The sequence below is a fragment of the Camarhynchus parvulus genome, chromosome 8 (genome assembly GCF_901933205.1).
Source record: "Camarhynchus parvulus chromosome 8, STF_HiC, whole genome shotgun sequence".
Taxonomy (NCBI): Eukaryota; Metazoa; Chordata; class Aves; order Passeriformes; family Thraupidae; genus Camarhynchus; species Camarhynchus parvulus.
In genome coordinates, this window is record NC_044578.1 from 29125819 (window position 1) to 29410420 (window position 284602).

At 44.5% G+C, this 284602-nt stretch overlaps 6 protein-coding genes across 11 annotated transcripts; 5 read left to right on the forward strand and 1 right to left on the reverse strand.

The window, feature by feature from the left end:
* Positions 1–1781: 1781 nt before the first annotated feature.
* On the forward strand, positions 1782–5917 carry ITPA (inosine triphosphatase). Its single transcript, XM_030953293.1, has 8 exons — positions 1782–1933; positions 2014–2071; positions 2263–2327; positions 2834–2907; positions 3499–3530; positions 4124–4239; positions 5292–5368; positions 5632–5917. The coding sequence occupies exons 1-8, from the start codon at positions 1871–1873 to the stop codon at positions 5750–5752; spliced, it is 606 nt and encodes a 201-aa protein (XP_030809153.1). The 5' UTR covers positions 1782–1870; the 3' UTR covers positions 5753–5917.
* A 319-nt stretch (positions 5918–6236) lies between these two features.
* Positions 6237–13261, forward strand: EEF1AKNMT (eEF1A lysine and N-terminal methyltransferase). The gene is made up of 8 exons (XM_030953440.1): positions 6237–6432; positions 7245–7992; positions 8669–8868; positions 9384–9579; positions 10185–10328; positions 10902–11111; positions 11447–11578; positions 12881–13261. Exons 1-8 carry the CDS (start codon positions 6280–6282, stop codon positions 13153–13155), a joined length of 2058 nt encoding a protein of 685 aa, XP_030809300.1. The 5' UTR covers positions 6237–6279; the 3' UTR covers positions 13156–13261.
* A 9914-nt stretch (positions 13262–23175) lies between these two features.
* Positions 23176–192653, forward strand: DNM3 (dynamin 3). Of its 3 annotated transcripts, XM_030953087.1 has the most exons (22): positions 23176–23321; positions 39803–39876; positions 48887–49036; positions 50426–50629; positions 51193–51291; positions 52146–52306; positions 53988–54130; positions 55901–56036; positions 56946–57013; positions 57833–57971; positions 58966–59052; positions 60927–60997; positions 64387–64435; positions 67295–67312; positions 72733–72846; positions 127555–127664; positions 139361–139472; positions 143148–143159; positions 169706–169870; positions 174506–174732; positions 176844–177077; positions 190543–192653. In XM_030953087.1, exons 1-22 carry the CDS (start codon positions 23176–23178, stop codon positions 190610–190612), a joined length of 2589 nt encoding a protein of 862 aa, XP_030808947.1. In that variant the 3' UTR covers positions 190613–192653. The 3 variants fall into 3 exon arrangements, with proteins under 3 accessions (XP_030808947.1, XP_030808948.1, XP_030808950.1); XM_030953088.1 differs by lacking the exon at positions 67295–67312; XM_030953090.1 differs by lacking the exons at positions 67295–67312; positions 143148–143159.
* An 8498-nt stretch (positions 192654–201151) lies between these two features.
* PIGC (phosphatidylinositol glycan anchor biosynthesis class C) lies at positions 201152–202216 on the reverse strand. The gene is given in 2 exon segments (XM_030953472.1): positions 201152–201519; positions 201522–202216. Coding segments are annotated over 2 exon segments (879 nt in total). The 5' UTR covers positions 202170–202216; the 3' UTR covers positions 201152–201288.
* Positions 202217–211718: 9502 nt separating this feature from the next.
* Positions 211719–251774, forward strand: SUCO (SUN domain containing ossification factor). Of its 4 annotated transcripts, none has more exons than XM_030953269.1 (24): positions 211719–211909; positions 222933–223041; positions 225672–225767; positions 227012–227157; positions 230767–230907; positions 231081–231231; positions 232185–232305; positions 232538–232662; positions 233109–233176; positions 233737–233844; positions 234774–234879; positions 236799–236819; positions 237052–237107; positions 238047–238138; positions 238614–238679; positions 240911–240985; positions 241503–241599; positions 242520–243674; positions 245255–245342; positions 246556–246660; positions 247560–247714; positions 248064–248155; positions 249259–249314; positions 249871–251774. In XM_030953269.1, exons 1-24 carry the CDS (start codon positions 211845–211847, stop codon positions 250315–250317), a joined length of 3741 nt encoding a protein of 1246 aa, XP_030809129.1. In that variant the 5' UTR covers positions 211719–211844; the 3' UTR covers positions 250318–251774. The 4 variants fall into 4 exon arrangements, with proteins under 4 accessions (XP_030809129.1, XP_030809130.1, XP_030809131.1 ...); XM_030953270.1 differs by having other exon boundaries at positions 248064–248146; XM_030953271.1 differs by lacking the exon at positions 236799–236819.
* A 6852-nt stretch (positions 251775–258626) lies between these two features.
* On the forward strand, positions 258627–262144 carry FASLG (Fas ligand). Its single transcript, XM_030952974.1, has 5 exons — positions 258627–258989; positions 259278–259327; positions 259900–259915; positions 260222–260255; positions 261314–262144. The coding sequence occupies exons 1-5, from the start codon at positions 258627–258629 to the stop codon at positions 261706–261708; spliced, it is 858 nt and encodes a 285-aa protein (XP_030808834.1). The 3' UTR covers positions 261709–262144.
* The last annotated feature ends 22458 nt before the right edge of the window (positions 262145–284602 follow it).

Genomic DNA, 284602 nt, shown 5'->3' on the forward strand with positions numbered 1-284602 from the left:
TCTGGGGAGGGGAAATGGTGCCCCAGAGAGTTCCCAGTGCCATGTCCCTGCTTCCTTCTCTGAGCCTGCCCCCAGGACCTTACACAGTTTCCACCTGAGTGCTGCCCCATGCAGAGGAGGGGATTAGGAGTGAGCAGGGCAGCCTGGAGGGCTGGATGGGATTCAACATCAGCCTTGCCCAGCTGGAATACAAACAGGGCTTTTCCCCTCTGTGAGAGCTGATCTCTGCAGGTGGGAAGCAGCAGGCCAAGCTGGGTTTTTCCTCCTGAAGTATAGGCTGGTTATATCATACATTCAGTGGAAGGGACAAAAGTCATCCTGCCTATGCCTTTGGCTACTCTCTGCCTGCAGGGTGTTTGAGGATGGACTGTGTCTGTCTCCAGGGGGACTGCAGATCTCACTGAGCTGTTTGGTACCATGTCCTGCCAGCTGGAAAGTGAGTTAATTCACTCCTGCTGCTGCTGCAGAGCCCTGCCAGGGTCTCTGCCTTTCTCCCACAGCCCAGCCTTGCCTTTTGCTGCTGCTGCTGCTGCCACCCACAGCAGGACCTTGGTGCCACAGGAGTCCTGGTCAGAAACAGCGCAGGAATACAATTTGCTAAGCAAGTTTTATAGATTGTTTTTTCCCCCACAAGGCTGGAAAGACCATTAGAAATGTCTGCTCTTGGGGTGGTACAGACGTTGGTGTTGTGGTTTTATATTGCAGCCTGTGCTGTCCCACCCTGGGCTGGTGGCAGAGAGAACTGCAGTCAGCAGAAAGGGAAGGGGTGTTGTTTCCAGCAGTGTCTGCATGCTTGGGGATTGGTTTTCACTTAGGAGATGTTATGAAGGAGATTCTACAACAAAAACAACTCCTTCACCCAAACTTTGGGTCTGTTTTACCCATTCCTGCATCGTGCAGAGGACAGACCATCAGCTGCTGTTTTCCACATGATTTCTTTTGTACAGGGAATGGCATCTTCTGGCAAAAGCAGTGCATTCCTCTTCTGAGGATTGCTGTGTGAGGCTGTGGTGTGACCCTAGGTCGCTGTGCTTGAGGGGAAGGGGGATGGACAGGGACAGGGATGGACACAGGTGCAGAGAGGCCTCCTGGCTGTGGCAGCCGGGCAGCCCAGAGGGAAAGAAATCCCTCCAGAGGAGTCCCCTGGCACAGCAGGAGCTTTGGCAGGGTCTGGCAGTGAGGAGGGGCCTGGGTACCCGCTGGGAGAGCTGGGACTCTGCTGCTGCTCCTTCCCAGGGCCTGCTGCCCACCCGCACTGCCCCATTCCTGCCGGGCTCCACAGCGGCCCCACCGACAGAACTGAGCCTGGAGGCTTTGCTGCAGGGCAGGGAGAGCTGCCACAAGGCAACCATCAGTGCACTGCCCCAGCTGCTAGAATTGGCTGTTGATCAGTTTTAGGTTCAAGTCGCTCAGTGCTGGGGTTGTCCTGGGCCAGACAGACGTTCCCAAGGGACAGCTCTGGCTGTGAGAGGCGCCGCCAACAGCAAACCAACAACGACGGAACTTAATGGCTCCGACACAGGAAACTCGATGACAGAGACGCGCCTGAGGTGGGAGGCTGAGCAGCAACAGAGCTTGGAGCACAATGCCCTTACTGATTCCCCGACTCCAGCTGATTTTACCTCAGGAAGAGCAGCGCGGGCTCCGAAGGCGGGGGCCGTGAGGGGCCGGTTACCATGGCGACCGCCCCGCCCTCCGCGCGCCTCCCGCGGGCCGGCAGTTCCCGCCTCTCTGGCGTGGGCGGACGCCTTTCCCATTGGCTGAACGCTGCGGGGCGGGCGCGCTCCCCATTGGCCGAGCGCTGCAGGGCGCGGCACGCCGTGGGCACTGATTGGCGGCCGGGTGCGCAGGGGCCGAGCGCGCGGTCAGCATGGCGGCGCCGGCGCGGCGGAGCGTCGTGTTCGTGACAGGCAACGCCAAGAAACTGGAGGAGGTGAGGGCGGCGGGAGCGGGCCGGGCCTGCGGGTTTGCCTCCGTCCCTCCCTGCCCTGTCACTCCCTTCTCCCTGCGCAGGTCACGCAGATCCTCGGGGAGTCCTCTCCCTACACGCTGGTGGCGAAGAAAATTGACCGTAAGTTGCTGGCAGGGCCTGGCGGGGTGTGAGGGCTCAGCCCGGCCCCGCCGTGTGCTCAGCACCGCTCCGGCCCTGCCCCGCCGTGTGCTCAGCACCGCTCTGGCCCTGCCCGGCCCCGCCGTGTGCTCAGCACCGCTCCGGCCCTGCCCCGCCGTGTGCTCAGCACCGCTCCGTCCCCGTGTCCGCAGTGCCCGAGTACCAGGGGGAGCCAGACGAGATCTCGGTGCAGAAGTGCCGCGAAGCCGCCCGGCAGGTCACTCGCTCCTTCTCCTTTTCCGGCGGGATGGGTGTGGAGGGACCCCAGGCAGGGACACTGAAGGATCCAAGCCGTTCCCGCTGCTCTCCCGTCACCCGGCTGTGCTGGTTTATGCTGTGTCCCTCCAGCAGCGGGAGGTCACAGAAGCTCCTTCAGGCCCGGTGGCTGCAGGACAGAGTTTGATGTCTGCTGAACATTCCAGAGCCGGCTCTGGGCTGGGTGTCCTGCGGCCATGCCTCTGGAACGCAGGCTTTCCCTTTCCTTGTCCTCCAGGATGGCAGGGAGCGTTCAGCTCTGCCTGTTTTTGTCCATGTGAAGCCTTCCCTGCTGTTGTTCAGCCTCTCTGGCCTGCCTGGGGGCAGTTTGGGTTTCATTGTGTCTGTCTGGTGTGCGTTGCCTTTGATATCAAGTGGAAACATGAGGATGGGCGGGAGCAAGGGAATGGGTTTGGGGGCAGTGCCTTCCTTTAGGTCTGATGTTCTTCTCTTGGGCTGTCACTGTAGGTTCAGGGACCTGTTATAGTAGAGGACACCTGCTTGTGCTTCAATGCCCTGGGGGGCCTCCCAGGACCCTACATGTAAGTGGCTGTTTCCCCTTTCCTGTGCCAGGGTTAGGGCCCAGGCTGCCAGGGTGGGCTCCACACTGCAGGAGCACTGGGGTCAGGGAGGTGATTGCTGTGCCCTGCCCTTCATCCTGCACCCCAGGGGCTGCACTGAGCTCCCTGAGCCCTGTGGTAAATCACAGAGCAGGGATGGACAGACAGAGCTGGGCTCTTGGCACTGATTTTAATCTGTGCTGCCTGCTCTGGCAGCTTGGGAAGCTGTCCAAAGAGCTGTAAAGGCACCAAAGCCTTTCAGCTGGACTCTGCCATGAGTGCCCCATAGGTTCTCCTAGGGACAGCTTTAATCCAGAAGATAACAAAGTTATAATGTATTTATATACATAATAACTAGGATACAGGAAATACCCCACTGCTGGTTCACTGTGTCCCCTTCAGCTTAGCAGGTAAGTCTGTCCTTCCTGGTAAATAGTCCAGATTGAGTGATTTTACAGCACACTGAGAGGGATTCAAAGGCCTGTGAACATGTAAGCAATAATGTCACAAGGATGCCTTTATATCTGAGAGATAATTGCAAAAATTGATCTTCCCTCTTTCCTTCCTTTTCAGAAAATGGTTCCTGGAGAAACTCAAGCCAGAAGGTACTGCCCCCATGTCACTGCTCTGTGTGTCACCCACTCCTGTGCCCCTGAAGTGGCTCCCTGCCCATGCTGGGGGAAGCAGCAGGTTCCTCCAGCCTGCTCTGTGCCCTCCTTGCCGGGATGTTGTTTTTCTCAGTAGTCCATCCCTGGATTCCCAGACTCCTGCCTCTGCAGGCTGGTGGCAGGGTTCATGGGAGCATCTTGTTTGTCCTCAGTGTGGCCTGGAAGATCTCCTGCTCCCTGTGGCTTCAGGGCAAGCCCTTCTCCACCAACGCTCCCCTCCCCTGCTGTGCCTTGAGCCCACAGCTCAGAGTGTGACTGCAAATCCTGTGCTGGTCTCATTAACATGAGCACTGATCACTTTCAAGCACCAGGGGCTTTAGTTGTGCTGGGTTAGTTCCTCTGCCACATTCATGGCAGGGCTCAGGAGATGAGATCTGAGCTCTGGCCTCAGTCACAGCAGCGGAGAACACGCTGGTGCCTGAGCTCTGTCACCTCCCGGGGGCGTTGGGGATGCCATGTGGAGCACGGGGTGGCTGTGCTGTGCTCCCAGGGAGCAGCAGGCACTGCAGGCTCCCTTCTGTGTCCCCCAGGGCTGTACAAGCTGCTGGCTGGCTTTGAGGACAAGTCTGCCTACGCGCTCTGCACCTTCGCCTTCAGCAGCGGCAACCCCGAGGAGCCCGTGCGGCTCTTCAAAGGGCAGACCCACGTAGGTGCTGTGTGCTGGGAGGGGGGTTCTGCTGCCCCCATCCCTGTGCCCCTGCTGGGGACACTGGGGTGGCCTCTGGGTCATTGGGGAGGGCGCAGCTGGTGGCAGGTGGGTGCTGGCGCGCAGCCTTTGTTCAGGGGTGCTCGCTGAGCGTTTCCTCAGCCTGCTCAGCCCCATCTCCCTCTGTGTTCAGTTCTTAGGGAATTGTGTGGAGCATGGATACTTGCATGTGTGTACCTAGCAAAAACTAACAGTGAGGTTAGGACTCTTTTGTCCTTGGGTGTGTGGGGCAGCCATCTTGACATCTTCAGTGTCATGCTTTCTATAAGTTACAAGAACAGAAAATTTGGTGGGTGATTGGTTGATGATTTATGATCATGGTTTGTATTTTTGTTTGGTTTCCTAGGGGGGTGGGTTAGTTCTTGGTTGATGATTTATGATCATGGTTTGTATTTTTGTTTGGTTTCCTAGGGGGGTGGGTTAGTTCTGGGGTTAATTCTGTGTTTGTTTGGGGCTGGTTATGGAGTGGTGATGATTGTTGGTTGTTGTTTTTGAGACTAGGAAATGCAGAGGAAGGTTAATTGAAAGTGTATTGATGACAAATGATTTGGATAATGTAGGGATATATGGTTTAATTATTTGATTTTTTAAAAAGTCAAGATAAAAGAATGAATGTGTAAAATGGAATTTAAATATTAATTCCTAGTAAATGCATTCATTTAAATATTAGTTCCTAGTAAATGCATTCATTTAAATATTAGTTCCTAGTAAATTTAAATATTAGTTCCTAGCAAATTCTCCCTCTGTATAACAGTTCTTAGCCCTGCTATTTGGAGAGGTCAAAGCACTGCCACCATAGGGCAGTGTGAGTTTGGAGCTGCTGACTTTGGTCACGTCCCAGCCCCTGCAGGGCCTGTGGTGGCTGCACTGTGAGCTGTGGCTGCGTGTCTCTGTCTGTGTTTAAAATGTAACTGCAAGGGTGTGCAGTCTTTAAGGGGGTTTTTGTGCTTTTTTGTGTTCTTTTAATGTTTTTCTGTGCTTTCTCATGGCAGGGAGTGATAGTGGAGCCCAGGGGCCCCCGGGATTTTGGCTGGGATCCCTGCTTTCAGCCAAATGGCTACAACCAGACGTAAGTGGTGCTTTACCTACAGCTCTTGGTGTAAGGCAAACCTTGGTCAGGGGTGTCCAGGGGAACTTGCTCATGAGGAAGGGCATCAGGGGGACATGTTCTCCTGGATCAGAACACGGTGGGTGATGGGAAACCCCCGGATCAGGGGTTCTGTCACTACAGATGCCTCCCTGAGCCAAGCAGGGAGGCAGAGGGGAGCTCTCGGTGCTTCAGCGATGTGCTGTAGTGTCCTTCCTACTGACACTTGTTTGTGTCCCCCGCAGCTACGCCGAAATGCCCAAGGCAGTGAAGAACTCCATCTCACACCGGTACCGGGCGCTGAGCGAGCTCTCCGCCTTCTTTCTTCAGAGCGACTCTCCAGAGCCCCGCCCCGCTCCCAGCTAGCGCCGAGGGAGCTCACACAGCCACACAGGATTCCTGGGCTGGGAAAGGAGCTCCGGAGATCCCCGTGTCCGAGCCCTGCCCGGGCAGGCGGGGTGCATGTCACACGGAGCCCCGCAGAGACTCCCTCTGCTGCGGCTGCCATTAAAGCTGCTCCTCTGAACCCACCGCTGCCTCGCTCTCCTTTGTATTGCTCCAGCAGAGCCGAGCGGTGTGCGCTGTTAAAGCTGCGCCGTGCTGATTCGGGGGCGGCTTCGGAACGGGAACGGGAACGGGAACGCGACCGGGCGGGGGCGCGCCGGGGCCGCTGCAGGAGCGCGGAGCCGCCGGGCCGGAGGCAGCCAATGGGGAGCGGCCGGGGCGGAGACAGCCAATGGGCGGTGGCCGGGGCGGAGGCGCCAGCCAATGGGGAGCGGCCGGGGCGGAGGCAGCCAATGGGCGGCGGGCGCGCCGTGCCGCGCAGCCGGAAGCGGTCAGCGCGGCGCACACGTGGGGCCGCGGCGGCGGCGGGAGCGGGGCCCGGCCCGGCCATGGAGCTGCTGCCCCGCAGCCCCGCCGAGTTCGGCTCCGCACGCTACTGGGATCGCTTCTTCCGCCAGCGCGGGCAGCGGCCCTTCGAGTGGTACGGGGCCTTCCCGGAGCTCTGCCCCGTTCTGCACAAGTATGTGCGGCCCCGCGACAAGGTGAGCCCCGCTGGCAGCCAGCGCTGTGTCCCCTCCGCGCCCGTCCCGTCCCCTCCGCTGGCAGCCAGCGCTGTGTCCCCCAGAGCTCCTCTGCCGCCAGCTCTGAGGTGGTTTTGCCTGCAGAAGAGGAGGTCAGGTCTGACCTTATCGCTCTCTACAACTCCCTGAACGGACCTTGTAGCCAGCTGGGGGTCGGCTTCTTCTGCCAGGCAACCAGCAACAGGATAAAAGAACAGAGCCTTGAGCTGCGCCAGGGAAGGTTTAGGGTGGACATTCAGAGGATGAATTTCTTCTTCATTCCACTGTCTTTCTTAGACATTGGAATGGACTGTCTAAAGGGAGGTGGTGGAGTCACCGTCCCTGGAGATGTTTAAGGAGAAATGGAATGTGGCACTCAGTGCCGTGGTCTGGTTGCCATGGTAGTGTCTGGTCATCACTTGGACTCCCCATTCTCAGAGGTCTTTTCCAGTCTAGTTGGTGCTGTGTGTGAGGACTGACACAGATGATGTGAAACCCTCAGTGTGCCTTAGCAAAAGGACAGGAGAGATCCCTGAGTGGCCCCGGTCTGGGCAGCTCTGGGCGTTAAAACTCCGGGGTCATTCTCAAAAAAACATGCAGCAGACACATCACTTCTTTGCCGTGGGACTGTTCCCTGTGGACAGTTATGTTGGGCCATGCAGAGTGAGTTTGCAGGCCCCAAGGGTGTGGTTTCCACAGAGGGCTCCCACACACATCTGGCATTTGCTCCTAAAATTGGGGGGGGGTATTTCCATGGTGTTGTCACCATCTCCCTGCTCTGTGCTGCTGCCCAGGTTCTCGTGGTGGGCTGTGGGAACTCGGAGCTGAGCGAGCAGATGTACGACGTGGGCATGTGCCAGGACATCGTCAACATCGACGTCAGCGACGCCGCCGTGCGCCAGATGCGGGAGCGCAGCGCCGGCACCCGGCCCAGCATGAGCTACCTGCTGATGGACATGCTCCACATGGACTTCCCTGATGCCCACTTCCAAGTGGTCCTGGACAAAGGCACGCTGGATGCCCTGCTGACCGATGAGGAGGAGGCCACTTTAGCCAAGGTGGAGCAGATGTTTGCTGAGATCAGCCGGGTGCTGCAGGTGGGAGGGCGCTACCTCTGCGTCTCCTTGGCTCAAGCCCACGTGCTGAAGAAAGCTGTGGAGTACTTCTCCCAGGAAGGCTGGGTGGTACGTGTGCACCAGGTGGCCAGCAGTGGGGACAAGCAGCAGTTTGTGCTGCCAGTCTTTGTGTATGTGATGACCAAGTTCAGGAAGGTGCCTGGCTCAGCAGCACGGATCCTGGAGATCTGCCCCGAGGAGCAGGACAGGCCGCTGCGGGTGGAGAGCGCGGAGCGGCTGCTGGCAGCGGTGAGGGACAGGCAGCACTATGCCCTGCTCTGCAGCCAGATCAGCAAAACCCCCTGCAGGGAACAGGTTTCCTTGGATCTGTGTGACAGAGAGAGCGGGAAGCCTCGCTACACGCTGCACGTGGTGGACAGCCCCTCGGTGAAACCTTCCCGGGACAATCACTTTGCCATCTTCATCGGTGAGTACAGCCTGGGCAGGCTGCAGCCAGGTGCTTGCCCTGGCCAGGAGCTGCAAAGCAGCCAGCCCTTCAGGGCCTGTTGAATTTGGGGGCTGGAGAGGGAAATAACCCACCTGTGTGGGGTTGGGCTGATGTTTTAGGCCTGGCTTTGTGATGGGGTATGTGCTTTGCAGTTGGGGTGTTGTTTTAGTCCTGGCTTTGCAGTGGGGTGGTGCAAGCAGAGATGTGGCACAGAGGAGCTTGTTGGGCAGAGGGACACTGCCTGCCCTGTCTCCAAGGTGGTGATTCCTGCCTGGATGCTGGTGGCAGCCAAGTTAGCACCTTGCAGCTGGGAAGGCATCGCTGCTCTGTGTGGATGTCCTGGCTTGCAGGGCCAGACTGCTGGGGCTGCACTCACAGAGATGTGTCAGCCTCTGCCAGCAGCAGTTCCCTCCCTGCATGCCTGCAAAGCCAGGGCTTAACATAGCCTGGAGACAGCTCAGGGGCCTGTTGGACCCCCCCCTTCTAATGAGATGTGGCTTTTCCAGCTTCTTGCATGAGCCTGCCCAAAGCAGGGGAGATCCTGGCTCTAGCCAAGCAGTGCTACCTCCCTTAAACGTCTTGCCATTCCCTGCGGCTCCTCCCCTGGAGGCTCCAGGCCAGGAGCAGCCCAGGTTGATGGCAGCCCCTTCTGCAGTCCCGCAGGGCAGGGAGACCGAGTGGCTCTTTGGGACGGAGGAGGGGCGGCGGCAGCTGGCGGCCAGCGCGGGCTTCGGGCGCCTGCTGACGGTGGCGCTGCACAGGGAGCAGCTCTACGAGGGCATGGCCGCCATCCAGGCTGAGCTCTCGGGGAAGGTGATGGAGCTGGCCCCGCCGGGCCTCCCTGCCCGGCAGCAGGTGAGCCCCCACTGCCCAGCTGGGCTTCCCCAAACAGGGCCAGGCTGGCTCTGCCCACAGGGAAACCCTCTTCTCCAAGGGACACCGAGCTGGGTGCCTTGGTGGGCAGGCAATGGGCCTCAGGTGCAGCTCCTCTTGGCTTTCCCTCCAGCTGTCTGTCTGTGCTTGGAGGCAGGATTTGAGGTGCTTGTGTGGTAGGATTCAGTAGAAAGTCCTTGCCCTCCAAAATCCAACATCACAAGAAAAGCAGAGATCCAGAAATCCTAAAAGGATCCAGCTCCCTGTCTTAATCCTGGCTTTAACTTCTGTTCCTTCTGTCTTCTTCCTACCCCAACTCCACACATCTGAGCTCTTGCAAAAAATCTTGCTGTGTTTGCTCCGTGTGTTGGGAGTGAATCCAGTGCAGATCCCCAGCTCTCCTGTGGCATCCCACTCCTCCTCTCTTGTGTCTGCTTCGTCCTGGCTCAGTCAGGACAGTGGGAAAGCCAAGCCCAGCAGCCCTGTCCTCCCTGCAGGTGCCCTTCCTGTCCGTGGGAGGGGACATCGGGGTGCGGGCGGTGCGGCACCGTGGCAGCAGCGCCCTGAGCGGGGACTTCGTGGTGGAGGACGTGAAGGGAGATGGCAGCTGCTACTTCCGCCGCCTCATCTTCCTCCAGAACAGGAACGTGGTGCAGTCTGAGGCTCGGCTCTTGGCCCCCACACCTCTCCCAGGTACACGGGGCAGGGGCCAAGGCTGATTTTTTAGGGTGACAGAGAGTGAGAGCAGTACAGGAGGAAGGCAGAAGTCCTGCAGGGACCTGCCTGTCGTGCCCTAGAGCAGCCTTGGGTGTGACGGCGTTCACAGGGGTCTGAGGGGAGAGACGAGGATCTGACTCCATGTTCCAGAAGGCTGATTTATTATTTTATGATATATATTATATTAAAACTATACTAAAAGAATAGAAGAAAGGATTTCATCAGAAGGCTAGCTAAGAATAGAATAGTAAGGAATGATAACAAAGGTTTGTGGCTCGGACTCTGTGTCTGAGCCAGCTGGGCTGTGATTGGCCATTAATTAGAAACAACCAACATGGGCCAATCAAAGATGCACTTGTTGCATTCCACAGCAGCAGATAACCATTTTTTACATTTTGTTCCTGAGGCCTCTCAGCTTCTCAGGAGGAAAAATCCTAAGGAAAGGATTTTTCATAAAAGATGTCTGTGACACGTTGGAGTGTTCTTACACCGTGGGTGGGACAGGGCTGGACGTGGCTTGTTCCCAGAAAACACCTCCATCTCCCTCCTTGCCTTACTGACTGGTGTCTTCTGTTACTCAGGCCAGAAGAAGAGGAGGAAGGACAAGAAGAAGCCCAGCCCCACAGAGCCCCCTGGAGCCATTGACAAGAGCTACCTGTGCTGTGAGCACCACAAGGCCATGGTTGCGGGGCTCTGCCTGCTGGGGGGCCCCGACGCCCTCCCAGGTGACAAGGCCAGCAGTGGGAGGCTGTGCTGGGGCAGTGTCCCCACGCCACAGCCCCTTGGGGAAAGGCTCTATTGGCCAAGGTGCCCTGTGCACCCTTCCCGAAGTGGTTTGGGGATGGTGGGTGGGATGAGTGTGGTTGTGTTTGCAGGGGTCCAGGATGAGGGAAGAGATGAGAATCTTGATTCCATGTTTCAGAAGGCTGATTTATTATTTTATGATCTATATTATGTTAAAAGAAAATTATATACTAAACTATACTAAAGAATAGGAGAAAGGATTTCATCAGAAGGCTTGAAAGGAATGATAATAAAATCTTGTGACCGACCAGAGAGTCCGAGACAGCTGGACTTTGCTTGGCCGTTAATTAAAAACAACCACATGAGACCAATCAAAGATGCACCTATTGCATTCCACAGCAGCAGATAATTATTATTTGCATTTCATTTCTGAGACCTCTCAGCTTCTCAGGAGAAAAATCCTAGCAAACAGATTTTTCATAAACTATGTCCATGACAGACGAGCAGTGGGATTATGGCATCCTGGAGGCTCACTGGGTGCTCTTGGTTGGCAGGAGAGCCGGCAGTGCTGGTGGTGGGGCTCGGCGGGGGCAGCCTGCCCCTCTTTGTCCATGATTACTTCTCTCAGGCCCGCGTGGCCGTGGTGGAGATCGACCCCTCCATGCTGGAAGTGGCCACGCGCTGGTTCGGGTTCTGCCAGGGTGAGCGCATGCAGGTGCACGTCTCCGATGGCCTGGACTACGTGGCCAAGCTGGCAGCTGAAGGTACCATCAGCAGAGCATCTCAGGAGCCCCATCGAGCCCAGTGGGTGCCATGCTGGGTAGCAGAGTTGTTGTCACCACCTGCTTCCCCTTCCTGCCCATCTCCTGCCGTGTGTCACAATCTCACCAGGTCTCTGCAGCTCACAGCCTGTCCTTGCCAACCTGTGTAAAGGTTGTTGCCTCCCCCAGCACCAAGGGCTTGTAAAGAGAAACCCCAGCAGAGAAGTCACCCATAACATGGCAGGAGGGGTATCTTGACCATCCCATCTTTGGTCTTCCCACGTGTGTAGCTCATCTCTGTCCCAGATGATAACAGTTGTCTGTGCTTTGTCCTGCAGCACCAGCTCAGTATGATGCCATCATGTTTGATGTGGACAGCAAAGACCTCACGGTGGGGATGAGCTGCCCGCCCCCAGCCTTTGTGGAGAAGCCCTTTCTGCAGAAAGTTAAAACCATCCTCAAGCCAGAAGGTAGGAGGGGAGATGTGGCCATGTCCCCGTGCCCAGGCTGGTCGGTTCTGTGTGGAGCTGGGGCTGTGCCACTGTTCCTCATCTTGGAGAATACTGGCTACAGCCAGGACTGCTGCATGGCATCCCCTTCTCCTGGGGGTCCTGCATCTGGGTGTTTCAGTGGGCACTGTGACAGCAGGATGGCCTGAGACAGGCTGAGACATCCCAGGGTGGCCAGCAGAGTTTTCTGGAAGCAGAAGGTGTGGGCAATACCTGAGAACAGATCTCGTGGCCACCCAGCACCCGTGTGGCAGCAGGGATGTGGAATGGGGCCAAGGGGATTCCAGTGAGGGAGACATTTTCAGCAGGGTGGCACAGGGTGGCAGGGTGGGGTGTGATCACCAATTATTGCAGTGTAGTGAGGGTCCCCAGGATGAGGTGAGAGATGAGAATCTGACTCCAAGTTCTCAGAAGGCTGATATGATATGACTTATATTATATTATATTATATTATATTATATTATATTATATTATATTATATTATATTATATCATATTATATTATATTATATTATATTATAATATAATATATTATATTATATTATATATATATATTATATCATATTATATCATATCATATTATATCATATCATATCATATCATATCATATCATATCATATCATATTATATTATATCATATTATATTATATCATATCATATCATATCATATCATATCATATCATATCATATCATATCATATTATATATCATATTATATCATATCATATCACATTATATCATATCATATTATATTATATCATATTATATTATATCATATTATATCATATCATATCATATCATATCATATTATATTATATTATATCATATTATATTATATCATATTATATCATATATATCATATTATATTATATTATATTATATTATATCATATCATATCATATCATATCATATCATATCATATTATATTATATTGAATTATATACCAAAACCATACTAAAGAAAGAGAAAGGAGACATCAGAAGGCTAGACAAGAATGATAATCAAAACTTGTGACAGACTCAGAGTCCGGCACAGCTGGCTGGGGTTGGTCATTAATTAAAAACAATTCACATGGAACCAATCAAAGATGCACCTGTTGGTAAGCAACCTCCAGAGCACATTCCAAGCAATCACATAATTATTGTTTGCATTTCTTTTCTGAGGTTTCTCGTAGAAAAAGCTTGGCAAAGGGATTTTTCATAAATGTCACAGTGACAGTGGGGTGCACAGGCTGCTCTGAGCTCCCTCCTTTCTCCCTGCTGCAGGAGTCTTCGTGCTCAACCTGGTGTGCCGGGATGCGCAGCTGAAGGAGTCGGTGCTGGGCGCCCTCAGGGCCGTGTTCCCGCTGCTCTACGCGCGCCGCATCCAGGGCGAGGTGAACGAGATCCTGCTGTGCCAGGCGGGCCCCGCGGGCCGGCGCAGCCCCGCAGAGCTGGGGGCACGGGCACGGGCACTGGAGGGGGCCCTGCGCCAGCCGGGCCGGCCCTGGGACAGCTCCTACGCGCTGGCAGACATGCTGCAGGCCGTGCTGGTCCTCTGAGGGGGCTGCTGCAGGCTGTGCTCATCCTCTCAGGGGGCTGCTGCAGGCCATGCTGCTCCTCTCAGGGGGCTGCTGCAGGCTATGCTGCTCCTCTGAGGGGGCTGCTGCAGGCCGTGCTGCTCCTCTGAGGGGGCTGCTGCAGGCTATGCTGCTCCTCTGAGGGGGCTGCTGCAGGCCGTGCTGCTCCTCTGACGGGCCGGCGGTGCTGTCCTTTAGGGGCTGCTGCGGCGTGCTCCTCTGAGGGCTGCTGCAGGCTGCTCTTCTGAGGGGCTGCTGCAGGCCATGCTCTCTGACGGGGCTGCTGCAGGCCGTGCTCGTCCTCTGAGGGGGCTGCTGCAGGCCATGCTCATCCTCTGAGGGGCTGCTGCAGGCCATGCTCATCCTCTGAGGGGGCTGCTGCATCCTCTGACCGTGCTCGTCCTCTGAGGGGGCTGCTGCTCTGCTCGGGCACCACAGGCCTCCTGTGGGCCACAGCAGGGTAACCATGGCTGGCACTGCTGCCTGATGCCAGCCTGGGCCTGCTGGAAGGGAGGGCCCTTCCTGAGGAATGGCTCCAGCACGGTGCGGGGCTGTGCAGCCCGAGAGGCAGCTGTGGCATGAGGAAGGTGCTTGGCACTGGCAGAGCTGTGGGTTTGGGTCTGTCCTCGTTGTTTTCCCACCCTCTGCCTCTCCTTGCCCTTCAGCACAGCTCCTGTTGTTCTGTGGGTGCCTCTCCCTGCGTCTCCAGCACTCCTGGTGTCTCTGCAGAGCCCCGGGCCTGCTCCAAGGCTGCTTGTGGGTGTGTGTGGGTGGGCTGCGAGCTGTGAGAATAAAGTGCTCAGGGGTGCTCTGAGGCCTGCAGTGCTTTGTTATTTCAGGCTTATTTCTGAAGCACACACACCCCTGAGAAAACTACAGTCACCTCTGTACTTCAAAGGCATGTCCTGGGAGCAGGCAGCTGCCCCTTGAACCCCACTGCCCCCTCATCACTCAGCATCCCAGTACATTTCCCCCTTCTGAATCTCTCCAGCCATCACCACTGAACTGAGACCCCCAAGCTTGAAACCCTTCTGCCCCAGGGCCAGCAGGGACCCAGCCCTGGGCTCAGGCTCCTGGCCACACCATCCCACTCACCCAGCTGGTGCAGGTCAGCCTTTCTGCAGAATGAAAGGACAGCCAGAAAACACCATTGGGGTGTTCCCACAGCACCCCAATCCTGCCCAGGCAGCTCAGTCAGGAGTTGGCCTGTGTGATGCCTTGTGCAGGCTGAATAGGACAGAGACTGGACAGAGCTAAAGAATAAAGTAGGGATTTATTAGGAAGCCTCAATGGATCCACCTTGGGTAGTACAAGAGCCCACCCAGGGCTGCACCCCAGATGAACTCAAAATGGTCACAAAATGGACAACCACTCACGGGGTCTCACACTTATCAGTTCTGCTCCATTTGCATATTGGAATTAATTGTCCAGTTACAGCTTTAGCCCATGCAGTCCCATCCTGCTTGTTTTTCTCTCTCCAGCCCACGGTGTTTGTGCTCTTGGGCCTGAGATTTGGATCATTTGTCCTTGGTCCCCAGCTAGAGAAGGAATTGTTTTGTCTCCCTGCAGAGAGCTCACCATCCCCTAATATGAAGCCCAGCCCCATACACTAAAGCAGAACAGAACCTGAAAAATATAAAAGCTCAAACCTGAGGCATCATGTGTGTCCTGGCTGGTCATGGACCTGCAGGTTCTCATTCATTCATCAGAAGCCATTTTTTGGGGCTTGTCTTTCTCCCTTGCAACAGCTGATGCCAAAATGAGCCTGAGACACGGTACCAAAGTGACCAGCTTGCAAACAGCAAGGTGACAAACTGCTGCTCTGCCACTGATCCTGCACCCTCACTCCATGCTCCCTTCTGCCACTGGCAGCCTGAGAGGACACCTGTGGAGCTGCCTTTCTGAGAGCTGCTTCCCAAAGCAAACCCTCCCCACAGCCCAGGGAGCCAACAGCACACCAGAACAGCTCCAGGAGGGATGTGTGGCTCAGCATCCCTGCTGAGGCCATCTCCCAGCCCTGCAGCTCACACCCCCTGTCCCAGCAGGGTTTGGGCTGCCCCTTCCTTGCTTGGAAGGAGCCAGCTCTCCTCCATCTGTGGGAGAAACTTTGCCACTTCCAAAGCAGAGGGGGAGGCTGTGTGAGCTGAGAGTTTGCAGTTCCCCAGCTCATGGGGCCATGGAAAGGACACCCCAAAAGGCTCTTGTCAGATTTTACCCATTTCTGACCCAGAGATGGGGCAACTGAGAGGCATTTTAAAAACTTTTATTTCATTTTCAGTCTCAAGTGAAGGGGTGAGACAATACAGATGTTACAATTCATGCCATCACAATCAGAAACCAATTACTTCTTAATTACAATACATTATAAGTATTTCTTGGCCTATCAGCTTTTCCCACACCATGCTGTGAATGCCTTAAAGCCAATTATCTAAAATTATCCCTCGTGGGTCCTACTACAATGCATCTTTCATAGTTCTATGTTCATAGTTTCATAGTTTCTCCAAAGTATCCAGTCTTTTTTGCAAGGCCATCTTTTGAAACTTATTTCTCATTCCATTTCTCTCTCAACAATATGTTATATTCCATGGCATTTCTAAGTCAGCATTTGTTATCTCAAGGTTTGCATACAGATGCACACTGTGTGAGCCTTCTGTCAGGCTTTGAGAATTCTCTCCAAATCCATTTCCCACAGGCTGTCACCCCCTGCAGCAGTGGGGAGATGTGGGCACTGCCCCGGTGCAGGAGATGGGGCTGTTGGTGCCCAGGATGCCCCATGGCAGCTGGGCTGCCAGCAAGAACCTCCCTCTGGGGGTGTGTTTCCATTTCAATTTGCCAGCAGGTTCTGCTTTGGGAGCTGCTCTGCTCAGATCCCTTCTCTGATGCTTCCTCCTTGTTCGCCTTCCCACAGAGGGACAGATGGGTGCCCTGCTTTCTCCCTGGGCTAACCTGCAAGTACACAAAGGAGTAGGTGCTGTTTTAATAAATGCTTTTGATGGTTCCCAGGCCCAGGAGAGCAGGGCTGGCCTGCTCCCTGCCTCAGATAAAGGCTGGCAGCCTGGCTGGGTGCCCTGTGTCACCACCCAGTCACTCCTCCAGTGATTCTCCTCCTTCTGTGCTGAGCTCAGCTCAGCACGGGGGAGAAACAAGGCTGGAGCTGGAGCTGGAGCTGAAGCTGGAGCTGAAGTGTGCCTGCCCCCATGCAGTTTCTAAAGCTCCTCTGTGACGAGCACTGTTGTGAAAGATATCTATTATCCACCTAGCTTAGCAATGGCAAATTTCTCAACTAGATCAGCAGTGCTGCCTTTACTCTATTTTTAACTTAGTTTGCAATTTTCCACATAATCTTAACCACATAGGTTTGTGTGTGTGTGCCCTTTTTTTTACCGAAACCATCTCCTTTCCTCCCCAGGAGCTCATACAAAGGCTGCCTTCATCCCTCCCTTGTCCAGTCCTGCCTTTCTGTTGTGCTTCCAAAATGCTGCATAACGCCACATCCTGGTGGAAAAACAAAAGCCATCTATTAGAAACAATGTAAGGATGAAATCTCAGTTCATTGCAGCTGTTCTTGCAGCTACTGGCAGCCTGGCAACTTTGGTCTGGAAATTAATTTCAGCTGGAAAATGGCAAATTCATGAGTGCTGCAAATCCTCCTCTGCAGGTAAAATGCTCCAAGGCTGGAGTAATTGACACATAGTAAATATTTCTCTGCTGGCAGCCAAAACACGCAGCTAATGTATATGTTTGGCAAGGGTGATTCTGTGAGAGTTTTGGCAATGTGCTCGTGTTTACATCCCTGACTCCTCACTTCCTTCCCTTGCAGCGTGGGCACGCTGTCAGTGGCGGGATAGAAACAAGCTCTGCCGTCACTTAGCAACCCCCACCGGCACGGAGATGTTGACTTTTTCCTCTCTGGCTTTCCCAGCACAAAAAGAGCCGGGTGTGGAACTCACCTCACGGCTCAGGGGTGAGCCTGGAGCCAGCTGGGGATGCTTTGGGCTGTCCTGGTCCCTTCTCAGAGCATCGCATCCATGTCCTGCTGCTGCTGCAAGGGATGAGACACTGGGAGTTGGTGGGGCAGCCCTGAGCTTCCTGAGCTTGGGCAGAAGGATGCAGAGAGGTTTTTGGCCCAGGATGGCTGTCAGCAGGCAGCTGTGGGGACAGTGACACTTTGAGGCAGGCACTGATGGGGTGCCACATGTTCACCCCATATGGTGTCACAGCCCAGGTCCCTGTTCTGGAGAAGAGAATGACACTCCAATTCTCTCAGGAGCAGGGTGGAGGTGGATGAGGGACATACTGTCATCAGCTCAAAGTACAGCAAGCAGCTGGGAGAGGTTTTGCAGCAGCAAAAGCTGCAGGGACTGAGCCCTGGGCTGATTCCCTTCAGCTGGGCAGAGCCTTGGCCCCCTTGCCTGGGGATGCTGCATGGCATGGACTAGCACAACAAGGGCTGCAGCAGCCACTCCCAGAGTCTGGAAGCACGTGGGAAGTGTTTTGTCCATGCAATCTTCCCTTGGGGAAGCACTTGGCTTGTCTGGCTTTGTGGCCAAGGAAGCAGGCGTGCTGCCAGGCTGCAGGGAGGGAGTGCAGCTCTTCCCCAGGGTGCTGAGGGCTGCAGAGAAGCATCTCTGCAGGCTGCAATGCAGCACAGTGCCCTTTTTCTACCCTGCAACGGGATGCACCCGACTAAAGAATGCAGCTGGAGGCCACAGGGCAGGAGAGAGGAGAGATGGGACAGGGACTGTGCTCTCCTGCCATCAGTGAGTCAGCAGTGCCCTGGGCTGTGGGGGAAGGCAGAAAGCACATCCTCTTTTCACGGAGAAATGCTGCAGCCACTACTCTAATCACAGCCCTGTAGCCACTCTGGCTTTCTTTCACGGGCTGGAGTTCCATCTTTTGCAGCTTCAGGCTCTGAGCTCTCGTCCTGGCAGATGCACAGGGATGATGCTGACTGGCACCACTGCAGAGCCGAGCGCTGCTGAGAGCCTGGAGCTGCCCCTTGCCCACCTCCTCCTGCCCTGTGCCCATCCACTGCCTGAAAAGATCTGCCAAAACTCTTGTCTGAGGCAAGAAGGAGGTGAGGAAGGTCCCTGGAGAGACGAGCAGGTGTGGAGGAAGTGTCTGTTCTTAGGGAGAGGAGCAGCCTCTGCTGTGCTCTGCTGCCCCGGGCAGGGCAGCGTGCCTGGCTCTTCACTGCAGCCATCTGCAAGTCCCCACTCGGCTGCTTTTTACAGAACTCATTTCTCCTGAAGGGAATTGCTCTGCTGTGTGCTTGGGAAGCAGCCTGGAGACCTGGTCCAAATGTCCTCAGTGCTAACATCACTGCCTGGTTAGGGAGAAGTGTCTGTGTGTGGGTTTGTGGGTTCAGCTGCACCCTGAAGCCAGGCTATTTTTGCCATGTATTTCTCTGAAAGTCGTGGCAGGACAAGCTTGCTGTCTGTAGCCTTGATCTGAAATGCACTGGAGGCTGTGACTGGGGGCCCCAGGCAGGCTGTGCTGGAGCTGGTGACGTGTGACATCAGACCCCACTGTTGGTGTCACCCTGGGGATCAGGGCACTCACCCTTCCTGCCGTGCCAGGAACGTGTTTGGCAGAGGTTTTCTCTCCTTGCTGAGGCTGGCACACAGCAAAAGGAAATGATAAATATTGTATTTTATTGTATTGTATTATTAGGGGCACAAGTGAGCACAGCAGGGTAAAACCAGATTGTGTTTAGCTGGTTAACCAGTGAGCAGCACAGCTCTCTGCTCCTGGGGGTTACCCCTACTGCTCCCCCAGAGAACAATTTCTTGCATGGCCCCCTGACACTGATTTGGGTCTTGTATTTCAGGGTTGTTACAGGAAGCTTTGCAGTGGTCTATTAGCACCCCTGTTTCCTTTAATTCAGCCACTCTGAATCTTGGCAAATTCAGAAAGCCAGGCTGGGCTCTGCATGGGGGTTTGGAACAAGCTGCCCAGAGAAGTCAGTCAGGAAAAGCAGAGACCTAAAGATATGCTCAGGTGCCTCTCCTTCCCTGGTCTCCTGGAGGTGTTGGAAAAATGAGAAAAACCTCTCATGATAACACAAGCATCCATCATGAAATTGTTTGTGCTTTTTCCAGAAGGTGGGGAATCTATACTTGGCTGCTTGTGGCTTTTTTTTTGGCGTGGGGAAAGTGGATTTTTGTAAGTGATAGAGTTGCAGGGTGAATGTGGGCACTTAATGGCTTTAACTCTGCTTCACCAGACAGAAAAATTGGTTTGGAAAGTTCCCAGACTTGGGGGAATAACTCAGACTTGTCCTAATCTTAGTTGTTTTCCTAATTTATTTGATTTTAATCGTGGAAGCAGACAAAGCTGTTATTTACAGCCCTCACAGAACGGACAGTTCCCTGGATGATCAGTTTGAAGGTGTGCATGGTGCTGCTCCCCAGGCATCGTGCCTTTCTCAATCTTCATTTGTCTCCTGTGGAGATGCAATCCTAGGGCCAGGCTGCTCTTCTACGGATCTTAATTATTTCATGGGGGCAGCACAAAGTGCTCTGGACACTCATAATGCCCTTCCCAACTTCCAGCCTCCATAGAAACCCACGAGCTGGAGGAAGGCCAGGCAGCTACTCCAGTGCCTCCTGGCACAGCTCACTCACTCAGGAGTGGGAAAGAAATAATCATGCTGCTAATTGGCATAATTATGTCAATAATTCCCAGGCTCCCAAGCAGACAGAAATGATGGCAAGGCTTTTCCCAGAGGCTGTGATCTGATTGCAGCAGCGAGGAGAAGCCATCTCCGCCTCGTGCCGATTCAAATCCGTCTGTGCCGATTCAAATCCCTTACTTGTTTCCAGAGTTAGAGGTCTGTCTGCTGTAGGGTAATTTTTCACACTTACTGAGAGCTCTGGCCAAGAAGTTTTGATAATCCTCCAGATCGTTAGTCCCCGTCAGCCTGCGGGATGTTCCCAGCTCCCTTTGTTTTGCTTGTCCCGCTGAGCGGGGCCAGTGTCTGCTCCAATAGAGAGGGGAACTTTTATCCCTGCACGGCTCCAAAGCCTGCATTTGGATATTTTCATGATGCGACTGCTGCCAGTAATCGCAGCTAAATCTCATCTCTGTTGTGTGCCTGAGCTTTTAGCTCAGCCTCGGCGTGCATTGTGAATTGAACCCGCTGCAGTGACACGGCTGGCACCTCGATGTCCCTGCCCAGCTGCTCCTGAGCATCACCTGCTGCCCGCCCTGCCGGCTCCAGCTCCTCCTCCTCCTCGGAACGTGCCCGAGCCTGGCAGAGCTCCTGCCTGTGCCTGGGCATCGCTCAGCCCTTCCCAGCGGTCAGCTGGGGCTGCCAGGGGAGAGGGGCAGCGTGCTGCTCTCATGGGCAGCACACATCTCGGGGTTTAGCTGCTCAGAGAGACCCCAAGATGGGTTAGAAAGTCTCTTTTCCCAGCCTGGCGCTTGAAGAAGGAGTCAGAACTCTTCAGTTCTCAGTCTCAAGGCTGTTTATTGTGTCTTATCTATAAAATTGTTATCTATAAAAATTCTTATCTATAAAATTATTTCTCCTGTCCAGCCGAGGTCCACTCAGCAGGACAGTCCCAGGCATTCTGCCTGCCCCAGGGGCACTGTTATCTTTTTATACTAAAAATTACGTGTGCAATATTTACAATGACTTTCCAACACCTATCACCTATGTTAGACAGTGAGCTTCTACTCTAAGCCAATCTAAAAGTGCCACCATCACAGCAGAAGATGGAGGCCAAGAAGAAGAAGGAGAAAGGCTGGACACACCGAGATTCCTCCGTCTTGCCCCCTGAACCCCCATTCTAAAAACCCCAAAAATCTATTTTTCAATCCGTGACAAACTAATTATTATTTTACTTAGACTTTCGTGCCTTGCAGATCCTCATGTAAGGTTGGTAATTTGCTCCATGGGTCATAATCAAAGTCACAGGTGTCTTGGGCTCTGTGCCAGGGTCTCTGAGCCCCCTGGGAAGGGTCCTGGCAATCCAGGGTGGGATGGCCTGAATTCCAACACACACAGACCTGGCTGAACCGTGCTCCTGGTGCCCAAGTGTCCCAGCACCGGGGTGGCCTTGTCCTCAGGCAGGAGCATGTGATATGTGTTATACAAGAATTCGTGCTAAAGGAAATTACAAGCACAGCACCTTGTGTACCAAGCCAGCGTCGGACAAATAGAGAATGGAGATTCAAACACCAGGGGAACACTGTCTCTTGGGGTGTGTATTTCAAGGGATTTCTTTCTGTCTGACAAGACCCCAGCAGGAGGCATTTGATAGGCATCCTCAGAAGTTTATGCCCGGAAGTTTTCACCTGACAGAATTGTCCCAGATATATTTTATGAAAAATCCTTTTGTTAGGATTTTTTTCCTGAGAAGCTGAGAGGCCTCAGAGGAAAAGAAAAACAATAATTATCTGCTGCTGTGGAATGCAACAGGTGCACCTTTGATTGGTCTCATGTGGTTGTTGTTAACTAATGGCCAATCACAGTCCAGCTGTTTCAGACTCTCTGGTCAGATTTTATCATTCCATTCCTTTCTATTCCTTTCAAGCCTTTCGTCTGTTAGTATAGTTTTAATATATCATTTTATTTTAATATAATATAGATCATAAAATAATAAATCAGCCTTCTGAAACATGGAGTCAACAAAGATTCTCGTCTCTTCCCTCATCCTGGGACCCCTGTGAACACCACCACACAGGATTTCAGGAATTATCCACTGATTCCAGGAAACACAGCAGCAAGAAAGAAAAATGACAATAAATAAAATATGCTAAAGAAGAGCCCCCTTCCAGAGCCCAAAGGACTGTATAAAACAGATCCCTTTAAAATGACATTTTAAAGACCCACAGGGACTTTGGTGCAATAGAGGCCAAATCCTGAGTCTCTCCGACACTGATCACCTGGCTCAGAGTCGAATTGCTTGTGGGTTTTTCCAAATTTATACTTTGATAATTTAATAAATGTCCTTAATTATTAAATTGGAGTATTAATTTATAACAAACAGAATCCCAGAATGGGTCAGGTTGTCAGGGAGCACAGTGGGGCAGCTGGTCCAATGTCCCAGCTCAGGCAGGGTCATCCCAGAGCACAGGCACAGGATTGTGTCTGGTTGCCTCTGGGATATCTCCAGTGAGGGAGCCTCCACAGCCTCTCCGGGCAATCTGTGAAAAAGCAATCCCTAACAAACAAGCTCTAAGTGATGTCCAGATGGTAAAAAGACAAATTGCTTGTCGGATTGTGGAATTGCCTTGTTAAGGTTTAGGGCTTGACATGTTTCAGTGATCTCAGACCTAGGGGGAGGTTACCAAAAGGGAGAAGGGTGTACCACTCTTAGCTGACACAAAGAATGCAGAATTTCGGGGCTACAAGGCTTTTTGGCAGAACACCCAAGATAAGGAAGAAACTAATTAAAACAACTGAGCAACTGTGCTACAATCAGCTCTGGCTGGGTAAGAGGTAATTCTGGCAGGGGCAAATTGTCACCACTGACTCACAGACCAAAACCCCACTAATTTAAGAGAAAGACTGAGCATGCAGACTAATTAGCAAGAGGATCATTAACCAACAGAAGACAGAACGCTAATTAATAAGCGAACTAGATAACTTGTAGCCAATAAACATCAACGCCTTGGTTTGATAAAATCCACAAAAAGGGAAAACTTCTGACAGCTGTCGTGCCGGCTTTGTGGAATTGCCATCCAGCCATCTTTCTGCGCAGAACTACAAAGAAATCCAACCCCTTGACTCTGAGCGTGGATGGGCCTTTGGCACAACGGTGGGGGGGAACGGATTTTGGGAGAATTGCGGGACAATCGCGGGATAATTGCGGGACAATCGTGGGACAATCGCGGGACAACCGCGGGACAATCGCGGGACCCGCACCGGAGGGGGCGTGGCCGCACCGCGGAGGCCCCGCCCCCGGGCCCGCGGAGGGAGGGGCGCATGCGCAGTGCGCCGGCCGTTACCTGTCAGCGGCGGCAGGCGGAGGAGGAGGCGGTGGCGGCGGCGGGATGGAGGGGCTCATCCCGCTCGTTAACCGGCTGCAGGATGCCTTCGCGGCGCTGGGCCAGAACTGCCTGCTCGACCTGCCGCAGATCGCGGTGGTGGGCGGGCAGAGCGCCGGCAAGAGCTCCGTGCTGGAGAACTGCGTCTCCAGGTGAGGGGCGGCGGGCACGGCACCCCCGCGCCCCCCCCCCCCACACGGCCCGCGGCGCGCGCTGCTCCCAACGGCCGCGGCGCGCGCCCCCCCTCAGAGCGGCCAGGGCCGGGGGGCGGTGTCGGGCGGGGATGGACCAGGAGGGGTTTTGGGGGAACAGTTCGCGGCTCCGAGCCCGCCGTGGGTGCTCGTCCCCACCGAGGATGCTCGGCGTCCCTCCCCCCGTGGTGCCTCGGGGGTGGCGAGGCGGGCCCTGGCCCGGCAGCGCCCGTGATGCGATGTGCGCGATGCGGGGACAGCCGCCGCGGCTCCGGTGCGAGCGCGTTCGTGTGCCCGCTCCGTGTGTGCGTGTGTGTGTGGAGGGGTGACCGCTGCCTGAGAGGAACGAGGTGTTTAAAGCCCAAAACGCTGATTTCGGTGGGGTGCTGGCTCTGGGCGCCTCATTCCTCCCATCCCATCGCGTATAAATTCGCACCGTCCCGACGCGCCCGTGGGTATTCGAATCGCGGCGTCATTAAGGTTGGAAAAGACCTCCAAGATCGTCAAGTGCAACATGCGCATCGTTTCTACCAAATCACTGACAGGAAAAGGGGGAGCCTGGCGATTCAGGCGGTGCTTTCTGACGGCCAGGCTGTGCCTCTGGAGACATCCCGAGGTAAACATGGGCTTCACGTGCTGTTTGATGAGGTTCCTGCTGCGTTTGCCTCAAATAGCTGCGGGCTCCCGGAGGGAGCTGGTGCTCCCGCAGCCGAGCTGCGATCCTAGCCCGGATTATGGGGTCGAAATACTGTTGTGTGTCGGTGACTGGGGGACTTTGATGTGCGGAGATCTTCACCGAAGGTAATATTAAATGCTGTGACACTCCACAACCTGGCTGTGTGCCAGGCTGCAATAGCTCTTGATACCCAGTATAAAAATATTGTATAATGGTTCTTATCTCTCCTTCAGAACGGACTGTGTTAAATGTCAGTTCTTCCTCTTCTTTCTCCTTGAAGACTGTAGCTAGTTACTGGTGTTGACAGTACTGGCAAGTCTGTCGAATCTGGAAAACATAAATGAGATCCTCAGAAAGCACAATTGGCTATCAAATTATTACTGTTCTCTTCAAACAAGTCCTTAAAAAGTATTTTGGTAACCTTTTGACTTTTTGAGCTACGTGTCCACAAAGCTGTGCAAAGCACATGTGCTGAGGGGAAAAAGCACCTTCATTTTTCTTGTCAGTGAGGCTATTTTGGTCCCTGGGCTCGGGGCTGAGTTAGGTGGGCTGATGTCGGTCTCTGGATCCAGCTGTGCCGATGGAAAATCATACTGCTCCCAGATGCTCGTCACTGCTCAGCTGCCCGAGGGATCTGCTCCATCTAATGCGCAGGTGGAGCTGTTCTTTTGAGCCGCTTGGATGTGCCTGGCTGGAGCAAAAAGTGAAAACGAGCAGTTTGTGCTGATCTGGTCTGTTTGGCCAGGAGGCTGGAACCAGCTGCACGGGTGAGGTGTGGGCACTTCTAGGAGGAATTGGGAAGGAGAGCTAAGGGCAGTAACTTTTTTACTCGTGTAGTTATTCACTGTGCAGCCTGCAGACACTTCTGTCTCTTCAGAGAAGAGATTACAGGCTGCTGTGAAACACCAGAATGTCTCTGTCACATGGGATTTGGAATTTGGATTCTTTCACCCTGGTTTCAGAGTTCCACATCATTATTTTATGCAGTAACTTACTGAGATTCAGAATGAACTGATCTGTAGTAGCTCTTTACTTGCTACCTTAGAGCCTGTTGCAAAAATGACCTTAAACTGCATTGTTTCAAACCTATTCCACAAGTCTTGAGTGAGGATATTTTGCTTGTGCCTTTCCTCCAGGCTGAGTATGTGTGGTCAGCAGATGTGCCCTGGCTAAGCTGTGAAAACTTAGTTGTGAACCCTCAGAACCAGATTAATAAATATCCATGAGCTCAGAAGAGGATTTTGCTTGTTAGATCAGCAGACAAATGGCCTGTGTCTCTTTTTAGTAAGCCATAGGATATTCCTGTTTTTATGGGATAATGCAGCTGCTCTCTGCACACAAGTTTGTTTCATCCACATCTGTCTTAATATGGCTTGTAGAGGTAGAAAATCTCCCTGTAGAGCCATGCTACCCTCATTTCTCTTTGTTACTGGTATATTGCATGACCTCTGGCAACCACAGAGCCAACTTTAACTAATGGTAACAGCTTTGAAATTGACATGAAAATAAAACAATCCTTGCATTGCTCTGAAGTTTGACCATTCATTTTCATGGCTTTTGTTTAGTTTTTTTGGTTTGGGTTGTTTTGTGGTTGTGGTTTTTTTTTGTTGTGTTGTTTTGTTTTGTTGGTTTGGTTTTTTTTACCACATGAATCATTATCATTAGTAGATTTTGAACTCAGCCTTCAGAGAGATGTTGAAGATCTCTTTTCTTCAGGAGTAGCTGTAATTGGTGTGAGGAAGGCAGGATATCCTCCATGGGTGTTGCTACAGCCATGCTGCACATTGTTAATGTGTATTGTCAGTGGAGCTGTGGTGAGGCAAGGCAGTTTTAACTCTAGGATCAGGTTGTCATTCCCTGCTCTCTGTAACCACTACAGCACTGTGAGGGTTTCAGTCTTCCACAAGACCCCTGGTTGTGCAAGGATTACTTTTTTTTTGCACTTGGACAGTAGAAACTATTTTCTGACTTGCAGGTGGTATAATGAGTTAGAGTTTCTTTATGGCTCCTAGGAAACGTGTTGGGCTGTGCAGGGCTATCCACCACCTCGTTTATGCACTGCCATCACTTTTCAGAAGGGTTGTGAGGAATCTGGTGTGGCACAGGGGTGGGGCCTGGCAGGTGGCCTGGGACCTGCAGAATGAATGACACACATCCATCACTGCCTCCAGGGCAGCAGCAAAGCCTGTTCAGGTGCACACAGGATCCTTAATGACTAGCAGCAGGCAGGGAATATGTTTGGATCAGCTCACATGTGTTTTGCATAGATGGAGGTGTTGAGTGAGGATGGATTCTGCAGGAGTTGTGAGACACCCAGAACTACTTGTCTTCTTGTAGCTAAGCTGGAAGCAACGTGTCAAATCTCCCCAAGTGTCCATTGTTGTTGCTATTTGGATTAGCATCCCCTGAGGAATGTGGAGAGTTTCCTCTTTGCGTACCGCTCCTCTGTGTGGAGGGAGACAGTTTCTTTTGGTAGTCAAGGGCTGTGTGTGAAGGTTTTTCTCTCAGGATTCTGGTTACATTTAGATGCAAACAGAGGTTCTGGAGAGCACCTGAGGACAGCAGTCATTTCCATTTATGGGTAAGCCCTTCATGTGTTCATAACTGGAGCTCATGGTGTGTGTTTGAGGAAATGAAGTTGTCTGAAGAGCAAATGTTCTTCCTACCTCCTTCTGCTTCTCTTTGTAACAGGAGTAAGTGTGCCCAGAAAATGTTGAGGCAGCATTGAAGCAAAGGATCTAATGCAGCCTTCTGGTAGGGGTTGGTTGGAGAGCGATTCAAAAGCACAAAGGAGAGTCAAACAACAAATGCCAGAGAATTGCCGGTGGGAGAAGGCACTCGGCCTCTCTTAGTGCTGTGCTCCTGAGCAGTGCAGGGCCAGGAGCCTGGACGTTGTTTGTGCTTTTCAAACGGGCTTTTGATAATAATTAGGTTACTTAACAGAAAACTACTGGCAGGAAGCAATCCCTGTAAACTGTATTTGGAGAGAAAGCACTTTCTATTATTTCATCTGTAGCCAAATGGGTTTTTCAGATAACTGAAGGCCCAGACAGCAAGCTACCTTGTCAGGGCCTCCTTCTTCAGAAATCAGAACCTTGTTTTACTCTTAAAAATAGCAAGAAATTAATAATTAGCTTGAAAGCTCTTCGCTTCCCTTCCTGCTTAATATAATACAAACTGCATGAGGCCAAATAATTGTTTTATAGGAGATGTGAACTCTTGACTGTAAGCCTGTCAGTCATCATCAAACAGGCAGTTTCGTTTTAAGAGCCCCGGGTCTGATTGTGTAATTCAGCTTTACAGCTTTTTGATCTGAGATGCTTTTGACAATCTTAAGGCCACTGCATGTAAGTAGAGCTATTTATTATGACATATGTAGTGATTATTTATTTTTGAAATTACTGTTCCTCGTGTGCTCAGCTCATTCTGTTCTGCTTGAGATGGCGGTTGTGAAAAGACTGCGTTGAGTCATTAGGAGAAGAGAAGGGACTTTAACTCTGGCTGCTAGAGCAGAAAATTTCTCTGAAGAATGTACACACATATTTAGATTGATGCTTCCTGAGGGAGATGTATTCAATTTGGTGCAGGTATTTTATTCTTTTAGTTACTAGGCATTGACAGAAAAACTTTTTGACAGAAAATCTCCTCTTTTGTGAAACAGACAGGAAAAAGCTAACCCATCAAGCTGAATACAAACTGAGATGTGGTGCTGTGTACTCTTTTTTAATCTTAAGGATCTTCTGGAAATGAGAGTCAGCCACTCCTTTTCCTGACTAATTAAGACATAGTACAGCTTGGAGTACACTATTGAGTAGATTAGCCTAGTTATCAAAATACTCTGGTGCAACGAAAGCAGGGATGTTCTGGATATTTCATTAGAAACAGCAGCAAATGAGACAGGGGCTCATCTGGGTTTCTTCCCTGAATAAGGTTTTGCTTTTATGCATTGAAGAACAAACTGGCTGTTTAGATGGGATACAGATGGCCTGGTTTTGTCCTTAAATGTAACTCCATTGTTGACCTAAAGCTCTTTTTTTTTTCCTTCAAGTCTTGAGAATTGATATATAGAAAGTAAAGGAAATGTGTGTTAAAAAACACACATGCAAACAAATATGCTGTTTTTTCAGCACCACCCTGCATGTAATATTTTTCCTCTAAAACTACTTTGAGGATTTGTCTCTTCTTTTTTAGGCATGTAAATTTTGCCAATTAAGAAAAGCTGTAGTCTGTCATGAGGCAGGCATAGTGTAGGGAGCTCTGACCTTTACTGTGGCATTGAAGTTCAGCATATCAGGCAGTTCAGAGATGCTAAATCAATAAGTAACACCTCACTTTTGTAAAATGTACCTGTGAGAATATCTTACTATAACTTCAGCATGCTGTGTACGACCAGGGTATTGTAGCATTTAGTGAACACAAGTGTAGTATTTGAAGTCTGTGCTCTAGACTTCAGAAAAACTTCAAAACCCTGCAAAAAGCCATGTTCAAAAAACCCCAGTCTGGTCTCGAGTGCCTTGTGAGGAATCAGTGCTGCAGATTCAGTGGCAGTTGTTAGTGGGAGCTCAATCCATCAAGGTACTGCAGGTGACTGCACTCCTCTGATAGTTTTTAGAGGAGAGCAGTCATCTCAGGAGAGATGTGTGCGTTGGGTTTTTTCCTTTTTTCAGACCATAGGTGTCACTGCAGGCTCCCAGCCAGGTAATAATTAGCATTAACTCCATGATTGCTGAATGCTGATCAATTGTTTTATTCTCTATATCATATATTATACTATACTAATTAAGAAGCTCATAACCCTTACAGACTGTCTGGCCTAGCTTTGGCCTAATTGGTCAATCCATCCAAAACACCATCCAGTGTCCAGTTAAGAAATCACCCTTTGGTAAACAAATCTCCATAACACATTCCACATGTGCACAACAACAGGTGCAGCAAGTGGAGATAAGAATTGTTTCTCATTCTTTTCTCTGAGCTTCTCACTGCCTTCCCCAGGAAAATGTCTGGGAAAGTCTGTGCCTGCTCTCTGTGGCCAGAGAGCTGTTGCCACACATAGGAATCTACTTCACTTTATCCAGGCTTCCCTGCTTTTAATACAGAGGCACTTCTGAAAGTTTCACAGGTTGTCTGACTCTCTAAACTCTTGTTTAGAGAGTCTGTTCTAAATCCTGTACTCACTGCCTTCAGGAAGGAGCCCACACTTGGGATTTTGTAGTGTTGAAATCAACAAATAACCAACACCGTTGTTGTCTTGCTGTTTCTTGATGGGCATTGCTGCTGATGTTTCCAGCTTATGTCACTTTCCTGTGTAGATGAAATAGCAAACAAGGATTTCCAGTTTAGATAAATAGGTGCTAGCAATGGGATTGTTTGGACATTCACCAGTAAACACTGGGAGTGATGCTGCCATGGATTGCAGCACAGACGTGGAAGTGTGGACACTGCTCTCTGCCACTCTTTACTGTGTGACCTCAAACAGCTTTTTAAATATTACCTGTATGTGTGTCTACACATGCCTTACCTGTATGTAGAATATAGATTTTTATTCCTTTATTTTTGCCTTGCTTCCTGTAAAGGAACATGATAACATATAATCTTAAAATTAGTGTGAAGTAACATTGTTGTCTAAAACTTGCTGTTATGCATTCTCTTTTTTTGAGTGATGGCTGGTTTAGATTTCTGTGTGGAACCAAAACTGACCCTTGGATTCTGCTTTGCACAGCTGAGATGTGCCGGTGTTTGCTCATCCCAAAAAGGCACCAGCAATAGCTTAGTCATTGAGAGAGAGATCATGTTTGTGGTTTGCCTTCCCTCAGTTGATCACTGAGCAAATTGATGATGCTCCTCCAAGTATTTATGGGTTTCTCAACAGTGCCTAGATTGCAGGCTTAAGGGGGAGAGACTTTTCAGCTTTTTCTGGTGTTTAGCTTTTTCTTACTGTTTTGGTGGGGGTTTAAACATAAACAGTAAATACAGAAGTCTGTGAATTCCCCATTTGCTGTGCTCATGTGTAACAGGCTACTGAGAATCCCTTTACTGCTGTGTGTGTGCAGTGTAAACCTGTGGTGTAAATATGCTGAGAAGAGGAAATGAGCATTATTTAACTGTAACCTTGCATCCTTTTCTTCAGCAAGTTGTGTGGAGATGAACAAGGCAGCGTTATTGAACTAGAGAGGAGCAAAATCCCATTTAACTGGGTGCTGGGCTTTGATGTGCTGCCAAGCACTGTTGTCTGTGATAGCCTCTGGGATGTAAAGGAGACTGTAGCTGGAGATAAGAGAGGTTTTCAACCCAAGTGCCTGCTGACAATGTCAGCTTTTATCATTTGTGTGTGGGAGTGACGCTTTTAATTCAGTACCTGATTCCTTTGTTCAGGTGCGCAGGGGATGCACTCTGTGCTGTAATACAGATTGCAGCCCTCACAGATGAGATCATCAAAGCCAGAGAAACTTGGGCACTTGGCCCCTTGTTTACTCTGTGCACTGCAGTGCCTAAACCATGCACACCCATTCAGCATGCTCAGCTCTAGAGGATGCTCTGAAGCTGCCTGTGTGTAACTCACCTGCAGACAGCAGACAGGACTCTGCCTGGCCAGGGTGAGAACCACTGGGAGACATCTCTGCTGCATGAGAGGGGGAAATGGGCTCTCTTCCCACCCTGCTCATCAGCCAAGCTGGAAGCTGCTGAAGAAATTTTGTCATAATCCATCAGAGGCAATATTGTACCCTTGTGTGCTCACCTGTTTATTTGTTCAGGTGCTAAACAAATGTTGGCAGAAGATCCTCAGTGTCTGTCAGATCTGGGAAAGAGGCTGAGAAGCTCAGGAGTCTGGACTGAGACCTGCAGCCTAATGACTTTGGTAGTGTTCTGGGAAGTAGAAGCACAAAACACTTCTAATATAAATTTTTCTTGGGGTAATAATTCAGTTTCTGGTGAGCAGAGAGATGGGAGATCATGGCTGATATTAAATTTCACTGTTGAGCAAACAGACTTTACATTGTCCTGGACAATATATTAATCTGTACATACCACAGGGTCAGAGAAGGATAAATGGGCTGATAGAAAAGGATAGAATGGCTCGAGAAGAGAAACTGTTAGAGAAACTTGGATCACTTGTTTTGGAAACAATCTCCTTTCCTCCTTCCTTCTGTAGTTGCCTTCCTGTCGATAAATTCATGCTCTTTATACTGCAGTTCCCACTGTGTATATATTCCAGAGGGAGTCTAGGAATTGAATCCAGATACATTCCTGCTCTGCAAAATGATCTGAAATGGCTTGTACTGTACCAAAAAATATATCAAAAATGTATCAAAAACAGTAATTGTACAGTTTGACACCTTGTCTGCTACAAAAGAGAAATGTATTTTCACAATGCTTCTGAAAAGTCCTTCAATTTTGTATCACAGCTGACTGTATACTGTGCTACTGTTTAAAGTCTGTATTGATGGATCCCAGCTCAGGACAGTGGGATTTGGGAGGAAGAGCAGCAGATTGTTTTTTCTGGGATTTTGGAATTCACGATATCTAAAAGATTTGTTCTGACAGAGTATCAAGAGGTGAATTATTTGATAAATGCAAGTATTTCTGTAGTAATTAGCTTCATGTAGCTAATATGCCTGGTTTGTTGGGACATGTTGTTTTCTTTCTGATCCTTGCAGTCATATTTTTATCTCTGATTGTATTATGGAGGAAAACTTCTTACTCAAATCTTTCTGAAGAAACATTTTTAATTGCATTTGGCAGCTGGAAGTGATTGAAAAAAAAAAAAACCTAAACAGCCAAGGTCTATTTAGAGCACTGACAACAATTTAAAGTGAGTAAAGAATTTTTGTTGTTTCTTGTGTTGAGATACAGAATCTTGCTGCATTAGTATTCATCCTGAGAATGGATGGGCTTTTATGCACCAACATCCTATGCAAATGAGTCCTTTCCTAAAAGCAAACATATCTGATTAAGGAGAATAAGTTGTTCTGCAAAGTCCCCTTTATTCTTTTGGACACCAAAGTTCTGGGAATTGTTGGGCTTTCTTTGTGTTTTGTGCTTCCTTTCTCCCCCTTCCACCACCGCTTGGAAATGACAGAGAGCACCGTTGGGCAGGAAATAGCAGAAGCTTTTGTAAAATCTTAAAAGGGACAGAGGAAAAAGGGCATTTTCACCCATGGAAGGAGGATGATGCAGCAGAGGGCTGGCTGGCTGCCAGGGAGGACAGATGCACCGTGCATACCGTGCCTTGCCCACGAGCCTGCACATTGGCAGCTTCCCCCTCTGCTCAGCCAGCCAGCCCAGCGCAGCACAGGCACTGCACACAGAGCACTCTTCATCTCACACCCTGGCCTTTGGCCTGGCAGGTTCTCATGCCTGTGTACAGCGAGTCTGCAGTCCTGTAAGCATTGCTAAGATTTAAAAACTTTGTATGATACGAAAGACATTTTCTTGTAAGTGCATTTTCTTTCCTTTGGCCAGTGAACAGTCTCGTCTTTTTCTGTGTGGAAATGTGGGGTACTGTCACTGCTGTCAAAATGCAGCATTAGATTGCTCTGAGAAGGTCTGTGCCTTCCTAGACTTGAGTTCAGATGTCCCCTACTTTGGAGAACCTGTTGATTCCAATTTTGTTTAATGGAAAACTTCACCACTGGGACCAGAGTAATTTCTGGCACTGATTTTCTTATAGCCCTATGATTTCTAATGGGGGAGGTGTAATAACTTCTGTCATCTTGTTGGGCAGAAATACTGCTGCTACTTACAGAAAGCATCTTCCAGATCCAAGAGAAGTACAGTGGCAGGGATTTCTGGGCCTGCTCTCTCCCCAGTCTTCTGCATGAGGAGGAATCTCAAGCTTTGCTTTCTCACCTGAGTGCTGCCTAAGCACTGGCATTGGGCATACTTGTTATGGAGGTCCCCAGTTAGTGTGACTGGAATCCCTTGCCAATTTTTCAAGGGCTTTTCAAAAATACCTTTTTTGTCACATTTAGAATCAACACTCTCATATTCCCACAGCTGGGTCTTTTTGAGTAGACTTTTTTTTAAACATTACCTTCTGGGTTTTTTATAGTTGGTCTCAATTCCATAAAGGAGTGGAGGGAAAAGGGACCCAAAGAGACATTTTAGGCTGCTAGCTGTAGTGCTGTGTAAGATTTTCAACACTTTATTTTTTATTTTTCTTAATTCAACCTGTGTTCTTACTTGAAAGTGATGGATAGGATAATTGGGGTGTCTCTGCTTTGCTGTTGAGGTCCAATAGTTCAGCAGTGGTGGTGAAGGACAGTGATGGATTGGAAAATGGCTTCTCAAAACCACCAAGTTTATGTACCCTGCTTGAGAGGAGGAGGAGTTGACAGCCCTAAGGTGTCTGGATACTCTGTTTATTTGCCCCCAAAGCCCTGCACACACTGCATGGGCTGAAAGTGTGGTTACTGTGCTTGATTGAGCAGGTTAGTTAAAATGATCCATCAGTCGAAGGAAGATTTACCTTGAAAGAATGGTTGCTGCAAACTGAGACCAAACATGAACTAAGCACCAGCCATCTCTGCTGTGTGGTTTCCAAAAAAACCACTGGAAAGATCAGTACAAAGCTTCAGGAGCTGATACATCTGAGATCACTAAAAATCCACAGCCTCTAAAATGCATTTAACATGCCTGGTAGGCCTAATTAAGATCGGTATCATGGTCTTCAATAAAGCAGATTAATTGTCTGGTACATCTTCCTGTAAGGCCCATTATGTTAGGCCATTGAACAAAGCTCTGGGAGACCCTTGATTGACAGACATTGTGCCAAACAAAAAACCAGTTACTCTTCTGTAACTAATGAAAGGAGGTGAGGGATCAAGTGGTGACTGACAATGAGAACTGGTCCCTGCACTTGGAGCTGAGGAGGAACGACCTACATGGCCAAATTTCAGTGTCCTGTAGAAACACTCCTGTGTAGCTGAATTAAAAAGGCACATGAGTGAGAACATCAAAGCACAACTGAGGCAGCGCCTTTTGAGACTTCTTGAGAACGTATCCTAGGGTTATCTTGGTACTGGCACTTGAAGGGCAGTATGTCTTGTGCTGGTGATGACAAATCTCATGGACTTAATTCCTAAGGCCTCTGCATAAATGCAAAATACATTTCCCATCTCTTGGACATACCTTGCTTTGTAATGAATGAAAAGTGAGTGAAGGATCTGCTGCTGGATCCTCTGTGGGGTTGGTGAGCACAGGAGCAGGTGAGATTGAATGAGCACATCTGCAGATGTATATATTTAGCATTAAGAGTTCTCTAGTTGCAAGTTACATGGGTGTGGTTTATGGGTTTTTAAAACCTGATGAAAGAAGTTAGAAATGTTTCATGCCTCCCATTCTCAGGCTTACGCTGGAACATGCTTTTTCCTGTTTCTGGAGCTTTCAGCACTTTGCTTTGAGGCTAACTATGAGAAATGGAAAAAAAATGAAAGCTTTTTGAGTACTTCTGTGTGTTTTGCACAGCACTTGGAGATGCTGTACGGACATGTGTCAGTGTTCCTGTGGAACTGTGTGGTCTCCTGCACAAGGCATGGTCATTCAGCTGCTAATGTGGGCCACAAGTGCTCCTGGTGCGCCAGGCTGGAGTTGTGTAAAACAATAAACACTGCTGGAAAAAGGCCCAGGAAAACTTTTGACTTTGGGCACAATTGCTTCCTATTGCAATTAAAGCCGTGTTGCATTCCTTGGCAAAACTTGGGAATAAAAGCCTGTGGGGAGTGCTACCAGTGCACTGTTGTTTTTTTAGCTGCTGCTGGATCAGGGCCTTTCTGCATTTGGGGGTGGTTTGGTGTCTTGGGATGGACTTTGTGTTAGTGGGAGAACTCTTGTGCCATTGCTGATGTTGCCTGGCACAATGAAAGGGATGGGTCATTTCTGCTTCTTGTAAGAGAACTCTGGCTTTTGTCCTGAGCCTGGCACATTTCTGTGCTTTGTGAGAAATGTGGAGCCTTTTTCTTTGGAGGCAATTCTGATTTTTTTAACAATTCATCACTATCAATTAGAATTGTTCGTAGCTCTTTAATTAATGCAGTTACTGTGTAATCATTGACTTTTTTCTCAGTTATTTGATTTTCTGGATTCCCTCTATGTTTTGTATGAATTAATTATATTGGTATTGATGTAAATTAGTTGCCATTTATCCTGTGTGATACTGACCATGTAACTGATCTAAGCACAGGACATTTCTCAGCCCTATACTGGCAAAGAAAAGCAAATGTAAGTTATTCTTTTGAAACTACAATAAGTTTTAAACAGTGACGCATCATTACTTTTCACACAAACTGGGGATTCTTCTGTTTAATTTCATATTTTCTTTTTTTTAACATAATAAATACTGTTAGTGTGCTCAAGATCTCCTAAATGGAGACTCTCCCTGGAATTCCTCTGAAACAAGTTATGTTTATTTGTTTATGTGTTTTCCTGTATAAGCTGCAGTCCTGCGTTATGCTGAGACCGCCTCACTGAGGAGCCCCTGTCTAGTTTGCTTTTCAGTATTTCCCTACAGTTTCTGCCCTTCCTGAAATTTCCATCTCTTCCATGAGGCTCCTCAATGAATGAGTATTCTAATTACTTTTTCACCTTAAAGCCCAAACTGGCTTGTTATTATAAACTGCTGAAGTGTTGCTATGGCCAACTTGTTTACCCATCCTGTGGCATAAGTTTGAGACCTGGCTTTTAGCAAGTCAAATTCAAACTACTGTATGTTCCTTTATGCATTAAACAAACAGTAGACACCAAACTTAGTAAATACACTTGTCCAGATCTCTGATACTGGAAATGAGCAGTGCTAGAGAAGAAAACACAGCTTATGTTATGCAGTAATATATAATATGATAAATAATATTAAATTAAATAAAGAATAATTAAATTAATAAATATAAAGACATGAGTAATTTTATAGAATAAAATTTTTTTAGCCCTGAAAATATTTTCCTCTTGAAAGTATTTAACAATATTCTAACAGCTGAGTGCATTCTAAGACTGACAAGTTCTTGAAGGGCTGTCCTGGCAGATCTGGCTGTTTGCCTCCTCTTTGCATTTGATAAATTCAGCCCTGGCCAGGCCTTGCTGATGGGCTGTCCTGTCACTGCCGAGCTGGTACAGCTGCTGTCAGCTCAGTGCTTTGTGCTGAGAATGCTCTGAGAGTGAAGATGGAAAGGTAGTTGGAATCTTAATGCAGGATGAACGTCTCTTAAAGGAGCAGGGCTTTCATTCCCAGTATGTTTCTTCTTTCCTGCACTCCTCACTGTTAAGTGGCCCTGCAGTTGTGCACACAGGTGCTCCCAGGCTCGCTGCCCCCTCCACAGAAAACAGCCTTTTCTCCCCTTGTTGGTGTCTTTGAGCACAAATTCTCAGGCATGAATATTTTCCTAGATGGATTTCTTTGCAGCTGCTTCAACTCCAATGTGAATTTTTTACCCCAGCTTTCACTGAACAGATGTGTGTGTGCTAACCAAAAGGTGTGATAGCAGCTGTCTCAAGTCTGTCCTTACAAAAATGTTAGGGTGTGCCATCAGGGCCTGGAGGGGCATTGTCCTTTTGGTCAGAAGGAGCCTTTGAGACTTGTCTCTGTTCATTCCTGTTGTATTTCTTGCTGCTGTTACTTGTGTAAGTTGTGGGACCATTTCTGATACAGACCTGTTTTGTTCAGCACCACTTACAAACCCTTTAGACAATGCTTTCTGTGCCAAGGGGAGGGAAAGAGGAGCTGCCTCCTGTCCTGTGGATGTCAGAGTAGGCATTTCTGCAGAAGCAGTTGTGCAGCATTTAACCTGATTCCCTGCTGTGTGGTACTAGGTTGCTTTTCCTAAAATGTGCAAGCTATCTTTCAGATTTGACTTACATTTGTGTGTTTTTAAAAAATTGCTTTTTCTTCCCTGTAAGTAGAGTTTATGTATTTATTTGTAACATCTGATTTGAGCTGTACAGAGAATGTACAGAACGTGTAGAGAGCTGTACAGAGGGCTGTACAGAAACTGTACACAGGTGCCGCTGCCTTGTAGCTGAAATTTCAAATGTTAAAAAAAACAATCCCTATCCCTGTGGGCACATTGATGTCAGTGTCTGTTTTAGAGAGGTAAAACACCCATTCAGTGGTTAAATGGTGGGGGAGAATTTTCTCCTGAACTCTCTCTGTGAAGCCCATTACCCTCATTCTTTGACTTCTTCCCTTTTAAAAATGTGCATTTGTAGCAGAAGTTTTATGTCCTGTTGTGTTGGTTATGTGATGAGCACAGCTCTCCCTCTCACCAAGCAGGAACTTCTCTCTGCTGATGTTTGCTTGAACAGAAAACAGTTCAGCTCATTGGACAGAGGTGAATGCCATCACTTTTGAGCATATTAAGAGCATGTTCTGAAGGAGAATTGTTGTCTTAACCTTTCTTTGTAATTTTGCTGTTGAAAGGTGAGCATTGTGTACACAGGGAGCTGCATTAATGCAGTGTTTTTACTGCTGAATGTGCTTAGTCTGAAGCACAAAATCAATAAATCTTTTCAGCCTTTGACTCCCCAAAGGATTCTCTTGTCTCTTGTGGTGCTGTAGAGGACACTGGTGTAGGTGACCACTTTGTCCTGAGTGGCAATGCATTTTAGCTTCTTGATGGGAAAATATACATATATATTAAAAACAGATATTAAATGCTTGAAAACCAATGTATGAAACTGTAATCTTAATCTTAATTTGGTACTCCTGGGCTGTGTTCATTTCAGTGCACACAGAAGTATGACCATGTTCCCATTACTATTTTCTGTTTCCCCATGAGAAAATAGCAGGAGGTGTTCATTGAGGGGCAGCTTTCTCTCCATTAGCAGATACTGAAATTATGACAGAGACCTATCTGAAGGCCTTTGGCATCTCTTTAAGCTAATTCCTCTGTGCTGTTGCTGTCTCAGCTGTTATAAAGCATCACAGCAGATTTAAATCAGTGCACCTGATGGTTTTGCAGTATCTTTGCTTTAGAGGTTACTTGAATTCCTAATTAGTTGTACTTCTGCCTGCCGGTCTTAGTTTGAGTAGGGAAGTTAATGAGTGAGTTTGTGTTTGAACAGCCTCCCCTTTATGGTGTGCTTTGGTTTGCAGAGTAATCCCGCAGTAAGCACTCATTAACAGGTGCTGAGAAAGGGAAACACAATTTGGCTACAAACTAACACTGTTTCATTCAAAAAGCTGGGGAGTTCTAAAGTGGTGTGGGGCACAGGACGGGTGGTCTTGTTCCTCAGAGCCTTAGAACTGCTTGCATATGTTATTTTTATTTTTTTATGTCTAGATGTTAGGAAGAAAACCTTCAGTACTCCTATCACAGCTAGAGTTGCTGTGTTTCTTCTCTGCTGAAGCTTTGTCACCTTGTTGGTGCTTGTGGAAAGAGGTTCACTTTTGTGTTCCTGAGCCTGTCCTTGCCTGGGACTGCTCAGACCTGACATCCTCCGGTTTGCACAAATAATATCCTGGATATTTGTGTGGTTTACTTTTCATAGATGTACCCTCAAGGCCTGTTTTAAACCACACAGGTTTGAGTGCAGCCTTTAAAGGAGCTGTGAAAGTCAGGCTTCCATTAAGTAGTGCAGGGTCAGTGTGAAGATCCTCAGTGGTTGTTCCAGGCAGGAGGTGATTGCCCAAGTGGCTGGAGCAGTCCTGTCTGAGCAGTTGTGTCTAAAGGGCTGCCAGGGCCGTGCTTTGTTCCTTTGGCTCTTGTCCTTCTCCCCATCCCTCCCAAAGACCCTGCACATTCCTGCCTCACCTCTGTACAGGCACTCAGGTGTATAACAGCAGTGACCCAGATCAGCTCTGCCCTTGGACTGAGAATTCCTGCCCTAAGCCTTTGCTGCACTGCTTTTCATCTGAGCCAGAGAGGTAAGCTAGCAGTGCTGCTAGGGCAGGCAGAAAAGTGATTCAGCATCCCTTGTGAGGCAGGAAAAACGAGGGGATTTTGATGAGTTTACACTGATTGTGAAACTCTGTTTACCCCTAAATTTTGTTCCTCTGAAGATACTTATTTGAAGGAAACACTTTTCAAAGCCTCTCACTGAACCTCATCTCATAGTTTTAAAATGTTTAATAGATCTGGCAACTGGGGAAGACACTGAGAAAAATGTGTTATTTTGCTTTGGATTTCTTTCTTTCCAGTTGCATAAGGAGTCTCCCTGTCTTTAGAGGCATGGAAAAGCCCATGGGGATGCATAATGATATGGCAGAGCTGGTGGGTTTGTTTTCTTGCTTCCTTTCTGGTCCAAGGACACTCTCCCTCTATCCCACAGGACCTCTAGTGTTCTGCTTTCACTGAGAAACTTTTGGGCAGATGTGTTGGTGGAAAGTTATTTGGGGATTTGAACTGGCAGAAGTTGAGTATGTGAAGGAGGAGTGCAGAGTGCTGCCAGTTTGGTTTGTCCAGAGTTCTGGTGTGATGTGTATTCCTGTGTCCAGATCCTCTTCAGAATGAATGTGCAGTGATGCCAGAATCATTTGGGCAAATCTGGCCATGGCTTCAGGTAGTGTTACTGTGCAAGGTGAGATGCTGTACGTGATGGTCTTGAGGAGGCCTGGGAATGCCCTGAGACAGTAATTCAGCTTTAATACACATTTGTCTCCTATGTAATGACCAACTACTATATTGAACCAAAATTAACAGCCCTCCTTTATAGGAGTATTTGCTATAAATCTATCCACACCACCTTTCCATTTCCATGCAGAGGAGGTTCCAAATTAGTCCAACATCTTATGTAACTGCACATTACTTCTGGCTAGTAACTATTTTTTCAATGTTTCTAGGGATTTTCTTCCACGAGGTTCTGGAATTGTGACAAGACGACCGTTGGTCCTGCAGCTCATCACTGCCAAAACAGGTAATCTCTTCCTCTTTTTGGGTCAATGCCTGGACACAGGGCTGATGTACTTCAGCAGGAGAAAAACTTCTCTGAGAAGACATGAGCAATGTGAAGGAAGATGCCACCAGCCTGTCTGGAACGAAGGGCTGCTGCTCCAAAATTTTGTGCTCAGGACTAACTCATCACATTTCCCATTGTGGGAAAATGATAATGTCTAAATCCTGGAGCACATGGTGAATTGAACCCACATCATTACATGCAATATGCTTTGGAAATTAGCTTTGATTTATTCATTTCTTGATGAGCTTTGCTGTTGTATTAGTTAACACACCCAAATTGCTGCATTTCTACCTTTAGCTCTTGCTCCAGTGCACACAGATTTGATTCCACTCAGGCTGTTTTCAGAACTTGTCTTTTTTGGTTGGGCTCATTGCACTAAGTAGAGCAGAAGGTGGATTGGGGGAAAACAAGGGTTCTGTGTATTTGTCTGGTCAAAAATAGAAATATTTTTGGGTGTACCATTAAGCTATGGGACATATTGAGATCTTTCATGAGAATTCACTCTGTACTCTTCCACAGGGCACTTGATGTGCTGTGGTGTAGCTCAGTTCCCTGGCATAGCTAAAAGAAGTTATGGTTCACCATCATTCCAGTTTTTGGTGTTGTTACTTCTAAATCAATATCACAAGCAACAAAAATCACTGGTTTGCTATTTACTTCTGCTCAAAATATTAAAAAAAGAAACAAAATAACATCCAAACCAGCCCTGAAACCAAACAGTTTCAGTGTTTGGTCTTTGAATTATGTACCATGGTGAAACTGGGGAAAAAACCAAAATTATAGCTGCCTGTAAAACTTTAGTCTGTCCCTGTGTGAGAGATGTAATTAAGTTTTTCTGTGTATTTCTTTCCTGAAGGTCCTCACAGTGTTCGGCAGAAAGGTAGACTGCAGTCTGCCTGGGCTTCAGGGTGTTTCCTGAATTATTGCTTTTAAAATGCCATCATAATTTCAGTGCCTCTATAAAATTTTCCATGGTGTTTTCACTGTGGAAGAGAAAGGAAAAACAGTGGAATTCAGGATTTCTGCATGCTCAGCTTAGAAACTTTAGGATTGTCAAGTGTCATATACTTATAGTGCTTTATATGTGGTATATATTAACATTTGTTTTAGCTGGAGGAACAAACACTTGCCATTTCTGCAGCTCTGGCTTTTGGCCTCTGACTGATGATGCAGAAATGCCTGAATGAGGCTTAGCTGTGGAGAGTCTTCATCTGACTTTTCCAGCACCATGGCACAATGCAAGAGCAGAAGAAACAAAAGCTTTGAGCTTTCTGAATCCTTTCAAAAAGACTGAACTGAGGGGACCTGTCTGATATCTGCCCTCAAGTGGTTAAATATTTATTAATTGACACCCATCCTAAACTTACCCTGACTGCTCTGTGTTGACCTCTTTTATAAAATCATCACTGTCCCTTGGTTTAGGGTTTTTCTCTATCTGCTTTTCCTCATTACTACATTCCCAAAGTATTACTGCCTTTAGGTAGGCCTCTAGGTTTTGTACAAGTACCCTCTCTGCTGAAAATTAGTTCTTCATTATAGCTTAAAGAGCAAAACAAAAAACTTTTAAAATTCAGGAGAACTGAGTTTCAGCCTAATTTTGTGTTTCCTGGATGTCAAGGTTTATTTCTCCCTTTGGGAAATGCTGTGAAGTTCTTGTTAGGGATTAAATGCCAAGACCTTTAAAATGCAAGCTTTAATTATTTTGTTACTTTCTTTAAACTTTGTTCCACTGTTGTTGTTTTTGATGGTGAAATTCCAAGTAACATTATCTTTTAAGTCACCTTTATCTTTGTGAACTAATTTTAAGAAAAGAAAATAAAGAAAACTGCTTAGAGAAGCACAGTGTTCTTTTACAGGAAGCAGATGCTGGGCTGATTTCTATGAAGCCCATAATTATCCAAAATGTTACAGAATAATTAGAGGGCTGTATCAGCTTTTTGTTGCTGTAGTAAACAAAACTAATTTTTAATCCTAGGATTTTTTTCTTGAGTCTTAAAAGTAATTGTTTTTAATTTTGGAGTATTCCTTGGGAGAGAGGGGGCACTTTCTATGCAGGCATGCAAGATACTTCAGCAACATTTTGGAAGTGGCTGAGAATAGTTTTGGAATGTGAATTTGATTGACAAAGGAGGTTAAAGCTTCATTTGAGTCACTGCACTAAGAGATAAAAATTAGCAGAGGAGGCATTTGTGCACATCAGAGTCAGAGAAAGCTTTGCCCATCCATTATTAGGTCAGGCATGGCATGGAAGGATGCAGCAGGAGTTGGTTGGGAGGGGTTCCCAGGGATCCTCCAGCATCTGAGAGATCTGGGTAAAGAACTGTTAACCCTGCAGGGGTCACATTGAACAATCCATAGTAAGAAATGCAGCTCATGAGAGATGTGGAGTATATGGGGTATTTTTTAGAATTTTTGAGTTTTTTAGTATGGGGTGTTGTTTTTTGTAGAATTTTGTTGACCCATTTTAAAAGCTCTGTGTAGTTTGTACAAAGCTGTTTTGCAGTGACCTGTTGGCCTCCTTGAGTCACTGCCATGTTTTGGTGGTATCAGTACAATTCCTAAATGACTTTATGGCATTTGCACTCCACATTCATGCAAGTTTGTACTCTGCTGAAATACTGAAGGCAAATACAAAGTTTTAAATTAAATATTGCAAGTAACAAGTTAGTCTTTAATAGTTTTGGGTATTTTTCTCTGAGTTTGATAATGTGAGAAATTGTCTTTAAGATGCAAGTATTGGTGCACAGATGACCTGGGATGAGAATTTTGAGTGTGCTTCTGAGCTGGTGGGTTTTTCTTCCTTTGAGTTAGTTCCTTAATTTTTACATTAAAACTTATTTCTTCAACATTCTAAGCTTTTATTTCACAACTTTGAGTATAGTTCTTAGCTTGGTGGTTTTTTATCTAATACAGCAGTAAGATTAAATAGTTTTTGTTGGAGTGAATAGATATTTTAAGTGGTGCTGCTGAGTAAGCTTTAGAAGGTAATGACTTGAAATTTCTGAGATCTTGAGAGATGAGTTGGTGTTTTTGTTGGTTTTTTTGTTTATTGTGGGTTTTGTTTGTGGTTTATTCTTTTCTTTCTGCTGCCACACATTCTGTATAACCTTAGGCAATCTGTTCTTCTTGCTGTGCTTTCTTCTGCCTCTGCAGGTGAGATAATGACTAGAGTTTGAGAGATTAGCTAGTACATTGTTTTTGAACAACAGTGCCAACAAAAAATATGTGAAGCCTTTGTAGTAGATCTTCTCTTTGTTAAAAATCCATTGCCTGCTGTATAAATCCTGGTATTTGTTATTTACATCTGAAATATCCTGGCTCTAGGAGAGTTATTTTCCTTATTTTGATAACTGTTTTTGGAGCAATTTCAGATTTTCTTCTTGCTTTGGCAGATTAACAGATTTTGAAACACTTTGCTGAGGTGGACATTTGTTAGAGAAATGAGTCGTATTTACAATACCCACATTTGAGTTCTGTTAATTAGAATACTAGGTGGAAATTAGATCATGAGGTTCAAAAGACATTCTCATTTTTTCTGAAGTCTTGCAGATGCTCTTTTCTGTTGAGGTTGTAGAGCTTTAAAACAAATTTTGTGTATTGCAAGCCTACTCCTCACACACAGCCATCTTCTGTTGCCATCTGGTGGCAAAAACAATCCTTGAACAGAAAAAGAAATATAAAAAGAATTTAGACTGGTTATTTCAGCTAACACAAATGATCTTAGAGACTTCATCAGATGGCAGGCATTTGGAGGTATTCAGGGACAAACACTGGAAAAATGCCACAGTGCCAATGGCAGGAAAGAGAACAGGCACTTTACAGGGAGGAAAGGCAGACAGTGGCTGCATTTCCTGCATCCCACTCTCATTCAGATGATGAACAGGGATGCTGGAGAGATCAGTAAAATTACTGAGTTGTGTACCCCAAAAGCTAAAAAGTGCCACCAGCAGGAGGAAAAGATGGTAAAAAAAGATGGTGATGCCTTTTTGAGCTAAGGAAAGGCTCATCCCCCAAACAGTACTGGCATCCTGGAAGAGAGACAGTGCTGCTGCTCTGAAACCTGAATTTAAGTTTGTGTAAGGTCAGAGAGACTGCACATGTTCCTTCCACCTCCAAATCTCCCAGTTGTTGCTGTCTGTAGGGGTGATCTGAGCTCATCCTGTGACTGCTGACGTCTGGCAGGATGGTTTGCTGGCTCAGCCACTTTTCTCATCAGGACCCTCAAAATGGGATTTGAACTTCAGCTCATGTTGGGACAAATTAGTGGTACCCACAAATACTTGGCTTTACATGTGGGTTTGCCTGGAAGCTTTTGTTTCCTTGATCCCAGGTTGGTGCTCAGTGGCATTAGGAAAGATAGATTCCCCTCATTAAGATCGAAAAATGTCTCTGTGTATGCTCATTTTTATAAAGATGATAAAGGAAAGGGACAGAAGAATCAGTCAAAGTTCACTTTTAAGAGAAAGAAATCTATAAGTAGTTATTAACTATCGATTTGAAAGGTATTTGAGATGAACAGCAGCCAACACAAACTCATCAAGGGAAATAACCCTGTCATATCAGTGCAATAAATTTTTTTTATTACAAGGTAGCAGGCTTGTAAATTGAGGTGAGGTGGTATCTTAGCTTGGCTACAGTAAAGGTTTTTAAATGACTCATTTTTTTGAAAATATCTTGGAAAACATGGTTTAGCAAGGACTCCTGTGAGATGGATGCACAGCTGTTTAGAGTGGGACACCCCTCCAGGTCATGTTCAGTATTTTGTATTACTGGTAGGTTGACAGAATGGAGTGTGTTTATTAGGTTGGTGTTTGACAAATACAACCAAGAATATGAAAGATGCTGGTGGGCAGAATTGGAATTCAAATTGCTTGCAAATGAAGAAAAATATCCCCAAAGTAAGAAGCAATTCATCTGGGATGTGTTTTTTTTCTGTACTGAAAGGCTGGTATTTGAGAAAAAGGTTGGTTTTCAGAAAAGGACCTGGTGCTCACTGTGAATCTCTGACAGAGCAAAACTCACTGATGTGATGCTGTTGTGAAATACAGAAGTAAACTTTGTACAAGATGCAGCACAGAAATGCAGTCCTACAAGGTTCTGCTTTTCCTCAGTCCTGGGAAGGAGAGAGCTCTGGTGAGAGCTCTGCCTCTGTAAAATTAGGGAAAAATGCCTGGAGGAGTGCTGTGTGAGGGCTTGGAACTATAGAAAGCATCATCCATAGGAAATGGCTGAAAGAACAGAGGGAAATTCCTTCTGCAAACAAAAAATTCCAAGGTTGTATAAGATTATTGTATCCAAAAGAATGCTTTTCCTCCTCTGGTACAGGTGTCTACCCTTCCAATGAAGCATTTCACTGGCTCCTGAGTGTGACCTGCTATCTTTGGTAGTTACTTTATCAGATCTGCACTGTTTTCCATGTTTAACATCTTCTGCTATGGTATTCTTGTCATTCTCTGCATTGCCAGGATTTTTTGTTTTAGCTTCAGGAAATGCCAGGGTACTTCTATTTCTTATAGCCTTTCTGCTTGAAGGTTAGCAGTGGAATAACTCAGTTTTGAGTATTTCATCTTCAGCTTGTTAGAAAAGCTCCAGAAATGGCAAAGCAGAAGAGGGATTTTAGATTGGATAGGACAAGGGCTTTTTATACTTCCTCTGTTTTCAAGGCAGCCCCATTGAATGATTTGCTATGGTTCAGATTCACTTAACTGCATTTACTTTGTTCAGAAAAAGCTGTCCATCATCAAAGAAAAGGTGAAGTACTTTGGCTGCTGATGTTTATTTGCATGTTTTTCAAACATCCTCTTGAAATCACTGTTTTGGAAAGAGTTCTGAGGCTTTGGGAGATTCTTTATTGAAGGTAAAAAGTGTTGTTGCTCGAGTGATATCTCCCCAAAGGGCAGAGAGAAGGTGCAGTAATAGTAGATACTCCTCCTGTGCTGCCTACATTTAAAATGTTTGCTACAGGCCTACAATTTAATGAACCACTTTTTGGAACACTTTCAATCCCTTTTGAGTACTTTGCACTGGATACTGCCAGGAACTTGGAGCAGCTCTGCTTGAAATCAGTTTGGGAGCAGCTCTGAATCCAGGTCTCTGATCCTGGCAAATTCCTGACCTTGAGTAACAGATTATTCTGCACAGAGTAAAATCTTTGGGCTTTGTGAGCTCTTGGGCTCAGCCTGATGTGGATCAAGGATGTTTTCCAAAACATCCCTTATGTACTCCTAAGGGCTGATCCTTGTAATTTGGCTCTCTTTAGCTTAGAGACAAATTTATGAAATATCTCAAGTGTTCATATAATTTAAATAGTTTGAGAATAGCAATGGCTGTTTAGTGCTCATAACAATATATCATTGTGCTAGATTAAATCATAAAGGCTAACAGAGATATAACTGTCAGGAAAAATAAGGAACATTTGAAAATATGTGATCCCATATCACTAGTTCGTATGATTTGTCTAATTTAATCAAAACAGAAGAGATAATTCATCACTTGTGGATGCACTGAAGGAACTATGCTCTGGTAGACTTTTAATTTTATGTTATCCAAAGGTGCTTTTCATGAATCTGGGGAAAAAAAGAGTTATTCTTTTACAGGAGTTATTTCTCTATACATGCAAGGACTGTTTTTAATTTTGTATCTAATTGTTCATTCTCTTAATGTAACTTCAGTTTCATACAAAAATCCATGTCTGAATGCTAGATGTCAGGCAGGATCACTTCTTCTTGCCTAGCTTTCTGTCCATTCCCACAAAAACATAAATAAAACATTTTCCTAATGTTCTTCTGTGCATGAAAGCTGGAAAGTGAAGATTGCATTAAAGCATGTGCTTCTCCAGCCTGGCTGAAGGCATCACTGCCAAGGGCAGGCTCAGGGCTGAAAGGAGCAGAACAAAGCTCTGCTTGTCCCTTGGAATTCTTATTCCGTAGGCTGCGAGTGGCACCACAGGTTAGGAACCACCCTGGAGTTCATTCCTTCAGCCCTGCTGGCACCACAGATGGCACCAGGAGCAAGGAGATTTGATAAACATGAACCCAGATAAAAAGTAGCAAACATTTTTGTTTGGATTGCTTTGAAGCCTTGTCAGGTAGTGAATTTATTACTGAGTGTAGAGTGGGAAAAAGAGAAAAACTTTCCTTGGCTACTGAGTCAACTGATTACAGCTGGGCACCAACTATTAATTACTGGATTTAGAAATAATTTCCTGAGAAAATCTGATGATCCTCTGAGAGAAAAAAATAACTAAGAAGAATATGTATGTTTTATGCCAGGAGTTGTGCATGAAGAGGTGGGATAATATATGAACCACTTGTCAGCTCTTTTTTTCATTAGGTATCTATTTGCCAGCCTTGAGATGACAAATTTTAAAAATGTAAATTCTCAACTGAGATATTTTATTTTGTGCACCATGTAATTTTTCTTTTTGAAATATTTCAATATACCCTGGTATTTTTTTAATAAACAGTAGATAATGAAACAAAACTCCCATTCATTATCATTTTGCTGCTAGAACTGGAAAAAGGATATAAAATAAGGTGCTTATTTTTTGGTGCTCTCTTGTTTTTAAAATAAAGGATGTATTTTTGTCTGAACAAGGGTGAGTTTCCCTGTTCCTCACACACTGAATCTGGAGGGATTATGATATTGTAGCATAGACAGGTGGGTATTTGATATTTTCCCCTCCAGTCTGTCCTTTTTTTCTGTCAGTTTGCTTTAACTATTTTTTGTAGTTTTGACTATTTGTTACTTTTTTAACAGCTCTGTCAGTATTAGTAACAAAGTGACTTCTGGAGAACAGGCTTCAGTACTGACGCATAAAGTCCTCTTTTAATCCATATTCTCACATTTGGTGTTCTCAGCTCTGTTCTTTGAGTACCAAGCAAGCTCTTTGCTCTGGCTATCTGGGCTTGTTACCAAGTAACATTTTCTGGGGAAGAAACTTCTGTAGGGAGCTTTGGGATCAGGCCTCCAATGCAGGATGAAATGAACTGGAATGTGCACAAATCTTTTCAGCCTTTCCCCGGTCCTGCGCTCTGACCTGCTGGGGACAGGACGTGAGCTGGTGTCTGGAATTGCTGTTTATGTCATCATTTCTGATGGCAGCCTCACTATGTACATAAATCTTTGTGTTCTGCTTTGAAGGAAGAAAATCCAGTTCTAAAATCCTGGGATGTGCTTTTGGTTATGCAGGCAACCAAAAAGGTTGCAATGATTAATATCAGTATTTGGATTCAAAAGTCAAAACAGGGACTAAGTGTCAAGTTTGGATTTAACAAATTATCTGTCTCTGATTCCTGGTCAATGCTTTTCTAAGGTAAAATAGCAACTGATATGAAATTAAAGGCTTGGGAATTATTTGTGTCGTCCCACTTCAGCAAAATCACAGCTATTTCTGTAGACACTTTTGCAAACTTGTAAACATGATTCATATTTATACTACAGGGCACTTTTAGCAAAAGAGGAAGCTGTGTTAAAAACATTACAGTGTTTTGAAGTGATCTTATTTTCATTTTGAACTTGCAAAAATTTACAGAATTCCTTTACTAAATTCGTATGTAACATGGGATGTAAATGTTTGAAGCAAATCCTAAAAATCTTTCCTGGTACAGAATTTGAATTCCTTTTCCATTTAGGATGTATTACAGGCAAATAAGATCAGATGAAAACTCAATCTCAATCTGTTCCCTATTCTATTACTGTAAATGGCATCTAATTGAAAGATTCAATTGTTCCAGAAGATGATGTGCTAAAGGTAGGAGCAGTAAATTATATCCAGTCAACTTGACTTTTAACTGAGCCTTTCTTGTTGAGGGCTGGTTTTCATTTGTGCAGTCATAATAATGTTTTTCTGATAGCCATGGTGACCAACTTTTGTGCCTACACATCTGAATGACACTGGGGGCTTGAAAGTGAGTGTGCAAGTCAACGAGCCTGTGAAATACAGAGTTGTTATTGATATTCTTGACAGAGTATGCTGAATTTCTACACTGCAAAGGGAAGAAATTCACTGATTTTGATGAAGTTCGTCAGGAAATTGAAGTTGAAACAGATAGAGTAACAGGAATGAACAAAGGCATTTCTTCAGTTCCTATTAATTTAAGAATATATTCTCCACATGGTAGGTAAAATCATTCAACTTTACATTTATGTCATATAAACATATTATGTAGCTCTGTCTGTGTTGCCATCTCCTTTTGTATCTGTTCTTATTGTCTGATCTGGGCTGGAAAAGGTTTGAGGCTGAGTTAGTAAAGACCAGTAATGGGACTTAGTAACAAAACTTCTTTTTGCCGCTCTCCAGAGGAATTCCCTGATCTAGAAAGTGTCTGTGTCTGCCTGCCTTACTGAAAATTTATTGTTTGCTGTCACTAAAAATATATTCAGACAGTAACAGTGTTTGAAGTTGCTTTCTGGTGACGACCCCCTGTATATATCAAAGTGGGTTCCTCTGGTTGCCATCTGCCCAGTTTAATGAAGACAATCTAGAGAAAATGTTTTTCATTGAATTTGTCTTTGATATGGTACAAAAGTGGTGTGTTTGACTGAAGCATGTTTCTTCTAGCTGCAGAGAAGCTCAACTAAATCCCCTTCCTCAAAGCTTGTTTGTTGAACATGCTGACTCCAGGAGAAAGTGAAAATTTCCTACCTATTGCTCTTGCTTTGTTTTGTTAGGATCAATCTTTTAGTTCAGCCATGGTTGTCTATATTAACCAGACTCCAACTATACTTCTGGTATTTCCTTCCTAGGAGTTGCATTTTTCTCATTTATCTAAAGGATGCCCTGTTACCCCAGTAGCAGGATGCTTACTCCAAGCCAGGATGCCTCTAGTTGTCACTGTGGCCCTTATTAGGGAAATCATACCAAAGCAAACCTGGTTTTCTTAATAGATTAATATTTTAATCTTTCTGATTTTTCTGAAGATGTTACAGATTTAAAAAAAAAAACAACAATAAACCTCCCAAACCAGCAATATATCCCCAAGCCCCTTAACAACAGTTTTGCTATATAAGTTAGGCTAACTATTGATTGTTTTTTGGGAATTTCTCAATTAGAAACATGATTGAAAATGTGGTCAGAGACACACTATATTTTAATAAATAATCCAAACAATTGTTTTGGTTTATTTGGAGGATGCAATGAGAGTGATCTGTTGTCCATGCTCCTGTTGTTGGACAAAGCTCAGAAAGCCATGTTAATTTGTCTTAGAGCCCTCAAAGATTTGTTATATAAGTATCATTTTATACCAGTTGCAATATTTCAGATATTAAATATTAATATTAAATAGTACTAATAAATCCAGAGAGGTAAGACCAATGGGGGAACAAGTCTTTGCAGATTGTCAGGCCTTTTGTTTGAACTGTTGACAACTGTTGACCTCTTAATCTGCCTGTGCAGGTAGTTCTGTGGGGTTTTATGTGACCAAAAGTTGTGTGCAGCCATAGCTGTGTTGACCTTTTGTCATGTGTGGTGCTCTAACCAGTTTTATGATCCATTTTGTCCATGTAGTCTTAAGCCTGACCCTTATTGACTTGCCGGGAATCACTAAAGTGCCAGTGGGGGATCAGCCTCCAGACATTGAGCAGCAGATCAGAGACATGATAATGCAGTTCATCTCCAGAGAGAACTGCCTGATCCTGGCTGTGACTCCAGCTAACACTGACCTTGCCAACTCAGATGCCCTGAAGCTGGCAAAGGAAGTGGACCCTCAGGGTAAGCAGGATTGAGTGTTACCACTTTTTGTTCTCAACTGTAATAACATAATTGAAAATAACTGACCAATTCTTGTGGGAAATTCCATAATTTATAATATGTAATATAGATGTCTAGTTACATTCTCACACGATCTTCAGCATCACAATGTTACTGTTTGTTAGCTCAGTATTGTTTGGGTAATGTTGCTGTAAATGAATTTTAAAGATGTTGTCACTATCTCTTATAAGCAAGTGCAGCAGTGGTTTTCTATGAATTTTTGTAGTAATGGGAAAAATAGGGGATGGTGCTGATGGGATTTCTGGATACTTACATCATAAATTGTATACAGTCATATTGTAGGGGTGCTGAGCCTTGTTAAGGAGTTTTGAGGAACACATTTCAGCACAAGCAATTATGTTCCTTACTTTTCCAGACGTATCATAACTTGAGTTGGAGCTGTTGTTGTGTGATAGCTTTGAGAAGGGCACAGATATGTTCTAACATAATTGTGAGGTGTAATTGTTCTTCTGACTCTAAATGATTCTTCAATAACTTCTTCCTCCTGCTTCCACTCTGGTCAGGCCTCAGAACCATCGGTGTGATCACAAAATTGGATCTGATGGATGAAGGAACAGATGCAAGAGAAGTTCTAGAAAACAAACTCCTCCCTCTTCGCAGAGGTGAGAATGTTCAGTTGCCTTTACTCTTTGCAGTCCAGAAAGTGCTTTGGATAAGGAAGGTGTTTGGGAGTCCTGGAGATGAATCAAAGGTTATGCTGGACTTGATGTGTTCCTTGCTTTTGCAGTTATCTATTCAGCAAACATAAAGGTGACTGTGCTAAAAATGTCCTTTCTGGACCTTGAAAATCCTTGCTTCCTCTGGAATATCCAGCGTAATACCAGCACATCTCATTAGCCAATATTTTTCTTTTCTGCCAGGTTCTTTGTAACAAAAAAAAATGGTTTTTTTCTTTGTATATGACAGAAGCAAGCACGAGAGCTTTGATAATCTCACTGTAAACCAGTTTTGATCCTTGCCAGAAGTTTTCAGTGTTCTAGCAGCTACTACCACATTTGCTCATTCTGTTAATAATATCAAGAATTTTGATTCTAATTATAATTTATTGACAATTTACTGTCTTCTCCTGTGGAGCAAGTTGGTCCAGCAAATGAGAAGAAATTGTTTTGTGTTTTGTTAATGTCATATCATTTATCTGCATAGACCTCTATGTGTTTTTCAATTTTATTTTGGATTTTTGTTTGCTTATTTTTGAAGTGGTTTCTTTGGTTTTCACCAGAGTTTCAGATATTTCTCTATTTGAATTGGTGATTTAAAAGGAAGTCTATTTGCTATATGTAAACAGAATGAACAATTTAGGCACTGTTAAGATTACTATTCTACTTGTAAACATGATCTGAAATGCCTGAATTGGAAAGTTTTGTTTGAGCTGAGACAGTCTGGTTCTATTTAAGATGAATTCAGTGGTTCAGGCAATAGCTGCATTGATTTACCCATTGGTTTTCTCTTGTTTTAGGTTATATTGGTGTTGTAAACAGAAGCCAGAAGGACATTGATGGGAAGAAGGACATAAAAGCAGCTCTTCTAGCAGAAAGGAAATTCTTTCTTTCCCACCCATCCTACAGGCACATGGCAGATCGGATGGGAACACCTTATCTCCAGAAAGTTCTAAACCAGGTAAGACCTGAAACCTTTGTGGTGAAAGGCAACTCTGTAATGATAGGGCCAATATAAAAACTGTGTTAAAATGGAGTTGGTCTCTGAACCTCACTCATCCTTTCCTGCTTTCAGTGTTTTTTAATTTGCACAAGGTAAAAACAAAGCTGTATATTGCATGTAGATACAAAAGCATGCTGTGAGTTGTAGTTTCTGACTCTTACTGGCAGTTCTGCACTCCCCTGTTCTTTAGAATACTGAACATGAACATTAAAACCAAGATTTGCTTCCCTCCCTGGAAGTATACCATCCTATTCCTCAATTGTTACATTTAACTTGTCAGTTGCCCAGTGTTTTTGGTATTCCTACAAGTCAAACTTCATACTGTGTTTTGCAGCTCACTGTCAAATTGTAGCTTTTCCTCTGGAATAGACAAAGACCAGGTCAGCCTGGCTTTGTCCATTTTGGACAGCAGCTGGAAACAGCTGGAATGCTCCTGGTTAAAGTAGAAAACTAAATGGCTGCTCTGCTTAATTTTTTGCTACAGTGACTTTGCAGCTGTAACTGCAAAACCAGGCTATGAAATGCTCTGGGCTTGCTCAAAAATACTGCTAATGCCATTTATTTGTGCTTCAGAGCCAAAGTCTTCATCTTGATGCAAGAAATTCTTTGTACCCTGAATTTTTTTCTGCGTTTAGAATGTTTTGTCTTGTTTTACATCTTGAAAGTTTAATCCATGTGTCTTAGTTTTGAGACTGAAACACAAGCTGCACATATACCTTTCAATTGTCTTGTCTGTCCTGACTCTTTCTATGCTATTAACTTTTTTGAGAGCTGTTTTCAATATTAACCTACTTCAGTAAGAACTGTTGATCATCTGTTGCTTTTACTGTGTGTAGAATGTTATATATGGGAAGATCTACATAAGTTCTGTCCTCAAGATATTGGGGAACTTTTGTGTTTCAGGTAGTATTTCAGTTTCTTTGTATCCACAAGGTGGTGCTCCAGGGAAACTCCAGCTTTTGATTTTGCGCTTGTCAGTCTGCTCAGCAACTTGAAACTTGAGTTTATATCTTTTGGTGTATGACAGTTTAAATGTATAGCTTGTCTGGTTGGGGTTGGGAGGAGGTTTGGGGCATAGTGGAAGAAGTCCAGTTTGCTTTTAATTAAGGAATGTGTACAATACCTGAGACATTTATGATACAGGTGAGTCATAAACAGTGCTGTCCTAACATATTAAAACACACACACACATGTATATATATATGTAAAAACATGCTGTGGGTGCTCAGAATATCTTTCTTTCCCACTTTTCCTTGTGGCTGTAGCAGTTGTTGTGCTGAATAAATATGTAGGGAATTGTGAAACACCCTTAAGAAAAGCAGCAAAATGGGAGTGTGGGATCAGCACAGAGAGATGAGAAGTAATTTTAAATTACCCATGTAATGTGTGTAACTTTTTCAGGTGTAACTAAACAGGTGTGTAGTAACAGGGCTCAGTGAGTGAGAGGATGAAGGAATTTTGTGTGCACCAGGAATATTGAATTGTTCTTTAAAAGTCTCCATTGCATCAGAGATCAAAAGGAGCAGCACTGCTAAACTAGCACAGGTCATGGCTGATATGGTTGGCAGTCAGAAGGAAATGATTGTGCTCTTGCTTTCATCTTTTTGACAGTATAAAAAGACTTTTATTTGCTTTTTAGCAACTTACCAATCATATCCGGGATACCCTGCCAGCTTTCAGAAGCAAACTCCAGAGCCAGCTGCTTTCTATAGAACATGAAGTAGAGGTGTACAAAAACTTCAGACCGGAAGATCCCACCAGAAAAACAAAAGCCCTGTTGCAGTGAGTGTCTTTTGTCTGCTTTTTCACTTCAAATGGGTTTGTTTTGCCTTTTTGCCCCTTCTTTCTGATTGGTTTAAATTTAAACATTAGGATATTGTTAAGGATTCTTTACACAAGCTCCGAAGATTTCTGTGTTTGATGCTCCAGAATACTTTATTTATTTTACAATTTCAACCGAATTTTCCCTAAATTAATTTTAGTAATCCTAGAAAAGGGAGAAAGCAGAACAAGGAAAAAGCATGAAGATGGGAAGCAGAGATGATAAAAAGGTAAAAAACTGCTTCTGATTGTGTAGACATATTCTTCTGTCTGCCAAAAAGATGACCTCAAGCAGGGAAGAGACATTGTGTTGGAAGTCTGTAAGATGAGGAGGTGGGAAGAAGAATAAAGAATGCTTCTTTTTCTAGTATAAAAACTTGTCTGTCCAAAAGAACTTAGAGATGACAAGATAAAATTAATCAAAGATGGTCGTCCTTCATGTTTTGTGCACCCAAGACCCAGAGATCTTTGCTGCAGGAGTTGCCAGTAAAAGTTTGTTGTGCTTTCAGAAAACAGCAAGGCAAATTCTTGGGGATTATCATCATCAGTTCTGAGCTGATTTTTCACTGCTGAAGTCACTGTCTGGTTTGGGTCTCATCCACAAGATAAGTCTGTCTGATGAGACTTTGATACCAGCCATGGAACAGAGATCTCTGTTCATCTGACTTGGAATCAAGTGCAGGTGGAATCCCAGCCCTGTCTTGATTGTGGATTTAGCACCAGGGAGAAAGGACAATGCTGATGTTGTGGATTGAACACCAGTTAGCAGCTGCTGCTTTGCTGCATCTGCTTCCTTCCTTCCTTGGCCTGTTTCCAGGGGTGCTGCATACTCAGTACTGCCTATCTTTTCACCTGGAAGAGCTGCCCTTTTGGGTCTCCCATTTTTTTTTCTTCAGTTGTAGCCCCCTGTGTTTATATGCAAATAAAATTTACCTCTTAGAGAGGAAGCCTGTGAAGGAAGAAGGAAAGGTGTAAAATGTACCTAGCTCTTCTCTCTTATGTGCCCGTTGTCACATTCCTGCTTTGACTGATTCCTGAGCTTTTCAGCATTCTAATGTCTCTGGGATAGATGGTGAGAGCACTGGATTGTGCTTATGTGTAACTTTGGGGCTGGATTCTTTTTCTAATTAAAACTTTGCAGTTCAGAGGGGAAAGTAATCAGCTGAACTAGAGAGGCTTTCTTGAGCCAGATGAAGACTCTGATTTACTCCTTATTTTTGTAACATCTGTGTCCAAAAGAGTAGACAGGTCCTTGGTACTTTACTGCAGATGTTTTGGTTGCAAAAACAGAGGGACATCACCTTTGACTTTTCCATGACTGGTAGAACTCTCCTGTAGGTTTTTCTGGATGCTGCTGCAGAAGTCAAAGCAGAGCCAAGTAAGCTGGAGCTTGTGGTACTGACACATCACCATGTTAGTACTGGTTCTTGGGCTTGCCTTTTGGGCATGGGGAAAAGAAGTTCCTTCCCAGTCTCTTCTGAATTTTGCAGCACTGGATTCACATCATGCTATTAGACTGTACTGCAAGACAGCAGGAATGCAGGGGGATGTGGGTAGGTAGGGATTCTATGGATTGGCAACTTGGCTCAATCAGTTGTACAGATACTTTTGGCAATTGCTTAAATATGTTTGAATAGGCCGTACTGAAATAAGAGTTGGTAGTTAATATGCTTAAATTGTTCCAGGTTTTGTTTGTTCTTTTTTCCTTTCCTCCCCTCCTTTGCCATTTAGGATGGTACAGCAGTTTTCAGTGGACTTTGAAAAAAGAATTGAAGGATCAGGAGATCAAGTTGATACGCTGGAACTTTCAGGAGGTGCCAAAATCAATCGTATTTTCCATGAACGCTTTCCCTTTGAACTTGTGAAGGTATTTATCCATCTTGCTGATGTGCTTTATTTTATTTGTGTTTCCTTATGTTCATACTGATAGTAGTGTAGCCAAGCAAAGATCTGTTTGAAAGAATATGCTTTTAACTGTGGAAGAAATTACGTGAAGTTATAATTGAGACATTTGGCTTAATTTCTAGGATTGGACACTGAGACATGCTAAAAATTCTAAAATACAAGAAAGAGAATATAATTATAATCAATTTCATACTATTTTCTGTGCTCTCCTATTGTTTTATCACAGATGGCATCTTTCTTTGGTTAAATGGGGCAGGCAAGCAGTTACAGTTGGTAAATTTGACTTGTGTTCAAGTAGCTGATATCTATTAAAATGAGAGTTATGGAAAATAGCCCTTTAGGTCCCTTCCAACCTAAATCATTCTATGATGGTTTGACCTAGGTAATGACCCTTTCATTTGTGACAACACTGACTTCTCTTCCAGCCAGCTGCCTTCCAAGAAACTTGAAGAAAAGCTTCATAACTGGGACAACTCCTCTCTTAAAATTAGTTGAAAACTGTAGAATGGGAAGGGGAGGATAAACAGATCATAATCACGGAAGTTGCACCACTTTAAGAAACCAGCTTTTAAAAAAAAAAAAGTGGAGTCTTCCAAATCCTGTTTCTGGCTTACTCTGTCAACTCTTCAAAATCATTCCAGCTGTTGATATATCTGGAATGGAAGAATATGTGATTTTCAACAATATTTACTGCTGCCTGTTGCCTTAGTTCTAAAACATTTTAAAATACTTATGCATTGTTTGGTGTAATTAGAAATTACTATTTTAACGGCTGAACTTGCTTGTCCTATGGTTATGGAGGGAGAGGGGATATTTTTTGTTTTGTTGAAACCTTCCCCTGATGTGCTGTTGTGTGCTGCTGTTCCTCTAGATGGAATTCAATGAGAAGGAGCTGAGGAGAGAGATAAGTTATGCCATCAAGAACATACATGGGATCAGGCAAGTGCTCCCATGTTTTCCTGCCTGGGCACATGGTACAGGTGCAATATCTTCCCAAAGCATTGCTTCCAAGCTTTGTTGTTCTCAGAGTTTTGGGAAATGTTTCTTGTGTTACTTGATTGGTAAATTCTCAGATGGTTGACCCTGGTAGCTGTGATGCAGGATTTGAACTTTGCTTGCCTGATTGCTGGGGAGGTCTTGATTTATCATAGTGAACTGATAGTTTTGGATGTGCTTTTATAGTTTGGTTTTTTATATCATTTATCTGGCAAGGTAGACCTTGGAAAAGAGTGTTTAAAAGAGAAGCAAGGCCCATTTGTTTAGGACTGGTTCTCTGGAGTAGCTGTTTATAGTTTCGTTTACTCTGTAGTGACCAACTGTGAAATTCTCCACGTTGGACTCTGAGTAACAAAACCTCATTTTCTGGTGTGAGGGAAAAGTGAAGCCATAGGATTCTTATGGATTTGCTGTGCAAGGGATTGTGCATGGGGTGCTTGCAGCTGCCACTCATCCCTAAGGTTTGATGCACTGCTGCTGAGGCTTTACTGCATTATAGCAGTACTCCTAAGAGTTCTTGCAGTCCTCTTGAAGGAGTTTCATCTTTCAAGCATGTTTCTACTTATATTCTTATATTCTGAGTATATTCTTACTTAGAATGATACTTCCTTTGAGAAAGAAGCAAATTTAATTCTGTGGAAGTCTGTTTGTGTAGGGATTATTACTCAGCTCTGAAAGTGAAGATTTGAGCAATTTAGTAAAAAAAAATCTTCCTTGCCTGATGTTTTTATTACTGTCTTACATATTCTTTTATGTCCACAGAACAGGTTTGTTCACTCCAGATATGGCGTTTGAAGCCATTGTTAAAAAACAGATCGTTAAGCTGAAAGGACCTTGCTTGAAAAGTGTGGATCTGGTGATGCAAGAGTTAATCAACACTGTCAAGAAGTGCACTAAAAAGGTAGCTTGCACATAGAGCTGGTAATGTAAGTAAAATGCAACGGTATAGTATATAATATAAAGGCTGTCTTGCATTTTATGGTGTTATAAGAGATTTCTGATTCAGTCACTTGTCAGACAGAGTAGGACTTCCTCAGGTAATTAATTACAACTTCTGCAAAGTGCTCAGAATAATGTAATCATGGAAAAGTTCATTTTTTGATTCCTTTTGTTTTCATTCTTATGGTGAGAGGTGTTTTTGAGTCAAGAGATGCCCTCAGTTTCCTCCTTAAAACCGTGTTTTCACTTCTTAGCTGACTGGCTGCTTTTGCAGTCTCACTTGTCCATCTGCCTGTCCCATCATCCCAGTGCAGGGTACCCCATAATAGCAGGGATTCTGGGATGTGAGCACAGCTATGATGAGGTTGTTGAGAAACATCCTCTTGCATTTTTTTCTGAAAAAAACCCCAATTTTTTATATCAAAGGAGATATTTCTTAAAACCCGAAAGACAAAGAACATAGAGAAGCAGATTCTCTGGTATGTTTTCAGCAGAGTTTCCAGGGTTTTTTTTCACTTTGTCAAAGTCTGTAAGACTTGTCACTTAAATTAACTGTACAACTGTATCTTGCTTTTTTCAGTATTGTTATGTAAAGATGTTGCCACAAGGTGGAGCCTTTAAAAACAAGAAATTTGGAACTCATTTAGAGCACCACTCTGGAATTAGGCCCAGTAGAAGAGAGAGAAACCTCACCCCAGATAGACTGTTTTTCATATGTCCAAAGTGTATTTTCCTCAGTGTTCCCTGGAGGAGAAGAACAACAACAGTCCAAAGGTTTAGGTCTCTCCTGTCCCTGAACAACAGCAAGTAATGCTTGCTTTGCAATGTGCTTAACTTTGAGTCCCAAGCATTTATAATATTTGCTTTCTTCCAGAGAGGAAGGCTGGAGGCTCCCCTGTTTGTGTTCCACTGAAGCCCCTCTGCAGGTGTAAATTTCTATTAATTTTCTGTTTCAGTTGGCAACATATCCAAGGTTGTGTGAGGAAACAGAAAGAATTGTTGCTGGCTACATTCGTGAAAGAGAAGAGAAGACCAAGGACCAGGTGAGAATAAATAGGAGATGTGACAGTTTGGGGAAGTGTGTGAGGGAGAAGAGCTCTTACATCCAAAGTGCAGTAGGACAGTGAAAGATTTAATTTTTTTTCAAATAGGCTGCACATTTTAGAGAGGAAGAAAAGTTGCTTCTTTACCACTGAGCTTTAACAAGCACCAGAATTGTTACAGAAAGGTTAAGTAGTGTTGGCTTGTTCCTGTGCCAGTGTGCCAACTTGTTGGCTGGGCCACTAGAGCTGTTTTGTGGGAAATCAGTATTGATTAAACAAATGCACACAGGAATAGCTTATTTCTGCTTTGTTTCCAGGTGTTTTTAACATACCCATCCCATGCACCCACCCCTCAGCTTAATTACAGTGAGGCTCACAAACAATTGTACTGGGACCCAAGAGGGAGTGAGAAGCTTTCCTTCAAGTTCAAAAAAAGCTAAAAACCAAATTAAAATTCAGAGAAATTTGGTTAAAGCATTCATCACTTAGCCAAACATTCCAAATCCAGGAAACTGCAAATCTAAGATGACATGGAAAGGATTTGGAATTATTGTCTGGAGAGTGCAGAGTGTGACAATAGAAATCTTTGGGGAAGAAGAGCTCAGCAGAACTCCTAAGCTGTTCTGGACTCCTGGCTCTCTAGGCCTGTCCCTGTGCAAGTTAGGGAGCTGTGCAGCACATCCTGCTGCTTTAATCTGTGCTGCAAATGTAGTCATAGAATAATTCAACAAAAAATTATTAGCTGGGCTTGTACTTGCAGGGAGTTCTAGTCAGAACACTGTTATCTCGAAATTTTGGAGAAAATACAAGTTGTTTAAAATAGAGTTTTATTTTCCTGTTCTTCATTGTATGCACATACCTGACTATTTATCAGAACAAGCAACAAAATATGGGCTTTCTGTAAATGCCAAAAATTGACCAAATAGGTTATTGTCACATTCACATCATTATTTATGATGTTAGCAGCTATCCTTTAGAGGTAAGAGATGGAGCACAAACATAGTGGGGATTGAGTCTAAATGAGGCCTCTAATATCTTCTGGAAATTGTGACGAATTTGGGAGTGATGCTGTATTTGAGGAACTGTGCAGAAATAAGGTTGAAGAGATGAAATGCCACCATTTGGTAACAATAGGTTCCTTCCTTGCTCCCTCTGGTAAATGGAAGTCTGAAAAGACAGGGGTGAAATGCAGTCTCCTTCATATTCCAGATCCTCTTGGAGGGTGGAAGGGAATTTTTTGCAGATATCTTACCAAGTTCTTTGCTGAGTTAGATTGTCAAGGTCGAATGAAATTCTCTGTGGGCTGCTGAAAGACTGACAAGTGATAAATACACAAATCATTTTGTTATTTTGTTGATAGCCCATCTCTCAATCCAGATATGCACATAGAATGGCTGGACTGGACATTTTCTAGGCCAGGACTGGATTATTTATCACTGCTTTGTGTGGTACATAAAGTGGAAGTATATGGATTTTAGGTTTAAGGTTTAGGTTCCTTGCTGGCTTGGCTGGAATGCTCCAGATAGGCAGAATTTGCTTAACTTGCAAAATGCAGAGCTGGAATCTATGTGTTCTCCCTGCCTGTGTATGATTGATCTTAATGGAATGGACAAGGGCCAAGAAGGTGAAAAATGTGGTCTGTTAGGAGAAAAAGTAGGAAGAAGGAATAGAACTTCTGTAGTCTAACTTATTAAATAAGCACAGAAACAGAAGCAGTGGAATTTAGAAAATATTGCTTTTGGCTGGAACAATTATGAAAACAATATTCAGTAATGCAGAGACTCAAGAGTTCTGGTTTTTTTCTTCCTTCCTTTTCTTCAATCTCTCTCTTCCACCTTACCCATCCTGTTTTGCTCTCCTGTCTCCCATAACAGATGCTGCTGCTCATTGATATCCAGGTTTCTTATATCAACACCAACCATGAAGACTTCATTGGCTTTGCAAAGTAAGTACATGGAAAATTTGTTATAAAGACTCTGCCAGGCTTTTTTGTTTATTTGCTTGGCATTTTTTATTATGCTCAGAACACAATTCCTGAAGTATGACAGTGAGGATCCAGGCTGCAGAGTCCCATACATGCAAGACCATGCTCATTCTCAATAGCCACAATGTTGAAGTCTGTCCCAGTTGCAGGGGAGTCTTCACCCAGTTCACAAGCCTGGTTTCACTGAAGCTGGAGCTTGTGTCTTAGTCTGGAGTCACACGCATTTCAGGACACAGAAATGGATATTGGTGGTCTTTCCACATTGTTATTAATGCATACTTTGGGAGCTGTGATTCTGTGTGAAGCAGTTTTGCTCAGAATAATGGATGTCACTGAATTCTAAGTGTGCCTGCTGTTTGGCTGCAGAGAATAATAGTAGCAGAATGCCCTGCAGGGCCTGGTTTGACGTTCTCCTTGCTTAATTGAAAAGGCTGTGAGAATATTTTCCAGAATGTTCTCCCTTAGTTTCCAGCAATTTATGCCTCAGGGACTTCATACCAACATTTTGACACTAGTAAAAACATAGAAGATGTCTTCACTCTTTGAAAAATTAATGTTCCTTCAGACACATTCATGCTGTATTTGCCATAATAGTGATTGGACTCACAACAGGTTTGGGTTGTGTGAGATGCTGGCAACAAATTTGGGCACCACAGTAGTATTTGACTGTGGCCAATTCTAGTTAGCTCTGTGAAGGAAGGTGCACATCTTTGGCAGTGTGCCTTGAAGGTTTAAAACATGGAGCTCAGTGAGCTGAGAGGGGAGAAAGCAAAGGCAGGCACTGTTTGTGTTTGGTTTGAGCAACTTTCTCTAGAATTGTTTGTGGGTCCTAGATATTGTTATCAGTTCTCTTGACAAATAACAGGATGTTGTAGGAGTGGTGGCTGGCCTTCTAGAGGTCAAGATAAAAACCTGCCTGCTATTTACTACTCTTCATCCTTTTCTGACAGGAAAAAGGCTGCTAAAAACACTCCATGTATATTCATGGTGTGTGTTGTGACCTTGGGAAGTCACATAGTCCCACCTCCCGCTCAGAGGAGGGTCCTGCTGAGTTCAGACCAGGCTTCTCAGGGTTTTGTCCAATCAGATCTGGAGGATTCCCAAAATTGGAGATTCTCCAGCCTTTCTATGCTAGCTTGTTCCAATGCTTGTCTCACCTCACTATGAAAAGACTTTTCCTTGTGTCAAGTTGAAACTTTCCATATTTTATAGTACTGGATTCTGGAGTTCCAGGTGTATCTGTACCTATTGCATTATGTTTCTCCCCTGGAAAAATTCCCCTCATGGGTGTTGCTCCTGCAGCCTCCATGGTCCTTGCTGCTGTGTCTTTACAATTCCCAAGTTCAATTTCTTGGGAAAGCTGCTTCCTCTTTTGCCAGCTGAGATCTGGAAATCCCCAAGTGCTGTGTATGGGGCATAAGCAGATGACAAGTGACTCTTGGCTTAAGTTCACTGGTAAGTTTAAGCAAGGGTTTCTCTAGGTTGGAACAGATGGGAAGGAAAGTAGCCTTGTTGACTTCTGCTCAATTAAAAGAGAAAAATTGGATAGCAAAGAAGAATTTAAAATATATTCACTAATGAGACAAATGGAGGAAAATACTAATTTGAAACTATAAGTGTATAATTGTTACAGCAGTTATGTTAGAGCTGGAAAATGAAACAAGTTGTGCAGCACAGGGGCTTCTGCAGTATCCAAACATCCTGGACTACAGATTCCCCAGATTCCCTGGTGTTTCCTTTCCCCTGCTGAGCCTTCTAGCCCTTTGTCTCATGCAGCTGCAGTAACAGTGTAAGTCCTGTGAACCATAAGAATGAGAGCACAAGATATTACAAACTACTCTGCAGCACTGCAGGACCTGAGGCAGGTACAGTGCAATGGAATTGTCTTGAGAGGGATTTAACAAGGACAGTGTATAGAACAAATTTACATAGTTATAAAATGGCAAAATCTTAGAATATTAATGTTTGTCTTGTTTGGCAGAACAAATGGCAAAATTCTGGGCTTGAGTTTGTTTCCAGCTGGTATAACTCAAGAACAGCTACATGCTTCAATCTGCATGAAAGGGTAATTTGTGTTTAGAACATTAAATAAAGGACCAATTGCTGGGCTATTTCTAAAAGGCATGGGTTTCTTAATATGATGTTAATGGTATAATTAACTTTTCTAAGATGATAAAATTAAGAAAAAAATAAAACTTAGAAGTTGCACCAAGGACATGCAGTGTTGTTTGGTCAAAAGGATCAGGATTGTCAAGCTAAACACAGTGAGTAGGCACAAAGAATCAATATCCTCGTGGATCTCCCAGACAGCATGTGGACTGCTGGTTTGATGGTGTGGTCCAAAGGACAGGATCAGAATTTGGACTAGGGTTGAGTTGGGTGCTTCATCAATTCTTGGAGCAGCAGGTGTGCACCAAACAGCAGGATTGGCCACAGACTCTGATGCAAGCACACCTCTGCCTTTCTCTGTCAGAGCAGCCTTTGGAGCTGCTGGCATGTGGATGCTTCTGTCCTCAGTGAATCAGTGCCTGGTGAAATGGTATAATCTAATCCAAACAAAACTTCCTGTCACCAGTGAAGGGCTGGTGGCTGAGTAGCCAAAGCCTGCTCTTGGAACGCTTTTCTCCTTCTTTGCAGCAATATTTTAATTTTGTGGCCTAACACAAGCTGCCACATAATGCAAATGCTTTTAGAATGAATGGCAACTTGTTTGGTTTTGAGACAGGAGTGTGTTTTGTTTCAGGAACTGGGATTACCAAAGTTAAAGAATTGAGCAAAATATTTTAAATATGGTTTAGTTTTAAATGTGCTCTATTCTTACAAGATTTCAACTTTGAACCAGCTTTATGAAGGCTTCATCCATTGGTTATATTTACGCCCTCAATAAATATTAGAATAATATCCAAAACAAACTGTCAAGACAAAGCTATTAAGGAGCCTCCAGCAGGGGAGGATTTTGTTGTACTGCTCTAAATAACAGAAATGGCTTGCTTTTTGTCTCTTCTGAATATTTATAGAGGCTAATGTTTCCAAAGTTACCCACATGAGCCATAATTTCTCTGTGCTTTTAGTAACCTTTACCAATGCAAGAAGGATGTTGTTGCAAAGGGGATGATTGGTAGGAGCTGACTGCTGTGCATGTCCCTTCTGTCCTTAGCAGGAAATATCATCAGGTAGAAATACAGTTGAAATATGCACATATATGCAACGATTTTCCTGTGTTTCTTTTGCTGTGTTAATCTAGCTTTCTCTGCTAGGATCAAAAGTAACTATTACTGCTAAAATGATTGCTCAGGAACTGGCTTAGTTCAAGTTTCCTCAGCATAACTCTTTTCCTCTGCTTCCCTTAGTGCCCAACAAAGAAGCAGTCAGGTTAACAAAAGTGCAGTGGGAAATCAGGTAGGCACCTAACAGAGAATGGATAATGGCATGTGCAAGTTAATCCAAGCTGTTTGGTTTTCTTGGCTGCATTTTCTGTTTTAAGTCTATCATTTACCTTTGTTTGCTTCAAACATACATAAATGTGTCCTCATTGCCTTGTTTTGCTGAACTTTTCAAAGCCACCTGACTTCCATTGTTATCATCATTTGCTGTTTAGCATTTCTGCTGCTGCTTGCACTGCTGGTGAGTGTCTTCCCTCCCATGCTGTTCAGTGCCTTGAATCCTCATGTTACACATCGGTGTTTTGTCATTAACTGCAAACTTGTGAATTTCAGAATCCCAAATGCTGGTGAGTACTTGCCTGCGTGTGCTTTGTGTGTTTTGCTACTCCTGATGTGTTCACAGCTGAACTGCAGTGAAGGGCAAGTCAGCAAGCAAATGTGGATTTGCCTTTACCTCTTCTGAAACCTTTCAGCTGCCTATGTACCATGGGCCTTTCTCAAAAGAAACAAAGAATAAGTGGTTGATGCTCTCAGATTAATTAGTGTCTACACTGAGATTCATTAATGAAATAGTTTGTTTCTTTTTGTCATGTAAGAATATGGGATTGATTCTGCAAGGTGCTTGGTGCTCCTGAGCCTGCCTTCCCTCTCTGCTTTTGTGTGGGTCAGGGGTTCTCAGTACTTGGCAGGATCAGTCCTCTTCTTAATATGAGATGAAAATAAGCAAAATGCTACCATTTGGAGAGTTTCTGCTCACTTTGAGGTTTTTGCAAAGTCTTAAACTGAAAAAAAATTGTTATGGAACTAGTACATACTTGAGAATGAAATAAAAAATAGTAGTAAAAATAAGACAATGAAATTTTGTTTAATTACCAGTATTGAATATTTTCCTGATGTTTTCACATGCAATTTGGTCAAACAATGCTCAGGAGGTTTCACCACCTGATCAAAGTTTTCAAATGTGACAGCTAAGTTTAGATCCAAGCGATGAACCTGAAATTTCAGAAAGTCTCCTATTCTGCTGCTGTTGTAGACAAGAGTTCTTGGCAAGAGTTCTAGTCATCTTTTTGGAGCTAGAAATTCCATCTCTTCCTCTCACCAAGAAATTGCTAGTTATTTTCAGGATATTTCTTAAAATAATCCAGCAACTTCTTGGATGCGATGGTTCCCCACAGCCTGACCAGCATGAGTGGCATTTTTGATATAATATATGGTTTGGATTAAAATGAAAAAAAAAACCCTGAAAGGTCTAAACACTGCAATGGCTTCAAAGAGCAGCCTCTCCCCTCTGAGGAGAGATTTCCTTCTTATCTAGCTGTGCTGGAACATGTGTCAAACACAAGGACTGTCATCACTTTGGAGTGTCCCATAAAAGGAAAAGCAACCAATTATCTGGCTCTTCAAAAATACACAAATAAAATGAATGATTTTTTAATTGAGTGAATGTTTTCTCTCTAAAGAAGTGAAGAAAAAGCTTGGCATTTTAAATTCAATGTTGAAACTTGGTTACTTGTTGTATTAAGGACTTTGCTGAACCTTTTATTGTAGAGATAATAAACAGATGTTTGTAAGTTGATTGTTTGGAGTTGAAAAGAATGAGAGAATGTTTCTGAAATAAAACTTCATTTTTGCAATTTGCTATTTCAGGGAACCAATCTACCGCCTTCAAGGCAAATTGTACGAGCTAAGTTCTGTAAGCTTTATTGTTGCTTTTTCATTTAGCTTCTCAGAGGGCAAAATTTGTCTCTAACTCATTGGTTTGTCAAATACTTGCTGCTGAACTATTTAATGTTAAGCTGTCTTGTCTGTAACTCTACCTCAACAAAGTGTAATTGCAGTTCATCACTTAACTGCTACTAACCTGCTGTTACCAGTCTGAGCTAGTATAACTTAAAATGTTGTAGAAGACTTTGCATCAAATTAATATTTTTGTACTTTAACAAGTTTCTCAAACTAAAATGACTAATTGGTGTTTATTTTATTATATAACTGGAAAGCAGTTTTTATCTGATGTGAGTGCCTCTATTCATAGTAAACCTCTCTTTGTAAGGTGGGCAAATAAGTTTCTGGTAACCCAAAGGAAACATTAGCTCTGGTGTAAATGAACATGCTGTTTATGGATACAGGTACTGTTCTTGGTGGTTTGTTTATGTCAAGGAATTACTTTGGATAGAAAAATGAGTTTTATGAATGAAAATATTTAAAACCTTTTTAACATTCTCTTTATAGCACCAGGAGGATCAATATATCACGGACAGACTCTTTTCTAACCCTTCCACTTCATGAGTAAATAAATATGTGAATGTCTTTAATATTACTAATTAGAATTAATTGTCTAAACTGCAGTTAATTTTATAACAAGTTACTATTGGTTCAGTGATGGTAAGGTGTGAGAAATAAATTTGTGTTGTGTGTATTCTTTGACAATATCTGTGATAAAAATGTACATTTTTTCAGTTTGTTGCCATCATCAAATTCTATTAGTTGTTGTTTTAAAGTAAATTTATGTTCAGTTATGGCAAAAGGCATCACTGACTTTAGCAGCAGTTGAATTGCACCCCTTGGGGAGATCAAGGTCACTGAATTTTCCCAAAATAGTGGGATGCTCATTTGCAATAATTTGCTGTTCTTTTTTAGTAGCTTGCCTTGGGCTGGAATGATGCAGATAACTATTAACTATTTCTGTGTATCTTGGAAATAAGATGAGCACAGCAACACCTTATTTTTGGACAATATTCCAAATGCAAATTCCTCTTAGCATGGTTTTCTCCTTTTTCCTCTACTACTAATTTATCCTCTCACACTTAATCTTTGGCCTTTTTTTTGTTTGTCTTTTCTTTGCTACCGCCTGAGGTTTTGACCTGACTCCACAAAGTTTCTTTTTAAGCCACAGGTTAGTCTGTCTTCTCATTTGCTTGGAGTACTCTGTGCAATGCTTGGTTTTACACAGCACACCAGCAAGGCTTGGCTCCTGAAAGCTGACCCACTCTTAATTGTGTGTGCTGTGTGCTCAGATTCGTTCTGGTGACTAAAATTCAATGTTTTAAGCTCCCTTCATGATAAAACTTTAAAGATGAAGGTGTCATTGCTATATGAGCCCAATTGGTGTGTTTGGGAATGCAAGACACTGAAATTATAGAGGATTATATATAATTTATATGAGATTCTGTCCTTCTGTGGCAAATTCTGCTGCTGTGCTTGAGGTAGCCCTGTAACTGGAGAAGGGGCTTCATGTGAACTCTGGGTTTCAAGGCACTGTCCATGTGATGTGGAGGTTTAGGTCTGAGGGGTTTGTTTGACCTGCCTCTCTTCAGTGTTACACCAACAATCTGATTAATTTTCTGATTAATTTCTTCTGGACACAAGTAGCATTCAGACCCTATCAGCTAGCTTGAGCTATAGTCCTAATAAGTAACTTTTCCCCTTGTAACCCCCTTTTTTTTTTCTTTTCTTTTAATCCTGCTTTGTAGCATACTTTGCTGTTTCTTTTCTTCAGATATACTTAAATCCTATTATCTTGCATGACCCAGGAAATAAATGCTTGTAGAATTTTTTTAATCAACCAGATGGAAATGGAGACTTGTGCCATAGTCAGTGAGGTGGTTATGAAAAATCATGGCAAAGCTGTTCTGTTAAGAAATGTCAGTATTTCTATGAAAGAGGTGGTGCCCATGAGCTAACACATTCAAAAACATTTAAAAATTCAGCAGCATGAAACCTGTTGGTTTGGAGTTTTCACTTTATCAAGTCTAGAGGAGTATTGCTGTTCTAAATGGCCTTTATTTATTTTTTAGGTTAATATCCCTTCATGTTTGACTTACCTCAATCTTTGTTTAACTATATTTGGAAGTATATTTCAGTTTTTTTACCCCTGACAGCTTTGCTCCAGTAAAGACTAAATTTTTCTTTAAAGCAGACATGTTTTTAGGACTTCAGCCTCTGTCACAAGTTTGAAGTTATGTAATACATTGTGCAGTGATTTGTAGGGAAGCAATGTCACAAGATCTTGGTTGTGTTCCGTATCAGAGCAGGTCTGAGCAGTTTATGCTGGGACATTTGGCAGATGACAGTGAAATACTGTAGCAGGTTTCCCCTCTTAATATGTTCCAGCTTCTGTAGTGTGAGGATCTTCATGACTGAATCCAAAGAACCAACAGCTTCTAAGGATGCCTCCCTGAGTAGTTTTTGTAGTTTTTATTCTCTCAATGTGCTTACTGTTCAGTAGCACATGTTGTAATGACAGTGGTTGGAAGATGGAGTGGTGCTGGGAGTTGTGTTCTGTGCTCACAATTATTTCAGTGGAGTTACACAACACAACTTTAATGGTGTTACATTAGCAATTACTGCTGCTTGTGTTCTTTTGGGAGTGTCCAGTCTCATGATTCTCACTCTTGTGTTTCTCTCTGCCCAATTTCATATATCTACACCTATAGTGAAGTCATCCTTCAAATACTTCTTTAGAGAATTGGAAAGTGTCCCATTTCTTTCAATATATTTCTTTTACAATTGCCTTATTTGATTTAATGCAATTAAAGTCATGCAGCAACACATAAAATGTGCTTATTGTGTCAAATCCTGCTTTCCTGTTTATCCACGAAGTGGTGGAGGGTAAGAACAACAAATATGATTTGGGTTTTGTGTAGCTGAACTATGAGAGTGATTTCCTTCTGGCTTGTTCGTGTGCATTCAGGGGCTCTGAGTTTCATTTTTCAGTCACCCAGATTAGGTATCAGGATCCTGAAGGAAGGAACTGTGTCATCTCTTGTTCATCCTGTGCATGGAGTCCAGCTGCCTCTCAGAATATTGTCTCCAGTAGCTTCTGGCTGTGCCCGTGTTTTTCACCTTCCTGAGGTTCATAACTTATGTCACTAACATCCGCTCTGCACAGAATGACATTTAGAAATAGGATAGAAAAGAGTGAAGTGGATCTCTCAGATACAACCCAATGAGAAAAAGAGCTATAATGAAACACAGTGCTTTCATTTTTCAAGCTGAAGTGCTATAAAACATAGCTAACAGAACAATTAAAAAAACTTCAAAATAATAACTCTCCTTCCTAGTTTTTTGAACTTCAAAAGTCTCTTTGAAAATCTTACCATATTATTGCCTGTGGAAGAACACTTCTAAAATATGGCTTGAGGGTTTGGTTTTTTTTTGTTTTTTGAGAATTTAGCCAGAGTCTAAGGTGTCATTCAGCTTCTCTGGAAAGTGAAACTATGGTTCCTTATCTCACTTTTTCTTGCATTACACCTTGATTCAACATCTCCCTCTCCTTTACATCCAACACTGATGCTGAGTCTTCTGTAAGAGTAGCTTTTTGGAGTTAACAGAATGTGCCTGGGGAATGGGAAAATTCAATGAAAAGGACATGAGGCTTAGCACACTAAGCTCATCTTCTCCCTCTTGGTGGCCCCTGGAACAGCTTCCTAGTATTTTAGATTGTTGTGACCTATTGTAGAGTCCAGGATATTTTAGAGAACACAAAACTCTGTTTCCCCAGAGAGGTATAGATAAGCAGGTCTAGAAATTTCACATGAAAAGCACACACCCAAATATTGCTGTAGGTTGATGTCCTGCTCTTCTGCAGAGTTGTGGGGGAATGACAGCTGGATCTAATCTTCAGCACACAGGATTTTTGAGGAAACTACTGGCAAATTCCTTCCTTTATGAACCAGTGACCAGAGATTGTCCTAGCAAGTCAGCTTGTTTCTGTCCACACCCCATGATGGTTGCACATTTGTGAGGAGATGTGTTGGACTGGACCATAACTCAATTCCTACCTTAGAAGTATTGAAACCTTCAGTGCTTCTTAAGTGGTTTGTATAGCTTAATTTTTAACATGTTGGCTTGATCTGTTCTGAGACCTCTACCACAAATGCCTTCTTGTGGAATTGAGAAAATGGGACTCCTATGAAGCTGTACAGAGCCTGTGGTAATGGTGAGGGAGAGGATGGAATAAGCAGAGAGTGCTCCTTCTCTTCCCTTTGAAGTGCTCATCACCTGTAAGGTTCTTGAACCTGCTGCTTAGGTGTTCCTGCCTGGTTAGCTTCTAGAAGCCACCTCTTTATCTTCACTGACATCTGTGTTCAAATCTTTTACCTTCCCTGAAATATTTCTCCAAAATATTTTTCTCCAAACCAGATGCTGGCCAGGCTGCCTGGGCTTCCTGTGTGTAGATATGAGCTTTACATGGAGCAAACATTTGCAATTGCAGACAATGTGGTTCAACAGCATCTTCTCTCCCAGGCTCTTTATAGCATGGGAACATGTGCACATGTGCTGTGAAGGATTTAGTCTGCTGCACAAATATAGCTCACCTTGCTGCAGAACTCAGTTCAAGTGAAATCAGAACCTTAATTTTGTTGATTTTCCCTATTTTTTTTCTTTAATTTTTTATAGTTCGGTGCAGAAAGAAAAAATAGAATTAGTTGGGTTCCACAACTTGTCCTGTGGCAGCTGCCTGAAGGCCAGTACACTGCCTGTGTATACATGTTACTTGTTTCCTGTTAAAAACTTAATTTGATAAACATTGCAAATAAAATGAGGATTTGATGGGTAATCAAGTTCTTATCAATGTTTCCCTTGCACTTAGGCAAGCATTCCATGTGTGTTTGCACTCACTGATGCCCCTCTCCACTTAAGTTTCCCCCTCAAACCCCACAAATATTAAAAGTCCTGACCCACTTTTGTAGAAACCTTTGTGGAACAGGTTATTCCATCCAACCTGCTTGTGCCATACCCTTGAGACTCTTTACAGTAATCATGTCCTGCTCTCTCATCCCTTACTGTGGCTTCAGAACAAAATCAATCTCTCTTAGAGATTTTCTTACAGGCTGAAAACTTGCAGCCTGTTTTTGGATCTTCAGGACATTTCTTACAATGCTGGCCTCGTTGGTAGTAAATAGGAAAACACATTTATCTTCCTTAAAATGAAACTGATACTCTTGGATTATGTGCATTTCCATACCATTTCCTGCTTTTCAGGTGCAACTTCTTTGGTTTAGTTATCAAATAGAATTCAGTCCCTTACCCTGTGCAAAACCAAAGCGGGTTTTTTTTAGGAGCTTGCATGAACATCCAGGCTAAATAGGAGTGAATTCTGATTCTGAAACTTCTATAGATGGCAAAGAATAGATGGTGAGCCATGTTCTTCTTTGGTGAGTTGTTGGTATTGGAGTTACAGGTCTTGTGAAGCCCTGTGAGAGGAATGTTGGTCTCATAGATTTCTTTAAATACGAGGGGAAACTCATGTTTGATCACACAAGTCAGTGCCTGGGGAGATTGTTGAGAGGTTCTGAAGGGCTTCTCTGAGCACTTTTTTGTCTCAGTATTCCATTGGCAAGTGAAGGGTGTTGCTGTGGGGAGAAAGAGAAGAGCTGAGGTTCCTTGCATCTGTGATTAGGAGAGTTCTGTGGTCTTGTTTCAGAGCATGATAGGAAGGAATGTTTGTTTTCTCATTTATATTGGAAAGCAGTGGCTGTTCCAATAAAATTGAAAGTTTCCATCTCAACTGTAAATGAGTTTTCATGGTTATACTGTTCTGCTGGGGAGTTGTCTCATTTCACTTTGGTTTCTGCTGTCCCCCTTTCTCTGTGCATGCTGTAGCCTCCTGATCTTAGTATTTATAGGTATGTTCACATCTGTTCTTTCATCTTTGGCTTGTATCTATGTTATAAAGTTTTGCTTTACCTTTTTTACCCCCTGATTTTTATTGCTGCTTAAGGTTTTTCCCCTTCTTTTATTTTCTCTTCTATCCTATGAGAAGAAAATGGCTCTCACATGCCTCTCCTTACAGCTTCTTGCCTTAAATTTAACTTAAATTTAGAAGACCTCTCCCCTTTGTCACTCCATACAACCACTTCTGAAAATCCTCAGTTTGTGTCAGAAGCTACTCACTTTACCAGAATTTAGGTGCTTTTCCTGGTATCCACCTTTAGAGATGACTTTAACAATTAGACCAGAACGGTGTAGTCAGAGATTAATTCTGTAGGCTTTCAGAATGAGTTCATATACAGCAAATAAATATCTTCAAGCTTACCTGATCCTTGTCACACTCACACTTGCTGTAAGTACAACATTCTCATAGTTTGGCTTCTCTCTTTCTCCAACCTTCAGACTGAAAATGTAATACTCACTTCATTACTATTGGTTTTTTTTGGAATGCTGCAAAAACTCTTGAATTTCCCAGAGACTGAAAAAATGCACCTGTTTGTGTTTCATTTAGCAAATCTTGATTTAAAAGAAAGAATGCAGCAGCAGAACTCTGTCAAGTAAGTAATGAACTAAACTTGTACCTGACTGCACCTTGCGTAGGTCATCCGGAAAGGCTGGCTCACCATCAACAACATTGGCATCATGAAAGGAGGATCCAAGGAATACTGGTTTGTCCTGACTGCAGAGAGCTTGTCCTGGTATAAAGATGATGAGGTAAGGAATGAAGAACTTTTTTTTTCTATTGGGGAAAACCCCAGTATTAATACAATGTTCTGATAACAACTTGAAATGTTTAATCAGTTTGTGTAAACTTGAACTGAGATTGTTTTAAGGTTTTAGCTTTAGTGTTCTTTAAATTTCTGGTTTGATTCATGGAGAATGCTGACTGCCTAAGACTTCTGTTGAAATGCTGATAATAAACACAGGGTGTGGTGTGGAGTATTTTTGTTTGTTTTACCTTTTTCTTCTCTTCCTGTGATTTCCACACATTTTTTTAAATAAGGAAAAAAATCTCAGGATGTTTTGAAATACTCTGCTTATTGTCCTATCCTTGCTTTGGTTGCTCTTGCACATCTACTGCAAGTTGATCATAAGTTGTCTGGGTAAATTTACTTCTGAAAGTAACTACAGCAGTTGATTTAATGAAAACAGCTGTTCTCTGGTGTTGTGTTCTGAGAGGATGAAAAGCCCATCTGCAGAGTTCTGTGGTTGGTGTGGATTTTCAAATTTGACAAAAAATGCACCTTCTTGGGTGATCAGTAAATCTGAGGTGAGTGATATGGAAATGAAGAGAAGGACATCCTCATTGCTCACTTGATTATATTGTTAGGCAGCTTGTCTGTTCTATTTAATGACTTTTTCAACTGTGTGTGTAGTGATACATTTTATCCAAGACTCCAGCAGTATTTTGAAGGTTAAAACAGGATTATGTGTGCCATCAGATTTATGGTAAAGCCTTTGTGAGTTTTTTTACAGTTTGTGTTGTTTTTTGTAGAAAAAATACAGCTACATTTAAAAAAACCCCTATTATTTCCTATTTGGGTTGTCCCCCCTCCAAAATTAAGTGTTTTTAGTAAGAAATTATTGATTTTTAGGGTGAACCAGTTTAATGGATGGAAGAAGCACAGGTAAAGAGAAAGCTTTAAATGAGCTCTAAAGCATCACTCAATCTTTTCATCTTATTCTAAGTAATAATCAAAACACTGGTTGATCCCAAAAAAACAGGTTGATGGGGACTGTGCACATTCATATTCTCTTTAAACTACCATGGTATTTCACTGCAGTGGATTCTCTGGAAGCCCTGGGGAGAGAGCCTGCAGTGCATAAGGCAGAGTGCTGCAAATCCAGCACGTGGAACTCCTTCAGTAATGCTGCTGGGGGGAGGGAAATGTGCTCAGAAATAAATTTTTTCCCCCATTCTGTAGCCATTTCAGGATACACCTTAAGGCAGAGGGACAAACTCGGTTAATCTTGAGGATTTTGCCCCTTGCCCTTTTATTTAAGTTTTAAAGGGATTCAAAATTAGTTTAACAGGAAAACCAGTGCATGTCAGGCAGAGGGGAGGAGCCAAGGGACAGGTGTCAAGAGGGGAAATTTTACTCTCAGATTGCTGAAATAGAATTTGAAAAAAATGCAAAAGTGACTTTATGAATTTGATAATTTGAAATTGTTGTTTTTGGTGATCTGCCTTGAAGTTACTAGAACCAGCTTTCTTAGGTAACATACAGGCAACTGTAACTAAAACAAGCAATGTGGCAAAATTAACACACCTGCTGTGTTTTGTCTCAAGCAGTTGGAGTTGCATCCAAGATGAGCTGTGGCAAATTTTTAGGTAATTTTGGTGTTGTTTTTTTAAATCTGATTTTTATTTAGTGGGAAATATAAAAATTCCTGAAAATCCTAATGGTCCATCTTGTGCTGTGCAACTTTAAAAAGAAATAGTTTTGAGGAGAGTCAACTGGGAAGCTCATGAATGTACTCAGAAAGAAATGGCCACTGTGTGATTTCCATATGCACATTTTAAGATAATGTCTCTTAATTGCCAAACAGTTTTGTTTTGAGAGTCATGAAAATGTCAGTAGTTAATTCTGGCCATGGGAGATCACTTAGGGATTTCTTAGAGTGGTAAGAAAATAATTGCACAGGATAATAGCAGAGTACTATTCCATGCTCTGCTGGTGAAAGAAGTTGCTCCTTAAATACAGATTAGCTGTATAATTTGATTATTCTGTCTTGGAAAAGAGTTTAAAAAGTTATGATTTTTTGTGGTTGGTTGGTTGGTTGGTTGGTTGGTTTTGGTTTGGTTTTGGGGGTTTTTTTGTTGGGTTTTTTTTTTTGTACTGGACCTTCTCAGTAGGACTGAAAAATCAGTCAGGCTCTTCAGCTGCTGGCTGGAGTGGCTGTGTGGGGGTGTTTTCCCCCAGTGAGATGTGCAGTCTGGTGATGTGAGAAGTGATCCCTGTGTTTGTGTGTCTGGCTGTGCCCTGCAAGGTCGTGGGGAGTTCAGAGCCCCCAGCCCTGCTCAGGCTGCCTTTCCCTGGTTCAGAGCCCCCAGCCCTGTTCAGGCTGCCTTTCCCTGGTTCAGAGCCCCCAGCACTTCCTCGGGCTGCCTTTCCCTGGTTCAGAGCCCCCAGCCCCTGCTCGGGCTGCCTTTCCCTGATTCAGAGCCCCCAGCCCCTGCTCAGGCTGCCTTTCCCTGGTTCAGAGCCCCCAGCCCTGCTCGGGCTGCCTTTCCCTGATTCAGAGCCCCCAGCCCCTGTTCAGGCTGCCTTTCCCTGGCCTGGAGCCTTTCCCTGGCAGCTGGGGAAGGTGCAGGGTCAGCTCTCACCTGGCCTCCCTTGCCATGCTCAGGAGTTTGTGCCCTCTGTGCCTGTAGCCAGTGATGCAGCAGCTGTGTACCAGAGAGCTCTGACAATGTGCTTTGCAAAGCTCAGTGCCTGCTGGGGCCTCCAGGGCTGTGAACCCCCTCTAGTGTAAGCTGAGCCTGGTTTTTAGTCTGGAATTTGCTCTGAGATCAAAATCACTAGTGGTGGCTCGCTAGTGCTGTTAGAAGGATGTAAATTCCTTTGTGAGGTGCAGCTTTATAAGTGATAAATCCACAGTTCAATGTATTTAGAAGCGAGTTGCTATGGCAAAAGATTTCAGATTTTCCTGTATGATATCAATATTAGAAAAGAAACTATTGGTTTCTTCACACAGTTTTTTTTTGTCAAACATACACCAGGATTTTATTCCTGATGAGATGGATTCTGTGCCTAAGAATGCATTTTTAGACCTGCAGTTCTGGAAATGCCAGGTTGGTGTTTGAACAGTGTGCTTAGAGCAGTTACAGTATTGGTTCTGGGAGAACTGTCATGGATTAGTTTCTGATCCTGCATGCAGTTGCTTCTGTTTGTAACTTTGCTGTGTGACCAGTACCATGACTTTGTGCTTTTCTACTTAAAAACCAAGCAAGGAAAGTGCTGTGTACTGGCTTTGAGGCTGCTGTAAACAAGTGCAAGATCAGCCACACTCTGTGACCTCACAAATACAGATTTATTTCATAGAGTATTCTGTGTAATCCTAGCCGAAGCATTACAAGGCACACCTACACACACCAATTATTAAATCTGAGCATTTTAGCTTTCTGTTGTTGCTGTATTGTTAAGTAGCAGCAACTAAGGTTCCTTTGAGAGTCAACCTGCAAATCTGAAGTTTGTGAATTAGCCACTCCTGCATTAGGATGAAATGGACTTTGGGAATGTGGAATGATATTCCAGCTTGTGAATAAAAAACCTCATCACTGTAAAGATATGGATGCCATTTGTGAAGTGGTGTAACATTGTTACAGCACACGGTCATGGAATGTGATTTTATTATTCTTTGTAAAGCATCCAGAGATTTCACTGGCATTACTGCTGTGCAAAGGATGCCAAGCTGGACTCTAGGATTAGAATTCCTAAAAATGTGAAATTTACTTTGATGGGGAAAAAAATCTCCCGTAGTCTTATTTCCAAAGAAAATGTTTCCATTCTGTTTCAATAGTAAATGGTATTATTGTCAACATCCAGTGATGGATGCGGTTTGTATTATAATTTCACAGTTTGTTCCCAGTTGTAAAATGATGTGAGATTTGAGAGCGATCTTAAAAAATCAGGGAGGAGGTGAGAGAGTGGAAAAGGGAGAAGTTCCTCTAAGGTCTGACATTGTGTGTGATTACAGAATGAGCTTGCCACACAGCAAGCTGCTCTTGGCTTCTGTCAGGGAGTTTTATACAGCAGGAATCGAGCGATGCATGGGAAGCAAACGGGAGGACAGAACATCCGGAGGTGCCGCAGGGCCGCGGGTAAATCCAACTTACTGTTAGCGAGCTCCTGAGAACAGCTAGGAAAAGAGTACTATAGGAAGCACAGTAAGAATTTCAGCAGTGGGTTTTATTGTACTTGACAGGCAGTGCTGCTTTGACTCTGGGCTTGGTGACTGAGCGGCCGTGTGAGGTCCAGAGGACTCCTGGCTGGAGCTGGTGCTGCAGACGCTCTGGGCTCTCAGAGCGGGGTCCCACTGGCGGCTGTCCCTCAGGCTGGGTTGTCATGCGACTGCCTGTCTGTGCCTGCTGTACAGGTGAGAGGATGTTCTGCACAGCAAGTGTAGACAGGCAGACACATGACAACTCCGTCCAGCCAGTCCCTTGGAGCCATCGCCGCTGCTGTGCAACACTTTGTGCCAGTCCACTTTGGGGGGCGTTTGGTGGGGGGAACACACATAACAGAATTCAACTTTAAAACATTGGCAGCTGCTGAACAAGAACAGAACTTGATTTTATTCAGAAAAGAAGCTTGGTACATGAGTTATCATTGTGCTGACACATATCAGGGATGCGATTTCAACAGACTGCTCACGCTGAACATTTGGAAAAGCAAAAAGAACCGAAGCCGTGGTTTATTTTATATGCGATTCGTGCAGGGTTTTTCCTGCACGTTGTACTCACACATAGTAATTTAACCAGATGTTTTTACTCTTCATGGAAGCACAGAAATACTGAAGTTCAAGATAAAGGATATGTTTATACAGTGCATATTTTCTAGGAGTAGATAAGTACAATAATCTGGGATGTTAAAAATAAAAATCCTTCTGTATAAATGGAGGCTGCAACTTGCACATTAACCCCATTATAGGGAATGTGCTGGAAAGAAAACTGATTGCATTTTGGATCGATTTTGCTAATATGTGATAGCTGTACATGTATTATATTCCTTTTAGTATTTTGGTTTGCATGTTATTTAAATTTTGCTTTGTCTCAAAATCTGTACTTTCTGACAAAATAAATTAACTTCTTAAAACTTCAGTAAGTTTTTTTCAGTCAAATACAGACTATAGTAGAAATCAAAAGCATGCAAATAGCATTATTTCACATCATGAGATGTGCTGCTTTGCTGAATTTTCTCTATACCCTGTCCCTACACACAGTGACTGTAATCCAACTTCACAGTGACATTTACAACATTTCTGGGGTTTTGTTTCAGAAGATATAAAACCCACTGGAACCTTAAAGGGGGAAAAGAATAATTGTATTAATTTTCTCTACAGATTAAATGTTTCTGGTTTGTAATGGTGTTCTTGAATCTCTGTTGCTCGCTAGTGCCACCATAGGTAAGCAACAAAGTTGTGTTTTCAAACCCTTCTCAAACATACCCCATTCAGAATACAATTTTAAATCCAGCCTGAAAACTGATTATAAATTACCAGAGATTAAAGGTGGGGATAGTGCTGAGGTTTTATATTAAACTAATAATAAGTCAATATGTAATTATTCAGGTGTTCTGTCTCTAATAATTTTGCTGTAAAGAATAATATGCGTTTCTGTTAATATACAAATTGACTATACAATTTAAGTTTATCAATTATATGAATGAAATTTTCCTTGAACTTAACAAGGTGGAATAAGATGTCTTAAATAAATGAATCAACCACAAAAAATGGCTAACTAATTCAGAGATGAAAAATTAATTTCAATGCATTAAATACTCTGTCTTTATAAAATGCTTACTTAATTTTTTATAGCTAAAAGTAAAATTTTAAGGGTATGCTTTAACTTGCCATTTCTTCCTGCCTGCTTTACCATTTTGAAGAAAAACAGAAGTGGAAAATAAGAAGAAGTATTTTTAAAATAGATATAATACACTGATTGTTTCATAGATTTAATCAGATTTAACTCCTGCATTTAGTTGCTAAAGAAATGAAAAATCTTTCATCTGGAAGAAAATTAGGTCTGACTTTGTGTTATGGATGCTTCTTGAAATAACAGAATTGTACAGTCAAAATTGTTGGCAACCTATAGTACAAAATATTGGAACAGCAGAAGTATGGATTTTTTAAAATAGGTCTTCAGTTAAAAACTGTCAGGGAGGTTGTACTGGGAGGAAAATCGTAAGTGGAAACTTTGTGCCGTCTTTCTAATAACTGTACACAAGGAGAATTCATCAAAGAATCAGCAAAAACTTTACATCTCGGCAGAGGCAAGTTTGTTTTCCCTTCAGTTAATTCACTGGGTGCTGCTAGACATGACTAGATGAATATCTGCACTTGATTTTTAGTTAAAACCTGAAATTCCTTGAAATTGTAGTTAACTTGCTTAAAGGGCTTAACATTTTTGTGTGCTGTGTCTGGTTGACCTACTAAGTCAGTAAAAAACTTGAGAATATTTTAGAATACTCATAACAACAAAAAAAAATTCATAATTTCATGATTGCCAATACTATATTTACAGAAACTTATGTTAAGGACCTGACTTTAAATATTGGTACCTTGGAAACTGAATTGAAATATGAATTCCCTCCAGTAGTAATCAGGACTCTTTATTTAAGGGAAGGTTGTTATTTTTAGATACTGCTTTGCAATGCTGTGTAAAATGCAGTACAGGACTACAGTAGAATAATTCAGGAAAGTTTCATTCTTAACTCTGGCATTTCCTGTCTTTTTGTAGGTTTAAACCTGACCCTTAATAGTATTTCAATTAAGATTTTTTTTTTCCCCTAAATAAAGTACAGTTCAGGAAACAAAGCCTTTTACAAGTAAAAGTAAAGTTGTGCTCTTGATTAAATATCTTATTTAAAAAACCCAACACATTAAAGTTTAGGGCTTTTCATTTTCGAATCTGCTTAACAGATTTTGATTGAAAGTTTATGATGAGCATTCTGTGTCGAAGCCTGGAATTTTTATGCAGGTATTTTGCTATTTTGGTTATAATATTTCCATCTAGAAATGATACTTGTGTGGTCTGGAGGCACAGTGATAGTACAGGAAGGGGGGCAAGGAGCGTGGGGCGGGTGGCAGTGTCTTCATGCTCTGAAAATACAGATGCACTAAATAGCACTGGCAAGGCTCATACAGGAGACAGCATGCAGCTTAATGACAAGGCAGAAAGATGGCAAATGACATGGGCTTTTAAAAAAGTAACTAGTTTTTTTCACATTTGGATACTTATTTGATCTATATTTATTGCTGTAAAGTTAGCTGTCTTTCCCCCACCCTTCTCTCTCTTTTCCTTTGATTTTTAACATTAAAGGAATAGTTAGAAAAGGTTTGAAATATTTTCTTCCTCTTCCCTATTTAATTTTTTTTTTAGTGCACTTAAATAAAATACGCTCCCTAAAGATGAAAGGAAGTCTATTGTATTGAAACACTCACCTATTTTAAATCCTCCTACTGGCTTCAATGTGCATTTTATGGTAATATGTATCAGTTCATACAACAGGCTTAAGCATTGGTATTGTCCTGGCTTTAGAGAACTCTCGCCATGATTAGTATGCATTGGGTCCTGCTAATTTCTTTTTTTTATTCATTACAAAAAGTAATATTTGGTGGTATTTTGTTTTTTGTTTTTTTTTTTCCTTTTGAAATATTTATATGCAGCCTGTTTGTGTTTGTTGACATGCCTGTTTAAAGCATCTTGTTTTATAACTATTGAAATCTCTTCTCTGTGACTATGATCAACTAGAAATTGTTTCAACTAAACCGGCAGTGTTTTAAGAACCGCAGAATCATTTAATTCACTTTGAAAATGTTTTGATTACTGAGCTGAGGTCGATATACTTCCTTATTCATTGCTAACAATACAGCCTTTCTTTCCATATCTGCTGCTTTGCACTCTGCATTTCCCTCCCGCCTCCTTTCCAAGCCCCATGCCAAGGGGGCCTCCTCGATCTCAGCCTTACAGTCTAAAAATGTAACTTTGAAGAGTCATGGGTGTATGGGAGGGGAATCACTTCCTAAACCCAGAAAGGTCATTTAAAATAAAGATTAATGCAAATAGTGGACTAGAGATAAGAGAAACACTCGTTCCATATGTTTCCATCGTCCTTGCTTATTTAGCAAAAGTTAACATAGGCTATCTGCAACTATTTTCATGGAGACCCTATTATTCCCTGGATAATAGTATTTCCTTCCTTAATTTCTAGATCAGAATTAAAAAACAAAAAATAGCTTTGCAAGTAAGCATTAGAGACAAAAAAAATTTGCAAATGATCATATTCCCCTTGAAAGCAAAACTGAGCGAGTTTCTTAACGAGATTTGGAAACATTTTTCTACTGCTTAAGCAAAGTCTAAGAAAAAGTTTTCAGATTTGTGATGCTTAAGACAGCAATCATACGTAAAGATTGAGAAATATTAATGCCAGTCTGACTCTAGTTCCATTCCTTTAATTTCTTCCTATTGCTTCAGATTTTCTCTTAATAACCACGATTATATGTGTGTTGTAACTCCACTTTAAAGCAGAATGAGAACAAAAATTCCATCTACTCATACTATAATGGATTAAACCCCACTAAGTTAATCCTAAAAATAATCTTCTGCAAAATGAACCGAAGAGAGGCTGAATAACTTACAAGTGTATATATACATTAAAAAAAGAGGTTTTTGGTCAAAAGAAAAGTTTTGCTGGGAGGCAGAGGGAAATGACAGTGTTAGTCCTTCCTCTGTAAGCTTTAAGGCAGCCAGTCCAGGCACCATTACACCAACACTACATGACCAGTCCTCCCCAAAAGCTCCTCTATTGATTATTGAAGGAGCAATGGAAAAGGTCAGCATAATATACAAATATACAGATTTTTTAAATAAAGAAAGTATAGCATGAAGGCTGTCTAAAATACAGCACACCTTCTGCAAAGTCGGCTGGTTGCAATACTAATGGCTGCATATTTATGCTAATTCTTTTTACAGTACAGCTATTCCAAGCCTTCCCGGCAATAAGGAGCACCATATAGGTGGGATTTTTTTCCGGTTGCAGTAGTTTGTTACTACTGTTAACTTTAGGGGAGCTCACTCTGGAGTTCGGCTGGTATCAAATTGCAGCCCAGACTTTTTGTATTATTTTGTCCGTGGGGATTTCATTCAGCCTCAGGGTTTTTTTCCCCTACCAGGACAGCTGGAAATTCACCAAAGCAAACTTCTGCATTGGTTTACAAATTCCATTTTTATCAGTGGGATTCAGGACTAAGTAACTTATCATTTTGAATGGTAGAAGAATTATCAGCAATTCAAAGTGCACATGAGAGCGGCAACAATCGATCGGTCCTGATCATTCCCATGCAAGATCCAGCCAGGTATCGGGTTGGAAAGCTCTTTCTTCCCTTTTATTTATTGAGTGATTTATTTTCCATCACATCCTGAACTTTAAAAGGTAATTTTTCCTGACAATCAAAGATATTATATTCTACAGGGCAGAAGTCTAGTATGGAGTAGTCAGTTTTTCTATGGTTTCCCTCCCAGTTTTCATTAGCACATCTAGCATAAGTTACTTGCAAAGAAGTTTCAACTGCATATAAAAAGCTAAGTACAGTTTTCCCAGAGGTGATATAATATATTTTACAATAATATATTATTCATGCATTCTTTTCTAGTATTTTATTACTTTAAGCAAAAATAATTTTAAAAAAATTGATCTTCAGATCATAGATCACAACAGGAGCTATTCAGAATACATACTTCTAGCAAGCCTAAGAAAAAAAAATATATACTTCTTAAATATTTATACTGAAAGCTTCTAGTAAAAAAAAATTAAATTTACCTTTTTAGTTTGTTGGGGAATAAAGCTTTATTTTAAATTAAAAAAAAATAGTAAAAAAGAAATGACCGACTTTAGCTTTACTGCTGTACACTTCTCTAGGCAGTGTACCTCTAGGCAATATACCTCTCTCATTTCTTGCATGGCTTTTAGTGCACCATCAGAGCTCCATCTTTCTTGCAGTGATGACTGGAGGAAGGGGGGAGGGGAGTCACCTAGGTTCGCCAGGTCATAGGCCAGGTGTTCTTCCAAAGCAGGCCTTACCAGAATGTCTTCCCCGCTTTATTCTGCAGTCCTCCTTTTTCACAGTGTCCCTTAGCGTTTCTTATTCCCTAGTGTGCAAAACCTGTGAAGAAAAATACTGGATATGAGATCTGAAAGGAGCAATGAGTGTCTTCTCCTTGGCAAGAGCAACTTGCGTCCCCAATAGTCCACGCCGCCGCTTTCCCTTGCCCAGTCTAACCAATGTGCAGACTACTGTACAACAGCATTGTCCTGAACAGGTAGTCTGAACACTGGGGCGACGGAGCAGGATCTCCGGACGCGTCTATTTATTTATTTTAAATCCTCTTTTAGTCTCGGGGAAAAACTGCCTTCCTGCATCACGGGTTGTGCTCGGCTCTCGCTCACACTCTGCAGCACTCACTGAAACACACTGAAGTGCTGTGATTTCCAGTCTTGACGTGGCACATTTGCAGCAGACTGGGGATCTGGCAATGAATTTAGGACCAGGAAAAGGGGGAGGGCTGGGCCTGAGAGTCCATATATGGGATGATGTCACCCTGGGGAGGTTTGGGTATGCACTGTGCCGCTGGTGAGACCGCTAGAATTGCCTGCTCTCAGACATGGGTCTGTGTATAAAATGGTACCAGATGTTTTAGTGTAATGTTAAGCAGTCATTTCATCTTCAGGCCAGATTTTTTTCTTCAACTGGGCAGGAAGTGGGCCCCAGTATGGAAAAGCTGTAAAAAGTCAAGATGTACAGTTTCACTGCAGCCAACAGAGAGCGAGTTAATGTAGATGCAGAATTTGCTCTTTTGTGAAGGCTGAAAAACAGAATTTATAAAAAGGATTCTGCTCAGGAAGCTAGTGTAATAAGCCAGTGCTTATTTTCTTTCTTTTTAATGACTCTAGTTGCGCTTTTCTATTTTGGCATTTCAGACCAAGAAAAGGGCAAATAGGTTCATTTTTTCTTGGAACTGTCAGCGGCATGCAGGCTGCCGAGACTTGAACAGTAATTAGAGTTACTTCCTGAAAGTGAAGCCCCCATGAAAAGTCTGGAGAAATGTTCTTTGTCATAGCCTCTACATGAGTAATTAGTTCCACATGTGGCCTTCCTATTTCCCTTCAGCTATTTTGGCTGGCTGGTTGAATACTTTGCTATAGCTCAAGACTTAAAGAAGCTTTAAAGTTTTCATTTCAAGCATCCACTGTGAAAATAGCTATTTCTGGTGTCATAATAAATTGCTTCTGGTAGATCAGTGCTATTAGGCCTGGCATTGTTTTTCACTGGTAACCCTGCTGGTCCCATTTTTCTTTTAATGGTGCTTGGTGGAATTATTCTGCTGAATTTTATCTTTGATGTTTACCAGATCTATTGAATTTTGCCAACTATGACTTTACCGTAGATTTTAAGATATTCTCCCCACAGGCAACCAGCCTTGCTCTCCGGTAAATTTTTTTTCTTTGTTACTCATTCTGCTGAATCGAAGTGTTGTACTTAGATTGATTTTGTTGTGTGGCTTTTTTTTCTTTTTTTTAAATCTGCCTTAGCCCATGGTCTAACGCAACATCTGACAGAACAAGTTAGCTCTTCTCAAGTCAAACTTGGAGGTGATTGCGTCTGGGTCTGGATATGCACTGGACGCAGTTGGTGCCAGCAGTTCTTTTTCTGCCTGGAATTCTGAGACAAATATCAGTGTCTTGAGAGGTAGATCTCCATCAGCTTCCTGCACAGGAATGTATGTAAATATAAATGTGTTCTGTGAGCTCTTGTGTCCTAAGTAAGTTCTGCAGGATTTGGTTCTTCCTAGGTGCCAGCAGATTCTCAGAGCCGTAGCTCCTAGAGGTGTGCACAGGGCAGGTTGCAGAGCTCTCACTTCAGGGAGAATGAATACAACAAACTTGGATGCTAGGGAATTGGAATTGGAGTCTGAGTCCAACAAAAAGGAAAAGTAAGCTTCAGGCTCCTTTGTGGTGGTGGCAGGCCAAGCACTGAGTGTCTGTTTCAGAATGTACATCCTCCAGCTCTCCCATTTGGGTCGCAGGGGACTAACATGTGTCCAAGCAGTGCTGGGGTTTCTTGTTTAGTTAGCAGAGGTAAAGGTTTGGAGAGGTTTAATGTGCTGTGTGCTTCGCTTTCTTATAACCAGCAATAAGTGTGTCAGAGAGAGTGAGTTGGTGGGCAAGGGCTTTTGAAAATAAAACTGTAATTAGGGAGAAAGAGCATGCCATGGGTAAACCAGGAGGGCTCCTTGTCTGTGTAGGGACTGGCTTTTTTATGGTATTCCCACTTGGCACTTGCCTTGTGGAAGAAGAATACAAGAATACATTTTGGAAAGACTGAGGAGTGATTTTTGTGAGTGGGACCCTCAGTAGAGCAGTCAGATTTTCCCCAGTGAGGAACTGTCAGAGATTAATTACTGCATGTGTCACCAAGAGCAAGAAATTATGTTGTCAAGGAAAGACAGCCTTCCAGGGATCTTCTTTCCATACCAGCAGAAAGGGACGTAGGTTGAATAACACAGAAGGCAAAACATTAATGAACCAAGCAGGTTTAGGGCTGAGGGAAGTGAAGTTTGGAATCTTGCTGCCAAGTGCAGCGGCTTTAGTCTGTGAGTTTTTCCCGAGATGGTTAAATAGAACCAGAATAGCTCCCCACACTGTGGCCTGGAAATTTGTTCCCTCTAAGTTTTGTTTCCTGGCAAAAGCAAAGCTTCAGAGGAATGAAGGAGAACAGGGGATTTGGGTTGTTTTGGGAGCCCAGGAAGATGCTAAAGCCTTGTTGGGGAGAGCGTCTAATACCATGCAAAGCCATTCAGACCTCTAATGCACTTTTTCTTTCCTTCCTAAGGGCTGCTCAGCTGCTTACATACATCTGTCTTAGATGTTTAGACCAAATCCCTCCTTTTTCACTTGATTTCTGTTGGGAAAGGAATAAGCCATTGACATTTCCATTCCTTCTGATACCAAGTTGAGACTAGACTTGAAATATTTGAAATCCTTTACTGAATAGCTCCTCATCTCTACAGTGGGATTTGAACTGCTTCCAGTCAGCTTCTGAGGCTGTGCTGTGCTTTCAGCCATCAGGGCAGCAGCATGGCAGGCTCCACTCAGACAGTCAGTATCAATAATAAACTGTTACCCATGGTTTATACTAAGTGCCTTCCAGAGGTAGTGATAAACCTTCATTTTTCATGAGTTTATCATCATGCTGATGTTCTGCTGTGCCTATGAACTCAGCCCCATGATCAAATTATTTTCCACAAGCTGACAGTATTATTTGATTTTTAACTTGGAGGAAACTAAGGATTTTGAGAAGTCGGATTTCTTCATTAATGCTAATTTGGAGGACCACTATGAAAAAGAAAATAGCTGTATTTCTGCTGGATTGTTTTCTTCTTCTGGCAGACAGCAATGTAGTGCCAGGCCATTTTTCACACTGAATGGGATGGACATCTTAGAAATGGTCATGAAGTGTGTGGGTAGCACAGGAGCTGTGTGCTCCTTGTTTGTAAAACATCCCAGACTGCATTTACGTGGTGAAGTGGCTGAACTGCCATTAGTGTGCGTTTTTTGCTTTAAAAAGTTACTGTAGAAAGTGTCTGGAGAATTGTAAATTTTGTATCTCTGCTTTGTTAAAGCACTAGATGTGATTCAGGGAACTCCAGAAGAGTAAGTGGGTGTCTGCAGCTGATAAATGAGTTGAAATAATAGCAGGCAATTGTACATAGCTATTTTGGAAATTCTCAAAGAGAAAGTCGTCTGCCATGATTTGCTGTAGCTTTTTTGCACATACAGCAGCAAAGGTTAACCCTTTTTGGTGCTCAATAAGCTAAATCATGATTTAAAAGGATTAAAAATAGGTAGGCATAGGATACAGGCAACAATATGAGCAGGCTGTCATTGCCATCAGAGCACAAAACCCCTGCAAAATTACTTCCAGGGTCGGTTTGGGAGCTGAGCTTTTGAACAAAGTGAGTAGAGAATTAAATGCCAGTGAGAGTGAACAAATGCAAACAGGCTCTATTGTGTTCCCTTTTATGCAGAATGCTTGGGGTATGGATGAAAGAAGGAAGGTGGGGAGAAAGCAGGGACAGAAGAGGTGAGGGTGGAAGAAGCAGCAGCACATGAGGCAAGACTATTTGATTTTTGTTTCTGTGGAGGTTGTGACCCTTATGAATATCACTTATGGTTGGGCAAGGCCTAATGCAGTCCTGCAATCCTGTTGTTTCTTGGTCTTCCACTGCAATCAGACTCATTTTTCTAATTTTAAATTTACAAAAAAGAAAATATGTCCCAAGCAATATTGTTCCTTCTGGCCAATGCATGTAGGCATGATTGGTGCTTTTAAGTAGCTGTGCCCATTGTTATGAGAACATGCTATTGAAGTGTGGTGCTCATTTTCAGCTTGTCCCATCATCCTCATGTGTTGTTTTTAGCATTATTCGTGGTGTCTGGAAAGATTGTGAGGCTGGCAGGAGTTTAACAGTGCTAACTGAAGCCCCCTTTGGTTGGGACCCCTCTGTGAAGGTTATAGGACTGCCCAGAGCCACATCTGTGTGCTGCACAGTTTTCCAGGCAGTCTGGTCTCAGTATTGCAGTCAGTGATTTGATCTTTTATAAATTAGTTTAGTACAGCTCTGGACAATGTTCCAGCCTAATGCCCCTCTGTTGTGTAGTTCCTGTAACACATAATGGACTGGTGAAAACCACAGTCTCCAAACACTCCATTCCCTGATCCCAGTCCTTTTTCCTTGCTCTATCCCTTATCACTTGTCCCCCTGTCCTCTCCCTTCTCACCAGACATGTAGTTTGGATGCTTTAGGATATTTACTCTTTCACCTTTTCTCTGCTCAATTCCACATTTCTGCTCTATGTACTTTGTCTCAAACTTTGTTCAGGTTTATGAGAGAGGCACAAATGGGGAGAAGGCAGAGCTGGAAGGGCTCAGTCCAGCTATTTTGGATATCTGAGATGAAATTCATAACAACCACGTTCAGGAGCCTGTGTTTCCTTTACCTTTGGTGTGCAGGGGACAATTCAGCACCTCTGAGGTGGACACCTATGGAGAGCCACTGCTGATTTCTGTCCTCCCAGCTGTGAGGAACCCAACTGCAGGTTCAATATCGATGCCACTTCTTTTTGCCTTTTCAGCAGCCTGGTTATATTCACTCTGGCTGTAATGTGTGCATCACCTTCTGGTCTGTATTGTTCAGTATTTTTTCTGCCTTTCTAGCCAATGGTCAAAGTTTATCAATGAACAATCTGAAACACTGGAAAAGAACCAGTGTAGTACAGAGCAGGTATTTTCATGTACAGCTGACTTTGTGCTCACTGTGCATTTTCAGCTTAAATTGTAGTTATGCACTCATGCTCATATTATATCTAATGCAGTATACATAAAATAACACATTATTAGATATTATATATATTTGAATATCTAAACTGATATTTGGATAGTAAATTGATTTGGAGGAGCCGTGTATGCTCAGCACAGTGGTCACAAGTGATTATAATGACTGGCAATGTTTAGATTCCATATAGGTTATTTCATTCCTGCTGAAAAAAAAAAAGAATCTGCCTTGTTGAATTGTTGTGGCCTTAATGGGAGGTATCCTCTCGGCCTGTCATGGTTTTCTTCAGGAAAAGGACAGGATATGGAATAGCTTTGACATTTCCTTAGTCATTGCTTACTCATACACAACACACAATTTGTGGAGATGCAAAATTAGCTGAGCTAAGTTAATTTTCAGAGCAGTGGTGAAGAGCACGATATGCCCTGGATTAACACTGTCCTCTTTCTTGACTGCTGTGATCTCCTCAACTGTGTTTTAGCCCTGCAGCATGTTAGCGTTAAGCTTTTGGACCCTTTATAAAACCCAGATGTGCAGCTGAATCGAGTGTTCCTTTTGCCCACTCAGGCTGAAATGTTTCAGTCAGGTTACCACATCACTGGAGTAGCATTGCCTCTCTCACAGGAGATGTCACTTCTGCTACAAAGTGATTGTAGCATTCAGTGAAGCAAAATAACTGCACAGTAAGGGGATGCATTTGAGGGAATGTAGGAGCCTGTTGTTTACTGCTTAACCAAAGCTGGGATATATAATGGATAAACTTGTAGTGGTTTATGTTTCTTTTTCCATTCTGTTCTAGAAAAAAAATTCTCTTTGAAAAGACAACTGCCCGGGTGACTGAAAAAAGTGTATACTTCTAGAAGTTTCTAGTTAAAAATCCTGTGTCTTGTTGGTTTAAACTGCTGGTTTTGTCTAATTAGACTTTGGGGTTTGATTTACCCCTCAGAAATATTTTTATGAACATTCTTTCTTCTGCCCAACTGAGAGACAGTTTGTTGTTACTTTTGTGGGTTTTTTTTCTGGCAAAACTTTGTGTTGCAGCTATTTCTATGTTTCAGTAACATAATACACTCTGGGGGCAGATCTTGGAGATCTTTGACTCTAATGAATACCAGTCACGTGAGAGCAAATACATGATTTATTACATGAGTATATTTTCGATAGTAATGCCTGGAGATTTTTTTAGTGGGGGGAAGGGAGATCACAAAAGAGAAGGATGCAGTTGAAAGAAATTAGTGGCAAAGTGATGTTAACTCTCACCTCAGTTCAAGCCTGTGGTTTGCAATTCCAACATTGTGAATGATCCCAAAACAAAAACATCCATCCTTTTCACATTTAAGAACAATCTTAAGGGAATTGTGTTGTAGAAGCAGATCTTAAAATGAACACCAGCAATATTGCTCAGGGCCTTTAAAACTGAAAGCCATTTCTTCTAGTATTTATTGTCTTTGGCAGGACTATTATCCTCTCTTTATATTAATTGCTGCGTGAAGTGTCATCTTTGTCTTGCCAAAACTTCTGTTCATAACATAATTTATTCATTGGTTTCTTGCTTTTGATAAAGATTTAACAATATGGAGCCAGGCTGTGGAATGTGAAACTGTGAGTTCCTTTCCTGAGGCTGGATGCAGCAATCTGTCATTTGTGCTATGCAGAGGTGTGAGCTCTGAGGAGAGGTGACTGTCAAAGCTGCATTGCTGCAGCTCCATGAAATCCATAACAAAATAACTCATCCTCTTTTATGAGATCTTATCTGGTTTCCAAAGATTAATAAGTGATATCCAAGGAGTAGTTATGTCTGACTTTTTCTGTAGGTATGAAGATTTAATCACCTACTCTTGCTGAGTTAATTATGTAGACATAAGTATTTAAATTAGAATTAAGGGCCAACTTAAAAGCCTTTTGATTGCTCAAAGATTTTGAAATCTGATTTTTGCAAAATTTTCATGTGAACTGGTGAATGATAGTGCTCTCAAGCACAGCTTACAGCTCCCTGAAACATTAAATATGTTTCCTGAAGATGTGGGAAACAAAGAGTTAACAGATCAACAGAATGTTACCATTTTTTTTACATTGTCCCTAGCATTTATAGTTGCATTTTTATCAATGAAGATGTGGGAAACAAAGAGTTAACAGATCAACAGAATGTTGCCATTTATAGTTGCTTTTTTTTTTATCAATGCTCCCTAGGAAGAGAGGTTTCAAACTTCCTCATTACCACTCTATGTATCTCTCAATTAAAAGAAACAGAAATTTTTGTCACTTGAGCTCCTGGAGCCAAAAGAGAGCTTGTGTCCTGCCTTTGTGGCAGTATGTGTTAGTTGTTCTTAGCTAAGCAAGGGATGATTTATCAGTTTAAAATTCTGATAAAGCTGAGCTACTAACAGACTTTCTCTGTTATTTACTTCACCTGTCTGCTTTACAAATAAAGTTTTAGTGCTTAGCCTTTGCTGTTGATTTACATGCAGTGCAGGAAGATGTGTGTTTACTGTGGCTTTGCTAATGTTCTCTCAGTTGAGGCAAGATGTGTTCTAAAAACCAGTGAGCCATCGTATTGGCCTGGTAGATATTTCTTACTGTTGACAATATCCAACGGCCTAAACTCACTGTAGCTAGTAACCAGTAGTTTAGTAAAACAGAAGTTCAGTCTTGTTATGTTCATAGTCATTTCCTTTTCTCAAATTACTAAGCATTTTCAAATGCCTGTGTAAGTTCCAGAAAAATTAAGCAATTTACTGAAAGTTTGAGAGATGTGAGAGAGACTATGGAGAGCTTTTGAAGAGTTGATTGAAGTTCCTTTCCTTGTGGATCATGTTAGACACAGGGGATGCTTTAAAAGTGTCAGTCATGACCAACACCTCCATTGATGCCTCTCTGTTCACACTCTTCAGAGATCAGAAAGTTCTTCCCTCTCCCTATAATTGTTTGAAATCACAGCAATAACTTCACCTTTGCAGTACAGAACCCCAAAAGGAGCAGTGTTCATTCTTTGAAGTCCCTGTTACTGTTTCAGTATGTTTTTCTGGGGGATGGTTCACGATTCTTCTCTCCTTTCATGTTGTTGCAATGCTGATCTGTGGTCTCTCACTGACAGCAGCCATCCCTGCATATTGATCTGTTCCTTTCATGTCAGTCTCCACAGCTTCATCCCAGGCCTTCCTTTTGCTGTTGGAATGGCTTTTCCTTGGATGTACAGAATTACCCCCTCTGCTGTCCAACTGGGTACTTCAACCCAAGATAGCAAATAGTTTACCCAAGTCTTTTGTGTGTAACACTTAACCTCTTGAGGCTCTGGTCTGGATTGAAAAGCAGAACCTCCAAAACAGCCAACAACCCACCCACAGCCCTTTCTGGCAACACCCAAGGGCAGCTTGTCCCATCACTGCTCACATCTCTGCAGTGGTTCCCTTTGTGATATGTCAATCTCAGTGTATTCTGAGGACTGCCTGAAGTTCAGGGATGAAGTGGACAGCTCTGTTCTTGATTCCCTAAGGGACTTCTGTCATCTTTTACTCCAACTGCAAGGGGTGTTTATTAAATGTGTCTTTTCCTAAAGCCTTACAACAGGATTTTTTGGTTGAGCGCTGCACCAAAACATTGCCTTGTGTTGGGTATCATGTGGGAAATGTGGAAAATACAAGAAGGAGGAGCAATTTTGTGCATTTTAATGTTGCTTGGCGAATCATTCACAAACACTATTCATGTAGAGTGAGACCTGAAAATGCAGTTAAAATGGTAAAATCAAGAGAGAGCCAGGAAAATGGTGGTTATATGCCTGAGATGCCTGAGTATGCCTCTGAAACTCTGCAACCAAGCAAGTTTCACAAGCCTGATGGAGCTGAACTTCTTTACAGCTAAAAGTTTACATACCTGGTGTATGTATTAAAAAAACCCAAAAAACTTTGTAGTACAGTATTATTTCCCAGTACCTCTCTCTGCTTTTTCTGGACTACTTCAACAAGTGTTCTAGTTGTAACTAGATGTGTTAGTCTCTAATGCACAGAGGAAGAAGGTTTCCAGATTTCATACTTGTACACCAGGACTGGCTGAAAACACCAGGGAGATGTCCTGGGTTATCCCACAGCTTCCCTCCACTTTTGGCATTTAACAAAGAAAATATTTTACTGTAGACTTCACAGTAAAAATTAGTAAACTGAGAAGGGTTGTCAGGTACCTGAGAATCTTCTGAAAGCTAATTCAGAGTTTGGAAGGGTGAAAACTTGGTAAAGCTGGGAAAAAGTAATTAGAAATAACTGTATGTAAATGGGAATAACCAACAGAAAGGTTTGTTCATGCAAGTTTGGCTTTGTTTGGACATGAATTTAATGGGAAGACTCTGGGATTAGAAGGTGTTGTTGTAAACCTTGAATACTCAGGTTTTTTCAACACCCTGACCTGGTTTTAGGGTCAGCACTCAAGGATGTGAAGGTCTGAAGTGCCAGGTGGAACTGAGCTAATGTGGGGATGCCAGTTCTGCTACATGATTTTAGAACACATGGTGCTGTACTGATAGTTTTCCATGTTAATAGGAGTCAAAAAAAAAAACAACGTAATTTCTTCTATATTCCTATGTTTCATTTTTTTGTTAGTTTTCTACTGACTCTTTCTTTCCCTGGGTAACATTTTTCATTTTCATATGTGCAAATTTAAGGAGGCAAAACTTCCTTTTCTTCTTTTAACATGTTAAAGAATTCTCAGCCCACAGTTCTCCATCAGAAACAGACCTACAAACCAGGTAACCTCTGTGCTCTGGATTTTTCTGAACAGGCACATCGTGTCTGTCAGGCAGGATGTGTTCATCCCATACTGCTGCACATTCTCTCAAAGGCAAAATACTGTCAGCTATTATTTTGCTAAGTTTTACCAAGCTTGGTCTTTGCTTCCATCTTGCAACTAAGCAGAGCTTTAGTGTCTTGTTTTTCCAGGGAGCAGTGCTGTGTGCTTCTGATGTGCTCACTAAGTCGTGCATTTGGGAACATATTTCTACACAAACATCCCTCCTACCTGGACTTTTACCTTGAGAAGGTACAGGAGAAGGTGTTCCAGATTTTCTGTTTCATTTTTGCATCCCACTCAATGCCCCACTTAAAGCCAATCTTTAAAAGGAGTGAAATCCAAACAGTTGTTAACTCATAGAAACAACAAAGGCATCTGAGAAACAGCAGCTCATCTTTCATTCTCATTCCCTGACATGGAAACCCCCAGAGTGGGAAAGAAGGAGCCTCCTGCTTTGTAAACCTCCTTTGGTGTCTGATAGAAACATGGCACGCTTGCCTTGGTGTTTGGATGTCACCAGGAACTGCTGAGAATGCAAGAGGAAAAAAAATAGTTCAGGCTATGAGGAATAGAAGGAAAAGATGAGTTTTATGTAAACAAAGTCAGAAAAACTTTGGAAATAATTACTTAAATCAGCTAGGAAAGCTGATGGAATGTCATAGTTATGGAGGCTTTTTGGCAGAAGTGGTATTTATTGGCTGGGTTTAGTTTAGCATGGAGAATGTCAACGAAGTATAAAGTTGTTAGTGCTGGAAAACCCTGCTGCAAAGAGGTGTAAAATGCAGCAAGCTGTGTGCTGCACACCAAACCTGGTATGCCTGAAACCAGCAGGTTCACACACACACAGCCAGCATCATTTGAATGTGCATATTTTCTAAACACTGATTTATTACCTAGATCCAGGGGTACTTTCTAGGAATGATTTACCCTAACAAGATAGAGCACAGGCAGCTTGCAGCATTTTCATGCACAGAGTTGTCTCCTAACTCCTGTGCTGACAAGATTCTGAAAGTGGACTTCAGATCTGGATTTGTGGGAGGGATTTCTTCGTTGACTCTCTATGAAACATTGCATGGAGGAAAATGCAAACCATATGCAATTCACTACACAGATCTGTTTTTCATTTAAATCTTTTCCTGTATTATATTTTCTGCTAGTAGAGGAGAGAGAAACAAACTGCTAGATGAATAGTATGGAGCTTTAAACGAAAGGAGTGTGGTTTCCTTTTTTTTTTAAGTGAAGAAAAAATTTGATCAGCAGTATAATTTCATGTAGGATTCTATACAGAAAGAAGATAATTTGTATAGAATATGTTGGAACATCTGTTAATTTAAGTCTTAGTGAATTGAATTGATGTCAAAGATCTGCGAAGCTGCTGAGTTGATAGAGCTGTAGCACAGGAGAGGCACCACAATGTAAAGGTCTTGATGAACACTGCACACAGAAATGAAGTCTACCCTAGTGTCTGATACTGTTCAAAATAGTAAAAAATCCTTAAGCTGCTGTGGAGTTGTGGAAAATTTCACCATGTCTGAAAACAGTGCAGTAGATTTTCTCGGAGTCTCAGGGTTTAGATTTTTTCACCTGGTTTTGAACAGAAGTTCGGTTTTTAAAAGTTCCCTGAGACTCTTCAGTGCTGAGGTAGTCCCTTGGTTTTTGCACAGATTCTGGGAAAAGGAGCACCACAGGACAAATAAAACAGAGTACACTTTGAACAGAGCTCAGCTTTTTCATGTTGTGGATATGTTGTACTTCAAGTTCAGGTCTGTGAGTGAAAGACTTCACTGGCTTGAAAGGGAAGTTGTGAAGATCTTCTCCCTCTCAGACTTTTTGGAAGCTGTAGAGAATGGAACTCTTCAGTGGTAATTACCAGAAACTCAGCAATATGTGTGTGCATGTGGGAAACACCCAGATTTGGCCAGTAATTTCGGGCTGTGTTATCCATCAGTGCAAACAGCATGGTAAGGAGTTTTATTTGGTCAGGGGAGTAGTGAAAATTAACCAAAAGACTTGAATTCCTAGGTCCAGTTTTCTTAGATTTCCAAGGAGAATATCTAAATCTGAAATCTTGAAAAATAACACCACTGTGTTAAGGGAACATTGCAGAAAGTCAGGAGTGTTCTTGCAATTTCAGCTTCACAGATTAACCAAGGCTGAAGGACCAGTTTCAGTTTCTTTAAAGTTTCAGATCTCTTGAAAGAGACTTGCAGTGTTTTCTCTAACTGTTACAAGAATGCTGAAGTAGCTTCTGAGCAGTAGAAGTGCCCAGATCAAGCGACAGTACACACTTTAAACAGTGAAGAACTGCACAAAGAGGCCCTGAGCTCACAAAAGCCATGGAGGGCCTTTCAGAGCCTGAGTGGATCACAGGCTGATGATGCCGCTGTTGTGCAGTTGGCTGAAATCTGTCTTGATTCAATTAACAGCCAAGACCTGAAGGCACATAAGGGCCTAACCAAAAAGCAAGTCAGAAAAGCCAGGGAATGTTTCTGCTGTTCTGTCAGTGTCACACAACTCAAATGTTCTCTCAGAGTATTTGAATTCTGAGCAGGAAAAAAAATGGAAATGATTCAGGGGAATGTAACTCTGAATTCCTACCTTCTGGACATCAAATACAGCAGAGAATTGTTTCTCCTCTCCTTCCTCTCCTTCCTCTCCTTCCTCTCCTTCCTCCTTCCTCTCCTTCTCCTTCCTCCTTCCTCTCCTTCCTCTCCTTCCTCTCCTTCCTCTCCTTCCTCTCCTTCCTCTCCTTCCTCTCCTTCCTCTCCTTCCTCTCCTTCCTCTCCTTCCTCTCCTTCCTCTCCTTCCTCTCCTTCCTCTCCTTCCTCTCCTTCTCCTCAAAAAGGTGTTAATTATAAATACCTGATTCCTGTATTGGCTCTTTTTTAAAAATGCACTTAGATTCCTTTCCTGTGAGAGAAACTACAGAGTGATTTGGGGTTGGTATGGTCAAAACCTTGCACTGAGAGGGAGGAAATAAGGATAGTTTAATTTATGTAATAGTGAAGTACTGAGTAGACAGGAGATGTAATCATTGTATCCTTGTATCTTATTGACAAAGCATGTAAGATCTTATTTTGATTACTACAGTAGAATATGTAAGCATATCTCACTCATCAAAATCCCAAAGAACTATAACAAAATTATGTTAATCCTTATAAAATATATTTGCCTGGTATAGTTCATTCCCATTTAATGTTTTCTGCTTTTGTCTTTAAACTGTAAGCACTTAAAAATATTGATTGCCTCTGTATGCATCCAAATCTCCATATAAAGATGTGACCCTAAGTTACAGCATTTAGATACTGCTATAACAAAAAGATTTACCATTGATGTTTGGCTTGCGCACTGTTTCATAGAATCTCATTTGGTTTTTAGTTTCTATTGGGTCCCTTAATTTTGGAGGGATGGGAAATATTTTGTTTTTCAGGTTTGATAAATCAAAATGCTGTCTTTAGTCTGAAGTTTTCCAGTTAGCTAGGGGGAAACATGTTTTTATGTGGAAAATGTTGCTGTTTGAATGTATTTGTATTATCTGAAATTTTATTTCTATGCTTTCCACCTGTTGAGAAATATTTGTGGTGTTTTTTTAGCTTTTGTTCATAATTCAAACTCCTGTTTTGAAACTGTATTTGGCATACTCTGAGGTATTGACAGACTGTTGCCTTGACTAGGAAAAACAATCACGAGCAGTTTAAAAAAAATATTATTGGTGCTGTCCTTCCCTTCTTGACTTTGAAGATCCACAAGGCATTATGAAAAGTCAATATGCTGCTATTTTGGGTCTCAGTTATGTTTAAATATACTGTGCATTCAATTCCAGAGCTGTTAGTGTTTTGTTCATTCTTAGAAGGGCTGATAGAAAATTTCCTGTACAAGAGGACAAGTTTGCATAAGTCTCCATGTAATGAGACTTTCTCTTCATGGCCGCAGTTCATTGTCTGTTTATTACACCAGCAGCTTTCTTTTTCTAGAAACTGCACATCTCTTGCAATTGGAATAGAATCATAACATAGGAGTTGAAATGAGGTGATCAGTGACAGGAGACAGAGAGATAGTAGAGCATAAAGGCAATATTGAATTCCTTGAGAAGGGATTCCCACACAGCCATGGATGGGATGGATTACTCAGTCTGCTCATTAACTCCAGTGCCACTCAAACCAACCTGTTCTTACAGCAAGCTGCAAAAATCAATGAAGAAATTGCAGATGATGCTCCATAGAGATACCTGTGTGAGGTCTGCACAAACCCCTGCTCCTGAGCTGAGACTACACCTGTGGATGTGCACAGTGCTTTGTACAGTGAGGAAACCGCTGGGGGGTTGGTTTGGTTGTTTTTAACAAAATGGTTATTTTTCATGACAGACTTGGAGACTTAGAGACACAGTGATGATGATTCCATCCAAAGGAGCGTATGCTGAAAACTCAGGGAAGAGAGAAGGCATGGGAGCTCCATAATACATCAGTGCTGGAAACATTCTGAAGAATTAAATGTATTTATTGATAACATGGTGAGAATAAGCAGTATAATTGAAGACTGAATCAAGATTTTTGCTCTTGTCTTTTCATATACTTATATGACCTTGAGCAAATTATTTCTACTTTGGGTTCTTTCTCTTTTCTGTAAAACCTTCAGAAGAACTTGTTGAAATGTAATTGAAAGTGTTTGTTTGGGGCTGTGATAAAATAGAAGCAAAAAAAACGGGTAGTAGGGAATGTCTGAAGTTAGGCAAGACACAGTAGGGAATTAAGGGGAGGTGGTTTATGTGTAAAGATATGTTGTATTGGGTATAAGATTGAATTCTGTCCTACAGAATCTCCCACAGTATTCCCCTTTATGGTAACTCTCAGAAGTCCTGCATTTGAACAGCTACAGGGGCAAAAAACCTTTTTATAGAATGTATTGCCTCCATCTCAGGACAAGAGGTTTACAGAGGTCATGCTTGGATCCAGCCTGACTAGAATATTATCTGCCAATTAGTGCTTCTAGATCTTTAACACCTGTAAAATTTGCCTAAGCTTACATTGAACTGGATTAAGTTTGGATGTTGAGTGAAGTCTCCTATGCCCTGTGGCCTGAAGGCTGTACTTTCCCATCTGTGTTCTCAAAACCACATCTCCTGTGTCACCTTTAATTCCTTGAACAGGTACTATCACCATTTATCAATCTCTGACTTAGGGGACCTTCAATTCTTTCCCCCAGTGACTTTCCCTCTTCCACTATTGTATCTGCAAGCCATGATCTCCAAAAAATTGCCTCTGGAAGATTTAATATTGCAATTCTTTCTGCACCCAATCCCTTTGCTCCCCAGAACCAGTCTAGTCCCACTTGACCATTTAGCCATTAATCCATGAATACTCTGATGGACATCTGGTTTTTATTTTTCCTTTTATTCTTCTGTTGTTTTGTTGCTTTGCACTCATCTGGTCACATAGAAGGAAAAAACCATTAGATTGTGGCCAATCTTTTGTAATCTCTGACCTTTCTATGCCCCGTGGGGTTGAGTTTGGAAAGAACATCCTCTGGAGAGGAACCTGTGGGAATCATGCCTGTGTTATTCACCTGCTGCAGTCTAAATCTCCCACAGAATTTTGCATAAAGGTTATATTTATCTTTACTACTGATCATAAATGTCAACATTTTAAAGTAATTACTAAATATGTCTGTTAAAGGCCAAAAAACTAATGGTAAATTCCTTTTACGTAGGGTATGTGCATATAATGAAAGAAAAACATACTCTAGAGCCAGGGAGTCAGAAATGAGGCCTTACTTTATAGTATCAGAAAATAACATCAGGAAGAGATATTAAATGTGTACCCAATTCAGTCTTCTGTGTAGAATTTGATATTTTACACCATGCTCCACTCCTGCTCTTTATCAAAGTGTTGGTGATTCATTCTTTCAATGGAGCTCTGCTACTATCAATGAATTTTGTTCTCTTGTGTTGTATATCAGAACATACTTATCTGACTGAGTCTGTGTTAAATATTTTTGGTGAGATTGAGCTTAATTCTTTTGCATAGGTGAATCATAACTGTGTTTCATTTGTTTACCCCTAATTAGCCTCTCCAAGATAATCTGTTACTTGTTTTGCAATGATAGTGATGTAGCTGATCTGAGGCAATTAAATTGTTCAGTATGTCTTGTGGGAGTAAATGTTACAGAAGTAGCCTCATCTTGTTAAGATTTGCTAAATTCTAAGTTCTTATTTATGTGAACCTTGAGATGTGTTTATGGAGAAAGTGGAGCCTGTGTCAGTAAAGGAAAAATAGCAGGAAAGATGCTGAGCAAATGCTATCAGATGGAAGGATGGAGAAGTGGGGAGGACAGCATAGAAGGGAGAGTTGGGGAGGAAGCAGGCTCTGGGGTGGAGATTGTCTCCTGAACAGGTGGCACTACAAGCTTTGTTAGACAATCCATAAGGAGCCTCAATAATATTGGCAGCCTCCCAGCAATCTTCATGTGATGGTTGTAAGTTTAATGATAAGAATTCAACTTGGCAATAGCAGCTAAATACTCCAAGGGTTTGTGGTGCAAGTGCAGGTGTCAGATGCCAAAAGAGCATCCAAAGGTGGGAGTAGGTGTGCTTGAAGACTTTGTTCACTAGTTAAAAAATGAAGATGTTGGTGTTTAGTTAACCCTTCAGTCACAGCTGGTGGCTGCTCAGGAAGGAATGTTAGTTCTGTCTTCTGCTGTGTGGAAACACAGATCATTAAATTTGGCACTTTGTGTCTGTTGTACCTGAGTATGTTCACCTTGAGCTGATCTGAGCAGGTGAAGGACATTGAACACTCCCACATGGCAGTTAAGGCTTAGTCTTAAAGGCTCTTTCTGTATATTCATTACTTGCTGTTCACAGAGGTTTGCTAATACTGTTCTGAACAATATTAATTTTGAAACAAAGTTGTTTCTCTAGTGTGCATGTGAGGAAAAATCCTGCTTTGCTGTCCTGTAATTATCCCTTATAACTTCTGAAAATGAATGACCCTGTTTGTGGCTTTCAGTGTAGATATTATGTATTGAGGGCATTGCTAAAGCATGGTTATGTGCATTAACAGGAACCTCTCCTTGCTTCCATACAGCTTTTGTTAATAAAGTCACATTTCACTGGAAAAGGCTGCAATCTGCTTTCCATCTCCATTAAGACTCACTGTAATCCATGCTATGAAAATTCCTGAATGAATGGCAGAATTGGAGACCTGCTTACCTGTTTCCAGTAGAAATGAGAAACCTAATTTAGCTGAAGTATTTATTCTGTGTAGTGAAAATCTTGAATTTGCTAAGGATATTTCCTTAAGACCTTTCTGCCAGTTTCTTCCCAATGTCAAAGGGAAAGTTTAAAAATGCTTTCAATCCTTGGACAGAATGGAAAGCAACCAGAAAAGGAGATGGATACTCAGGGAGATATCACACCTCAACTTGTAATCTTCTTAATGATGACTGTTTGGGGGCGAGATTTTAATTTTACTGCTTTCTAAGTAAGTAAGGCTCACTGCCTTACTTGCTCACACAGCTGTGAGAGAGTAAAGCACAAACAGTAGTTTGCAAAGTTCTGTTTGCTTCTCCTCTGTAAAAAATACCCCAGTGGTTAAAGGAGGTGAGTGAGCCAGATTTAGCCAAGTACCAGGAACTGCAGGATGTATGTGACTTTAGGAGGTGTGGCAGAGAGCCCTGGCTGAGTTGGCAAGAAGTTTTGCTCCATGAGCTCTCAAAGTAAAACCAATGAGACCTGATTATATGGGACCCTTCAATAGTATTTTTATGGGTGTTTTTTTTTAAACAGAACCAGCTTAATAAGCAGTGCTTTTGGACATCTGTTTAGGAGCTATGGAGTAAAAGTATCATGTGTGTATTTATCCAGTGCCACCTGCTGAGCCAGCAACTGCAGTGTGCACTGGGTCTCTTCCATCGTAGCAGTTGATGCTCTGATAGTCTAACTCAGGTATAAAGGCTACTTTATACTTCCTTGGAAGACATGATTCCAGAAATTTGTATGAGCTACTTTCTGTTTTTCTTTCGACTTGTGCTGGGTAAGATTTGTGGCCTCGCCTGTAGCTCAGAGCTTCTGCTTTACTAAAACAGCTCCAAGGGCTTTAAAGGGAAAATGGGGCTTATTTTATGTGTTACTATTTTACTTGTATTTTTTTGCAAGAGTGCAATTAAAATGCTATTTACTATAGGTTGCCCTGCAACCCCCACCCCCCACCCTTCTTAATTGTTACTTGGAGCTCAGAGAGCACAGTTCATTGTTAGGAAGAAAGAGAATAATTCAGACAACTTGGTCAATCAGTCTGCAGCTTGTTTTAATTTTTACACTGCCTCTATTGTGTGGAAAATATGACTTTTATAGGCTTGATAGTGCAACCATGAAATGAGAGTTTTTGCAAATGTTACATCCATAAAATGAGTAGGTTTCAAAAACTGATTCTGTACTCTTAAACAAGACTGTCGTCAGGTTGCTGCAATGTTTTTAGGTGTAGGCTGTACAAGTATTACAACCAGAAATCTACATGAAAGGAACATTGTTTGCAAAGTCAAGTACTCAGAAGCTAGGAAATAGTAGATTTATGGTTGTTTGTACAAATGTAATTCTCTCCTCTTGTATGTGCTTTCTGCAGAGTGAATGAGGCAGGAGTGCTGCAGAAAAGCAGGGCACAATCACGGAATCAGAGAGTTAATCACAATGCCTGCACACACAGGGCAGGACAGGGCTTCTGTGTGCAGCCATAAATCTGACCTTCCCTCACTCTCAGGTGCTTGATGTTGAAAGAATTTCATTCAAGTTGTAACATTGGTTGGTTTGGGGTATGATTTCCTAACTTTAAGAAGGAAGGAAGACTAAAAGAGTTTATTCAAATCTTGAGGTTGGATGCAATTCGGTGGATGGGGGTTTGGGGTGAGGGGCTGAGCTTCACAGCTGGTGCAGTTCTCAAGTGTCACAGTGCAAGCTGTGGGAGCACTGCAGTGCTGGGGAGATAGCTATGTTTGCCCCAGCAATAAACTTGCTGTAACCACTGTCTCTGCCTTTTAGACCTTCACCCTCCAGCATTCCCAGAGGAGTTGCAGGGATTAGCAGTGGTAGCTGGCAGGACGAGAAAATTGTCTCAGTGCAGTGGCAATTCACTGTCAGATTCAGGTAATGTGGTCATGACAAATGCCCAATGCAAGATGATTTCCTTCTGCACGAAGAAAAGTAAAGCAGAATTTCATGGGTTGGAGAAAAAATATTGTAAAATCTCCTGGCTTGAAGAGTTGTTCTGGTTTTGTTTTTTTTTTTCCCTTTCCTCTGCTGTGTCTTATCAAGAGCTACAGATTTGAGAGATCTTCAAGGATTAATCCACAAGATGGATTAGCTATGGGAAATGTGAGGGAGTTAATTTTAGATTAGTATCATCTGCTGAATTTGAAATGGTGTTATACCCAGACTGACTCTTGCACAGTTCATCAAGATTTTTGGAAAAGACTGGATGGCTGTAAGAAGGTTCAATTTATCTTCTGTAAAAATCCCATCAAATCTGATGGATAATTGTTCAAAAATACAACAGCCATCTTGCACAAAACCAGCCAAACCAAAACAGCTTATGGCTGTGCAGCTATTCCTAAGCTTCAGGAGCTGGGCACAGTTGGTCTCCCTTGTCACTCTGCCCTGACTCCTACATCACAGCCTGGGATTGCCTGTGCTCTTGGACCTCAAATGGGATTTGTGCATCCAGCCCTGTATTTGGGTCACAAATTTTGCAGTCAAGGGAGCAGATTCTTGGTCTTCCACCCCTGGCTTTTTAATACCTCACCTCAGTTGTGTAGCTCTCATGTGGAACTGCACTGATCAGAAGTGTAATGTGAAACTGATTTTGCAAAACAATAAATTGCAGAGAACTTGAGGAAACAGCTGGTTTTGGTTAGTAAATTGCACATAAAATACAAAACATCAGTAAATGGAAGGCTTGGCCCCAGGAGAGGAGAAGCAGGGCTTAGCCCCCTTGCTTTCCCTGTGCTGGTGATTGGGTTGAGCTCAGTTGCTTTTGGCCCCAAAGGGGGCTGTTCCAGCAGCCTGGAATAGCCAGAGCATTGCAGAAGCTCAGTCACAACCTTCATGTCTGCCTTTGCTGGAGATTGTAAATAGCAAGTTACAGCAGCAAGGAGTGGGAGCTTCCCACAGGAAAGCCTCTGACAGGGGCATTTCCCAGGTTTCTGGATTTGCCAGCTCTGTAGACCCTGGTGGTGGCCAGAGTGGCAGAATCCTCTGGGTTAGTTGGAGCCCAGGTTTAAAATGCTTCTGTCCTTGCAGTGGCTTATGATTCACAAATGCAAATAAAATCACACCAAGAAAAACTAAAAACTATTAAAAAAAATCCCCAACAAAACAAATCTTAAAAAAACTAAAAAAAAAATTCCTTCTTTTGTAGTTAACGCTGAGTAATTAAGTATTCATGAGGTTCACACTAACTATGGTAATAAAATGTAGTTGATATTGAATTAATCTTACCAATTTGATGCATGTGGTAAGGATGATGGCTGCTTCATTCCTTACTGTACCAGAGATGTATAAATGTAAATTGTGTTTTCTGAACTGGAGCTCTCTTTAATGTTGACTTCTAGCTGTGTTGCTGCTCAACCCGTGCCCAGATCCAAGACTGCAGACGCTCACACACAATTAATCTCACAAATTTATGAATGCCAGAGCATGGAGCAAAATGAAAACAACTGGAGGAATGTATAAGGGGAATAATTGGACTGTATCCAGATGTGCATGTGTAAAACATCACTGATTGACTCCTCCCCCATATCCTGCCTGAAGAAAGGATTTTTTTTCAAAAATAAACTGGGGTTATTTGAAAGAAGTTGTGGTGTCTGAATGAAATCTAATAGGCAGGATTAGTAGTAATTAGGTACATTCTTTGCTCATTGGTTTTTTGGTTTTGTTTTGGTTTTGGTTTGGTTTTTTCCAGCTCTATCACTGAATTTAGCAGATTCTTTGCAGTTTCAGTGTTACAGCTGGAGCTTTTGCCACGCCGATTTGAGCTGCAGGATAGTAGAGAGAATCACAAGGATTGCATGTGTGTTTGTGTGTTATGCATTGAAAATTTTATGACCACTACCTGGCATTTTTAAATTCTGTATCAGGAGATTTTTGTGGTGAAGGTTGGTTCAGGGGGAGAGGGACACTTGAAAGTTTTTATATAGAGAGAATTTACTAAACAGAAAGGGGAAAAAAAATAAGTGGCCCTTCCTTGTGTTGTATCTACAGACTGGAGTGGAAAGGAAGGTGGTAAACGTGCTGTTACCAGAATTGGTTAAATGTCAGGCTCAGGCAGGGCCAGCCTCGTTCCTCTGCCACCGCTGTTTGCTCTTACAACAGGCACGGGAAGGCAAGAAAAGGGGAAGGGAAAGGAAGGAAAAAAGCCTAGACTGGAGAAAAATCAACTTTTGCTTTGCTGCTTTGTTGATTTTAAAAGGAATAGATAAATCTGGCATTTCCATAATTATTTTGCTGCCCTTTTTCTATTCTTTCTCTTCAATAAATCGCATTGCCCACTTTTAAACTCGTTTGCTTTCTCAGCACAAACTTTTCCTAGACATTTTGTAACACTTATTTTTCTCCCCAAATTAAAGTAGCAGAAACTTTGGCTGAGTTTCACAAAGCAGCCTCACCAGCTTGCTCTACTGTCTTATGTTTACTTTGGTTCTGTACCCAAGTAGGTTGAGAAAAAAGAAAGAAATAGCACTGAATCTTCTTAAAAGCTGCAATCGATACTTACTGCGGGGAAGGCTCGTAATGTTCTGATTCTTTTTCTAGTCCTTGCTCACACAGCACTGTCCCTGAAGCCAAGGACGTGAAAATAAAAAAATTCTTTGGGGTTTGGACCATGAGACTGTAGCCACCTCCCTCCACTAAAGCCTTTATCACAGAAGGACTCTGTGCTGATTTCTTTGCACAGAATCTTGTTTTGGATTTCACCCTTTATTTTAGCTCTGCTTAAAATGGCGTTGAAGCAATATTACAGTTTGGCTCCTGTTGAAGGGATGGGTTAGAACTTAGGCTTTCTGTGCTTCAAGAAGTTTGACTTTTTTCCCTCCTCTAATGGAAAAGGACATGCTAAACTGTCCAGGCAGGCTTGTGGTATTGCCAGGGATGTAAAATTCTTGCACTTAAACTGAACAAGCACAGAGGCACGATGCTGGTTTCTACACCAGGTATAAAAGTGCCTGGCACAAATCTGATTTAATAGAATATGGAATATGCTTTTGAACTTAGTGTCACAGTGTTTCCACTAGAATACTGTGATGGATATTTTTGAAAAATAGTCATAGTCCTTGGATAAAGAGCTCCAGAAGTTCATCTGAAAATGCTTTATAGTTGGAAAGACTCTTTAGAAAAAAGTAAATTTCAGAGTTGCCACAGCTCGTCGTGTTGCTGCACTGAAGTTGCAGCAGCTGTCGAGGTGAGATGGAGTTGCCTTGGCAACAGCACATATTGTATAACAGTACCACACCACCATCAAACCAGTGAGGTGAGAAGTAGTTTAAAAGCATTACTAAATTTTTATGGTACGTCTGCTACATTTTCAACCTTGTGGTTGGCTGAGTTTACTCAGTGTAGCCTTCCTGGAGCCCAAAAAGCTCAACTGCTGAATCCTGTTCAGTGAAGAAAAGGGAGGGGGGAATCCCCAGTTTCTGTTCATTTTTTTTTCTTTAAATGCTGAAGTTAAGCTCTCTCTATATAACTTTTTTTTTTAATTATGCTTATGCTCATAAGGCAGTTAATGTTTTACCTAAACTCACTTTTCTCTCCTTCTTATACCTTCTATTCCAAGCTTTTTTCACTGTTTTGAGTAATGAAAGCAGGAAATATTTAGAAGAATCTATTAAAACTTAGCAGAGAAAGCCCCAAAGATGAAATTGGCCTGGTTTTATGGTTGCATTACAAATACAGGCATTCAAATGGAGATGTATTTTGTGATGACACACAGGTACTGTGCTTTCTTTCCAGTTTGTTGTTTTCCTGTCCTTTGTGCTTCTCACAGCTGTTTAATTTAATAAAATATAAAATCACTTCCCACCTCACTGTTCACAAGGAGTATCTGTTGCATGCCCCTCCCTCTGTATTATGGATTCAACCAGAGAACTTCAAATCTATTATTTTATGAGACCAATGGCACACAAAAGAACTTTAAGGCTCTTTTCTGAATTCATTTACTAACAAAGTATGTCTTGGTGGAGAGATTGGTCGTGTAAATTTTTCACCTACCTTCACAATTATTGCACTTCTTGGTCAATTTTGACAAAGATTCAGATCACCTTGTGTCTTTTTGGGTGGTGATATTTAATGGCATTAATTAGAAACCAGGCAAAAAATGGGGTATGTTGCTTCATGCTTTTAAACTTAAATCTGAAAACAAAACAAAAGACCCCTTGAAAAAAAACATGGTATGAACCTTAAGCTGAGGGAAAAAAGCAGCGAGAGGAGCAAGTGTTGTGAAAACCCTGCAAATCACAACCACCTGGTTAGAGTAGTGAGTCCCATGTAAACTAAAGAACTGACTTCAGTTGCAATGTTCAAAAAACAAGAGACGCTGCCCAAAGCTCTAGTTAATAATTATTGCAAACAGCTTGGAGCCAGCCCAAATTGTCCAGGACTGTTGGATCCTCTCAGGGGTTCATGCATACCACAGTGATTATTGCATGCTTTTCCAAGCTCCATTGTGTGCTCTTGCTCGTGGGATGTGGTGCCTCTAGTGCTGAGCTGTGGAACTCTGTGACTGAGCTGTCTCAGCGGGTGTGGTCACATTTCTGCTCCTTGTGATCTCTCAGTCGATGGCAGCTGGATTGGAGTGTGCTGGACAGACGTGAGAAATGGTTCCTTGTGCCTGGGAGCTGATGGAGCTGTAGAATATATTGCAGAAGTTACTCATAGTGTACCTAAGTGCTGTTGGAGATGCTGCTTCTGAGTTCTTCAGGATCAGAGGATATTCCAAAGCACCTCTCCTGCTCAGCTGTATTTCAGGCACCTGTGCTGATAACCTGATTAAAATTCAGGGCTCACTAACCTGGGTGTAGCCCTTTGGAACCAGATCTGTCCTGCTTCCAGTTCTTCATTCAGTTCAGAGTTGCCATGTGTAGAATGATAGCCTGGGGACAAAGAGCAGTGTAGCAGGGCAAACTCAATTCCTGCCTTGAGTTCTGTGTCCTTAGCACAGGTGGGGCTGGATTCTCTCTGCCAGTGTTGGTCAGTCTAGCAAAGGATCTTTGGTATTTGTGGATTTTGATATTTTTGTCCTTAGCACAGATTATGCTGGATTCACTCTGCCAGTGTTGGTCAGTCTAGCAAAGGATCTTTGGTATTTGTGGATTTTGATATTTTTGTCCTTAGCACAGATGATGCTGGATTCACTCTGCCAGTGTTGATCAGTCTAGCAAAGGATCTTTGATATTTGTGAATTTTGAAGACAAGGGAGAAGAATCTGAAGTAATAGTGGTGAGGGGAGGAATCTATCCTTTCAACAGCCTTTAAATCCTACTGAACTGTCTAGTCTGAGCACTCCTTTGTTACTAGCCCATGCAGTTTGTTGTGCAGTTGCACAGCTTTACACTTCATACTTATTTTGAGTGAGGTTGTGTGGAGGCAAATCTTACCAAGTAGTTATCAGTTTGTAAATAATCCTCATTTTCCTGCCATGACATGGTTTTGCAGCCTTTGAAATAGAGTCTAGCTCCAACATCTGGGATACTGCCAGATGGCCTCCAGACTTTTGCTTATGGTGACAAGGCGTGTCAGCCCTCAGGGCAGGAAATGTTCCAAGTATTTTTACAGTGCCAGTCTGGAATATTCCCTAGATGTTCCCACAGTGCAGGTGATGGTAACAGTCCTGTTACCAGTCCTGAGTTTAGCAGCAGGTTGACAGAATCTGCGTTTCTCAGACCTGCCCACCTTTTTCTGCTCCCATTGCATCACAGACCCACACATTTGAATGTTATTTTTACCAGTAATCAGAATAGGACTGGAGTTCTGCTGAGCCATCTCTCTCCATTAACCACAAGTAACCATAATAACTATAGCAGGTTTTTGACTGAAACATTTTGTTAATTGCTTATGTTAGTAGCTTGGATGAGTGAGCTGGCCTATTAAATATTCCAGTGGTTTTAAATAATGGTTTAATTTTTGAAAGGTATTTTCTATTAGCTGAGGAAACCAAATTATTGTCTTGGCAGTCAGAGTACAGCATATGTACTGGAGCAAAACCTAGGAGGAAGGGCATCAGAAAACTGGGTAGTATGTCAGGCTGGTAGTTGTCATGATCATTTCTGTGCTCTGTTCCAAAGATTTTGGGTTTTCCCCTGCACATATTTGAAAGTTATTTAAAAAAAAAGAGGCATCACTATTTTTGATTTGCTGATAGCATCCCACTGGGGAATTGTATGGTAGATGTGCTCCATTGTTCCTCTTTTTGAATCATTTGGGGGCTATGTTGCTCATAGATCAGATCCTTAAGGGATGGTGTTTGAATTCATTTTGTGTCTCTTTAGAATGGCAAATGAGAGAGGCTGATATTTGAACACACTCACTTTGGAAGAGTTCCCATGGTCCTTTCTTTTGCCTTAATGTCCTTTCTGTGCTGCTACTGAGGGGACAGACCAGCATCTGCTCATACCATAGGCAGAGTTGTGGAATTTTATCCTGAATTGTTCTTTCTATTTCAAGCTTGCGTCTGTCTGTGCCCATGGTTGCCATCACCACTGGAAGTGAAAAACATCCCCTATTCCTGTGCAATATTACAGTGAACAGCTCAGTGGATTGTCCTGATGGTCACCTTGGTGTGTCCAACTGGAGAGGAATGAGAATAGTCCTGAAGCCTCATGTCTTTGCAACTTGATGCAGGAATAGCAAAAACCTCTGAATGTCCTCACTGAAGCTCCCATAGGTGCCAGGCAGGTCATGAATGCCCAGTGGGTAACTCTGGTCCAACACTAAGCTCAGAGCACACGTGGGCTTGAAGCACTCTGTGCCCTGGGCATGGAGACTGCTGCAGCTGTGTCTGCAGGGGCTTTGATTTGGCTACCTGCCTTCTGGAAATCTTTAATAACTGACCAAAGTCCTCCTTTTCTACTTAGGAAAGGTGGCCAAGGGGTAAACAAGTCTTTCAGGCAGCGTTGGCATTCACTGGAGCACATCTGTTCTACTGACTGCTACAGTGTGGGGCCTCAGCAAGATCAACACACTGAAACAGGCATAGGAAGAAATCATTTGAGTATCAGTTGATGTACCCTTGTGTTCTGTTAAAGTGAAATTTGCTATTTTTCCCATTCATGGAGTCACTTAAAAAATGGGAGAGACTAGAGATGGTAAAAAGCATCAGTGTAAAAGATGGCAGTGACTCCAGTCTGAAAATAAGGAATGTTCTATTTAATTAATGTGGGATTAATCACTGCAAATGGGACTGGCTACAGGACTGGGTACAGAATGTCTTCTGTTATTTTTCTGTAATTTCTAGTCAATCTTAGGCTATCGATAAAGGTCATGAAAATGGACTGTAGCTTTCATTGGTGTGAGTATCTTTTATGTGATCCATCATCTGTTACCAGAGACATCCCATGTGCTCATGCATATTTCTGAGCATATCTAATGTGCTATCGGTTTATCTATTTTTTTTTTCATTTCCCATTTTTGCAATGCCCTTTTATTTTTATTGCCTGGCTAACAAGTGAGAAGTAAACTCTGGGTAGTGGTTTAAACATTTTGCAAGAAAGAATAGTCTTGTAACTAAAACATAAGATGAAAAGTTAAAAGCTATGATTGGGTTTCTGATTCTACTGTTTATCTTGTTGTTAAACTCACTGTAAAGAGATACTGTCAACATAAAATCAGACTTCAGTCTGCAATTTTCTTATCTCTTAGATGTAAATAAAACTTTACCATAATGAAAAAGCTAAGGAAAAAAAAACCCTGCAGTTTTGACATAGTGTATATGACAGCATTTTGAAAAGTAGCAATTCCTGCCCTGAATCAGATCAGTGTGTTGTCAAAGCAGCAAATGCCAGATGCTCAAGAGGAGCCAAATCTAATAGAGGGCTGCAGCCCCCAGAGCAGGCAGCTGGGCAGCGTTTGCCTCCCTCCCTGGCTTTGTGGAACTTTATTTTCCTTGCATGGGTTCCTTCTTCCTTTTCTAATGCAGCTGGGAACACCCATAGGAAAGGCTTCCTTGAGTCACACTGAATTCTTAGTCTCAAGGATGCTTGGCATAAGTGCAGATCATAGCTTAAGTATGTGCTTTGTTTAAAGAAACTTCTGTTTATCAGCTTTCACAGAGGAAATGCAACAGTCAGTGACTTGTTAGATTTCATCTTCTGTTTATATTGGAGAAAACAATATTCACAAACACAGAAAATTAAAGCTACAGAATGGTAGGTGGGTGCTTAGAGGAACAGGTAGAACCTTACACTGCTGAATACAGTATTGGGATTTTTTGTTTTAGATCAAAACATCAAATAAATATCTCTTTGATTGCAAACTCACTGATAATAAACTGTGCATCTTCCCTGTAAGACTTCCATTTAACAATTAATATTTGGAGAGAGTGCATAGCTCCATTACAAAATGCATAAAGTCAAAAACCAAATACTTCCGGAGCATTTAAATGCCAGTGGCCAACAATGGGTTAAAAATCCTGCGCATTTTTGGAAACCTTAGAAGCCCTGATGGGTGGAGTAGGCAATGGGCGTTGTAGTGTGGATGCTTTGCTAACCCTTTGCTGTGCAGCTGCAGGACAAGCACACTGAAGCCATGGCCAGCAGCAAAGTGGATTCTCAGGGAGCTCTCTTTCTAAAACCCTTCTCTGTGCAGGAGAGATGGAATGATTTCTGCTGCAGGAAGAGCAAGGATTTGAACTGCTTTCTAATCACTAGCTTTTCCTGGTAAATACTGTAGAAAAAGCATTGCAAGAGCAGCTTTAAAGAGTTTGGAAAGCTCGTTAGCAACCAGTTGCCAAAATATCTGTTTCTACGTACTCTACACAAGTTAGAATAATCAAATTAAATGAAAGGTGGTTTTTGCATCTGGTTTTGGATCTGGAAATAAGTTGATACAGACATTCACTGGACAGTTTAATTGCTATAATAAATTTGCAGTAAACCTCGTGAAGATAATCTTTTCTTTTTTCACTGTGAAGACAGATACATCCCTACATAAAGAGAAGTTTGCTTCCTCCTTTGTCTCGTTGTCGACAACTGTAAATTTTCAGTTAGATTTTTGTAATGGGCAACTACATAGAAGAAATCCCATCTGTATGAAATACTATGGAAAGTGTAGGCATCCAGAGAGGTGGTCAATAAGCTGTACTGCTAACAGCAGAAAGTCTAGCAAGAAATGTCTTTTTATTGTGCTTTGGGAAAATAGCCTCTGAAGATTCCACTCGGGTGCTTTGTGGGAGGGCATTCCACACTGTGGGAGCAGAGAACAAGTGCCTTTAGGCATCTGAGGTCAAAATGTGGACAAGGACTTCAGACATTTATAGTTGTGTTTCTCCCTGCTTATAAAAAAAATACTCAACATTTTAGGGACAGTTTGTATAGCAAGCTAAATTTGGGGATAAGCAACACTTTATTGGCACAAGTTATGTGAAACAAGGAATTCTAAGTTCTTCATTATTTCCATCATGATCTTCTTTGCTGTGTACAATGCACAAGTTCCTGTGGCCTTCATGTGACATGTGAATTGGTGCTTTTCTGTAAATTATTTGCCACTGAGGTGATGGACCAACACCCTACTCTACCAAATGGAAAAGATGAGTAGCTACTCCTGGGCTAGGCTGGTACCCAGCCAGGAGGGGATAAATTAAGGTGTGGTGCTTTATTTCCCAGGGCCTTGAGCCCTTTGCTTTTGGAGCAGACCCAGGTGTTGACCTCCTCAATGGAAGATGAAGGTGCCTCTGTGGATGGAGTCTCCTGCCCAGCTGGACTCGTGCCTGCTCCCTGGGTTTGCTTTGAACTCCCAGTTTATTCCTCAGACTGGGGGTGAGCACAGGGTGCTGGTGCCTTTCAGCTCCACACAAACAAGAAGTTGCATTATTCCTGATAAATTGAGTTTGTTTAGTTCTGTTGTTAGAGCCAATGTCTGATGTCCCTGTCTCAAGCACCTCTGCCAAGCTGTGTCTAACACACCCTGAGCACCTTCCTGAGGAGCATGGGATGGGAGCTGGGACTTGCAAAAGTTCTGGAGAGAAGGAGCTGGTGGATCTAGGCCTAGAGCCTGGAAAATTGTCTGCACCTGGATGGAGCAGAGGGGAAAAGAGAATGTGCTTGAAATATAAAAGCATTTGAGACTCTCAGGCTTTCCTTTTGGTCAAGTCTCTGTGTTGTCTTGAACAGCAGAGATGCTGCTTGCAGTGTAAATAGCAGAGTAAGAGCAGGGCGTAGTTCCAAGGAGATCTTGGGCATTTTAAGTCAGGTTTGCTGCTTTTTTCTCTCTCTGTAATTTAGATAAGAGGTTTACACATACCAGTTGCAGAGTTCTCTTATTACTTCAGGCTGTTGATTTAAAACTGGGCACTTGAGAGAGCTGAAGGAATGGGGTGGGGGCTTAACTGAACTTTGCAGTTTATACTAGTGCTTCATTTTCTTTAACTTAATTTTATTTTCCTAATATCTAGCCATAATAACTTTTACTGCTTTGTAGGCTTTTTAATGAAGAGTAATGTAAAAGAAGGATTGAACACTGGAGCTTTCTCAACATCTCAACATTGCCTATTAATGGGTTTACCTCTCTACCAAGCAGTAGGTCAGCTTTTCCCTTGGTGTGTGTTTTAGTTAAAATACCTCATTGAGATCTGTATGGTGATCACTGAAAGTCCTGGTGTTGGTGAGGCACACGTGCTTTGTTGTTTTATTGCCTTTGGGAATGTTCTCTGTCGTGCCAACCCCACGCCAGTCTGTGTGCTTTTGATATGAAAGATGATGCTTTTCCAGTGATTTTCTGTCCAGCTCTCTAAACAAGCATATAAAGATATGTCGGTTTTCCAGATTAATTATTCCACTAGATCTCTGTTAGATCAATTAAGTAGAAATTTTGGTTCTGTATTAAAAATGTCTAGCTTTTCCTGTTTGTGTGCCATTACTAAGTCAGTCTACAGATATTTTAGATAACTGTGCAGCAGTTTCTTCCATAACCTTTTCCTAACCTTATCTCCACCTCTACAGCCACTTCTCCAAGCCACCATGTGTTGTAGCTATCAACAGGTCTTTTTACCTTCTCTTTTCATCTTTTACCTTTTCATTTTCATCTTTTAAGTACTCTGAACTGCTTTTTTTAACTCCTTGCTAGATTCTGCTCCCTTCCAGCCCCAGCTCTCCTGTAGGACATGAACAGCAGAGAAAGGAGTGTCGTGATTCTGTAGTTAACAATTCTTTTTGAACAAGTGCAGAGGAGGCCATTGAGATGCTCAGGAGCCTGGAGAACCTTTGCCATGAGGACAGGCTGAGGGAGTTAGGGCTCTTCAGACTGGAGAAGAGAAGGCTCCAGGGGACCTTAGAGCAGCTAAAGTGTAACTTAAAGGAACTCCAAGAGAGCTGGAGAGATACTTTTGACAAGGGCTTGGAGTGATAGGACAAGGGGTGATGGCTTTAAATTGATTCAGAGTGGGTTTAGATCAATTATCAGAAAGAAATCCTTCCCTGGGGGGTGATGAGGCCCTGGCACAGGGTGCCCAGAGGAGCTGTGGCTGCTCCATCCCCGGAAGGGTCAAGGCCAGGCTGGACAGGGCTTGGAGCAGCCTGGGATAGTGGAAGGTGTCCCTGCCCATGGAAGGGGGTGGGATGAGATGAACTTTCACTCCCTTCCAACCCAAACCATTCTATGGTAGGATTTTTTCTTTTTGAAGCAGTGCTGTGTCTATGTGGATGTTTGTGTGAGGGCAGTGAGGACTTTCTTAAACTGCAGAGTAAGCTGAGAATTTGCAGCCTCTAATTCAAATCAATCAGAAATGTTTTCTTATGGAACTCAGTGCCTGACATCAGTCAACTTCTGCACTAAATGATCCAAATCATGAAATAATGAAGACTTTTTGGCTGTTTTGTTTAAGCTGAGAGAACTTAGTATCCAATGGTAACTAGAGTATAATTATTTTAGATTGAGGGCCATTCTTCTGTTATGGTATATAAAATTTTCCTCCTTTCAGTGAGCAGAAGAAAGATTCCATAATGTGCTTTTCTTCAAGGTGACCTTGTGTCTTAGTGTTCTGAAAGGGTCTGGGATTTTGTTTATGCCTGCAGAAAATATCAGAGGTCACTGATAAAAGAGTTTCCCATTTTAACTTCCCTTTTAGGAGGAGGTAGTGTCAGTTTTGTAAGAGTGCAGTGAACAGTTCCAGTGGCTTTACAAACAGTGCCCCTCTCTGCAGAAAGCACCTACAAGTGGTGGTCTTTGTCCACACACAAACTGGCCAGGGCTGTCTTTGCATTTCTGTACTTCCTAACTTGAAAACCACTTCTTGCACCAAACGTCTTTTGCAGGAGATGTGGGAGGTGAATGGAAAAAGGGAGTGCAAGAAAAACAAGGGGACTCAGCAGTCACCTGTAAAGGCTCTGTGCAGCTGCCAAGTGAATTTGATTTTAAACCATAGTTTTGTCTTCTTAGACTAAACTGTATTTTTCCCCTTCTGAATTAGGTTTTTCCCACCCACATTTCCAAAGTGCAATTTCAGGGCAGATTGAAATGTATTTTGAGGTCTTCTGTTTTCATTAGGGAATGTGAATTTCTTTTAAATGTAAATTTTCCAAGCTTATAACACTTGGTTTGGGGAAGATTTTTTTTTCCTTTTTGAGTAATGGCAATTAGTTCTGTAATGTATTTATGTAAATATACATGCATTTAGCCTTGTCTGTTATCATGTACTTTTTTCCTGGGAATTACTAGTAATTATATTTTGGTAATGTATTAGTATAAACCCCTCATTATTTCAAGCTATTTCAGTATAATGTATTATTAGACATTTAAAACAAATCTAAACTGCTGGACAATCTAGTTTTTGTAAGCTTGTAAATATCCTTAAAAGAGCACAGAATGTTATTTCAGCAAAAGTAAAGAATTGAGACAATAATTAAAATATACATTTAGTTTGAATAATATAAATGCAGAGAATGGATCATAGAAAATCAAATTGCTGAATAGGATGTTAAAATAGCACTTGGGCAGACATAGAACACTTTTAATGAACTTTTCATTTCAGTATTTTATTTCAATACTTTTGAGGCTTTTGAAGGCCAGAGGGGAACTAACTGAATTGTTTTATTTGTTTTATATTGTATTTTTAAAATTTTGTTGCATGCGTACCTTTGCAATAAGCTGTCCTTCCTGCTTTGTATCTTTGAGTGTCCTGAAAACAAAATGCTTGTCCTAAATATTCTTTACTGCTTTATAACATGTTTAAGGATGATCTCTGATAACAGAATTAACTGTATGTGAAAGGAGCTCATTGACAGCTAATAAGATGGTTTACACAAGTAAGGCTTAGTTGTATGAATTCAGTTTTCAGAACCAACTTCCTTGTGAAAAATTACAGACTTGGGAATTTGATAGTTTCATTATTCTAGATTCCTTACTGAAATTTGATTGTGTACCAATGGTTGTAAGTTAGCTATCTTGTTTTCACTTGGATATTTGTTGTGACCATGCTGCTTTCCCATGGAAACACTCCCAAAATGGCTTTTGGAGATGGATTTTTCCAGCAGCAGTTCCTCGTTGGTTGCAGTATCTGTAAAAGCTAACGACATTAAGGAGTAATGGAGTATATCTTTCAAAGCACTAGTAACGAGTAATAGGGGTGTTTTGACATAGTGTTTAAAGAAAAAAAACACCCATGGAATTTGGTTTCCTGCCCAGAAGTTTGACTGACTGTCTGGGAATTCAGTGCCGTATGTCAGCGTTGTGCAGAATTGGTGTACGTACGCTGCAGTGATTCTTTACAATTGTTACAGTGTCCTGCAAGTTTAGGGCCAGGGAACTGATAGTCTCCAATATTTTGACTCAGCATTGATAAGGACCTGCACTGTTGAGGAAGTGCAGCACAGTAAATAATTCCCTTTCTTCCAGAGAGGCAGTGGTGTTCATCTTCCTTGTCCGCGTACTGTAAAAATTCACCATTTTTGCAGGCGTGTTTCACCTTTTGGATTTCAATGCACCTTTTTTGTTGCCTTCTGTGTTTGCAATAATGTCCCTACCTCTTGCATTACCATTGTTTGTGTGGAATCACAAGCTCCTGGAGACTTCCAAAGACATCATTCTTTGAAACATCTGAGGTTTAAGCACATGTAGCCAGTGCTGCTGTAGCAAAACTTTACTCCTTGTTTGTCGAATCTTTTAAAATCTTATTTTCACAATATAATTTCAACAACAATAGCTATCTAAACTGCATGTTACAGATTTTTAGAGCATGATGAAGATAGTTCTTACAGCTATTGTGATGATTAGTTAGAGGTTTTTTCCTTAGGAAAGAGCTCTTTTCTAATTGTGCTCTTGGGGAAGCCAACTGACAGTATCTTAACAGAGATGATTAAGTAAATGCAGGTGTTTGTCATCTTAACACAACTTTCAGTCTACACAATGGTGCATTCAATCTGTATTTCCCTCCCTAAGCAAAAAGCATGGAATAAAAGAGGGTGTTAGGTATGAATCAGAGTAGTAGTTGATTGCAGGAATCCAGACATGGGAGAACTGGAATTCTTTAAAGATGATGTTATTTCATACAGAGGAGAAATGACATATTTTTAAATGTCACTGCAAGAAAAGACAAGGTTTGGCATTAGTCTGGATTGGAAGAGATATGGAGAAAAGTAGAAAAACAATTAAAAATACTTTTGAATTATTAGTAAGGTTTTTATTTTGGGATAGCCAAAGAATATGACTGTAAGATTCTTAAATCTGGCAGTTACTGAAGACTTCACCCCCCATGCAAAAGCAAGGGAAATGCCTCCTCCCAGGTGCTGATACTCTTGAGAGCTTCTCTCCTTGCCCAGCTTTTCGTGCTTGTCACTCACAGCAATGATGATGGAATCTCTGGTTGGCTGACAGTTTGTTGCTGCTGTGCTAAGAATGAATCTGGCAGCCAGAAGCATCACAGATGTTGTGTCCTGACTTCAGAACCCCACTTCTCCTGTGCCCCTCGCAGTGCTCAGTGGCAGTCCAGCTTTGTTGCCAGCTCTTGGCTGTGACAGTGCCTGATCTGCCTCGGCACAAACCTCTGCCTGTTGCCTCTGACATGGAGAAACTGATCCCACATGGCTGAGGATGTGCTGCTGATGCCTTGGAGAGGCTGGCTAGACAGTTAGAAAATAAAATAGGTATTTATGGAAAGGTTTTCAATAGACACACCTTGGGCAGTGCAGGAGCCTTGCAGGGGCTACACCCAGGATGGACGATGGTCACAAGTTTTTCAGGCAGATATAAGTTTGGTTTATTTGCATATCAGAGGTTAATTATTGAGTTACAGCTTCAGGTAATGAAGTCATTTACTCAAAGTTTTCCCCCGCAATTCAATGTTGTTTACATTTTTGGGGGCCTGAGACAGTAAGGTGTCCTTGAGTTTCAAGCCTAGAGAGAATTTGGTTTTTGTGTGAATAAAATAGGACAACAGTAGCTGACAAACTATGGAATTTTAGAGTTCTACACTAAAGCACTACTGATCTGAAAAATATAAAAGCTAAATTTTAAGGCATTACTGTGACTTTGTGCTTGCAGTGTTTGTCCACCTGTTTCTGCTCGAGCTGGCTGCAAAGGTGGCTTTGGATGATCTGCCCTGGATGTGGCACAGCCTGCTCTGGGCCTGCAGAGTGCCAAGGATGGCCAGGCTCTAAGGCTTTGCTGTTAGGGGTGTTATCCTTCACTGTGATTCAGCAAGGGCACAAGGGTGGGCTTGGATGAAGCTGACAAAGGTGATCTGTCAATAAATAACCCAAGGTCTGCCACCCCACGAAAGGCAGGGACAACACTTGAACAGTCTGTAGTTATTTCAGTGTGAGGATGTCTCTACCCTTCCAGGTGTTGCTGTGTGCTTCCCCAGAGTGTGCTGCCTCCTGCTGAGCTATCTGCCTGAGTTCAGCACTTCAAGGGAGCACCTGGCCAGGGCAGTGGAGTTTGTCCCTACTTCAGGTGTGTGTTTTGAAGGTGTGCTCTAGGGTTGACATACCTTTTCTTGGGGTGATGCTGCAACAGGCCCTCTGTTTTCTGTATCATGCTGCAAGGGAACAGCTGATCAGCACAATCAGAATGATTTGCAATGTGTCCAGTGTCCTTCATGGAACACCCTTCTGCCTGTGACAAACATACAGTTATCAGGAGGGAGCAACACTGGACATTGGCATTTAATCAGCGTATTGACAACCATCATATTTGGCAGCTCTCCTACACACACTTCCCTCTGCACACACTCCTGGTGGTAGGGGTCAGGAGGAGACCAGCACTGCCTGGCACCTTGCAATCAGTTTTTTTGATGGCAGTAACTTTGATGGAGCCAATCCAGAGAAGGACAACAAAGTTGGGGAAGGAGCACAAATCACAAGAGGCGAGGCTGGGGGATCTGGGGTGGCTCAGCCTGTAGAAAAGGAGGCTCAGAGATGACCTTGTTGCTCTCTGTAACTCTGTGAAAGGAGGCTGTAGGCACATGGGGTCAGTCTCTTCTCCCAGACAACCAACCTCCAAGACAAGAGGAAATGGACTGAAGTTGAACCAGAGGACCTTGACACTGAATGTTTGAAAAGTTTCTTGGATGTTCTACTAATCTTTTTTTCCACATTCCCGTGCCCGTGTTTATCAGGTTCCTTTTTTGAGTTGAGTCAATCCTCACTCACATTCCAGTACTTACTGGGATAGGTGATGGACATTCAGAGGTGGCTTCTGGCTGAGGACAGAGGAAACTTAAGGTCAGTTTGAGGAGCAGCTTTGGCTCCGAGCTTCAGGAGTGCTTCAGTCTGGGACGGCTTCATGGGAACATTCCTGATGAATGTTTCTAAGGAGATTTCAATCTAATATTGGTTTCCAAGGACAGCAGGTTTCACTGCACATCACTGTAATTATTTTAGGATATCTTCTGTCAAATTCTGAGACACATCTCAAAACCTTTCCTTGAAGATTTGATAGCATTATTTGGTGACTTACCATTTGAAGGTAATGTTTTTGCTATGAAGTAGAAATTGTGCTTGGTGGTTATGATGGTCTCAGTTTTCTTTGTTTATTAGTTATAGGAACATCCCCAGGGCTACTTAGTTTACAAAAAAACCCCAACCAAACAAATATGTTGTTGAGATATGACAGTCAGGTGATTTTTATCACTCATGTTATAATTCAACAGTTCTTCTTTGACAAAATTGATAAGCTAGAGTATATTTATACATATGATGTCGAGTGAGGAAGGAGATAGCTTCAGACAGTTGTCTCAGAAGTTAATGTTTTCCATGACCCAAGTATCTTGGCTCTATTTAAAAAAAAAGAGAAAAAGAAAAAAAAGGAAAAAGCTGAAATGTACCTTTCAAAAAGTGCTGCTATTAAAAAAAACAACTGAAGAGGAGGGGTGCTGAGGGAGAAGTCTTGACACCAGAAGCTCTGTCACAGCAGAGTTTCTCTCGGATGTCTGGAAAAAGTCTTATACTTCTGGGATGCTTTCCAAAATATTTTCAATGACCATTGCCACAGGCGTGAACTTCTTAATGCATTTTGCAGTAATCTCCACCGCAGTGAAATTGATTGCTGTCTGAAAGCTTTTCATGATAACAAGCAAGTGGAGCAGCATAAGTGCCATGAGCTAATTTGTGTGTGTGCATTATGTTGCATGTTTAGGAGTCCTGCAGAGACAGATGCATCACCTCAGGAAAATCCTGCTTAATGTTTTTTACAGAATTATGTAATTGCAGATTTATCATTTGACATCTTGCAGGAAAGATCTTTTTTCTGCATACGCAAAGGATGTGGGGTCTCTGGAGATACTTCTGTTGGTACCCAGGGAAAGGTCTCTGGTGGCTTTCTGAGTTTGAGCTTTTCTAGGGCTCACTTTAGAGAAGCTGAAATAGATAAAAAGCCAGAGGAGTTTTATGAAATGCCTTTCCAGCAGACAAAAAGGTACCTTATCAAAGGTGCATCTTCTTCATGTGCTTACCAGGGAATTTCGAGAGGCTTATAAACGAAAGATTCTCTTTCCATCTTCAAGTTAAGGGCACTGAGGAACCTGAAAATACAGTGCAAATTCCTGGTTTTTTTTCCATATTATCTTAGTATTCCTAATGCAAGAGATCATTAGAACTAGAGAGGTTCATCCACCAAGACCATCACCTTTCCAAGACTGAAATCTGAGCTGCACTTCAATTCAAGGAGGTTTCAAGAATTATGTTTTTTCTGTAAATAAAAAAACAATCCCACCATCAAAACACGTGTTTATACACACATATAATGAACCACGCTATTTTTATACACACACACATATGTGTGTGATAATGCAAATTGTCAGTGCAGATTGCCAGCTGAGAAGCCTGATCTCACAGACCCTGGTGTGTCACTGTCCCTCTGTGCCAGCACAGACGTGCTGCTCCTTCATCCTGCACTGCTGCTCCCACAAACCACTGTGGTTGTTGGATGGTCTGCAGAGGTGAGGAGTGAAAAACAAAACCTTGAGCACCAGCAGAGAAAAACAAGCTGTCCTGAGCAGGCTTCCTAGCAAGGGATAGAAAGGTCAGAGGATACATTTATCCATTTATCCCCCTCTACCTTGGAGCAGCCGCCTGGCGCATCCAGCAGAATTTTTCCAGACTGTCACTGGCTCATCAGTCGGGGCTTTCTCTCAGTTTTAAATGCCAACATCACTTCAGTTCAGAGGAATTGCTGGCTTCTTTCCCAGACAAGATTTCCCAAATTCAAAATGACCTTTCAAGATCCTAACTAATAGGAGCTAAACAGAGATTTCCTCTTCATCAGGCCCTTTCTCAGATTGATCCTTTTACTGACAGCACAGAGCAGTGAAAGACCAGCCCTTCACTTGTGATAATAAACACCTCTTTTGGAGAGGGGCAAACTTAACCTTGAATTTGTTATATACTCCAGAAACTATTGCCCTTGTGTTTGATGCACTGATTCTGTTAAGGCAGACTACCAGTGGAATTGCTAGATTTCCTTTTTTTTTAATTATTTTTTAATTTAATACAGCCATTCAGACTCTGCAATGGGATGCCTAGACAGCCCCCCTCATAGGTGTGTCAGCTCCCACCTCAAGGCCAGCTTGGCTGCTCAGCACAGCTCTCCCCAAGGATTCTGTGCCCATCCTCTCTTCCAGGCAAGGAGAAGGAGGAATCTGGGGCTGCCTAGCTCTGAGCAGGGGGGTTGTAAGGTTTTGCTCTGGGATATGCTGTGGGAATTCAAACTGCAGCTTCAGCTCCCTGGAAACCTGTCCTGCAAAATAGAGATGTAGAGACAGCCTATCCTGATGTCTTTCTGGGAGGTCTTGAAATGTGGCAGGGTAGAAAACTGCTTTCAAGGGAGAACCAGTGGCCATTGCTTCTTGAAGTACTTTGGATGCAGAGTTGTGAACTCTCATTTTTCTATACCTGAAAAAATTGGGCAACAAAAAGGTGCAGAAACAAATATAATGCTGGGTCTTACGAAAGAAAACCACTGTGGGAAGTGAGTGACACTGTAAAATTAAGAACAAGGCAGATTAAGGACTGATTTACCATTAGCATCAGGTTTAGTCCCATAACTGAAGGAACAGCAGAGATATAACAAGGTTCTTAAATTTTTTAAATTACATGTTGTGGGAAAAGGTACCAAAAGATTGGAAAAAAATTGCAATTGCCAGAAGTATGCATAATTGCCTGAAAAAAATAGTACAAATGCAAAATATAGAAAGATAATAACTGAAACGTGAAATAGCTAGGTTCTATCATGAGATCTTTCTTTCAGCTATGGTTTCAGGTTTGGCATTTTCACTTTGATTTATATAAGAAACTCAATATTTTGCGCATGGCAAAAGATAAAGAGTTGTAAGACTGAAGGAATATAAGATTTGGTGTTTGTGCTCTGTTCTTTTAACAGCCCAGCTTATCAGCCTGGGCCATTATCACATTTTTGTCATGAGATTTTCAATTTGGAGTTGACTCTAGAATACTGGAGGGGAGAAGTGCATAGATGGAAGAAACATATTCTCATCTGCAACTTATTAAGTATTCTTTTGCAGTGCTTTTCATAAAAATGTTAGAATATTTAGGTATGCATTGTTTTTCTGGTAAAGCAGCTCCTTCTTCGTTTTATAGACGTGTTAGAATTATGTTTTCTACATCTGTACCCAGGAGCATGCTCAGGCCTGAATCCCGCACTGCTAAGTAGTCTGTAATAAAATAACTTGCTTCATTTTTCTTCAGAATGTTGCAGTAGTGTCTGAGAATCTCATGCTTCATTTTTCAAAGTATGCTTTAAAGCCAAATGTGGTGAAGCAGAGACCATTGTGAAGATGTTGTGTGGCTTTGTCAACTGAGGGAGAAATATAAACTGAAACAGAAATACAGGAAAATTCTCTTGGGTATGTTTAAAGTCAGAATATGGTAAACTCTTGGATATTGATTTGAATACTATAAAGGTTTCTATGAGGCATCTTAGTAGTTTTCACTTTCATCAAATGCCACAGTGTAGGCTGTTGGCACTGGCAGCCGGAGCTCTGAGGTGTAAACAAGGCTGAGCCTTTCCTTTTTGGGAGTAAACAGGCACAGACCACCAGCAGTTCCTTACACTTCTATTATTTATCTTCTCCTTTCTTTAATAAGGATCACTCTGGCTCAGCAGGTTCACAAGCCACTGCTGCTTGTGTGTCTCTAGGATGTGGACACTGCTCTGGCCATATAAAATAGGACAGTACTGTACAATGGCTTTGCTTTGCGACTGTTTTCTGCCTCTGCTCCTTAACTGCTTTGCCAAGTGGTTGCTTGGCTTGGGTGTTCCACCTACATGTTTTAGAGCCCTGATTGCAGGATATTTAATGATACCCTGCCATCCCTGGCTCTGGCAGAAACAAGGTTGAGCACAATGCCTGAGTCAGGTAAGTGTTATCCCTGAATATGAATGCAGAAACAGATCCAGGGAGCAGCACAGTGCGGGTCTGGAAACCTAGTCCAGAGGCAGAAATGCTAAGTTTTTTGTCTGCTGTTCCCCAGCTTTATTTCAAAGCTGTTCTTCCTCAGTTTATGATTTTAAAGCAGTTCACTCTTTTGCCTAATCAATGCCTAATTAATACTTGTTAATGCCTCATAGTAATGGCAGAGGAATTTTGTGGATATCTACATTTGCTCTCAGTGCACGGTAAATACTCCTGAGATTTGTGCTCTCAGCTGATGCAGAGAATGAATCCTGCTGTAAACCAGCCTTTGTTCCAACCTTTCCAGTGTAACCTGTGCTTCCAGCTGGGAGCTTGATTTCTTTTAACTTGGGGTCCCCATATAGACAGGTTTTGGTTGGTGTCATGACCCTCCATGTCAAAGCTGGTGTTCTATAAGGCATTGGGAAGTGGTGAGCAAAGCAGCTCAATTCTCTTGGTGTAGCTGAAAGTGCAATTGGGCCAATGCTTGGCTCAGTCCTGCATTGCAGAACCTGAGCATTGTGTGCTTGAGGTGTGCTGCATAAAATTGAATTCTGTTCTCTTGTGGAAAAGAGCCTGTGCTGCTGCTGCATCTTAGCCTGAAGTGACAGAAGAACCACCTTTGATAGCTGGAAGAAGCTGAAGTCATTAAACAATCTCTGTCTTTGAAGCAAGGGACTTCTGTTCTCTTATCATCTGGTTTGCTGTCGTTGTGTCCAAGGTTTCTTTTGCTGTTTTGACTGAGCCTGAAAGTTCCAAAAGCACAGAACTCTTTCTGAAGCAGTTTTTGGCCCTGGCTGAAAATGCAGTGGAGTTCATTAGCCTGGAAGTGCTGGCTGAGACCCTGCTGGGGGAAGGGGAGCTGCTGTTGTATTTTTTGTATCCCTTGTGCCATTTTGGACTTGAGCAGTATTTATTTTTAGTACATTTAAACAGTGCAGAAGGAAGGGGCAGTTGTTATATGGCATATTTACATCATGCTGTCAGTTCCTGGCAGCTCCCTTGCCTGTCAGAGAACAGAACTGGTCCATTAAGGATGTGAGTGCTACTTATGCCCACGAGTGGTGAAACATTGGCTCCAGGGTGGGAAGGCCTCCCCAGGCCAGCAGGTTCGTTTGTTTTTCTAAGGTGGAGTATGGGGAATTTTTTTTCATGTCACAGGGACAGGAATGGGCCTTTCTACCTCCCACTTCTTCCTTCTTCTCCTCTACTCTGGAAAAAGAGAGGCAAAGTCTCTACGTGAGCTCAGCATGTGCTGGTTTTTCCCCTCATGTCACGCTGAAGTTCTCTGCCCCTTTATAAAAATAAAAATCTATAAATAAAAAAGAACAAATGCTGAGGGGGACAAACTGGACCCACAGTTATGTGCATGTAGTCACTCGTCGAAGGGTGCCTAGCCCCATTCCTCCCAGGCTTCATGCATTCCCTGTTTCTTATGCTGTCAGCTTCTCAGGATGGGGAACGTGCACAAACAGTCCTGGCTGCTGCTTTTTTAGCCCTACCATAACATAATATTAATTGAGCTTAGGCTGAAATGTTGGGCTAATCTGCTGTTGAATTAGCTTGTTCTCTATTTCTGTATATTCTCTCCCACTTTGGAGGGAAAATAAAATTGCAATGAGTTTTGCTGCCACACTTGAATGTCCCAGTAATACCTTTCTCCTGGAATTAAGCAGTATTTAGCTCTGATCTCTCCTGTGTGACTCTGTTTGCCTCAAGCACAGGCACCCTGTGATTTCCCTTTCTTGGAAACTGCCCTGTCTCAGCATGTGGGTAGGAGGCCATGTAAATAAATACCAACCACTTCTTAGCCTTCAGTAGGCATTTCCTTTTTCCTGGTGGTGCAGAAGAAACACTTTCTCACAGTTTGGCATCAAACATTTATATAACTTTCCCTCTTGTGGAATTTTTGTTTAGACAATCAGATTCTTGGTATAGTTTTTTCATCAGTTTCTATTTTTATTCATCTGTGGTTGCTTGGTTTGTCAGTAAATAGTGTCTGTCAGGAGAAACACCTCATCAGATACTTCTTAAATTTTCAGTAATTGAATAGTAAATCATGATAAGTCTATTCTGTAATACTGAAAGATGTTTTACAGAAAAAATTAAACTTATCTTGGAGTTTTTTCCTTAACTATGATGGAATATATCTGCCCAAATAGAGTATTTCTGCCCAAAAGATTTTTTTATATATAACCTGCCTGAAGTCTTTGAAATAGAATACAAAGTATCTTACATTGCCTTGCAGTCCAGCTTTCAGCTGAAAAAGACAATATTTGCTTTTGATACAAGGTTTAATATATGCTACAATATTTTTCAAGTGTGTGTCCCTTTGTTCTGGCAGCAGAGCTAATACATTGTTACTTTTATTTGCTATACTAGGTAGGACATAAATTTATAATAGCAAAAGAGATCATATCAATACAAATCAGTATTAGAGGATAGATACTTCTAATTTGCATATAGAAATATTTATAAGATCTTCATTTAGTGTTTACAATTATTTTTATTGATATGAATATTAATTCATATTAATAAAATTATGAATTTACATGGCTGAGTTCTATTTGTCTCAGTGGTAATTCTCACTGAGTGGGTGGTTGTACACAGTCCTTGCTGGGAGAGCCCCAGGGCTTCAGGGCATGCAGATTCCCTGGGAGTAGAATTTAGATCTGAGCTGTGCTAAACAGCTACAGAGTGGCACTGAACTAGACTCCTTCATGGGAGCAGGTGTTAGGTGAGGGAGTGAAGAGTACACCTATGTATCTTCTTTTGTGAGTGATAATTTCTAGGGTGGTTAAGATAGAGGCAGTTTCAAAATCCATCAGATGTTTTTTTATATAATACACAGAATTTGGTAACCCTTGTATTCAACAGCAAGAGCCCTTTTCCAGAAGGGCTTTTGAAATCTCCTTTTTCTTCTCCTGAGGCCTGCTAGGAGGCTGTCTAGGAAAGTGAGCCTTTGTTGGCCATGTCATGGTATTTTTATAGTTTCACTCTTAGAGCCTTTCTCATCCAGCTGCGTTTTGCAATCTGCTGAAGCTCAGCCAAGATGAATTGCATCTGCCCTCACAGAACACACGTTCAGCCCAGCCAGGACATCTTCCAGCTCCATGCACTGAGAGCTGCTTGGTGTATTCTGGGAAACACTCAGAGAGAAGACTGAGTCCTAGGTTGGTTTGTCCCTTTGTCCTGTTTCCTGGCATACAATAAACTGTTGTCCCATGCTTATTTCTTCCTGAGCCAACCCCCATGAGTGATGTTCCAGCCCAGAATACTTCAGGGAGTGCAGTGCTGCTGGGCTTCAGAGGCCAGTCAGCCTTGCTTCAAGCTGCCTCATAAGGGACTGTGAAGGAATCTGAGCTCCCCAACTTTGGTGATTTATTGGGGTTCTTTAGGGTCATTGGGTAGCCAGAGTCATGAAAACCCCATTTATATCCACTGGGAGAATTGCAGGGCATAAAACCTTTCTGCCATAGTGGCACCAGCCTTATCAGTACCTTGATGGCTTTTAGAAGCTGTTGAACTGTGCTGTGTTAATAACCCTGTGAGCAGTGCTGTCGTGATGGGCAAGCCCAGAATGAGGGCTTTGAGGATGGCCTCTTGTCTTTGGATCCTTTTATTGAACATCAGGTGTGTTTGCAAAGCAAACTGGAAAAGTCAGCTTCAGTTTATCCATCACTTAAAGAAGTTTAACACAATGGAAACAGCTAAGAATCTCGGGGTTCTTTTTGTTCTGACATAATAAATGACCTTGGGAATATTGCTAGTTCTTAATTGGAAGTGAAGGAAGAAACCTGGAAAAGGTGAAATTACAGTGATTGTGCTGTAAATGAGGGTTGTGGTGAAATTGCAAAGGAGTTGGCTACAGCAAGAAGGAATAACTCACTCCTCTTTGGAGAAATAAGCTGGTTAGATTAGAGTCTGATTTTGTTTGTACATGGTATTATTTTGATTGATTTGTATGGGTTTTGTATTTTTCACTGGCAGAATGAGAGTTTATGTGTGGGTTTAATGAATGCCATGCTTAAATAATTAACAATAGCAAAAAAGCAGAGATGAACTTATGTCACCAGTTACTTCTCTTGCTGTGCAGACATAGAAAAGTTCTTTTTTGATCAGACACTTTTATTTTAGTGAAGTCTGACCCTTGCCTTTTTAGAATTCAGAGGAATTAAAAATAACAAATGTAGATGTTTATGTGTTTGAGGTGAACTTTTTTTTATTAGGAAATGTTTTAAAAATGTCAGTGAAAAACAGAACTGAAACTGAGGTTTCATTTCTCTTGCAGGTAGGTCTATGAAAGATAAGCAGACATTTAAATTTCGGTATTTCCTTATGATAACAAATGTTCCAAGGTCATTACCAACTCAACAGATCTTGCTGACATCAGGCTTCTTCTCACACTGTGTTGTTTTAATCCTTTTTTTTTTCTAGGAAAAAGAGAAGAAGTACATGCTGCCTTTGGACAACTTGAAAGTGCGAGATGTGGAAAAGAGCTTCATGTCCAGCAAACACATCTTTGCATTGTTTAACACAGAGCAGAGGTAAGAAAATGTTCTCTTCTGCAGATACTTCTATCAGATAGTATCTAGCTGAGCATTTGAATAACTGTGAGTGCACTTCTGCTGTTTTCACCATGTTCAGTACAGAAGGTCTTCATATTCTTGATTTATCTGCTGCTTTGCTGTTGCATAACCATGAGATGAGAGGTTGGTGTCCTCTGAGCCACTCATGGGGTGAAACAGCTCCATGATGAGTCAGCCAGTCCTTCCTTATGGCTGAATAATCATCTCCTGATCGTATTTTTGTTTTATTTGGCAGTCACCTAGGCTTACCAAAACATTCATGACTTCTGTACCTTGTGACCAGATTCAACTGGCGTAAATCACAAAAGCGTCATTGCTTTTCACTTTCTCCAGTGGAAAATCTTGCCTGTCACTAATCTTGGGACTCATTTGATTGTTTGTTTGGGTTTAAACACTACTGAATGGAGAAAAATTAGATTCCTCTACTTCTTTAATTAATAAAATCTTTGCCTTTTAGTTTTTGTTCCACACTTTTCCTCTCAGACTCTTCTCTGTTTTAAGTGGTGTGGGTGCTCTGTGGAAGCCACTCTTGATGCACAGCCAGCTCAGTTTCCTTAAATGTTACAAAAGACATAAAAGTGATGTGTAATTTTAATTTTTTTTTAACTGAGGAGGAGAGTTGCATTTGTAGCTGTCTCAGGGGAATTGCATTTTAGCAGATAAGGAGCAATTTCTGTAAGTTTTTTTTCAGGCAAATGTAGCATGGATAGATATCCTTGTTCCCCTCTTCTGCTAAATTCCTTCACACCTCATTCTCCCTCACATCACTAAAGCTTGGCATTACCTTCAGATATTCAAGATGATGAGGGCTGGATGTGGCTCTCTGCAGAGGCAGCTGTCTTTGCTCCAGACACAGAGGCCAGAATTTCAGAAGCAAGGAGTGCTCCTCCCTCCTGCAAAGCAAAAGCAAATCATGGGATTTCTGGGCTGTCAGGTTTGTGCTGACCCCAGGAATGTGAGGCCACAATGTCAGGCTCAGTCTGAGCCAGGCCAGGAAGGCTCTGCCTGTGTCTGCTGCCACCTCAGCCAGCCTACAGATGCCCTTTGAAAGCATGTCACACACACACTGCCTGGGAATAACATTTCCAATGCTTGACCACTTGTGTTTCTGGAGCACAGAAAAAAATTTTGAAAAGCTTTTCATGTTCTTAAAAACAGAAATGATCTTTGGATGCTGGAGATGAATGTAATTCTGATGGTTCTGGCTGTAAGTATGTGTGGATCCATCAAGAAAGGTAACTTTGTTCTGGTGGCTTGATAGCAGCTGGACATATTAGGTTACTTCCATGAGAAATTTGTTCATTTAACTCATTGTTTCTCCTTTGGTTCAACTAATGGCTTTGAATATTATTATCATCATAAATATTAATCATTGAACTGCTGTGAAAATCCAAGAGAAGCATTTCCATTGGCAAGTTTGGGATTTATTTAGGTGGTATATAGCTGGACATTCACATTTTTCCTTGATCTTCATCCATAGTAGACATCAAGGATTTCAAAATCAGATGACTAAAATGTTTGCCATGTCTGTAATAGCCCTGCCTCTTTGGGCTCTGAGTAGACCCTGCAGCCTCTGCAAGCTGCTCTAAAAGCATCCTTACATCCACATGGGCATGTTAAGACATGATAGCACAGCAGTAAGACCACAAAATACCTTTGCCTTGGGAGAGGCAGATCATGGAGTCAGTCTTGCAGCTTTAAGGGAGGCAGAAGTTGTTTTGGAAGAAATATTTATTGAATTGTAATTAAAACAGCAGTTTCTCTGTTACTGTAAAACAGCTGATTTTTGATATTTCTAAAAATCTGCCTCCTGGCACAAATTGATCAAAACAAGATTAGTATCACTTTCCTCTGAATCCTGAATTGATAGATGTGTCAGCAAAAATAGGAATATTGGATCTCAAGTCGAGTGATCTGGCTGGGGACTGTCCCCTATTCCACATTCTTAAGGAAACTGAAAGAGGGAATTGATAAAGATACATTGAAATAAGAGTTCTTACTGTTGTTTTACTTTGTGATAATCTGCTGAATCTTGGTTTCTGATCTCTGTGTGTGTCAGTATGGCTTGCTTTTCAAAGATCATGTAAAAAATTAACTTAGTTTCTGGCTTTTTTTTCTTTTTGGTGGGGGGTGGGGTGGTGGAGTGGTTGCTTTTTTTAATTAAAAAAACCTTAGCAACTAAGAAAGAAATCAGCTTTCGAAGTCTGCCCACTGAGGGTTCTGGTTATGGAACCATTTTGCTATTTAAGATGTAGATCATTAAAGAACAAAGGCAAAATCATCTGTTCCAGCTTCCATGATAGCATGGAGATTATTCTGTATCTCTTTTTCCCTCCCCCCGTAATCTGCAGCATGTTTTTCCTTGACTATGAAATCTTTCTTAATGTTCAATTAAATTATTTTAATTTTCAAGCAAAAACCCTTTAGGAGAAGAATTTTAATAAGCTTGTTCTCTTTTTCATTCCCAGCCCCTCACTGCATAGGTATTTGCTCCAGCCATATGTTTCTGATACTGTACATTTCAATAGTTTCCTGGATTATGCACTGCATTTTTTCCATTTATGAAAACCTTTCCAGCTCTGAAATATAGTTACCAGGAAAATACTCATTTCACTGCATAGAAGGAAAAACCATCTTGAGTTAGCTGAGACTGGGGGTAGATGAAGAAGGAAACTAACAGTATCTGTCATTTTGATTTACTGCAGAAGTCAACAGTTCTCTGACAGGAATCAAATGTGACTTGGTAATGTAGAGTAAATGGAGACTGTGACGATTGATTTCACAGTGAAGATAAATTCTCATGAAATGAACATAATTGTGTGTTTATGAAAAGGCTCTGCTGTGAAATAATTAAATTATTTTCGTGTTACTTTCTAATTAAATCTTTAAAAAAACAGCAAAAAAAAAAGGTGAGGGTGGGAAAAGGAAAACTTTGCCTGAAATAGTTACAGTATTACTTAACTGAGAGGTTAGGTTTGTTTTTCTGCAAAGTAAGTCATACATTTAAAGTTTTTGAATGGGCCATCTACTTAACTTATAGACACTATGGAAGGCTTTTGCAATGGAGTCCTCTAGTTTCATTACCTTAGGAGCAGTAGATATTAAACCAAAGTAAATTTGAGTGCGTGCCCTGTGATTCCTGGATCATTTTGGCTGCATCCATCTGCACGAGCCTGCTTTAGTGACTGCAGTTGAGCTGTGGCTTCAGCAGTGTGTGTCTAACCTAAAGCTGTGAGTGAGTGCTATTCTGTGTTAACCATCTTCTCCACAGGAAACTCGTGGCAAGTCTGGCTTTTTTTAGACTGGAAAAAGAGATCAAATATATTGAGTATTTTAAAATAATTCCGCTATAGGGAAAGAAAGAATGTTTGCAGTACTGCTGTAGAGCTTACTGTGAAGTTGTGTAGATGTAGCCACTGACTTTCTAGGCAGAGCTGAGAATGGACAAGAGAGGATTTTGTCAGCATCTCAGCTCACATTCAGTAGATTAATCTGTTATGTTCTCATTGCTGAGTGGGTAAGACTCTTGTTCAGAGCTCAAGAACAAAGAAAGCAAATTCTGTCCATCCCAGAAAGTTTACAGGATTTAATTCCAAATACTTGATTTATTCTCCATGTAGTTCTTGTAAAAATTACTCACTTCTTGGTGCTTTTTCTGTTACCCAAGTACAGTAGGCTGAGACAAGAACTGTGGTCTTAAATATGTCTCCCTTAAGGATCTGTGCAAGTCCTACCTCTCCATCTGCCCTGAGAAGGGCAAGCAGTCATTGATCTTGTCCTTTTGATCCACATGGTACTGTTTTGACAGATTGTCTGTTGTTCTAAAGTAATCTCTTGCCTTTGCATTAGCCTAATTACACTTTTACCCTGATTTACTGGTCAATAAATTGTTGTATTATTGTATTCTACCTCAATTTATATACTACTTCCCTTTTAATTGAAGAAATTACGTTGAGTTTAAAAACCTGTCTTCATTTGCTAGAAGCACATAAAAAACTTCTTTCCACCTCTTCTCCAACTCTGGAGAGATGAATTCTCTTTTAGAGGAGTAGGGATTCTACTAGGTACAGGTTTGGGGGGTTATAAATGGGAGTAGGCTGAAGTGTCTGTTAATTTGGTGAATTTTCAAACTTTCTCTACCAATAGTGGGAGCAGCAACCACAGAGTGAGGAAGGGTTACCTGGTGGAGAGTCCCTGATCTGCAGCCTTCCTCTGCTCCTCTTCAGACTCACTGCTGTCCTTGGAGCCAGAGGAGCAGAACCAATGTGGGAAATTCTGCCTTCCTTGCAGAAGAAGATGCCACCAGTTCTTGTGTCTTTTCCTTTCTTGCCCAACCAGTGATGCATTGAGAAGGCTGACCTAGAACAGAGGCTGGACAGAGCTAAAGAATAAAGTAGGGATTTATTAAAGGCCTCAATGGATCCACCTTGGGCAGCACAAGAGCCCAGCTACACCCCAGATGAGCCCAAAATGGTCACAAAATGGATGACTGGTCATGGAGTCTGATTCTTTTATAAGTTCTGCTCCATTTGCATATTGGAGTTAATTGTCCAATTCCAGCTCCAGCCCATGCAGTCCCATCCTGCTTGTTTTTCTCTCTCCAGCCCACATTGTTTGTGCTCTTGGGCTGAGATTTGGATCATTTGTCCTTGGTCCCCAGCTGGAGCAGGAATTGTTTTGTCTCCCTGCTCTGTGCACAGAGCTCACCATCCCCTCATATGAAGCCCAGACCCAGCCACTAAAGCAGAACAGAATGTGAAAAATATAAAAGCTCAAACCTGAGGCATCACCAGGACCCAGATGAAGCTGAGTAATGCTGTTGCTTTCCTCACCTCTGTGGTCTGTGTGATAGAGAGGTGTGAGGAGCAGTGCAAAGCACAGAACTGTTCCTTTTGCTTCACAAGAGTGGGTTCCTGAGAGCAAAATGCCCCTCAGGAATCATGAAGCAGTGGGACAGAATCTGCCATCCCTGCTCCAGAGCTGCCTGTCTGTAAAAACAGCTCTTTAATGTGACAGACAGATGAATGTCCAGAGGAGGGCAAGCAAAAGGCCATTTGGAGGGCACACAATAGGACTGAAAATAGAACTGCCAGATGAGGAATTGTAGCTGCTGACTCCTGAGTACACTCTGTCTGTCAGGAATCATATTGCACAGGGAGCTGTGGTGTCTGGTAGGACCCAGGAAATGTCTCTGTGTCTGCTCAGTGAGAGGTAGCACTGCATCTTTTGCATAAATGTTGTTGGCTGTGGGTTGCTCTGGAAGGGGATGGAGCACAAATTGTTTCTGGGATTCCAAATGTACCAGAGCTGTAAGTACTGAATTTCTGGCCATGGGCAGCAACTGGTTAACTGCTATCCATATATAAGGGAAATTGGGCAAGAGCCAAAATAAAGGGAACTAGTGAAAGGAGACCGGGTCAGAGGAGGTGTTGGATAGAAGCCAGGCTAAAGGAGAAAGCCTAAAATGAGATGTATGTTTAGTTACTGTTTTTGAATTACTCAGAAAGCTAAGCCCCAGGAAGAGCTGGACTGTAAGCTATTCAGAGCCCTCTCTGTTCAAAATGGGAGAGAGAGAATCTGTTTAATTAAAAAGCCCTACAAATTTAATCCAGAAAATAAGCTGCTAACATTTCTAAACAAATTCCTAAAATGCTGGAGAGTACAATATTTTAGAACAGGAAAAATATACAAACCCAAGGAATAGCTAGCCTTTATTACCAACAGCTTTCCCTTATTAAAAAAAAAAAAAGAAAAAAAAAAGGTTGGGGTTTTTTTGGGAATATATTCTGTTTTGTCATTATTGACAAGTATTTTTTTACATGACAAATAAGAGAGAGTATGGTGCAGGTATTGACAGCTGGGGGCAGCTTTTGTGTCTGTGTGGCCCCGAGGCAGATTCCAGGCCAGGCTTCCATCCCTCACCACCAAAGGCATGAAACCTTCTCCTCCAGGGACTGCTGGAATATTTTAGTGGCAGTCCCTGTTACTACTGTGGATTTTGGCCTGTGTGCTGTTAGTTTTGGCTGCATTTCTGTTCTGGGTTACATATAGGACTCGAGATACTTCATTGCCAAGGCTGGCCTATGTACTGAGCAGCACATCTTCTGTTCATTTGCACCTGAAAGTTGACGGGGTTTCTGTGTGTTTTGGGTGTGTGTACTTGAAAAGATTCATATGCTTTTGGGAGAGCACTCACATGACACAGATGGCAAAATCCCTAAGTGTAATTATTTCATGACATTGTCTCAGAGATTGTCTTCTTGGCTTTTCTGGATATTAAGAAAAAAAAGAATCTTCAGAGTCATGTGTAATTAATTTTAATTAGCATTCATACTGGAGTGATCTGAAATGGTATGCCTTGATAGAAAATGTTAGTCACTGCTGTTAACTCAGAGCAGATGGCCATTTTTGTGTCTTCAAAATATATGATTTGCAGAGCTTCTGGTAGAGCTTTTGTATTTGAAAAAAAAAAAAAGGTGCATGTGCTCAGACCAGCCATTGTGCTATTACAGGTGTCCAAAATCACAGACTAAGACTAAATTTGAATAAGCAGAGTGTGCACAGTGTAGTTACAGGTTGAAGAGATAGAAAATGTACAATTTCATCCAAGATTACCTTTCCCAGTAGCTGGAGTGTCTGGATTCTTTTATTTTCTCCTCTTTTCATTTTAGGTGACTATCCATTAAACCCATATTCTGTGTGTTTTCAATTTCAATCAAGTGTGAAATACCTAAGAATTGAATCTTTTGTGTTTTTCATGGAATGAAATGGGACCAATTTGCATATAGTTCTAGATTTCTAATGTTCAGTTCTGTTTCCATCCTAATAGAGACAAGATGTTTACAAAAAAGTCACTTTGAAATCCCTGTAAAAGAAGGTATTCCTTTATCTTTCAGTCTGTGAGTAGCTTCCCTTGTGTCAATGTGTCTGCTGAAGCTAAATATGGGTTTGTGTTCTTTGGAGCATTTAAGTAGTTTATAGGTCCAGTTCTAAAAAATGTCACTATTCTTGCTGTGTAATGGTTGTTCTGTCTCCTCCCAAATTGGCAAGAGTAAATGCATTTTTAATTAATTTTAGTTTGTATTTTCTCTCTATGAAAATAAATTTTATGCATATCCAGTACAACTTTGGCTAGTGAAATCCAGATCCAGCTCAACCTAAAAACTCTCCATACACATGCTTATATGTGAGTATGCATTAATATATAATCACACATGTTAACTGGGCTTGGAATGTGGTTGTCCTTCCAAATTCTCTAGGCTTGCTGGAGATAAATATTTAACCTTATCTTAGTATTAAGAAATTGCAAGAGGTACAGTCCCTGTTGATGTGCAGCAGGGGATGTGCTCAGCACGTTCTGATGTGCAGCCACCATGGAGGGAACCCCCTGGTGTTGCAAGGGCTCTTCTTTCTGGGTGATTTCCAGGTGTGTTGTTCAGTCCCTGCCCCTGGACTGCAGAGATTTGGTTTATAGGTAGTCAAGCCTTCCCTAGGCAGTGCTGACAGCCCAGGCTTCAGGGTGGCTGGGAGGGAAATCTCAGTAACTCACACCTGGGTCAGTCTTCAAACTTGCCTGGCATCTCTCACTTTCCCCTTGGGCACTTTCAAATACCTTAATCCAGTCGTGTTAGGATTTTTTCTTGGTGGGAGGAGTTCAGGAAACACCTATGGACACTTCTGTATTAGGCCCTGAAATATACAGAGTAAAGGAATCAAGAAATCAAGGTGAAAATAAAGTGAAGAAGCTGTAGGGTAAGCAAAGTCACAGCTGGGTGGCTGCTGGACCTCAAGGTGATGGGCCTGGCCTAGAGAAGGCATGTCCTGAGTGTGGAACCTTCCAGAACTGGAAATGATGCTTTGAGTCCAATTGTCTGTTCATCCTCATGAGTAATTATGTATTGCAATGCTGTGATGGCCCCGTCAAGGGCAGAGAATGATGTATCTGACTCCATGGATATTAGAAGGTTAATTAATTACTTTATTATACTATATTATTCTATACATTTAAAACTGAATCTGCCAAGCTCTCACTCTGCACACAACTGCTCACACTGCACTCATCTGATGACTGTCACCCAACAGTCCTAACACACACACCTGGCCCTGAGAGGCCAAGGAAGCAAAACACCATCACTGTGGGTAAACCATCTCCATTATTGCATTCTGCTTTTGCACAAACACAGGCACAGCAAACGATAAGAATTGTGTTTTCTTTCTCTGAGGTTCAGAGAATGTGAAACCCAGAAATATTCTTGGGAAGGATTGTGCCCTACTTCTCTCTGTGAAGACAAATGTGGGGCTACAATTATGTTGTATTTTTAATAGAAATGCAGTTCCATGTTGAGGTTTATTTATCTAGAGTACAATAAAAATCTGCAGATAACAAATGGTAGCCTTTTGTATTTTTCACTCTGGGAAGGAAAGGCAGTGTTATCACTATTATGTTGATTTCCAGATATGCCACTATAGTTATATTTTCATGTATTATGCATGATATTTAAATTACAGTGATGAGACTCCAGGAGGAAATGGAGTAGATAGATGTGGTAGATGCACACAGCTTTGCTGTTTCCTCAATTATGTGTTCACATTTAAGAAATGTTAAATGTTCAAGGGAAATACTACTTGCAGATAGTACTTCTAGGCATGTTCCCATTTTCTGTATCTATCTTGTTTCTGTAGTCCCTTAGATTTACAGATACCTGAATATCAGCAGGATTGGTATTGTTGACAGTCCATCTTTCCTGGTATCCTTTATTCTGTCATAGTCTTTGATGTCCAACATCCCATTTAGCTGCTCTAGAGGTGAGGGTGAGAACATGACTTCACGGTATTCCATATGGAGAACCCAGGTGAGGCTTGAGTAGTAACTGGTGCTGTGCTGATGTCTTCAGCAATTTTAAGAAGTGGAAGAGAGAAGAAAACAGAAAATCTGAATTGTTTTCAAGAAGGTTTTTACAGCTTTCCACGAGACGCCAGTGCATTCCTAATGAGTAAAACATGTTAATGTGTTTTTGTAAGATTCCACTGGTAACAGGAAAAGGACACACTCTTTTCAGAAGTTACTGAAAGAAGTTACTTTGGCTTTTTTTTCCCTTTGAAAAGTTCCTTTGCTTGTCAGCCTTTCTGGGAGAAAGACAGGCAGGGGCAGTCTAGCAGCAAGGAATCCAGCTGGGGAACAAGCATCCCCTCAGCTGCCCTGCTGGGACAATGCTGGGAGCACTCAGGGTGTGCATCCTTCAGACCCTCACACGTGCTGCGTCTTTGGCAGTGGTGGTGGAATAGAATCAGCAGCACAAAAAAGAGCTCTCAGGTCCTACAGGGAGAAAGAAGGGCCTGGGAGATGTGGGGACATCAGCTGCTGGCCATGAGGTGTCCCCAGCCCCAGGAGAAGTCCTGGCACAGAGACAGAATGCAGGACTGTCAGCTCCCATGTGTTCAGAGTGCCTGGCTGAAATCCCTGCTCGCACAGCCACAAAATGCCAAAAAGTGTAATATATAACATGACAGGCCTGAAAAAATGTTTTCACAAGCTGGTGTCATGTTGTTTTGCTCTTGCAGATAAGTGTTTTTGGAACTTCCCTATCACTATGGTTTACAGCCTTTATTTGCTCCATTGTTATTTTTAGTCATCTTTGCTGAGAATACCCTTTTACCATTTCAGCTTCCTAGTTCTTCAAAGTTATAGCTGCTTCATTATCTTAGCCAGAAAAGCTTATCTCAGTAGAAGTTTCTCCTAACAATAAATTAAAACATTTTTTTTCCTCTGGCAATTTCATTATGCTTCTTTTTTTTTTTTTTTTTTTTTTTTAATTTTTTTTTTTTTTTTTTTTCTTCAGTAAATGCTGACTTGGGGTTCCACAATATTGCAAATTGAATAAAATTCAGGTGTTTGCTCAGTTTAAGGTAACAGCATCTGATAAGGTCATCCAGGCTATTATTTGCTTTAAGACAGGATTAGTATTTTTGGAGTCGGGGGAGAAAAAGGATTAATTTTAAATTTCTCAATCAATAAAAGAATCCACAGAACTTTCAGTTGTTTATCCTGTCAGTGGCTTTGGCTAAACTGTGCTATCAGGCCCATTAGTGCCTCTCTGTGACCTTTGGGGCTGGTTTCTGTGGAAAGGAAACGCCCTGGTGGCACCTCCAGTCTGGGTTTTTGAAGGGACCAGTGCAAGCCTGGTGCTCAGATTTACCCTTTGAATTTGGTGAGAATTGAATCACCAATGTAAGGACATAATTCTGAGTATGTCCTTTATTCTTTGCAGTTTTGAATTCAACCTATGAGCCTGCTAAAAAATATCTGAATTTGCTCTCTTCAGAGTGGGTGTGCTCTGGTTGCTGGGCTGTGGTTTCATAGGTGATAATTTAATGATTTGGTGTCATGGCTGCTTCATGCTCAGGTTCAATTACACTTTTTTTACCTTTTTTAAACCTGTGTCCTCCCCCTAAAAAGCAAGGCTGTGAGATGCCTGGTGACATTGATGGTTAAGAGAAAATCACTGCTGTGAGTGGGAATTACATCAAGTCAGTTGTGTTCCAGCAGTGTGGCAGTGAAATCCCACCAGTCCCTGAATGCTAAAGAAATTTGTCTAGGCAGTGACAATAATAGCTTTATTTCCTTGTTCTACAGTGAATTCAGGTTTTTTCTCTCTCAGAACATGTGGGAGAAATGACCTCTGTAGTTGCACAATGAAACCAAAAGGCCCCTTGTCATTGAGAGTGAAGCAATCTCCATCAACCCCTCTCCTCCACAGCTTGCTGAGGGAAGAAAACACTCTAGTTGGGATGGAAGATTGATCCTTGTGCAACTGTTGAGATCTAGCAAAATGTGCTTTCCTAACCCTTTTCAGCTGAGCTCATGGCCTTTCCTAAAAAGACTGTTGGCTGACAAATTTACAGTGATCTGCTCTGTGTATAGAATTGGAATTCAGAAACTAATGGCTAAACCGTGAGGGGAAAATCTGTTCTGTGTACTGAAGAATTTACAAGCACCACCTTCCTACAGATGTATTTTCCCTTCTTTCTCTTTTCTTCCATTAAGTGATTCCCTGTATTTATCTCATTACATGAACTACCTGTGAGAGGTTTGATTTAAACATGTCCCAGTTTTCTTACTATGATGAGAGACATCTGAGGTTTGTTTTGTTTGTTTAAAAATATCTTGATTATCATTGCTGGTTTTTTCCTCTTTTACTGATGATGTCTAAAAACTGGAAAGGGTATAAACTGGCCTGAAAGGACTTCACATGGGAAGAAGTTGCATCAGTGATGATTTTGGTATTTATTGCTTACAGCAGCAATCCATCACAAGCTGTGCTGTTATGTTGGCATGTCTTATGTGTTTGTCCTCTTCATCACAACACCCTTTTTTCCCTGAAAGTGCTCTGTTTTCAGCAAAAGCAAGAAAATTGATTTTAGGTAGTTTCACGGTGCTTTTAGGTGATTATTCTTTCCAGAGCTGTGCTGTAGCATTCAAAGATATTTTTAAGTACTCCATGTAATTATTAAACAAGCACCTGTCCCATAAAGTCGGTTGTGCACAACAATTACCGAGTAATTCCTGATCCCAAATGATTTTTAATTTTAAATGCTATGTGCATGATAGAGAGCAGTAAAATGTTAGTTTTACAATGTGGTGCTCTTTGTTCTAGGAATGTTTACAAGGATTACCGTTTCCTTGAGCTAGCCTGTGACTCCCAAGAGGAGGTGGATAGCTGGAAGGCATCTCTGCTACGAGCCGGTGTCTATCCTGATAAATCCTCAGTAAGTTAAAGCTCACTGCTTTGCCAGTAGCTGCTCTGTTTGAGTCCAAAAAACAACTGTATCATCTGGGAAAACATAGTGTCTGATGCAGATATCTCAACAAAGAGCAGCTTTTTCATTGTACTGTGGTAATTCTAAAATATTAATAATGAAATATTTTAAGACCAATTTGTGCGTCAAACCTCAATGTAGAAAATCCAACCAACCACAAACCAAAGCTTCCAATGTGTTTTTCATTGGATCTGTGTAGTAAAAGCATTGAGCAATTTGGGGTTTACTGAGCTTCATTGTTTCTATTAATGTTTTCCTAAGGTAAAGATGTGCTTTGAAGAGTTTATTCCCTCAAGCTCTGGATTACAGAACTGACAGAGGCATTCCAGACAATCATGTATATTTATTTTACTTATTCACTGCATCATTTTTTGTGTATGAAACACATGCTAAACCTTTCCAAAGGCAATTTTACTCAGCTAATCATCATGTGGAGCAAATTGAACAGGATACAATAAAAAAGCCTCTATTCATTTACTAGAAATGACAGAAAGTTGGGAAACAGAATATGTCCAGCTACTATTTAATATTTTTTGGACCAGGATGTCTTGGTGTTTTACTTCAAGTGAAGGTTTGAGATGTATCCAAAGAGAAGGCTGACTAGCAGAAATACCTGGCATTTGAGCCTTTAAAGTTTCTGTAATTCACAGCTCACCTTTCTGCAGTGAGTGCTGGATGCCTTTGGCAGAAGATCTGCTCTGAGGAATGATGCTTTGATTCTCATGAATTTGCTCTTCTTCCTGGTTGTTTTGCATGGGAAGGCCAAGTTCCTTGAGTCCAGGGTGTTGTGCTGTCTTCTCTCTTCATCTTTTTCTTGCCCTGATTGTGATGCCTGCACAGCTTCTGGTACAATTCTGTCTGCATCTCCTCCAGGAGCTATTCATGCAAACAAGCTCAGCTTCTTCTCTTCATACAAAGTTTCAAGACTGCCATTAAAAGATAAATAAGAAATTCTTATACTAGTGAATTCTCCACTTATTATAGAAATAAACAGTGATTATGGTAATAGTGATTTTTTTAGAGAATAGTGCAAATATGCATTTAGCAGGAGACCTACCAGGTACCTGAGACTTTACCTTTAGAAAGTAAAACAGTGTTGGTGACTTTTCATATGTTGCCTGTTGCAGTAGATCTGTTCCTACCTAAGAATATCAGAAGCCCTGTAACAAGGATTTGTTATGAGAGGTTACCTAATTGATTACTTGGACCAATATTCTGTGTTGCTGTGGGTTTTTCTTGCTTAGGTTTTAATGATGATTTCACAAAAGACTCTTGCTGGCCCTGGTTTAATCTTGTGTTCTGGGATGTCTTTAACATATTGGTATATCTGGTACTTTATCCTTAAACAAGACAGACTAGTTGGATTTCTGAACTTCTCTTCTGTCTTCCTGTCTCTCCCTTCTCCTTAAAAATACGTGGTATTCAAACTATGTTTATAAAGAATTCTTGGTTTTGTTTAAAGTTGGTCTGTCAGAAGAGTCTTAGATGCAAGATGAGAGACTTTCCTTGAAAGACGTAGAAGGGAGTCAAAATACAGTTCTCCTTTGAGCTGGAATTATCTTTACATTACAAAAGAGTAAATATTATTGTTCCAAATGCCTGTAGTTTGAAATTTGCCCAGTAGTTTATCAGGCTGTTCAGCAAAGATGCTCTGTGCTACTCTAGGCCTCCAAAACTTTATTCCTAAGGAGGTTCAAATGTGGACTGTGAGTCTGCTGTTCAAAGTTTTGAATTTTGCAAAACAAAATCTCCAAGGCTCCAGGTGTCTTAGTAGATCCAGTGAATCCTAAATAAAAATGAGCAGCATTTCATGAAAATCCTGTGCATGCTCCTCAGTTTCACACCTTCCTCTGACAATTTAAAATTGTTTTAGAGACACCTCCCAGTCTTTTATCCTCCTTCAAAGATTCAGAGACTGTGTTTTTAAGTAGGAAATGGCAGCAATTTGAGTTTCCTTTAGTGCTTCCCCCCAACTTCATGATCCCAGAGTTGAAAAGGCAAAGAGGTGCCTCAGCCCCTTCCCAGAGTGAACTTCTCTCTCTTTTACCTGTGAGGCACAGCTGGGAACTCTGAGTATCCAGGGCTTTGGCACCAGAAGCAGAGTTGCTGCTTGGAAATGAAAACTAAAGGAGAAGTAGGAATCTGGCGCTGATTAAAGAGCTGTGTTCTGAGTTCTCACCAAGGACAAATCTCTCAACTAAGAAGATTCATTTTCTGCTGATTTTTTTTAGTAGTGCTACACACAGTTGTTTGATTACAGTGGTGATGGGGCTCAGTACTTGCTGCCACTAATATGGAGTCTCTGCTGCTCATTTAATCCTGTAAGCTAAAGTCCAAGGTTCTAGATTTATAATCTTTCTTTTTGACTAAGCAAATCTCATTAATATTTTAAGGCCATATATCACCCCCTTCTCCATTTCCTTGCTTCATTGTGCTTGTTTTCCCTGTCCCTCTGTCCATGGGGATGCACAGTGGCTGTGTTCCCATATTCACTGTCCTATGAATTACCTCTGATCAGCCCTCAGTGTTGCTCTGAATTCTCTGCAGTTTCCAAGTCTCCTCCTTCCCAATCCATTTGCCTTTGTGAGGCCGTGGGCTTTGACAGCCACCCAGATAGCAATGAATCAGTGTTTTTATTTTTCCAAACCATATGCAAGTCAGCTTGCTTGATATAAATCATCCTGTGGCCAATTCACTTTGAAATGGGATATCCATTTACCAGCTGACTTTGCTGCTGGCTTTCAGGACCGATGCATCCAAAACCCTCCTTTTTTTGTTAAAAAATGACTACAACGTTGTGACTAACCTTTCCAGACTGTATTTCTCAACTGGTGTAGGCTGGTGTTTATTTTGGCTGGCTTCCCACTGTATAATATACACTGTTCATGCCAGCTCATGGCAAAACTCACAATTAAACCGAAATAATAGCCCAGATGTTTGTCGTAACTGCTCTGCACACTTTACCTTGTTAGCACCGCCCATTCCTTCTCCCCCCATGCCCCCCATGCCATCTCCTCCTTATTTTTATTACTAATCTAAAAGTTTAACATTTGCTTTTTAAAATGCTTTGAATCTTGAAACTTTCCATTAGCTGGTAAGTTGTAGGGAATGGCTGTCGTGGAAGGCTCAGCCCAGCTGGTTGCTTTGAGTACTGGAAGTTCAGTGTCACCAACACATGAAAATCCCTCTGGCTCCCATCCCATCCCATCCCATCCCATCCCATCCATCCCATCCCATCCCATCCCATCCCATCCCATCCCATCCCATCCCATCCCATCCCATCCCATCCCATCCCATCCCATCCATCATCACTTCAGGCCTCCTTTTCTTCTCCCTTGTATTTGTATCCAGCGACTTCCCAGGAGCTGCTCCTGGTTTGCACCAGGTTGCAATGTTTGTGCAGTGAGGAAAACAGCTCTGCTGAACATTTAAGTCCTTTGTGAATGTCCTGTGCTCCTCTGGAAGCTGTCTGACTGCAGGATTCAGTGAATGTTCCCTGAGTCAGTTCCTCATTTGGTTTGAGCCATTTCCAGAACTGCACAAGTTAGGCTGAATGCATGTAAAATAAATATAACTAATATTTCTTTTTTCCCCCCTCTTTCTTCTGTGCTGCATCCTGCAAAGGGGAGCAACAAAGTAAGTTGTTTGTCCTTTTACAAAATCCTTTTGTATCCTGTCTGAAGGACTTTGTAATGAAAATTAGTTTGTCTTTCAGTTCACACAGCTATTGCCTGCATGCTCTTAACAGCAAAATATGGTTAAAATGTGGATGCAAAAGTGTCTTCAAGAAAAACTATAACTGGCTCTTTGTTTTAATTTTGGGGAAAGAGTGTTAAGTGTTGCTGAGCTGTTTTTTAAGGAGGTTCAGTTAGAATGCTTCTATAAAAGTATTGGGCCCAAAGATTATGAAGGTATAGTAATAAAGACCTTCTGAGGAAAGGTTACTACAGTCTGATGAAACTCATTACAGCTGGGTTTTTTGACCATACATCAAAGCTTGTATTAATGGGCAGTTATAAAAACCCAGCACTAAAGTCTTAAATAACAGATTTGCTGGCGTTGTTGGCTAAGCTGAACTAGATCAGTGTAGTGGCTTTGAAGGTGCCTTAAAATGGATGGAGGAGGGTGGGGTCAACATTTGACTTGGCTTCTAGACCCTTGATGTGTTCCAGCTGGACAGCAGCAGAAGGGTGTGGGGTGTGGAGAGGGAGAACTGAAATATGCGTGGTAGGGGTTTTTTTTGAAAGTAAGCAGCACATAAAAAGACAGTTTCGCTGATGTTGATCTGATAAACGAATAATCATGCAGTTCCCAGGGTTAGGACTTTTTAATGCCATTTTTACTGAGCTTAAGAATGGAAGTTTCACATCTCATACTTTGGAATAAGATGCAGAGAGGGTTTGTCATGCCTCAGAAAGGAGTTATACAGCTTTTGTGACTTTTTTCCCCCCCGTCCTTCCTGTTTTGGTATATTAACCCTTAGGAAGATGAATCTGGAGCATCAAAAGATGCTTCACAGCAAACATTGAAAGTAGCCTTTGAATATTGCCTGTAGCATCTCTTTGTGAACTGGAAGCTTTCTGGGATATTTAGGAAACACCCAGGTGGGTTTTAAAGTTTTTGAAGGTTGAGGAATTTTGTCTGCTTCTAATTTTTGTATTTTTAACCAGTTTTTCACCACTCCTCTGTCCACAGTGGCTGGGTTCAGAAGCACCAAAAATACTCTGTTTTGTTGGCCTGCCTGAGAAAAGGTGCTCTTAGTGTTGGGTGGGGAGGGGTTAAGAGAATTGGGGAATTGATGGCATGGAGAGGGGGACTTTCCATAGGAGGTGGTGTGAAATGTAAATGTTAACAGTGTACACTAAAATGTCAAGGTAGTGTTTAGAATGTTTCTTTACAACATGCTGGCTTAGGGCTTTGCTGCTGCAGGGGATGCTGCTGTGATCTCAGAGGAGACTGTAGATGCTCTGTTTAGGGAAATGGGGAGAGATGGGACACACTGAGCTCTTGGGGCTGGCACAAACTGAGTCTGGAGGTCAGGAGCTGCATGGACCTGCTCTGTTCTGCAGAGCTGTGAGCTGTGGGGCACCCCAGGGAGGTCAGCACCAGGAGCAGCTGACAGATTTCAGCAGGACACCCATGAGCAGGGAGAGGAGAAGCCTGTGTGATGTGAGGATTTGGGAGCTCTTAACTCTTCCTTCACTCTGAGCCAAGGGCAGTTCTTGCTGTAGGTTCAGAAACTCCATCTGGCCTGGGTTGCCATCCAGAAGATAACTCCAAAAGAAATCTCCAGGAAACCATCCTGATCTTTCTCTTTGACCCAGTTCCTTGTAAGGATTTGTGTCTCATCATCTGTGTGTCCCCCTTCTCCTCCACACAGATCATTCCTGATCCCAGCTGGACAGATAGAACCAACCTGCAGCTGCCTGCAGAGGCTCAAACCCCACAGTCTTGAGATTTCTGTACCTAGAGGAGTTAGGAACTGACATGGATAAACCTGAGAGGTGACCAGAGAGTTTCTGAGAAGAGGTCAGGGAGGAGAGCAAAGGCAGATGGACAATGACAGGGTCTTAAAGCTTCTAATGCAACTTTATGCTGAAAAGCTGCAGAATCCTTCCTTCCTGTCCTGGCACAGCTTTCCTGGGTTGCTCCCAGAGCTGTAACCCTCCTCCAGTGCTGTCCAGTGTGCTGTTCCTGCACTGGATCCTGCCATGTGTTCACATGTCACAATCCTGTACTCACCCATCCCTTCAGACTGTGGCCTCTTTTATACCTCTGCCTTTAGCTTTGCACTCTTGGACTTACAAAAGTAAAAATAAACATTGGAGTAATGAGTCTGTAAGAAAAAAGGGGAGGAAGGGAAGTGAAGAGGGTTTATAATCGTCAGTGGACTACTAATCATTTTTATTTTTACTTTTTATTGTTGCACAATCATTACTGTAAGTGAGATTTCTCACATGGTTAAAGATAAATATATCTTCAGAAGCTTTGTTGGATAAAATCTGTAAAAGGGTCGTGTGGAATGAGGTAATGGAGACCTACCTCATTCAGCTAGCACATGTTGGCAAGCTGCATTTTGCTAATATTAACACTGAGCTCCACAGCCTAGCATGGGGAATGAGTGCAGAATTGTCCAGGGCTGTGCAGAGCACAGAGGAGCTGAGAGCTTCTGACTGTCCTAACCCACCACTGTGGATTTGTTGCTTACCCTGTGCATCTTTTTTACCCCCATTTAAAAAACAAATCCCCTCAAAACAGCTCTCCAGCTGCTGCTCTTTGAAAACAATACCAAAACCTGAACCATTCTCCCAGAGCCCACCTCCATGTGCTTCTAACACTGTTAGGTTAAAACAGTAGATAGATGCTGGGACCTTAGGAAATTTTGATTCTGAATCCCTGGGCACTCAAGCAATAAAACAGAAGCAACAGAAAAATCTCAAAAGCTTAAAGTGCCACTTTTTAATATAAAAAGTCACCTTTTCTTTGTCATCATTAAGCCCTGAGTTAGCCAATAATTTCAACTTGATTCAAAGTACCAGACACTTAAATGCTGATCTCAGACTTGAGAAACTTTGACTTGGAAAACCAAAATCTCTTTAAATTACTTTTTACATATAGTGACTATAAATTTCTTGCTTTCTAATTATTTTGCATTGCTGTTCTTGCTGATACCCTTCACAGAATGTGTAGAACTGAAGTCTATGAGCTCCATATTCACATCTCAGTGGAGTTGTCACTGTGCAGATAATGCTGAGCATGCAAATGGTCACTGAATATAAAATCAGTGTAATTTAGTTGGCATTTTCTCTTTGGGAAAAGCAGAGTCCCCCTGAAAAGAGAAGGAAAATACTCTTTCTGTCAGGTCAGTTTGCCTGTTGATCCTTCAAATACTTTTTGGTGACATATTAATGGCTTAAATTAAAGTCTTTCTTTTCTCTCCCCATTTAAAAAAAATTCTTATTTTATTTAAAGGGGAGTCAGTGTTACTAAACCCAGATTCCAGATCAGCTACTTCATTAAGGAGTCCAGATGTCCTCCTGTCTCTTGAGACAGTCCTGGAAAATGGGAACATAGTGAAGTCAGGATCCTCATTCTCCCTGCATATATGACAGCAGTGCTCTCAGTTCATGTGTTTTGTGCTTGGCTCTTCCCTGTGAATGCAGGTGCAGTGCCAGAAGCTGGAGGTGTCTCACACTGGAATAAAGCTCTGGTGCTTTCTTTTCAAGTCTGGCCATGTTTCTGGAAGGGCTTCAGTTCCCTCCCAGACATAACTGGGTTCCTGGCTGTGGTGATGCTCTGCCAGTGCCCCAGCCAGATTCAGTGGTTCTGCTCTGGGATTGCTCAAGTCCCTGCTTGGGATAAGTCCCTAAAGTAGAAAAAGTAAAGATTTGTTTGGGTTTGTTGAAAAGCAAACTGCTGATATGTCAGAGGGCAAAACCAGTGTAGTCAGAAGTGTAAACTCTGAATTTACTGAGTTTACTTTTTTTAAACTAGCATATTTTAGAAAAGGAAGGCATTGAATTCTAGGAAAAAAAGAATTCATTTCAGTTGTGACTAAAGGCGGCTTCAAGCCAAGTAGGTTTAAAAATAACTTTTAAATGAAGTGTTAATTTTTATTTTTTTTTCAAGTGGAAAAATGCCATAATTTTATAGACAGTGTTTCAGTCATTGCTTTGAACAGATGAGTTGGGTTTTACAAGGAAGTGCTGGTGTAAAAGAGCAGCCCCAGGGGTGAGGGTGCATGTGCACTCGCTGGCTCAAAGGCAGCCCAAAGGCAGGCAGGCAGGGAAATGGCAGCCTGTTTTCCAGGCCCCTTCTCCCTGCCTGCTGCTCCAAGGATGTGCAAACGTGTTTCAGATGAAAGCTATCTTCTGCTTCTCCTAAATATTTACTCCTTCAAACAAAAGCTGAAAAGATGAAACCTTGTTCCCCAAATGTTGCCAAAGAAACAGAGCAGTCCTGGTTCATATTCCTGTAAAAGAACTTCTGTCCTGAGAGAGTTAAAAATGGCCAGGGGAGAAGAGATTCACAGGATTGCATCAGTTGCAGGGAGTGTAACAAGATGCAGGCTGATGTTCTGAGTGGTTCCACAGCCAGTCTCAGCAAAGCTGCTGATGGGGTCGGGGGTTCAATGGCTGTCACAGGGTTTTATGTTCCTGCTCTTAGCTGAGCCTGCTGACATTAAGCAAACTCCAGGAAATTTAGAAATGAGCAAACATTTTTTATTTCTCTTCTGTATTCACGGTGGGCTCTTTACTGTGCTTTTGGCAAGACGTCTGCATACTGAAAATATTTTTAAATTCTTCATTTTTTATGGGGCAGCTAGTTTTTACACCACTTCTACTCCAGTGAAGGATTTTGATGAAACTCTACAGAAAGGTGAAAGCTGTCTGGCTGTGAAGTTTCAGGAATGTTAGCCCCATTCTGGACATTCAGTGATGTTTGCCCTGGGGAAGGCAGTGAGGGTGGCCAAACTCTTAGGGTGCTTTCCCAGAGCAGGTCAATGAGCACTGAAAGTTGGCTGGAGGAGAGGAAGGTGTTTCTGGGCTGTGCTGCAGCAATCTCAGCCACAAAGGTGCTTTGGAGCCCAGGCTGATACCTGCAGCTGGAGTCCCTGTGGCTCCAGCTCTTGGAATAGCTGTGGTCAGGAAAAGCAGGTGGCTCCTTTAGCACACGGGATTACCCCTCACTGAACAGAGGGGGAAACACACAACTATCACAAGGGTTTGGGACAATCCTAAAATACCTTCCTTGTCTTCTAAGTCAGTAATTGCACAAAAACTGAATAGAAATTAGGAGTAAATAAAAATTTGATTCTTTTTTTCCTGCCAAAAATGTCACCAGGTTCAGTCTTCCATAGTATTTACAGTGTAACAGGAAATGTCATCATTGGACAGGAGGGTGGAGGGCAGCTGGTGAACAGCCAGATACTCCTTTTTCTCATCTAGAAGGGAAAACAAGATCATCAGGAGAAACTGAATGTTGCTTTCCCCGACTGTATTTTGGACTAAAATGAAGATATGCAATGCCTGCTCTGACATAGTTCATCCTGGATTTCTTTAACCTTCTCTACCTACCTTTTTTTGGGGAGACAGGTTTATGATTACCTTCCCTGTGCTGAGTGAGAATCAAGGCCCATATTAAGGGTGTAAAATCCTCCATTCTGGAGCTGATTCTTTAGTTCCATAACTCTCCTCCCAGGATGCCATGTGTTCTGTTCTGTGGTCCCTCCTCAGCTCCATTGAGGCCTTTGACTGATGTCTTCCCTTTTGTTCTCTGTTTGGTGTGTGTGATATCTCAGGAGTGCCAGCTTTGGAGAATGGTGATTTCCCACTAGGAAGAGCTGTCTGTGGACATGTTCAGGTGTCTGATCCATGCAGATTTTGGGTGACTTGCATATCTTTGTTCCTGAAGCCTCTGCACATGCAGCAGAGAAATAAGTGATCTCATCCTCTTTCCTTTATATTCTTCTCTTTGAAACTCAACCTCTGCTCTTCCTCTTCTATAAGCAAGTTATTTATAATTAAAAGAGAGAATTACTTACCACTGTATGTGCTCCTGAGTTCAGGTAACAGGTCACATTGTTGAGTTAGGTAGAAGCTCCTTGGTGGTGGGTACAAAATTACCAAGAGCAGTAACACATGGTGTCAGGCCCCAGTCAGACCCTTAGCAGAAGATACTCAAACCCTCTGGTTGCATTTGCTGCACAGTATTATGTTGACCTGTTCAACAGCTGGGGTTTCTAAACTGGGTGGCAGCAAACCTAAGGGCATTTATGGAAATCAAGTAAAGAAACTAACCCGGAGGATGGAAGATAAAGTCCATGAGAAAAATCAGTCTTGTGCAATGTAATTTCATGTTCAGTTGTAGTTTGGTTTGATACTGTTTGATTTTCAGATCTAGATATTCTTCCAGTAGAAGCAGGAACCTTCTTGTAGTGAACAGAAGCCTTTGCAGTCACAGGCCAGCTGTCCCTGGCTGTGTTGTGCTGGCACTGTGTACAAATATGGAGTTGTTCGTGACCATGGCCTGGAAACAACTGTTGTACCAGATTTCTAAATTATAGTTATTAAAGGTTGTCTGGCTGATTCAGACAGCAAATTCTCAGTAATAGTGTGAGATTGTGCTTAGCTCTCCTAAGGACTGACTGTAGCCCTTCTTAGCTTATCTTTTATCCACTTTTGCAGCTGCATACAGGGCAGGCATCCCCAAAAAGCTCAGCTTCTCTTTCAGATCACCTGTGCCTCAAGGTGTGGCTGCAAACACTCCAGAGATGTGCTCGTGTCAGCTCTGTGCACCAAGGAGCTCTGTGGGCAGAGTTCCCTGCTGTTCCTCAGCTGAGGGCTTTGACACAGGTGATGGTCTCTCTCCTGAGACCAAAATGCAGCATTGTCTGCAGTCCTTAACACCACCTGTGTTGCCCTTGCTTGGTGAAAATTAAGGCTCTTGCTTTAGGAAACCTCACCTTCAGTTGTCTTTATAGTTTGAAAATATCAGCTCTCTCCTTGTTATACACTGCTCTGCAGAAAATACTTCTTAATGTGGTGGGTGAATGTGTGGGCTCAGAAATGGTTTCATTTCAGCCAGGCTGGGTCATGGTCAGGCTGGAAGATGGAGAAGTCAATGGCATCACTTCCAGAGAGTCAGAATTTCACCTGTTGTGAGTGTTGTCCTTAGTGTTGCATGACTTTGGGGACTGTTTGGGTTTTTCCAGTGATTTTTGCAATCTGATTGGTGTTCTGCTAAAATAAAGTTCTCCTTTCGTAGAACCCATCCTGTCTTTGTCTCACTGGGGCTGTGATTTCTGCCCCATGTCCCATTTATTTTCTTGAGCTCCCTCTTCTTTGTGCAGTTTCTTTTGTAAGCCCCAGCATGATGCCTTTCCAGCAGCTGGTTTTAATATTGGGAATAGATACTATTTGTCTAGAAGTTGCAGTTGCAGATCAAGATCCCATTTTACAAACTGAGAGTAAGAACATTGTTCCTGGCAGTCCAAGAATGGCACGAGAGAATCAATGAATTATTGCAGGACAGTGTTGTTTGTTAAAGGTTTGTCACTAGCACTGGAGTGCTTCTAGAAACAGGGGTTTGGGGCACACTACCTGTTTGGCACTGGTCTGCCTAGCAAAGGACATTTCTTCTTTAAAAATACCTCACTCCAACATCTTTTGAGGTTTGCAGGGATTTCTTTCTTCCTGTCTTTTAAATGTAAAGGGAATTAATCCTCCTGTTGTGATTATTTCTCAGATACTCTTCAATTCTTCTCTGAAATTTGACACTTGTTGATTCGAGTGTCCATCCTTACATGGTGGAACCACCTCAGCTTAGAGTATGAAAATTGCTCAAAAGCATGTGTTGGGTCAGTTGTTCAAGTGATAAAACACCAAAAATCCTTGTGAAGTATCCTAGATGTAGGCATGCAATGAAGTTCTCCCTCCTTCTGTGTACCCAAGACTGATTGTCTGTGTATTTTCCGAGACCCTGGTTAATGTCTTTGTTCAGGCACACTGGATGGGCTTCCTTTCAGTGTACAGAACCATCAACATTTTCACATCAGAATTCTGGTCTTTTCTGCTGGGTTCCTACTGGGGAATTGCATTTTTGGGAGTTTATGTTTAGAATAATCAATGATTTTTCCTTCCAAGTCTGGATCTCTTGAACTGCTTCACTCTCTCTTCATTGACAGTGGATCCCTGGAAGTGCCAGGCCCTTAGGTAATTGTCTTTGAGCAGCAAAGCAAGGGAACTCAAATTTCCAATGGAGTGATTAAATACACACATCTTTTCTCTAGTGTGACCTGTTCCTCTCCCATGCATTGCTTGGGGTTTTTTTTCAGGCAAAGTCTTCCTGTCTATTCTCCTTTTAATTGAATCTTCCATTTGAGATGTTGGAATGATTTACTTGACCCAAAAGATGCTCCCTTTTTAAAGGAGTTCCTTGTGTCTTATTTGCAGCTGCTTATGCTTCTTCAGTACTGGTGGCCTTTAGAATGATGGTTTTTTATAAAACATGTTTCATCATAAGGAGAAGAACATTAAGCTATGGTCACAAATACCTGAAAGATTGTCACAAATGACCCATTTCTTCCAAATTCAACCTCCAACTGACAATGGAAAATTACAGTTCAAATATTGGTGATTTTGTTGCTGAGCATTTGGGTAAAAACACTCTTTTACTATGGTAGCTTCTCAGCCCCTTGGGAATGACTATTCAATGCTTTCAACCTTCTGTTATTTTCTTGACAATTTTCTGGCTATATCCTGGAAAGTTTCTGGAGTATGCTATGGCTCTACAGCAGCTGAGAATAAACTAAAACATGTTCTATTCAGTATGTAAAGGTATAACTTTGGGCAGGGGAGCTTTCCAGTGCAAAATAACGTGTCCACATTCACATGTAGACTAAAAACTCATCAGAAAGTGAGATAAGATGTCCAAGGGGCTGCTCCCAGGTTCTCACTCAGCCCTCTTGGATATCTTCAAAAACTAAGTCGTTTGCTACAGAACATAATCTCTGCTTGACACAGAATGTTTCTATTAATATTCCTACCTGGAATTTCCCACTCAGTCCAAGTTCAGGCATCACAGTGTTCAGATCTGGTCATTTGTTGGAAAACCACTGTTATTTCTCATATTTTTACAAATTTACTGAGTTTAAAGTCTTGCTGGAAGGTGTGCTTAAAAACCCATACTTCCAAAATGATGTGCTAATTAAAAAAAAAAAGAGAGAGAAGAAAGAAAATAAAAGGAAAAAACCTTTCAGAGCCAAAGAAGTTCTACATTGCAAAGTATATCCATCCCTTCTTTGGACTGTTCTTTGCCCAGCCTGCTGGATGTCTCATAAGATGCTCCAGAGAGAGATGCAGTGACCTTTCCACTCTGTGTCTTTGGATGTAGTATGGCAGGATATTTTGAACCCATAACATTTAGTTTTAAACCTGCAGAATGCATTGAAATCCAGGCATTTGCATTGAAATCCAGGCATTTATGTATCTTGAGAGTGCACTGCATGTAGTCAACAGAGGAGCTGTTACAAAAAGCCTTTTTTCCCCACTTTCTCCCAGTTTGGATTAGACATGTCACACAAGAGCTGGAAGATGAGGCAGACTTAGCAAGCAGCCACAGCAGTTCTTGCTGGTTTTTGGGTTTCCCAAAAGGATCTGTGTTCAGTAGGTTGTTCTTCTGCCAAAGGTTTTATCATGTGGACTGAATATTGTAACAGAACAGACAGCACCATCTTCATGTGTTTTTAGACATGTTATTTACTGGGGTTTCCCTGAAGAAAGCTTGGGGATTCTTTCCTTATGAGTCACTAACGAAGTGATTGTTTTTATATAAACTTTCCTTCAGCTGGTTAGAGTTGGAACACAGTGTCTTGTGCTCTTTCTGGGGTCTGACTTTCCTCTTAATTTTTTTTAATAGTTGTCCCTGCAGCCAGCAGGATGGTTTGAACCTCCTGGCTTCCCCTCACACTCCCTCTGAGTTCCATGGTGTTGAAAATCACTGTTCTGGCCGGCCGACGTGCTGGTGGGATCACTGCGTGTGTGTGATTGCACTTCTCAGCTTTCTGCCTTGTGCTGCTTTTTCAACTCTGCACCTTCCTTGTGGCTTAAGGGAGAACGTGCTGTTGACATTACCCAAACTGGAGTTTGCATTTCGTGTGCTGAAATGAAAACAAAATTTTAAAGAACGTTGATAGTTGGCTTCAGCGGCATAAAGGTTAAAAGCTGTAAAGTGCTGTGTTTCCATAATGGAAATCACCAGAGCTGGAGAGACACATCCCTTCCCTTGCCTGAATCCTTTCCCACCCTCTTTCAGTGGTGCAGAGTCACTTTTAATGACCTCCCTCCACAGCTTTTGAGTTCAAGCCCAACTGATGGCGCCAGGGGCTGAACCACAAGGAGATCTCCGGGCAAGCCATGCCTGTGTCAGCCTTCCCTCCAGGCAGATGCTGTGCAACCCACTGCACTTCCTTGTGGGGTTTTTTTATTGCATTTGACATTTTTGAGCCTGAGACAGGAGCTGTGTTAAATCTACTAACTCAGGAATGTGCCCATAGGTGTGAAATTCTAGGCTACGCTTACCAGCTTCTCTTCCTGACCTGACCTCATTGTTTAAACTCTGGGTGTACATGTGTGTAATCATATGGGTGTCTGACTTCACAGGTAATACTCTGCATTTACAGATCTGTTAAGATGCAGGGCAGGATTTAAACCCAAGAAGTATGCAAAATTCAGCAAGTCTTTTTCATAACCCAAGATTGGGTTTCTTTATTTTTACAGGAACAGGAATGGTTTAGCTGGAATGAAAATGTTCATTCCACTGCATCATTAGCTACAGGCAATCTTCAGTTGAAGCCTAGCCCATTTTTCATGCTAAAGCTCTAGTAGTTTGATCATTAATCAACATGTAGGATGAATTTCTGGGGCTGAGAAAGCTTGTCTGTATGCCTGTAATTTAAGATGAATTTTTTTCTGTTTTTTTCCTTATGAAAGGAAGGTAGTCAGAAAACAAATTATATTTTAAGGAGTTCACCTCTCTCTCACCCCTTTCTACCATTCCCCTTCTGATAAACACCCCAAAACTTTTCATTAGATGAATATGGAATTTTAGCTGGAGTAGCAGATCCTCAAGTGTGTCATTTGATCCTCCAATAAATCTAAAGCAATCTTCTGTTAGATGAGATCAGTCTCTGACATGGTCACTGTCTCAAGTGTCCTTAGTACTGATAGTCCAGTCCAACTTGCTTTCATCACTTTAAATGTTAATTTTAGGGTCTTGGATCAAGATTCCCCCCTCCATTACATGGAAACTGTAACCAGCAGCCCAGGGGAGCCATCAAGGTCTGTAGTCAGCTCTTTACCTGCCTTTTCAGCTGCCTGCTCTTCTCCCAAAAGGTGAAAACTCAGAGGACTGATCCTCCAGTTTGGAGACAGCAATGGGAAAATCCTGCTTCAAAAGGCAGGAGTTATTTTACTGCTGTTTTACTCTGGTCTCACCAGGCTCCGAGTTGCTCTGCACACACCTGTGGAACATGCACTGCTTCTCCAGCCACATGAAGAAATTGCTCAAACAACAATCTCCTTGCCCAATAGCCTAAGTCTTCTCCAAAGGCCACATTTCCTCTTCTTCCAGCTCCACTAAGCAGCAGAAGCAGCTTTGGGTGGATCAGTGAGTGCATGGGTGGTTTTGGAGAGCACTCTCCAAACCCCTTCCCTCTCTCCTCCCTTAGGTGCTCCCCAGCTTAACCTGAGAGCTGCAGAGCCCCTTCCCCTGAAGGCAGAGGAGTATGGTTTGGGACATGGCCAAGGATCTCCTGGGGGAGGAAGGAAGAGGACCAGATAGTTCATAAAAGGGGCAGAGATATTCCAATTGAACTGTCCAGGGCTCTCAGAGGCTGCACTGCTCTGCCCAGGGGAGCCTGAAAAGCAGTTCCAATGCAATGAAAATAAAATACTCTTGTTCTCAACATGCAGTTTCATTTGACTCTTAAGGAAATAGTGCAGCAGCCCTGGGAACAGGAGAAGTGTCATCTGTCACCAGGAGTCTCGTGGCCTCCTCCATCAGTGCCCAGTCCTTACAAAACAAGCACTGCCCAGAACAGAGACCACCAGCACGTGTGCTCCTCCATGGCACATCATAGCAGTGTCTTGGAATCATCTGGTGCTCACTTGGCTGTGCCTGGGCTCTCCTTTCCATTTTTACTGCCAGCTGCTGAGCTCCCTGTCCCGTGCAGCAGCTGTCATTGCTCTGTCAGCATGCAGCTATGATTTGATCCTCTTTCTGTTTTCCCAATCCTTGAAGTTATCCTTGTCTTCCAGGACACTGTTCAGCTTCCCATTGTGTTGACACTACCTCCCAGTTCTGTCCAATGGGCAGAATCAAATTTAACTGGCAAGTTTATGCTATTTTATTTCAGTAAGACCCATCCATTCAACCCTTTGATGATTAAATCCTTCAAGGCTGCTCGTTCTTCTTTCCACATTAAACAAATCCTTCAAGGCTGCTAGTTTTTCTTTCCACATTATAACTTATTTATCTGTTACAGAGTTGTTGTACTGCACTATTCTTTCATTAATACTCATCTTTATAAGCTTATTTGCCAGTCTCCTAAGGGTATCCCTTTGCTGAACCAAAGATCTGTCAAGTGTTCTTTAGTCAGCAAAATCAGTTAACTTACTGAGTTTGGCATGCTCTGCCATCTTTTTTTTTTTTTTAATTTTATTTAAGGTCTAAGCTCTTTAGAAGCGTGTTTAAAAGCCTTGAATATAGTTATGACTTGACTAACAAACCTGTACTTGCATCAATTTTCTTCTCATTTTGTTGAGTTTGGGTACCATGGAAGCAGCAGGAGCTGCTGCATTACTGGGAGCTGATGGCTGAGGTTTCTTGTTTGGTTTGGGATTTTTTGGAGGTTTTTTGGGTTTGTGGTGGTGGTAGTTTTTTGGTGTGGATTTTGGTTTTGTTTTGGTTTTTTTTTTGAAGGTAGCAATTTATTCCCTCACTGTTTCCATTCACATCTCCTGCCCAGAGAATGATGATTTTGCAGTAAGGTTTCTTTCACCTGAGAAAGGTGGTGCAAGAATTTTGTCTGTGGTCTGAGGAGCCCAGTGGAAATCATCCTGTCAGCTAGGGAGCTTCAAGGCAGATGGCTCAGGCTTTCCCCTGCCCTGCTCTGGATGACAGAAAACTGCCTGTGAGTGCCAGTAATTCACACTCCTGTGCCACAGCATTTCCTCCTTTGCCGTATCAGTGAACTGCAGCCTGAAACACAGCCTGTGATTGCAGACCATGGTCTTTCTCCTGTGCTTCCTTTGCTGCTTCTCTGGCCACTGAGTGGTTTTTGTTTTCAGATTCTTTCATTTTCCTCTGGTTCAGTTCCCATTCCTGTTCCATATTCCCTCAGGCAAGTTGATCTCAGTGCCTGTTTCCATGAGCCCTCCCTTCCTCCAGCAGTGCTTCCTGTGAACCTTGGATCACATCCTCTCCATTTTCTTGCCACTACCCCATGCCCCTGCACTCACACAGCCTATCTGTGTGTGGGGGAAAGGGGGACATGCTTTTGTAGGCATCTGAATTGAAGTTGTGCTAGTTCATGCTGAGGTAGGTGTCTGTCTCATTCCAGACAGCATTAGGCACAAATGAGAATTGTTTCATGTGGAATACGTAATTATTAGTTGGAAAATCTGCACGTTCTCAGATGCCTTGTCAACACTCCATGCCTCAAAATGTGCAGTATCCAGCAGCTGTGGTGTTAACCTTTGCTAGGCCATGCTGAACATGGGAAAAATCAGTAATTTTTGTGTTTGCATGGGATCTTTGTTTGCTGTGATTAATGGTCCACTAACAGTGTCCAGTGCAAGTTCAGTGCAATGTACAAAGTGTCTTTGATGCCAGACATTCTACAGTGCTGTGCAGAAACCAAAGTTAATAGTTGTAAGCCTGAGAAGACCGGAATGTTTTCAATTTACTTTTAAACAAATGATTTTATTGTGCCATTCTCACATGGGAGTAAATTCCACAGCCTTAGTGCCACATTAGACAAAACTTTTTTACCTGCTGGTTTCTGTTTATATTTGGAGAAAAGAAATTAGCCTCAGTTAGGAGTTGGGGGGAATAGGACAGGACTGTTAAACTCAGTGGGAGTTCTAGCAGGGTGGGAGCAGAGTGGGATGCAGGAGTGCAGGATGGAGCTGGAGGATGATCTGTGCTGCAGTGAGGAGTTAAGGAATTCTTTGTGCCTGAAAATCAAACTGGTGAAGGACACCTGTAGGAAAAGCATTCAAACTGGTTTTGCCACTCCAGAAATGTAAGGAAGCAGTTGTAGTCCTAAGTAAACCCAGTGGGTACTGGGAATGAGATTCTTGCAGACTGTGGCTGGGGATGAATGAGGCCCAATTCCTGAAAGGAGCAATTCTCCTGGAAGTGATGGGGGCTGAATCCATCCAGGAATGACAGCTCGTGACCCCAAGGAGAGAAAGTGTCCCTGAACTCACCACAGTCTCCTGTAATGGTAGAGATTTTTACACTGACACAGGGAAGCTGTGAAAGAATTCAACTTTAATACTTATAGGATGGACTAATACCATGAATTTGTAAAAATATTAAATGTGTGCAAAATAACCAAGTAGGAACATGGATCCATCGAGCATTGCTCCAAGTGGGAGACCCTCTCATGATAATAAGTGCATTGGGATCTTCTGGTGGATAAAATGCACAACCCATTCCAGTGACTCCTTTGGACTGAAACATGAGTGTCCATTAATTCCTAACAGAACCAACAACACTGGATGGTTTTTTCAACTCCTCACTTGGCCTTTTTTGTACAAAACCTTTTTTTTTTGCAAGGCTTTTGTTTTGTGCTTGTTCCATGGTTTTATGGCTTTATAAATCCATATGCAATCAATAAAAGGATCTTAATTTTTATTTTGACTAGTTTTTGATTTTACTTGGGCCATCTACATTTCTTTAGTATTTTATGTTGTGCATCACTGCATTGAATCCAAATGGAAAAAAATTACAGGTTTAAATGATGCTCAGGTAAATGCAACTGCAAAATTGGACAAACAAATCCCCTCACCTGAAAACAGCATTAGAGTCTGTTGTCTTCCTCTGGTGTTCCTAACCTACATCTGGTCTTTTCCAAAGTAGCAGCTCCTCTCTGTGCAGTGGCTTCCCATAAAACCTTAGCTCAGTTAGAAAATGACCAATGCAAATGGTGCCAACAATTCTGCAGTGTCCTCAGAGCCCTAAAGCCTTTGCTGCCACTTGTTTGGCCTCTAGAGTAAGATACACCTAAAGGTGATGCAGAATGTGCATGGAGAAAAGGGGCTGAGAGTTATTTCCACTTCAACTTGTGAGGCAGGGAAAGTCTTTCAGCTGGGTTTCTTCTCACTGTGTGGCCTTTTTCCTATGAAAAAGAAATTGTGTCTGTTGATCATTACTGAAAGAAACCAAAGTGTGTAGAGCAGGTGACAGCTTTTACTCATGCTGAGTCAGACCTGAGATGAGGAGCGGTGCTCTCAGTGCTCGTGGGGGCAGAGGCAGGGCCAGTCCTTCCCAGGTGATGCCTGTGCATGGTTTATTCCCACAAGTAACAATGATTTTGGTACGACTCTGCATTTTCCAAACAGTCAAAAATGTATTTTAGGACTTGTTCTGATCCAAGTCCTTTTCCTGTGCTGGGGAAGAAGCTGTGTAGGACAGGACAGGATGGCTGCTGCTAACCCTGAGTGTTCCTGGGCAGCAGCAGGTGCCCAGCTGCCCTCTTCAGATGGGAGACACAACTGTGCTGAGCAAACACCAGCAGGCCTGGGGCTGGCTTGGGTTTCCAGACTGGGCAGAGTAAGGAGCAATTATGTGTTTTTGCCTGAGATTCCTCCAGCCCTCTGTAAGCCACTCACTTCCTGGCCATCTGGAAAGGCAAGCCTCTCACTTGCAATGTCTTGGGAAAAAAGAGGAGGAGGGAATGTGCTGGGCTGGAAGTGTCTCATCCCCTTTATCTCCCAAAAGCCTGCCTGCAGCAGGGAAATAACCTGTGCTTCAAGGTGGCTCCCCAGGGCCCCCAGTTTGGCAGAGAGGGAGGGAACACAGGGCTCTGAAGGCAGAGGTGTCTCAAATGAAATGATACTCCAGTCTTGCCACAAAAGTCTTAATAGTGCATGAGTTTTAATGCAGCTATAAGGCTATAAATTCAGGGATTTTGACCTCAAAGTCTTTGAGCATGTTTAAAAATAGCTCACCCATCCTCATTTTATCACTTCATATACTCTGACACAACTTTGGAACCTGCCTCCCTCCCTTCTAGCAGGGGAGCACTATAATTAAGAAGCAGTTTTGAAAGGCTGTTCTCCCTTAGCTTAAGGCAGAATAAGGCTTTATGTATTTTGCAGGAGATTAGAAACAATTCATTGGCTAAAATTAGCAGTAAAAAGCGAGCCCCAGCTCTTTCCTGCCCTGTGGTTTGTACCACAAAGACTTAGTGTTTTTAAATCATGACAGAGCTCTCTAGAAACCTTGAAAGCATATTATGTATGTGTCACTTTGGCTCAGTTAGGAATAGTCTCACCTCCAAGCCAGAAGGCCATGGGTTCAAATTCCATGCCTGCCCCTGGATATTGCTGTCTCCCAGTAATTTCATTGCAGCAAACCTTTAGAACCATAGGGGAAGAAGAGGGAAATTTCCTGTCTGGGGCTCCACTGTGAGACATTCAGTGCTTGGGATGATACATTAAACCAGGACTCTTCCCCCCAGCTTTGCTCAGCAGGCACAAACCCTGGAGCAGGGAGCTCTGGAGAGCCCTGATGGGAGGGGCAGTTTTTTCTCTTCTTGACAAAAGCAGTTGTAATCCTCAGGATTGTGTTTGTGAGCTGCTTCTCCTCACTGTGCTGCCACCAGGACAGGGTTTCCTTGAGTCTTGACTTTACCTTTTGCTGCTGATCAGTGACAGAAGGGGGAAAACCAATAAATCCTTTTGAACTGAAAATGTCATAATAGGTCATTTAACTTTTTTAAAAAGTTAAATTGCAGAAATAACCAACGGAAGTGCCAAGTTAGGGTTGTTTGTGGCAACAGCAAAGCCAGGTGATTTTAACTGCAAAGGTAAACTCCATATGGTCACAGTCCTAATCACTGATGTCCTTTTCCTTCCCCACAGAGAGGAGGTCAGAGTGATTTAAGCTTTAAACTTTATAGTTTCGTTGTGGTTTGTGCCAAAGGGAATGTGGTCTTATAACATGAAGTGTTTATGTTTGTTGTTTACAGACATGTGTATTAACTTACCAAAATCTCACCTTCTCTTAAATGAAATTTATTTTTAGAAGGAAAAACAATTCTTTCATTTTCTACTGCTTTTATAGAATACCTAGAAGGAGTTTGTCATGGTTATACAAAATGGAAGCCATGTCATAAATGTTGTGTACAGCATAGTTGCTCACAACTCATTTCTTACCCTGAAAATAATTTTACCCAATAATTTTCAATGTCTGTTTTTGTGGCATGAGTCCAAAATGCTCCTCCATAGATGATTTTCTTTTGTTTAGAAGTATTTATTACATTTCAGTAAAGTGTTCGATGTTTTCAAATTCCTCCTCTGCTCTGGTTTGAGGCTTTTTTGCTGCAGGAATGCTGCAGGTCCCATTTTTGCTTGAGCTTTAAAGAGGAGTTTAAATGGAGACTGTGGACATGGTGATCATTGATGCTCTGCTGGGGTAGGAGTTCCTGCCAGAATTTGTAGCCCACTGTCACTCTGCCTGACAGAAGGCTTATGGAAAACTCACTGATGTGGATGAGAGCTTTGAATCTTAGACCTGAATTATCAAATGAAATGTTTTGATGAGAACTCTGGCCAAGCTATGCTTGAGATATGATTAACATCTGGGAAAGGCAAATTTGTCAACACAAGATGCTGCTGGTTCTTGTGTGTCCACTTACTAAATTAGATTAAATACATTCCTTTTTCTTACTAATTTTTTTTCAGATAGGCAGTTATTGTGGGTACTACAGAGACTCTGAGAATTGGGCCAAGAGCTGGAGAGATAATCCATCTTGTCCTGGCAGGAATGTTGGCCCGTACAGTCACATCTGGGATGTGGGTGGGGTGGTCCCTGCAAGGCTTGAGTTGGTAATGGGCTGTCAAAATTGGGGGTAAAAGGTGGGCTAGGGGCTTGTCCACAAGACAGATTTCTGCACTGTGATGTGGTCCATGCTGGGAAAACAAGATTGAGAACCCTTCCCATAGAGGCTGGCTGAGCAGTGCTGGCTGAAAGTGAGGCAAAGGGAAAGGAAATGGTGCTGCTCCAGAGCACAGAGATCCAACTGTGTGAAAGCAGTGTGGGTGCTATTAAAATGCCATCTTCCTCTCCCTTCCCCTTTCCTTCCTCCCTTCCTCCCCCTCTGCTGTCAGCCTGGCCGAGGAAAAGTCAAATAACGTACGACTGTGTTCCTTGGCATCACAACTGCAATTTCCCTTCAGGGGCTTCAAACTTAAGAATGGGAGGTTTTAAATCTTGCTGATTCGTGCTATTCCAGCAAGCATATGTGTGAGGAAAAAGAACAATGCCAGCTCGAAAGAGAAATCACAAGTGAGAAATCATTGCTGCTAAATCAGGTGTTGCAGAGGCCAGTGGAAAATTCAGACACTAAGAGAAGTAGGAAATGACTTTGTTTAGAGCTGGGAAGGTTAATGAGAATGAATTAGAAAGTGCTCTCTGTGTATTCAGCCCCTAAGGATTTGAGCAAAGTTAGAGGGATTTATTTACTGATTATCCAGACTATACAACTGGCAATAAGATTAAGTGAGGAATTTTGGAACATGCTGACATTTCTTATTTGCATCATTTACTATGGAGATCATTTGTCGGTGCTGCACTGAGTTTGTGGTGAGCCAGGGCTTAGTCTGGCCCAGCAGAGACAGATCTGGTACTTCTCATGGCTCCAGGGATGTGGGGGTGAAAACAGTTTAATGTCCTCTTTTGTGTCTCAGAGAGGAAACATCAAGTTTGTCTAGGTGCTTATCAGGGGAGAATTTCAGAATATTTTCCTAGAAACCATTAATTACGGAAAAGAGCGGAGTTACAGGGGACACATTGCATTAGATCAAGTAAAAATAAAAGACAAGGCTGGAATTTATAGAGCCCAGCACTGGATGCTGTACAGAGCTCCCCCACTGCAAGGCCCCTCTGAGCCCATCCCAGCATGCACAGGGATCTGCACACGGATCTGCTGCCCTCCTCCCTCCTCCTCCTCCTCCTCCTCCTCCTCCTCCTCTAGTCACACTTACTTCAACCAGGCTGCTGAGTACCCTGAAGTTACCACCTCAGCTGGAACAAATGAGGAGGGACCACAGAATAAGAGTTCAGTAAAGGATTCATTTCAAACAGAATTATGATTTTAATTCATTGTTCTGGGTACCTACCACTGAAATTTGGTGAAAAAAATGCAGCTCTTAGACACAGACATGTTAAGTTGTAAGCTGCACTTTAAACATGTCATCTCAGCCAAGGTATTTCACTCAGCCCTTGTCTGTGCACTGAGCACTTACTTGCCCCATTTTAACCTTGAAAATAAGAAAATTCCTTGTTCCTAAAGGAATCCTTCAGCTGAGCCTTGTTGCTGGAATAAGGAGAATTTTGTTAGTGACCCTCTCTTGCATGGCTACTGCTAAGGGAGGTAAATAACAGAGAAGAGAGGCAAGGTGGGATTTCACTCTTCCTCTTAATACTTCCCTGATCAGCCTCGTGGATGACTAATTTTCTTGCTTTCTGTTTTCATCCTCTTTGGTAGAAACTCTGGGATTTGTATTTGTTTTGGTTCTTAGGGGACTGCATTCCACAGCCAGTAGCTTTAATCCTTTAATCCTGACATGTCCGGCTGATGCCTCCACCCATTGATTGCCTCCTTCCACAGCACATGATCCTGTTCCCCTCACTAATGGCCACTGCTGGATCAGGCTGCTGGCTCTGGGAATGTGTTTCATGCATTTGGTAACAAATCCACAATGAATTTCAGCCTGAACATCATCTGGGCCAATCATTGCACTTTAAGTCATCATCATCATGATGAATTCCAGGGTAACTCACCATGTTTGTGACTTCCCAATACCCACTCACATGCTTCTACACTGAAATAATAGCAAATACCATGCCAATAGTATCTCATATCCTAGATTTTTTTTCTAATGTGCTCTTATAAATATGGGGCACTTCATGTGTTGTTATGACAAGGAAATTCTTTGACTGAAAAGTTTGCAAATTCCACAGTAGTATTTGTTTTATAAACAAAGGTGCTGTTTTCCTTATGCCAGCCTCTTTCTGCTTTTGCTTGTCCAGCAGTCTGTTCGGAAAGGCATGAAGCAGCTGTTGGCCCCCAGTCAAAACTTGCAGTGTAGGGAGGGTTATGTAAAAGTCCTTTGTGTGAGAGACGTACATAGCAGCAAATGGTGAAATTGGAGTGCAGATTCTTTGAGGAGAGAAAGCAATTCACAGCAAGGTTTCATTTTTTACTTGATTTTTGCAGAGAGCAAAAAGTAGAAGATACTGTAATTAAAAAAAGAAATGTTGCCTTTTCAGAAATCCCTTTTCTTGTTGCAGTGTTGTGGGCAATTTCACACTTCTTTGCACCCAGTAGCACCTGCTGGATGGAAGGGATGTGAGAGGTTGCCTATTTCTTCTTCTCAAGGAAAAGTCTCTGTACCTAGGTTTTTTCTGAGGGATGCTGCTCCAATCCTTGGAAGAGATTTGCAGCTCTCCTAATCCATCTCTTTCTGTGCTTCACTGTTCTTACCATAAAACACTTTCCAAATATTTATTTGACATCTTTTGCTGGCTGCAAAGCTGCTCATCTCTGCCCTTCCAGAAGTGATTTCTTGTGAACTCATCAGTCCCAATTTAATCTTACCTTTTCCCTTCAGGTAATTTTTTACAGAACCCTGAACCATCTTCAGTGGCTTCATGTGAACACTCTCAAAATGTTCCTTAAATTTCTGGTGGTGTGATAAGCAGCACTGGATGCACAATTCTTGTCATGATTTTATAACAGCCAGATATTATTGACTCATGCTGTGTTTATATTGCACTGTGGACACAGCTCCTTTTCTGCTGAGCTGCTCCATTCTCACATCTAAATGATTTATTCCTGCCTAAGGAACCCCATGGTGGGATTCTTGGGGTGTCCTGTGCAGGGCCAGGTGTTGGACTTGATGATCCTTGTGGGTCCCTTCCAACTCAGGAGAATCTGTGAAATCAGATACTTTCTATTCAGAATGAACTCATCTAGATTTTGAACCTGTTTCTCTCGGTCATTGTGAACTGTGTCCTGTCATCCAACTTGTTCACATTCCCTTCCAGTTTCTTCCCATCTGTACCCATAACAAACCCAGGCTATAACCCACCATCCTGAGCATTGAGGCTTTAATGAGCACATTATAAACCACACTCCACAGGAAAGTTCCCTTGGTACAGTTCTCCACTTTGCCAGTGAGCCATTGACAGCTTTTCTATGGCAATGAGCATCCAAGCAGTAACTGCAGGGAAAGCACACTTCCACTGATGAAAATGGCACTTGAGATTGTGGCAGAAAGATTGTGTGTGATACCTGTGTCAACACCTGTAAGATCTGAATCCCTGCTCCAAAAGGAGGTTAGATTGGTTTGCCACAATTAGTTATCAACCTGTGAGATGAAATTAAATCCAGCTTTCTTTGAGTTCAGGTAATACATCATTCCTCCCAGTGTCACAGTTCCAAATCAGCTTCTCCTCTCCAGGGAGAGAGCCTGCCAGATTGGGAATGTTTGGGATTGTTAAAGCCCTGGAGGTACCAGGGCAGCAGTGTGTGCATTCAGCAGGAGGATTTAGCTCATGGTCTGTCCTGGGCAATGTCTGTAGCCACAGAGAAGGACAGGAATAAGTGATTATTTAAACTAATCCAGGGAGTGAAACACTTGTGAACCAAACTGCAGTAAGGGTGTATCATTCTTCTGGGGGTTGTGTGTGAGGGCAAGCCAGATCATAACCTCTGCTCAGAGCAGCTCCAGGCTGCTAATGAAGGCATAGCTGCTGAAAGGGGCAGCCTGTGGGTGGCTCAGTAAAGGGAACAGCAGTACAAAGTCAGGACATGCTGAAAGCATGGAAGAGAGTGGCAAAGTCACCCTCTGTGAGGGAAAAGGACAGCTTCCAAGCTGCCTGGGAAGTGTTCTTTTTCTGCTGCTTGCTTTGTTGTAAATACACAAAAGTAATGTATTGTCATTTATTTGTGGTTCCTTCCAGTAAGAAAACCTCACTGTGTGAAGCCATCATGTGGTTTCAGCAGTCCTCTGGCAAAAGGCACACTATGTACAGCTGAGAGGATCTTAGCTAAATTATATATCCAGCATCTAACTGCAATGAAGAGAGAATCTATTGTAAAGATTTAGGGAAAAGCAGGGGGGTTAGGACAACTGCAGTGTGCTGAGTGTTGGTGCATTAAAGAAAAAACTTACTTAGACAGGGATACATAAAATAGATTTTATATGTATTTTCAGCAGCTGTGAATTAAAACATAAATGCAATCTGGCTGGAATAATTAATTCTCAGGTGGTTGTTGCTGTTGTGAACTTGGAACTGTAAATGAAAGAGCTGAAAGCAGCTTTTAAATGAGCAATTTCTTACTGCAGCCATGGACATATTTTGTACTGCACAGAGCATTGCTTTGCTGCTGCTCTGACTTTTACCCTTGAGGCAGTCACCTTCCAGTGTGCTTCCTCCTGGTCACTGTTAATAGAATGCCTTTTTGATTACAGAAAATTGGTTGATACACTTCTCTAATGAAAATGCCAGACAAATGCTCCTTCTTGGAACTGACATCAGGAATGTTATACAAGACATTCTTAAATATGCTGGCAGCTGCCCTGAATGTAATGAAATCATGGAAATGAGAAGTATTGCTCTCTCTGTGTGGCCATCTCAGGACTGTTTTCAGTGTGTTACCCAGTTTTGCTGTGAATTTCAAAAGGAATCACTTTTCATTAAGTTTCCTTGGGACATTCTTGAACTTGCTTATACTTTCTACAATCAGAAAAATTACCCTGATATCCTAAGGTATTACTCCTTTGTTTTGGATTGCACTGCATCCCCAATACCACACTAAATCATTCCTCTTGCAGCAGAGAGCTCACAATCTTCAGAAGATCGATAACTTTTCTGGTAGAAATGATGAAATCCTCTTGCCACTGCAGCCAGCAGTAAAATTCCCACAAACTTCAGTGGTTTGGATTTCCCAGGCAGTTTTTAGTCTGCTCTTGTAGGACACATCAGTTAATCCTTAGCACATTCTCAGTACAGAAGGTGTGTGCATGCAGGGAAGTTGGAGAGCAGCAGAGCTGTACCTTGGGTTCCTGTAGCACCTTCTCCTGCAGGGATCACAGAGCAGCTTCAGACAGGTGAGACCACAGCAGAGTGCAAGGGATTTCTATTTTTAGTCTTCTAAAGTGCAGGGATGAGCAGAAGGGAAGGATGTCTGGGGGTGTGTGGAAGGGTATACATGGAAGCACCCCTGTGGCTCCCACCTTTCCTTCTCTTCATCTGTGGTTTTTTCACTGGTTGCTTCTTTGTAGCCCTGGTGTGTTTCCATCACATACTCTGATTTGGAGTTTTCCCAGATGAATTCATTTCCTTTACCTGTTTTTTAGCACTCTAGCTTCTTCCTTAGCTTTCTTTGTTGGAGGTTTACAGAACTCCCTAAAGTAATTGCACTTGCATTCCTTTGAAGTAGCCATATTCCATTCCTGTCAACAATTAATTGCAGCATTAAGCAAGAGTCAACTGACTAAAAACCTAGTCCAGATTCATGTGCTGTCACTTAGCACTTGCTGTTGGAACTGGTGAGTTCTGGCTTGGGGATGAGGAGCTGAAAGGACTGGACTGCCTTGCCTGGGAAAGGAGGCATGGAAAGCTCTTTGCACCTTCTTTGTTCTCCCTTCCTGCTCAGCCTGGCCACGCTGGTAGCAGTGGGCAGAGACTGGCAGGGTTTGCTCCTGTGCTTTGCTTTGGGTTTATTCCCTGAGCAGGCTTTCACTGCAGGAGCCACGCTGTAAGAGACAGGGACAGGGGCTGAGGGATGACCTGCACTGAAGGTGGGGTCACTGTGAGGCTCACAGAGACAAGAGCTGCTGTGAAACAATGGCCTGGAGGTGGAATAGGACATCTCTGTCACTTGGGATGCCCAGCCTCGCCAGGCACCCTCATTTCTGGCTGCTGCTGTTGGCACAGAGCTGAGGCAGCTGAGCAGAGAAAGGTTTCTAATGCTTGGAGGGGTCCTGGAGGGCACAGAACCTGCTGGAAGCAGATTTCCATTGGCATGATGCCATGCAAACAAGATGGTTTCTGGCATGAAAAGCCTTCAGTTGAGACATCAAATCATTAGGAATACTATGGCCAGAAGCTTTCATAATAAATTACTGTAAAGTCATGAAAGATTGATCTTTTTTGATTTCAGAGAAAATAAATCAACAGCATGAAGTCAGCTCTGTTACAGTTTCAAACAAGAGACTATTACCCTTTGCCTGAAAGATCAGAGACAAATTACTATTTTTACTTTACATTCTCTTGATGAGGATAATGATAAACATCTGTCACTTTGCTGCTTAGCCAGTTAGGAATCTTATTGCAATCTGTAATTTAAAGAGTGAAAAAAAAAATAAAAGGAAAAAAATACATGAACAAACTGTACTTTATATAGACAGCAAAGAAGAGAAGAAAGAGAATAGATGTCAAATACAGGGGAACTGGGAAGGGGGCATTTTTTTGTCTGTAGTTACTTGGCTAAAATCTGCAGATATATGAGAGATGTATGATTTTTTTATTTCTGTGGTATTTTACAGGGAAAATTACCATGAGTTTTTCTTTAGACATGGAGGCTAAGGAAAATAGTCTTTGCACTGTGACTTTGCACTGTGCATGGCTACGTGCAGTTTATTAACAAAAAGATTAAGGTTTTTAAGGTGGTGTCTACCAATGTTACAGCATTGAAAGCCCTGTTTTCATCAAGAGCCCTTTCATTGTCTTCCACAGTCACAGGATTTTTAGGAAGCACAGCTAATTGTTTTTAAAGATCAGCTGCTTTTCCAGTAATTCACCCGTACTTTTGAAAGGTCTTTTAGAAAACACTCAGTTTTGTTTCTAAATGGTACATTGGGTCTTATTTCTTAACGAAACTAGAACTTAACACATCACAAACATTCCATTTCATTTAGCCTGGACTGACCAAGCTGTAGTTGAAAAGGTTCCAAGTGCTCTACCTGGCAGTGGTGTGTGAGCAGAAGCAGAGCCTGCACCAGGACATGAAACCAGGAATCCCTTCTTGGCCCAGTTTCCTGCAGGGAAAAGCCTCTTTGGTGACATGTTTGCATATTTAGCACTAATGGCCTTTCACTGGTGGGTTTGATACTGATCTCAGCTGCTCCAGAAATCTTTAAAGCACCAGCCATGTGCCAATTTTAGCTAAAAGCTCTGTTGTGAATGGGGCTGTGCTGGCAGGGCTCTGGCTGATACACAACTCGTTCTCCTGGTTGGCTTCTTCAGTTTTTGCCAGTGCTTTCTGTTCCTTTGTGTTCCTCATGTCCAAGGCCAGGTTGGATGGGGCACTGGTGTGGTGGGAGGTGTCCCTGCCTGCAAGGGGGCTTGGAACAACATGAGCTGCAAGGCTGGAGCACTTTGGCTGAAGTCAAAACCAAAAACACTTTGTGCTTCTATGATTTTATGCTTCTAGGTACCCACAGAAGCATACTCAGGTACTCAGGTACTCAGATTTAGATTTTACAGTTCGTGCTGTTAATGCTCTGGCAGTTGTTTTCAGAGAGAAGTTTGATATCAAAGTTTGGGGAACATTGTTCTTTGTACTCTCTGGGTAGAAATTCCATTCTTTTGGCATCTGCAAGCCCCAGACAGCAGTTTGATTTTCACCAAAAGGTTATTATTTTTCTTTTAGGTTTTCCTATATTTATACAGGCCAGACTGAGGCAAAGTATAGGCCTTTTAGCCTCCAGTTAAAGTTCCTGGTATTTAATTAGGTCAGCTGTTTGCATACAAAGAAGTTTTTTTTCTATCCAGTGAAAAAGAGACCTCAAATATATAATTCAGCCTTGAGCATTGGAAGCAATGATGCTTTTGCTGTTATCTTTTATAATCCCTTTGTTTATATAGGTGCTATTCACATCTAACAAGTTGGACACTGAACTGCAAAATTTGTCACAAATAAGTCAGCTTTAAATAACAAAGGTGGGTTTAACCCACAGAAGAGTAAAATTAAAAATCCAGACTTATAGTGCTGCTTTCTTGCATGAGTCCAGCTGGCTGATTGTGAATGGTAAAAGATTTGATAATAAGGATTGCAGTAAGTGATCTGAAATAATTTCTTGGTGTGACATTTACCACTGTGCATCTTTGTCTGAAAACTTTCTTTAACATAAAATTACAAATTTTGTGTAGAAATACATACATGTGCTTTGTGCAAAAGGTCTCATTTGGCATTGAACTTTAAAGGTCCAAATTTCATGATGCTGAACACTAATGTCAAACAAGCCATGACTTCATATTTTAACCTGTCTTTGTATGAGTTATGTTGCTGGATTACTGCAGTGTAAGTCCAGGGGTATTTCCCCCAATATGTTTCACGCTTACTTCAGTCTGAAAGGCTTTTTTTTTCTTTGTAGACTGAAACTGAAGAGAATGGCCAAGCAGATAATTTTTCAATGGACCCCCAGCTGGAAAGACAGGTGGAGACAATTCGAAATCTTGTGGACTCCTACATGTCCATTATTAACAAATGTATCCGAGATCTGATCCCGAAAACAATCATGCACCTCATGATCAATAATGTAAGTAACAGCTACAGTTCTAAATCAGTTCAATGTGTCTGTCAGATCTGTCACTCTCAAACACCCCTCTGGAACACAGCAGCACCAGCAGCTACTAAAGAGAGGAATTAATGTCACACTCGTGGACAAAATATTCCAATATTCCATAGCACTTGGAAGTTCTGCAGCCTTCTCAAAGGGTGGCACACTGCCTTGAGTGCTTATCCCAAAATCCTAAAGAATTCATTTACATCTTAATCAGAATATAAGTTATTATTTAAAGGTAAATCAAGGTGGGGGTGCTTTTGTTTTGGTTTTTATTTGATGTCTTGCTTTTGATATAACAGGAAGAGGAACTGGGAGCTTGGTGTGGGCAGCCTGTGAGAGCAGGAGAGCAGAGTTGTGCTTCCTTGGTTTTCCATCTGCAGGCCTTTGTCAGGGTTCATAAAGCAGTTCTTATTTTGTTTGGGTTTCTTTATATTTTCAGGTTACCATTTCCAAGGAATAAATCTGGAAGCTTTGGACACTGTTGTTTAGATAAGCAGATGTGGTTGGTTGATTTATTGTGTGTGTCTTTCTTAGATCTGAAGATTATTTGGTTAAAACCAGCTTTGAGATACCGTTGTTTTTCCACTGCAGTGAGACCTCAGCCTTCACATCCTGGCAGAGTTCTGAATGGACCTTGTTGAAAACTGAGCTTAATATTAGTGCCACTGCTGCCACACAAATTACTGATGGGACCCAGAGCCCCTGCTAGTCTGAGAGGTCATCAAACCAGGCAGCCTTTAGCAGTGCAATATGCTGGGAGGCAAATGTGATTAGAAGGTAGCATTTACTCTTGACTCAGAGCCACCTCTAGCCTTCATCTGATGGATTTCATTAGCCCTGTGGAATTTGTGTTGCACTTAAGAGTTAGGTGGTTGGACAGGAAATTTCAGTGGGATTTCCTTGTACATTTAATACAAACAGAATTTTTGCATGAGGGCAAGAGATTTTTCATTAAACTTCTTCGGGTTTAGGGGAGTCATAATGTAAGTAATGCTGTAGTCATGGCTGAGTTTTTACAAAACACTATGGGAACAATGGAACTGCTTTTTTTTTCCTGGAAATCAGCCCTGCTGTAGACTTCAGAAGTTGAGTGTGTGTCCTCACTGCTCTTTCCAGATCATTGCTAGCAGCTCGCTGCTTTGACTTAGCCTATCTCCAGTGCCCTTGGAAAGGCTGGGGTTTACCTTTCATTTCATAAACAGCAGAGCTCAGTGAGCAGTTGCTTTTGAAAGCTTACATTAAATTTTCTGCCACTCACCTCCTCATCTGGAATTGTTTAGGGGTCTCTGAAATGTGTGCTTCTCTCTCAGAAGTGAGGTTTTGTGCTTTCAGTCTCATCAGCTGTTGGTGACACTGATAAAACCTGGCAGGCTGGCACACAGAAACCACACACTTAAAATATCACCAAGCTTTCAGCTGACCTCATAGTCCCAAGCTGCATTTGGGCTTCCTAGCGAGCTGAGCCTTACACCTCCATCCTAGGGTTTAAATCTGTGGCAAAGAATCCCAACATTTTAAAGAACTGTGAAAAGTGACATAGAAGCATTAATGAATTTCTTTCTGTACAGCATAGGCAGTAAAATACCATATTGAAAACAATAGGTAAAATAGCAATTTTTAAAAATCAGAGCTATTGAAAAGAGAAAGAAATGGCTGAATCAAGAGTGCTGAGCCCTGCCAAAAGGTTGTGCAAAGATCTGGAAAGGAGTGGAGCTGTGATTGAAGGTGGGTCCTGTGAAGTTGTGTGTGTTCCTTGGAGTATTCAGAAGTCCAACCCATACACCAGGAGTTAAGTGAAAACACTTTCCCTCCCCCTTAATCAACATATTCTGTATATCTGCTGCCCCATCATGTTGCCTCCAAAACTCTGGAAACAAATCGATCCCAAGGAATTTGTTTCCATGACAATTACAACCTCCCAAGTTTTCCTAGAACTTCCTTTCCACTTTGTGGGCCCATAAACAAGTACTTAGAATTCAAGAAAAGTATCAGATTCAAACTCAGTGTACAGAAAATAATTACATGCTGTCCCTGAGCATATTTTGGGGCCTAAGCCTACACTGTTGTGTTCCAAGTGCATCCCTTGTTCTTCCCCTAGGGTGGATGTTGATTACCTTAAAAGAAAATACATTTACCACACAGAACTGCATTGAGTTACCATTACCAATTCAAACATGCCCAAACAAAAAACACATACACAAGTTTGTATTTCATGGTGCCTTGGTATCCTGGATTATACAAGAGGGGTGGTCTTAAGAGTAGTCAGTGTATGCTCCATAAACAGTGCTGATAGTGATCTCAGCTGAGGAGAAAAACTCCAGAGGACTTGGTACTGCCAGACTGCAGCTCAAGGAATGGGTTGTGTTTGCATTTGAGGCAGTGCCATGTGTTGTCTTCCCACTGAGGATGTTCCTTGCCCCATTTCAGAGTGCCAGGGCAGATCTGGGGCACTGGCATTTGGATGCTTGCTATGGTTCAGCTTTGACTGCAGGCCTGATGTCTGTGAAGGAAAATGTTTTAAACCATTCCTGTGAGTCTGCTTTCCAGAAAGGAGCAAACATGAGTAAGCAGCACTTTTCCCTCCATTTCCAAGCTGGAGAAAGTGGCTCTGGTGGGAGATCTTCCTCTGTCTAGTACAGTACAGGAGGGCAGGAGGCTGATCCAAGATCCATCCTTAACACAGCAGTCTTCCCTTTCCAGAGGAGGGAGTTACTCAAATCCTCTGCCAGTGACAGACAGGGACCTCTCATGATAATTGTCACAGGCTGATTTTTTTCAAACAGATATTTGTGGTTTAGCAATGCCTTTACAATCAGCTCTGGCCTTAATCTAATTTTAGGACTTCTTTTTTTGAAGTGATGCCATTAAAATGCTCATTTCATTGAGCAGAATGTGATGCTGTTTAACTGTGATATCTGTTTTTAATGTGGAGTTTTTGGCAATCACAAGGAAAGTAGTGTACTCTGGCTCTTGATCAGTACCATCTACTGGAAAATAGCATGAAACTCATGGAAAAATGTTGCAGGCTTTGCTAAGAATTTGTGCATCTCCTGTCATACGTGAATGGGAAATGACAGCCAAGCCCAGGCAATGTGGTTTTGCTTCCCTCTGAGCTCTGTGCTGGCTGCCTGCTCGTTGCTGGTGACCAGAAAGGGTCCCTTGGCTGTGCTGGCTCACTGCTCTCACTGACCTTGTCTAAACACAAACATTGCCTTAGTCTCACTGTCAGCCTTTAAATCACAAAACCAGCACAAACCCATGAGCAAATGGAGCTCAGGTTTATGTAATCAGAATCCTGGGAATGTATTATCATCACTATCTCCAGCTCAAAAAAGCTTTATGGAGCAAAGCACCAGATGAGAAATAGATCAGAACAGCACCAAGTCTCAAATGCAAGGACTTGGTAGGTCAGCAGTTGGTCTATTTACCACAGTCTTATTTAATCAGAGTACCTCGAGCTTTTTATGTCTCTTAATGTGGCCCAGGTTTCCATAACCAGGGCAGGCATAGCAGGAAATCAATACAGTAAATTAGATTACTTGGAGACTTCTCCCTTCAGTTTGAATGTGTGTGGATGGGTTATTCAGAATCTGACAGACTTGCTAGAAATGAAAGACTCTGTCTACAGTAGGGTAGATTGTTGCTAAGAAAGTAATTGACAGGTATGTCATAAAGCCTGAAAATTCCCATTCCCAGGGGCATTTATATCTGATGGTACTGCCATTTACCTCCCAGTCCTTTAGACATGGCCCAAAATGGCAGCTGGCTCCTGGGAGCTGCTGGGAAATGAACGGTAAGCAGAGGTGTCACCTCAGAGATGCAGAATTGCAGCAGAGCTGGTGTAAGGTAGTGAGAGAAAGTAATTCAATATCCTGCTTCCATTGATCTCCCCTGTATTTGTTCAGCCTTGTATTTTCCATAGAGACTTTTGTTTATTTCTTTGGTGGTTTGGATTATTTTCTTTTCTGTCTGATTGTGAAAAATACCAATCACTTGTTTTTAAAATTTTAAAAGTTTAATAGTAATAAAATGATTATAAAAATAGCAATATAATTAAAGTAATAAAATTTGGACAATTGGGATTAGGACAATATGAGACAATAGAAACAAAGAGTTACAGACAGTCTGGGTACCTCTATCTGGGCAGCATAAGCCTGGAAAAGGACCCACGTTAACAGAGGATTAACCCTTAAAAGCAACAGCCTGTTGCATATTCATACACCTCATCCATGATGCATAAATTCCATTCAAACACAGGATTCTGTCTGGGCAGTGTCAGCTTCTTCCTCTGAATCCTGACGGTGTCTTCAGGGCTGAGCCAGGCAGGAAGAAGTTAGTTTCTTCTGAAAATGGAGCAATAAATTCTCTTTCTCTGAAAGATTTAGGTGTCCTGTGGCTGCTATCTCAGTGCAAGTCATTTCTTTAGAAAAAGTATCTTCCATAGCATAGTTTCTATTTTAACATTTTGTTATAACCTAAAACTATATTTACCACACTACTTAAGAGAATTAATACAGCACAACTTTCTAACATAACACATATAATATTCATTTGAATATTTGCAAAAAGCCAATCATAAAATACGCATTTTTCCCACTGATGGAACAGGTAAAAGAATTTATCAACGCAGAGCTGCTGGCTCACCTGTATTCTTCTGAGGACCAGAACACTCTGATGGAGGAGTCGGCGGAGCAGGCGCAGCGGCGGGACGAGACCCTGCGCATGTACCAGGCGCTGCAGGAGGCGCTGGCCATCATCGGGGACATCAGCACCAGCACCGTGTCCACCCCTGCTCCCCCACCTGTGGATGACTCCTGGCTCCAGCAGGCACGCAGGTGAGCAGCCTCACAGCCTCACAGCTGGACTGCATTGGCACCCAGGACAGGCACTGTGCTCTGTTCCATTCTTTCTCTGACCTGCTGAGATCTGTCCAGCAGGTCGGGTTGTGGCACAGTCCCTGCCCTTGGGGTGGTGTTGGCTTTTTATGCAAAGAACTATTTTATTTACAATAATTTTCCAATACCTATCACGTATGTTAGACACTCTGTCTCTACTCTAAACCAATCCAGAAGTGTCACTATCACAGCAGAAGATGAAGGACAAGAGGAAGAAGAAGGACAGGACACACCCAGATTCCTCCATCTTGCCTCTTGAACTCTCATTCTAAATCCTCAAAATTCTACTTTTTCACCCTGTGATAAATTAACTATTATTCTATTCAAACTATATTTTATTTTATAAAAAGAATAATAACTATTATTCTTGTGGCTTGCAAATCCTCACACAAAGTTGGTAATTGTTTCCATGGGTTAAAATCAAAGGCACAGGTGTTTTTGACCCCGTGCCAAGGTCTCTGAGCCCCCTGCCAGGGTCTCGAGCCATCCAGGGCAGCCAGAGGAGTGTCCTGGGTTCTGACACTATACTATACTAAAAAATACATTAAAAATCCTTACTAAATGCTAAAAAAATAATAATAAAAACTTGTGATTCTTTTCAGGGTCCTGACACAACTTGGCCCTAATTGGCCAATAAGTCAAAACAGCTCACATCAGAGCCCAATCAAGCAATCACCTTAAGTAAACAATCTCCAAACACATCCTACATAAGCACAACACAAAAGAAACAGATGAAATAAGAATTGTTTTTCTTTTCTCTGAAGCCTCTCACTACCTTTCAGCTTTTCAGGAGAAAAACCCTAGGTAAAAAAGTCATGTTCAAAAAATATAAATGTCACAGTGGTCAGCCTGACTGTCTCGGGTGCTGCCACTGTCTTTGTTTCTTTTTATTTAAGGTTGGGATTAAATGTATGAGATGGTATTTTATGTTTGGGTGTTTATTAGTTTTTATCTATCACAGTTTTACAAACTGGGAGTTCTACAGTGCTTCACTCTAACAAACTAAAAATGGAGTTGTATTTCTTTTTCTACAAGGCTTTTTAAGGGTAAACTGTCTAATTAAGAAATTACACTTAAATTATTTTTACTTTTAATTTAATAACTAACTACTCATGGCCTGTCATGTGGATTTTAAAATTTAATTTTACAATACTCAATATTCAAACTTATGAAGAAGAAGGACTAGATTCTGTCTTTAAACTTCTATCTTGTCTTTATATATATTACTATATTCTAAAACTTTAAACTCTAAGTTTTCCACCATGTGATATTACACCCTTCTATTCAAACTCCACACCCCCAATCCCAGTTCTGTCATTCAATTTTGGAAGCCTTCTCCACAGCTTCAGGTCAAATGCAGTGTTCTCCTGGGGGTCAGTACCTGTCAGCACAGAAAGTCTCAAATTCTCACCAACCAGGGTTCCAACAAGATCAGGAGCTCCCTCCCTGTCTGTCTTTTTGGGAAGATGCTCCTCCAGGTCTTACTGACATCTGTGAGGCAAATGAAAACATTTTCCCATATATAATATGGGAATATTTTTATATATATATATATAAATAATATGGGAATATGTTTATATATATATATATATATAAATATACCCACCTATTCTGTGGGTATGTTTATGTGAGCACCAGACAGGATATTTGCCTTGCAAGAAGACCATCCAGTGGACTTACAGCTTCTCTGATGCTTCAAATAGCAGTTGCTTCTATCACCCCAGTTGTGTATCCCCTTGGCCTCCTTTTGCAAGCTGTTATAATAATTCAGCATGTCAGGCTCCATGTCCTAGAAATTCCACTTAACAAAACATTATTAGGACTTGAATAATAAAATCCATTTTATTCACCTCTTTGCTTGTATGCTGTCAGTGGGAAACACGTGTGTCTTAATTGTATGTGATCCTCTGACACTGACAGCAAAGGAAAATGCCAATAAAAAACATCTGTCATAAGTTTTAACTTTTGTTTAAAACAAAAATACATCAAAGAAAACCCAAAACGTGCGCCCCCACCTTACTGAACTTTTCAAATCTCTGATATTTCACCAGATCACCTCCTCCAAGTCCTTCAACTCCGAGGAGACCTACCCTGAACAATCCCCCCACGAGACCTTTATCTGGCCGAGGCCCCGCTCCTGCCATCCCCTCTCCGGGCCCGCAGTCGGGGGCGCCCCCGGTGCCGTTCCGCCCGGGAGCTCTGCCTCCATTCCCCAGTGCTGAAGGCCATGGAGGACCCCCCCAGGTTCCCTCTCGGCCCAGCCGGGCTCCTCCCAGCGTGCCAAGGTAAGAGCTTGGTGTTCCTGGGCGTGCCATGGTTCTCTCCCCTGGCACCGCACACAGACCCTGCACTGCTCCCTGGTTGGGAGGCGAGCGCTGCTGCTGCCAAAGGCTTGTAGCAAAGCAAAACTAGGCATTCCCTGCAGTCAGAGGTGTTTGATGGAAGCACTTTTTAGCACATAGCCTGTTTGAAAAGATAGGAAGATTTTTTCATTTAAAAAACTTCTAGTCAGTCACTTGGAAGACCCTGATTTGTTTGCATTAAGAACCCCAGTTCTGGTTGTGTTGTACCCTCATAAGGGACCAGAGAGAGAGGGAGGTCACCTACCCCCAGGAGGAGAGGGGCAGGGGTACAGCTCCTCACTTCTGCCCTTCTGAACCCTCACCAGAGGAACCAGGGGCTCTCCTGGGAGAGAACAAGAGCAATTCTTGTAGAACCAGTGGAACAAACTGGTAGGAGTCTGATTGTTGTCCTGCAAAGCCAGTCATTTCCAGCCAGTTGGAAACAGTCCCTGGTTGTCTGTCAGAGTACATCATATGGTACCAAGCAATTAGTTAAGGAACCACATTATCTTCAGTGCATTATTTCCTTTCCTTCTCAAGGCTTTGCATTTATCAGGACCTTTTAAAGTAGCTTTGCATATTGTATAATTTTCTATGGCATTGACTGCTTTTTTTTATGTTATATGAATAGAATGTCCTTAATGTTTATTTTCACAATGATGTAATACACTTAATCACATATATATATATATATATTAAAACCTCTGATTCTGAGGGATTCATTAACTTTCTAAATTATGAGAGGCGTGGGCAGATAAGGCAATGTTGGAACAAAGGGGTTTCTCCATTTTTGATAAATTAGCTGCTACATTGAAAGTACTCACAGTTTGGGAAAAAAAAAAGAGCCAGCTAAATAGGAACCAAAATAAAATGTGCACATTTTCAATTTTAAAAACGGTAATTGAGAAGAGAAGCTTTGGAGAAGAATTTTCTTTTAAATAGGTGAGATCTGTCATAGTTGTCAGTAACTTAAATTTGAGGCTCAGTGTTTCTAATATAATTACCCTTTATAATAGAAAGCATAAATAAATGAGGTATATCAAAAGAATGAAGTATTTTTATACATTTGCAATGAAAAGGGCGTTGTTGCATCAATGCCCAGCTGTGAAACACTCTTTCACCTCAGTGGATATCCTGTAGCTTGCAGCAGGGACCGCTGGGGAGAAACCTGGAATTGCCTTTCCAAACTTTGTGCTGGAAGGGAAGAACCCAAGGAGCATCCCCTTGCTGGGAGAGCCTGGGGCTGAGCCAAAGGGTGCTGGCCCTGCAGCTTGCTCTGTGCCATCAGAGGCCACCTCAGAGGGATGCAGGGCTGAGGTGCACCTGTGCCAGCTGTGCCACCCGAGAGAACCATGGCTCCCGTCCCCTGGCCTGCGAGGCGGCGCGTCTCCTTCCCCCGCCCGCCCTGGCTGTGCATGGACGCTGCTTTCCCAGGGTGCCTTGCCAAGAGCATGTCTGCTGATCTTCTTCTTCATGCCAGAGGGCTAGGTGGGATGGAGACCAGGAAGGAATTTTCTAGCACGCAAAAGACACATGGGTAAGCAGCCTGGGAACGCCTCCGGTCGGGACCGCCACTGGTGGCATGAAAAGCAGTGGTGGATAAAGGAGGTCAGTGATTTTCAAATTGTAGCTGGATACAGAACAGAATGTGAGACTGCCTGACATTTTTGTGGAAAAAAATAATCTGCAATACACATCTTCTGGACTAGATCCTAGTTCTCTCTTTTAGAGCTATGAAAGCCTCAGACAGAAAAATCTCAACTGCTAAAGAATGAAGGAAGGGTTTGCTATTCTGCTGAAACTTCAGGTTTCTTCTGCTGACTAAAGTGCAAGGGAGGAAATCCCAGGGAAGGGGCTGCAGGGAAATCACCTGAGGGGGACAGTGTGGCCAGCTCCTGTGCCTATTCAATGTTCTTTTGAGCGCTGGAATTTCAGCTACGCTTGGTCTGGTTTTAATAACAGCCTTTGCAGGATCATAGGAAATTGACTCAGAAAATGGGTCTGAGATATTAAAAGGGGGAAAAAAGAGTTTTGAGGAAGAGTTCTTGTGGAAACTTGAGCTTTTTCTGTGACTTATTTTTGAACTGGGGCGCTGTGCTCTGACTGTTCCACCACCATTTTCTGCAGGGATTCCTTGAAGTGTTGGGATCTCTCTTATCTAGGGAAATAGTTTCGCTTCCTGAGAAGAAAGCAGTATTTTTAAAGTTTATCTCCCTTTCCAAAGGAGCTTTCTGTTGCAGCCCCCGTCCCTGTCACATGGAGCTGAAAATCTGACATGCTGAAGAAATACAGAGTTTCCATTTTCTCCTGTTCTGCCTTAAGATAAAAAGATCATTTTCAGGGATGAGACTCGGACTGTCCTTGTCCAATGAGCAGATTAGCACACGTTTGATGTGGAAAATTTGGCACCTTACAGTGAGATACAGCCCATCTTTGAAAACACTTTTTTTTTCTTCTACTTCATTAGGATTTATCAAAGGAACTGTACAGAAATGGTGAGCTCTCAGCATTCTCTCACTGTTCCTCCCTTAGTGTACAGGCAAAGGAAAAGAGTTAGGAGAGCAGGAAATCATTTTCTTCCCTGCTTCGCTCTGATTCTAAAGCTGGTTTGGGTTATGTGCTCTGAATATTTCTGTAAGGAAACAGAAACTATTTGCATGATACATGCCTCTTTTAATTAATCCCACTTGAGGTGGGTGGATCTCTCCCAACAAAGCCTGTGAGTAAAGGCCCCTGGCTTTAAGGGCTTGATGCCAAAGCATATATGATTTGTGAAATATTCCCCACTGCCAGAATCTGAATTATTCCCCCTCTCTCTTAAAAGGCTTCAGTAGTATTTTGAAAGAAAATGCAGCTGTGTGCTTGGTTTGGTAGGACAGCTTTAGGCAGGCACTAGAAGCACTCCAGCTCACCCTGATGTGTATTTGCCTGCCTGTGTGGAAAGCCTGATCTTGACCAATTTAAGTTCTACTGTGGATGCCTGATTTTTAGCTTTTAACTGTCCTGAATGGGAATCTCAGCTTTGCCACAAGAAAAACAATTGAATTGGAAATGTTTTTTTTTCTCTTGGCAGCAGAGCCCGTGGCGTTTGTGGGGGTGGAAGGGTGCTGCACTTTTCTCCCTGTGTGCTGCTACTGTGGATTCACCAGGGCTTTCCCAATAAAGCCCTGGTCAGGAACCAGGAGATGGTTCCTGACTTTGTCACTGAGACAAAGGGGACCCCACAGGAGGTGAAACCCTGGAGCATGTGTGTCACCCTCAGGCAGGCTGGGGCTGGGGCTGGTCTTTACATGTGAGGCAAGTGGTGGGGAGAAAATTCACATTGTGCTGCTCACACACTGTCCCTGCAATTTACTTCCACCCACAGGCAGCCAGCAGGGAAGGGCTGGTGGCAGCTCTGCAGCTCCCCTTTGTTATGCCACCAAGGCTAATTCCATCACCTGCTGTGTTGGTAGCTAATCTACCTTGTAAGCCACCATCACATATTTGTGCCAAACTGGCAGGAAAAGGTACTTTTACCTGACAGTAACTGCAGTTAGAAATTTTCAGACAAAGTCAGGAGCAGTGCAGAAAGCATTATTGCCTGACGTCTCCCAGCCCACAGGCTCCCGCTCAACTCTTTGGTTACCAAATATCAACCATTCACAAAGTTTTCTCTGATGGATTTTTATGGATTAGAGTTCTTTGAAAAGATTTAATGAAATGTCTAACCTTGTGCATTGAATGATAAGGAGATTTTGTGCAAAACTTGCACATGATCCTCTGAATAAAATCTGTCAGAGCGCATAGGCATGTAAGGCCAGAAGGGTTATCCTGCCTGAGCCTGGGAATCTTCTTTCTCCTGAAAGTTTGACCTTGCAGCTTTAAAAGCTTACTACTGTATTTTTTAATGGAATATAAATTGTAATCAAATAGTCATTGCACCAAATTCTTCTGGCAGGATGAGTGAGAGCCCACCTTAGAGTGTTTGCATGCTGACTTGGATGATCTTAATCTGAACACCCAAGTAGGAGAGCACAGCTCTCTGTCCTCTTTGAATGGATCTTTGGCAGAAGTTATATTCAAAAAGTATAGTCTGCAATTAGGATTGTTTCATGCAAGCAAAGAGACAAAAGTGTTACATGGACAGAATTCAAATTCCTGCTGAACCTCGGGAGAAAAGAAAGCCAAAGAATAATTTAATTCTGCATCTCATGTCAAGAATATACAGCTACATGGGCAAAGCCAGAGCCCCTCCCAGGGGGGACAGTGTCCTTCTGTAGCCAGTATGTTTCCAATTCTGCCTGTCCAAGGACCCCAAAATCACAAGACTTAGGAGAATATCAGTTATTATTTCTGTGATTTCTGCCCAGGGGGAAGACAGCCCTTTGTAATTTGTTATTACCAGTCTAATGTACATTTCTTGTTGAAATGCACACCCAGTAATGTTACTTTTGCTGCTGACTGCTTTGAGCAGCAGCAGACTCCATTTATTTTCTCTTATCTCTTAGAAAGAAGCTCTGCATTTTCCCTTCCTCCACTGGGTCCTTTTTCACTATTTCCCCTTTTTTTCTCAGCCTTTCCCTCTCTGTCCCTTTCTTGACCATCCTGTTTGCTTCCTCTTTCACCTCCTCCTTTCACTTGGTTTCCTGCCTGGTACATTTGTCTCTTTTCCCCATGTATTCCTTCCTTTCCTTCTCACCATCTTGTCTTGGTTGCTTTCCAACTTATCCCTTCCCTGTCACCTTTGTAAATCTGTCACCTTGCATTTCTGTCTTTTAGAGTTTTTCAGACAGTTTTCAAGCCATAGAATGCAGTATTTGGCAATCTTTCTTACCAGCAGCCTGGTGGCAGTGGCTGTGACACCCATGAGAAACTCGAGCTCCTCTGCCTGGGGCAGTCACACAGCCAGGTGTAAACCTGGGCTCGTCTTGCAACTCTGGCCATGGGATAGAATCAAAGAATAGAATCACAGAGTCCTTTTGGTTTGAAAGGGACCTTTAAAGGTCATCTAGTCCAACCCCCCTGCAATGAAAAGAGACAACAGAAGCACTGAAAGAAGGAGCACTCTGCATGAGGATAAGTATTGGAGGGCTTGGCCAGAAAGCAGGTCCCAGCAGGTTGTAAAAACATGTAAAATGTCACAATCCAGCAAGTCTGGCAGTTTCATTGTAATTCTGCAGTACTGATCTTATGAGAGATTTGGAATGGCATTTGCACAGAACTGATTCTTCAGCTGCCTGAGCTGGAATGCCATGAGAGATACAGGAGAGTCTTCACTTCTGCTCCAGGAGCTTCAGTGATTGCTGCCCCTAAAAGGATGGCTCTCTTTTAGACTGGCCGTAGGATTTTGTTACTGCCTTCCTTTATATTCCTCTCCCCCAGATGAGTGTCCTGAAGACTGAAGAAAACAAAGTTCATGGGATGCCAAACATTATAGCCTGGGTACCAGATCTGCTGCCACTGACTCTTAACCTCTCTCAGCATCTCCCTCCATCAGCCAGAGACAGGCTGATCATGTCTTCAGCGGCCCAGAAATTTTCTGATGGGCAGTTCACTGTGGCAATTAACAAAATTATCTGGAGAATCACTTGTTCTGCATAGGGTTGAGGTTTGATCTATCTACTGCACCTCACGTAGCTGTAATCATCTTGAGTATTGTTCCTGAGCTACTTGCTCCTGCCTTATTCAACAAAAAATTGTTTTAAAACAAAGTGACATTCAACTGGGACTGCTGCAAGTCACTTTAAAAGTTCAGCAAAGAGGATCTGGCAGTGAAATGGCTTTTCATTGCTCTTAGTGTAGACCAGAGCTGTGTGATGGGGAAGGGTAAGTAAAAGAGATGCAAGAGAGGGGAAGACAGAAAAACAAGGAACCTGAAAAGCATCAAAAGAAGTGGTTCTGGAATAAAGATGATGTTGCAAGTGCAGTCCTCAAACATAGTGGGAGTGTCAGCTGATGCAGTGAATGAATTTCAGCAAAAATTTGAGTTTGGTTTGGTTTCAGTTCTTTTTTTTCTTCTTACCATTTTGTCTCTCAAGATAATGTTAGTAGAAGGAAATGGTTTTATTTTTAACATCTCTCTACTTGAAAAAAGAAAGTAGAGTCAAGCAACAGCAGTTGTTTGACAGAAATACAGGAACCTGAAGATGTGTTTTGTGCCAAGAACCGATTTAGTTTCATAACAGAGTGGTTTAATTACAGTTGCCATGAAGACATTGCAGGATTAGAGCGATGGTGTTGAGCAGGGAATTCCTGCCTTGTCTGAGAGAGTGGGTGAATAGCAGTGCATTTCTAGGCTGCCTTATGCTAGAAGAGAAAACATCTGAGAGTAAACAGAAAGAAAGAGGGATGATTTGAACTTCCTGCACCTGCAGGCATCTTGAAAGGCTGTCTTGAAACTCTCCTGTGCCCCGCGAGCTGTGTTGGATCAGTAGTGATGAGGGCACTCCATGGCTCCACTAACAGCAGTGGTAGTCCCATTAGTTGGCATCATGGACAAGAAGAGGAGCAACTCCAGCTGCAGGTGACAACCAGGACATTTGCTCCCCTTCTTGCACCAAGGTAAGTAAAGAGCAGAGAGGCAACAAGGCAGAGGAAGGTCAAAGATGAGTAGGAAGGAAGAACAGAGATGTGTTCAAAAGTGGGGTCCATGATTCACACTGATGGCAAACAGTGCAGCTCACACAGAGCAGTGCACAGGTCCTGAGCTGCTGTGAAGAGATCAGATGTTCTTCCTGCTGATTTTGTGGCCCTTCTGTTGTCATCCTCCATGCACAGAACAGCATTCTGAACGTTCCCACTCCGCACTCCTAACTTTCTCTTCTTCATGGCCAGTTGTGACCCTCTGGACCATCCTAAGCTAGGGTTTCTGAAAGGCTGGGACAGAATTCCACAGATGCACTGCACACTTGCTTACTTGACATGTTCTCTGCTGAAGGGCAAATAAGAACACACAGTTTCTTAAGAATAATACTCTGTCTCGGTCACTCCGTTGAATGAATTTTGTGTTTATTCAAGCTGAGCTTTTCATATGACACATTAATTCCCTGAAATGACTAATTTGAAAATGCAGTGTTCACATAAACATACAATATATTTGTATGTGTGTGTGATGGACATTGATTTATTATGGTCATATAGAAAACATAGCTTGAGTTGTAGATAATAAATTATTCTGCTGGAACATCGTTTTTTGGACCACATTGCCTCTGAAAGGAGTATCTGTATTAAGTTAAATCACACACAGTGGAACCTCACTAACCCCAGTGCTTTCAAACAGTGTAAGCCTTTGAATTCATGGAGATTTATACTGCTGCAGTGTAGTGGTGGCCAGAGGAAGGACACATTCTTGCCTTTCACTCTTTTTGTTTGTTTGTTTCTTTCTTTCAGCTATCTGATCAAACAGCATAATCTAATAACCTTAACTTGCTTATACTGAACAAAAAAATTCTTCCACTGAGAGAGCACTGTGCAGAGGGGTCATTTGCAGTCTTGGGGTTCAGCTGTAGGGACAGCCGAGGTAGCCCCTGGCAGTACAGTCTGAGCACGCCCTCTGTGCTTTGTAGAGCCTGAGTTCAGCTGGAGAATGATTCAGAACTAGCAGCCACCCTCTAAAGCTGTGCTCTGTGCCTGAGGGCTTCCCTTCCTGAGCTGCCTGACCATACTGATCCTGTAGGCAACGCTTACTTAGAGACATTTTGCTTTCAGCAAAATGACATTTGCCAGTACAGAAACAAATCTGAGCAATTCTCACTCTCTTGGACCATTCCACTGGGCTGAGGGACCATCTCAGGCAGATATTGCCCAGTTCCTTTCACCCTTCATCACCACTCTGTGCAGTTTCTCATTTCCCCTGCAATCACCATCTCCTCCTGATCCCTGTCTGTGATTCCTGCTTTACTCCTCCTCATGTCATGATCCTTTTTCTGCTTTTCCTGCTTTGTTATGACCTGTGTCACCAGGACCAAGTGCCTTTCTTCCCCCTGTCTTCTCCCTGGCTTTCCCACTTCCACTCCTGAGTTGATGCTTGGGAGACTCTGCAGCAGCCGTGCTGCATCTGCTGTAGGACAGAGTTTAAGCCTGCACAGACTGAAGACTAATTAGGTCTACAAACTATGTCTTGCCTCTGTTTTTCAAGCATGATGGGTACAGTACTTCCACTTCTGGCTTGGATTGTCCTCCAAATCCTGAGGCTGATGGAGGTCTAGAGATTCCATATAGAAGTTAGGTTGATACAAGAACCAGTAATAGAGGGTGTGGGTCTCTCAGGATCTTACTGAAACGGAGAAAACCAGAGAAACAGTACAAAAATAAAATCAGTCAAAGCATTTTAACTTTCTCAGGACCAAGCTACTTAGTTCTCTAAATAATCACCCAAACAGGAAACCAGATTTATTCCTCACCTGCAGTAAGTCACTGCACTCTGACCATATGCCTCACATTCCAGGTTTGTTCTGTCACCTAAAACAAATTTGCCTGCAGTCAGTCTTAAAGCTGCTTAGAGATTTGAAGTATTTTCTTGTTAAATTCTACAAAGACGATGTCACATATCGGGGTACTCCGAGAGGGCTGCCGTTATAGGGAAACCAAAATGATGGAAAAGGGAGAGAATAATGCGCTTCTGTTCACAGCTTCAGATCTATAGGATGTATCATAAAATAGAGTTTTGTGCATGCCTTCCACAAGTGTTCTCTGGTGGTCACAAGCAAGCAAGAACGTCAAATATAAGTGGAAATGAAAGCCTTTTATTTCGAAGTCCTCTGGCTGTGCTGTGAGAAGCCATCTTCGAGCAGGGCCTCCCATGGTAATTACAGCCATGCTTTACTGAAAGCACATTTTGTGCACTCCGTGTGGGGAGCGATAGGGCTTCTCAAAAGGCAAAGGCTCGAAGAACTCCCATATGTTTCTGATCTAATTTTAAGTCTAGACTTGCTTTATTTAGTTTCTTTTGCTCGGCATTTGCCTAGCTAAAGCTTTTAGGAGTTCTTTTAAAACTGGAAACATGGGGGGGAAAGGGGGGGGGTGTGCTGCTAAGGTTAAAAATAAATGTAAAAACTTTTCCTTTTTTAAAAAGTTTTTGCACGGGGGTGAGAGCTCCCCTCCATTCAAAACCCCACTGAGCTCTTCAAAGGAGAAGTCTCTGCAGCAACATCAGGGAGTTATTAAATACATACTTAGTCCACAATTTTCATTGGTAAATTCTTTATGTCTGCTTAATGTGTGCTAGTTAGAAGAACTGATTCTTTTTGCAGACTCGTTTACTCAACCCCGGGGGGACCTATGATCTCCTGCCCCTTTAGCACTAACTTTTACAAACAGTTAAAAAAAAAAAAAAAGGCAGCAAAATAACAACAACCCCAAAGACAAGAGAGTTAGTGAGTTAAATGGGCCAGGCAGCGGGACACGGCCCGAAAACGCAGCTGAAATGTTGACGACAACAGCCGAAAGGGTTTCCCGCAGCAGCGCCGCTGCCCTCGGAGCTTTCTCCGGGGCCGGAGCCGCTGCCCGGCTGCGATAACCGGGAGAGCCCCGGCCCGCGCCGTCTGCGCCGCTATCACCCGCTGACCTCAGACTAAACACTGAGCCGGCCTTAGTCACATATTTACTCACTGGGATGGCAGCAGGGCTGCGGGGGAGGCTGTTTGTGCCCGCTGTCCCCCGGCCGGGCCGCGGGCAGGCTGCAGCTCCCCCTGCCGCCCTGCAGGCCCCGCTCCCCGGCCTGCCCGGGGGCCGCGGCTCCGTGAGGGGCCTGGGCTCGGGGGCCGTGGGGCCGAGCCCACCCTCGGCCGCCTCAGGGCTGTGCTCGGCGCAGCTGCCCCGGCTCTGTTGTCTCCATGTGGCCCAGGCTCCTGCGCCGCTCCCGGGGCTCCCGGCCACTGCTCCGGCCGGGAAGAAGCCAGGGAGAGACGAGACACAGCCTCGCCTCTTGTTTTTGGGGTTGAAATTCCTGTTAGGGGGTGAAAAAAGGTCTGAAGGCTTCTCCCAGGGTAGAAATGGTCACAGAATGATTTGTCACCTTGGCAGGGAAGTCTAGGACAGGCAACTTTAGAGCTTGTTCTTTCCTTCACTCACTCTCGAGCTCCAGCTGATGCTGAGTGCCAGTGGCAAAGGAAGGGGGAGGAAAGGAACAGAACCCCCATCTGTTCCCAAGCTGAGCCCCTGTGCTCTGCCCAGGGCCTCGGGGGCATGGTGCCCCTTCCTGCGCTGCTGCAGATACCCCAGGAGCCTGTCAGCAGCAGGGCTGCAGGGACATGCTGCTGCTGCTGCAGTTCTTTTCCCCAGCACTGCCTTTCCCAAACATTGCCCTCCTCTAGGAGGCTCTGCAGGCAGAGGTCCTGCTGCCCCAGTTTGTGTGGGGGGTTAAGGAGCTGGAGGTGCTCAGGGGGCAGGCAGCACCCTTGTGGGGCTGGAGCTGAGGAAGGCTCTGCCTGCTCCTCATGGATGTGCTGCCCATGCCCACCAGGAGGACTCATGGGTGTTTGTGTCACAGACACATGTGGGAACATCTACAGACAGGTCAGAGCACCCATAGATGGGTCAGAGCACCCACAGACAGGTCAGAGCACCCACTGGTGGGTCAGAGCACCCACAGACAGGTCAGAGCATCCACAGACGGGTCAGAGCATCCACAGACAGGACAGAGCATCCACAGATGGGTCAGAGCATCCACAGACGGGTCAGAGCATCCACAGACGGGTCAGAGCATTCACAGACGGGTCAGAGCATCCACAGATGGGTCAGAGCACCCACAGACAGGTCAGAGCACCCACAGACGGGTCAGAGCACCCACAGACGGGTCAGAGCATCCACAGACGGGTCAGAGCATTCACAGATGGGTCAGAGCATCCACAGACGGGTCAGAGCACCCACAGACGGGTCAGAGCACCCACAGACAGGACAGAGCTCCCCAGGTCAGAGCTCCCTGCTCCGAGCACTCCTGTCTGTAGGGCAGTGCACAGGGACAAGGATGGGTGGCTCAGCAGCAGCTCCTGATCAGAGCATCCCCCTGGGGGAATCAGCTTCTCCTGAAGCACCTGGCACTCTGCAGTGGGGAAGAGCTAATGGGGAGTTCTTCCCTTCAGGTCTGCACCGGGCTTGAGTGGAAATTCAAAGTAGGCCAGGGTGCAGTGACAGCGCTGGTTCAAGGGGGAAACGGGGCTTGGGCCTGATTGTGGTTCAGGTTTGGTTTGACTGATTATATCCAGGAAATCCTCCCACTGTGCTCTCCAGTTTCTGATCCTGCTGTGTTAAATGGCAATTTGGCTAAATGGCATTATTTGAATCCAGTGGGCTGCATTTAACCTGGTATTAAAATGCATGTTTGGGCTTTTAAATTTGATATGAAGACAGCTGTATGCATTTTCCCTTGTTTGTCAATTGCATACATATGATACAATGTTTTCAGTAAGCGCTAAACAATGCAATGTGAGGCATTTCAACAAAGGAATAATTTAATGCAACCCAGCAGAAATGCAGAGCCTTAGAAGTGGTTCTTTATGAAACTACAAATTTTGGAAATGAGTCCAGAAGACCTACACTGGAGCAACACAAGAAACAATAGTTAACACAGTAACATTTTTCCTGTAAGAAAAATACACCATGAAGAAATTATATTTTGCCTATTTTTTTTTAGTTTGTTGATTTACTTGAATGCTTTAGTTGGCATATTTTGTATTTGTTGCATGGTAGGGATTAAAACTCTCATTTCTTCACCAAAAGAGAATATTGTCACACAAGATGCACTTTGAGCCAAACGGGATTTTTTTTTTGTCAAGTGTAAATTTGTCTCACATATTTTGTTCCAGTTCAAAGAAAATTAACACATTGTTACATTCTTTTCATCTTCAGTTTAGCTTTAGCAGAATGAGACACATTTCCTGCCTAATCTTCTTCAGAGCCACCAATGTCCCTACTTGCACAGGTGGAGGATGGGTTAGGAAGGGCTGCACATTTGTTGGGGCAAATTATTAATTTATTATTATTATTATTATTATTAAAATTTATTAATGAGCTCTGCTGGAGCTGATGGGAACCAGCCTCAGCTCCCACCTTGCTCAGAGCCTGGGTGCAGCCATGAGCTCTCCTGGTGATCTGGGCTGGGTTAAGGAATAGAGAGAGAGTACCTGGTACTTCCTGCTAAAGAAAGGGAGCAAAACCACCCTGTAAGGCATGGATTGGGATAAATGCAGCACCAGAGCAGGCTGGAGGGTGCTGGACAGCTGGGTGAAGGGAGCAGGCTGAACAGTCTCAGGCTGTTTGTCCAGCACACAGCAGTGCCGGGCAGGACTGTGCGAGCTGTGCAGGCAATGTCAGCTCAGGCTGTGCGTGGGCAGAGGTGGAATGGAGCAGCAACAAAATAATACTCTTTGTAACTGAGCTGAGGGAATGACCTCCGCACAGCCCTGAGGTGGCTCTTCCTGCACACAAACAGGTAAAGTGTTACACAGCTGCCAGAGGGACTGTCTACAGCTCCAGCAGAGCTGGGTGTTATCCTTGGGGAAGGGAGGGAAGGATAAATGCCAACCTGGACTGCAGGTAGGATGTGCTTGGAGATCACACTGCTGATAACTCTTGCTCTGGGGTCTCTTATCAGAGGATGTCAGAGTCCAAATTAAAATGCAGGGGTTTTCAGTACACAGGAAAATTAAACAAAGGCACCTAAGTCTTCCCAAAAAATCTGTGACCCTGTAGCACTTCCTGAAGTTGATAAAAAAATGCATTCATAGTAAATGAATGAATCCAGCAGCCCTGGCCACGACTGGCATTTTCAAGACTGGCCATTGATTTAAAGCCTCAAAATGTGCCTCAGATACAGGCCCATTGATAGGGCTACAGTTTGCCCAAGTATGCAAGAAGCTGCAGATTTTCCTGCTCCTGCAAGACAGACCTGAAGCTGCTGCAGGCTGCTTTCCCCAGTCCTGTGCCTGAGGGTCTGCTCTGTGAGTGTCCAGGCTGGGACTGACCCCTGAAACCAGGGAATAACCACCCTGCCCTGCTGGTTTGCGTGGCTCCAGAAGGCAGCGGTGTGTGCAGAACCCCCAGGCTGTGCACAGTGATGGGTGAGAGGGTAAAGCATGGCAGAAATGGCAAACCCATGTCCTCCTTCCTTCTGTGCATGCTCAGGGGTGTCTGGCTTTGGTGTACGTGGCAGTAGGATTGTGGTGTGTACGAGCACGTGCATGTCCATGTCACAACAGCCAGAGCTGTGGGTTTGTGCTCAGGGGTTGTGCTCAGTGTTTGTGCTCAGGGTCTGTGCTCAGGGTTTGTGCTCAGGGTTTGTGCTCAGTGTTTGTGCTCAGTGTTTGTGCTCAGGGTTTGTGCTCAGGGTTTGTGCTCAGGGTCTGTGCTCAGGGTTTGTGCTCAGTGTTTGTGCTCGGGGTCTGTGCTCAGTGTTTGTGCTCATTGTTTCTTCTCTCTCTCTCTCCAGTCGAAGACCGCCCCCTTCACCTACTCGGCCCACTGTAATCCGTCCGTTAGACTCCTCCCTGTTAGACTAAAAGGAGTTTCTGGCATGTCACTCGTTGTTAACCAAATATGTGGAAACAAATTGCTTGGTAACTGTCACAATAACCAGTGTATAGTCGCATGTATGGACATCTCTAGGCAAGTAACCGATTTTACTGATATTCTCTGTCCATTCTGCATTGTTTATGAGGTCTTCAATGTTTGGGGAAGGTCTGTGCTGCCTTGACTTTTCCTTCTGCAATAACTGATGTTAGCTAACTTACTGACACATATCTCCACCCAGACAACTGTGCTCACAGTCCTCTACAGCAGCTGGAGGGCTTGACTCTGTGTGTCTTTGTGCATGTGTTGATTTGATCTGCTGCTTTGTGTTCCCTCTTACCTGAATCTTGCTTTTATTTGTACCTTCTAGGTTTTCTATTTTCTCTTGTAACGGCTAAACTGGGCAAAGAAAAGCCATGTGGTTTCTTACCAAGCTCTTCTGAAGGCCCCACACTTCCAGGTCTCTCTTGTAAGAGGCTTGCTTCTCCTATAAACTGTCCTTATCTGAAATTGAGGTTAATGGAGTGTTTTTAAACAAGCAGGGTGTGCATGGGACAAGGCATGTTTTGCTGTATTCCCATGCTGGCAGCTGCCATGCCAGGTTGGTTGGGTTGGTGAGGAGCAGGCTGGGGTGCCCCAGCTCACAGGGAGCTGTCCCACCCCCCAGCCAGGAGGGGACAGGGTGGTTTGGAGGGCTGGGCTGTGACACAGCAGCTCCCTCTGTCCCTGCTCCCACTCCTGCTCCCACTGCGCTCCTGGGAAGCGCTGCAGGGCAGTGAGTGCATGGAGATGTGCTGTGTGCAGGACCCAGGGAACTGAGCACTGCTTTTGGTCCCTTTGGGACCCAGAAGGACACAGAGACACAGACACATGCACAGCTGGGCTGGGTCCCCCTCCTGTGCCCACCGTGGGAGCTCCAGCCTGGGCTGGCAGCTGAGCTTCCCAAGGGGTTTGGATGTGAGATATTTGTGATATTTTCACATGCCAGTCAATAAAGTTTCCCTGTGTCCCCTGTGTAAAGATTTTTTTTTGCATTACATGGTCTTTGCACACACCTTGGTTTACTGTTGCTTTATCCAGCTAAGTTCTGGGAAATGCTCAGCTGTGCATCCTGGATTATTTTAGCAGCTGCTGACTTGCAGAGGTGCTCTCTGCCTCTTGTTTTGCACGTTATAAATTAATGCATTATAAAAACCTTTTGTCTTAACTGCATTACTTCACTTTAAACACTTAGGGTCAGTGTCACCCTTAAAGCTTAGAACTTACTGAGTTAACAGAATGAAACTAGAGAGGAATTTGGCCTTGTTCCTTTAGAAAATATGAATTGCTGCTATTAAAATTATACAGGTTACAGATCCCTTGGCAAAGCAATTGGTGGTTTCAAAGGCCCCCAGTACAATCAGTCTAATAAATGTATTTATTGAGACTGCTTGTAGGGCTCCAGTATGCTGTAGCCCCATGGTTAGGAAGAATCCAATCAAAGAGGCACAGCAAATGGGGGTTTAGCCTGTTAGTTCCCAGGCTGCTGATTAGCTGTGCTCACCAGTGCAGCAAATCATGGCTCAGCCTGCAGAAGAGAGACGAGCTTGGGACAGCATCATGATGTGTGTGTTAGCTTAACTTCCATTTCCTGTCAGCCCCACACTTGTGCCACACTCCTGGGGAGTCTGGAGGTCACACGTGGGGCACGCTGGAGATGGAGTTTGTCAGAGCCCTGGCATCCTGGTGATCTCAGCAGGCTGCTGCTGTTTGTTTGGGGAACAGGCCCACAGCTCCAGTGCCAAGTGCACAGAATCAGCTTTCAAGGAAAAGAAAAGGTTGAAAACACAACCACCCACAGTCATACTAATTTTTACTACAAAAAAACCCATATTTTGATGATTCTTCTTGTCTTCTGCACAGGCTTTCCACTGCTTAATGCTCTCTGCTGTAAGCTGTGCTGCATCTGTTGGATACATTTTTGTAAATAGCCACAGTAGCCCATGTTGTTGCCTTGCCAGCACTCCTGTATTTCCAAACAGGTTAACAGAACTCTGCTACTGACTGGCAGCTGCCTGCTGATGGGAAGCCAGGTTTAATGCCTGAGCCACAGAGATCACTGATATCACTTCTGATATCAGAATATCAAATTCTCATACTCACTCGGTGATAGAAGAGCAGGATGGATGGGTCTTTCAGCAGCCTGGTCTAGCAGAAGGTGTCCCTGCATCCATGGGCTGGGACCAACCCAACCCACTCTAGGACACTGCAAGGCCACGCTCTGGGTTTGTCCCACCACAGCCCAAGGACTCAGCTTAGCTGTCCTTTGTCCTTTGGGAAGAGCATGACCCCCAGGAGGGGATTCAGGCCAGTGTGGCTGCAGGGGACACAAGGGCAATGCTGGTAAGTCAGGAGCCTCAATTACATGGCACAGCTCCTGGCCTAAAATGTGCTTTTAAAAGCTCCCCACTTGAGATTCCCTGATTTACTTTAATGCTGTTTCTGCCAAGCATAAGGAAAGAGGTGGCACAACTGAGCACTGTCCTTTACTCTGCCCCCAAGAAACTATTTCTCAGCAGTACTCCTGAATTGTAAATAAAGCTCTCAAGGGTGGATTTACCCAAAAGAGGAGGAGGCACCATCTGGTCCTGTGCTTGATGCTGAGGGTGCAGGACACAGCTGCACAGCCCTCCTTCCTCTGCATCCTCATTCAGATCTCATCTAAATCTGGCCCTGGGCCCTAAATGCAACACTTTTAGGTGTGCAGGTTAATAAAAAACCATAAGCACAAATCCAGGGTTTGATGATTTCACCTCTTCTTGCGTATGTGCTTGTGAGAATAAACCACAGAAACTTGTTTCTAGGAAAACCACTTGAATGCTTCCCAAGAAATTGCCACATCCAGCTGAGTAAGTACTGTCCTGCAGCCTTGGCCCATTTCCTTCTGCTCTAGAGTGCCTGGAATGGGTTTGTTTGTCCCACTTACTCCTGATGCTGGCTATCCCATCCATCCTGTCCCTTGTTCTTGGAGGAGCAGCCTGGGCAGCAGCTCACTCCATGCCCAAAGGAAAGCAGGACAAGCACCCTGTGGGTCTGCCAGAGGGACTGAGCACCTCTGCAGAGCCACTCAGGTGGGATGAGCCCGGCCTGAGCTCTGTGTCTGAGGAGCACAGGTTGCTCTGCCCTTGTCTGCTTCCCTCTGGCACAGCTCTGCTTGCCAGGGCATAATGGAGCAATAATGAAGCAACACCAGAGTTTCTGCTCTTAGGTGAGGTGCACAAAGATCTGGGTGGTGTAGTTGCTAAGTTCCAGGAGGGTGCTCAGCTAATACTGCATTTAGGCTGAGCCTGGATCTCTGCCCAGGGAATATTCCCACCTCACCCCACTGTGGCTGACCAGCAGCTGAAGAGCTTGTGTGTGCTGTGAACAGCTCTGGGCCTGGGATCTCAAGGGATCTTGTGCTAGGGTTAAAAAGATTGTATGTTCAACAAAAAGGCTTATGTACATAGTTAACGTGTGTTTATTTTATTGCTGATCCTGTTGCACTTTCTGAGTAAGCCTCCTAAAAGTAGATTATTTATTATATTAAAGAAGATACATTATAGGTTATGGCATTTCGTGTTCAAGTATAACATAGAAAATATGATGCTCCCTGTTGCAGACAGCTCCACTAACCATGATGCGTACAGCATATTGACATTCCTGACTAGTTCTGTCCTTCTGTCTTAAAATAGCCCAACCCTCCCGACCTGAGAGCAGACCTGCTTTGTCCCTGTGCCACCAGGGAGCCTCCCGGTGCCCTCCTGGCACAGCTCCTCCTGCTGTGGTGCTGGCCCTGCTCCCAGGCGGGTGCAGAGCAGCTCCCTTGTGTAAATGAATGTCACTCTGCCTGTCTTTCCTCTTGCTTTGTCTGCAGGCGAGCTGATGCCGACGGCTCCTCCTCCCGTCCCGACAGCCCTCCACTCTTGCTTGATCTATGATTTGTCCCGCCTTGCCGGCCGTTTGCTTTACTGCTGTCTCTTTACTTTTCCAGGACAGGCTAAACGATGACTTCTTTTTTGTAAGAAGCAAACGCTTAATTTCTTTCTGAATTTTCTTTTTTTTTTTTTTTTTTTTTTTTTTTTTTTTTTTTTTTTTTTTTGCTCTGTATGTTAATGCCCTGTTTGATGTGAGCCAAAACATCTGCCTTTGGTTTCGTAATCTGTAAGTGGTTCCTGGTGTTGACCTTTGAGCACAGCGAGTGGATTCCCGAAACCGTGGTCATCACTGAGCATCACATACACCTGCTGTAAAAATGTTATGCTGCATTTCTGAACCTGAAATAAACTGTCATTCTTGATGGGCTTTTATTATTACTTTCTGCATGTGTATGAGTGGTGTCTTCTGTCTCTTGCACCATCATCTCAGCATTCCACAGTGCCTCGGTGGGGACTGCAGGGAGGATTGATTGGAGGTGCTGCTGTGCTGAGATCACTGGAGATGTCGTTAAAGGGGAGGGGGAACCCGTTGGGAAGCATTCAGCCTCTCCCCTGCAAGGGGCTTGGAGTGCTGCAGAGATGTTGTGCTGGGAGATGGATGAATGTTTTACAAGCAGTACCTGGGGTTCACTGCCTTGCTGGGGAAAGCACGTTCAGAGGAGTTTCAGAGCTGAGCAGAGGGCCAGACACAGTCCTCCAAAGCAGGAGCTGGAGTTAAAATATACCTGAAAGGGATTTCCCCCTAAAGATTGTGTACAAATGTGCAGATGTCCTGATTCCTCAGTTCCTCCTGCAGATCAGGATGAGCCAAGTGTCTGCAATCAGTGCTTGGAGATGGTCTGTAGGGCACAAAGAACACAACAGCTTCCTCTGGGAACCCCACAGTGCCTAAGGGGATCCTTAGGTTTTGGGAAAAGAGGGAGCAAAAGGTGGGATGAGCACAGCAGGAACATCCCTGCTGTATCCTGTAACATCTGGAGATTTCTTTAGTGGTCATCAAGGGCTGGGGCAGTTTGTGCCCTCCCCCTGAGGGAACAGCAGTGTCCCACGGGTCCCCTCTGGCTGGAGCCTCTCAGGTCCCCCTGCATGAGCCTGGAATGTTGGTCAGGAAGAGATCAGTGCCCTGTGCTGGGTACCAGGGCAGCTCAGTGCCCTGTGCTGGGTACCAGGGCAGCTCAGTGCTGGATACGAGGGCAGCTCAGTGCTGGGTACCAGGGCAGCTCAGTGCCCTGTGCTGGGTACCAGGGGAGCCCAGTGCTCTGTGCCCTCACTGCCCCAGGGCTCTCCAGCCTTGTTCTGTCCTTTCCCAGCAATGTCCCCTCCTGTCACCCCAGGGCCATCCTGTCTGATCATTCCTCATTTCATCAGAACCTCACAGAAGTTCTACTCAAGAACAGTGTTTGAAGCAAATAATGGTGAGAATTTTAAGGCTGCCTGGGGAAAAGCTCTTGCAGAGGGTAGAATTTGCTGCAAGAAAATTAGAAAGGCTGTGATCAGTGACCTGCACACCTGGGATGGGATTGTTCTGCTTCTCTGGCACTGGCAGGTCAGAAGGGAGGGGTGAGGATGAAAGCCAGGCTGTGCTGAGAGCCAGCTGATTCTAATCTTGCTCTTGCTCTTTTCCTTAATGTGCATGTTCTGTGCCTTTTTCTCTTAACCCATTTTATTAAGATAATTTTGTATATGAGTCATTTTATTGTATCTTGGCCTTTTGTTTTAAATCTCCCCCTCTCCCTGTGATTTTTGGGTTATTTTTTGGTTTTCTCCTAGGCGACCTCCACCAGCTGTTCCAGGAAGATCATCCTAACACACACATTTCTTTTGTGTTACATGCAGTGTCTTTTGTTTTTGGTTTTTTAATCCAAAATTACCTTTAATTTGCACTAGCCTATTTGTAAATGAAAGATTTTATTTTCAGATGTCAATGATAAGCCTGGATGTAAAGCAAATAAAATTCTGACTACCAAAGGAGTGTGTCCTGTGTTTCTGTTGAAGGCTCTACTCCCTCTTCTCACATGGAGACATTCTTACCCTGTGGGAGAAATTACCTGGGCTCTGTGGAGCCTCCCACCCTCCAGGGCTGTGGAGGGAGGGATGCACATTCTGCTGGAGTTCCAGCACTTGTGAATGCATTCAGCACCAGGATTGCTCCATACAAATGGCTTTGAGCAGGAAGAACAGAGTTCCAAAACATGTCCAGTGCAGCAGCAGCAGCACCTGGCTGAGCGGAAACTCGGAGGAGAAGATTGCAGCAGTCTCCAGACAGTCCCTAGACTGATTAATCTGCACAATTATAAATAAATTGCAGCTGTTCTGTCCATTTCCTTCAAGCTAAGCCTCTGAATTCCTTGCAAGCCGACCTCACTGGAGCATCTGAGCTCAAGCAGCTGTAAGGAGCTACCTCTGGGATTCCAAATGTGTCCATCCCTGTGGGAAAGGGAAAATCTGGGATTTAGATGATGTGCTTGTTTTGGGTGCCAGAGAAGTCTGTGAAGGGTCAGTCTGAAAAAGGGGGAAACAGGGATTTCACTGGCTGTTTTCCCTCCCAGGAAAGCCAAGGGGGTATCACAAACCATGCAGGTAAGCCAGGGGGCACCACAGGGCACTGGACTCCACCTTGGTGTTTTGGGGCCCAGAGCAGAGGTTCCTGGGCAGTGGGAGCTGATGGTGAGAGGGAGCTGCAGGGCTGCTGCTCAGGACGGGCAGAGGAGGGGATGAGATCACTCTGTGTGTGCAGAAGGTGACAGCCAGCCTGAGCTTGTTTTCCAGCCTGGTCTGGCACAGCTTTGCTGAATTTGGGCAGTTCCTCTTGCTGCAGCTGATTCAGGTCCTGCTGACCTCCAAAATATCCAGGGAGCTGCTGAAGCACCTGCATGAGCTGGTAAATAGCAGGCACTGAGTTTGCTCAAAATAGAAGGGAATACAAGCCCAGAAAGCTGTGGACTTACAGACTTTTTTCCTTCTTCTCACTTAGATTTGGTCTTTTGGTAGAGTAGAAGAGAGAAGCAGCAATGGTGAAGTAAAAAGTGGGGGAAAACCCCAAACCCTGCTCAATACCTTTGAACTGCATGTGCTAAACTGGGAATTGCTGGGACTGGGCCAGGTGCTTCCCAGTACCCTGAGACAGGGAGAAAGGGAGACCTACAGCTGCAGGAAAACAACTGGAAAACAACTGGATCTACAGTTCCAGCAAAACAAGTGTCCCAAAAATGGAGTAGCTGAGGGTGGCTGCAGCTCTCAGCTGGGAACCCAGCAGGTGCTGAGGCAGAAACCCCTCAGCAGAGTTGAGGAATTGTGCATTTCAGGATTACTGCAGAAGCAACAGTGTTTGCACTGGGGAGCTCTTGAGGAGGTTCTGCCCATGCCTCAGGTAAAAGGGAAGTGGGATGGACTGAACTTTACAAGCTGCTTTTCTTCCAGGTTGTTCAAAAATCTGTTCTGCACTGGGGGAAGCTCTCCCTGCAGTCCCTCTGAGCTACAGCACCAAGAGCAGATAAAAGGTGGATGATGTTTTGTCTCAATGGCCTGGCCACAGCACCCAACCAGGAGCTGCTGCTGGCTCCACACATTAGACTGAAAGGCACAAACTGGTTTCTTGGAGTATTTTATGGTGGGAAATCCTCCACACAAATCTTTACCTTCTTACGAAATATTTAGTAAAAAATACTGACAATTGGACTCCATATTCCATGGGTTTATGGCAGCCAGTTCTAAAATCTCTTCAGTAGAAAGGCACGGGAGCTGGGAAACCCTGGCACACTCTTCAGCATGAGCTCACAGGGTGGCTCTCTGAAGAAGCTGTTTCACCTCACCTGTGCTGCCTGCAGCCTGCCCTGGTGCCGTGGCCAGGGGCAGGAGGACAAGGGTGACATTGCAGGGCAGTGGATGGCTTAGGACCAAAATCCTGGTTTGGTTTCCTGATCAAAGAGCCAAGCTTTGTTCTTCACAGGTTTCCCAGCCCCAGGCCCCCACGTGGGGAGGGATGTGGCCCCCGAGAGCACAGTGTGGGTGGCTGTCCCTGGCCTTTCCCTGCAGCAAAGCTGCAGAGGGACGGAGGTTCCAGCTGGCACGTGTCAGCAGCTCCCCCAGGAGCAAGGCTGATCCCCAGCCACTTCACAGCTACTCACATTTGGCCAGCTTCAAATCAAAAGTCCCATGGAAGGACTGATCTCAGTGGACTGAACCTTCAGGGAAAGAAACTTGGAATGCAAAAGAACGTTTAACCCCTTAGGGTTGGTTGATGAAGTGTTTGTGGCATCAACAGCCAGGAGCCACTTCCTGGGTCTCAGTGGGGCTTTGCTCAGGGAGCAAATCCCCAAAGGGCATCCAGCTTTACTGGGTCAGTGTAGAGTTATGGCCAAATCCTGCTCTGTAGAGGATATTCTGACCTCAGGCGTGCAGACATCCCAATAATGGCCGTTTATACAGCAGCTTAAATAGCAACAGCCCTGCAGAGCACGTGTCCTCAGGAGAAGGTCAGGGAAGTCCCAGGGAAACCCTGCCTGCCCTTTGTGTCTCCTCTCCTCTCCCTGGCTCCCTTCTGCATTCCTCCTTCCTTCAGGTCCCTTTGTGCATCCCGGCTGTGGATTTGGTTTCCATTTCCCAGGTTAGGGTGGGCAGGGTGGCGCTGTGGGCAGCTGAGGGGAGCTGAGCCTTTCCCCAGGGGATCTCTGGGCAAGGGCTGAGGCTGTTCCAATCTATTCCTAGAATTCTGTGGTTGGTTCTGAGGAGGTGAAGGGAAGGATGGGGCAGGGCAGGGAGGTCTGGGGCTGTGGGCAGCAGGCAGGGCTGGGTGGGACACAGTGTGCATCCCCTGGAGCTGGGGATGGAGCCTGCTCTGGGTCCCCAAACCTGCACAGGTCCTGCTCGGGCTGAGGGCCAGGGGGCAGCCTGTGCCCATCTCCAGCACCTGAAATGTTTGAGTGGTCAATGCCTGCAGTTTTCCTAACCCACAGCTGCTTCTGACAGTGTGAATTTGGGAAAGGTGCTTTGTGGGGAAGTATTTCCCCCTGGAGGAGTGTGTGCAACAGAAACTCTGCTTTCCTGCAGCCTCTGCTGTGATAGCCAAGCAGACAAGATTGGGTTTATTTTTGATTTACATTCCAGCCTTGCCCCTGTAGCAATGGGCTCTGTGAATCTGTTTGGGATGGATAGCAGCGTTTCACTGGCATTAGCCCCGTGTCAGATGGGACATCGGGGTCACTGAGCAGCTTTCTGGGAAACCCCCCTGTGAAAAAAGAGCTAAAAAATGTCATCGTGACTCTGAGCATCTGGCTGGCTGTGCTCCCCGCGAGACCTGAGCACGGCCTCCAGACTTCTACAGCTTTTAATTAAAAGCAAAATGAGATGTAGTCGTTACCACGACGACAGCAGCACCATGTAACACTTGGCAGGAGCAGTAACAAAGCGCTGGAGGTGTTGGGGACTCCGCCGGGGGCTGCTCATTTCCGAGAAAGGAACGCCTGAAAAGCGCCGGCTCGCTGGCAAGGGAAAATCGAGCAGAACGCGGCGCTCCTGCAGCTTTTCCCAAAGAGAAATTCCATCAGCACCGGGGCGGTGCCAAATGCAGCCCTGGGAGATGGGGCTGGGGCTGCTGTGGGCGTCCCTTGGCTCCGGGGTGGCCGAGGGACAGGGACGGGCACAGGGACAGGGATGGGCACAGGGACCGGGACAGGGACGGGCACAGGGACAGGGATAGGCACAGGGACAGGGATGGGCACAGGCACAGGGACGGGCACAGGCACAGGGACGGGCACAGGCACAGGGACGGGCACAGGCACAGGGACGGGCACAGGGACAGGGATGGGCACAGGCACAGGGACGGGCACAGGGACAGGGACAGGGACACGGACAGGGGAGGTCCCAGCACCGCGGCTGCCCGGCCCGGCCCGGCCTCCAGCGGGACTCGTTTGCCGGGAGCGCCCTCTGTTGTGATGGGAGCGCTGCCGGACAGACGGACACCGGACAGACGGGGGCGGGTGGGAGCTCCCGGGCCCTGGCACCGCCCCAGCGGCGGGGTGAGCGCCCATGGGGGCTGTGCTGAGCTCCATCCCTGGGCCTCGGCGTCTGGCCCTACAGCAAGGCCAGACCTGCCTCTGGAAAGGGGTGAGAGGTGAGAGGAAGGCGTGATGTCCCCTCATCCCCCTCTCCCAAGGGATTTAGGGTAAGGGATTTAGGGTAACATGGCGTCTGGCAGTGATGGGAGGCTATTCTGGCACCCACACGGGCCAGGGGGCAGCTGAGGAGGGCTCTGCCCTGTTCGTGCTCTGCCCTGCAGCTCCATCAGCTCCCACGACCTCACCCGGCCCTGCCCTGCAGCCCTCCCGGGCAGTGCCCGGTCCCCAGCACCCCCTGAGGGTCCTGGGGCTGACACTGTGGGGCACATGCCCTGTACCCCAGTTGGGGCTGACACTGTGGGGCACATCCCCTGTACCCCAGTGTGGGGCTGACACTCCATGGGACACATCCCCTGTACCCCAGTGTGGGGCTGCATGGCCAGAGCCAACCCCTCCCCTGCCCTCAGCCCTGCAGGGCTCAGCTCCTTCCTCCAGCACAGCCTGGCAAGTGAGGGCTGGAAGCGGATCCTGGGCGAACACAAGAGTGGCTGGTCCTTGCTGCCGTGTGAGACTTTATTGCCTCGGGCGTCCTCCCCCACAGGGCTGTCCCCCAGCCAGGACCCTCCACCGCTCACAGCAGAGGGTCCCCCATGGCTACATGAGGAACCTGGAGAGATCCTCCTTGATCTCAGCCTCGTCCCACGGCCCGTGGATGTTGTCCTTGAGCAGCTGGAGGCGGATGAGGCAGTAGGGGCAGAGGCAGGAGATGGCGAGCAGCAGGGAGGCGAAGAGCACGGCGCCCACGCCGGACACGGTGGCCAGCGCCGCCAGCGCCGCCAGCGCAAAGAGCACCGTGACGGCCACGTAGCAGCGCGGCGTGCGCGCGCCTTCAGCTTCTTCTGCAGCACGGGCCACAGGGCGAAGATCTGCATGGCGAAGGTCACCATGACGAAGGCGTGCAGGGAGCGCGGCAGGCGCGACGCCAGGCACACCGAGGCGAAGATGGCCATGTTGAGGGACAGCGTGCTGGACACGATGGCGGCGTTGGCACCGTAGTCGAAGAAGATGAGGTGCCCCAGGAGCATGAGGGCCGACATGGCGTAGATGGTGTCCGTGCTGATGGACTCGGTCAGCGTCTTCAGCACCGGCGAGAAGCCGTAGGTGAAGGCGGCGAACACCAGCGTGCTCTTGAGGTCAGCCCAGCGCGTCCGCCCGCTCGCCCAGCGCTCGGCCCCGCCGTCCACGGCGTCGAACAGGACGTAGCCGAGCAGGGAGGAGAGCAGCGCCGCTCCGAAAAGGCCCTGCGGGCTCAGCAGCCCGGCGTCCATGTACCACCAGGTGAGCACGAAGACGCAGACGCTGCACAGCTGCTGCACCACCGCTCCCGACTGGAAGACCACGGCCTGGTACCGGTACTGCCGGGCGTGCACGTTCTTCCGCAGCTCCTCCAGGAACCGCTGGTCCACGTAGTTATCGGGGAAAGGCTGGCGCTCGTACAGCACCTTCTGCCACCGCCGCCCGGGCACCGGCTCCATGGCCCCGGCACGGGGCGGTGGCTCCGCGGCCCCGGCCCCGCCGCTGCCGGAGCTGGCGCAAGGGACGCCGGGGCGCTCACGGCCGCCACCTCCCGGCCGGAGCCCCGGGACACGGGCCGGAACAGAGGGACACGGGCCGGAACAGAGGGACACGGGCCGGAACAGAGGGACACGGGCCGGAACCGGGACACGGGCCGAACCGCGGGACACGGGCCGAACCGCGGGACACGGGCCGAATCCCGGGCGGGACCGGGACCCGGGGCCGCTACCAGGGCCGGGCACCGCCCCGCCTCAGAGGGGTCGGCTCCCCCCGGCTGCGCTCCCCGCTCCGTGTGAGCTTCAGCAGCCTCTGGGCCGGGTTCAGGGCACAGCGCAGCTCCGTGCTGGGATCGCTCCCCCCAAGGGAGAGCCACAAGTCCCACTCGCAGCTGCTGCCAGTGTGTGCTGGGACTGTCTCGCTCCTGCCTGGCCCCGCAAGCCGGCCCAGCGGGCAGGAGGGATGCTCCTGCCGTGCTCCCACACCGTGGCGAAGGGCTGAATCCCTGCAGGCCCCGAGGAGGGCACAGCGGCCGATGGGATCTAGCCAGGGCCTCTCTGTGCCCAGCCTTGCTGCCGGGAGCGTGACCCCAGCCCATGCTGCAAGCCCCACTCCCTGTCCGGTCCAGCCAGGCACCTGCTTTTCTGGCCAAACCAGGCTCAGCAGGCAGCTCAGGAATGTGGGTGTGATGCTACAGGGCGCCCTTCCCCTGCAGCTCCTGCCCGCTCTCAGCTCAGTCCTGCCCTGCCCGAGAGAGGAGCAGGAGGAGGAGAGCAGGGCTGGAGAGGGGCAGCTCTGCAGGGACATCCATCTCCTGTGCTGCCCATCTCCACGCCAGAGGGACTCAGCGTGTGCAGCAAGGGGACAGGGGCACATTAAGGGAGGTTTCACAGAGGCCAGAGCTCTTTTCTCTAAGTCTGTGTTTGCTTGTGCTCAGGTCAGAGCCTTCGCATTTCCAGAGAGGTGCTTGCTGCTGAGGAGCTGCTTCATTTGGCCTCACCCAAGAGGCCTTGGCCCAGGGCAAAGCAGCCCTGAACAGGGCCCTGTTTGTGCTGTGGGAAGGGGCCCTCATGGCCCTCAGGGTTGTTTTCACCCAGAGCCTGCCACAGGAGACTCCCCGGACAGATCCCACCTCCTCAGATACGTGCAGAGCAGCAGGAAACACCCACACTGCTGCTGTGCCTTTAGGGGGGCCTCAAGCTGAGCCACACCACAGTGACACCTCAAAAGTGCCACCTCCCAGCCCCGTGTCACTGCACTTGGCAGGGCAGAAGCAGCTGCTCACCCTGTGCAGGTACCCCCTGCCAAGGGGCGATGCCAGCAGGCCCTGAGCCAGGATGGAGCTGGAGTCGGTTCCAGCTGCCCTCCCTGAAAGCCCCCAGCCCCAGCTCTGCACAGAGCCATGCACGTGCCTCCATGTGCACAAGGCAGCGCCCACAGGGACAGGGAGTGCTGCCAGCTCCTGGGATTGCTGGCATTGCCTCGGTGCCCAGGGCCTGGGAACTTGAGATTTTGAACGAAATGTCCTTCTCCCAAAGCCATGGAGTAAAGCTGGGGCATGCAAGAGGAAAGCTGGGAAGGCAGGGAGCCATTCCTGCTGCTCTGAAAAGTGCCGTGACCGCCACAGAAGAGGAATGCACCTCCCGTGGGCAGGTGCAGGGCAATGCTGTGCTCTCACTGTGGGTGCTGGCAGCAGGTTTGCTGTCACCTGGCCCTGGGCTCTCTGCACATCTGTGGTGCTTTGGGGACCAAGTAGGGCAGGCTGGGGCATGAGGCTGCTTCCACGCAGTCAGGTCCATGTGGAAACCCCAGTGGAGACAACAGAGGTGATGGGTACTCTGTGTGCCCTTTCAAGTCTCTGCTGTGGGCCAGCAGAGTGCCTTTGGAGGCAGGGAGGGTGGGGGGCTGGGGCTGGTCAGTGACTCAGAGCGCTCCTGAGCCACGCTGGGTGATGCCAGCAAAGCTCCTGAGCCACGCTGGGTGATGCCAGCAGAGCCAAACCCTCGGGGAGATCCAGCACAGCAGCTGGAGCCCCCCACGGGTGCCCACCCAGACAAGGGGATCTCTCTGGCATTGGCTCTGCACCGCTGGCAATGCCAGCCCAGGGCCGAGACCCACAGGGCCTGGCACCCACCTGGTGCTTGGGGGACCCCAGTGACGAAGCAGTGCCACTGCTGTGCTGGCACTGTGTCCCTGGGAGGGGACAGCGTGTGACTGCCACGTGTGGTGGCGCCGCCCACGGTGCAAAGGACAGCTCAGCGCTGCCCAGGTGGCCCAGACTTTGCCGCAGGGCAGTGACCGTCAGGGACAGTGACTCTCCGGGGCAGTCACTGCAGGACCTGCCACGGGACCTGCCACATCACTGTCACCAGCCGGCCCTGCTGCTCAGAGGGGACCTTGTGCCACGGAGTCATCCCCCAGCCCTCCTGGGAGCTCTCCTGGCAGGATAAGCAGTAGCTAAGGTCAAGAATACAAAAGTCCTTTGTGAGCATCGAAATTCCCACTGTGGGTTCTGTGCCACAAGACACCCTCACCTCACAGTTCGGTGTCCCCAAGTGCCACTGGCCTCTGGAGAGGCTGTGGGGTGGCGAGAGCTCTGAGCCCCTCTGCTGAGATGCAGGGATGAGGAGCTGGGTGCCATGGCCCTACAAACTCTGTGTGTGCTGGGGCTTGGCTCTGCCCTGCTCTCTGCAAAGGGACCCCGCTGCAGATTTTGGAATACACTGCTGAGGCTGTCTGGAGGGAAGATGGAAAAGGTGACAGGCTGGGACTGAAATAGCTGGGATTGGTCTGGACCTCCACTGGAGACATTTGAATATCCAAGTATGGCAGGCACTGCACCCCCCCACTGGCTGGGGGCTGCCTCCAGGTGTGTCTGATCCCCCTCAGGACAGGACCATCACTCCTGCTGCAGAAAGAGGCTTCCAAATAACTGAGCAGCACGGTCTGCTAAGGGGCTCAGCCTGCACAGGGGAGGATGGGTCCTGTGCCTCTCCCTGTCCCCCAGACAGGGCTCTCCCCTGTGTCACCCCCCAGGAATGACAGGGCACAGCTATGGATCCCTGGGCCTCTTTTCTCTGCCAAGCCATCCCCCAGCCTTCCCCTTTGACCCTGGAGCCAAACCCTCCCTCCACAGGAATGTTGCTCAGGGAGGGGGGAGCTTGGCACAGCTCCAGCTGCTACAATTTTCCATGTCCAGAGATGTCTCCTGCCTTAAAAGGCCCCATGCCACAGGCTGTGCCTGCCCTCCTGCAGTCACCTATGTAAGGATTGTTTGGGTTCTGTCCACAGCACGGACTGGGCTGACAGCAGCTGGGCTGAGCCCTGGGGGGACACTGGGGCAGACAGGGCTGGGAGCCCTGCAGGGCCTGCCCATGGTGCTGCTCCAGCTCTGCCAGGCTCTCCCTTTCCTGTGGGCAGGTCACATTTCTTGAGCTGAGGTGAGGAGGTACCGAGGCTGCTGGAGAAACCCTGCTCAGAGCTGGCAGAGCAATCCAGGAAAATGGGATTGGGTCTGAGAAGCCCACACTGGACTGGCATCTGCCAGGTTTGGGATTTGCTGAGCCTGTTGCAGGGCGAGAAAAATGGGAAGGCTGAGGATCTGGGGCAGGAGAGATGAGATGTGGAAAGACACGTGCCTGCAGGGATGTGACCTCTGGAACACACAGCACAGCACGTGGGGCTGTGAAACTGAGCTGCCTCGCTCCTGGCATTCCCTGGCGGTCAGCACGGATCCCTGCAGCCTCCGGCAGAACAGCCTCCCCAGCAGCCACTGTGGGCTCTGGAGAAAGGGACAAGCCAGCCCAGCCCAGGGCCTGCCAGCTCCAGGGCAGCAGGGCCTGTTTTGCAGGGGAAGCTGGGTCAAGCTGCCACCTAGTAAAGATGGTTTTGTTTTTTAATCTACTTTAGAAAAAGAAAACCCCTAGGAAACTGCAGCCAAAAATGACACCAGCAATGTGCTCTGGCCGTTGCAGGGTGCTCCAGGGTGGGATGAGTCCAAACTTCAGCTGCTCAGGTAAGCTCAGCTCAAGCTTCAGCTGTATGTGGCACATCTCCAACACAGAGATGCAGGGAGGAAACCAGACTTTGGAGATAAAATAATAAAATTGCCCGTGGGACCTGAGCATGGGTTGTCATGGAAGCTGGAAGGTGAAAACAGAGATTTGGGAACAAGGAGGGTCTTGTGGTGCACATGGGTGTCTCCAAGACCTGGCACAGCAGGGCTGGGGCTCCAAAACAAAGCCTCGCCCAGTGGTTCCTCACTCTGCTCCCCCTTGTTTAGCCCTGAATGTGTAGTGTAGGGATGGATGTGAACTGCTCACCCAGCTCTTCCACAGCTGGTGGAAAGGCATCAAGAGCTGCAGGTGGCAGAACACTGCAAAACCCAACTGCCCAGAGGGTAAGAGCAGTGTCCCCCCAGGGGTGGTGGCTGGAGCCCCACAGCAGCTCCCCAGCACCAACTCTGCCCACCCTGAGCCTCCTACAGCAGCCACTTCCCTCCCCTTGCAGCTCTGGGACACACAAGTGTGAAGGGACACAGAGTTTCTAACAAGATTTTTGGTGTCTGCCAGGGAGACATTTTTGTTCTATAAATGGGGAGGGGGATATTGGATGAAACTGTGTATGCAAACCCTGCTGGTTTTTCTAGGAAGTGTAGCTGGGGAAAAACTTGGTGTGCACAGGTCAAAAAGAGTTTGCAAATCCCTGGTCCAGCCTGGTGTGCTGCAAGAGGATCCTCCCCTATGCTCCCCTTCCCATTTGCCTTGTAAAGAAGTAAAGAAGTTTTTGTTCAAGCACAGCATGGCCTCAGTCTGGAAACACAGAGATTTCCCAGGAGAAACACACCAGGAGCCCTCCCTGCCCTCTTCCCTGGAGCTCCAGGCAGGAGCCATGTGCTCAGTAAGGGCTGAGGAGTGTTTCACCCCTGCAGCGCTTCTCCCTGCCCCAAACCACAGGGAGGGGTGCCTGGTGTGCCTGTTCCCCTGCAGCAGAATCCCTGAGCAGTGACACTCCTGCTGCCACCACCCCCTACCCCTCTGCCTATTTTTAAACACCTGGCAGGGAGGGGATGGAGCCAGGTGGGAATTCAGTTGATTTCAGCAGTGGGCAGAAAGGGGAAGGGAGGCAGCTGAGCCTGTGGGGTTCCCTGTGTGTGCCTGGTGAGCCCTTTGGGATGAGGATCCCCAGCACTCGGATCCAGCAGAGGTGCTGGTGCTCCTGAGTGGGCTGTGCCACCCTGCCATGCTCCTGGCACTGCTGCCCAGGGCTCTGACCCCCCTCCAGCCCGGGGATGTGTGGGGGGTGGGCTCAGCTTTGGGTTTGTGCTGAGGAAGCCATGGAAGCCCTGCCCTGCTGGACCAGGTGCTGGACATCCCCCACTGTGCCCTTGGCTTGCCCAGGGCCATAGAGGAGCCTGGCCCTGGGCTGCACCAGGTGCTTTCCCAGCCCTTCCTCCCACGCCAGGGGCAGAGTGAGAAGAGGGAAGGGGAAGCTTCAGCCCACGCTGTCCTCCCAGAAATGAAGGCTAAAAAAGCTTCACACTTTCATTGTGAAGTTCTGCCGTTTCTCGGTTTCTGCAGTGAAATTTGATTTTTCTTTTCCCAGGGGGCTCAGACAGCAGGTGCTGGGAAGCACCAGGGGCACCCAGACACCCACCATGGTTCACCCCACTGCAAGCCCCCATGCCCACACCACATTTCCATCATGACAGCAAGAATTCATTTGGATTCTCTGTGCCCCAGCTGTCAGCAGCCTCTGGACCTTCCCCATTCCATCAGCCCCAGGAGATGGCAAGAGAAGCTCACCAGTGGCTGAGCACGTTTGTGCTCTCCAGCACCAGGGCTCTGCACTGGTGTCACAGCATTGCCAAGGTGCTGCTCAAGTTGTGCCTGGAACACCTGCCAGCCAGCCAGGAGAAGGTGGATCCCTTCCCCAGGAAGGCATTTTCCATCCATTCCCAAGCACTGGCTCTGGGACAGAGTGTTTGCTGTCATGCAGAGGCTCTGTGGCTCTGCAGCAGGGCCAGGAGATGCTGCAGCTGTACCCTGCCTGGGCATCCCCACTGGAGCAATCATTTTATCTCCTATTTCTAGGCAAAGTTAAAATTTAGCCACGTGAAATGAGAAACCAAAATACAAACGTTTTCAAAAGTGGCATTCCCACCTCAATTAATTTTCTTCATCTTACATGAAGTTTTGACTTCCAGGTTTTGAGCTAAAACCCCACTAAATCCCCACTAAAGAGGAGCCCTGGCCCTGGCTGTGCCCAGGGGCTGTCACAGGTGCTCCTGGCTCCATCGTGCTTTGGGAGCCGTGCCACAATTCCGGGCTCTTTCGGGCAGGCCTGCAGATCTCTGCTGCTGCAGGTCAGGCAGCCCCAGCCGGCTGTCACCGTGTCCCCGCTCGCCGAGGCTGCCCGGCGCCAGCCCGCGTTCATTAACCCTGAGCACGTTAATTAACCCCGAGCGGGCTCCGTGCACAGAGCGCTCAGGTGACCCCGCCTGCAGGAATGGCCGGGATGGGCCGGGAATGCGGCGCTGGATCCAGCGGGAATGTCCGGGAGCCGGGAATGCGGCGCTGGATCCGGCGGTCACTGTGACCGCGGGACTCTCCCGGGATTTCAGGGAGCGCGGGAGTGGAATCAGAGCCCGTGTGTCACAGGCAGTTTGCTGAGTGATGAAAGGGCAATTACCTGCTCAGCTGGAAGTGGAGTTGCTCCTGTTTGATTTCCCAACCTTTATTTTTTTTGCACAGCCTTCCTTTCGGTGCAGGTCGCTGAAGAAATAAAAGAAATTGAGTTTTTTTTTTACAAGTTTTGTGCTGTTTTGCTGGATTCTCTCCTGTAAGTGGTTAACAGTTCATCTGAAGTCAGAGGAAGGTCTCTGGAGCAATCTTGCAATTTACAGCTTTTCCTTGACCAAGTAAGAAACAGTCAGGAAATTAAACAGGAAATTGTGTCTGGAAGGAACAAAAGTTGTGTTGTCAGAACCTGCTTATGAAAGATTTAGTTTATTTTAACCAGTAAGGAGCCAAGATCAATAGTCAGAAGAGGAAGGAGTTTGTGTGAATTAAATCACACGTGAAAAAAAAAAAGAGAGAGAAAAAAAAGGCAACACTTGGGAAAACAAGAAGCCTTTGTAAAGAGCAGATAGGGATGAATGGCAGAGAAGGCTTTGCCACTGCAGCAAACAAAAGCTGCAAAGTGCTGAAAGGCAGAGGCCAGGGTGTTCCCCAGGGCCAGGTGTCTCTCCAGCAGTCCTAAAATGCCCAAATCTCTGGGGGACACTACAGCCAGCCTGTTGGAATGTTGGGGTGAGTGGACAAGCACTGCCCCATCCCTGTGCAGGTAAAACAGCATCAACATCAACTCCTCCTTCCTGCTGCTTCCAAGGTGTCCCTTGGGTGGCCTCCTCCAGCTTTCCCTGCCCAGGGTGCCAAACACCAGAGCCCAGGTTTATCCCTGGCCAGCAGAGTGATGTTCCCTGCCCGGGGAATGCAGGGTGAGCTCCAATTTACCCCCAGGACGTCACAGGAACTGCACCAGCTCGCCTCCTCCTGGGGTTTTCCATGAGAAATCTGGCCAAGAGCAAGCAAAATAGCCCCTGCCACAAACATGCAGCACTTTGTGAGAATTCCATACAAATATTTCCCCCCTGGCAACCCCACAGGCCAGCGGGTTTTGGGTTAATTAGGGGCTCTAGTTAGGAGATTGGGTAATCTGTCATTTTTTGGCTCTTGAGTTGCTCATCAGTGGTTGGGAAACAACAAGCTTAGCAAGCAGTGGTATGAGGGTATGGCAGAGGTGGGGACATCAGGACCCTGCCTGGCTGATCCAGGCTCTTCTCAGGGACTGACTCAAGGGGGCTTTTCCTCCAGGATCCCAGCTCTGTAAAGCTTCCCCTGAAATGATGTGTCCCCTGTGTTAGCTCTTTGGCTGTGCTTGGTCTAAGCTGTGCTCACTCCTAACGGGATCACAGCATGTGGGAGCTGTGCCAGGAGGGAGCAGCCCCATGGGCTGAGCCAGGGTGGCTTCAGAGCCTTCTCCAGGTCGGGGAGAGGCTGCAGGAATTCCTGTCCCTGGAATGGAGACAGGCCCAGCCGTACCCCCTGGCAGCGCTGAGGCCAAGGGCCGGCAGTGCTCAGCAATGGGTTAATGAATGTTTACCAGCTCTTGCAGCAGCCACATCAGCAGGTGTTTGAATTTCCAGCGCTTCACGGGTGGATGCTCTGCTCCTGGCCATGCCCAACAGGTACTCTGTGGCCAAGGCTGTGTGTTGGGACGGGCAAACGCCCCGAGGCGCCCCCAGAGCCGGCTCCAACAGCAGCGGTGGGGCCGCGCTGCTCTGGGAACCGCAGAGGGGCAGGGAGCGCCAGGTGTCAACAAAGGCACCAAGTTACAGGGTGAAAAATCAGGGAAAGAACAGACACAAATATTTTCCAGAGGTTTCCACTGACTGCAGTCACGGCATCCCGCAGCTCTGCAAGGGCCGGGCCATGAGGCTGGAGCTGCTCTGGGCAAACAGCAGCTGTGACCTCCTGCCGCTGCTGCTGCTGTGATTCACCTCCTCCCCGCGGGCTGAGCTGGCTTTCCTCGGTCACAGTCCTGCCATGTGCACGTTTCCAGCGTGGCTCGCTCCTGCCTCACCCCCCGCTCCCTGCAGGGCTGCCGAGCCGGGCCGCTCCCCCCATTCCTCCCTCACCGCTCACCCCGATGCTGCCGGTGTTTTTTGGCAGGAGTGAGGCGCAGGGAAGGTTTTCCTGCCTCGGTGTGGAGGGGCAGCTTTGGGCCGGGTGACCCACAGAACGCCGCGTGTTTGGTAACAGCCGGGCTGTTCTGCTACGGGCCCGGTGCCGCGGAGGCTGCTCGCTTCTGTCCCACATGCCACCCGGCCTGCACTCCCTGAGCGGCTCCCAGGAGCGCCCCCCGCTCCCAGGATGGATGTAAATGTGCGCTGGCACATCTCGGGCGCGCCCTCGAGCCCGGGGTAAAGCCGGGCCCCGCTGCCCCTCACGGACCCCTCAGGGCGACGGAAAATGGCGGCCTCAGACCCGCGCTTCGGCCCTATCCAGCCCGGAACTACAACTCCCGGCAGCCCCCGCGCGGCTATCCCGCTGCGGGCCTCAGCGCTCAGCAGCCTGCAGGGAAGCCTGATGAAAATAAAAACCAAATAATTAAGTAATGTCACGTGGGCGCGCCGGTGCTTGAAATGCCCCTGGAAATGGTGGCAGCGACGCGCATCAGGCGCCTCGCGGCCGGTGGTTTGGCCGCCAGCCGTCGTTTATCACTATGGCGATTTCCCTTTAACGGCTTGTTTGCCGCAGCCACCTCACAGAGCGGGGTCCTTGGAGGGGCGGGGAGAGGCGAGCCCGCTGCCCAATCGGAGGGGCGGGTAGGCGGGGCCAGCCCGCGGGGCGCTCAGCCCATTGGCTGGCGTCGCGGAGCGGGTGACGCGTATCCTTCCAGCTCAGCGCGTGAGGCGGTGGAAGGGGCGGGGCGGGGGGCCCGGCCCGGCGGGCAGTAACGGCCGCGCGCGCGGGGAGGGGCCGTGCGCAACAACGGCCGATCCCCCTCAGCGCCGCCGCCCGCGGGAGGAGGATGCGCCGCCTCGGCCCGGCCGCGCCAGCCACACCGGCGAGACCATGAGGGAGCCGCCCTGCCGGCCCCTGGCGCTGGGCTCCTGCCTCCTGCTCTGCGCCCTGCTCTGGTGAGTGCCGGCCTCTCCGCCGCGCTGGGAGCGCTCCCTGGGCGGGCTGCGGACAGCCGGGGGATGCGGCAGTCGCAGGGCCGGGAGGGTGTGAAGGGAGCTGTGGAGAGGGTCCGGTGCAGCCCCAGCCCGGGCAGGGACGCCTGGGGTAGGGGACACGGGAGCGCGCCCGGGTGCGTTCTTGAGTGCTTCCAGCGGGAGGGACCCCGCGGCCTGCCCGGGAAGGTGAGCGCTGCCCGGGATGGGTTCTCGGGTAATGACACCCTGGGGAAGGTGAGCGGTGCCCGGGATGGGTTCCTGTTCAGTGACACCTGGGGAAGGTGAGCGCTGCCCGGGATGGGTTCCTGTTCAGTGACACCTGGGGAAGGTGAGCGCTGCCCGGGATGGGTTCCTGTTCAGTGACACCTGGGGAAGGTGAGCGCTGCCCGGGCTGGGTTCCTGTTCAGTGACACCTGGGGAAGGTGCCCGCGCTCGGGAGGGCGATTCCCGAAGGTGCCAGCGCTCGGGAGGGCGATTCCCGCTGCCAGGAGCGGCAGTGGTCACCCGGCGGGGGCAGGTGGGTGCTGACCCCACGCACCGAGGGTCAGAGTTACGTGTGTGTTGTTGTCTCTGTGCTTTTACCGGAGGCATCCTTGCGTTTCCAGTTTCAGGCTGAGCTCCTGCACTCTCCTCTGGAGGATCACGGTGGCTTATTCTTGAAACCTCTGAGTCTGTCAGTAGTAGTGTTAAGTTAAACCAAATGAACTCTCTTATTTTTGCATTGATTATGCCTTTGACAGCGTTTTTTATAGTGATTACCTGAACTGTACTTTGTTCCAGCATCCCCTGTTTGCTTTCTTTTCAAACTTCCTTTAAGAGACGACATCCAACAGAATACAAATATTAGTAGAATGTGTTTCTGTATGGTAAGTTCCAACCTTCTTAAACTTTGGCCCTCTTTGAACTTGGTGAGTCACTGTTTGAGAACTGATAGCCAGCTTGAACAGCAAATTGCAAATATTGTAAATGGAACAGCCACACTCTGGTGTATTACTACAGGAGATTGTTCAGATAGTCTGCTTAAAAAAAGAAATCATCCTGAGGTTCTGGCTTGTCTCACAGCTGGGTGAAGAGTGGGAGCCCAGGCACCTCTATTTGACACAATCAGTTACAAATCTGCTGCTGGTGCTTGTGTTACTGTGCTTGGACAGTCCTGAAGCAGCTTTGGTTTGTGTCACCACATTTTGGGGTTTGGAGACAAAAGCACATCTAAAAAGTGCTTGAAAACTAGGTTGCTGTGTTTACACTTAGCAAAATTTAAAACCAAAAAAACCTTCCTGGCCATGTGGGTTTGATCAGGTGAGCTGTGAGCCTCAGGAACTGTCTCCAGACAGCCTTGCTTTGCTTTTGCTCCTTGGGCAGTGAAGTTCTGGCAGGAGATTTTAGTTGTATAGCCAGGATTCCTATTAGGAAAGCAGTTTTTGTTTCTTGGTTAGAGTGCCTTGAGGGCTGACAATCTGTTCCTGCCTCCAGGTAATTTGTTAGTGGATGGGTTTTTAGCCTAATGGTCAATGGGTGGGCAGGTTGATTTTTTGTTGCTGTGTTCTTAGTCTGCTGTTTCACCAGGACTTGACTTAGTGAAAAAGTTCAGGCTTTTTTCCATATTAAAGAAGGAATGTCATGTTCAGCTATCTTGTTGGAATAATGTATCTGTTCTGTAAATTTCTGACAACTTCTGTGTTCTTCTTTGGTGTAGTTAGGAGGAGAATGGAGCTGCTCTTTTTGCTACCCTTCAAAAGGGATTGCTCTTTCAGGCAGTGTCTTAACTGATCTCAGAGCTTGCAGTGGAGTGCCCCAATGCAAAACTCTTTATTTTAGAGTTGAGAAAAGCAGCCTGCTCACTGGCTGCCTTTGGTTAGGAGCCAGTGGATTCATTTAAACGTTGAGGGATGCAACTCCAGTTTTCTAGTCTGCTGTTCAAGCATGAATTCACATTAGAGAGTTTGAAATCCTGGCTGCAGGAGGCTTTCGGACCTGCATTAATTTCAGTAGCCTTGTCAGAGTTGTAATTAGCAAGTCTTGAAGTCTCTTGGTTCACACATAGTTGGTGGACTATAGAAGTTGATAAGTTGTGATTTGTGTAACTATTTACTGTAAAGAAAACCAGCACCTTTGTTCTTAACTCAGCAGTTAAGAAACTTCAAATAGCAAATGGAAAGATTTGTGTTATAAATGTTGGCTTTTTAAATTTAGTTGTTTTGAGATGTAATTTTCAAAGGACTTTGTGGTAGTAGGAGAGAAATGTTTTCATTACAGGTGTAACTGGTGGTCAACAGATGAACTCCAAAAGTCAGGGAAAAACCCATGAGACAAAACCACAGCTCAAAGAACACTTGGGGCTGTTTGGACTTCTTGCCTTTTTCTTTTTTTAAATCTGGGCTTTATTTTCTTTCTAAGTAGCTGTTGCTTCTTTCCTTGAAACTAAGCTTAAAATAGGAATTTTCAAAATCTCTCGTGGTGCATTTTCAAGCTCACCTAAGAGAGTTGGTTCAGTGGGGAAGTACTGATTAGTAAAGATCAAGTGGAGGGAAAAAAGTGATTTGAACTTGAACTTGAACTGGAAGGTGTCATCCTGGGCATTGGAAGTGTGGCAGTGTTTTAGGAGATGCACAGAAAAGCAGAAGTGAGTAGGGGGTTGTTAGGCCAATTGTGCCTTTTCAGTGAAGGGGATGTGATGCTCTTTGGGTCAGTTATCAGTACCTGAGGCTTTGTGAAGCTGGGCCAGCCGCAGCTCTGACAGCCCTGAGCCAACAGGATTGTTCCAAGTGTCAAAAGAGCAGGATGGCTTTGGGGAAATCCTTCTGCTGGAGGTATGGCTCAGGAATGTAGTGCTCCAAAAATAATGGGCATCTGTGCAGTTTGGGGCCTCCTCTGTGCCTGACAAATGTCTGCTGTTGTCCTGAATTCAGAGACCTCCTTCATGCTCCAGTTAATCCCTTTGTGGGCATGATCATAATGTAAAAAATACATTTCAAACTTGCAGTGCTTTGTAGCTTTGTGCTACTATCCAGAGCTGAGTAAGTGGAGTAGGTTTAGAAGCTTGTAGGATACCAGGACTCTCTGAGGTGAGACCAGCTGTGATGGCTGTTTGAAGAGTGACCTGTATAAATTATTCTGACATCAGCTTTTGCCTGCCATAAGCTGCACTTCCAAAGTCTTAACTGGGAGTTTAATAAAGAAATTGTGCATCCAGTAATTTGTCTTTCTATCCCAGAAAGTTCATTGCCATATCCTGACCTACTTAGCTTTTATTAACTCTGCTGCTTGGGTTTACAGCTGTGAGTAAAAGGAGGATGGGGGTCAGTGCATGTGCACCTCAGGATCCTTCAGCTGTTACTCTGTGAGTATCCTGCATCAGGAAATGCCTTGTGTCAAAGTGATTTAGCAGCAAGATGTGCTGGTTTTGGTGGCAAAGCCCTGGCCTAGGAGCTCTGACTGAAATCCACCATGAGAGTGTACCCTGAACACTGGAAAGGTTGGATTGGGTCAGTGGCACAGCCAGGAGTGAAACCTGGGTTACCAGGTGCAGTGGAAAGGGATACTGGTTTTTATTCACACCTACTCATGTGTGGATTCATGCGGATTCTAATGAGAGAAGATATTTCTAGTTTGGCTTTGCATTTTCAGTCCTGTCTGGTTTGGAAGGTGTAACACAGGAGGAGCTCTGAGAACCCCAGTGCTGGACTGGACTGTGGTAGCACCACCAGGTTCATTGTGTGCTGCTGCACAGGTGAGAGCTGTGCAAATCACACCAGGGCTCTCGCAGTGGAGCTTTTGCTGATTGAACCTTTATTTGCCCCATTACTGGCTTGTGGCTCACACCTAGATCTGGGGAGTGAGAGGTTTGTGTTCCAGTGTGCCTCATTAATGTGCCCCTTACCACTGAAATCCTCTTTTTATCATGAGTGCCCCCATGATCTGGATAGGACTGCAAGAGTAACTGGCCTGTAGTGGGGCTCAGAATTTTATCTGCTGATTCTCCTCTTGAGTACTTACATCTCTTCAGAAGGCTGATACTAAAATAACACTGTGCGTGTGCATTTTATAGCAGGAAGAAATGAAATTATTTGAGCACTGATATAATCAGAACTGTTGTTCCAGGCATCTGATTTCAGAATGGAAAGTGTGTTCCTAGGTATGGAGTATCCTGTTTGGAAGGGTCTTTGCTCTGTGGTTAAGGTTGGGACAAAAGCTGCCCTGGAATTCTTGGACTCCTACAAATGGAAATCGAATCTGCCCAGCTTACAGCCTGCTCATGTTGAAGGTGGTACATGCCAGCAGGGGCCCAAGTGCTTGGCTCAATCAAATATTGAATATTTTTCCTTCTAAAATGATTTGAAAATCAGTGAACTGCTTTCATGCAGTATCTTCTAAAAGATTTGTCCTAGAAACTTCAAGTTAGTTAGTTTGTTATGCAAATGGTGTACTGAAGTGGCCTCTACGCCATCACGAGGTGTCTGTGTTGGTGTAGGAGACCTTGCCTGTTGCAGTGAAATGCCTCCCTTGAGCACTTCATTTGAACTCTTTCTGAAATGTCTTTCTCTAACCTACTAGTAATTCTTTTTCACTTTGATGTTCTTACTGTGTCTTGTACAGAGACGTTTTTTCCTTGTCTTTAGTTTTCATTACTGATCCAGCTTTTCATTACTGATGCAGGAAGTTCTGTGCCTCTTTGAAGGGGAGGACATGCAGTGTCTTTTAAAGTTCACTCTGGAGGTGCTGCTGCCTGGAGAGGATGTGCATGAAAAGTTTTAGCCAAGAGCAGGTTAACCTAGAACTGTAAATCTGAAAACTTCCTTAATTCTTGCTGGAAATACTGAGCTGGTGTAACAGACAGACTGGTCCCACAGCTTGGGTGAGTGAAAAGTTGATGTGAATGGCAAACTGGATTGGAATATTAGCAAAATGTTCCAACAGTTCAAAAATCAGCTCAGGTGCACAAAGGAATGGCAATGACTTGGCTTGGCTGGGTTTTGAAATGGCAATCAAGATAATGCTGAAATCCCTTACCGATAAGAAGCCCATTAAAAATACATCATACATGTCTGGGAGTCAGGTGATAGCAGCTTTACAATGCTCGGGGCTGAAATTCCCATTTCTACACTTCAGTACCACCCCCGTCCGTGGCACTGTGCTGAGCTGTGTTGCACTGAGGGTGGGTTTTTAGCAGAGCTGGGGCACAGCAGCTGCCACTGACACTGCTGTTGCTGTGCTATGAATTTAAGCAATGAGGGAAGTCTTGAGAAGTGTGTGATACATTTCTGCAGCCTCCAAAAGCCTTCAAGTTCACTGACAGTGCATGGCTGTGCTGTTCTCCTGTAGTCTTTGTGGTTCCTGTCAGGTTTTTTGGTGTGGTTTGGTTTTTTCTGTTTTCTTTTCTGGAGTGGGTGCTCTTCCCCAAACTCTTGCATCAGAGAAAATAGCTAGAGTTTGAGAATGCAGGGAGCTTCTGATACTCTGCAATCCTCCTTCAGTATTGCAGAAGTTTGTTTCCAAGGAACACCAGGAACTGCCTGTTCCTTTGGGTGCTTCCAGAGGGGGTTGTGACATCTGCCCCGCTTTTAGTGCCTGAAGTAGGGCACCTGGATACTCCTTTTGAGGAAGAGGAGGTTTGTGTTTGTTTCAGTGTTACATTGGAACCTGCGTTCAATGTAGGTTGTTGTCTGCTGTGGTCACAGAGTCCTGTGAAGGGGCTGTTATCTCAGCAGCCTTTTCCAGGAGAGAATGGGAGTAACCCTGGGAGCGCTGCAAGCAAGGAATGAAGTTGGTTTCTGTTGTTTAACCTGGGAGAACAGTGGACAGTCAAGAGCAAATATTGTGTTCCACTGTGTCTTCTTGGGTTGGATATCTGAGCATTCCTTGGCTCAGAGCTGACTTTCTTCCCCCCTCAGGACTTAGTGGAATGTCTCCATAATCTCCAGATCAGAGCAGAGGGTGCAGATTCCTGTGTGGCTCAAGGGGGGATGCAGTAAATCAGTTCAATCTGATAAAATACCTGATGCTCCTGGAACCTCCTTTTGCAGGCTGTGCATGCTGATGGTATTTAAAATGCTGAAAGCCCTATTTGAAAGCAAAGGTTGGAATCTCATTGTATGCAGCTGTGAAATTCAGTATGGTCAGAAGTATCTTTGTGCTCGGCTCCTCTGAATAAGTGAAATAACTGTTTGGAGAGCACATTCTTTGCAAAGTGTGGGCAAGCTATTAAAAACTTAATTGCAAAATACCACAGATTGGTAAAGAATTTGCAAAAAAACCCTCCAATTTCAGCTGTTTTGGGCTTGGGTTTTTTTGAGCATGTGAATCTAGTTAGTGGTAGGAAGTGAGGTGATACCAGTGATGCTTAGTCTAGATCTGTACTTTTAGTTTTCAGCTTTTTCCTCCCTTAAAGGTCCATCATAACTTTCAAAATTATCTTAGTAACACGTGCTGCTCTTCTGTGGTAATAAATGGCTTCTAAATGAATGGTGTTGCTTTCTTTGTTGGGGTTTTCTTGTATAGAAGAAGATGAATGGTTCTTCTTTGCATTATCAAGATGTATTTCCACTTCACCTGCAGAAATGAGTGTTGTGTCTGGGGAGGTTGTGCTGCAGCAGTTCAGTGTCTTGCAAGTGGCTTTTCTCCTGTGGCTGGTTGAAATAATGTCCTGGTCTTCATTTTCCATGACATTTACTTTGTTCTGCAGGCTCTCAAATACGAGTCCCCCTGGCTGAGCTGTTGGGAGGGAAAGATTGATCCCATGAAGTTGCTGGGGAGAGAGGAGGGTTCCCTGCCTCTGCTGGTTTTCCAGTGGCTGCCAGGCAGGTTGCTGCTGACTGCAGAGCTTGGTTGTGGATCTGCTGAGCTCCTCATTCCTGCAGAGCCTTTTTCCTCTTTGTCAGTTAGCTGGTGAAAGCAGTCCCAGACCTGTAGGACTTGCTCACACCAAAAGGTGTTTTGTTTCGCTGCTTTCCTTGCCCTTTCACAGCTTTTATCGTTTCAAGGTCGTTAATCTGAAGTCAGTTATTCTGTAATGAGGGTGATCTTCAGCAAACAGCACTCACAGGCCTGCTCTGCTGGCTCCAACCCCTCCTCTTGCACAGGCCCATCTGAAGTGATCTGTGAATGTTTTGAGTAGGGAATTGTCCCCTGGCAGGGACAGTGACATTACAGTGACATCTTCTTTCCCCTCTGAGCTGCTGGGCACTGGCACAGCTGCGCTGTTGGTAACACAACCCTCTGGGATCTGTCAGTGGTTACCCTGCAGGGAGGGCTTGGAATTGCTGCACTGGTGATAAATTCCTTTTATTTTCCCTTTGCTTCAAATTCCTCTGTCTTGCAGGTGCCAAATGTAAGCTGTTCTGAACGGCTTCACTCTCCAGTGTCCAGAAATAGGTCTTGTTTTGGGAGAATCTATGAAATTAATAATTTTGGGGGCAGATGTGTTTGAACTGAAGCTGTGTGTCAGTGTTGTATGAAGTCTTTGGAAAGGAAAGCTGAAGCTCTTTCTCTCTGATCAAATAGTGGAAAAACTCCTTTTACCTTCATATTTTGAATTTTTCTTAGCTGTAAGTTGTATGATTAATTTTTCTTACCAGTTACTTGTTTTCTACTTGATTTTTATGCCTGTCAGAGCAGTTATCCATAGATTGCTTCACTGTCTCTGGTAGTTTTCTGCACAATTACTTGAAGAGTTTCAGCCAAATCAGAAGTTGATGGTCTTTCACATGAAACTACACTGCAATTTCAAAACCACCTGCACTTTTGAATTTCAGTGTGTTCCTTTTCAAAAGCAGAACGTTCATCAGCAGGGCATGGGCAATTTGTGTAGCAGTGAGCATAGTGAACCATCCAGATAGGGCTGAGCAGCTTTCTGCTTCAGTGGGCAACCACAGTATGAGCCTGCCCTGAGAAGAGTAAAGATTCCCTCACCCACCCCTGCTGCTTTGTCTGAGCTTGTAGCCTTTCTTTTGGGTTTGTGCACATTAAGCTGGAAAGTTCGTGGTGCTATTAGAGAAAATAGCTTTTAAACTGCATTAATGATAGGACAAAGAGTCATGCTTAAGCTCCTTTGTTCTTGATGAGATTTAATAGCAGGTGGTGTTTTGAGTCATGCTTACAAAAATGGAACTATTGAAAACTTCAGTATCCACGTAAGTCAGCGGCTGTGGGTTATGTGTTTGGAACAATCTCTTCATCTGAACATCTACCTTGTACCTGAGCCAGTGTCTCTGGGGACTGATCTCATTGGGGCATTAGGTCTGCTCAGTTCTGAGTCAGCATTCAAATCCCACTCCTGGGTCACAAGGAGGGAAAGACAGATTAGCATGTGCAGAAACTGCTGTGCTTCCACTGGGTGTACACTGCAAGTCAATTAAACTCAAGGGGAATTTTGCTCTCTGTAAATTAACACTTGGTTTCCTTGTTGGTTTTTTTTAATGGTTAACAGAGGTGCTCTCTGTTATTTTTATTGTGAGCTCTATCCTTTCAGCTAAAGAAGCCTGTTGAATTAATATGCAAAATGTTAGAAGTCAGAAGAAAAAAAACTACTTCTGGTGGTGTTGATAAGGTTATTAACTTGACTTCTCCCAGACTGGCTGGTGTCTCATGATTCTGTGTTCTGAGTGCTCTGTCTTCTGTCTGATGAGTGGTGCTCTGCTGCAGGAAGGGATCAGGTTTTCCTGTGGGTGCATGCACACACACAAAATGAGTTCTCAGTCCCCTCCCTAGCTTGGAGGGCTTTTGGGAGACTTGAGGCATCTTGTTGGAGTTGGGGAGTAGACCAAGAAGAATTTTGGAAAGTAAGTAAGACAGACATTGGACACAGATCATGTCAGAGTAAGTTAAATCTGAGCTGCCAGTCTGCATTCTTCTAAAAGCTGTGTTTGTGACCTGATAAAGCCTGATTTCTTGCATGAAATCTCTCAATAGATTAAGGTAAGAAATATATGCCTTCTGTGCTTTTTGTGCTAAAGCAGTTGTTTGTGCATTTGTGAGGGTAGACCTTTGTGTTTTAAAATGCCAATTCACAGCCATTGAAATGTTTCCTTTTCTGCCCCCAAGGAGTTACTGCTGTTCTGTGCAGCTCACCCGAGGTGCCCCCCAGAGTGGAAGTGAAATGGAAAACAAATGCCTGTGCCTGAGTAATGAAGGAGTGGGATGATGCTCTATAATATTTGATGTTTCTGGTGTATTTTTATGAAGTACCAGGGAGTCCTTATATCTCTAAAGAGATGTACTGGAGTTAAGAGCTTGGGAATTTCACCATGACGTGATTGAAACCCTTTTTCAGAAATATAAATGACTCAAAGTATGTGCATAACTAATTTTTCCAAGTGAGAGCTAGGTAATAAGGCCATAGAAATCTGGTAACATTTCCTTCATGCTCTGAAATGAGCCTCCTGTGCATAGGGTAGGACAGAGATTTGATGGAAAACTTAGTACAATCAGGTAACTTGGGAATTTGTGTGGGAAGCTTATGCCTAATTCTCAGCTGAGATGTGAGACTTTGTACCTGCTGCAAGATGTGGTTATTACTATTTTCATACCTTACATTCAGTTCTTTATTTTCCACTAACTGCAGCTGCTTCTGCCTGACTTGAAGGCTTTCATTTTGTATAGAGCAAAGATGCTACCTCAAAAAGAAGAGAAATTACTGAGGTGCTTTGGGGCTGAGACAGAGGTGAAGCACCTTTATTGCTCATCTCCATGATATGTCAGATCCCACAAGTTCCTTGTTCACTGTCTCTTCTGTGGAGAGAGCCAGTGAAAAAATATATAGTATATATTTATATATATATATGCATGAAACTTAAAATTTTAATACTTGTCTGTGGTCTGTTGTTTCATGGGTTCCTTCTTAGTGGAGGAGTCTACACTGCACAGAGTTCCCAATAAAGTTGATATTCAAGTTTGAAGAAAGCTGGTAATTCAAATTCCAAGCAGTAGTGATCCCAGTTGTGTAAGTGAATAATGACCTACTAATAATCTTACTGTTATGATGAATGTTAAGGCTGTTTCATTTCTCAAAACCATTGTCAGAAGGTTGCTGCATGCAGATTTTTTCTGTGCTATAGCTTGTCTCTCCTCTGAGGAGAAGGTGGCTCTTGTTTTCAGGGTGCAGGGTGATGTTTGTGTTTGTTCACAGGAGGTCATTCCAATCACCTGATTGTTATGTAAACAGCATTTCCTGGATGGAAAATGTTTGTGTTTAAAGTGGCTAGCTGGTGTTCCAGCATTGTTGAAGACTCCATAAAAGCTCAGTTTGCTTCGTGTTCTGCTGGCCTTGGTTGAAATCAGCATGGAAACCTTTGGGCCTCCAAGCCTGATGGTTCACTGTGCAGGTGCTCCCTAGGGTGTGAAAGGACAGTGTATGATGAGAAAGAAAAGATGCCTTCTAGTACAAGTGTTTGTAGAGGGATGGCTGCTTTTCTGCAGAAATAAATCCATTTCTGGTGACAACTAGAGCTGTTGGGAAAAAGTACAAAACAAATCTCATGAGAAGTTTTGCCTGGGGCTTTTTTTAGTGTACTTATTTTCTCGAATTTTCTTAAATGTGCTTGGTGATGTTGACTGTATGAAACCTTCTCAGGTAGGCTCTGTACAGGGGATTAAGGAGATTTTGCTTTTAGTCTGTGACTGAAATTTTTGCTTAGTAATAACGATTGCTAAAAATATCTCATTGCTTTGTGACAAAGGATGTTGATTCAAGTTGTTCCTAACTTGCTGTAACTTAGCTAATTTGTGCCAGCTTTCACTTTTTGATGTGGTAACTCTCCAGGATCTGGTTTGGTGATACTTTTTTCTTTTGGAAGTAGTAAATTTGTGGTGTTTTCTGTTGCTAACTACTTCTAGTGAATCCTCAGATGGATTTTATGAATGAGTATCCATGAACTGTACATGTATTTTTTAGATGCCTCACGGGAACAGCTGAAGAAGATTGAGGGAGACAATGCTGAGGGAATTTTAAAATTTCATTTTAAATAAAGCTTTTTGACTTTTTTTATAGGCTTCCTGTTTGGAATGTCTTTTGTAAAGACACTCACTCATCAGTGGTGCAGTATGCTTCAGGTGATGCTTGTGCCCTGGCCAGCGAGGATGAAAATGTCCAGGAAAAGGTATGCTGGATACATCATGCTAATTACTCACTCTGACTAAATATTAAATTGTAAAACAAGATTCTTCATAGGGTCTTCTTGGCCAGAATGTCTAATGTACTCAGTTGTTTGAGCAGTGATATCTTCCCATGTTTTTATTCTCCTTTACTTCATTTCTTGCAGTCAAGCAACAATTCAGGTGGATAGTTTGGGGCAAGAGAAGGAATGAATAGTAAAGCTACTGATGCTTGTTTTTTTTTTAATTTGGGGGCCAGATGTTAGAAGTGGGCATTGGGGAAGTGTGGGACTCTATAGAGCCACAACAGGAGGGGATGGGCTGGGTAAGTCTAGGCCACATGATGCCACTTCTATCTCTGTTGTATTAAAAACAGTGTACAGATGATAGTTATCCTAAAGAGAAGATGTAAGATTAATTGGTTCAAGTCAGTATTTATCACTTTGCATTCCTTCTGTTCAATAAAACTTAAGAAAACTAAAATGTGTTTCTGAAAGGTATAATAAATAGGCTGTGGTTCCTTACATTTTTACTTTACTCAGCACTTTAGGTTAATTGAGTGTAATTGTCCCACCCTGATTAACTCATGGCAAGTTTCTTCATCTTGCTTTGCATAGTGAGTTCCCAAGCTGTTGAGTCAGAAAATCATGATAATTTCATTCATCTATTTATTTACCCAGGTACAGAATCAGTCCTATTCTAAACATGGGTAGTAGTGATATGTTGGTTTTCCTATTTCCTCCAGCAGTCTTTAGTAGTGTTAATCACAGTCCTCATTCCAAAAAAGCTTTTGTATGCCACAATAAACTTAGAAAATGTGTGTGGGGCAGTCTAGCTGGCTCAAGTGGAGAGCTGCCTGACCATAAAAAAATCCCTTTAAATACTGTAGGTTTCTTAAGCATTGCACCAACTAGGGTAGCTCTATTTTTTTTTGCCAGCTTGTGCAGCCAAATAGCAATCCTGTTCTTCAGGCTGCATAAAAGGAGGTTCTGGTTGAATTTAATGTCTGATGCAATAATACTGGAAAGATTAAGTAAGCTTGGAGACTGGGAAGCCACTGGTAAATGATTTCCTACTCTGCAACATTCTTCCTTTCATTCTGTTAGTGTGAATGCATAGGTAAGCAGATTTCTGAACTTAAACCCAAAGATGTGAAAACTAATGTTAGACTGTTAGACTCATTAAAGATGATCTCTTGGGTGGATGAGAAATCTTAAGCAAGTGTCTGTTTCTCCTAATTAGGCTGCTGGAGCTGTCCTGCTCCAGAGGAGCAGTTCTGCAACCTTGATCAGCTTGCCTTAGATCAGTTGTCTCCTCAGCCATTGATGCTATTTCATCTTAGGGAGTGGGATGTGAGTTAATAGTTATTTGGGGGAAAATGTTGTTCAGGTGTCTCAAAGGTTTGTCAGCTCAGATTTGTAGCTCCTGCACTTCAGTGGATGCTTAATTCTCTCAAATGAATATCATGTAGTGTTGTACAGCACAGCAGCCCATTTTGGGTCTGAACACTGGCACCTGCAGTATTTGGCCACGGGGTTTTAGATAGCCCTTAGAAAGCAAAATGGGTATAAATTTCTACCACATTTCTTGCTCTGTTTTAAAGTATTGCTCAAAAACAGCTTGCATATTTTGTAGTCATAACTTAAAGTTTGAAGGGCAAGTGTAAATTCTTGCTAGTTTTAGTCTGGTGGGTTTAAAACTTTTTCCCCCTCAAGTGCTGATACTTTTAATTTTGTGAATTCACTGCTCTTGATGGTGAATTTTTAGCTGTAGCAGAAAAGGTTGCTTTACAAGGTTCTGGCAGATTTGTGTAATTACTGTAGTTCTGCTGATCAGACTGCTACAACTGAAATGTGCCACGTGTTATTTTCTGATGGTTGTCTGATGCAAGTCAGCTTAGAATTTTCTTTTTCTCCTCTTTTGGGCAGTAGGGAGGTAGAGGAGGGTTTGTCGACATGGGAAGTTGTGACAGCGTTCACAGGGGTCTGAGGATGAGGGAAGAGATCAGGATCTGACTCCACGTTCCAGAAGGCTGGTTTATTATTTTAGATATGTATTATATTAAAACTATACTAAAAGAGTAGAAGAAAGGGTTTCATCAGTAGGCTAGCTAAGAATACAAAAGGAATGATAACAAAAGCTTGTGTCTCAGACAGAGTCCGAGCCAGCTGACTGTGATTGGCCATTAATTAGAAACAACCACATGAGACCAATCACAGATGCACCTGTTGCATTCCACAGCAGCAGATAACCATTGGTTACATTTTGTTCCTGAGGCCTCTCAGCTTCTTAGGAGAAAAAATGCTAAGGAAAGGATTGTTCATGAAATCTGTGACTGGAAGTCATAGAAGAATGAGGAACTCTCCTTAGGAAATAAATGGAATGATTTAAGACGGTGCTAAAGTGGTCTTTTCAGGGAAGATTTAATTGAATAATTGTAACTTGCTGTAGTCTTTGTGCAGATGAGATTTGAAACACGGGGGGGCAGTGGTTCTGAAGATTAATGCAGCTTAGTGTTTGATGTTTTGCTGGTGAAAGAAGTGCTGCTGTTGAGTGTGTCCCAGAGGCAGCTGCTGTGGCTGAGCGTGGAGGCTGTGGCTGCAGACTCACTGATGTTTTACCTTCACTCTCCCAGGGGGAAGAGGCTGCTCCCAGCCTGGAGCCCGAGGACTCCAGCACACGGAGTTACTCTATGGAAGAGCTGCTCAATGACTTGACAAAATCTGACCAGGCAAGGCTTTTGTTTGATTCACTGTCTTCATACAGCCTTCAATTGCTTCTTGGATTTCACTCTTTCATTTTGGTTATCTAAAGTTCATAGTAGCTATCTCTCACGTTTCACCTGTACACTGGGTTGCTGTCAGACTCATGTTTCTAGTGAGCTAACAGACCTTGCATTTCCCATGTGCATAAATAATGAGTAATTTAGTATTTGGAGGTGCTGACTAAAAACTTTCCAAGATAAATTAAAATTGGATATTGTAGGTATGGATGTCTGTTTATAAATAAAACATATAAAGTCTTTTCTCTGAGGTCTTTTAAGTAGATCAGGCTTGGTGATTATTGCAGTCCATTTTAGCTCTGATCCTTCATGGCTTCTGTCATTTTCATTTCATTTGTTAAAATGGGAAAAGGGTTGTATTTCAGCTCTGTGCCATTGATACTGTAAAGTCAGTGCCTGGTGTTAAATGTTACAAACCAACTGTTACAGATTATTTATTTGATTGCATATTTTTGTTTTGTAAATTACAAGATATCATACATAGGACACACTTCAGAATATTTATTTCATGGTTTGGGTGTTTAAATGTGTTAAAACTTCCTGACCCCTTCGTGTTTAGTGAGATGACATAGAGTAATGTAGCTATTGACAAGAGGCTTTTGTACAATGATATTTCCTTTTGCTGCAGGAGTTAATCTGACCTGTTTCAGTGGTTCTATGCTCTTTCAGATTTACAAAACCTTATTTTGAGTGTGCTTGTGACAACTGAAGACCTAGAATAAATAAGAGTCAAGACCACTAAACACTCAAAAGTGAAAAGTGGTTTATCTCTTTGTTCCCTTACAGCATGGAATAGGCTTTAAATAATTTTGGACCTCCATTGGAGTGATAAAATCAAAAACCTTCTCTAAAATTTAGTTTAGGATGAAAACAGGGAGTTTGATTGTAATGGCACATGCAAATAGAACTGTTCCTTTTGGTTGCTGCAATATTCAAACTGCTTTTCTCATGGCAGTGTCTGTAGGAATGCATCATTGAGGAAGCTGTTGCACAGGTCTGCTCCAGTTGATATCTTTACATGATTATTGAAGCTATCCCAGAGTAGCACAGAATACCACCTCAGTCTAGGAAAAAAGAAAATGAATTTCTGACATAAATGCAGACTGTTAGAACTCCATAGTAGATGTTACTGTGTGAATGCTTTTCTTACTCAGGTGTTGAAAAATGCATATTCACCTGGAATGTTTTTACAGACAACAGAAATAAGTGAAACAAGCCAGCCTGAAGTTGTGAGTCCAGCTTCAGTAGATGTAAATGAAGCCTCCTCCAGCATAGTCCCAAGCACTGAAAACACTTCCAGTTCACCTACCTCAGAGATACCTCCAGTCTCACAGCCTGAGTAAGCTCTTGCAATTTTGTTCTTTTGGCCTTTGAGAGAATCTCACTTACTCTGCTCTTGTTCAGATGTGCAGTAGGGATAAGATGGGATTGCTCCCCACAGTTGTTTTGCTGGTTTATGGTGTCAGTGTGGTGGTGTTTGTGGGTCCCCAGGATGAGGGAAGAGATGAGAATCTTGACTCCATGGTTTCAGAAGGCTGATTTATTATTTTATGATATGATATTATATTTTAAAAAATGATATACTAAAACTATGCTAAAGAAAGAGAAAGGAGGGATACATCAGAAAGCTAGAAAGGAATGGTAATAAAATCTTGTGACAGACTCAGAGTCTGACACAGCTGGCTATGATTGGCCATTAATTAAAAACAGTTCACATGTTGGGTAAACAATTCTCCAAATCACATTCCAAAGTAGCAAAACATGGAGGAGCTGGAGCTTCCCAGCTTCTCAGGAGAAAAGATCCTGGCAAAGGGTTTTTTCATAAAATGTGTCAGTGACATGTCAGTGCTCATGGAGTGTGCCACCATTTCCTCGGTGTGTGGATGGAGAGTTGTGCACTTGCACAAGGTGCAATAGTATTGCCATGAGCAGTTTCTAAGCCTCTGCTTTGAAAAAAGCCAACATGCTTAGATAATCTGTGCTATAAAAGCCCTCAGGGCTTTACCATTAGGATTTCTGCCCTTCACAAATGTGCTTTCACATCTGTGTCAACAAGCACTGAGGCTGCTTCAGCAATGGCCTCTGCCTTCAGTTAAGGAGGAACTCTGCAGAATTTTATCTTGGGACTTAAAAACACAGTCTCAAGTTCTGATAATAAGAGACTTCTGACAAAATAGCAAATTCTCATATAAATGCAGTCAAGGCAGTTTAGTTCTAGTGCTCAGTAGTGTGTTACAGAGCTCAGTAGGTGTTACAGGCACCTTTCTGGAGTCCATGTACTTCCTTTTGTTTCCCTTTTCTTATGGGATGTTGTGCTGTCCGATGTGAACTGTAGTATGGAAATTCGTGTGCATTTTCCAAGGATCTTCACAAAGTCCTCTTGGGCTTTTGGGTGTGTGCTAAGGGAAGTAATCCTGTTCTGACTGCTGATAAAGATGGAAGTATTTTGGTGGATAAAAATTGAACACAGTGAAAATGAAGTAGATTTGTCTTGGATGTTTTGGGTTTTTTAAGATTTCAGTTTTTCTGCTTTACCAAATTTTGTTTCTTTACCATAGAAAAGGTATGGAAATTTTGTTTGCTGGCTGATCTTGCCTAGTTTGTCAGGGCTAACACTTAAATACATTTTGGTATTTCATCAGTGTCTTTAATTGGAAGCCTTCCAAAATGTGCAGTTTTTATAAAGCAAAACTGGAATGTAGCTTCAGCCTGTTCTTTTTATAGCTTTTTTTTGACTACTCCACTGATTTATTTGTGTAATGTGTTGTAAGCTCTACTGTTGTCAGGTCCTAGAAGGAGACAGGATGTTATTTTCTTTGAAACATTCAGCTTGGTGTCTGGTGATTGTTGGAAATTGTCTGGCTGTCACAGCTGGGGAATACTGAAGTGCTGAACTCCAAAGATTTGAGCTGTGAAACAAATGGAAATAGAAACTTGGTTTGGAGCACCTGATGGATGAGTTCATGCTGGGCGGTGGTGTTGTGACACCAGTGCCATTTACAGGAAGAAAGGGCAGATCTGCTGTAGCACAGAAGCTAAAATAATAATGTTTATCTGTTATTTCAAACTGCACTTCAGCTCTCAGTACTCACAGGTGGTCTCTTACTGAACAGATCAATATCCAAACCAGCTGTGGTCCAGCTCCATACTTAAAGAAGGTCTTTAAAAAGACACAGTTGCATTTGTTATCTTCAGACATTTTTTACCTTTTTGCTGGTTTAGATGCTGATTCCTGACAGTGTAACCAAGTCCAGCTCTCTCAGGTGTTAATGGTCTAATATTTCAGCAGAACCTCTTAGTCAAAATGTTTTGAAAGGAATTTTATCCCAAACAAGTTTTACTTTGTAGTGAATCTTTTTTTAGAACAGCACTGAGTGTAACTTTTCTACCTCAGTCTAATCTGAGGAAAAATACTGAAAAATAATCTGAGCTCTCTTTGTCTAGAAGTAAGGAACGTGCTGTGCAAAGTGAGCCTGATAATTCATTTTAAAAATGAAGGCAAAACAAGGTACTCAAAGGAGAGGGAGCACCACAGTTTTTAGACTCACCTTCTGCCAAAATTAGCCACTTGAGGCCAGTCAGGTACACCCTGAGAGCAAGGAATTTTTAAGTTCATTCTTGCCCCATATTTTATTCACTTGATAATTATTCATACTGTCACTTCCCCCTGAAATGGAGAATATGTGCAGCTTTTCAATTTTGTGTAGTGGTCAGCATTATTTAGTCAGTAAAGAGCTGCAGGCAGAGCCAAACATTGTACATCTCAGATGGAGGCATTTTGGGGCATACAGGGTAAATACTCTCTGTTTATAGCTAATAAATTCTTGTATTCATGATGTTTGTTAGATTTTGCTACATAGCAAAAAGTCTTGGAATACCTAGGAGTTTTTTGTTTTATACCACAGGAAATTTATCATATGAAAGGTACTAAAACTGTCTCCCTGGGTTGGTTGCAGCTGCTTCTGTTGATAATTGTAGCAGTCAGGGAACCCAAAAGATCCCCTTTTAAGTTGCTGACGTGCTGTTTGTGTTTTGGCAGCTCTGTCATGATACTGGATTAACCTAGTTTGCTGCTTCCATTAAAGAAAGCTTATGTGGAAATTCAGAAGGCAGAGTAAAGCCTTTCCTTAGACCTGGCTGTAGGCTGATCAGCATGGAGGTCATCCCTGTGCGAGGAGAGGACAGTCAGAAGTTATCACCTGAAAGTTATTCTTTGCCCATGCCCACCCATTCCATCATTCCTGAAGAGCAGAGGGGAGGTTTTCTGTTGGGTTTGTGTTTCAGGATTTGTCTGAGGTGTGCTCAGCCTTTCTGGGAGCCAGGAGGTGAAGCAGTGGGCAGATAGGCTGGTTGGGGCTGTTGGTACAGCTTGGATCATGGTCTGCTGGGCTACCTACCTGATTTTTACTACACCAGCAAAAAAAAAGAAATACAAAAAAAGAGAAATACATTAGTAGAAAGGCTGGCTCTGCTTTTCTCCCCCCTATTCTCCTCTAGTTTTAGCCAAGCTCTGTTCTCAGTGCTGCCTCTTGACTTGGGAACATGAGGAGATTTTAGTGAGGGAACTTGGCCTCATGTTTGCTTCCTTTGTTGAAGGGGAAAAGAAAATTGCTGGCAGCCAGGTAACTGTGAAGATGTTAGCTTGTAGTGATGCTGGGAAGAACTGTGCATTGCAGTGTTTGGTAGGATGTTAGATGTGAGTTTTGGGAGATGAGAAGCCTGTTTTGAGTTCCTTTCTGGGACAAACAGGCTGGAAAAGGAAATTCTGTTCTTTCATGGGTACGGCTGAGAATGCACTTCCACAGTACAGCATGCTTCATTCTTCTTTTCTTAATTATTTCTGTGAGACTGTTTCTTTATTAAACCTTTCAGTTATCTTTGTGGTTGATTGTTAGGGTTCCTTGTATTATCAGAAGGCTAAAAAAGGCTGTTGTTTGTTTCCCTTCAGTGCAATAGAGAATTCCCGTGCTGATATCCCTGTAGTCAGCTCTAGTGAAGCTGAGCAGTCAGAACCTGACTGTGATATTGGTGGGACACTTGAGGCTGACCCTCAGAGTGAGCCTTCCTCTTTTGTCAGTCCACCAGAGAGGTGAGTATCCAAGCAGGTTGTGTGTGGCTCTGAATACTTCAAAGGGAGTTGTTCTCTTCTGTGCTGGCTTTGCAACAAACATTTGCATGTGCTTGCTCATCTGTGTACTTGTGTGAGTGTGATTCTGCATGTGGTGACCATGTTACAGATCCTGACACTCCTTAAACTTCCAGCCTTGCAGGCCAACATATAGAGAACATATCATCTTCACATGGCAAGGGAAAGAAGACAAAATCTGAGTTTGAGTCCAAAGTTTCAGCCGCTGAAAAGGGGGCAGATGAGCAAAAATCTGCTCTTAATGCTTCAGAGAACCTAAAAAGGGAGGTAAGTTGGTATCCCCTCAGTACACACAGGAGTAATTTTTTATTTTTATTACTCTCTGGTTTTATTACCACTGGTAATATGTGTGGTGTACTTTTATTCTATCCCAGAAGTATCACTTGGCCCTTGTTTCAGTGGGATATGTAGCTGGCCAGGCCTTCTAACTGTATGACTTTTCATGCTGTGGTTGTGAAGTGCTTCCTAATGCTTGTGTTTTTTAATAAGACTCTTTTTAAAATCAGAATGACTAAGGCCATGGCAATACCATTTTTTGCTGCTTTAGGATCATGTTTAAACTGTCACCTGGCAGCTACCTCTAAAATATTGTCCAGAAAATAACCTCTACACTTGAAATGTCTACCAACAAATGTTCACTCATCTGGTGGTGAGCTGAATATGTTTGTACAAAGGAGAAATGAAAACTTGAAATGGAATAATGTACAGTTTAGTTGACAGGGTTTTTGCTTTGTCAGGCAGGTCCAAAACATTATTTCTGAGATACTTAAAAATGGTTCCTTTAATGTTTAATCAGTCATTCTGCTTTTTTTGACATGTTCAGAAATCCCAGAGAACTCTGGAATTCTGTCATGACAAGCACTGATGTTTAAAGATTTTTGCTACAGGGAAAGCTTTCTTCATTAGGAAGAGGAAAAGCAAAAATTGGGAAGAAAATGCAGGTGTTGGAGAAGAAGGCTTGCATTTTATTTAAAATGTATTAGCTTAGCGACAAAAATTGCCAGTATTTCAGTGAAATAATCTGTAATTCTGAGAGAAAATCATCACATGTTTTTTCTGGCTTATAATCTTGCTTACATTGGCTCTAAGTTGTTAACATGGGTGCAAATGATGTGTCTGCCCTTGACTTGATCAGAGCATGCTTTGTTTTTTCAAGTTCATCTTTGTTTTCATTGTTGGTCCTGAAAAATATTCACAATCAGTGGTTCTTTCTTTTGCAGAAAGACTTTAAGAAGACAGGAGAAATTGACCCTACATCAGTAATAACTCCAAAGGACCCTGGAGACATTCCAACATTCGATGAATGGAAGAAGAAAGTCATGGAAGTAGAGAAAGAAAAGAGTAAGTTCAGGATTCATTAGTTTGGTCTAAATACAGAGCACTGTCATCTCCTGGTAGAGCTGAATAGCAGGACTGTCTCCATTTGGAATGCAGCCTGGAACTTCATTTTTCTGCTAGAACTACATAGTTAATAGCCTTCATTATATAAAAGCAGTGAGCAGAAGTTCCCTGACAGTGCAAATACTGCTTGTTTGTGTGGTTTGTTATAGTAGCAATATTTTCTTGTTCCTAGGTCAGTCAATGCACCCTTCTGCTGTTGGTGGGCAGCATTCCACTAAAAAGGTCCAGAAAAACAGGAATAACTATGCCTCTGTAGAGTGTGGTGCCAAAATTTTGGCAGCAAATCCAGAGGCAAAGGTAAGCATTTATTAATTATTAGTGTTCAGTTTTTAGTGTAGTGTTATACAACAAAATACACTTAAAACTGAGCACTGGTTTGTGAAGTTGTTATTCAGTGTTTGGATTTATTGGGATTTTGATTAATAAAAATAGGATGTAAACAGGGATCAGTGCTATAGAACTTGATGTCTTTTTAAGTGAATTCAGAAAATGGGAGCAGAGTTTACTTCCTACAGAAACTGAACAATTGAACAGAGTTGTATTAAACAGCTCATCACAGTAAATAATCCATGATTGCCCCAAAGTATGGCATACTGTGTCCTGGATAATTGTCTTGCTCACACTGTTGTTGATACTAGTCTACAAACCTAATTTCCAGTTTATTGCTGGAAAGAGGGGAAAAATCCTTGATGCTGTTGGTGTCTACCATGCAAATTAAAATGCAATTTATTTTCTTTCTACAGAGCACTTCAGCTATTTTGATGGAAAACATGGACCTTTATATGCTCAATCCTTGCAGTACTAAAATCTGGTAGGTTCCTGAGGTTCACATTTGTGGCAGGAGTGATTATAGTTTTCCATTGCTGTGGGACTGACTTGACCTTGATGTGTTGCTCCTTGGAATGGGTGTGTGAGGAACTCTGGCAGAATTAGCACAAGATAATTTATTATGTCTTCCACAGAAATCTAGCTCTGGTATTGACAAGTAATATTAAGGTGATATTTTTATTTATCTTAATATGTGTAAGTTTTGCATAATTATCTTATGGCAGATAAAGCACTTGAGCATTCAAATAAAGATTCTTGGTTTCTTTTCCTGACTGTCAAATAATTGTAGGACAGGTGGACAGAATTTACCATACATTAATTGGTACTTCAGGTGTGATTTAAATTGTTTGCTGTCCTTAGTTTTTAGTTCTGTGATTTGATTCCTTTGAGGACGAGATAGATGAAGCTCTTGTAGCTGGAGTCATTTTTGTAGTGTCCTCCTTACACCCACTGAAGGATCTGATAATGAGGGGAAGGGCTGAAGATTGTAACTGCAGAAGGAAAAGTCTTTTCTTAAAAAAACACTTACTTTTTGTCTTTAAGGTTTGTTGTTGAGCTCTGTGAACCAGTGCAAGTAAAGCAGTTTGACATTGCAAATCATGAATTATTCTCTTCCACTCCTAAAGACTTTCTGGTGTCAATTAGTGACAGGTATGTTACCTAAACTCATCCTTCTGAATGAAAAAATGAAATAATTATTAGATGCAAGGCTTTATGAAGCATGATCTCTGTATGTTTGTTGTTATGCAAAGTGGAATGTAATGTGAAGTCACATGGTTTTTCTTTGTGTATATTGTCAGTTGCTAGAGGGTTTTTTTCCTTTGCCACCTTAAAAATTAAAAGGAAAAATTTGTTGAGGAGCAGAATTTATACAGTAGCTGGGTAGTGGGTGGCAGATTATAAAATGCTACTGAGATTGTGGGCTCTCCCCTCCCTTGTCATTCAGACCATTTTCAGTGCTGAACTAAGTCCAAAACCCACAGATTATTCAAAAAGAAAGGAAGAGTAGTTCCCCATTGAGAAATGGGAAGGAGTGAGAGTGCTGCAGGTTGGCCAGATGGCTGCATAGAGGGTGGCTTTAGGGTGATTTAGGCAATGCTGTGCCCCCTCTGCTTTCTGGAGGGAGCAGGTAATTCTGGTCTGAGTGAGCAGGCATTGAGAGGGCATCAGGAAAACTCCTTTACTTCTTGGATGCCTAAAGCAGGTGGGGTTAGACTTTGAACACTTGTTCTGTTGTGCAGTTCTAGCTCTGCTCTGCTCAGTTTTCTGCTGCCTGCTTACAGCAATGCAACCTGCCAGGTGTTGTGTTCTTCTGTTCATCTGGGGGGGCTTCACCCTAGATTGGCTGCATTTCAGTGGTTGGATAAGTGTGGGATTTTGTGCTACAAGGGCTTGCACACTGCTGTCATTGTGTGAGGGTCCTGCTGAGGTTTTTGGGTTGGGAAATTTGCTGCTGCCTTGCAGATGGAAAGAACAAAATGTATTTCTGCTCTGGAAAGGCATTAGGAGAAACTTCTGTAAATACCTGTGAACAGAAAGTTCCTGCATTTCATTACCTGACTCCATTGTTTCCTTTCTAGGTATCCAACAAACAAATGGATTAAATTAGGTACTTTCCATGCCAGAGATGAGAGGAATGTCCAGAGCTTTCCTTTGGATGAACAGATGTATGCAAAATATGTGAAGGTAACTCAGTACTGCAGAAGCATCCATGCTCCTCAGGGAAGGAGGGGTTTGCTGGGTTTCCTCTGTATAACAGCATCCCAAGAAATGTGTTTTCAAAGCCTGCCTTACCATTAATTGCCCTTGGTTAATTAGTGGCCCCAGCTGGGCTTGTCTGGGTACTAAATCCTTGTCACAGTTGTGACCTTATTACCTTGCTCACTTTGGTAATTGAGAGGATCTTGGGAAGCCCCTTGGGTCCAAGTACATACTTAGCTGATACCTGAATTAAGGAAAATCTAGACAAAGTTCTGTTCTATTTGACTTTACCCAACTGTCCCCTGAATGTAAGAGCAGAAGAATCTTGACCTATTTTGTTTCTTGGCTGTACCTGCTTTACATATACACACATATATCTGTACCTATTTAGATTTATTTGTGTATATACACACACTGCCCAATCAGTCCCTGGAGCACAGATCACAGTATGCCTATTTCTTGATATTTTTGTACATGCTGGGCTGTACAGTTTAGTGAATCTGAAAATGTATGGGGCTGCATCTTGGTTCTCACTAAGAGACTCCAAGTGCAGTTTTCCAGTTATTCAACCATAACTCTGACTCAGGCAAATTATTTATGCTCACTGCTACTGGAGCATTGCCATGATACCTCCACCTTCAAAACAGTTTGCATAAAGCTATCTTTACTCAGGAGACTCAAAGGGAATAAAACTCCATAAATAATTAATGTGGTACTTGAACTTGGATAAAAGCTTCTGTGAAAATATTGGGTTGTAGTGAAGGTTTAAATTCAAATAAAATACAGACCTTTTAGGTCCTCTTCAGTGATGTGTTATCTTCCAATTATGGTATGGCCAAAAAAAATATTAGTTTGTCCTCCTTAATTATGCTTTGTGCTTTTATGAAAAAGTAGCTATGAATGATAATTGTCTAACTTCTTTACCTAGAAATGCTGCATGAGTCACAGAACAGAGATTTCATTTATTTTTAATTCTGTTTTCTGGCTGAATTAATTAATGCCTTAAGGTAGCTGCCATTGTCACGGAAGTAGCAGAATTCCTGTATAGATGCTGCAGCACTTAATTCCCTGGTGGATACAGTGCTCTGCCTTGAATAGTACAGCATGGTAAAATTTCTGAAGGTTTTTTCACTTCATAGTGCAAAAAGTAAGCAAGTTCTAAGTATGTCTGGTCTACAGAATGAGTCCAAAATATTTTCAAAAGTTAATTTTTTTGAAGTGGCTTACTGAACTTGTATCAAAAGCAATGGGATTTTTGTGAGATTATTTATCACGGTCTCATGTGCAGATTATTCCAGTCCTTCAGTGATAGTGTCTACATAGTGGTTTAATAAATGCTTAAAAATTAATTCAGATTAAATAAATATCAGGGTGTAGTCAAGGCTGCACTAGAAATACACAGATATCTGAAACTCCCCCGTCTGTCATCAGCTGCTCTGTTTGTTGCAGTTGTGCTTCTGTAAATGGAAGTATTTTATAGTGAGTTGAAGCAGCAGCAGTACCTATAGAGTGCATGCTACGTGGGTTTGTTTTTCCTTTTGAGTCACTTTCTGTAGTCTGTGTTCTTTAAGGGAAAAAAATACACTTAGTACATTTAACACACTTTAGTATTCTATCTGTGGTCATGCTGCCCTGAAAAATTGAATAACTTCAATTGCCTAATCAAACACTTGTTGCATGTTACCTTCAATCTGCAAGGTACAAGGGCTAAATGAAATCTTGCTAGCCAAGGCAGATGAAGTTGTGTTACAACTTAATCTTTCCCAGCTTGTCCTCTTAGGCATTTATAGTACGGAATTAAACCCAGCAGGACTCTGTAGTTGCCTGTAGCATGTGTTCAGCCTTTGTACTGACATCTACTTTTTGTTTTTTGTTTTTTTCTCCTTTCCTCTCTCTCGCTTCAGATGTTCATCAAGTACATAAAGGTTAGCAACTCTTCTTGTGGAGTGATGGATGCATGGGGCTGGGGGTGTTCTCTGCTGCGGCTCAGCTCTCTAATGCATGGCAAGAATAAATCTGGTCTTTTCTGCTCTGGGCAATCTGCAACTCCCTGGAGTGAACAAAACTTGCAATTTCAAGATTGAATGTTTATGTTTAACTGAACTTTTGGCTCTGTGGGTCTTTGGAGTTTTATTTTAAGTACCTTTTATTCTTTAGGTGGAGTTGATATCACACTTTGGATCAGAACATTTTTGTCCTTTAAGTCTTATAAGGTAATACTTTGTGTTTTGCTTAGTCTTTCTACCTCCTTGCAGTGAGGACTAGTCTGCTTTTAGAATAATTGGGCAACAATTCCAATTTCCAGTTGCAGTTACTTGTAGGTATTATGGATTGAAGAAGTTGCCTGACCTGCCTGCTGTGTAGTGTCTTTCATGTCTGTGTAAAGAAGTTTTGAATTTTATTATTTACTTCTCCGGTATGTCAGGAATAGTTTATATTTGCAGGGGGAGGGGAGGAGCAAACAGGAGCCTTGAGCAGCTTTAGAGCAGGACATGAGCATTTCAAGGGTGACCAAGCAAAACAGAGAACAAGTGGTGAGCTAAAAAGAGCAGGTGTGGTGAGTGCTTTTGGAAGCTGCTGAGTTGTTTGGCACCACAGGTGAATGCAGTCAGTAATGTTTGCAATAGCTGAGTAGAAACACCTGTGAATTTTTAATTCAGAGAGCCATCAGCCTCTGTACTGCTCCTAAAAAACAGGTTTTGAACCTGGGAGGTCTCTGGTATTAGAAGTCAAACCATATTTTTAGTCCACAAGGCTGCTTCGCATTGGATTGATTTGATTGAATTTTGGCAGAAGATGTCAAAGAGAATGTGGCATGCAAAGGGAGGTAGTTCTGAGCAGATATTCCTAAAGCAAGTCAAAGGTGAAACTGAAGAGGAGGTGTAAGAGCTCATGGACAGCCAAAGACAAAGAAGTCTAGGTGTGAGTTTAAAAGGAAGAAAAGACTCTTTGGAATTAGAATGAGAAACAGGATCTTGTGTAGGTTCCTTGTAGATAGAACTTCGAGAAAATAAACATCCCTGCTGCTTGATCTCGCTTAAATGACTGCAACTATTGTGTCTCATTTACTTGTTACATAAAGGTGATACTGCTTATCAATTATATCACATGATTCCTAATACTAGGTTTTTATTTTAAAACTTTGATCATAGAGTATTTGGTACTAGCATGGTTGAAGAGTATGAAGAAATAGCTGATTCTCAGTATCAGTCTGAAAGACAAGAACTGTTTGATGAAGATTATGGTAAGCAAATATTCTGTGCATTTTTAGCCATTCAGGCAGCTCTTGTGCTGTTGGTGGCTCATCACTTCCTGTATATGATGAAAGATTTGACTGTAAATTTACTTGTTGACAGTGTTTCAGCATTTCTGAGCTTTTCCAACAATCCTTTGGAGTTTTAAACAATATGTTTAAATGTAGCTATGTAGAGGGTTGCTTTAAAATTATAGTAATAAGTCTGTGTTTAACTTGGCAGAATAGACAATTTCTTCATGTGCTGACAGTAGGAAAGGATTACTAAAATAAAGCAGCTTACATGGAAAGTTCTATTCTTAGAGTCCATTTCAGTTCATAATATCTGACCTTAAGCTTTCTGTAGTTTTATTTCCACACTGTCAAGTTGACATCACTGAATGACATGTTAAATCTTGAGGTTCATATTCTTTGCCCGTGACAGATGAAATTCTAATAGTCACGAATTGTTCTTCTTTATACATAGATTATCTGTTGGATTATAACACAGGGGAAGAAAAATCTTCAAAAAATCTTCTTGGTTCTGCTACAAGTGAGTATGATTTATTAGAAAAAGTTATTCCTGTGCTTAAAACAAGGTGTGCTAATTGAAAGTGAAATGACAATTTGTTGTGCAACATCTACAGCTTTTATATTCTGCTGAAGCAATTTGTGATTCTTCTTTAGTTTCATAGGAATAATTAAAAATTTGGAGTTGGGGGATCACTCTTAGCATTCAAAAAAATGAATTTTCAATTTGTAAGGATATCTGTTTTGTGGAAACTTTTCTGTACTTAAGGATTCTGAATACTGAAGATCATGTAAAAGTTGTATAGGGCTGTAAATGGCCAGTACTAAAGTGCTGTAGAACTGTAATTATTTGGAAGTTGGGAATCTGTGTTTTGTTAAAGTGCTTAACCTGCAGGAGGCAATATAAAGATTTCCTTTGTACAACTTTAGGGGGAGAGAAGGATGGAGAATACTACAATTTCTGAGAAGGCTTTATGTAAATACTCTAATTCTTCATAAGGGCTGTGTATTGTTTTGAGAGAACTAAAGGTTCTTGACTGTCTCCTCTCACTTTTCCCATTGGAAAACCTCCATGTGTAGGGTTAGTTTGACTGAGAATCCTGGAATATTCAGTTTTAATGGTAGTCTTCACTGCTGAATAATTCAGGATGGTGTCACCTCCACACACCATTTCCTAAGGAGCTCTTGCACTCTTCCTTCTCTCCCAGCTAATGAAGATTTGTTATTCCAGTGTAGATCTGCACTCAGTTAATGCTGTTTGGAGTCAGCCTTTGCTTTCATCCTCTAGTGGATCAGAGCCACAGAAATCTTTCATGTTTTTCCTAGAACATTGTTTTCTCCTGAGAATAAGGTCATGGCTAGGCATATTCACAGCTTAGAACAGTTTTCAAAAGGCAAATAGGTAGTGGAAAAGGCAGTTTATTTCTACATGTGTGCCTCTCACAGATGAGATAAAGCAGTAAATTCTTCCCTGACACTGCTTATCTCTTCTTTGTGGCTTCTAAACTTTCTGCCTTCAAGCTATCTTGGTGATGCATATTCACATGATCTGTCTGCAAGGGCAGTATTACAAGTTTATATTCACTGTCTGAAAAAGGCAGTGACTTTCCATTTCGTTTTTTAGTCTACTAAAGCTAAGATGAAAAGATTTGGAACACCTGTTGCTAATGGTGCTCAGCTGTCTCTCTAGTGCACTGAAACGTTGCAGTGACCAGTATTTAGTTCTGGCTGGTGGGTTTTGTTACTGAGAGTTTCCTCTCTGTCAGGGTGGTCAGTGCTCCTCTTTTGGAAGGAGTAGAGTTGGTGGGTATTGTTTTTTTGGTGGTTTTTTTTTTAATATGCATGTAGACAAATGAGACAGGTTTCCATTTTGCATCTTAATGTAGAGTGAGAAAGAGGGTCCTCTGAGGAGGAGGTGGAGGGTTCTCAGACATTTAATCTCATAAGAAGCATTCTGCAGTCTTGTTCTCTCTCCTGCCATTCTCCCACATTGTAAAGCTTCTATACCAACTCTGTATTCTCTCTCATTTTCTCATTTTTCTAAGAAACCATCCACAGCTGAAGTTCAGCATCTTTTGACTATTGTGACTTTTCTCATTATACAAACCCAGATAGATTAACATAAATCAGGAATGCAGCTTCTGCAACTTCCTTTTCTGGAGGAAAGGCAGAACCAAAGTTTTGAAAACAACTTCCTAGAGCCCAAGGAATTTGTCATTGCTGCTAAAATGCCTCTCTAACATGAGGACCTTGGCCATGTGACATACACTGCCATATGTTGGTGGGTGGGGGAGAAATGGGCAAAATCAAGCCAGCTTCTGTGTGCTTACAATATAGTGCTCTTTACCTGTTCCTCAGCTTCTTATAAGCCTGGCCATTATGTGTGTTGTCAATATCAAGACCAAAGAGGAGCTGTATTTAATTCCTGTGCTAATGTAGAGCAGGACCTCTTGGAATTTACTTCTGTGAATTCAGAGGGGAGAGGAACTGTCCTACTTAACAGCTCCTTAAAATAAATATGTGTGTAAGCCAGATCTGTGGGTGTTAGGGTGCAGGTTTTCAAATACAGGTTTCTAACTTACACATTTACCTTTAAAAGAAACAGCTGCCTCCAGTGTAATAGAATGACCAGATGTTATGTCCTTACACTGTGATTAATTTCAAGCAAGTATTGCAAAATAGCAAATTTTTTGGTGCTGCTGATCTCTGGGCCCTCTGAGAGTGCCCTTGTTGAGGAGTTGTTGTCTCTTTTAGATGCTATCCTGAGTATGGTGAACATTGCTGCCAATATGCTTGGAGCCAAAACTGAAGAGTCATCTGAAACTGAAGGTACTGTAGTTTTTTTGGATGAAAAGCATTCTGGAAAGTTTGCATTGCTTTAAGTTTTGTTTTGGGGGTTTTTTGTGAGGAGTTGGATGGTCTGTGATGGTTTAAATTACTTTTTTCACCTTTTGTGACACATCTGATTAGTGTCATAGAACCTAGTGACTGTGAAAAGTGGAACAAAGGTGCTGAATTTGCTGAGAAGAAAACCTATACAAAGATGACACAAGTGCTTATTCAGCTTTTTTGGAGATATTTACTCTCTGTGTTACCCAGCTGGATTTGTGAAGTCCTAACTTGCTGCTTCTTTCTCTGAAGTATTTTGAGATTGTCCACAACATCATGCTCAAAAACTGTCAGTAGCATTTCATTCAGATAACTTTGGGTGACATCTGCAGTTAACTTGGTAGCACAGTTAACCATTAGAAAAAAAAACCATCAATAATAAACCCAGACCTCAGAATTTGTTGAAAACAAAGATGGTTCTTGAGTTTTCACATTCACATTTTCCTCCTTCCTGCAGCTGGGAACAAAAGTGTGTCTGAAAATGTCACTGCCACCCCTGCAACTTCAACAGCTGCACCAAGACTGCCTGAACCAACACCTGTTCCTTCACCAGAGTAAGTGATTGCTCTTGGGGTGTTTGTAATGTGCTCCCAGCAGAGACAAACATGGGCCAGTCTGCAGTCCTTGCTGGTAGGATGCTCTGGTATGGCATGCAGACTTAAACAAGGGAAAAAATAAGTATTTGGTAAAATCTGTACCATGGTAATGGCATTAACCAGAGACATTTAGTGGTTTTTTGCTGTCTATTATAGCTATTTCTATTAGGGTGTGTTTTGTTTTGACACAGAAATTGGTTTCATATTGGTCCAGGTTTTGTGGTCTCCTGCAAGGGAGACTAATTAGGAATGTAAATTGTATTTGCATACCATTCAGTTAAATTGTAGTGACAAACTTCTGGTTTGGAAGCTTATACTTTGGTAGACTTCCCTTAATGAAACCTGTATGCAAATGTGCAGAGTGAGCTTGAGAAAAGAAGTTCTGTATAGAGTCTGTTGTTTTTCAGTAATTACATTGCTGATAATTAGGCTGCTTAAGGCCAAGACCCTGCCTCTTAAATGTTAAGACATGACTTGTGCTGTATTTAGTGGCTTTACAGCTTTCTGTCACTCTTGCTGTGAGACTCAGGAAGGTCAGTGGGAATGTTGTGATTCCTGCATTTGAGGATTGCATCAGCAGAGTAAGATGCTTGCTGTGTAAAAAAGAGGACTTGAACTGGTGACTTTTTTCAGGGGTGAGGGAAGGGGCAATATCTAGTTGAGAAGGCTTGCTGTTTAAGAGGCAGAAATAATTTGTTTGCCTATTGGGACTGAAAATCACCAGAGAAAATATTACCTTGCAGAATTTCTGTCTCAAAACTGGCCTTTGGTCACTGGACTAAGCCTTGCCAATTTTCTAAAAGACTGTTTTCACAGTCTTCTAGAGCAGGGATGTAAAACTGTTGAATTAACACCTTGTCTTTTTAACTCTGTTGTAGACTTGTTACTACAGATATTCCACAGCTAGAGAAAGAGCAAGTAATGGTGGATTTGACTAAAGAAAGCCCAATTGTTCAGCTAGTGCACGAGTATGAAGAAGATACAAGCCAGTCCACAGTAACTTTGCTGCCCAGTGATGAGCAGGAGGAGGAGGCAGCAGCATGGTTTGAGCTGGAGACAGAGAAGTACTGCAGTGACATGGCAGCAGTGTGCTGCATCTCCACCTTCTCCGAGTACCTGCTGAAGTGGTGCTCGGTTGCAGCAGCCATGCATCGGCAGCACAGTGAAACTGGAGGGGAAGAGAGGCCTCCTCACCCTGTGGATGTGCAGCAGCCACAGCCAGCTCTGACTGAGTCTGCCCACACAGCAGCACAGGAGCCTCTGCCTGAGCAAGTGGACAGCAAAGCTGAGAAACCCCCTGGGTCTGCTGTTGGAGTTGACTTCAGTGCAGTCCATGAGGAGATCAGCAATGAGACCACAGAGTCCATTGAGCTGGAGCCAAGCCATCCTCAAACTGTCTCTCAGTCCCTCCTGCTAGAAGTTACTTCTGAAGTGAAGCCATCCCCCACAACAGACACGGTGCTGGAGCCTCCAAAAGTAGACTCAGGCCAGGTAGCACCAAGGGTGACTCCCCAGGTGGATGTCCCAGAGCTCAGCACCGAAATGGAAAAGGCTGAGAGCTCAGCTGTAGAAGAAAGCCCTGAGCCCACTGTGGCCACTGAGGTAAAGGAGGTGAGCACAAGAGAACCTGTTGCTACCCCAGTGATTCCAAAGCCTACAGAGACTGTTGTGCAGCCTGAAAGCACAGTGGATGTGGTAGCCAGTGATGCTGTGGAAGGGAAGGAGAGCACTCCAGAAGTGCAGAAACCTGCTGTGCCTCCTGCTGAGCCTCCCCTGCCTGCCGAGACAAAGGAGGACGAGCAGGCGGCCGAGGAAGCTCTGCTGGCACTCCCGGTCTCAGGGGGGCCCCAGAGAACAGCAACAGACTTCTATGCTGAGCTGCAGAACTCCACAGAGCTGGGCTACACCAACGGGAACCTCGTTCATGGATCCAACCAGAAGGAATCTGTCTTCATGCGCCTCAACAACCGCATCAAGGCCCTGGAGGTCAACATGTCCCTCAGCAGCCGCTACCTGGAGGAGCTCAGTCAGAGGTGAGGCTGAGCAGGGCTGGGAGGAGTCCTGGCTGTGAGGTACAGGGGAGCTTGGCCAGGGGGTACATTGTAAGAGCCCGGGGGGAGTCCAGGCTGTGAGGTACAGGGAGCTTGGGCAGGGGGTACATTGTGAGGGCTGGGGGGAGTCCTGGCTGTGAGGTACAGGGGGGCTTGGGCAGGGGGTACATTGTGAGGGCTGGGAGGAGTCCTGGCTGTGAGGTACAGGGTTTTTTGGGGGGGGTTTGGTGGGGGGGGGGGGTGTTTGTTTGGGGTACAGGGGGTTTGGGCAGGGGGTGCATTGTGAGGGCTGGGGGGAGTCCTGGCTGTGAGGTACAGGGGGCTTGGACAGGGGGTGCATTGTGAGGGCTGGGGGGAGTCCTGGCTGTGAGGTACAGGGGGCTTGGACAGGGGGTGCATTGTGAGGGCTGATCTCTCGGGGCTGTTTGGGTCTGATCTGGCCAGCTGTGGACCCTCAGCCCCTCGCAGCCTTACAAGGACAAGAGTAAAAGACTCAAGGAGGTCTTTCCTCTTGGGACCAGAGCCTCACTTTAGTCCTGGATAGGAGCCACCTGGGCAAGGCTGAGTCCCTCGGGGGAAAGAGACCAAAGAGACCAGAGGGTTTCCTTCCAGGAGATTTTAAAGCCAGGGGAAGGGGGGCAGAGGAGAGGGGCCACAGCCAATGGGATAGAGGTGATGGGAGGGACTGACCCAGGCCAAGACCACCTCCTCTGGGGCTTAGGGGAGAGGGAGTGTGTGTGGAACAAACCATGTGAGCTATTCAGTGCCAAGTAACACCCCCCAGTGCAAAACAGTAACTAAAGAAACCACTTAGTGCAATACAAGTGTAAATCACAGCTTAAAGCTTTATGGAAAGCTGAGGAAAGGACCAAAGCCTAGGTGGCTGTTGGAGTTACCCTGTGTGAATCAGGGCTTCTTCCCTCTTTGTGTTTCAGTTAAAATCCTGTTTGTTTTATTTTGAGGAGTGTTGCTGTGGGTTTTTTAAAAGGATGAAGTGTTGTCAGGATGTAGGCACTAATCCTGTCCATAATTCTGTCTACAAAAGGGCACATCCTTCTGTAACTGTTGAACTGAATGTCACACACCTACAATGCCTTTTTTATTAAATTGTTTCCACTTCAACTACCCTGTTATCTGTAGTAACTCTGATTGAATAAGTGGCTGTGGAGAGGGAACCAAGAGTCCTGTGAAGGATATTTCTGTGTATTGGTGTTTATCTGTGGTGTTCCTTAGCTACAGGAGGGTGGGGAAATGTACCCATTTGGTTCCAAAGAAGGGGCTCACAGTTATAATTATTGTGCAGAGTGAATTCAGCAAATTGGCACTGAGCTTGAAGGTGTTGAAATAGATTGGACCATAACCTTGGGGGAAGAAAAACAAAACAAAGAGGACATCTGTTTTATTTGTGAAACTTAAAAGCAGGTACCACTTGATGTTTAAATAAAGCTCTTTAGGCAAAGAGAAGGTTTTTACTGGCATAATCATGTTTTAGACTTAAAGACAAGCCTAAGCTGAGGAGTTTTGTGCACTGATATTTCAGCCTTAAACACTTTCTGTTTTAGGTACCGAAAACAAATGGAGGAAATGCAGAAGGCTTTCAATAAAACAATAATAAAACTTCAGAACACCTCAAGAATAGCAGAAGAACAGGTATGATTTGTTTGGAGTATTGAGGTGTTTTCCTAGTAGGAAGGGCTTGCTTTTAATGAAGAGTTACACAGAGGTGCAGAAATCTTTTTTCAACTGAGCTGTATATCTGCCTTTTAAGAGCATCCATTCCATGCTTCCCTGTTTTTCTCCATTATAAGATTTTTAGACATGTTCTGTTGTTTCAGAATAAAGCCATTTTCAGCTCTGTTTTCTTGATTTTGTACTTAAAGACAAGATCAGTTGTTAGCTGGTATTGGCTACAACTCTTCAATGTCTTTGTCAATGAAAAAGTTACCCAGGTCAGTTCCAACCCTTGTTTCTTGGTTGTAACTGCACTCAAAACAATTTTTTTAACTTGGTTCATTTTTCATATCTGATTTAAAGTATCGATAGACAATTTCCCTGCTGCTGAAGAGACTGCAGAGGGGTACAGTAATGGCTTAGGCCAAATCTGCATTTAAAAATGTTGTGCATGTAACCAAAAATTTACTTTGTTCTTTAAAATGTGGATTTTCCCTGCTCTGCCGTCTTGGCTTTCCTGAGCAGCTGTGAAATAGAGCAGTAACTGCTGTGCTAAACATTCATTAAGCAGCTATGCACATGGCATAGCAAACTGATCCCAGACTGAAAGTTTCTGAAGTGCATTCCCAGGTGTGGAGTTTATTCATCTGTGAGCAGTGATGGAAATGGCAGCTTTCATGTGTTGCCTTTTCTGGGTTGGGTTTGGGGTTTTTTGGAAGAGTATCAGTGCTGGTCAGTCTGAGGTTAGTCTCCCTGGTGTTCTGCTTACCTTCCTTACTTTCTCACAGGATTGAGTCCTGTTAGGGCTCTTGCAGGCAGCAGCTGTTAGCTGGGAAGGAGCCATTCCTGGCTGGTGTGGGCTCCTGTCCTGTGCATCAGCCTTGGGCTGGAGCTGTGCCTGGCAGCTCTGTGTGTGTTCTGTGGCCTCCTGACAGTGACTGTGTGGAGCTGCCTGCTCACTGTGCCCGTGGTGAGGACAGCACAAGTGTCTCTGATGAGATGCACTTGGCATGATGTTAGGAAGTGTTGACAAACAGAGATGTTATGTGAGCACTGTGTGGGAAACCATGCTGCGTAGGCTGTGCTGAGTGCCTTGCTGTGTCAGACAGACAGAACACTAATGCTGTGGCCATGAGGGCAGGTGACAGTGGAACCTGGCCACTGACAGCATGCCCATGACTGTTCTCCACAGGATCAGCGTCAGACAGAGGCAATCCAGCTGCTGCAAGCACAGCTCACCAACATGACCCAGCTGGCTTCCAATCTGTCAGCCACCGTGGCGGAGCTGAAACGTGAGGTAATCACAGTCCAGAGGAAATGGATGCATAAACACATCTCTGTTTGAAGAGACCAGAGTCTTCAAATGGAGTTGTAAATTGTCTGCTGTGTTGTTTTCAGCCTACTCTGTCTGAAACTTCTAGCTGCAAATTCGAGTAACATGAGCTGTCCTGGTCATAGTTACTGCAGCCCCCTAGCCCCATGACTGTAGAGTCTGAGCCAAGGCACCCTTCTCCTTTCCCTACTGGCTATTGTCATCTTTAGAGAGTAGGGACATCTTGGCAACAATATTAGGAACGTTTTCTCTCCAATGTTTATGTTCTGCCTGCCTGACATTTCAAGCAGTACCATAAACATGATCTTTTATATTTTGTGAGTATTGCCAAAGACCTTCTTTGAGCTAACACACTTGCTGAGGCTCCTCCTTTGATGCCTGGCTGGATGAGCTCCTGTTTGAGTGCTGTGGTCAGTGAAACCACATTGAATCAAGTGATTATCATGGTGTTTTGTGAAGTACTGCAGTGTCAGCTGATTAAAAGTGCAGTGTAGATTTGCCATAGTGTTGCATCCATGTCGGCTGTGAACCAGAGAAGTTACTTTCTGAGCCTGGTTTCTTATGGGAAGTGTATTGCTTTCAGGGAGGTTGGGATGCTCTTTGCAGGGGGTGGCAGCTTCTGTAGTTGTGCTGATATTGGAGGCAGGGGAATCTTTTCCTGTTATCAGCCTTCACTCCTGAATGCTGCACAGCCAATAGACTGCATCAGACCTCTGAAAAATTACTGAAACATGAGCAGGTGTTTAGTGAAACTAAAGAAAAGCGAGTTGAGAACATAGCATTTGTCTTTTAGAGCTTAGAACATAAGAATGGCAACGTCATGGAGTTGTTGTGTCTTCAGCAGTTGTGTCCAATCCCTGCAGGTTTCTGACCGCCAGACTTACCTGGTGATTTCTCTGGTTCTCTGCCTCATCCTGGGCTTGGTGCTTTTTGTGCAGCGCTGCAGGAGCCCTTCTCAGTTCTGTGAAGATTACCTCTCAAAAATTCCCAAAAGCAATCACTACCCTAGCCCCAAAAGGTAATGTATATCTGAAAATTAATTGTTCTTGCAGCTTTCATTGATGTTTCCTAAGTGTGCTGGTACTGGCACATCTGCTTTAATTCTGAGTTTTCTTTCTGCACACTCAGAATTCATAGCAAGGGGCTCTCAATCATAACACTCTCCTAGGAGCATTTTGGGGCCACTGTACTTGAAAAACATGTCTTGATAACTTGTAGCAAACACAGTACGGTGTCTGATATCCAGGCTTTTTTGGGCACCTCAGCAGACAGTTCTGTCTTTCTGCCAAGAATGATTTTTAATGAGAAAATGTACATGACAAAGCCCTGAGAAAAATGTGTTAAAAAAGCTTTCTGGAATTTCCTAGGTGTTTCTCCTCCTATGATGATATGAATTTGAAAAGAAGAACTTCCCTTCCACTGGTCAGATCCCAGTCTTTTCAGCTAGCTGGTAAAGAAGGTATTATTCATATCATACATCTGGTCTGTGCTGTTGCTCTTAGTGCTGCACAATGTGTGTGTGTTCATGTATGTGTTCTGTAACATAAGGTGCTTTGTGAACAAGTTACCAGATACTCACAGAACTGTGCTGGATTATGCTAAAACCCTACATGCAGTTTTTGCTACAGATCTCTTCTGCTCTGCAGATGGTTTTTAGGGTTAGGAGCAATCAGTGCAGGCACTCAGGTCTGCAAAGCTGTGAAGCTTGCAGAAAGCAGCTTTTTTTTTTCTTTTGGAAATGCCAGACGTGGGAAGTCTGAGTGTCCTACTTTCCTGAAGTCCTGATAGCCTATGTTTGAAACTTGGCAGGTATTTAAGTTTCAAATTTAGCAACTTCAGTAAGAAAACTTAGACCATTTATCTTGGCTTGGGTATGAGGAATGATCTGATCTTTGCAGTATTCATGGTAGACTTGGGACAGCTGAATTTTGATTTCTTAGGCCATGAGTGCCATGCAAAAGCAAGTGTTGCAGATGATAGTAACTAGCAAGTATGCTGCTGACACAGCTCTTCTGGGTGCAGCAAACTTGCCTCACAGGTTTGTTCTGTGAATAAAACTCCATTAAAACTCTGGAGTTGGCAGTGTGATGCCATGAACACTAGCTAAGGTCTAGACTATTTTTTTTCAAAACAACACTTGTCCCAGATTCTCCCTGCTGGTCTGAGGTCAGTGTGAACATCTCCTCGTTGGTGGGTGCACATCTGTGCTGTCAGGGCAGGCTGCACATGGCACTCTTACACTGGGAGCAGTTTGTTTGCCTAGACTGCAACACTCACTGACTCCTCCTTTCCCCCAAAGGATGTTCTTTGCACCTCTCCCATGGCCATAACTGTGAGGAGGCCAGGGCTTTTCAGATGTGTCACTGTCAGCTGCCACGACAGCACAGGGGAATTTCTCTGTGTGCTGACTTTACTCACAGTGCTTGTGTTGTGCCCCTTCAACTTATAAAGGGAGAAATGTGCCTGCTCAGGGGAATATTTTGTCATGCTGTGTTTAGCTGGGACTGTGTTGCTCTAGAGCTGGCAGAGTCAGCACTGCTGAGTGTCTGTTCTCTCTTGCAGTGGATCCAGAGGATCTGTATATTGTGGAGCCCCTGAAGTTTTCCCCAGAGAAGAAGGTACAGTCTCACCCTGTGGGGAGGGAGCTGCTGGGGTGTGGAATTTGCAGGCAACCCCAACAAGGGAAGAGATGAGAATCTTGACTCCATGTTTCAGAAGGCTGATTTATTATTTTATGATATTAAATTATATTAAAAACGCTATACTACAGAATAGAGAGATGATACAGACAGAAGGCTGGACAAGAATAGAATAGAATGATAACAAAAGCTCGTGACTGCTCACAGCCTTGACACAGCTGGCTGTCATTGGTCATTAAGTAAAAACAATTCACATGAGACCAATCAGAGATGCACCTGTTGGTAAACCATCTCCAGACCACGTTCCACAGCCTTCAGATGGTTATTGTTTACGTTTCTTTTCTGAGGCTTCTCAGCAAAAAATCCTAACAAAAGGATTTTCATAAAATATCACAGTGACACTGGGGCTGAGGTGTTTGTGCTGGCAGGTGGTGCATGTCTGAGCTGCTCTCCCTGCTGGTTCCTAGGCTTGGCTTGCATGCTCTGCTTGCCTCCCAGAACCTCACCATTAATTTGTTTTCACTTGTGGTTTCAGAAAAAGCGTTGCAAGTACAAAAGTGAAAAACCAGAGACTATTAAGCCAACAACAGAGCCCCTGCACCCGATAGCCAACGGGGAGATCAAAGGAAGGAAGCCCTTCACGAACCAGAGGGACTTCTCTAACATTGGGGAGGTTTATCACTCTTCCTACAAGGGCCCTCCCTCGGAAGGCAGCTCCGAGACGTCGTCACAGTCGGACGAGTCCTATTTCTGTGGCATCTCAGCCTGCACCAGCCTGTGCAACGGGCAGACCCAAAAGACAAAGACTGAGAAGAGAGCTGTCAAGAGGAGGCGGTCGAAAGTTTCAGACCAAGGGAAGCTCATAAAAACTCTAATACAGACTAAGTCGGGGTCGATGCCAAGCCTGCATGACATAATCAAAGGAAACAAAGATATAACAGTGGGAACACTCGGTGTCACGACAGTCTCTGGACACATCTAAACCTAGCTGGCTTCTCAAACAGGAGAGTGTTTGTTCGTTTGAGAACAGTCTGTGGTATCCTGGGGGAGGATAGTGGGAGACGAAGAGCTCGACTCATTGGAAAGTATTCAGAAATTTGGTTTCTGCCTTTTTAAATAGATGGGATTGTGTCAATCTTGGCTATAAGCTGCAGCTTTACAAGGCTGATAATTTCCTATGAGAACAGCGTGGGGGGGGAGGGAGGGCAGGGTTCATTTTATAAAGGTTTTTTTTCACAGTTCCTGGGGCAGAAATTTTTTGAAACCCAGTTTGTTGGGTGGAATAGGGATAAAAGCCTAATCTTCTTCCTTTAGCTTTGTTCCTATTTCTTGCACCTTCCCATATTTATGTGCCTTTTGTCTATTTATAATGCCACTGGAAGAGGGGAGATACAATTGTTTGTCATTTGATTTATTTTGTAATTTCTCTAGCTTTTTTTGAAGATGCAACACTACAGTGCTGTAAAGGGACATGTTGGCCTTCAGCTGGACTCAGTAATGTGGACTGGATACTGTAAAAATACCAAGAGATGGACTTGCCTGACTAGATTCTTGTTTTGCAAACTCTGTTGAGGAAAATCTCTCACCAGGGATGGCAGTTGTGTTTACTTGCACCTTCAGTCACAATCGGAGCTTACTCTGATGTGCAGAATCAGTGACGGTGGCTCTTGAGGATTTCCTGCTGGTGATGGAGGCTGAGGAATGCATTTGTCACCTGAATGGCCTGCTGCAGCTCTCTGGAGGAGGTGGATGAGGAATGCTCACTGCTGTTGTGCTGAAGAATGGGAGGAGGGTGCATTCTCAGAGCCTGCTCTGGGCGTGCTGAGGGTGCCAAGCCTGGGAGTCTGAGCCTTGGGGCTGGCTCACAGCAGCTGTTTCCATAACGTTTGCTTTTGTATTGGCTAACAAATGTGCAGTGTTGGTATGGCTGGTATTTCATACTCAAGTGTTTTTTATTTTGACTGTGACTGTGTACTTGGATACTATAGGATGTGTGGTTGCTGAACTGTTGAGTGTGGTTCTGAGTGAGTGGAACAAAAGGTTTTTCCTTTTGACAGGTGTTACAGGTTCACGTTGTACAAAATAAGTTAATTTATTGAGCACTTTTAGTGGTACCCTTTTTAACAGATCTGATGCCTTTCCTAGGTATTGTATGTAATGTGACTTATTTAAAGCCTTTGGTTTTTTGCTGCTTTCTTGTTAGTTTATGAGTACTTTAAAGTGATGTACTTTCAGAGTTGATCTGCACAATTAGCCAGCCAGAGCACATGAACCAGACGTGTTGAACGTGAATTCAGAAGGATGTCAAACCTGGATGAAGAAAATTCATACCACCAGAGTGCAGCATCCAGTGTTGTGGAGCAAGAGTATGTAACTACAGAGCTGTAGTGCCATTAGAAACTGTGAATTTCCAAATAAATCTGAACACTTTGTCTTTCATTTACTGGCATTTTTTTCACTTGAGAATGAAACTTGTGGCTTACATTCTTCGAGAAGGACTGGTCTTAAAATTTCAGTCCAGGACTAGGATATGGTGGGATCCTTTGGGCTCTAGTAAGGAGTTCATAAACTTGTCAGCCTAGATGTGTTTTTCTGTTTCAATAAAGAAAAGTGTGGGGGAGTGGATTCTGAGGGCTGAGTGGTGCTTTGTCTGAAACTTCAGGAATTGTGGCCCTGTGAAACTGCTGGAGAGGTTTCCAGCAGGTCAGCTCACACCTTGCCCTGCGGGATCCCTGCCTGTGGTGGCTTTCTGTGAGAAGAACTGCATGAAATGACCTCTTGCTACTCAGAGCTAAGGCTTGTGAAGGATACAAAAGGCCCTGAAAGGAAAATTAGAGTCATTATCTCAAACCAGAGTTTTCAGCTTGAAGTCTGCCCCTTAGTGGTTGCTCCCCCTCTGACTTACTTCAGTCAAACCCAGCAGGACTTGGGCAGCCAAATGCCAAGTTCACAGGCTGGCCAGCATCTGCTTGTCAGAGCCCTCCCCAGCACTGAGTTTCCACTGGAGTGTCTCAGGACTCTCTGCTTCATCACAGAACTATGATTTAAAAATAAAACTGACTGTGGAGTTTGCTGAGGGGGGAGAGTGCTGGGTGGTTTGTGGGGGGAAGTGTGGGTTCCTTTTATTTACTCCTTCCTCTTAATGTCACTTGTACCTTTACTGCCCAGGCAACCACAGGGCTTTCCAGAAGAATCACCTGAAGCTGCATGGGATGAATTCTTAAAACAGCCCCTCTTTGAAGACAGACACTAGCTATGAACCAAAGGACATAGCTCTGTCCTATGCTGATAAATGAGGCTGCATGTTGAAATCCCAAACACACATTCAGATTTCCAAGTTAACAATTGCAGATGTAAAACCAAATGTGTTCTAGTTGCTCCCTTAACACTCTGCTCCCTCTATACTGGGCCTGACTTAGGTCTGAGGAGTTGATGCATTTGTGGAAAAACACCAGTGATAAAGCCTGTCCTGTAATGAACACATTAATAATAAAGCATCTGAAGGAACCTACAGGGCCAGTTATGGTTTTGCAGACTTGAGAGTGTATTCTGCCAAGAGACTGGAGATGGAACCACAGCTTCCACCTGCTGCTGACACCCTGCTTTTAGTTATCTGTAACCACTGCTAAAAAAGAAAATTCTCTTACCATCAGGTTATTATTGCCTAATGTTTTCCTTTCATGTGGGCTCTTGAGTAAATTTTTACTTTCAATTTTATTAATGTCATGCAATGTAGCTTTCAAAATTTGGTTCTTTGGAATCAAGTCTCTTAAATTGGTTATAGGCTTTATGTAGGGATAATAGTTTCTATCTCAAATTCTGTGTGACAGTCTCGATATTGCAAGCACAGGTTGGTGTAAAACAGAAGCCAAAGTGTGTGCTGGAGTGAGGATGGTGTCCCTCAGTCCTCGGGCAGGTCCTGAGCCCAAGGTCAAAAAAATCTTTAATGTGAAGGTTTCCATGTGAGGGTGGATGGGTGCAAGCACACCTTGTGTAAGCGCATGCTGTGTTTGCCAGGGTGTTGAGGTTCTATACATTAACTAGCAGTGGAAATCAGGCTTTTTTAAAGCTGCACACTCTACCAGCTGTGTGGTGATGTAAGCAGAAAACTCAGATCTAAGGTGGTGTGTGGCTTCTGCTTTTGCCAAGTTACAGCACGAGGTGGAACAGCTTAGCAGGTTTTGCTTAATGGGGTACAAACATGTTCCACTTCTTTGGAACAGAGAAGTGGAGAGCCCTGCCCACGGAGTGCTGCGGGGTGTCTCATCTCCTGGAAACCCTGAGTGTCCCCTGCAGCTGCTGCTGGGCTTTGTGACAGCTCCACGGGTCAAAGCTTAGTGCTGAAACTCACCTTGCTCTCTTTGCCCTTCTCTAATTTAAGCAGGATGGATTTGGAAGAAGTTTCCAAGCAGCTCCTGCTGCCTCGCTGCTGTCTGACCCTGCCAGGGGCCGGGGCTGGCCCTGGCTGTGCTGCTCTCCATTGAGTCACCAGGAGCTCCCACGCTCAGGGCAGCTCTTGGGAGGCAATGCACAGGAGCTGAGCTCTGCCCCTTGTGAACCTAGAGATGCAAAGGAAGCGTTGGCCACCTGGGGGCTGTTTTCCTCCCCTGTTTTTCTGCCCTGTCAGATGTGGTTGGAGCCTCGTCCAGCTGCGGTGCCCTCGGTGAGCTCGCAGCAAACAACAGTCCCTGGCTGCTGTTTCTCTTTTCCCAGAAAAATAACTGAAAGCAGCAGCTACTAAAGCTTTTGTGAGTTGTGATGACACAGTTACAGTTTGTTCGCCTTGAATGGGCTGAGACTGGCTGCTCCCAAGAAGAAATTAAACTGTCAAGCATTGATCAGGCCCCCTGGCCAGCAGAGCCAGGGCTGGGGCTGCCTTTGTGCCCAGAGGCTGGGACAGGGCACAGACCCTGCATGGGAATGAGACCCTTGGGAATGTCCTGTTCTCCCTTCACCTGGGGGGACAGGAACTCAACACCTGCACACTCTCTTGGTCTTCCTCACAGCTGGCCCCAGCACCTTGTTCTGTTCTGTCCTGGGGCACCAAGGAATGACCCTGCTGCTCTGGTCTCAGAATAGATCCCTTTGCCTCACAGCCACCCCGCCTCATTTCCCTGCCCTTACCACAGCCACAAAAGAAATGAAAGCAGCAGAGTAATATTTTAGTGACTCTTTTTCCCATCTGCTTTGGCTCCTTGGGTTCTCTCTCACCCCAGAGCCCTCTTCTGCTGAATCCAGGGCTGCTGGCTGCTTGTTGGAATCAGGGTGAAGGAAAGGACAGAGCACCTTGCTCCCTGGAAGAGGGATGTGTTAAGCACTGTAATGCCAGGCTAGGGCTGTTAACAGTGGATTTGAAACCTGTTCTTGTGTGTGAATATCTGAATGTCCTTGCCATGGCTCATATGGGCAACAAATGCTCCTAGCAAGGAGAGCAGTTGTGGAGGAAATACGAGAAACCAAACTATTAATAGACACGTAATAGAGAAAACAACAAGAAGATGTTGGCGCTGGCTGCAAAGGCTGGGTGAGTTCTGGTGCCTTCCACACCCCTCTGAGGCTTCAGCAGGTGGAGGCCCACTCCCTTTGGAGGCAGCTCTCACAAGCATCCATACCAGTGTTCACTCAAAAATCCATCTTTTTGTTCAAACTCCTTCGGATTTGGCTCACAACTAGTGGCTCCTTGGGAGGCTTTTTATTGTGTGAGATTTAAGAGTTCTCTGCTGCTGGAAATCATCCCTCTCTTCACAGGTTTTCCACATGCCGTCCATCCCTCCCTGCCAATCTGCTCTTGAACAGACAGACTTGAACCTCCTTTCTGTCCAACAGCTCCTGCAACTTCTTCCAGAGCCTCTCTGGGGTTGAACAGAGCCTTGTGGAGTGAGTTCCAGGAGTGTCTGCCCTATAGATCCCCTGTGCCCCATGGATCCTGTCTGCCCCATAGGTTCCAGGGGATCTCTAGGGCAGGGTCTGTGTGTGAGCTCTCATGGGAGCCTGTGGGATTTCCCTGCTGGAAGCTCATGTCCAGCTGAGGAGCCTCTCAGCTTCAGACTTGTTTTCTTTCTAGCACATTGTTTTCTACCCAAAGAGCTTGATCTGCAGCCTTTGTTTCTTGCCTTGTTTTCTTCGGATTCAATTCTCTGTGCTCATGATGTTGAATCCTCATTGTGTTTTTGGATGCGAATGATTCTCAACTTTCTCAGTTGCTCTTGGGTGTAATTCCTGCAGCCCTTTCAAGAGTTGCTTTTTAACATTTCCACTAGTCATTAGTGTAATAGGAAATATTTGTTAATTGCTTCCAGGGAGACTCTGTCCAAAACACGGTGAGAGCCTCTCCTACACAGAGGTTCACACTTCAGTTTTTGTTTTGAGTTTCAGGGTTTGTTTTCTCTCAAGTATTAGATCTGGATGATTGTTCAAGTCCTGCTTGCTTTGGGCTGTTTCAGGCAGGTCCCTAAATCCTGCTGATACCTACTCTTGGCTGCTGGCTGATTCTCTGCCATCAACTTCAGCATAATTGTGTGTCTTGTTAATAAGAGCTCCCACCTCTCTGGGGGTGAACTGGGGAAGGAGAGTGTTCTTGTGAGCAAATCCTCTTTTACAGTCTGTGTAAAGTTTTTTTTTGGTTTGGTAAAGGGGAACAATTCTCTGCTGAGGGCTATGGAGGGTGTTTCCATTGGAAAATATTCCTTCCTGATCAAATGGCATAACAGGGCTGCTGGAATCAGGGTGTGCAGACTGGTTCAAGAGGGGGATAGGGTGGTGGAGGCAAATCTGACACCCCTTCTGCCATTCTCATGCCCTGTTTTCCTGCCCAGCTGTCCTTGTTAGGAGGCCTCAGCCTTGTCTAAATTCTGGCTCTAGGCCAAAATTCACCTGACTGAAGAGCCTACCTGCAGCAAATCGTCCTGCCATGATTTCAGCAGTCCTGTTCATATCTTGTGTCATTTGAGCACAGGAAGCCAGCAGAACACAGAGCCTGCAGGCACCACTACCTGCTTTTGTTTGGACTAGAGCATCTCCAGGGGTCCCTTGCAGCCCCAGGCTCTGTGATCCTGGTGTGCTGTGCAGACACAGCCCTGCCTGGCACCATCTCCCAGGCAGTGTCTGGCATCCTGTGGTGTCTGAAGGGGGTGGCAGGGAAACAGAATGACAGCAGGAGAGCAGAGGGAGAGGTCCCTGGGAGCATGCTGTGCACTAAGCATTTCAGATGGTAAAACAGCCCCAGCCTTTGGTTTGCCTCCACATGGGGTATTGGCAGGCTCTTGATGTGGGCATCCAAAAAAGCAGGTGCAGCTGAAATGGCTTCACTTGGTTTCCTTGTCTCTCCCTCTCAGCCACCCTTTTAAAAAGCATCTTTGTGGAAGTGGGAAGCAGTGGGTGTGGAGTAAGAACATTTGTGACATTTAAGGCAAGCTGCTACTCTCTCTTCAGTCCCACCTTAACGAGCTGTTGGCATTAACACAGTGTCAGAAAAATGTGGAACTGGATCCTCTCCAGGCAAAGCCACCGTGTGACCCTCCCTTGTAGTGGCTGTGGGAGGGGATGGGGACCTGTCCTTGGGTGGCTGCTCTGGGACACAGACAGGGGGACTGAGCCAGGCCAGGCGTGACCTTGTCAGAGTTGGATTTTTGTTGCTTTTGTGTCTCTGCAGTGTGAGGAAGAGCCAGATGGCGTTATTGAAACCTGCGCTGTGGATTGCTGCTGAAGCAAAGGGCTGGTGAACATCTTCACAGAGCACTGGGGTGTCTGGTGGTGCAAGACATTGTCAGCACATCTGATTTATTGCTGTGGTTGCAGGCAAAGCTGAGCCCTTGCTTCGGAGAAACAAGTGCACCAAGGTTCAAATGTGCCCTTCTCAGATCCCAGTTCTGATGTTCAAGATCAAAGCTGTGTATTGTGATTGCTTCCTTCAACCACAGGAGACTGATCTCTGGTTTGCTCTTGTGTTAAGCATTTCCTTTTTTTAACACTGCCCCATAGAAATACACACTTCAACACGTGTGTGTAAAGTGAAAGAAAAAGTATTCCTGATCCCTCGTGTGGAAATCTGTGGGGAAATCTCACTGTCCCCACTTAGAAATCTGCAGTACATGAGGAATGGAAACTGGAAAATGGAAATGTCCCTGTCTCTCCTCGTTAGGATATTGTAATGAGCTCTTAACAGTGCAGCACGGTCTGAACTCTGTGGTTTTCCCTGGAAGGCAGGAGGGCAGCCCCGGAGCTGGCTGTGCCAGGCTGTGCCCTGCGGAGCGGGGAAAGGCAGTGTGAAAAATGCCAATCACTTGTTTTCAAAATTTTAAAAGTTTAATAGTAATAAAATGGTTATTAAAATAGTAATACAATTAGAGTAATAATAATTTGGACAATTTGAATTAGGACAATATGAGACAACAAATACAAAGAGTTATGGACAGTCCGGGTGCCTTTTTCTGGGCAGCACGAGCCTGAAAAAGGACCCACGTTAACAGAGGATTAACCCTTAAAAGCAACAGCCTGTTGCATATTCATACACCTCATCCATGATGCATAAATTCCATTCAAACACAAGATTCTGTCTGGGCAGTGTCAGCTTCTTCCTCTGAATCCTAACAGCGCCTTTGAGGCAGGAAGAATTTAATTTCTTCTGATAATGGAGCAATAAATTCTTTTTCTCTGAAAGATTCAGGTGTCCTGTGGCTGCTATCTCAGTGCAAGTCCTTTCTTTTAAAAAAGTATCTTACATAGCATAGTTTCTATTTTAACATTTTGTTATAACCTAAAACTATATTTAACACACTACTTAAGAGAGTTAATACAGCATCACTTTCTAACACAACACATATCGTATTCATTTGAATATTTGCGAAAAGCCAATCATAAAATACATGCATTTTTCACAGGCGGGGAGGGATGCCCGGGGAGCAGGAACGGAGCGATCCCTCATCCCTCATCCCTCATCCCTCATCCCTCATCCCACGGGCTCGGTACAGCATCCCCGGCCGGGGAGGGCTCCCTCTGTCCCTCGCCGTGCAGGATGCTGGAGGGTTTGTCGGGTTTGTCGGGTTTGTCCCTCCTGGGCTCCCTCTGTCCCTCGCCGTGCAGGATGCCGGAGGGTTTGTCCTTCCTGCGGCTCCCCAGCCCCGCGGGCGGTGCGGGGGCAGCAGATTTTGGGCAGCGGCCGCGGGAGCCCCCGGAGCGGGGCTGTGGGAGGAGGGTGGGTCCTGCCGGGCCGGAAAGAGCTCTGCTGCTGATGCTCGGAGCCTCTCGAAGCCGCAGCATCCTTCGCCAGCATCCTTCCCTCGCAGCGCACGGATGCAGCCGCAGCAGGGCAGAGCCGCGGGGTTCGGCTGCGGCGGGGACGAGCCCGGCGGGCCGGTCCGGCCCGTGCCGCTGCCCCCCGTGCAGCAGAACCTCAACTACTGCCCGCACATCTTCTGGGTGGATGGCTGTGCCGAGCCAGCGGCTCCCTGTGCCCCCGCCGGCCCCACGGCTCCCTTCCCACCGCCCGTCCCCGACCGGAGCAGAAAACCACGGAACAAAGGAAGGGAACGCGGGGAAAGGAGCAGCGCCGGCTTCCTCGTGATGTTCCTGCTGATCCTGGTGGCCTTCACCGGAGTGGGGCTGAGCGTCTTTAAGATTTTTCACCTGGAGAAGGAAGTGGATGAACTCAGAGAGGTGAGGTTTGCCCGGCCGGGCGCAGGTCCCCGGGGAAAAGGGGGAAAGGAACCCTTGGAATGGGCTGAGATGCTCCCAAGGGGCACCAGGGTGGCATTTCTGTGGCTGCTGGCACAGAGGAACAGGGTGCTTGTTCCCCTCAGGGGCTGCTCTGTCAGGATATCTGTGCTCCTGCCAGCCCTCTCCCTGTGTATTTCTCAGCAGCTCCCCGTGGAGTTAATCCCCAGATTTAACCCCTGCCAAAGGCTGCTCACACTCTAAACCAACGTTCCTCTTCTCTCTCGCCAGTCTGCCGGCGCTGAGCACATCCCTCCGTCCTCTCAGAAACTCACAGGTGAGTCCGTGCCTGCAGGAGGAACCCAGCGACATTGAAACTTTCCACAAGAACCTGCCAATTTTCCTAGATTTCATTCAGACGGTTTTGATTTCATCAAAAAAAAAAAAAAAGTTTTAATTTGGGTGGAACAATTTAAAAACTGTGGTTTGAACTTCCAAACTGTTGCTTTTCTTTTGCATTCCATGTTAATGTTATAAGTGAGGATATCCTTTTCAAAAATGGCCAAGTCAGAAAGAAATTTTCAGTCCTCTAGATAGTTTTTTTTTCTAGCTCTGAAAAGTTTAAATTTGTTCCCCGTTGAGAATTTTGTTAATTAGAAAACTTATTTTCAAATTTGTTCTGATACTGAATTAAAAAAATTAAATAACAAAATTATTGGGAAAGGGTTCTCATCAACTCCTCTACCAATAAATTTTCCCCTTTAGGGGAAGGGGAGCTCATTTGAACTGGATGCTCAGTGCTCTGATCACAGCTTCTTTAGCAGAGGCTGAACATAAATAATAAACCTGAATTTCTTGAGGGGGCTAGATAAAGAAATAGAAACAGGGAAATAGTCTAAAGGAGGAGGGGGAGCAAAGAGGAAAATTTAATTGGCTCGAGAAAGGAAAAGGCTGCTCCTGAAATTAGAGAAGATGAAGTAGATGTTGGGAAAATGAAGGGATGGAGTGGATGGGCTGCAAACACCGAGTCACTGGAACGGGCCCATCTCTGCAGAGGGAGCTGAGCCCCGCAGGGCGGGCAGAGCTCCCCCAGCCGTGCTGTCCCCTCCTGAGCACAGCTCAGCACAGCCTGGACCGTGGCACGGGGGGTCTGCAGGGTCTGAGCTCCCCCTGCTCTCTGGGCTGGCTCCTCCTTGGAGCTCATGGCCAATGTTCCCTCTCTTTGTGCAGGGCACAGGAAGGAGGCCAGGAGGGCAGCCCATGTCACAGGTACGTGCTGGGGGCAGATGGCACCTGGGGTGGGGGGCAGAGGGTACCTGGGGTGGGGACAGGGGGTGCCATGGCAGCTGGAACAGGATCAGAGGGTGCCATGGCAGCTGGGATGGGATCAGAGGGTGCCATGGCAGCTGGAGTTCTGAGAAGCCCACCCCACGCAGGCTCTGCTGCTCTCCTCGGGTGACACATCTGCTCTGACAGTGGAAATTTGCTCCACAGACAAAACCTCCCCCTCACTTGTGCCTCTCAGTGAGGCCTGGCTTTGGCTTGGCTTCTGGGGTGTGCAGGGCAGGAGTGGCACTGGGGCTGGCACTGCTGGGGGGTGAGGCCCAGGAGAGCTTTCCACTCTGCAGACAAAGCTAGGAGAATATTGGAATTAAATACCAATATTGCCAGATGGACGTGCCTGGGCTGGTCTGGCCCTTGCTGCTTGACCAAAGGTGGCAGCTGTGGTGGTTTCACCTCAGAGACACCTTTGGCTGGCTGGATGCTGCAGCTGGCACTTGGGACAAGTGTAGGCATGCAGGAGCTCAGGTTTTACCTCTGATGGAGAAGCTTTAAGGCGATGGTGAAGGAAAAGGAGTTGGGTTCTGATGGAGCGTTTGGATCCAGAGCTTTATTCTGGCCCACAGGCCTCTGAATGCAGCACCAGCTCCAACAGAACTCCCAAACTGTGTCTTTTAACCCCGGGGAGAGGGGCAGGGAAGGGGTAGGGGTCCCACCAAGCAGGTAAGGGGGGGGGAGTCTCAGGGGACAAAGGACACCTGGATGGCCCAATGTCCCTCAAGGGGTGTGAGGCATCTTTTGAACTCTGCCAATCACTCGAGGGCCTTCTGGAATGCTGGATTGACAGACAGCACTCAGCAGGGGCAAGGGAGGGGAAAGGAGAGGTGACTGGCACACCTGTGGAAGGAACCAGGATAATTGAGACAGGCTCTTCCATCACACCGCAGCAGGAGCACACTGCCTTGCGCTGTGGGGCGCGACTCGAGCCAAACCCACCCAACCAAATCCACTTCCCAACCTTTTCTTTGGCCTTGCTTCCCTTGCAGGCAACCCAGCCCAGCAGGGGCTGCCTCTGGAGTGGGAGCCCAGCTCTGGCCATGCCTACACCAGCGGCATCCAGTACGAGGAGCGGGGGCTGCGGGTCAGCGAGCCGGGGCTGTACTTCGTGTACTCGCAGGTGCTGTTCCGCGGCACGGCCTGCGACGCCCAGCTGCTGGCACACGTGGTGTACAAGAGGAACCCGGCCTCCCCGGGCAGCCTGGTGCTCATGGAGGACAGAGCCACCAACTTCTGCTCAGGCCAGAGGCTGTGGGCCCGCAGCAGCTACCTGGGGGCTCTCTTCAGGCTCAGGAGGATGGACAGCCTGCACGTCAACGTCTCCAAAATCGCCCTGGTCAGCTTCGATGAATCCAAGACTTTCTTTGGTTTGTTTAAGCTTTGAAGTGGAGCATGGCTGGCAGCCCCTTCACACACACACACACACATGGATGTGTGAGGGCTGAGAGCCGCCTGGGCACCACCAAACCCACCAGAAGCCATGTTTGAGCTTCAGCACGAGGGGACCCAAGCAATGGGAAAGGCTTGAGAGCACCAGGGCTGTGCTGCATCAGCCTGAACAGAATTGCACGTGTTCTCCTTGCAAAAACCCAACAAACTCAGAACGTGGCGTGCTGCAGGCCCTGCTGGAACTCACTACTTGCTGCCTGAGAAGATGGTGGGACCTGCTGCTCCCCGTGGTGGCACAGCCCTGCTGGGGACAGCTGGGGGTGTAAGGAGGTGTCTGGGTGGTGCCACCACACCACAGGGGTGTGGGGATGAGCAGTGTGACCAGCTGCTCCCCCTGAGCCATGGCTGGCACTGCCCAGCACTGGCACTGCTGTGGCACAGGCCCCTCCTGCCAGCTGGGCTGGGACAGGGCTCTGTTCATCCTCTCTAAGCTATGGACCGTTCCCAGCCCAGGAAATGCTCCCCACCCTCTCTATTTAACTCATCCCAAGTGCCTTGCAAGGAAGGTGCCAGGAGCAGCACGTCCCAGATGTGGCAGTGGGAGCCCACGGTGGCGTGGGGGTGCTGGGGTGCCCATGGGCTCTGCACACAGCAGGATTTGGGGTGCTGGGGTGCCCATGGGCTCTGCACACAGCAGTGCTGGGGTGCCCATGGGCTCTGCACACAGCAGGATTTGGGGTGCTGGGGTGCCCATGGGCTCTGCACACAGCAGTGCTGGGGTGCCCATGGGCTCTGCACACAGCAGGATTTGGGGTGCTGGGGTGCCCATGGGCTCTGCACACAGCAGGGCACTGGGGCTGGAGGTGAAGGCAGCACCTCGAGCCCCCTCCTGCCCCTTCAGCACACAGGGGCTCTCCGTGGGGGCTGCTCTGCCACCCCTGTCCTGGTGCAGCTGGTGACACTGGCAATGGCAATGCCTGGCTTTGCCGTGGGATGTTCCCTCCTGAGAAAAACACAGATGGTAAATATATATTTTTCTAGTGAGTGGTGCTGTCCTCTCCTCATTTGGTGCTGGGCCATGGCCAGGGCACTGCAAGGCCTCTGTGATCAGGGCTCAGGGCCCCATTCCTCCTCCAGCAGCGTGGCAGAAACCTGGGAGCCTCATCCTGTGGTGTTTGTGAGGTCCCCAGGACGAGGTGAGAGATGAGAATCTGACTCCATGTTCTCAGGAGGCTGATTTATTATTTTATGACATTATATTACATTAAAGAATGCTATACTAAACTATACTCAAGAAAGAGAAGGATACAGACAGAAAGTTTAACAAGAATGATAATGAAAGCGCGTGACTGACTCCTCTGAGCCTGACACAGCTGATGGTGATTGGTCATTAAGTAAAAACAATTCACCTGTTGGATAAACAGTCTCCCGACCACATTCCAGAGCAGCAAACACAGGAGAAGCAAGTCAGATAATTATTGTTTTCCTTTTTCTCTGAGGCTTCTCAGCTTCCCAGGAGAAGAATCCTGGCGAAGGGATTTTTCAGAAAAGATGACAGTGCCATCATCCCTCTTTGCTGCCTGCTTGGCACTGCACAGGGCCCTCTCCATGAGGCTTTGGAGCTCCAGCTCTGAGACATCAGGATCTGGGGCCTGGGAGGTGTGGGGTGGGCAGCACAGAGCAGGCAGCCCAAGCCCAGCAGGAAGGGGCTGATCTCGGTGCACAGTTTGGAGCTGGGCACTGGTGGCTGAGCAGAACTGCTGCTGTCTGTCCCCAAAGGCTCCACCTGGGTGACCTCCGGCCCCAGAAGCGCTTCTCACAGAGTGCTCTGAGGGGCAAAGAAACAAAGTGGTGTAAAATAACCCCCAACCCCATTTGTTCACCCTGGGGTCAGCTCCACGGGGTTCTAACCCTGGGGCTGCCACTGCCACAGGCAGGACACAGAGGCTGCACTGGTCCCTCTGCAGCTCTGCTGCTGCTCCCAGTGCCTGGGGCTCCTCAGCAGCCTGCAGCGTTTGTTTCCTTTGCCCTGTGCTGCTCTCAGCTCGCTGTGGTTTGTGTTGTTTGCTTCAGGGAAGTTTATTTCTTTGAAACCTCTCAGTGGTCTGGCTGCTGCTGTGGCCAGTGGGAGGGGAAAACTGCAGCCCTGCTGGCATTGCTGATGTTCCCACTGCATTTCTCAGGGTGGAAAGTATCTCAAAAGGATGAAGTTCAGGGGTCTTCTGGCTTGACTTTTTCTCTGCACATATCAGAGGGTGAAACTGCACAGCACAGGGATGGAGCTGCTGCATCCAGAGCTTTCCAGGAAAGGCTGGGAATTGCTGTCCTCCTCTGCTTGCTCTTTGGGCTGTGCTGCTCTCCTGGTGATGGGACATCCCAGTGGGGAGTGGGAAGCTCTTGGTACAGCTGTGCTGCAGCCAAACCAGCCGAGCACACCAGGAGCTTCCCTTTTTGCTGGGAGCAGCCTGGAGAGAGGCACAGGGAACCTGCCCTGAGGCTCCTCTGCCTGCTGGCCCGGGGCTGGGAGGGCTGGGGGGATCCCAAAGGCCTCTCTAGGGCACCCCACAGTGCCCATGCAGGCTGTGGCTGCAGTCAGCTCTGGGGCAGGATGGGGGTGTGACAGCGTTCACAGGGGTTCTTGGATGAGACAAAGATCTGACTCCATGTTTCAGAAGGCTGATTTATTATTTTATTATATATATTACATTAAAATGATACTAAAAGAATAGATGAAAAGGATTTCATCAGAAGGCTAGCTAAGAATACACAAAGAAGGAATGATAACAAAAGCTTGTGTCTCAGACAGAGCCAGCTGGGCTGTGATTGGCCATTAATTAGAAACAACCACATGAGACCAATCACAGATCCACCTGTTGCATTCCACAGCAGCAGATAATCATGGTTTACATTTTGTCCCTGAGGCCTCTCAGCTTCTCAGGAGGAAAAATGCTAAGGAAAGGATTTTTCATAAAAGATGTCTGTGACAATGAGGGGAGCCCTTGGGAGGGGATGAGATCTGTCCTTACCTGGAATGCCCAGGGCACCCCAGAGCTGCAGCTATCAGAGGGCCTGGAGAAGTTTCCAGGGAGGCCTCAGAGCCCCTTCCAGTGCCAGAGAGTTGGGAGGGACTCGTGACAAGAGCATGGAGTGACAGGATGTCTCAGTTTGGAAAGACAGGAGTCTGCTAAGGAAGGCAGGAGCCTCCCCTGAAATGGAGAATGTAAACCCTCCCCACCCCTCTGAATTGCTATCATTTTAAATTAAGGGGCTCTCAGGCAAAAATATGGGAGCAGGAAATAACAGTTCCTCAATAGGGAAGAAAACAAAGAATAAAATAAACAATGCAGTCCACTAGAACAACACTGACAGAGTCAGAACCCAGCCTGACACCCTGTGGGTCAGGGTGCTGGTGGCAGTCCCATTGGAAATGTGGCTGCAGCCCTCCTGCAGTGTCAGGGGTGGTTCTGTTGGAGCAAGGGGGATCTGTAGAGAAGGATGGATTCTTCCTCTGGAGATCCAGTGGTGGAAGAGGCAGCTGCTGTTCCTCTGGGGAATCCCATGGAGAAAAGCCGTACTGGTGTTCCAGAATCTCAGAGTATATCTGGGTAGCAATGCTTGGCTCCTCCCTCTGGGCGGAGCATCTCCCAATGGGATGTTACAGTTCTTATCAGCCATGCAGTGACATTCAATAGTCTGTTATCAGCAATGTCCCCTCCCGAGGGAGGTGTGAATGTGGTCATTCAAAGAGAGAGATAAGGCAAACTGCTCACTTGACAAAGATAATCTGCCATGCAGATGGGAATGGAAAACATCTTGCATGCAATCTTCAACACAGGAAAAGGGGAATGGCTTTAAACTGAAAGGAAGCAGGTTTAGATGGGACATTGGGAAGAAATTCCTCCCTCTGAGGGTGGTGAGGCCCTGGCAGGGCGCAGAGAAGCTGTGGGTGCCCCATCCCTGGAAGTGCCCAAGGCCTGGTGCGGTGGGATGGGACTTTGAGCAAGCAGGAGGGGTCCCTGCCATAAACTGGGGGGGTTGGAGCCAACTTTAGGCCAAACCATCCTGTGATTTTAATAGCTCGGGCAGTACTTAAATTTTTTTAAAATAAAAATAAATGATTGACATTTAATCTGAACTTTCCAAGTATTTTGTTCTCTCCCCAGCAAGGGAAGGGTCTGTGCATGAGAAAGGCAGTCCCAGGTGCAGCAGCAGGGTAAGCTTTGGGATGTTTGGGTTCTCTCTGCCCTGCTTGCAGTGCTCTGAGCTGACATCCTCTCCCGGATGGAGCAGCCTGGGTCGGGTGTGGAGGTGCCTCAGGGGTCTCAGCACCAGATATTTACAGAGATTTACAGGCTGACAAGAAGTGAGGAGCCCAGATCCTCTCCCGATCGGAGATCTCTGCTCTGCTCCCTCTGCCTGGCACACCGACAGCTCCTGTGGGCAGCTGTTTGGGACAATTAAAAAACTGTGGTTTGAACTTCCAAACTGTTGCTCTTCTTTTGCATTCCATGTTAATGTTATAAGTGAGGATATCCTTTTCAAAAATGGCCAAGTCAGAAAGAAATTTTCAGTCCTCTAGATAGTTTTTTTTTCTAGATCTGAAAAGTTTAAATTTGTTCCCCCTTGAGAATTTTATGAATTAGAAAACTTATTTTCAAATTTGTTCTGATACTGAATTTAAAAAAACCACCAAAATTATTGGGAAAGGGTTCTCATCAACTCCTCTACCAATAAATTTTCCCCTTTAGGGGAGGGGGAGCTCATTTGAACTGGATGCTCAGTGCTCTGATCACAGCTTCTTTAGCAGAGGCTGAACATAAATAATAAACCTGAATTTCTTGAGGGGGCTAGATAAAGAAATAGAAACAGGGAAATAGTCTAAAGGAGTAAGGGGGAGCAGAGAGGAAAATTTGGCTGCCCAAATTTGGGCTCTGCAAATATTTGTGGCAAATATCTATGGCAAACATTTATGGCAAACATTTGTTCTGTTTTGTTCAGCACAGAGAGATGCCTGGCAGAGATTTGGCCTCTCTCGTGGCTGATGCTGTATCCCATTTACCTGAGACCAGGTTCCAGTGCCTTGCAAACCTTGTGTAGGCTCAGGATGGGCTGTAACCAAGGGGTTACATCACAGAATTCTTTTTTTTTAATCTCTTTTTACCTCCTTTTTTCCCCTGAAGCCAGCCCTGGGCTGAGTTTCTGTCACAATGTCCTGTGTGGGGTCACTTCTTCCAGCCCAAGGAGCTGCACAGACTCTGGCACATTTTTACCAGGCTGAGAAGGAGTTTGTCTGGTGGTTAGAGACAGGGGAAAGGAAACAGGGGTACATTCAGATATTGCTTTTATTCTCCCAGTGCTCTGACACATGGGGGTATTGCATCATGGTTATAGAAGTGGAATTTTAGGCATGACTAAGCGGCTGAGGTTCAACACAGCAGAGAGGAGGAGATGAGTAAAGACAGAGTAATTCTGCTGCAAGGTGAGGCAAGTTGCATGTGAATTTCTGGTTGATTTTAATGACTGAAAAAGAGTAAAGGAAATGAGGAAGAAGAAAAGCTTGACAGCTTGTTGCAGATTGATCTCTGGGGGTGATGAGGAGAGCCAGGTGCTGTGCTCCTGCACATGGCCTGTCCCAGCAGCTGTGGGAACAGGCACAAAGCTTTCTGCTCTGGGGACTCCAGGTTTGATTGGAAATGAGCTGCTCATTCCTCTGGGCAGCAGAGACTCAAGGCTGCAGGTGGAATTCCAAACCACAACACGCTTTCCTCTCCCTCAGCTGCCTCCGCATTCCTCAGCACAGGCTGAGAGAGAATCACCCTCTCTCCCCCCTTACAAACCACCACAGATATTTTATTTTAACCGTCCCTCTCTCTTCTTCCCACATTCCACAACCAGCTTCCTTCAACAGTTGAAAAAGTCTCCCTGTCCAGATTTCTTTTGGGGATTCCTCTGGTTGTTGGGGATTCCTCTGTTGGAATGGACTGATAATAAAATCTTGTGACTGACCAGAGAGTCCGAGACAGCTGGACTGTGATTGGCCATTAATTATAAACAACCACATGGACCAATCAAAGATGCACCTGTTGCATTCCACAGCAGCAGATAATTATTGTTTTTCTTTTCCTCTGAGGCTTCTCAGCTTCTCAGGAGAAAAAAATCCAAACAAAAGGATTTTTCATAAAATGTCAAAATCCAAACCACAGAAGATCAAGAATGCACAAAGGAGAATGCCATTTTCTCAGGTTCCCTGCTTGATACCAGCAGTGAAGGAGCAGGATGATTTCAGGAGGAAATCCCGAACCAGGAGGATTCCAGCACATTCAGCAGTTAAATCCCATTGCCGCACTTGGTTTGAGCCAGGGTGCCTTGGCTGACTGTTCTTTTTCCTTAAGCAGCAGAAGGAAATTATCATTTTGCTTGAAATCCCCCCTCACATCCTGTGCAGACCCTGCTTGCTGTGCTGGGGGAGGTGACTCAGACAAGGCTCAGATGGAAAGAAGGGGATGGTAATTTCCAAATCCAGTTTGAACCATCCTGAGGTCCTGTCTCCTTGAAGAGTTTATTTTGTCACCACATGCATTTTATTCTGCACAGGGGGGTGTTAGTGACAGGACAGGCTGAGATCCATCTGCCAGTTGAAGCATCCATGTCTCCAGAGCCCCCCAAGGCACAGATTAAACACATTCTGTCACCATCAGATTTTCTGAAAAATCCCTTTGCCTAGGATTTCTCTCCTGGGAAGCTGAGAAGCCCCAGAGAAAAAGGAAAATAATATCTCATTTGCTTCTCCTGTGTTTTGCTGCTTTGGAATGTGGTTTGGACATTGTTTACCAAGAGGTGATTGTTTCATTGGTTTCATGTGAATTGTTTTCACTTATTGGCCAATCAGGGGCCAAGTTGTGTCAGATTCTGGAGGAAAGAGTCACAAGTTTTTCTTTAGTATCTTCTAGCCTTCTGTAAGTATCCTTTCTGCATTCTTTAGTATAGTTTAGTTGAGTATTCTTTAGTATAATATCATATCATATCATATCATATATCATATCATATCATATCATATCATATCATATCATATCATATATCAGCCTTCTAAGAACATGGAGTCAGATTCATCATTTCCTTCCAACGACAGGGGTCACAGAAAATACAACAACATTCCAGAGCTGTGGGGTTTCTGTGTCATTCATACCGCTGCTCACGACCACTTGCTGGGTACCCACAGCGGACCTGTGGGAGTGGAAACACACACATATGTCCTCGGCCATTAAATATGACAGATACAGACCCTTCCCACTCCCCAGTTCTTGGATTGTGAAAATGCACAAGCATATCTCTTTTTATCGTTCCTGCATTAGCACAACTGGAATGTATTACTGCAGGAGGTTCTTGATTTTCCCCAAAACCACACAAATGATTCAACACAAATAAGGTTTGATTCAAGCATTCTTTTGGATCAAGGACCTCCTTGAATTTAAAGTTCTGTTGGTTCTCTCTACAATAGCCTGTCCTGCAGGGGAGTTTGGAATGCCTGTTTTGTGTTGTACTCCCCATGTGAGCATGAATTGTCAGACCACATTGCTAGTGTAGGCAAGCCCATTATCAGTTTTTATCAGCTCTGGTACGCCCATAACAGCGAAGCAGGCAGTCAAATGTTTACAAACATGAACAGCTTTTTCTCCTGGTTGTGCAGTGGCCCATATAAATTTTGAAAAGGTATCGACGGTGACATGAACATATTTTAAACTTCTGAACTTGGGTACATGAGTTACATCTATTTTCCAGAGTTCTAAGACTTGTAAACCTTTTGGATTTACTCCTATTCCAAGGCCTGGTCCATGATGGCTGCATTGAGGGCAAGTGCGGACTATGCCTTGGGCCTCATTTATTGATAAAGAGAATTGCCGCCTTAATCCTTTGGCATTCTGATGAAACTGTTCATGGGGGATTCTGGCTGCTTCAAATTGATTGACTGGTGCTTGATTTTTCTTTACCACGCTAACCAACTGATCAGCTCTGTGATTTCCTTCCCTGAGTCCTTCTTGCCACTTATGACTTCGAATGTGAATAATGGAATAAGCAGCTGTTCTTTGTCTTGTGGCTCTCTGCAGTTGCTGGAAAATGGCAAGCAACCATTCGTTCTGTATATCCTTGATGAATGCATCTTCTATCCTTTGGGCCACTCCAGCAACATAAAGAGAGTCCGTAACAATAGTCAGCGGTGTACAGAGCCATTGTGGCATGGCCCAGCAGACAGCTGCCAGCTCTAATGTTTGGAGTGTATCCTCTGGTAGGGCTTGCAAAATTTGATGTTTCCATTGATCATTCTGGTACCAAGTGATCGCGGCTCTTCTGGTGTTTTTTCCAGCATCAGTACATACTGTGAGACCATCCTTTAATGGTCTACCTGAACATTTTTCCAATGCTATCCAAGAGTTCTCTGTAAGAAACTGAGCTTCTTTTCCTTTGGGAAGAGCCATTTAAATGTACCCTGTGTAATCTAAGAGCACAAGTTGCAGAGCAGTAGAATGTCTGAGTGCCCATTCAAAGTCAGCTGTGCTCATAGGGATTCGAATACTTGCAGCCTCCATCCCCGAGATAGCTGTCACCCAATCTTGTCCTTTCTGGACCACATCTCCTACTGTTTCCAGTCGGGTATGAATACTTTGTTTAGGTTGGAGACTGACAAATATCCATTCTAGGATGTATAGTTTGTCTTCATTTCTTCTTCCCTTGGTTTTCTTTTTCCACTGTGCCATGACGGTCAAGAAACAATCAGGAGCTGGATAGGGAGACATAGGTGGTGTCAGGATGCCCAACGTGTGGATATAAGGGTGCCGATATTAGAAATGCACTGTTCTTGTTCTGGGGTGAGAGAATCTGTTTTGCTGCATCTGTACCTTTCAGGAGAGGCTGCAAAGGAGCCAGATTGTCATTAGTAATGCCCACGAGGGGTTGGACCCATTGGAAATCGCCCATCAGGGTTTGAATGTCAGTAAGATTCTTGATTTCAGTGGTGATGGTGTTTTTTTGCGGGAGAATAAAACTACCGGTGATCTGCCACCCAAGATATTTCCACGGTGAGGTGCGTTGGACCTTTTCAGGTATAATCTGCAATCCTGCCTCGGAGAGGATTGCCGTTAGAATCTGCAACTGATCATTGGTGAAAGGATTTTCTTGTGCCAATAAGATGTCATCCATGCAATGATAGATCAGGACGTGTGGCCAGAGTCACCATACTGGCTGCAATGCTGTGGCCACAAACAACTGACACATACTGGGGCTGTTACGCATTCCTTGTGGGAGTACGACCCATTTGAATCTTTGTGCAGACTGGTCCTTATTTACTGCTGGCAGGGTGAAGGCAAAATGTTGAGTATCGTGACGGTGCAATGGAATGGTGAAAAAGCAATCCTTCAGATCTATAATTAGCAGGGCCCACTCTGCTGGCAGCATGGAAGGTGATGGCAGAGCAGGTTGTAGGGCTCCCATAGCTTGCAACTGCTCATTCACCTTCCTGAGATCATGCAGCAACCGATATTTTCCAGATTTCTTGGGAATGACAAAAATGAGGGTGTTCCATGGGCTAGTAGATGGTTTGATATGTTGAGCTGCAATTTGTTCCTGGACCAGCTCATGTGCCTTTTGCAGCCTCTCTTGGCTTAGCGGCCACTGCTCTACCCGTACAGGCTCATCCATTATCTGAGTCAGCTTTAGAATGGGCAGCTGTTCGACAGGGGCTGCTGCCAGAAAACCGTGTCTGGGGTGGTAAGAACAACTCCCCATTGTGTCATGCATTCTCTTCCAATCAGGGTGTTCACTCCTTTCAGCAGTGGCAATACTGTAAATAGTATGGTAGCAATCTTCTCCTCTATCTGGAAGGTGATGGGCTGAGTACTTAGGTATGCCAGGGACACTCCTCCCACTCCATTCACTGCTGAGTCGCTATGCCGAAGAGGCCAATGCCTTGGCCAAATATTGTTTGAAACAATAGTAATGTCAGTCCAGTGTCCAACAAGGCCGTGAAAGTGATAGCTTCGCTGCCATTTGTCATGGTCACACGTTGCTGTGGTCTATTATGCATGTCCAATGTAAGGCAGACGATCTCTCCTGTGGAACCAAAACTTGCATCTCCTCGCACACTGACTTCTTTCAAGGGGATTTTACATACTTGGCTGGTAGGATTTTGCAAGGGTACAAGTTGTGCAATCTTGCTGCCTTTTGGAATGTGTAGAGGTGGATGCATAGTATATGCGACAATTTGGATTTCTCCAGTAAAATCTGCATCAATCAAACCTGGCATTACTATGATTCCTTTGAGGCCAGAGGATGATCGGCCCATCAGCAGGGCCCCTATCTGGTATTGTGATTCATGCAACGGGCCATTTATCGATGTAGGGATCTGGAGTGGCTTATCATTGATTAGTGTTCTATCTACTGCTGTTGCCAGGTCGATCCCTAAGCTCCCCCGGATTGCTGGTTGGCCAATTCCGGAGTTTAAGCAGCCGTTATTGTCTGCATGCGGCTGCTCCCCGCGCTTCTCTTTGCATTTCCCGAACTGCGACACGCCAAAGTGGTGTGGGAGTTGGACTGGCAGTGTTTGCACCATACCGTAACAGAGCAAGTTCTACGCAAGTGGCCTTTTCCCCGCATCGATAACAGGTACCTCTATTACCCCCGGGTCTGGGGTGATTATTAGTCTTTGTCAGTGGCTTTAATGCTGCAGCCAGAACTTGAATTTGAGTAGATACAGCACTTTTCACAGCTTCTGAAACAAAGGCAGCTTGTTGGCTCAAAGCACTGTGCGCCATTCGTTCTACCATTTCTTCTATAGTCGCGGTTCTTGGCAAAGTCAATAAAATCATTTTGGATTTGCCATTCGCATTCTCAAACACAAAGGTTTGCAGCATTTGATTACGCATGTCATCTGATAGATCAGGAGCCTGCTCAAGTGACTGCACCAGTCTGTTGATAAAACTCTTGTATGGTTCTTGTAGCCCCTGTTTAATAGTAGTATATGAAGGAGCCTTGCGTTCAGAGGGGACTAAAAACAGAGCCTGTTTTGCCGCTTCAGCAGCTGCGTTGTGGAAGACAGCAGGAAACTGAAGCTGTGCCGCATTGTTGGCATAATTTCCTCGGCCCAGAAGCATTGTCAATGTGAATTGCATTCACAACTGCAATGTGAACAACCCAACAACAGGTCTTGCACTGGCTGATTTACTGACACTATATGCTGTGCCTGCCTTTCCCACTCCTTTTCCCACAATATGTATTGTGCCGGGGTCAGCAGAAGCTTTGCCACAGTCATGCAGTCACTGGGTGTCAGAATTTCAGGGCTGGAAAGGAAGTTGATGTTTCGCTGGTTCAGAATGCAACCCATAGTCTGAGACTGTATTGCGTTTCTGTTGCATAAGCTTCCACTCAAATGGTTTCCATTCCCCACCCTGCTGCCCGTCTCCTAAGTTGACCATACACACTGGGCAGGCAATAGCTGATGCTGCTTGCCATTCACCTTCCAGAATAGCATCATGGATAATGCCTGACCACCGGCTCTGTGGGGTCACTGGCTCAATAGTTGCCTCTTCAGTTGTAATTACTTGCATATCCCCCCAGGAGTTGCTTCTTTTGCCTCCAAATCTTTCACTCCCAGGCCTGACAGTTGCTGAAGGACCAAATCTACTAGGCGGTCAGATGGCTTATTCTCACCTTTTTGGCTTTGATAGTGGGGAGGATGGTCTTTCAGTCTCCGATTCAGGGTCTGACTGAATTCCCAGTCCATCCGCATCAGAAATAACAGGTTTTGGTATTTTTGGACAGCAACTTGGTCCCTCTATGCCTCCCTGGGATTGAGAGGACGCAGATGAACCTGCAACCTCAGACGAGCCTGCTCCCTCATTCGTGCTCAAAATGATTTCTGCGACACTGTTCTTAATAGTAGCAATAACACCCTTCGCTGTTCGGGAGCATTCATTGTCAAAAATGCAAGTATGCTCAGGCAGCAGGCTGTCTTTCCCTAGTAATTCTGAGGCAATAAGTGCCATTCTTTTCTCCACAGCCATCTTCTTCAGGGTGTTTATCACCTCTCGGCAGGTATTGCCCAACTGCGAAACACCTTACTGCTGTTGTCTAATGAAGCATCCCACAAGCTAGTTGCAACCTCATTCCATTCAGTCAAGCTAAACATCAGTCCAGGATCCCGAAGATGACCCTTTTCCTTAGCCCACTTGCAAAGCTCATGGAGCTTTTTAGTACTCGCATGCTTAGCGAGCATTTTCTCCAGTGGTGAGAGTGCCGCTTCTCTATCCATGACCCGAGTAAGTGCTCCCACCGTGGCGGTCGTTGACTGTCACGATCAGTCTGGTCCAGCCATCCCCAGAGCGAATGCCACTCGCCTGTTCCCCTTCTTCCTGTCACAGCTTCCCTCTTGGCCGTCTGACCAAGAATCGGAGGCTTTCTAAAATCAGGCACAACGCCAGGTCCCTGTTTGGGCACCAGATGTAGAGATAAGAGGTCTAGAAGGGGTTTGGAATCAAGAAGTGAGTCAATATGAGGTGTGCATCTTGTTCAATTTATTACTGCTTGATAGGTTCTTTTATACTATTGTTAGTTGTCCACGCGGCTTTCGCTCACATTTTATTGGCTACGAATATCTGTTCAAGCAGTTTTACTAATGCTATGATTGGTGCCAGTTCATGTTCCTGCTTACTTCTGCAATCATTCTGCCTTGTGGTTTACTGACAGTCTGCTAGCGGGCCTGGAGGCATTTTGTAACTGACCGACTTCTCTTTATGGCCTGGCCAAGGGCATTTCAAGGATTGTCTGATGGCTTCACTCCTTGCAGATAACCGTGCCCTTTCCCCATCAGCCAAGCCTGTACGCTCTCTGCACTACCAGTCTCTAGACTCGCTTCACCCTGGTGCTTGAAGGAAGCTGGAGGATGCACAGAGGGGACAAAGCAAGAGGACCTGGGGACATGGTGGCAGCCACCAAGAGTGCTGGTAGGGGCACTGGGGCTGAAGGCAGAGTTGCCAGCAGCCATACAACCACTGAACTCTTTGAAAAACCCCCAAACCCTAAAAATGGCACTTGGCAGCAGCACTTTGGTCTCAGCTGCCTGCCTGAGAGCCCTGGGATTGCAGGCACCGAGGAAAAGCTGCCTGGCTGCCTGCAGTGCCTGTGGTGGGGCCATGCCCAGCACCAGAGATGTGTGTGGCAATGGTGACAAGGGGGACCTTGTCCCCCCACCAGCCCACAGCCACTGAGAGAGAGAGAGAATCATGTTCTAGGAATGATGTGGCTTGGAGAAAATAAATACATGGTTTCTGCCTTAAACCCTTGTCTCTCCAGGAACACTTAGACAGCAATTGTTCCTTCTTTGTATAGCCTTCTTTGGAAGACTGATCTTTTCTTGTCACCAAACTGCTCTTCTTTGTTTTCTTGCAACTATTTTCTAGTGGTTTGTGCCCTGTGTAATTCGGGTACCGCTGTTGAACACTTTGCTTTTGCTCTCAGGGTGTGAAAACCTCGTGCAGAACCATTGAATCACCTGCAGGCAGAACCCATCACGTAACTGGTGTGGAAATTCAGCCTTTCTTCAACTGCTTTTTACTCATCTCATTCTTTACTTCTGATTTCCTCTGTGACAAAAAAAAAAATAAAAGAAGATAGCTACCCCTCTCCTGAAGACCTACTTTTAAAAAGTGCTATTTCCTGTGGTCTCCAGGAGCACATTAACACAGAAATGTGAAGCAACTCTGTTCTTTCTGGCTGAGTGTGAAAGAGCTGGGCAGTGAGACTCTGTGGTGATTTCCAGTAAACCCTCAGCCTCACATGGAGCTGCTGGGTCAGCTGGGCAGGAGCTGCTGGGAACCTCTCCCTCCCTGGGCCCTGCCAGAGGTGCAGATGGAAATGTGAAAAACGCCAATCACTTGTTTTCAAAATTTTAAAAGTTTAATAGTAATAAAAAATAGTTATAAAAATAGTAATACAAGTAGAGTAATAATAATTTGGACAAGCTGAGTTAGGACAATATGAGACAATAAAGACAAAGAGTTATGGATGTCCGGGTACCTTTTTCCAGGCAGCATGAGCCCAGGAAAAAGGACACCCCTCTAACAAAAGGAGTAATCTTTAAGAGCAATAGCCTGTTGCATATTCATACACTTCACACATGATGCATAAATTCCATTCAAACACAGGATTTTTGTCTGGTCAGTGTCAGCTTCTCCCTTCTAACACCCATGGTGCCTTCGAGGTGGGAAGCAGTTAGTTTCTTCTGATAGGAAAGCAATAAATTCTTCTCTTCTGAAAGACTTAGGTGTCCTGTGGCTGTTATCTCGCTGCGAGTCCTTTCTTTTAAACAAAGCATCTTATATAGCATAGTTTCTATTTTAACAATTTTTTACAACCTAAAACTATACAGTACTTAAGAGAATTAATACAGCATTACTTGCTAACACAACACATATAATATTCATTTTAATATTTGCGAAAAGCCAATCATAAAATACATGCATTTCTCACAGAAATGTTATTTTTTCCCCCCTCAGCATCGCTGTGTGCTGAAGGGGGCAAGCAGGGCTGAGCCTGGTGTGATGCACTCAGAGTGTGCTGTAGAACAGGCACCGGCTGGCTGGACACACCTCTCTGTGTGAAATCTCAATATTGGGCTGACCCCGACCAGCTCCCCCACGGCCACCCAGCCTCCCTCACTGCCCCTCCTGAGCAGCACAGAAAATGCATTGGAAAGGCTCGTGGTAAATAAATGCAGGTAGAGAACTTCCCCTCACCGCCTGAACAGACTCAGCTGGGGGAAACCAATTTATCGGCAGCTCAAAGAGGCGTGGATGGTGAGAAACAAAGACAAAGCAACACCTTCCACACACCTCCAGCCCATTTTTTCCCCCTTCCTGCCTTCATTCCCAGCTCCTCTGCCTCTCCCAGCTGATAAAACTGCTCCTGCCTTTCCTCCTCCTCAGGCACTCCCCTGCCATGGTGTGGATGCTGGAAGGGCACTCGTGGGAAGGGAGGTGTTGGGGTGGGCACCAGGAGGCTTTGGAGGTGCAGGAGACAGGCAGGGCTGTGCTGGCACAGTGGGTGACATGTGGCTGAGCTGCTAGAAGCTGTGGCCAACGGTCTGTGTGGAAAATTACACTCATTATTCATTAATAAATGCTGTCATTGTCTGTAGGCAGGCATTTTCCTCCTCAAATGAAGCAAACCTACCCACAAGACAGCTTACAGCCAGCCAGGGCAGGTAACATGTCAGCACTTCAGGCAGGACCCTTGAACTGGGCTGCATTTAAATTGGCAAGGAAATGGAATGTAATTGTTCTGCAATTGATGTCATGCTTTGATTTCCTGTCTTAGTGAGTCCCCCAATTTCACTGAAGGCCTGGAGGACTTCTATGGAATTTCTGTTTGATTTGTGGCTCTGGCTGGAGCCACCTGAGCTGCTGGAGGTGCACCAAGCTCAGCCCTCAGGTGTGTGCTGAGGAGAGGGTGGTGGCCTGAACTCTGCCAAAAGTCACATTTCTGTGCTACTGGCTGGAAGGGAAAGCCTGGATAGAAACTAAGAAATGCTTCTTTTTAGTAAGGAACAATTCAGGGCAAGGAGGGAGAACAGAACAGATATAAAATGTTTCCCTTCAGTGCCTGGTACTTTGGGGACACTGCTCTGAACTGACTCTCAGTGCCCTTTGTGAGTTACAATTTCAGCAGAAGGGTGATGCCTTAGGATTTCAGCTTTTATATTTTTCATATATTTGTAATCTTGCAATTTTTAAGTGTATAGCTCTAAACTCCATATAGAGCATCAGCTGCAGGCTCCCCATTTTGGACAGACACAACAATTCCTCTCCAGGCCTGGCAATCAAGGACACCTCACTGCCTCAGACCCTGAGAATGGAAACAAAAGTGAGTTGGGGGAAGCAAACTTGGGGTAAATGACTTCATTACCTGAACCTGTAATTGGAAGATAAACCCCCAATATGCAAATGGACCAAATTTATAAAAGCGTGAAATCCATGACCCATCATCCATTCTGGGGGCTGGGGGGCTTTGTCTGCCCTAAATGCACCTGAAGGCCCTTCAATAAATAGAACAGCTTTTTATTCCCTGAATTCTGCCTGGCCTGTGTTTTTAGGGAGCCCCCAAAGGCACCCAGGGCAGCAGGACAGAGGTGTGGCAGGCACCAAGGCTGCAGTGTGCCCAGGGGCTGGGGGCAGGGCTGCGAGGGGAGCCCCAGGGTGTGCACAGCTCTGGCAGGGCTCCGTGCTGGCTGCAGGCTGTGCCAGCACATCCCTGGTGGCACAGGGAGAGTGGGCAGCTCCCAGCTGACACCCATCCCCGTGTCCTGCTGCTGCAAGAGGAGCTGTGAGAGCCCCTCAGCTGCAGGGCTGCTGTGGCACTGTGACACAGGGGGGTCCAGGACAGCCCGGAGACACCGAGGCTGATTCATCAACATTTGCATGCTGCAAACCACTGGGGAGGGTGAGTCACAGCTGCTGAGGGCTGGGGGACAGAGCCCAGTCTTCCATGGGGACAGAGCCCAGTCTTCCATGGGGACAGAGCCCATCCTTCCATGGGGACAGAGCCCATCCTTCCATGGGGACAGAGCCCATCCTTCCATGGGGACAGAGCCCATCCTTCCATGGGGACAAAGCCCATCCTCCCATGGGATCAGAGCCCATCCTTCCACCAGGATGAAGCCCAACCTCCCATGGGGACAAAGCCCATCCTTCCATGGGGGCAAAACCCATTTTCCATAAGGATGAAGCCCATCCTTCCACAGGGACAGATCCCATCCTCCCATGGGGACAAGGTCCATCCTTCCACAGGGATGAAGCCCATCCTCCCACCAAGGCTGGCCTGCTGGAGCCTTCCCTGCCCCAGGTGCTCTGGCTCCATGGCCTGTGCTGAGCTGAGGCCCTTTGGCAGCTCCTCCCTCCCTGGTGCTGCAGCAGGGCCATTCCCTGTGAGCAGGGATGGTGCTCAGGGTGCCCTCCATGCACTGTGTTCCCTGGCCTGGAGAGCTCCACGTGTCCTGCAGGGCCGTGGTGACTGCCCCTGTTGCTCCCTGGAGGGTGGGAGGTGACAGCCAGAGGCTTCCATGTCACCTGGTGGTGGCAGGGGCAGGAGCTCTGGTGTGGGATTGTCGCAGACATCTCTTATGAAAAATCCTTGCCTTAGGATTTTTTCCTCCTGAGAAGCTGAGAGGCCTCAGGAACAAAATGTAACCAATGGTTATCTGCTGCTGTGGAATGCAACAGGGGCATCTGTGATTGGTCTCATGTGGTTGTTTCTAATTAATGGCCAATCACAGTCAGCTGGCTCAGACTCTCTCTGAGACACAAACCTTTGTTATCATTCTTTCTTTTTCTATTCTTAGCTAGCCTTCTGATGAAATCCTTTCTTCTATTCTTTTAGTATAGTTTTAATGTAATATATATCAAAAAATAATAAATCAAGCCTTCTGAAACATGGAGTCAGATCCTCGTCTCTCCCTCATCCTGGGACCCCTGTGAGCACCATCACATGGGATGACACCTGGCAGCCCTCTGCTCTGCTTGTCAGCCCAGCCTGGCACAGGAGGCTGGGCAGGGACTCCCTCTCTCACCTCCCGATCCCACAGCTCAGGGCCAGGTCCCAGCTAGAACTGTCCCTGTCTGTCTGCGCTCTCAGGGTGATGCTGCCGGGCAGGGAAAGGCTCCTGCAGCAGCCAGGCAGGAGGAGGGGATGTGCAGGAGGGGAGGAACAGCTCCTCCTCACTGCAGACACCTCTGGGGTGACAGGCTTCTTCCAGCTGCAGGTGCTCCTACAGTGACGCCTCCCTGCCACCTGAGAGGGACAAAATCAGCAGCAAGGGACACAAACAGCTCAGGGCCTGATGGCGCAGCAAACACAAACAGAAAATGTCTCTTTGTTTGGTGGCAAGGCAGCTACAGGAAACCAAGGCACGGTGGGCAGGAAGCAGAGGTTACTGAGGGCCGGGACAGGACAGCCAGTGGGGGATGTGTGCTTCTGGGGGTGCTGCTGCTGATCCTCCGTGCCCCAGAGCTGCCACCACCTCAATCAGCCTCAGAGGGCTTCCCGAGGGCAGCGGGGATGGACACAGCTGCCTCTGCTCTGCATCCTGCACCTCCCAGTCACTGCTGGATGAGCTTCGTTGTTGGAGCCCTGGCTGCTGAGAATTTGAGACTTTCTGTGCCACCATGACATTTTCTGAAAAATCCTCTTTGCCCGGGATTTTTTTTCCTGGGAAGCTGAGAGGTCTCAGAAAAGAATGTTATAATAATATATATGAATCTTATAATGTATATATATAATTTATATTATATATATAAGAATGTTATAATTATATACATTATATATATAAGAATGTTATAATTGTATATATTATATATATAAGAATGTTACAATTATATATATTATATATATAAGGATGTTATAATAATTATTATAATAATAATTATCTGATTGCTTGGGAGTGTGCTCTGGAGGTTGCTCACCAACAGGTGCATCTTTGATTGGTTCCATGTGAATTGTTTTTAATTAATGACCAATCACAGCCAGCTGTGTCAGACTCTGAGGAGTCAGTCAAGAGCTTTCATTATCATTCTTTTCTAGCCTTCTGATGTATTCTATTTCTTTAGTATGGTTTTAGTATATAATATCATAATAAATCAGCATTCTGAGAACATGGAGTCAAATTCTCATCTCTCACCTCATCCTGGGGACCCCACAACACCACATTTCTGTGCTGACAGGCTCTGACCCCCAGGAGAACACTGCATTTGACCTGAGGCTGTGGAGAAGGCTTCCCAAATGGAATGACAGAACTGGGATTGTGGGTGTGGAGTTTGAATAGAAGTGTGCAATATCACAGGGCAGAAAACTTAGAGTTGAAGGTTTTAAAATATAGTAACAGCTGTAAAGCAAGATGGAGGTTTTAGGGCAGTGGCTGGTCCTTCTTCTCCATGGGTTTGGGTGGTTTTGTGTAATTGGATAAAAAAGTCCCCATTGCAGGCCATGGGTGGTTGGTTATTGGGTTACAAGTAAAAATAATTGAGGTGTCATTTCTTAATTGGACAGTTTATCCTTAAAAGGCCTTGCAGAGAGAGAGAGAGATGGGGCTCCATGTTTAGTGTGTTAGAGTGAAGTGCTGCAGAACTCAGGGTTGGTGAGACTGTAACAGAGATAAGAACTGATAAACACCTGAGTGCCAACAAGAAATTCCATCTCACACATTGAATCCCTACCCTGGGAAAAAAGAAGATAAAGACTCAACACTTTGTCAGGAAACAGCTCTGCAGGGAAGAATCTGAAAGTCATGGCAGCTTATGAACTGCTGTGGTCAAAAACCATGGAGGCCTTGAAGGCTCAGGAAAGGAGGCTCAAAGGGCACTGTTGAAATGAACACATTTTTACACATGCAAGCCTGCAGACCTGTTGAGATGTGACCACACCAAAGTGGCTTTGGGCAAAATCCATCCATTCCCAGGCTGCTCTGGGAATGTTAAGTGGGAAGCTGAATTCAGAGTAATCTTAAAAGTAAAACCCCCAGGAGACTCCAAAGTAGAGTAGGATCCAAAGAAGCACTGGCTGAGCTCAAAGAAGCTGGAGGGGACTGTTGAGTCACTGGGGCTGCTCACCAGGTAGGGCCAGGAATGTCACTGCCAGCTGTGTCCTGAAGAGCTTTAGACAGATAAAGTGACATTAAAGTGCTCAGGGACTGGAGCTCTCCCAGCTCTTCTGAAGATTTGTCACCAGTGTGGGTTGAGCTGATATGAAGTGCATCAAACTGAAAGTTCTAGGCTGGTTCATCAGCAAAGGGATGGGAAGGCAAAGGGCCCAAGCACACAGAAGAGAAATCCTTCAGTACCTGGATGGGGTTCAGCCTTCCCTTGCTCTTCCTCTGCTGTTGATAACCCGTTTAACTGAGAAGCTCTTGCTGAGAAATCACCGCTCTCTTCACAGCCCAGCATGCAAAAAATTGTCCTAAAAAAGTCAGGAATTTGTAACACAACTGTCACAGGCTTGGAAATGACTATATTTTTTGGGGAAGCAGCAAAAGCAGGAGGAAGTGAGAGGAATTCATTGGATTTGGTAGTAAAATTCTAGTTCAAAATTAACCATTCTTAGGAAATAATAGAGAAAGCTCTTACCCTTACTAGAGAAAGGCTTGAGATCCAGTGGTGAAAAACAGCCTGGTCTGGGTGAGAAATGAAACACCTGGTGATTGAGTAGCCTGAGGAGCTCTGATTTGCTCATTCTCCACATCTGTGTGGAGAACAAGGCACAGCAAAGCTTAATTGCCCTGATTGGGGTAGGGTGTGTAGGAGCCAGGTCAGTTCTGTTGTGCTGGTGGGAGGTGAGGCTGTGTGCTTTTCTCCTTTCTGCTTTAAATTCTGCAGTTTAGTGCTCCTGCCTGGGCCAGTGAATGGATTTGAGTTTGCTGTGGGTGTTTGAAGGTGGCCTGGCTTTGTGTAAGTTCACCTCTGGCTGCTGAGGCAGGGCTCCAAAAAGAGGTTTGGGGTTTTAAAAATGCACCAAATATCTGTTTGTGGGCAGAGGCTTTTGTGTGACCCAGAGCTGTGTGGATATCACAGTGTCACCCCTTGGAACCACATCTCCAGAGCTCTTTGGGACAGCTGCTGGGACTGGGGCTGGACAAACTCCAAAGGCAGGAATAGAATCCCAGTCCACAAGGAGTGCTGTGTTTATCTATGTGCTTGACACCTGCAGAGGGACTGGGGCACTTTGGCTCTAAAAACCTGCAGTTCTGTCGAGGCTGCCCAGCTGTAAAAGCAGTGAAAGCTGTGCCTCTGTGCCCCTGGCTGCTGTGCAGCTCCACGGTGCCCCTTTGCAGGTTTAGGGGCTGCAAGGCTCTCAGGACTGCAGTCACACAGAGATTTCTCTGCGGCCGCGAGCCTTAAATCTCGCAGGGGAGCGAGCGAGGCGAGGCCCAGCGGCGCTCACCAGGGATCAAACAGTGTTTACAACAAAGGAAGCCACCTAAGAAATCACCCTCGGTGGCTTTACCTGATGAGAGAGCTCTGCTGGAGCTCTGTCACTCCCCCAGGCTGGCACACACGGGCCAGAGGGGCTAAAGGGCGTGTAGGAGGCTGCACCCCAAAACGGGCAGCTCCAGGGAGCATTCCCAGCTCTGCTGCCATCAACCCACTGGAACAGCATTCCCAGCTCTGCTGCCATCATTCCACTAACAGCTCATCTGCTGCATCAACCACTAAGCATTCCCAGCTCTGTACCCACTGGAACAGCATTCCCAGCTCTGCTGCCATCATTCCACTGGATCAGCATTCCCAGCTCTGCTGCCATCAACCCCTGGAACAGCATTCCCAGCTCTGCTGCATATTACTGATACATTAGCTCTGCTGCCACCAACCCCCTGGGAAGTGGCTGAGCTGTGCCCGGCTGGAGTGGAGGCAGTGATGGAGCTGGCTGTGGACACTGCTGAGTGAGGTAAGGGCAAAGAGGGGCTCTGGCTGTGGGGTGTGGAGGGCAAAGAGGGGCTCTGCTCCAGGGTGGGGTTGCCTGCTGTGCCTGGTGTGTTTGGGGTCCAGCAGTGGTGTTGGGGGACGCCTGTGTGCACCTCCAGCTCCCCAGCACTGTTTGATCAGAGGCAGTGCAGTGCAAGTGCTTCCCCTGTGAATGCTGATCTGGGGAGATAAGAGACCAGACAGGCATTTCCATGAGACATAAAACAACCTCTTTCCACCTCCACCGCGTTTGTTCCGTGCCCTGGTGGAAGGAGGTGAGGAGGCAGGAGGGCTGAGTGGGTTGAGCTGAAGGCCAGTGCTGTCCCAAGCTCTGGCAGCAGCCTGGGAGAGCTCTGCAGCTGCATGGGACATGGAGCAGGAGTCACAAGGAATGGCTGTCCCAGTGCTGGTTGTCAGCTGCCCCTGCAGAAATGGATCCTTGAACTCACCCTGTGCCTTGTCTTGCCCTGCTGTGCCTCAGCTGAGTGTGCTTCTGTCCTTCCCCTCTGGAAAAAGGCAAAGCTCTGTGCATCTGCTGAGGAGTTGTGGGGCATGGAAAAAGCTCTCTCCATCACTTGCTTTGAAATTATTTCTTTTTTTTTTTTTTTAACTATTGTGCTCTCCCCTTGGTTTGTTTGCATGTCGGAGGCTGAGCATCTCCTTGGCAGGGAGCTCAGCGCTGTGCCCAGTGCCAGGCTGTGCTGCCACCGAGGGGAAATGTGCCTGCCCAGGGCTGCTGAGAGTGCACAGCGAGAGCTCTCCTCCCATAAGGGCCTGGGCAGGTTTTTGCAAGGCTTTGAGTGAGGAAGGCTCACTCCTTGCAGTGCTCTCTCCATCCTGTAGTGCCTCACACTCTCACCCGTGCTGAGGTGGTTTCTGCCACTCCTGAGATGCAGAGTTTTGTTTCACGGCTGTTATTTTTTTATGTATGAAAGGAGCTTACTTAAAATAATCAGGAGAAATACCATTTTTCTTTCCAAAGCCCTGCTCTCCTGCTCTGAAACTCCCTGCTTGGCCAAAAGCATTGCAGCTGCCCAGGCTCATTTGTTTGCTCTGCTGCCAGGGGATGCACGTTTGCCACCAAGCGTGGGGGACAACATTGTGTTTATTTCCAAGATAAAAGACAACTCTTCATTTAAACATGTGTTTGAAAACCACATTCATGACTTACTTTCCCACACTGGCTGGTAAAGGGAGTAGTTTTTTCTTTAATCTGTTTCAAAATCCTCCCCAAAGGTACAAAAGCTTTGTTCTAGCTGGAGTTCTGCTGTAAGATTCTTGTGATGCTTTTTCCTTTGAGGTTTTGCACTGTTTCTGATTTTTTTTTTCTACTGTGTTTATTTATAATTCTGTTGTGAACACTGCTCCTGGTGAAAATGCTGCTGGTGTCAGGGG

Coding starts and splice junctions, on each gene's coding strand:
- ITPA (XM_030953293.1), top strand. CDS start 1,871: ATGGCGGCGCCGGCGCGGCGGAGCGTCGTGTTCGTGACAGGCAACGCC. Junction 2,908..3,498: donor GGCCTCCCAGGACCCTACAT/GTAAGTGGCTGT, acceptor CTTCCTTTTCAG/AAAATGGTTCCTGGAGAAAC. Junction 4,240..5,291: donor TCTTCAAAGGGCAGACCCAC/GTAGGTGCTGTG, acceptor TTCTCATGGCAG/GGAGTGATAGTGGAGCCCAG.
- EEF1AKNMT (XM_030953440.1), top strand. CDS start 6,280: ATGGAGCTGCTGCCCCGCAGCCCCGCCGAGTTCGGCTCCGCACGCTAC. Junction 10,329..10,901: donor GGGCCCCGACGCCCTCCCAG/GTGACAAGGCCA, acceptor CTTGGTTGGCAG/GAGAGCCGGCAGTGCTGGTG. Junction 11,579..12,880: donor AACCATCCTCAAGCCAGAAG/GTAGGAGGGGAG, acceptor TCCCTGCTGCAG/GAGTCTTCGTGCTCAACCTG.
- DNM3 (XM_030953087.1), top strand. CDS start 23,176: ATGGAGGGGCTCATCCCGCTCGTTAACCGGCTGCAGGATGCCTTCGCG. Junction 49,037..50,425: donor AAGAATATATTCTCCACATG/GTAGGTAAAATC, acceptor TTGTCCATGTAG/TCTTAAGCCTGACCCTTATT. Junction 177,078..190,542: donor GCTCCTCCCAGCGTGCCAAG/GTAAGAGCTTGG, acceptor CTCTCTCTCCAG/TCGAAGACCGCCCCCTTCAC.
- SUCO (XM_030953269.1), top strand. CDS start 211,845: ATGAGGGAGCCGCCCTGCCGGCCCCTGGCGCTGGGCTCCTGCCTCCTG. Junction 234,880..236,798: donor TGTATGCAAAATATGTGAAG/GTAACTCAGTAC, acceptor CTCTCGCTTCAG/ATGTTCATCAAGTACATAAA. Junction 249,315..249,870: donor AGTTTTCCCCAGAGAAGAAG/GTACAGTCTCAC, acceptor TTGTGGTTTCAG/AAAAAGCGTTGCAAGTACAA.
- FASLG (XM_030952974.1), top strand. CDS start 258,627: ATGCAGCCGCAGCAGGGCAGAGCCGCGGGGTTCGGCTGCGGCGGGGAC. Junction 258,990..259,277: donor AAGTGGATGAACTCAGAGAG/GTGAGGTTTGCC, acceptor CTCTCTCGCCAG/TCTGCCGGCGCTGAGCACAT. Junction 260,256..261,313: donor GAGGGCAGCCCATGTCACAG/GTACGTGCTGGG, acceptor CTTCCCTTGCAG/GCAACCCAGCCCAGCAGGGG.